General features: G+C 46.2%; 65 protein-coding genes across 65 annotated transcripts; 36 read left to right on the top strand and 29 right to left on the bottom strand.

The window, feature by feature from the left end:
• Positions 1 to 1750, top strand: EDB93DRAFT_1103805 (uncharacterized protein; the record flags this gene model as incomplete). The annotated part of the gene is made up of 9 exons (XM_041447343.1): positions 1 to 42; positions 109 to 129; positions 191 to 257; positions 428 to 503; positions 554 to 754; positions 986 to 1125; positions 1173 to 1324; positions 1404 to 1454; positions 1499 to 1750. The coding sequence occupies 9 exons, from the start codon at positions 1 to 3 to the stop codon at positions 1748 to 1750; spliced, it is 1002 nt and encodes a 333-aa protein (XP_041307814.1).
• A 4194-nt stretch (positions 1751 to 5944) lies between these two features.
• On the top strand, positions 5945 to 6922 carry EDB93DRAFT_1103806 (uncharacterized protein; the record flags this gene model as incomplete). Its single annotated transcript, XM_041447344.1, has 3 exons — positions 5945 to 6382; positions 6440 to 6683; positions 6729 to 6922. 3 exons carry the CDS (start codon positions 5945 to 5947, stop codon positions 6920 to 6922), a joined length of 876 nt encoding a protein of 291 aa, XP_041307815.1.
• Positions 6923 to 7545: 623 nt separating this feature from the next.
• EDB93DRAFT_1337181 (ATP2, beta subunit of the F1 sector of mitochondrial F1F0 ATP synthase) lies at positions 7546 to 9808 on the top strand. The gene is made up of 6 exons (XM_041455355.1): positions 7546 to 7780; positions 7879 to 8442; positions 8507 to 8825; positions 8876 to 9209; positions 9259 to 9426; positions 9478 to 9808. The coding sequence occupies exons 1-6, from the start codon at positions 7609 to 7611 to the stop codon at positions 9541 to 9543; spliced, it is 1623 nt and encodes a 540-aa protein (XP_041307816.1). The 5' UTR covers positions 7546 to 7608; the 3' UTR covers positions 9544 to 9808.
• Positions 9809 to 10244: 436 nt separating this feature from the next.
• EDB93DRAFT_1103808 (uncharacterized protein) lies at positions 10245 to 10742 on the top strand (the record flags this gene model as incomplete). The annotated part of the gene is made up of 1 exon (XM_041447345.1): positions 10245 to 10742. The coding sequence occupies one exon, from the start codon at positions 10245 to 10247 to the stop codon at positions 10740 to 10742; it is 498 nt and encodes a 165-aa protein (XP_041307817.1).
• Positions 10743 to 11911: 1169 nt separating this feature from the next.
• Positions 11912 to 13972, bottom strand: EDB93DRAFT_1250197 (uncharacterized protein; the record flags this gene model as incomplete). The annotated part of the gene is made up of 5 exons (XM_041452970.1): positions 11912 to 11933; positions 11986 to 12865; positions 12921 to 13184; positions 13234 to 13340; positions 13575 to 13972. The coding sequence occupies 5 exons, from the start codon at positions 13970 to 13972 to the stop codon at positions 11912 to 11914; spliced, it is 1671 nt and encodes a 556-aa protein (XP_041307818.1).
• A 3317-nt stretch (positions 13973 to 17289) lies between these two features.
• On the top strand, positions 17290 to 19767 carry EDB93DRAFT_1250199 (uncharacterized protein; the record flags this gene model as incomplete). Its single annotated transcript, XM_041452971.1, has 8 exons — positions 17290 to 17310; positions 17366 to 17737; positions 17785 to 17978; positions 18030 to 18343; positions 18637 to 18789; positions 18840 to 18958; positions 19028 to 19155; positions 19215 to 19767. 8 exons carry the CDS (start codon positions 17290 to 17292, stop codon positions 19765 to 19767), a joined length of 1854 nt encoding a protein of 617 aa, XP_041307819.1.
• Positions 19768 to 22765: 2998 nt separating this feature from the next.
• On the bottom strand, positions 22766 to 26107 carry EDB93DRAFT_1103811 (uncharacterized protein; the record flags this gene model as incomplete). The annotated part of the gene is made up of 16 exons (XM_041447346.1): positions 22766 to 22786; positions 22902 to 22954; positions 23005 to 23050; positions 23292 to 23420; positions 23470 to 23578; positions 23664 to 23742; positions 23852 to 24173; positions 24354 to 24392; positions 24652 to 24742; positions 24874 to 24893; positions 24951 to 25065; positions 25144 to 25205; positions 25367 to 25510; positions 25665 to 25685; positions 25762 to 25827; positions 26102 to 26107. 16 exons carry the CDS (start codon positions 26105 to 26107, stop codon positions 22766 to 22768), a joined length of 1323 nt encoding a protein of 440 aa, XP_041307820.1.
• Positions 26108 to 29766: 3659 nt separating this feature from the next.
• EDB93DRAFT_1103812 (uncharacterized protein) lies at positions 29767 to 32151 on the bottom strand (the record flags this gene model as incomplete). Its single annotated transcript, XM_041447347.1, has 13 exons — positions 29767 to 29804; positions 29872 to 30056; positions 30105 to 30301; positions 30370 to 30549; positions 30614 to 30633; positions 30736 to 30832; positions 30895 to 30974; positions 31166 to 31282; positions 31345 to 31491; positions 31552 to 31656; positions 31692 to 31749; positions 31892 to 32017; positions 32077 to 32151. The coding sequence occupies 13 exons, from the start codon at positions 32149 to 32151 to the stop codon at positions 29767 to 29769; spliced, it is 1425 nt and encodes a 474-aa protein (XP_041307821.1).
• Positions 32152 to 33213: 1062 nt separating this feature from the next.
• On the top strand, positions 33214 to 35082 carry EDB93DRAFT_1144720 (uncharacterized protein). Its single transcript, XM_041449449.1, has 7 exons — positions 33214 to 33280; positions 33411 to 33690; positions 33749 to 34117; positions 34167 to 34402; positions 34453 to 34605; positions 34653 to 34712; positions 34768 to 35082. Exons 2-7 carry the CDS (start codon positions 33622 to 33624, stop codon positions 35060 to 35062), a joined length of 1182 nt encoding a protein of 393 aa, XP_041307822.1. The 5' UTR covers positions 33214 to 33280; positions 33411 to 33621; the 3' UTR covers positions 35063 to 35082.
• Positions 35083 to 36829: 1747 nt separating this feature from the next.
• Positions 36830 to 37503, top strand: EDB93DRAFT_1085110 (uncharacterized protein; the record flags this gene model as incomplete). Its single annotated transcript, XM_041445882.1, has 3 exons — positions 36830 to 37038; positions 37092 to 37196; positions 37248 to 37503. 3 exons carry the CDS (start codon positions 36830 to 36832, stop codon positions 37501 to 37503), a joined length of 570 nt encoding a protein of 189 aa, XP_041307823.1.
• Positions 37504 to 37674: 171 nt separating this feature from the next.
• On the bottom strand, positions 37675 to 38359 carry EDB93DRAFT_1144732 (NDUFA2, NADH ubiquinone oxidoreductase 10.5kD subunit). The gene is made up of 3 exons (XM_041449450.1): positions 38172 to 38359; positions 38006 to 38112; positions 37675 to 37941 (listed from the first exon to the last, which is right to left on the bottom strand). The coding sequence occupies exons 1-3, from the start codon at positions 38258 to 38260 to the stop codon at positions 37853 to 37855; spliced, it is 285 nt and encodes a 94-aa protein (XP_041307824.1). The 5' UTR covers positions 38261 to 38359; the 3' UTR covers positions 37675 to 37852.
• Positions 38360 to 38496: 137 nt separating this feature from the next.
• EDB93DRAFT_1240503 (RGS domain-containing protein) lies at positions 38497 to 39847 on the top strand (the record flags this gene model as incomplete). The annotated part of the gene is made up of 4 exons (XM_041451765.1): positions 38497 to 38621; positions 38686 to 39556; positions 39612 to 39680; positions 39701 to 39847. 4 exons carry the CDS (start codon positions 38497 to 38499, stop codon positions 39845 to 39847), a joined length of 1212 nt encoding a protein of 403 aa, XP_041307825.1.
• Positions 39848 to 40575: 728 nt separating this feature from the next.
• On the bottom strand, positions 40576 to 41232 carry EDB93DRAFT_1084986 (uncharacterized protein; the record flags this gene model as incomplete). Its single annotated transcript, XM_041445875.1, has 4 exons — positions 40576 to 40718; positions 40773 to 40857; positions 40908 to 41044; positions 41100 to 41232. Coding segments are annotated over 4 exons (498 nt in total), but the record flags the coding sequence as incomplete, so codon positions are not given.
• Positions 41233 to 42310: 1078 nt separating this feature from the next.
• EDB93DRAFT_1085098 (uncharacterized protein) lies at positions 42311 to 43059 on the top strand (the record flags this gene model as incomplete). The annotated part of the gene is made up of 4 exons (XM_041445881.1): positions 42311 to 42410; positions 42474 to 42610; positions 42662 to 42752; positions 42809 to 43059. The coding sequence occupies 4 exons, from the start codon at positions 42311 to 42313 to the stop codon at positions 43057 to 43059; spliced, it is 579 nt and encodes a 192-aa protein (XP_041307827.1).
• Positions 43060 to 45180: 2121 nt separating this feature from the next.
• EDB93DRAFT_1144762 (uncharacterized protein) lies at positions 45181 to 46340 on the top strand. The gene is made up of 4 exons (XM_041449451.1): positions 45181 to 45322; positions 45376 to 45487; positions 45549 to 45927; positions 45980 to 46340. Exons 1-3 carry the CDS (start codon positions 45281 to 45283, stop codon positions 45881 to 45883), a joined length of 489 nt encoding a protein of 162 aa, XP_041307828.1. The 5' UTR covers positions 45181 to 45280; the 3' UTR covers positions 45884 to 45927; positions 45980 to 46340.
• A 2337-nt stretch (positions 46341 to 48677) lies between these two features.
• Positions 48678 to 49034, top strand: EDB93DRAFT_1059754 (uncharacterized protein; the record flags this gene model as incomplete). Its single annotated transcript, XM_041444803.1, has 1 exon — positions 48678 to 49034. A coding segment is annotated over one exon (357 nt), but the record flags the coding sequence as incomplete, so codon positions are not given.
• A 291-nt stretch (positions 49035 to 49325) lies between these two features.
• EDB93DRAFT_1250210 (uncharacterized protein) lies at positions 49326 to 50329 on the bottom strand (the record flags this gene model as incomplete). The annotated part of the gene is made up of 5 exons (XM_041452972.1): positions 49326 to 49555; positions 49609 to 49693; positions 49744 to 49880; positions 49940 to 50068; positions 50119 to 50329. The coding sequence occupies 5 exons, from the start codon at positions 50327 to 50329 to the stop codon at positions 49326 to 49328; spliced, it is 792 nt and encodes a 263-aa protein (XP_041307830.1).
• A 583-nt stretch (positions 50330 to 50912) lies between these two features.
• On the top strand, positions 50913 to 51966 carry EDB93DRAFT_1250211 (uncharacterized protein; the record flags this gene model as incomplete). Its single annotated transcript, XM_041452973.1, has 5 exons — positions 50913 to 51138; positions 51195 to 51320; positions 51382 to 51518; positions 51573 to 51663; positions 51716 to 51966. 5 exons carry the CDS (start codon positions 50913 to 50915, stop codon positions 51964 to 51966), a joined length of 831 nt encoding a protein of 276 aa, XP_041307831.1.
• Positions 51967 to 53026: 1060 nt separating this feature from the next.
• EDB93DRAFT_1084970 (uncharacterized protein) lies at positions 53027 to 53730 on the bottom strand (the record flags this gene model as incomplete). The annotated part of the gene is made up of 4 exons (XM_041445873.1): positions 53027 to 53256; positions 53311 to 53395; positions 53446 to 53582; positions 53637 to 53730. Coding segments are annotated over 4 exons (546 nt in total), but the record flags the coding sequence as incomplete, so codon positions are not given.
• Positions 53731 to 53946: 216 nt separating this feature from the next.
• On the top strand, positions 53947 to 55553 carry EDB93DRAFT_379640 (uncharacterized protein). Its single transcript, XM_041456225.1, has 7 exons — positions 53947 to 53969; positions 54029 to 54288; positions 54342 to 54546; positions 54595 to 54720; positions 54782 to 54918; positions 54973 to 55063; positions 55117 to 55553. The coding sequence occupies exons 3-7, from the start codon at positions 54447 to 54449 to the stop codon at positions 55365 to 55367; spliced, it is 705 nt and encodes a 234-aa protein (XP_041307833.1). The 5' UTR covers positions 53947 to 53969; positions 54029 to 54288; positions 54342 to 54446; the 3' UTR covers positions 55368 to 55553.
• Positions 55554 to 57577: 2024 nt separating this feature from the next.
• Positions 57578 to 60175, bottom strand: EDB93DRAFT_1240504 (uncharacterized protein; the record flags this gene model as incomplete). The annotated part of the gene is made up of 7 exons (XM_041451766.1): positions 57578 to 57688; positions 57728 to 57933; positions 57990 to 58350; positions 58456 to 59007; positions 59137 to 59670; positions 59767 to 60003; positions 60065 to 60175. 7 exons carry the CDS (start codon positions 60173 to 60175, stop codon positions 57578 to 57580), a joined length of 2112 nt encoding a protein of 703 aa, XP_041307834.1.
• Positions 60176 to 60866: 691 nt separating this feature from the next.
• EDB93DRAFT_1250216 (uncharacterized protein) lies at positions 60867 to 61881 on the top strand (the record flags this gene model as incomplete). Its single annotated transcript, XM_041452974.1, has 3 exons — positions 60867 to 60990; positions 61045 to 61265; positions 61555 to 61881. 3 exons carry the CDS (start codon positions 60867 to 60869, stop codon positions 61879 to 61881), a joined length of 672 nt encoding a protein of 223 aa, XP_041307835.1.
• Positions 61882 to 62562: 681 nt separating this feature from the next.
• EDB93DRAFT_1250217 (uncharacterized protein) lies at positions 62563 to 64238 on the top strand (the record flags this gene model as incomplete). Its single annotated transcript, XM_041452975.1, has 4 exons — positions 62563 to 62764; positions 62858 to 63490; positions 63554 to 63783; positions 63837 to 64238. The coding sequence occupies 4 exons, from the start codon at positions 62563 to 62565 to the stop codon at positions 64236 to 64238; spliced, it is 1467 nt and encodes a 488-aa protein (XP_041307836.1).
• Positions 64239 to 65157: 919 nt separating this feature from the next.
• Positions 65158 to 67489, top strand: EDB93DRAFT_1250218 (uncharacterized protein; the record flags this gene model as incomplete). The annotated part of the gene is made up of 13 exons (XM_041452976.1): positions 65158 to 65224; positions 65407 to 65463; positions 65513 to 65658; positions 65724 to 65870; positions 65925 to 65969; positions 66029 to 66136; positions 66191 to 66235; positions 66284 to 66425; positions 66489 to 66652; positions 66709 to 66858; positions 66920 to 67114; positions 67170 to 67339; positions 67396 to 67489. 13 exons carry the CDS (start codon positions 65158 to 65160, stop codon positions 67487 to 67489), a joined length of 1530 nt encoding a protein of 509 aa, XP_041307837.1.
• A 2703-nt stretch (positions 67490 to 70192) lies between these two features.
• EDB93DRAFT_1085123 (uncharacterized protein) lies at positions 70193 to 70918 on the top strand (the record flags this gene model as incomplete). The annotated part of the gene is made up of 1 exon (XM_041445885.1): positions 70193 to 70918. The coding sequence occupies one exon, from the start codon at positions 70193 to 70195 to the stop codon at positions 70916 to 70918; it is 726 nt and encodes a 241-aa protein (XP_041307838.1).
• A 6258-nt stretch (positions 70919 to 77176) lies between these two features.
• Positions 77177 to 78559, bottom strand: EDB93DRAFT_1103826 (uncharacterized protein; the record flags this gene model as incomplete). Its single annotated transcript, XM_041447348.1, has 5 exons — positions 77177 to 77184; positions 77312 to 77320; positions 77380 to 77923; positions 78062 to 78288; positions 78358 to 78559. The coding sequence occupies 5 exons, from the start codon at positions 78557 to 78559 to the stop codon at positions 77177 to 77179; spliced, it is 990 nt and encodes a 329-aa protein (XP_041307839.1).
• Positions 78560 to 79013: 454 nt separating this feature from the next.
• Positions 79014 to 79316, top strand: EDB93DRAFT_1250223 (uncharacterized protein; the record flags this gene model as incomplete). The annotated part of the gene is made up of 2 exons (XM_041452977.1): positions 79014 to 79166; positions 79215 to 79316. The coding sequence occupies 2 exons, from the start codon at positions 79014 to 79016 to the stop codon at positions 79314 to 79316; spliced, it is 255 nt and encodes an 84-aa protein (XP_041307840.1).
• A 452-nt stretch (positions 79317 to 79768) lies between these two features.
• EDB93DRAFT_1250224 (uncharacterized protein) lies at positions 79769 to 80278 on the bottom strand (the record flags this gene model as incomplete). The annotated part of the gene is made up of 1 exon (XM_041452978.1): positions 79769 to 80278. One exon carries the CDS (start codon positions 80276 to 80278, stop codon positions 79769 to 79771), a length of 510 nt encoding a protein of 169 aa, XP_041307841.1.
• A 145-nt stretch (positions 80279 to 80423) lies between these two features.
• On the bottom strand, positions 80424 to 82054 carry EDB93DRAFT_1250225 (uncharacterized protein; the record flags this gene model as incomplete). The annotated part of the gene is made up of 5 exons (XM_041452979.1): positions 80424 to 80923; positions 80979 to 81167; positions 81238 to 81355; positions 81408 to 81698; positions 81746 to 82054. 5 exons carry the CDS (start codon positions 82052 to 82054, stop codon positions 80424 to 80426), a joined length of 1407 nt encoding a protein of 468 aa, XP_041307842.1.
• Positions 82055 to 82754: 700 nt separating this feature from the next.
• On the top strand, positions 82755 to 87048 carry EDB93DRAFT_1240507 (uncharacterized protein; the record flags this gene model as incomplete). The annotated part of the gene is made up of 11 exons (XM_041451767.1): positions 82755 to 82772; positions 82956 to 83627; positions 83683 to 83985; positions 84043 to 84178; positions 84301 to 84456; positions 85435 to 85601; positions 85733 to 85923; positions 86007 to 86307; positions 86364 to 86853; positions 86914 to 86968; positions 86997 to 87048. 11 exons carry the CDS (start codon positions 82755 to 82757, stop codon positions 87046 to 87048), a joined length of 2541 nt encoding a protein of 846 aa, XP_041307843.1.
• Positions 87049 to 87410: 362 nt separating this feature from the next.
• EDB93DRAFT_1250228 (uncharacterized protein) lies at positions 87411 to 88376 on the top strand (the record flags this gene model as incomplete). Its single annotated transcript, XM_041452980.1, has 3 exons — positions 87411 to 87617; positions 87693 to 88019; positions 88086 to 88376. 3 exons carry the CDS (start codon positions 87411 to 87413, stop codon positions 88374 to 88376), a joined length of 825 nt encoding a protein of 274 aa, XP_041307844.1.
• A 151-nt stretch (positions 88377 to 88527) lies between these two features.
• On the top strand, positions 88528 to 89844 carry EDB93DRAFT_1103830 (uncharacterized protein; the record flags this gene model as incomplete). Its single annotated transcript, XM_041447349.1, has 5 exons — positions 88528 to 88717; positions 88770 to 88971; positions 89037 to 89067; positions 89149 to 89202; positions 89251 to 89844. 5 exons carry the CDS (start codon positions 88528 to 88530, stop codon positions 89842 to 89844), a joined length of 1071 nt encoding a protein of 356 aa, XP_041307845.1.
• Positions 89845 to 97929: 8085 nt separating this feature from the next.
• Positions 97930 to 100851, bottom strand: EDB93DRAFT_1103831 (uncharacterized protein; the record flags this gene model as incomplete). The annotated part of the gene is made up of 12 exons (XM_041447350.1): positions 97930 to 97941; positions 97964 to 98052; positions 98106 to 98319; positions 98452 to 98481; positions 98557 to 98809; positions 99377 to 99512; positions 99687 to 99777; positions 99829 to 99901; positions 99948 to 100182; positions 100387 to 100534; positions 100622 to 100740; positions 100773 to 100851. The coding sequence occupies 12 exons, from the start codon at positions 100849 to 100851 to the stop codon at positions 97930 to 97932; spliced, it is 1479 nt and encodes a 492-aa protein (XP_041307846.1).
• Positions 100852 to 103284: 2433 nt separating this feature from the next.
• Positions 103285 to 103916, top strand: EDB93DRAFT_1250235 (uncharacterized protein; the record flags this gene model as incomplete). The annotated part of the gene is made up of 3 exons (XM_041452981.1): positions 103285 to 103407; positions 103474 to 103537; positions 103603 to 103916. The coding sequence occupies 3 exons, from the start codon at positions 103285 to 103287 to the stop codon at positions 103914 to 103916; spliced, it is 501 nt and encodes a 166-aa protein (XP_041307847.1).
• A 1616-nt stretch (positions 103917 to 105532) lies between these two features.
• Positions 105533 to 106272, top strand: EDB93DRAFT_1250236 (uncharacterized protein; the record flags this gene model as incomplete). The annotated part of the gene is made up of 2 exons (XM_041452982.1): positions 105533 to 105623; positions 105689 to 106272. 2 exons carry the CDS (start codon positions 105533 to 105535, stop codon positions 106270 to 106272), a joined length of 675 nt encoding a protein of 224 aa, XP_041307848.1.
• Positions 106273 to 108247: 1975 nt separating this feature from the next.
• On the top strand, positions 108248 to 110730 carry EDB93DRAFT_1240508 (NDE2, mitochondrial external NADH dehydrogenase; the record flags this gene model as incomplete). The annotated part of the gene is made up of 14 exons (XM_041451768.1): positions 108248 to 108361; positions 108418 to 108508; positions 108594 to 108745; positions 108801 to 108891; positions 108946 to 109016; positions 109074 to 109101; positions 109160 to 109308; positions 109367 to 109388; positions 109443 to 109504; positions 109682 to 109744; positions 109807 to 110055; positions 110108 to 110448; positions 110501 to 110552; positions 110605 to 110730. 14 exons carry the CDS (start codon positions 108248 to 108250, stop codon positions 110728 to 110730), a joined length of 1611 nt encoding a protein of 536 aa, XP_041307849.1.
• Positions 110731 to 113005: 2275 nt separating this feature from the next.
• Positions 113006 to 114243, top strand: EDB93DRAFT_1144813 (uncharacterized protein). The gene is made up of 7 exons (XM_041449452.1): positions 113006 to 113028; positions 113107 to 113209; positions 113311 to 113367; positions 113419 to 113470; positions 113523 to 113644; positions 113747 to 114152; positions 114214 to 114243. The coding sequence occupies exons 2-6, from the start codon at positions 113157 to 113159 to the stop codon at positions 113763 to 113765; spliced, it is 303 nt and encodes a 100-aa protein (XP_041307850.1). The 5' UTR covers positions 113006 to 113028; positions 113107 to 113156; the 3' UTR covers positions 113766 to 114152; positions 114214 to 114243.
• A 5986-nt stretch (positions 114244 to 120229) lies between these two features.
• EDB93DRAFT_1280349 (uncharacterized protein) lies at positions 120230 to 121989 on the bottom strand (the record flags this gene model as incomplete). The annotated part of the gene is made up of 8 exons (XM_041454441.1): positions 121555 to 121989; positions 121431 to 121501; positions 121341 to 121380; positions 121214 to 121288; positions 120951 to 121164; positions 120789 to 120896; positions 120380 to 120734; positions 120230 to 120332 (listed from the first exon to the last, which is right to left on the bottom strand). The coding sequence occupies exons 1-8, from the start codon at positions 121726 to 121728 to the stop codon at positions 120230 to 120232; spliced, it is 1140 nt and encodes a 379-aa protein (XP_041307851.1). The 5' UTR covers positions 121729 to 121989.
• A 2195-nt stretch (positions 121990 to 124184) lies between these two features.
• Positions 124185 to 126341, top strand: EDB93DRAFT_1328312 (uncharacterized protein). The gene is made up of 6 exons (XM_041455115.1): positions 124185 to 124229; positions 124302 to 124445; positions 124500 to 124583; positions 124635 to 124670; positions 124728 to 126070; positions 126135 to 126341. The coding sequence occupies exons 1-5, from the start codon at positions 124222 to 124224 to the stop codon at positions 126052 to 126054; spliced, it is 1599 nt and encodes a 532-aa protein (XP_041307852.1). The 5' UTR covers positions 124185 to 124221; the 3' UTR covers positions 126055 to 126070; positions 126135 to 126341.
• A 2830-nt stretch (positions 126342 to 129171) lies between these two features.
• EDB93DRAFT_1085133 (ferric reductase like transmembrane component-domain-containing protein) lies at positions 129172 to 131204 on the bottom strand (the record flags this gene model as incomplete). The annotated part of the gene is made up of 6 exons (XM_041445886.1): positions 129172 to 129518; positions 129573 to 129731; positions 129793 to 130204; positions 130250 to 130434; positions 130493 to 130562; positions 130611 to 131204. The coding sequence occupies 6 exons, from the start codon at positions 131202 to 131204 to the stop codon at positions 129172 to 129174; spliced, it is 1767 nt and encodes a 588-aa protein (XP_041307853.1).
• Positions 131205 to 133641: 2437 nt separating this feature from the next.
• EDB93DRAFT_1240511 (uncharacterized protein) lies at positions 133642 to 134718 on the bottom strand (the record flags this gene model as incomplete). The annotated part of the gene is made up of 3 exons (XM_041451769.1): positions 133642 to 134103; positions 134159 to 134611; positions 134671 to 134718. The coding sequence occupies 3 exons, from the start codon at positions 134716 to 134718 to the stop codon at positions 133642 to 133644; spliced, it is 963 nt and encodes a 320-aa protein (XP_041307854.1).
• A 167-nt stretch (positions 134719 to 134885) lies between these two features.
• On the top strand, positions 134886 to 137982 carry EDB93DRAFT_1084958 (Spc98 family-domain-containing protein; the record flags this gene model as incomplete). The annotated part of the gene is made up of 12 exons (XM_041445872.1): positions 134886 to 134963; positions 135025 to 135130; positions 135179 to 135357; positions 135438 to 135534; positions 135584 to 135729; positions 135779 to 136324; positions 136373 to 136605; positions 136659 to 137074; positions 137124 to 137542; positions 137593 to 137759; positions 137824 to 137830; positions 137887 to 137982. The coding sequence occupies 12 exons, from the start codon at positions 134886 to 134888 to the stop codon at positions 137980 to 137982; spliced, it is 2490 nt and encodes an 829-aa protein (XP_041307855.1).
• Positions 137983 to 138509: 527 nt separating this feature from the next.
• Positions 138510 to 138760, bottom strand: EDB93DRAFT_1250246 (uncharacterized protein; the record flags this gene model as incomplete). Its single annotated transcript, XM_041452983.1, has 2 exons — positions 138510 to 138607; positions 138667 to 138760. The coding sequence occupies 2 exons, from the start codon at positions 138758 to 138760 to the stop codon at positions 138510 to 138512; spliced, it is 192 nt and encodes a 63-aa protein (XP_041307856.1).
• A 4512-nt stretch (positions 138761 to 143272) lies between these two features.
• On the bottom strand, positions 143273 to 144272 carry EDB93DRAFT_1250247 (uncharacterized protein; the record flags this gene model as incomplete). The annotated part of the gene is made up of 2 exons (XM_041452984.1): positions 143273 to 144123; positions 144182 to 144272. The coding sequence occupies 2 exons, from the start codon at positions 144270 to 144272 to the stop codon at positions 143273 to 143275; spliced, it is 942 nt and encodes a 313-aa protein (XP_041307857.1).
• A 3671-nt stretch (positions 144273 to 147943) lies between these two features.
• Positions 147944 to 149730, bottom strand: EDB93DRAFT_1250248 (uncharacterized protein; the record flags this gene model as incomplete). Its single annotated transcript, XM_041452985.1, has 6 exons — positions 147944 to 149156; positions 149207 to 149242; positions 149296 to 149379; positions 149434 to 149577; positions 149631 to 149666; positions 149723 to 149730. The coding sequence occupies 6 exons, from the start codon at positions 149728 to 149730 to the stop codon at positions 147944 to 147946; spliced, it is 1521 nt and encodes a 506-aa protein (XP_041307858.1).
• A 1010-nt stretch (positions 149731 to 150740) lies between these two features.
• On the top strand, positions 150741 to 152677 carry EDB93DRAFT_1144932 (uncharacterized protein). Its single transcript, XM_041449453.1, has 7 exons — positions 150741 to 151127; positions 151176 to 151293; positions 151351 to 151719; positions 151769 to 152004; positions 152055 to 152207; positions 152256 to 152315; positions 152369 to 152677. The coding sequence occupies exons 2-7, from the start codon at positions 151210 to 151212 to the stop codon at positions 152661 to 152663; spliced, it is 1197 nt and encodes a 398-aa protein (XP_041307859.1). The 5' UTR covers positions 150741 to 151127; positions 151176 to 151209; the 3' UTR covers positions 152664 to 152677.
• A 1200-nt stretch (positions 152678 to 153877) lies between these two features.
• On the bottom strand, positions 153878 to 154718 carry EDB93DRAFT_1250250 (uncharacterized protein; the record flags this gene model as incomplete). The annotated part of the gene is made up of 2 exons (XM_041452986.1): positions 153878 to 154566; positions 154625 to 154718. The coding sequence occupies 2 exons, from the start codon at positions 154716 to 154718 to the stop codon at positions 153878 to 153880; spliced, it is 783 nt and encodes a 260-aa protein (XP_041307860.1).
• A 2540-nt stretch (positions 154719 to 157258) lies between these two features.
• EDB93DRAFT_1144987 (uncharacterized protein) lies at positions 157259 to 158589 on the bottom strand. Its single transcript, XM_041449454.1, has 5 exons — positions 158089 to 158589; positions 157911 to 158036; positions 157712 to 157848; positions 157570 to 157660; positions 157259 to 157515 (listed from the first exon to the last, which is right to left on the bottom strand). Exons 1-5 carry the CDS (start codon positions 158318 to 158320, stop codon positions 157265 to 157267), a joined length of 837 nt encoding a protein of 278 aa, XP_041307861.1. The 5' UTR covers positions 158321 to 158589; the 3' UTR covers positions 157259 to 157264.
• A 3221-nt stretch (positions 158590 to 161810) lies between these two features.
• Positions 161811 to 163111, bottom strand: EDB93DRAFT_381296 (uncharacterized protein). The gene is made up of 5 exons (XM_041456226.1): positions 162737 to 163111; positions 162499 to 162677; positions 162261 to 162445; positions 162063 to 162201; positions 161811 to 162009 (listed from the first exon to the last, which is right to left on the bottom strand). Exons 1-5 carry the CDS (start codon positions 163029 to 163031, stop codon positions 161935 to 161937), a joined length of 873 nt encoding a protein of 290 aa, XP_041307862.1. The 5' UTR covers positions 163032 to 163111; the 3' UTR covers positions 161811 to 161934.
• Positions 163112 to 163169: 58 nt separating this feature from the next.
• EDB93DRAFT_381330 (uncharacterized protein) lies at positions 163170 to 164087 on the top strand. The gene has a single exon (XM_041456227.1). The coding sequence runs from the start codon at positions 163188 to 163190 to the stop codon at positions 164043 to 164045; it is 858 nt and encodes a 285-aa protein (XP_041307863.1). The 5' UTR covers positions 163170 to 163187; the 3' UTR covers positions 164046 to 164087.
• EDB93DRAFT_1144998 (uncharacterized protein) lies at positions 164057 to 165357 on the bottom strand. The gene is made up of 2 exons (XM_041449455.1): positions 165147 to 165357; positions 164057 to 165091 (listed from the first exon to the last, which is right to left on the bottom strand). Exons 1-2 carry the CDS (start codon positions 165245 to 165247, stop codon positions 164131 to 164133), a joined length of 1062 nt encoding a protein of 353 aa, XP_041307864.1. The 5' UTR covers positions 165248 to 165357; the 3' UTR covers positions 164057 to 164130.
• A 44-nt stretch (positions 165358 to 165401) lies between these two features.
• Positions 165402 to 166829, top strand: EDB93DRAFT_1145000 (uncharacterized protein). The gene is made up of 3 exons (XM_041449456.1): positions 165402 to 166286; positions 166341 to 166744; positions 166803 to 166829. Exon 1 carries the CDS (start codon positions 165708 to 165710, stop codon positions 165960 to 165962), a length of 255 nt encoding a protein of 84 aa, XP_041307865.1. The 5' UTR covers positions 165402 to 165707; the 3' UTR covers positions 165963 to 166286; positions 166341 to 166744; positions 166803 to 166829.
• Positions 166830 to 167160: 331 nt separating this feature from the next.
• Positions 167161 to 167523, top strand: EDB93DRAFT_1250255 (uncharacterized protein; the record flags this gene model as incomplete). Its single annotated transcript, XM_041452987.1, has 4 exons — positions 167161 to 167235; positions 167290 to 167334; positions 167395 to 167439; positions 167500 to 167523. The coding sequence occupies 4 exons, from the start codon at positions 167161 to 167163 to the stop codon at positions 167521 to 167523; spliced, it is 189 nt and encodes a 62-aa protein (XP_041307866.1).
• A 1060-nt stretch (positions 167524 to 168583) lies between these two features.
• Positions 168584 to 169294, bottom strand: EDB93DRAFT_1085010 (uncharacterized protein; the record flags this gene model as incomplete). The annotated part of the gene is made up of 4 exons (XM_041445877.1): positions 168584 to 168813; positions 168866 to 168956; positions 169008 to 169144; positions 169201 to 169294. Coding segments are annotated over 4 exons (552 nt in total), but the record flags the coding sequence as incomplete, so codon positions are not given.
• Positions 169295 to 171971: 2677 nt separating this feature from the next.
• Positions 171972 to 172979, bottom strand: EDB93DRAFT_1250257 (uncharacterized protein; the record flags this gene model as incomplete). Its single annotated transcript, XM_041452988.1, has 5 exons — positions 171972 to 172201; positions 172254 to 172341; positions 172392 to 172528; positions 172581 to 172709; positions 172760 to 172979. 5 exons carry the CDS (start codon positions 172977 to 172979, stop codon positions 171972 to 171974), a joined length of 804 nt encoding a protein of 267 aa, XP_041307868.1.
• Positions 172980 to 174197: 1218 nt separating this feature from the next.
• On the top strand, positions 174198 to 174838 carry EDB93DRAFT_1145040 (uncharacterized protein; the record flags this gene model as incomplete). The annotated part of the gene is made up of 3 exons (XM_041449457.1): positions 174198 to 174394; positions 174447 to 174540; positions 174598 to 174838. Exons 1-3 carry the CDS (start codon positions 174266 to 174268, stop codon positions 174834 to 174836), a joined length of 462 nt encoding a protein of 153 aa, XP_041307869.1. The 5' UTR covers positions 174198 to 174265.
• A 2286-nt stretch (positions 174839 to 177124) lies between these two features.
• Positions 177125 to 177893, top strand: EDB93DRAFT_1145053 (uncharacterized protein). The gene is made up of 3 exons (XM_041449458.1): positions 177125 to 177321; positions 177374 to 177467; positions 177525 to 177893. Exons 1-3 carry the CDS (start codon positions 177193 to 177195, stop codon positions 177761 to 177763), a joined length of 462 nt encoding a protein of 153 aa, XP_041307870.1. The 5' UTR covers positions 177125 to 177192; the 3' UTR covers positions 177764 to 177893.
• Positions 177894 to 178747: 854 nt separating this feature from the next.
• Positions 178748 to 179755, bottom strand: EDB93DRAFT_1103850 (uncharacterized protein; the record flags this gene model as incomplete). Its single annotated transcript, XM_041447351.1, has 5 exons — positions 178748 to 178977; positions 179030 to 179117; positions 179168 to 179304; positions 179363 to 179491; positions 179542 to 179755. 5 exons carry the CDS (start codon positions 179753 to 179755, stop codon positions 178748 to 178750), a joined length of 798 nt encoding a protein of 265 aa, XP_041307871.1.
• Positions 179756 to 181027: 1272 nt separating this feature from the next.
• Positions 181028 to 181994, top strand: EDB93DRAFT_1103851 (uncharacterized protein; the record flags this gene model as incomplete). Its single annotated transcript, XM_041447352.1, has 8 exons — positions 181028 to 181118; positions 181159 to 181296; positions 181352 to 181417; positions 181473 to 181538; positions 181594 to 181659; positions 181715 to 181780; positions 181836 to 181901; positions 181957 to 181994. The coding sequence occupies 8 exons, from the start codon at positions 181028 to 181030 to the stop codon at positions 181992 to 181994; spliced, it is 597 nt and encodes a 198-aa protein (XP_041307872.1).
• A 749-nt stretch (positions 181995 to 182743) lies between these two features.
• Positions 182744 to 183875, bottom strand: EDB93DRAFT_1250262 (uncharacterized protein; the record flags this gene model as incomplete). The annotated part of the gene is made up of 6 exons (XM_041452989.1): positions 182744 to 182973; positions 183026 to 183113; positions 183164 to 183300; positions 183359 to 183487; positions 183538 to 183774; positions 183842 to 183875. 6 exons carry the CDS (start codon positions 183873 to 183875, stop codon positions 182744 to 182746), a joined length of 855 nt encoding a protein of 284 aa, XP_041307873.1.
• Positions 183876 to 185260: 1385 nt separating this feature from the next.
• EDB93DRAFT_1226238 (uncharacterized protein) lies at positions 185261 to 186453 on the top strand. The gene is made up of 5 exons (XM_041451217.1): positions 185261 to 185429; positions 185478 to 185603; positions 185661 to 185797; positions 185850 to 185943; positions 185994 to 186453. The coding sequence occupies exons 1-5, from the start codon at positions 185381 to 185383 to the stop codon at positions 186239 to 186241; spliced, it is 654 nt and encodes a 217-aa protein (XP_041307874.1). The 5' UTR covers positions 185261 to 185380; the 3' UTR covers positions 186242 to 186453.
• A 2367-nt stretch (positions 186454 to 188820) lies between these two features.
• On the top strand, positions 188821 to 189201 carry EDB93DRAFT_1250264 (uncharacterized protein; the record flags this gene model as incomplete). Its single annotated transcript, XM_041452990.1, has 3 exons — positions 188821 to 188911; positions 188973 to 189092; positions 189149 to 189201. The coding sequence occupies 3 exons, from the start codon at positions 188821 to 188823 to the stop codon at positions 189199 to 189201; spliced, it is 264 nt and encodes an 87-aa protein (XP_041307875.1).
• Positions 189202 to 190261: 1060 nt separating this feature from the next.
• Positions 190262 to 193000, bottom strand: EDB93DRAFT_1103854 (DNA polymerase family B-domain-containing protein; the record flags this gene model as incomplete). Its single annotated transcript, XM_041447353.1, has 14 exons — positions 190262 to 190369; positions 190399 to 190533; positions 190587 to 190738; positions 190794 to 191055; positions 191157 to 191194; positions 191340 to 191462; positions 191543 to 191778; positions 191856 to 191982; positions 192039 to 192129; positions 192393 to 192464; positions 192492 to 192626; positions 192674 to 192699; positions 192760 to 192829; positions 192884 to 193000. The coding sequence occupies 14 exons, from the start codon at positions 192998 to 193000 to the stop codon at positions 190262 to 190264; spliced, it is 1692 nt and encodes a 563-aa protein (XP_041307876.1).
• A 313-nt stretch (positions 193001 to 193313) lies between these two features.
• On the bottom strand, positions 193314 to 194541 carry EDB93DRAFT_381829 (eukaryotic phosphomannomutase). Its single transcript, XM_041456228.1, has 8 exons — positions 194423 to 194541; positions 194250 to 194370; positions 194032 to 194200; positions 193916 to 193978; positions 193826 to 193862; positions 193755 to 193778; positions 193587 to 193694; positions 193314 to 193529 (listed from the first exon to the last, which is right to left on the bottom strand). The coding sequence occupies exons 1-8, from the start codon at positions 194504 to 194506 to the stop codon at positions 193425 to 193427; spliced, it is 711 nt and encodes a 236-aa protein (XP_041307877.1). The 5' UTR covers positions 194507 to 194541; the 3' UTR covers positions 193314 to 193424.
• Positions 194542 to 195112: 571 nt separating this feature from the next.
• On the bottom strand, positions 195113 to 195686 carry EDB93DRAFT_1145096 (uncharacterized protein; the record flags this gene model as incomplete). The annotated part of the gene is given in 4 exon segments (XM_041449459.1): positions 195113 to 195330; positions 195341 to 195474; positions 195540 to 195548; positions 195559 to 195686. Coding segments are annotated over 2 exon segments (212 nt in total), but the record flags the coding sequence as incomplete, so codon positions are not given.
• Between the last annotated feature and the right edge of the window lie 9213 nt (positions 195687 to 204899).

Here is a 204899-nt window from a genome sequence, read left to right on the forward strand (position 1 = left end):
ATGGGCTTCGGTCCCATGTTTGAGATGTGGAGATATTGGCTGGTATGTATATTGCTTGTTGAGTCCATGCAAGTACATTTGAATTGATGCTATTCATCCTTGTGGAAGGTGATACTACACAAAGTCCTTGTATGTTGCACTTCTCTCTCTGCCCTTGCATTGCCACTCACCAGTAATAACTCTAGCTAAGGTGAAAGCTGCTGCATCAGCAGGTGGCCCTCCAGGAGGAGGGTCTCTCCTAGCTGCAACCTTACACTGTGAGTGATATCCTGTGGAAGAATGTTCATCAAGATTTACACTACTGCAGCAGGAATGCAGCAACTATCTGATTTACCCAACCCATTGGGTCGTTATGTGGCTGTCATTGGGCAATATCACTTGCAGGAATGCACTATCATTGCGCCTAACATCTGAGATGGCCATGGAGTTCTCATTGGACCTCATGAATACTGCTCGAAGATCAAAACTGGTGATGTTGTCTTATTAGAGTGCCAGCTTAAATTGTAAGTCTAACCTTGAGCTTATCATTGTCAAAAATCTGATAGAGCCATAGATGGACTATTTCCCCAAGCAAACAGGAAAATAGTGCTCATGAGGACAAGAACAGATCTAGGTGTTACCAGGTCATGCTCAAGTCCATGAAGTTGATGCCTGATGCTGGGGTCAGTTCTCAGATGTTTGCAAGCTACTTCATCAATGTGAAAGGAAAACACAAAGCAGTTGATGTCGCTGACAAGGGTCATGTGAAGAAAAGGTTTGCAGTGGACAACACTGATTATGAGGGAGAAGGATCTTGAAAGGCTGATGATGGTGTGGAGGATGATGATGACCTTTATGGTGAACAAGCGATGGAGCTCACTGAAGAATAGAGAGTAAAAGTGTGATTGGCAAAGTCAAACAGTAATCACTCAAATGTTTATATAGATGTGTCTAAATTGTAAGGATTGTGCTCGAAATATATGTTTGTGTCTCAACTCGTTGAAAGCGGGATGTTGCAAATGGAGGAGAAATACAACATGTTACACCAGAAAGAGCCACATAAAGACAGCCCTAAACCCATCAAGATTGTTGTGGAATGGAGTTGCATATCCAAGGGCTCGCCTTCATCACAATCAAACATGAACTGTGAGACCCTGTCCTTCTGCATAAACATATGCTGACCTGGGTGACAGTTGCTTGTGATTTGAATGAAGATATCATCATGAAAGTCCTTGATAAAATGGCGATATCTGATGTCACATCAACAAGTTGCACAACTTGGAGGTTGCACAAAGTGGGGAAAAGTGTCATTCTGAGATGCTTCAGGAGGCTGTTGGAATCATTTGTGGGTCAAGATTTCCACAATTTCAAGAGAGTACTATGTCAATCCAAAGGCCTGATAACTGTTAAGATCGTGCTCAAAGGTTCAATCCGAAGGGCTTGGCTTCAGCTCGTGTGCTGCGCCCCTTCCCCGAGTACGTGCCCCTAGCTTTCAAAGGCTAATGGACGATGTCCAAAGGGCGTCAGGCGATGTCCGGAAGTATTGGACGATGTCCAGATTCTGATTGTCCAATGTGCAGGAATTCCGGTGGACATTCGGGAACAGGTGATAAGACTAATCCGGACGATGGCCGAACTAGAAAGGAAACAGTGGAGGACTACCAAAGGTAGAGGCAGAGGTGATAAGTCTATCGGGATCGACCCTAAGACTAGTGGAGGTCGACGAGAGAATAACTCAAGTCAAATGGAGGGGAGAATGAGCAGAGTCTAAGATAATATTCGAACTAAAGATGTACATAGATTCTACAGGGTTTATATACTATGGAGGACTTAATGGAGGACAAGCCAGCGCAGTCCGAAGCTATGCGAGGCTGTGGACGGATGTTATAGAAAAGTCAAACACTAGTCTATCGAAAATAGTAAATGAACCAGGAGATGAGAACAGAGGAAAATAAAGGCAGAAGTGAAATGAGGTACAGAGAATAATATAGTCTAACTGGAATAGGAACGTACAAAGGGATTAGGCACGGAAGTTAGACGTGGGTTGGATCCGGACATAGATAGAAGTCGGTCAGATCTGGAAATCCGGAAATGATGTGTGTGATACATCCGGGTCCGGAACGCGGGATATGACAATAACGGGATCAAGTGCACAATGCATACTCACTGGAGAATTCAAGCAGGTTATGCAAGACTTAAACATGGTAGTGCCAGTTGAAGGCTTCCAAAATCTGGACAATTTCATAGTCAACAACATGGGTTACAGCACAATATTTCATGTCAGTCACCCTGCAATAGCTACCAGCATAGGACATTTCTGCAAATATAGCCAGGACACCCACATTATCACACTCGCCTCTCCTGTCAACAAAGACCACATTCTGCACCTAATTTTAAATGCTCCCACTACTGCTGACATGATATGCATAACAACAGGGGGTGTGACATGCTTTTATCCACAATGGCTGGAACAGAGAGTGGTGATTTGCACCCACATAGGCAATTTGGTTGGATTGGACCACAAACTCAGTTGTGCTGGTGATCTGAATGAAAATCTGAGAGTGGAGACCAGGATGGACTTCATTGGAGAGGAGTGCTAGAACTGATGCCCCACACTATGGCATCATGTCCAGGAGAGATAAATGCGCAAATCTATCAACTGGGACACGGATGACTCGGTGACAAACACATTCCACAACATTGACGTTGAATGGTGGCTGAACTGGTACTGCACAAATAATGTCTGTCACTACAACTTCACTATCATGTCAAGGAATGTGGAAGGGGTGGGTGTGTCCAACCATATGTGCAACTATAAATTCAATCAATGTGTGTCACTAACACTGCCAAATAGGGTTAGACGTGAAATTCATTCCAAGAGAAATACACTGTCAATGACCAGTAGGAGAGGGACGGCAGTTCATATCCATAGCCACTGATGTGACTGTGCAGAGATTCTTACAGTGCTTCAAGGGTGTTTTCTATGGTATGGCATACCACAGGCCATTTTTGGTCTCAATTCCGGTGATTGATGGCATGAGGAGGGCACCGAGGCTCAACGACCTATATGTTAACTACTGGGTACAACAGCAAGAACTCAACGCTGTCACATGCACATGACAACACCTACAATGCACATTCTATGATGTTCCAAACACCATGATGGCTCTGAATGGAACCTACACAGTGTTTTTCGAAAAGATAGAGGATAATACTATGTTGAACTGTCTATTGCATTGGATAGTACTGGATGACGGCAGGTCTGCTGTAGTGAAAGGAAGTATTCTAATGGTAAAGCAGAGCTCGTGAGTCGATGGCCAAATTATGGACATGACTAAGGATGACATGCTGGTGTCCAACATTATAATTAACAGGTGAGTGGCAAGCTACATGAGTGTCTGTATATAACTGATGAAGAATGGAGTGCATTGCATTATGGTTGCTTGTGATCATTTTTGGTGTATGTCTGTAGCTAATCAAGTTTTCTGGGACTTAAGTACATGTGTGAACAGCCCAAAAACTGAGTCAGAAGCCACGATCTCCAGGTAAGACAGCACCATGAAGCAAGGTTTGATGGATGCATGAAAGTAAAGATGCATTAAGGTTTCGACAGGGAGGATCCTCTTTAACTCCACATGCATCAGAAGATTGCACTGTGTGCCTGGCAAACATTCACTCCATTCATGTGCTGGGAAAGGACCCTGTAGGACACACAGGAAGAAATCACATAGAAGTTGTATTAGATATAAGGTAGACATTGTGCGGATTGTAACCGCCTCACATGATTGTGACTGACTGTGACACTGTGCAGTATAAGTGTGTAAGCATATGCCAGGTGATGCTGAATGTGCATGAAGTAGTATATCAGTAGTAAGCAACATAATGTATTGCTCATTGTATAAGTAGTCAGACTGATGCTTGCCAAGGGGTGGGTGGCTGTCAGTGCCTCAGTGCTCATTGAACTCCTTCACCTTAATCAAAATCAAGAAGCAACCAGGCATCATAGGCTAGGACTTCAGCTAGATCAAGACCCTGAGTGCAAACAGTGTGCACTGTATGATTGTGCGCAATGGTCCACACTGTGCCTGAAATTGTGAACAAATCGTATTATGTATGATACATGTGTTTACTGGCAAAAAGAGGTCAATGGGAAAACAAGTGCTGAGTGACAAATAACACAGAGAGTGCAGGCTCATGAAAAGCTGGACGAGATGGAGAGGCCTGGATGTCACTGCCTGACAAAACATGAAAATGGGGAGAGTCCCTGCCAGTGTGTGATACTTATAAAATTGGGGGGTCAGGACAGATTCGTCATGAGAAAGATGACTGACTCAGTATGAAGGCAGTGTCACTATGAAAGACATCCAAGAGTTGCAATAATGCTACAGACATGGTGGTTGTGGAGATGACGGACAGTGGGGAGGCAAGACAGAGTCGTTGAACCATAGACCAAAACATAGCATTGGATCTTGCAATGGCACATCTGTGAGACTTATTTTCCTGAGCAGGGGGGAAATGATCTGGGACCCCAATCCCATGTTTTGAAGACCGCAGGAGCAATGTTTGTGATTTGATATAAGTTCAATTGTGATGTGCTATGTATGGGAAACCAAGGAATCAGGATTGAACAATACTCTAATAGGCCTACATTATCCAAATGCATGAGCGAGCGCATCCATTGTACACAAGGTCTATTCAGCATTGAATGCATCTGCCAGAGCATACCCTTCCACAGCATCATCAAGAAAAAACATAAAGATGCCCTCTCAAATGAGGAAGGCAACAAAGTCTATGTAAGGAAGAGTACCCTCAGATTCAATCAGTGCAACACATGTGGACACATACCTTTGAACCTCTGACGATTGGGCATATCGTGAAGAATATCAGACAAGTCTACAATGGGATATTCTGTAGTGTTTGTCCAAACACAGGTGCAGTTGTGGTACATGGAAAAGCGGGAAGATGCTGTCTCGCTTTATTCTGTATTCTCTGTCATCAGCGAGAAGAGAGGTTCATCATAGGAAAACTCACATAGAACCAGATAGAGCCCAGGAAGTTCACAGTTAATGTGTGACATATGGGTTACAGTGTCAGTTTGGAGGCAGTAATGATGAATGAGAAAGACTGCTGAGGTTGGGCCCTGTGAGTCAAGAGTGAGACATGAATAAGTGGATATCAATATATTGGGCCAATTTATGTGATCTCATCGGATAGATCTTGCACAATTCCAAATATTCCATGAATGATCATGTTTGACGTTCTTGGTGGGCTTAATTAGAAGGATCTCATGGTGCAATCACTGGCTGGAATGGGGTGGTGGTGCTGGAGTCTGCAGTAAATTGGTAGCATGAAACATACAATGTTGACACCCTACAACTAGTTGGTGGAGAATGTGCCACCAGATGATATCCGGATCTATGACATGTAAGAAAGAAATCAATTTGTGATGAGGAAGTCTGGTACTGACCTTCTTTTGCCAGTTTTCAGGACATGGTCCCTTGTGCATCTGATGTACCAAAACATACAACCACTCCCAGACATGGTTGTGTACATGAACACGACACATGACATGAGAGTGGTGGGTAGGCGCGTGATTGAGCAGCGGCTTACCGAGATTGTAAGGCCCTTCATCAGCCACCATGTCACACAACTACGCTATGTTCTGAACACTGCAGGCACATTGATAACAGGAAGTTGCGCTTTGAAGATGCTATTGGGTAATGATATATTTCCCAATGACCTCAACATCGTGGTCATGGCAAATGAAATGGACACAGTGGAGTTTTTCATCACACAAACCCTTCGATATTGACGTGAAGATGCACAGATTCAGGTGAACAGCAGGTTCCAGTGCACAGTGAAACATGTGGTCGTATTTTGTAGAAATGGGGTCAAAATCACAGTGTCCGAATCCACACAGGGCAATCCTTGGAGAGTCCTCTTGTCCTCTCACACTACTGCTGACATGGTAGCGATGACAGCCAGAGGGCTCGTGGTGTTATATCCGGAGTGGACATTGATGCACGTGGGTGTGATGAGCCATGCATCAGTGCTTGGTTCACAGGATGATGGCATGGGAATGATGAGGGACTCCCAGTTTCACCTTGAAGCAAGTGATAGCTTTCTGGGGGCACCTTGCAAGGAAAAGTGCCCAAGGTGTTGGCGCAAAGTGGCAGATGACAGTGGCCAAAGCCTGAAACTAGAATGGGATGAGCGTTTCTCGGTCCAACACATAATGGAGAGCTCACACTCAATGCAGTGTTTGTCACAAGAGTGTGGAAACACCCTTTGTCCCTTATACCATGCAAATAGGAACTGGACAGTATGGCTCCCACCAGAGCCCATGCCAGATGACTTACTCAGTGTCGACATACAAGAAGGCCTGATCAAACACAGTAGAGCTGTAAGTGTGTCATACATGCAGTTAATGAGTGGGTACTCATGAAAGGACACCACATAGGCGTATAGCACATCATATAGGGGCATGGTCTATGGGACAAAGGCCACACAACCTTATCTTGTGTCCGTGCCCATACACATATACGGTGTAGAATGTGAAGACCTCTCACACCTTGAAATTATACACTGGGTAAACCATTTGGGGACTAACAAGTTCATCACCTCCACTAGCTGTGGTAGAAAGACTTACAATCCAGTCTATCATTGGGACAAGATGGAGAACAAGTATGGCTACACTTTCTTTTGTGAGAACGAAACAGTGTTTCCCCCTCTGAACTCACTGATTTGAGGTCTCACGGGTTTGAATTGGGTTGATGGTGACGTGAATGGAAACATGTTGGTGATCAAGCATAACTGTGGAAACAAATGTGCCATTCACAATTGCAATGAAGACGACATTGGATACATCAACCAGATTATAATCAGGTGGATCTGCTTGGACCAAACACAGTGGAAAAAGGAATTGATATTTTGGCCAGATTAGCACAGTATTGTTGAGCAATTTCTGGGCTTGATGCTGTGAGAGAATACATATATACATGCATGTAATAAGTGACAGAAAGGAAGAGGTGCAAGGCCGCAAACAAACCAATTTAGGTGAGAAACTATTGGAGTGGATGATATAAGCGAGTCAGGGGCTGGGGCTGGGGCTGCTATGATGGTTATATTGCTAAGCTGCTGGTGTACCTTACAGCTTGTCAACTGTTTGGATGGATTTTTGGTAGTGGCAAACAGTGGCAAACTTGATGCCACAACAACTTATGCCAGTTGACTAGGTGTGTAGAGTCCAAAGTTGCGGTGTTTGAATTAAGGTGCAAGATTTGAAATAGTATGTAACTGGTAATGTGGCACTAGTATGAGACTCTCACACACTGCCAATGGTTTGGAGTCTGTCTGGGGTTATACAATTTTCTTCTACCTCACAAGAAAGTGCTCTGAGCTGACCAGGAAAGGTGAACAGGGTGAAAAAGTCTGGATTCTGCCGATGATCTGACGGGCGGAAACCGGTTCTGCTCGCAGAATGGCGGACAACGCCGAGCAATGTTTGTTGGTGCCGATAGCGGAGCTTTGAACGGAAATTGAATTTCGCACGTTTGTGAATAAGTGTGTCGGTAAGTGTCTCTCGCAACTTTATATCTGTCGTCGTCGTCGTCGTCGTTCGTCAGAAGAATGCTTACCGCCCGCGGCGTTACCCGCCTCTCACGGAGAGCGGCCAACAGTGCAAGGAACACAAGCCGGTTCGTCAACACCGCTGCTTATTCTTTGTCGCGTGTTGCCGTTCCTTCCTCCTCCCAAAAGCAAAACGCAGCCGTTCGTCCTACGCGTGCATCAGCGCAACACGGTTAGTTCCAACTTTGGGATTGTTATCTCTACTGCTTACTGAGTTTTTCTGGCTATTTTCGCGTCTTTCTATTTGGACCGGGTGAACTCGGGTTATAGCACGGACATATGCAACAGAAGTGAAGGGAGCTGTTGGGACCGTTAAAACCGTCATTGGTGCCGTCGTCGATGTTCAGTTCGAGACCGATGCTCTTCCACCTATTCTCAATGCACTGGAGGTTCAGGACTTCCACGGTGGCCGTCTTGTCCTCGAGGTCGCATCACATCTTGGCGAGAACTCTGTCCGTACCATTGCTATGGACGGTACGGAGGGTCTCGTCCGCGGCCAGAGGGTAGTCGACACCGGCGCTCCTATTCAAATTCCTGTCGGTACCGCAACTCTCGGCCGTATCATGAACGTCATCGGTGAGCCAATCGACGAGCGTGGCCCTATAAAAGGTGTCAAACTCTCGCCAATTCACGCCGACCCTCCTCCATTTGTTGATCAGTCGACCACTGCTGAGGTTTTGGAGACCGGTATCAAGGTCGTCGACCTACTCGCTCCTTACGCCCGTGGTGGTAAAATTGGTCTTTTCGGTGGTGCTGGTGTCGGCAAGACTGTGTTGATTCAGGAGCTTATCAACAATGTTGCCAAAGCCCACGGTGGTTTCTCTATCTTCTGCGGTTGGTTAAACTCGATTGTTTTTGGTCGCATCAGGCCCTTAGACTTATTTCCTTTATTCGATAGGTGTTGGCGAACGTACTCGCGAGGGTAACGATTTGTACCATGAAATGATTGAGACTGGTGTCATCAACCTTGAGGGCGACTCCAAGGTGGCTCTCGTCTTCGGTCAAATGAACGAGCCCCCTGGTGCACGTGCACGTGTCGCGCTTACTGGTCTCACTATTGCCGAGTACTTCCGCGACGAAGAAGGCCAGGATGTGTTGCTCTTCATCGACAACATCTTCCGCTTCACCCAGGCTGGTTCCGAGGTATCCGCTCTGCTTGGCCGTATCCCCTCCGCCGTCGGTTACCAACCTACTCTCTCGACTGACATGGGTGGCATGTATGTGCACTACCGCGTTCGCTCTAGTATTCATTTGACCTTGGATTTAGGCAAGAGCGCATCACCACCACTAAGAAGGGTTCAATCACTTCAGTGCAAGCAGTCTACGTTCCCGCTGATGATTTGACTGATCCTGCTCCTGCTACTACTTTCGCTCACTTGGACGCTACCACTGTGCTGTCGCGTGGTATCGCCGAGCTTGGTATCTACCCTGCTGTCGACCCCCTTGACTCCAAGTCGCGCATGCTTGACCCCCGTATTGTTGGTCAAGAGCATTACGAGGTCGCCACCGCGGTCCAGAAGATTCTTCAGGACTACAAGTCTCTGCAAGATATCATTGCCATTCTTGGTATGGATGAGTTGTCAGAAGAGGACAAGTTAACGGTCAGTGATACAAAGACAGAAGTAATGGTGTAATGCTGATGGAGACTAGGTCGAGCGTGCTCGTAAGATTCAGCGTTTCATGTCGCAACCTTTCCAGGTCGCACAGGTGTTCACGGGTTACGAAGGCAAGCTAGTACCTTTGAAGGACACCATTCGCTCTTTCAGGGAGATCCTTTCCGGTACACACGATAACTTGCCTGAGTCTGCATTTTACATGGTACGCACACATGTGTAAATTTGGGGTCGCGTTCATTGATGCGTTAAACAGGCCGGTACGATCGAGGATGTCAAGTCCAAGGCTGAGCAGCTCGCCAAGGAGATAAGTGGTAACTAGATAAGACATTATATTCGCTCTACTTGTCCATTACTGCTATCCACGTAGAATAGAGCTGCACTTGACAAAAAGGGGATTGCATGAAGTGAAAATGTGGCGAATACCTGACAAAGGAATCACCTTACCACCGACCCATTGACTTTACAGTCTCGAATGGAACTCCTTGTAAAAAATACTCCAATGTCCCACCAATCCATATTCCATGTCCTTTAAGTGTTGATTTTTTCTAACTACCTGAGTTCCCATAATCAGTACATATACCGTCGCTGATACTAGCCAGGTTCACAGTAGCGTTTTCGAAGTCGTTTTCGTCGTCATTTCCATCTATAAAGTAAGGGAGGATGGGTGAGGGAAGTACCGGACGCTCGCGTGGTTTTCGCGTAGGGCCATGTGCGTTTCGCTAAAGGTCATGCGTTTTTCGCTAAACGCCATGTGGTTTTCGCTTACCTCGCTTAAAGCTCGATTTGGAAACTCGCATGGCTGTCACGCGTCCGCTGCCCGTTAGGGCAGCACTCATTGAAAAACATTTATTATTTATGAAATTAAACATAAATTCAACTACATATTAAGAAAAGACAATTGAGAAATGGGAAATGGGAAAGGAGAATAGGAGAATGAGAGAAATGGGAAAACAGAAAAAATAGGGAAAATAGGAGAATAGGAGAACAGAGAACAGGAAAACAGAACAGGAAAATAGAAGAATGGGAAAAACAGGAGAATGGGAGAATGAGAGAAGGGGGAAGGGGGAGGACAAGAGGACGGGAGGAGGACAACAGGACGGGAGGAGGACAACAGGACGGGAGGAGGACAACAGGACGGGAGGAGGACAACAGGACGGGAGGAGGACAACAGGACGGGAGGAGGACAACAGGACGGGAGGAGGACAACAGGACGGGAGGAGGACAACAGGACGGGAGGAGGACAACAGGACGGGAGGAGGACAACAGGACGGGAGGAGGACAACAGGACGGGAGGAGGACAACAGGACGGGAGGAGGACAACAGGACGGGAGGAGGACAACAGGACGGGAGGAGGACAACAGGACGGGAGGAGGACAACAGGACGGGAGGAGGACAACAGGACGGGAGGAGGACAACAGGATGGGAGGAGGACAGCAGGCAGTAATCCATAGGAGATGGGGCACAGAACACCAGACACAACAGCAGATGAGAAAATATATATATTCAATAGTATTTTGACTTTTGTCAAAATCCTGCTCAAAGTATGTAACTTATTTTGAAATTTTTATCACAACTCTGAATGAAATATAATTTATTTCAAACCCTGCAATGATTATTAAGACACCCAAAGTAGGATGAAGCTGAAGGCCAGGAAGCCAACAAAGAGCGCGAAGCGCTCTTTTTGCTTCCTGTGCCAAAGGCACAACGGGTGTGTGCTAGTTTGGCATGAACAGCACAGCATCGGAATGTGAAATTTGGTAGAATCTGAGCCACGAGGGTATACTGTCATAATTATCAATACAAACCCAGGGATAGTAACAGGATAGTTTTTGATACTCAGTGAGGATCCCCAGCCTCCACAATAGTATCGGCTTCTCTGTATCAATACTCATGCCAGTGCTGTTCTCGGGCATTTCCGGCCATCCCATTCAGGATGTACCTTAATTCCTGCTGTGCTTCTGTGCTTCTCTCTGCTTCTCTGTATCAATTCTCCGGGAAACAGCATGCCGAGTGTACCTTAATGGGACGGCAGTCCAAATATATTGCATTTCCATTCCTATTTGGGACATACCTTCTTCTCCTGTCTAAATATATTGCATACTTTGTTTTCCGTTCCTATTATTCGACACATTTACTTGTATCAATACAGTAGCACGTGCCACATTCCATTGGGAACCATCTCCTGTCTAAATATATCACATACTTTGTTTTCTGTTCCTATTACTATTAGTGCGACACATTTACTTGTATCAATACAGTAGCATGTGCCATGTTCTAGAATCTATTGTCAACCAAAATTTCATGAAGTCCCGCCAGTACAGTGTCACATGCTCTTTCAACCAAAATTTTGCCAAGTCCCACACAGGGTCCCGCACCTGTATCAATACAGTAGCATGTGCCACATTCTAGAATCTATTGTCAACCAAAATTTCACGAAGTCTCGCCAGTACAGTGTCACGTGCTCTTTCAACCAAAATTTTGCCAAGTCCTGCACCTGCGTTCACACCGATTTTTTTTGAGTCTCTTATTTCAAGTTGCTACAAAGATATTTCAACATTTGTATCATCAAGAATGAATATATTTGCGTCAATTAATACATAGTGCAAGTCGTAGACAGCGTGCATATACAAGCAACAAGGTAACAAGAACTTAAAGCGAATGCCCCCAATGAGCTTACGTGGCTTTCTTCATGTGTTAGACTTGCGAGATCTGAAAAAGACATCATGGCCCTTCTAATCCATGCTAAGAACATTTAACTTACCTCTTTGAAGTGTTGCCAATCTTGTTAGCGTCTATCAGACGGGTTGACAGAAGATGATTTCGGTTGCTGCAATGGAACGACTGATTGGCTATCTCATCAAATGGTTGCATCTCCTCCATCGGTTGGTCCACAGTGCTAGATTGAGGCTGACTACCTTCCATAGGAGTTGTGAGAGGCACAGGAACAGCAGGAACAGTGGTGACCACTGAGACAAGGGCTGTAGGAGGAGCAGGAGGTGGAACTGCCGAGACAAGAGCTGCAGGAGGTGCATGGATAGATGTCGATGTTAATGCAGGCAAGGCAGGAGGTAAAACCACTGAGACAAGGGCTGCAGGAGGTGCATGGCAAGACATTGATGTAGATACAGGTGGGGAGGAAGGTGGAACCGCCAACATGAGGGCTGGTGCACTGGGAGACGTTGGTGTTGATGCAGGTGGGGTAGAAGGTAGAACTGGTGCATTGGGAGACATCAATGTTGGTGCAGGTGGGGTAGAAGGTAGGGCTGGTGCATTGGAAGATGTCGATGTGTCACTTGCGAGAGGCCCAGTGGCAACATCAGGAACTGCCAACAAGGGGGCTGCAGGGGGTGCATTAGGAGACGGTGGTGTTGAGTCACAGAGCTTATCATAGATAGAAGGCGCTGTAGCTTGACCCCAAATAACAGGATGTGCACGGGGTATTTTCTTGCCTTGGACAGAAGGACTCTGTGAAGCCACACATGCAAAGGCATCGTGAAGATGGGGCAGAGAAACAATGGGAATCCTACCAGCATCGAAGTCCTTGTTCCACGCAGTTATGGGTGTGTCTGGGCCATCCTGAGAAGGGAAGGGAGGGAGTATTGGTAAGGTTGTAGTCCATGTCAGGCTCAGGCTCAGGTAAACTGATGTCCATCATGTAATGGTTGAGAGGCCCATAGAACCCAGAGTCGAAGGAACCGTTGGGCAAGGAATAGCTGTTTGGGTCATGTGAAGATGGGTGAATCACATTACAAAGTTTGCTGTCAGCGGGGTGTATGAATACACCTCCGCCTTCCATGGGCAGAGACTCCAAAGCCGACGGTTCTTGAATTGGAATTGAAGGGGTGTTAGTGCAGGCTTCAGTAAGAGAAGGGGTGGGATCAAGCATGTCGACCCTGCTGAAAAAGTCAATCTGCTCCTCACCACATAATCCTTCAGGTGGTTGAGATGTAGCACTAGAAGCTGTGAAAAATTAGATAATTACCCATAATGAAAAAGGATGTGCACTCACTGAATGCACCCTTCAGAAACATTGTGAATGGTTCAACAATCTGTTTGGTGTGGTCAGGAAGTGAGTTGCAGAAGGTGAACCCAGTGCTCCCCTTCCCATGGTGAAAACTGTCTGCATATTAGAATCATTTTGCCAATGAAGTAGCAACATATACTTACCTGAAAACACAAACATCCCCGTTTGCACATGGATCCGGGCCACCTAGGTATATGCTCCCATGTCAACCAGTTGTCTCAAATATTGTCTCTAGTAGTTGCCCGGCTACTCCGCCTAAACCTTCAATATATCTATTTGTATGTTAGACACACTGAGAAACTTGAGTGAATGAAAAAGAAACTTACTGCAGTTTGAGAGTGTCTGAGGGGTTGCGTAACTCTTCTAGTTCACGTTTTACCTTGTCTGTGTGACGTTGACATTCGGCTTTGGCTTCCTCTTCCATCTGCATCACGTAGGCTTCGCCATGGGCTGTCATTGCTTTGCTGGCTTCTGCACAAAGGCTGGACATGCGGTTTGTTTGTGTGTACTCACAATTCTTCAATTGAGCAGCCACTTCTTCCTTGACTGAGGAGTCCTCCTTGTAGTCCATCTGTAAGAAATGTTCCACAGCAGTGGGTCCACATGTCCGAGCAGTCGAAGTTGCCATCAACTTTGTGATGGTCTTGGTGAACTGAGTGTGGCATGCAGTACGCATCACATCGAGGAGGAGTGTTGGTGCACATGCGATGCCATTGGCACACATGTCATGCATATGACGACTGTGACACTATAGAATACCAATGAACATTATATATAGTGGTCCATGTTTATCTTTTCCCCTCAGTCTGTTATGCATATGACTGAGGGTATGTTTTCTCTGTTTCATGTTTTGTTATGTCCCGACACTAATAGTCTATGTACGATGGATCTGACTGTGTCTAGGTACATAACAATTTAGTCTGTTATGTGCCCTGCCGGCGGAAGAGGCTGCTCGATAACAGTAAGAGCGCAGTTGCTGCATTAAGGTAGTTTAGCCATGAACCGAAATAAAAATGATGTAATGTACTCCCTTACGCTGCTTAACTAGTTTACCCAATTCTTTTGTTTGGTCGGCCGTTAAGTCGGCCTCAGTAAGAGATACCCCAGTAGTGCTGTCTTTGAAATGTATGCCAACTTTGGGCCATTTCATAAACCATTCTAGGAACATCTGGTTCAGATATACAGAGACAGTGCCCTGCAGCTGACTCAAGCTGAAGGCATCCATCTTATTCTTCAACCAAATGGTCTGTTCGTGAGTCATCCACGAGGTGCCAGGCATCTAGCATTCCCACCGAGGTAAGCAATTATCAATATAAGCTTGTATGACACACATATAGTATATTTTTTGATGTTTGATGGACCACAAGCTTGTATGAATACCCCATATAGGATGGGGTTTCAACTCTATTTCCAATTTACCCAATCAGATGATGTGTTTGCAAGGCAATCACCGAGGTTCTTTTTTTTCAACTTTTATAAGTCCCATGTACAAGACTTAACGTCAACATTTAGCCACCCTACATCTACATTTCATTACACTCCTCTTTTTGACCAATATGAAGGTCTGCCCCAATGAGGATGATACCTTCACCTTGTCCGAGCTTTGGAGTGCATTACAGCTGATACACAACCAAACTGGTAAGTTTTCTTGTCATCATTCTGCTTATGTATCTAATATTGTAATAGTCATAGTGGCCATTGACGCCAGATCACACAAAGCCCAGAATAGCCCTACCCGAGCCAACAGTAAGCATCTTATTTCGTATTCTGAAATTAATTTTATATGAAGATTCAGTTGATCCTGTCGGTGACCTGAGTGACAATGAGTTTGATTCCCTCACAGTACCACAATCTGTGACCATCTCCCAGGAAGCAACTGCCAGAGTTGTCACTGTGCAGCCTCCAGCTGCACAGACTATCCTGGCTTCACCTGCCAGCTCCTCTGCATCCTCATGCTGGTACACTGTCACTGTTGGCCATGAAACAGGTGTGTTCCAGGGCTGGTATGTTCTCCGACTACATTTTTTATCAAATAACTCAACTGTTCATAGGCACAGCAGTTCACAGTCATGTTATTGGTGTTCCTGACACATGTTTTGGTCATCACTCTTCTCGTGCTGCTGCTGACAGGGTGTATGAACAGGCACTGGCTGCTGATAGAGTATTGCAGGTACCAGCATGAGGCTGGAGTCCATGCTGTGCAATGATTGTATATGTAGATGTAGATGTATATCTGTTATCGTGCTTTCATGTTCTTGCATCAATGATATTTTCTTGGAATCCTGCTGTTCTTGAAAAATTGAGAGGCTCTTGCAGGCACTTAGAGACTTAATCAAACTGTCGGTCTTGCAGAAAGAACAATTATTGTATTAGGTTCACAACATGACACAATATCTGCTAGAAGCCCGCCCTACAGCCTGCCCAACAGTACGAACAATGTAGCACCAGTAACTAAATAAGCTGGCTCTGCCTAACAGTGCGAATGATGAGTGGTAAGTAAATAAGTGTCCTGAAGGTGTGGCAGTGCCAATGGCAAAGTGCTGTGTAATTGTGTTGATGCCTTTACAATGTTTAACACTTACAACTTTGCCTCATTATTATACCACTCATCATTTGCACTGTCAGGCTTTTTTTTTGTAACTCACGAATATCAAAAGGGTTCACTACACACAGTGGGTGGCTTTATATTTGTTTTCACAATGTTTAACACTTAAAATTTCGCCTCACTTCACATTCAATTTTTTCTAACTCACGAATATCAAATGGGCAGGCACTGGAAGCCTTCACCAGAACAAGCAGAAGCTTGTAAACTCTCCAAAAGGATTCACTACACATGGTAGGTGGCTTTTTATTTTATTTCATTCGATCAAGTGACTATTGGATGCTGTCAGGCACATTGGCTATGAATGAATCAAAGCAAGGCATAGATGGAGGCACCAGCAAGGTGTGACAGAGGTATATTCATCTTTTCAGAGTGTTTTAAAATAATGATAATGATTCTATACAGCCTACTCTCGATGTGTTCTGTACTTTGGAAGACTTATGGATGTCAACTTACAATGGAGGCAGCTGAAACCACAACGGATGTGAACCTTGCGTCAATGTCCTTCTATGTAACATGGATGAACGGGGCTGGAGTGCTGTTAGACCAGGAATTCATGGTTGAGTTATCAGAGGCAAGAGTTTTACTTGAAAATGCTGAGGCGCTGGCAAGTTTGGTTGCCAATCTCGAAGGTCCCTGTACTGTGCAACTAAAAAGAGAGTGTACACATCTCCTTCACTGTGCCCATCTCTGGCTTACATCCGAGGAGGAAATACTGCAGCTTATGGATCAAGAAACTGATGCAATGCATTACTTTCTAACAACTTAGTTTGGCAGCATCCTTAATTATGTTTGTATTTGTATTGACTTTGTACCATGTCACATGTGACAAATTTTACAACTTTTTGCATTGATCATGCCCCCGTCTCGCAAGTGCAAGCTCAACAAGTACAATTGCTCATTAATTGCGGAAAATGCCACTCGGTTTGCAACCAAACAAGCTACTAAGGACATTGAACATGGCGCGTCATGTCATACACATACATCTGTTGACGTCACCAACAGACTCCGCCCTTTAGCCAAAATGTATTTCTCTGCACCCAATGTAAAAAATGTGCCATCAACGCTTACTTCTACACCCTCTGAATCTCTCAATTTTGACTTTATTGTTGAAGACGCTTACATGGATTATATTGCAAACACCAACTTCAATCAAGAGTCACCCAGAACCACAAATGCACAGTAGGATGTGCATGGCCTCACTCCCTTTACATGTCATTAATTTCTTGTGGCTACAGGATGATCCTCAGAGGTTGTGGGTTCCAGAGCGAGACACTTTCCTTTGTGAGTTGATGAGGCTCGAAAGCTGTGGGGATGTGATGTGGTCTCAATGCTGTCATGGCTTCGGTAGTTGCAAGAACGAGCCTGTATATCGTTGCAGCGACTGTGAAGGACTTCAAATGTATTGTCAATCTTGCATGGTAGCTCTCCATCGTGCTATGTCCTTGCATCATGTCGAGGTATTTTTTTAAACATCTATTTGCGTTCTGAGTTCTTATCCTCAATTACACACAGGTCTGGACAGGCAAATACTTTCAGTGCACTTCCCTTCGTGATATTGGGCTACGTGTGCAACTCGGGCACCCCTCAGGGGTCCCATGTTGTAACCCAATACCAGCATTCGATCACGAATTCATGGTTCTTAACATTAACGGCATTCACAGTGTTGCGCTTCATTTCTGCAACTGCGAATCTGTGCAGACTCACACAACTCAATTATTGCATGCTCGATGGTACCCTGCTACAAGTACTGACCCTCAAATGGCTGCCACCTTCCGACTCCTCAATCATTTTCAAATGTATACATTTGAATCAAAGGGTTCCGCATTCAAATACTATCAAGCTTTGTCTCACTTGACAGACAATACAGGGACAGAGAGGCTCAAAGTAAGTCTTTCATTATTTCGTACATTTTGTGACTAAATATATACTAGGACTGCTATGAATCTCTCCTTTGCATGAGCTGTCAGTACCGCCATCTCATTGCCCTCAAATGGGCAGGCCATGTCCATGATATCTCTGGAATTCTGGGAACAAATTCTGGGGAACTAGCCATGGTTTATCCCACTTGTCCTCAACCAGGAAAAAACCTTCCACCAGACTGGGCAGACGCCCCTCCAGAAAAATGGTAAGTTCCTTCACTCTACACTATGTGTGTGCTTATCTTAGCACCATATAGGTGGCTTTATGGTTTTTTCATTGGTATCAACACTAATTTCTGCATGTGTCACTGCAACAAATCGTCAGAGGAAGCTGATCCGAGTTTGAGCAAGGGCTGGGCTTACTTTGTGGAGGGATCTGGGTTCAAGAGTGTCCTGGAGTTGCATGCAGGTTTCACACAGGAGAAAAGTAGCTGTGCAAGTCACAATGCAGTGAACCTTGCAGATTTGAAGAGAGTGTGTGGCCTTGCAGCGACAGGCATTGGTGCCATTGTTTGCACAAGGCATAACTTCAAGCGACCCTCGGCAGTGGGAGATCTCCAGAAGGGGAGAAGTAAGTAATTTGTTACTGTGCGTATGTTTGCTAACAACATCAAATTAGATATGTCAATATGGACTATTTGTTCTTTTCGACAATGTCACATTCAAGTGAGATGGTCGTCCTCAACATATCATACGTCATCACATGCCAGTGGAGCAAAAACCTTTGGGAGTGCATGTCTCGGTATCCTTCCAACATTCATTTGGTGCATACTAGCAAGATAATCACTTTCCTTGTGCCTAAGTTCCACCTCCCCGCCCATGTCACCACATGTCAGACAAAATTCTCATTTAATCTTATTAAAGGGATGGCCAGAATGGACGGTGAAGCATCAGAACATGGATGGTCCAATATAAACCCTGTGGCTACTAGCACACGGGAGATGGGACCTGGTTTGAGGCATGATATCCTTGATGACCACTTCGGTGACTGGAACTGGCAGAAGGTGTCTAACTTTGGTAAGTTGTTAACCTTATCATCAATCATTATTAACTGACACTTTCAACAGGTGTATTTCTTTTGCAAAAGTTCAAGGATGCCATCCCTCGACGTAATCAACATATTTCGAACCTTGTCAATTTTGAAGATGCAATTCCAGCTGAGAGCCTCGCAATCTGGCACACAATGGTAGAGGATTGGGAGACTGACTGATCCAATGCAAATCTATTTGACTCAACATCCTCACTGATGATGCAGGCTTCCGTTCGACTAGAGCTCTCACAAGTAGAAGCAGATCAGCTCAAACACGGACTCGACATATCCTTGCACTCCAAGGTTTCACCAAGTGTCTTGATAGCTGTCGGAATCAAGCTTGAGACTCAGCAGTAATTAGATTATTCAGCTGCTGTTTAACTTCACTGACAATTTGTTTTTTGTTTGACAGGTGCCGACTTATTCATGAGACCTCAAACATAGGTGCACATGCTACCCAAATCCAGTTATCCACACTGCAGCAGCGGACAAACACACTCCATTGTCAAATCAAACACTGGATCAAGATTCAGACTCTTTACATGCCATGTGTCGCATGTCTTCGTGAGACAATTGATGCTACCACACCTGATAATACAGAAGAAGACATCCATATTGAATGGAAGCTTCGCAGAGCTCAGGGACACGAAGTGTTGCATGAACTTCATCAGCACTTGTGGCTTAAGCATCATCTTACTGGCTTCAAGAGAGACTGGATTACTGGTCAACGTGGACACACAAGGTCATGTGGTATCATCAACACAGTGCAGAAGAAGATTGACAGTGCCACGACTAAATATCGCATCACTTGGAACTCCCTTGATGCTCTTGCTCAGCCTCTTCTCCAAACTGACTGGATGACTGAGTTCCTGATGCTCGAGAAAGAGGATGTCTGTGGAATGACGGAGGATCAAGCCGCGGGTGAATGTGTTTCTGAGGGACGAAGGCTAGTGTCTGTCTCATAGATTTGGAAGCAATGTTTCAGAGCTGGTGAGGAAGAGCTCTCAGATGGTAAGCTCACCTCATTATCTCACCCAGCTCCCTTCCTAAACAATTTTTTTAGCTATGCGCATTGAGTGATGCAAGGCTCGTGCATGTGCTAACTGGTGGTCCGAGGAGGTCAAGCTATTGCAAGAGGAGATGCGGTGCATTGACCTGCACCAAACTGGTCTGGTGCATGACCATGCAGTGTTAGTAAATATTTTTCGGAAATTTTGCATGGAACGAATTTTGTGTTATTTGGCTCGAAGATGACTCAGCTAGATTCTCATGCATCTGAAGCTTCCATGAAAAATATTTCCCGGATATGTTTGTTTGCGGGAACTTCCAGGAAACTTTAAATACATGTGTTACCCGGTTTTACTTTATGACATATGCTACATCTCTAAATAACACCAAATACAAACAAGTTTCAACACATTATGTAAACCATGTTCTCTTACCACAGTCAGCTGATCTATGACTAAGCCTGACAAATCATGTTCATCTACGTACAATTCACATGGGGATTATGATCTATGACAAATAATATAGTATATCTAGATACGTGAGAAAACGAAAATTGAATATACCTAGGTACGTGGGAGTAAATTAGCATAGCCACGTAGATTTGTCTATATAAGGACCTCCGTTTTGGCCTGAAATGTAATCAATCTGACTCCCAGAGTCACCCTTAATAAAATTGTGAGTGAGGTTTGTGTGTGATCAGCATCAGCAACAACCACAAAGAGTTGTTCAACATTGTCAGGTACATTGATGAGACAGTAGGAGCCATTGAGCTCACTGTGCTCAACAACCTGCAAGGCCTGGCTTATTTGTTTTGAGAAATCTCTTGTTTTTCTGAGTGTTTGTGTTTGTGTTTGTGTGCACATGTCTCTGTCTCTATCTCTCTATCTGTTTCTCTAGGCTTGGGATCTATTTCACTCTGGTCTGGGATCAATTTCTTTTATCTCTGTTTCACTGGTCTGGGTTCTGTTTCACTCTATCTATTTCTTTAGCTCGGGATCTGTTTCATTCTATTTGTTTCACTCTCTCTACCCATTGAAAGCTAACAGTCTGAGTGCTCATTTATTGTTGTGTCACTAGCACGTTATAGATTCTAGTGAATATATTCTGAGTGTTTGTTTATTGCTGCTGATACTAATGTACTATTGATTGTAGCGAATACATTCGAGCCTTATCTTTGGAATCTTTGTGTTGTCTCTATGTCTGCTAAAGGCTCAGAGTAGCTTAGTGGGGAGACTTCAGGAGTTGATTATTGTCCACTTGACCTCACACATCTGAGTAGTATACTGAGCCAAAATTGTTATTTGTCAGATAGGCTTTAGCTATTGAATAGGGGACTTGGTATTGAAATCCAAGGACATCTGTTTCTGATTCTGTTTAATACTCATCGTGAGTTCCTTGGCAGCAGATTCAGTATTAGGCTAAGAGTTCTACGGAAGCTTTTAACAAGTCTTGACCTTTGATCCTACCTGTTTGCGCTGTGGGAGTGACCAATACAGCTTCGCACAACTGTTTCATAGTAAGTTTAGAACATAGCACCATTGATTGTGCCTAGTCTTAGTTCTCATTTCTTTGTTTAGCACCAGTGATTGTGCTTAGTCTTGGTTCTTTTTTTTCTGCTTCTTTGTTTCTTTTAGTCAACACCATATTGCTGGGTTGACTAGTGTTTCTAGACTGATATCATAGAGTACCTTTGTCTGACTGTAGCTTGGATATACTGACAGGCCACCCACTAATGAACACATTATCAGTCATTGGTATTTGTCTGAATCGCTGACCATGGAGATATTTTATTTTGTAGGTGTTCATCTATAGATCATCTATTTAAGAAGACAGTGTTCTCGCCTTCTTTGACTGGCATGCGGCCTGGTGGGTAGAATGTACAACATCTAAGACATGGCTTGGGCCCATAGAGAATGAGGGTGCAGTAGCATATGCACATCGGCAAGCTGCCATTTGGAGGATGATGCATGGCCACTGTTCTTCTATCTGGAGGGTCTTCCCTGACCTTGTTAACCAGTCATTGTGTAGTACTACTATCTAGCACTTCGTAGGATATATATTTTTTGTCAGGTTGTAATGTTTTTGAAATCTTTGGATTTATCTAATTGGGCCACAAGGTGGTAGGGACAGAAGGCCCGCAAAAGATCTTTGATGGATGGAAGGTGTGGATATGATCCAGCCCACAAAGGATCTTTGATGAACGGAAGGCCTGGATATGATCCAGGGCCAGGAAACAGTACTAGCAAGATCTTTTCCCGATGAGATCTTTGCACAATATGTCAATGATAGGTAGCTAATAGGTATCAATAGAGCCCTAGGTAGTATCAATGAAGCTCTAGGTAGTATCAATAAAGGAAGCACTTGACAATCCCCACTGAGTATCAAAAACAGTACTGTTACTATGGCCAAGGTGTATGGATACTCCTACCAGGGTGTGGTGGAGCCACAGCGAGTCAGTGACATCATGGCTGTAAAGGAGCTGTCACAGGCACGCCTCGCCAGTGTGAAGGAATCTGCAAGTGCCGCCGTCCTCTGAAATCCTACACCAATCTCACTGCTACTGACTTGGGAATGAAGGAGAACTTTGATGCTCAGGCTACTTCAACAATGGGTAAAAAAAAGGACAGTTCTTGTTGCATGAGTAATTAGATAGAACTGAGCTGTAAGCTCAGCAATGATACCAGCAATGTCAGAAAAATCTAAGTCCGCTTGGCATGCCTTAAAAGGCATTGAAAGGTCTCAATTTGCCAGCGGCATTACGAGGTGCTTGGCAGCGCACCCAAACTATTTGTAAGACTCTTGGAAGGGGTGGAGGGTCTTACAAGATGATCCCAAGACCATTCCAGGTCCATAGCTCTAATTTTAAGGCAAGGGTCTGAAAGCTCATTCCAATAGCACTACATGATTCCAAGGTCCTTGAGAATTTAAACAATTTCATACAATGTGGTAAAATTTTCACAAAATTGCAAAAATGGGCTACAATTTAAGGCATCTACATTATCATCTACATATTATAAGAACAGAGTGATTTCCAATATGGGTGCTTGTCCATCATCAATAAGAACTGTTTTTGCCAGCCAGGCATACATACCTTCTTCAGCCGCTTGCTGACCAATACCCGCACCTGTGCCCATGGGGGTTTGCCTATAGGTATTGTATATAAAATCATAGAATTAGAAATAAATAAAACACACCTGAGATACAAGCGCAGAGATGAATGCAAAGGCAATCTTGAGGGTTCTTGGAAGAAAATTTAACCATTGTCAGTGAGAATTCAGGAGGAAGTCTTTGTGTATAACATTGGTTTGGTATGATAGCACACATTTCTGCTGGGGTAACTCCATCCTAATCCTTTGATCCAACTTGAATGCTGATGATGTTTGGAATAGTGGGTGACCCCAAGTTTTTTTGAAGTAGTCCTGCACTCGCACTGAGAGTCTAAGAAGCTGTTAATATGAATGTGATTCATATGAAAACCTACCTTGACTGTTGTGTTCTCGAACTCAAAGTTTCCAGCATTAACAATCAATACTCGATGAATCCTTTTGAGGCCTGGCTGGTGGACAAGCATGACAGAAACACCCTTGAAGAAGTTTTTCAACTGCCAAAACTGTGGAGAATCTGGGCGTCAGAGCCTCGGAGGTCTTTGTGAGACTGACATTGTCAACTTGGTTGACACACTTGCCTTTATGCCGATGAGAAAGTTGTTTGGCTGTAAGTGATGTCCTGGTGAGATCCAGAGTGCATTGCAGATGGCTATGAGACTGCCTGCAAAAGCGGGAAAGACAGGACAAGACAATGTGGTATTAATATTAATATAGTTCAAGTTCCAAGCAAATTCTAAGACACTTACATGAGTATTATCTGGCCTTGTGTGTACTTATCCTTAATTGGAAGGCATTTTGAAAGCATCAAAGGGGCAAGTGAAATTTCTAGGCAGAAGTGAGATTGAAGGAGGTATACAACTATTGACAGACTACTGTAACTTTTTCTGTAAAGACTTCTGTTTGTGAGAAACTGCTTCTGTCAATTCCAAATCACCATTGACAGTCTTTCCCTTCTCATGTTTGGGCTTGGGCTTAGGTTTGGGCTTTGTGGTGGTGTCAGCAATTACTGGCATATCAATATTGTCATGCTCTGATACCACTTGATCCTGTGTGTCCAGACCTAAGAATAGATCTTGCATTGCAGTAGAGATAGATTCTGAGGGTCCAATTTGAGCTGCAGCATGTGTATCATTAGTCTCAGCATCATCGATAGAAGGCAAAGGTTCGTTGGAGGGCAGAGACAGCACCAGTGGAGTACTGGCACTAAAGACAGGTCCTTTCATCTCATCTTCCAAGGCATGTTTAAAGTCTTCTTCCTACATGTCAGTTGGGTGGCCTTGAGGGGCACTATTGCTAATAGTTGTGGAGGCAGAGGTTGAAAAAATTGAGTTACTGAAAAATGCAAGGACATCTTTAGACCATCTGTCTTCACTCATTAATTGTTGACGGTACCAGTTGTGGTACTCGTGATATTAGATATGACTCTCAGCTCCTACTGGAAGGAGGTCCTTGTCACCCAAGAGGAGAAAGATTGCCTGCAAACCAAGTGTGAAATGAGTGAAACGTGACATGAAAGCATAAGACAGTCTAAGCAACTTATAATGATAGCTGCTGCTGCTATCATGCCTGGAGTTGTAGCTTGCAACTCCCAAATTTTTGCCTTCATTTTTCTGGCTGGGATTGACTTAGAAGCCAGTAAAGTCTTGTCAAAAATTGAGACTCTCAAAATCTGTATTATATTAATTGCATCTAGTTAGTCATTGTGCAATGCACATAATGAAAGGAAAGACAAACCTGAACAAGCTTGACTGTCTTTAGCAAGATCTGTGATGATGGTTTCTCGGGATCAGGGAATAGAACTGGCGCAAACTTAGTATAAGTGCCACTTGGATTCATGAGCAAGGTACAGCATTTGGACTCAGTGCTTCACTTGTAGCCTGCAAGAAAAATGTCTGAGCTCATGGTAAAAATTACGCCAGCACAAGATTTGACATCGGAAACCATCTCAGAACGAACAAAATTGATGCCTTTGCAAACTGAGTGAGTTACAATGAGATTCAATGAAATGCATGTCAAAAACTAGTGACACATACACTATGCCCAAAGTTTTTATGGCTCATCAACTCATGGTCGGTCTTAGGAATAAAGAGGAATAACTTGGCTTTGACACTATTCTCAATAGTAAGCGGAGAGAGCCATTGCTCTTTGCTAAAGAGATCAACATTAGGACATGTGTACAAAGGGAACAGGTGGGTGTCGATCCATAGACAGTGTGTCATTGAGTACTTGCGCCCATGGGCCTTGATGACATCTTCCTTCACCACTAGGGCAAGTTCATTTGTTGTGAGCTTCTTCCAGCTATGAGAAGCTGAAGCTTTAAGGAGGGCATTCCTTTTTAGCAACTCCCTTTATTGGCCATGTATGTTAAGTAAAAGCTTTTGCTCAATCAAAATTGCCTTGAATTAACAAATTAAGTGAATATAAAGTAGTTGGGCCTAGAAAGACTTACCTGACAGAGCTCTTGAGGGGATGCAGCATCTAAAGGAGGAGCAATGGCTGTATGAATTTGCACAAGCTCCTCATCAGAGTCAGACTCCTCATTAGAACCTGAGCTGCTGTTGTTGAACGAGTTGTCTGTTATTGGGTCTTGATGCTAGGACATGATGATGGTAAGATACAAAGAAGCCTAAGATGGTACTGAAATGAAATCAGTTGGCAACAGTGAGCTGAAGACATTCATACCAGTACCATGAACTTTATATTGATTGGGACCCAATCACACACCAGAAAAGTGTCTTATGACGCACTGTAACAAAAACATACTCATCCTGCATGCACAAGTAATAAGGTTGTCAGTGGTAACAAATTAAACAAGTAAGCAGCCTCAGCTCGAGGTAAAGATACATGCCCATTGCATTTCTGTCTGCAGCAAATGATGGCATTGTTATCAACTTGGGGCAATGCCAGCATCTGTAAAAAAGCATAAGTATTTAGTTATTCAGATAAGTATGCTCATAACTGATGGCCATAAAATGAGCTTGTGACCATAAAATGAATCGGAGTGTCTTGTCATAATAGGCTGGGTAGACTGGGTGATGACCAAAAGATCCCCAAACAGTGGGAAAGCACACTTTGGGTTGCTGGAAGAGGATTAGACCAGTGAATGTTATACAAGAATGGAATTTTGTGCATACTCTGGACAAGCAAACAGATGCATAATGAAGTGTCCGCATAACCAGCAAACCTGCATGTCAGAAGATGAAAAGGGTTAGTATTCTGGACAAGCGAAAAGATGTGATGTAATGAAGTGTCCACATAACTGGGAAATCTGTGAGTTAGAGGATGAAAAAGGTTAGTACTCTGGACAAGCAAATAAATGTATAATGAAGTGTCCACATAACCAGCAAACCTGCTCATGACTATGAAATGAGTCAGAGTATCTTGTTGTAAGCTGGGTAGACTGAGGCTTCCAGGGTGGTGATAGAGGTGAGAGCGGTGAATCTGACTCTGCGGAGCTATCTCTGATGGAGAAGTGCTGGAAGGTGGTCAGAGATTGATCAGTAGTTTATATACTTAATACTGTTCACATTATGTCAATCTGCAGATCCCCATCAGACAATGGATGCTTGCAGAATGAGTATTAGAGAATGAGATCCTCATTGCAATATACTATTATATTAAAACATTTTTCTGGAAGTGTGGAAACATGTCAGAATCAACAACATCAACAAGAAAAAAGTCTCGATGAGGATTGGTATAATCTGGAATGAGCAAAGCACCATGAATAATTAAATGAATGGAAAAGAACTCTGAAGATGCTGCAGGCCATGCATGCAGCCAAGTAAAGCACAGCTCCTTATCAATGACAAGCTGTGGGCTAATCGGAGCATCCATTGGAAGCATGAGAGTGAGATCTAAATGTTGGTTGCCAATAGTGCAATCATGGCACTCATGTCCATGGAAGCTTGGACTGCAATGGAGATAGTCTGTTGCATGCTTCCAGTCAATGATGGACTCATGGTGTACCTTGAGGTAGCAATATTCCTGTAGCTACAAGAAATGTAGTTTAATCAGCATCACTGGAAAATCAACAAAAAATTTAACTAACCTTGTCCTAAACTGCCAGCCTCAACCATCATCCCATCAGGCAATGGTATGTTGTGGGCAGGAAGGAATTCATTGATGAATATCAAAAATTTCTTACAAAATTGGTCAAAAGTGCGCAACGAGCTGTTTGCTTGCTACACATCAGCAAAACTCATAGGGTCTTGAGAAGAACTGAAATAGATATGGCCCTGAAATGATGTGCCAATGTTTTTGGTGTCCTTAGGGTTATTGATGTTATCTGGATCATTATAATCAGTGTCCTTGAGTTTCCACAGATGCTGTTCATCAAGCTGGGCAATGCGACCATCAATGAGCTCAAAAACGAGGGTCCTGTGTCCAATTGGAGAAGCTAAGTTGGTAGTATTAGAACAATGATAATGATAATGATAAAATGAATCATACCTGATTTGCAACATCCTTGTGGTTTGTCTGGCATAAATACATCTGTCTGAGTGGTCCATGTTGCTTTTTGTTGAGACAAGTGCTGAAGTTCTGAGCAGTGCCTTTCTCCCGTATGTCATAAAATATGTACTTTCCAGCATGTACCTTTGGGAAGTTCCAGTTCTTGGTTGAATGGCCTGCAACATTGACATATTCCTGTATTACTGTAATTAGATGAGCAATTAAATTAAATTGTTGGTATGCATGTCCAAACACTTCAAAAAATATGAATATGCCACTTCGCCAGCTATGAGAGTGCTCTCCGTTTGAGTGTCGAGTGAGATATACATGTCTACAATAAGATAACTTGCAATACACCACAAGAGCATGTAGCTGGCTTTGCTCTTCTGCTTTGTGAGCACATTATTGTAAGGCTGATAGTGAGTCCGACGAGGATTGTCGTACTAAAATGAGAGTAGAAGAGATCGTGCTTTTTAAATGATAGAGTTTCGACGAGACAGATTGTGCTTAGAACGAGAGGACTTTGCTGATGGACTGAGTGCGTGAATCTAGCACGAGGGCAAAAGACTGACTCTTGTCAATGTACATGGCATATTTTAAGTTGTAAGGTAAAAAGGATCCTTGACATTACGGAAAACGAGAGTTATGTGAAACGGAGAATGGTGGCGCTGAGCCTGCCAGGGTAGAGTAGCGGGAATGAGTGAGAGTACGACAATTTTTGAATGGAGGTGGTATTAGGTAGCTCGCCATGCACAGGAATGACGAGAATCGTTGGGTATCTGACTGCTTTTGGGCAAAGGAATGAAACTAAAAGGGAGTGACGAGAAATAGTTTGGTGATAATTCCAGGGTATAGTATGAATGAGGGTAAAAAAGAGTGAGCTGGTCGTTGTTACGACTTGGATGGTATCTGTTGGCGACGCTCAAACAGAGCTTGTGTCGTCAACGGTCTGTGGACGTCCTTGGGCTAGCCCAAGGTTAGGGGTCGTACTTGGCGTGTCTTCGGCAAGTACGATTTAACGCCTATGTCCAAATCGGGTAGCTTATGTCACGCGGGTGCGAGACGATAAGCTATATCGGCCTAGGCTTTACGACACCCGAAGGTTAATCGTAAGGATCGTCGTTAATTAGAAGGACAGAAGTCCGACTAGTTAACAGGGGCTTTGCTCGTCGACGAAGTCGATGAGTAAAGGTCGAGACTATAGGCTTATCCGCGATGAGCAGATAAGAAGATAGAATATAGACTGCTGGCGAGGCAGAAGGATCACTCTGGTGAGAGTTAGGAGGTCAAGAACCAAGTAGATTCAAGTTAGGGGATATGGTACATGGTAGCGAGTTTATATAGAGGACAGGGGACGTATTAGTGGATGATAACTCGTACTACCGGGAGAGGCAATCGGTAAAGGGTAAGACCATAACAGGAAGGCACGTTCAATCTAGGTAGAACGTGCTGGATAAGAAAGTGAGTCAAAGATCAGAATGAGGAGTGAAACACGCAGGGGCACGATCGTGCAACTGCGGATCTAAGTATAAGTCGCATGTGCGACTGCGCACCGAGTCAGAGATCAAGAAAGGAAAATAGGGCAAAGGGGATGCGTCATGCATCGTGTCATAGGTTACCGTCCAGACGGTAAGGGTCAGGGGACTGTCCGCAGGATCAGTCAGGTGGTGAAACGGAGCATGGGTATGCTTCGTCAGCGAAAGGATCCGGCCAAATGTACTGGCTTTGCTGAAGTGACAGGTAGAGGGCGAAAGGGAATGCGAGGATGACGAGGATGACAAGGGTAAGGTCGGGGTAAGGGTATGATGCGAGGGCTGATACGAGGAGGATCAGGAGAAAAATAGTAGGGGCCCAAGCATCTAGATGTTCTTGTAACAGTCGTTGAGAGTAACAAGAGAGTAAGGGTTAAGGAAAAAGGAATGTGTCCGCATAACTCGGATGCGAAGCATGCGCTTCTTTGCATCCATGAGTCACGTGGATGGTTCTGGACTTGCATCCTTGAACCTTGATTTGAAGATGTGGTCGGGGTGTAGAGGATGTGTGATCCTTACATTATGAGCAGCAAATAGAAATTGCTATTGAAATAGTCATGTAAGAAAATGAAGTATGTCGACGAATCAATTAGACATACCTTTGAGATATCCCAGAATTTGTTCCCATCACTAAAGCTGATGTTTGTGACCCGACAGAAATGGTTGAGACCTCTCCATCATGGAAAGGCATCAAATCTATACACACAATATGAATAAAAAATAATGATGAATGGTAAAAACTCACGGCTCATTAATTTACTTAAGGGCACTGCACCCAAAAAAATCTGTGAAATTCTTAACCTCCTTATGAATATGGTGACCATATAAACCGGTGTGAAAGGCGTGTAATGGGTCCTGAGAGATTGTCTCATGGGGATTTGAGTTCTCCACTCTCCAGAAGATATTCTAACAATAACATAATTATCTGAGAGACAAATATTCAAAAAAAAATGTACATTGATAGGTCACAGACCTTGTTTCTTCAGGGCCACTTCTCCTGCAATGTGATTCTCCTCATAGAGTTTGACGTGAATTTGTGCATCCTCAACTTTTTGGATAGGGTATGTTACCATGTGGTTGCAAATTTTCATTGAAGGCACCAGGCAGATGGGACATGGACAGAGGGAGCCTGTCTCATGTATTAATGCCATTACACACCTGTTGAAATGTCAATAACTTTAAGCTAGAAGTAGACAGTGTACTCACTGTTCTTTGTAGTTAGCTGACAATAGTAGAATTAGTGCATACAACCAGCGTGGGATATCATTGAAGCATTGATGGGCAAATCCTGTCTTGGAGTAAAGTATGATGACCTCAAGAAACTTTAAAAATGCTTCGTGCCAAACAATGCACTTTAAATTTGTATAGGAGAGCTTGTTGCTTTGTTCAGAGTCTTCAGATACCTGTCAAAGAATAAAACCATGTTAGTACAATCATAGCAGGTAACATTTGAGGTGAAATAGAAACCTACAATCAGCAACAAGCCCACAAGGCAACCACCTCCTATTCCAGCACAATTTTGAATGTGAACCAGCAAGTTCACGCACTGGGCAATTACCGGATACCCTTTGACATTGCCAGATGACGACAAGTGCATCTTGTCTGCATACAAGATCAAGGCAAATGGTACCCCCTTGTTAGGTAATGATGACTATGACAAAACGAATCATTGGTACAAAATTAGTTCCATCAGAGCTAATATTACATATACATACTTGGATCCTCCACCAATGGTCTGCAGTCCAAGGTTCATGTATAAATTGTTCATACTGAGTACCATTGTGCTTGTACAACCGCTGAGTATCTCATTCAAAGTGCAGCACCAAAATAGCCTCACTGAGCAGGTCCATAGCCCAGTCCCATAGTGGTTGTGAATATATATCAAAGTCTAGTTTGCCCTTCTGATATTCTACAGATATGACATGCTTCTCGAACTAAGGTTTATAATTGTGTCTGATCATTAGATTAATGGACTCTGAAATAAAACAGCACATACCAGAGTCATCTGCATTGAAGCCTTATCCCATGCTTTTGATACATCACCGTGAGTCTTGAATGTAAACTTTGCGTGACCATCTACAATGTTCCAGAGCAGCCATAAGAATTTGTCCATATGTTCCTTGCTGAGAGCAGCTCAGTGCGCCAGTTCAGCAAACTCAAAATCTGCATGACACAAAAAGGGAAGCCACAAAGAATCATCAACCAATGGAGGTGCAGCATCCGCACATCCGTAGACTGAAATTTTTCGACAACTGTAGGTCAACCACTGTTGGGGTGGTACTCCATCTTGAACTTGTCAAGGTCAGGATGAGGGACAACGGGTGGAGGTCCATTCTCAGGTGCTAGTCCAGCAATACTCTTTATGCTTGTATCAGAGTCTGAGCCTTTGAAATTTTCATCAATGAATTATTCAGACAAATCATAACTCTAGTGATGAAGTACTCACGTTGATGTGCCCCTTTGACACTCAAGGCATCATAATCACCATGATCCCCTTCATAATAGTCTAAGTGCACTCCTCCTGGCTGGCCTAGAAGTGTCTGTGAGATGGCACTCAAGCCGGCCGCCTTGCGATGGCGCATTTTGTGCTGTTCTGATAGCACATCAGAATGTTAAATATTATCATAACATCAATTAACATAATGATACATACCTTTTTGTTGCACATCAACTGCTCTCATAGCTAGCTTTGCGAACTCCTTAGTCTCCTTCCTTCTCTTCTGTTTTTCCAAACAACTCCTTTCATGAGACTCAACACCTTGAGGTGTGAAGGATCAATCACAATATTTGCACTATACGAGTTGATTTGGGACAGAATTTGGGCCTGGACCAGGGCTTGCTTGTGCCTGCACTGGCAGGTGCAGTGCATGAGTTTGTAGCAGCACCAGAGTGAATAATATGATACAGTATCAATTCAGCAATGTAGACTTGTGATGGAGAAATGAATTGGATTTAGGAATTGATAAGGACCAAACTATTATTGAACAACTGACGATGGTGAAAGGCAGCTGCTGACTCATAATCAGAAGGGAAGCCAATTGGAAGTAGCTAAAATTATCATTGGGTCCTTTGAAGTGCCAAAAATGTACCAAGTTCCATGGAAGGCCCTGGAATTGTGGCTGTAATGCCATTAGAAGGTGCTGAAATGATGTCTAAAGATAGAAGCCTTCCAAGGTACATTTAGATTTTTCCAACAAAAGAATCTGTCTTGGATATCATCTGCTACTAGCTGCCTCTCAGTTCGATGAGGCATGATGGTTCTCAGTGTAAATTCAAAGTCAGACATGAGGGAAAAACTGTTTTCGTGCATTTTTGACAGGATGATCAAAATTGAAAACTGTTTTTGACTGTTTTCAGCATCAAAAACAAATTCAAAAACAACGACAAAAATAACTCGAAAACACTACTGTGAACCTGGCTACTGAAAGAGTATTTCACCTTTTGGTGTAACGGTTACTGTAGAGATACGCACTTAGCTTCGTCACAGCGTCACACGTCCGACGAATCGAAGCTATTTCGTGTGACCGTCACACAAAATTGAAGTCGTCGAAGGTAAATTATGACACATGGTAAAACATGAAAAAAATGCAAAAATATTCCCAAAAATTCTTGTACTGAGTATTTGCCATGCATCTCGCTTTACATGACCAAAATTCTCTTCATCACCATCAACTGTGAGCTCTTGCTGACAGCAGCTGGTAGTGGTGCTGATTCGAAGCTATTGCTGACATGTCACAGGTCACACCCGTCTTCGAATCTTCGAAGCTAAGGTTCAGTTGGTCACACCCAGATAATGTCGAAGCTAAGTGCGTATCTCTACAGTATGCGCGGGCCGCGGGCCGACCGATGTTACACTGGCAATACCCACACTAAATATCCAACAATTACTATCCATCCAAACGCTGTATGAATCCTAGTGTCATGGGCTAAACTAATTCAAAGTGGTTCTGCCGGTAGAATCTGGCAGAACCGGCAGAACCGTGTTCTGCCAGCGTGGCAGATGGCAAAATCGTATTGTCGTTTTCATCGTGCTAGAGGTACTAATTACATGGAAATAAGACCACTTGATAGCAACATAGAATCAATATTCCAAGTCCCGTCTTCGTTTGCATCATGATCCGTGACCATAATCTCATCCTCTATCTGCTTAGAGGCGCCCAGGCAACCAACATCCACCTCTAATTACAAGGGTGACGCGTACTCTTTCAAGTTATTGCTCTCCCTGCCACCGGATGTGGTGTTCCATTTTTTTACATCAATCTAGGGCTTCATCAATATGCTCATACCCATTTGACAATAAGTATATCATATACATAACATCGGTATAACGTTGCCTATATGGTAATACCTCACAGCGCGGAAACTGGCATTTTACCACCTATGAAATCTTGCAAGAAGCGAAGTGTCGAAACGTGTTGCACGGCTGCACGGTTGTTCCAAGATGCCAAACAACGAACGACTCTTCTCTCAATATTGTGCGGACATGATGCTCCGCTGGCATTATGCGATTGGCATCAAAGATAATACAATATTAAGTTGGTTTATCAGAAGTATTTTGTACTTACTCGCCATCTAACTTTAACCGGCCAGCCCAACGATATCCCTGAAATTTCGATACGGACTGTACTCGGAGCCCTCCTGGTATTGCCATGTAGTCTATCTTAAAAATGAGACGTCTGACTGTTATAGGAAACTAGACTTGCCAGGAAATAGTTCATCAAGGATGACGAAATTAGCAGTTGGTGCGATTCTGGCTGTCGCCCTTGTTGCCGCGTCGCCGCCTGGAATAATTGTGCGTCGACAATTGCAATTTGGCAGTGCTAAATTACATTTAAGCGTCTGCCTTGCAGTATATCGACCCTTTATCGTATAATGTTGTGGGAGCAAACTACACAAAATGGCGCAACTCATCCATTATCGGTTTTAACCCCACCAGCAGTCCACCTCCATTCATTCAGGTCTATGACCCTTCGTTCCTCGATGCCACTGGACCATCTCCTACTATTCGGGAAATTGCTTCGAATCCTGGCTTTGTTTTTGCCCATGAAGCACCCATTTACGTTCCAGATCTCAACTTGGTCTTCTTTGCAAACACTGGTGGTGGCGCACTCAGCTACAGTGGCTGGTATAACAACAGTGTTGTTAGCATGATCAACATGACGCTAGTCGACGAGGCGCTGGCTCGTACGACCGGAAATGTTAATATTCAGGTTCAAACAGTGGGTCGCTCCCGCTTGGTCATTGATGTCTAACTGTCTTGATTTTCAGCTCAACCTCTCTGACGATGTCCAAATGGTTAACGGGGGAACAGGTCCATACAAGGGAGACCTTCTGTTCGTCACCGCAGGTCGCGCTTTGCTTCCGCCTTCTATTGTTCGCGTAAATCCCAGCCCTCCCTACAATACCACTGTTATTCTGGATAACTTCCTAGGGAGACAGTTCAACTCGCTTAATGATATCAAAATTCTACCTGGCACGGACATCATGTTTTTCACCGATCCTGCGTGAGCAACGGATGAGATCATCGTGTCCACAATGTTAATGGCTTCTTCAGTTACGGTTGGTATAGCGGTTTCCGTCCTGAACCAATGCTACCGTCACAAGTATACCGCTTTGATCCGTCAACTGGGCAGGTCAGAGTTGTCGCTGACCAATTTGTGCACCCGAATGGTATTGCATTCACGCCCGATGGCAAAACTGCATACGTGTAAGTCTGGGTTTTTCTCATGTTTGTAAATTAAAGTAATGCACCAGCACCGACACGGGTGTTTTCGGAGGCATCCTCGGAACAAATCAGACTTTGCCAGCCACGATGTTAGTCAATTCCACCTAGAATGATGATGATCAGATACTGAAGCAAATTCTAAAGCTATCAGTTCGACGTCGAGCCAACGACGCAGTCGTTCATGAACCGTAGAGTGTTCGTCTACAGTGACTCTGGTGCACCCGATGGCATTCAGCTTGATACCAATGGCAACGTTTATGTCAGTTGCGGCGGCGGTACTCATGTCTGGAATGACGAAGGCACGCTCATTGGGAAGATCCACTTGAACACCACCACGGCCCAGCTGGTGTTCACGAAGTCTGGTCTTGTTCTTTTGGCGGAGACAGCGATGTATGTGGTAAACATCCAAGCTCGTGGAATGACTCTGGCCACGCTGTAGCTTTCTATGTACTCCTATGTACTCCTATGCCTGCTGTGAAATTGATGCAATAGTTGACTATGCAGTCTCGACGCCCAACTACCGTTCATAAATATTGGCAATTGAGTGATAATGACAACAGCTGTAGTGATGCAAACTTATAAGTAGCACGGTTGTATCCAGTTTCGAATACTTGCATTTCCTTCGAAGCGGTGCACTGTCTCTAGTCGATACACTGACTTGCAAGAGTTGAAATTTATGTAAGTCGCGAGTCGATATTCACAACCACGCGTCAGGTGCACAAAACATTAAGCTTTTAAGGTCGATCACCATCGGGACCAATCCTGTCACCGATCGCAAATTTTGAAGTTATGTAAGTTGACTTCGGTCATTGCAGACATTACTTACAACAGGCTTACAGTGACATGGGCGCCTATACATACTACTAACTCCCGGTCGACGGCGGCCCGGCCTCGTGGTGTATATGAGTCTGGCCCGTTCGGATCTTGCTGAACTCTCAAAACAGCAACGGCTTTCACTGATCAAGCTCACTGAGAGTCATCTTCGCGATACTCATATCGAGTCTCGACCGTTCGACGATTCCTAGAAATACGAATCTTGATCGATATTTCTTATACCCTCGACAACTATCCAACCCGTGGGATGAACCGGAGAGCCGCAATTAACATTGTTTAGATTCTTTCTTTGTCCTAAACCTTGACATATTCCCCTTCATTAACGATCTTCATGTCCCGCACGATGCATTCTTCAAGTCAGCGCCCACCAGGACACAGACGACAGCGATCAAGGACTTCAAGTGACCCTGGGCATCCATACGTAGCACCGCCGTTCAAAACGGCGTGGCCTGCACCGGCACGCAGGACGACAGAGCCTATGAATGCCCTCCACCAGACCTCCTCACGAAACTCCTCTGTAGAACGCATAGGAGACCCATTCGTCCCCTCACCAGGATCTTTGCTTGCACAAGTGCGCTCCCCGGTGAACCCTCCTGATCCAATATCTCCGGGTTTTATCTCACCATCACATCATCGGAGCTCTTCTAGACAGAGTAACTTGCCTCAGGCTCCTCTGATACGGGATGTACCCCAGCCGCCTAGAACAGCACTTAATACGCCTCCGGTAATACCCACACCACAGATAACCCCGTCCTATGCCCCGAGCTTCCCTATGCCCCAGCCGAATTCCCCACCCTTTACTTCGGCTTATCAGCAACCCTACTTCTATGGGACGGAACATCAGGGATCCAGTCACAGCATCCGTCAGGGTGTGAATCAGGGTGTGAATGTAGCCCAGAATATACGTCCCATAGGCACACAGAGTGCACATCATGGCATGCAACAAAATAGCTTTCATCATAGTCATAACGGCTCCCATCATAGTACGCATCACGGTTCTCGGTCTCGTTCGCGCCCTCCAAGTGCAGCATCGCACAGATATGCGTCAACTGTCACCCCGCCTATGTATGGTCACCGTGACGGTAGTTCTGCCACTCCAAACGGATCGCGCACCTCTCTCAATGGTACACCTCCCAAGAACCAGATAGCGACTGCATTCAGTCATCAGAATGTACTACCTCCTGACACGTCCTCTCCTTTGAATCGCCCTTTACCCAACCCAGTCCCATCCAGCAGTCGTTCACGGCGTTCCGGCCGCACAGTCCCTGCTCCTCAACTAGCACCAAAGACACAAGAAACTTATCCTGAGCAACCACCTCCTACTCCCGCAAAACAGCTTCACCACACGACGCAGCGCCCGCCAATGCCAAATATGCCGGCTGGGCATGCACATACTCGCTACGTGAATATGCTTTTGGCACTTGATGACATTCCGCAAATGTTCAACATAATGGCATCTTTCTTCACATGGATCCTGCTTGCAGGATTTGTCTTATTCCCCGGAACATTTACATCTTTGCAACAGCAACAACTCAGCGGCGTGGAAGCACAAGTGCTGAATGTAGTTTCTAATATATCACTGTGAGTGATGGTCAAGGCCATGGGAATTGAAGTTGTTCACCAGACACCTATAGTTATGTCATCGCGTGGATTTGTACCGGTATTGGCAGCATCGGTATGATTTGGTTGTGGTGGAGATGGCAAAAAAATTATATCTGGATTGTGAATCGTATATTTGTGTGAGTGGGGTATAGTGTCGTCAATTGACTGACGAATCGAGTTTTGAATAGGCCTGGCCTACTCAATTCGCTCGCTGGTCTTATCTCTGTACTTTCCAATATCTATGGTGTACAGCATGGAACCTATGTCATCACAAGCACGTCGTCGATCATTGTAACAGCTGGGGTTGCAGGCGTATGTGGATGCCTTGTTCTTCTGTATTATTTTTGGTTGCTACGCAATATCAAGAAAGAACACGACAGAGAAGTTGGTGTAGAGGGTGCTGGAGAGCATGGCGAAGGCGTTTTAAGGAACGAGAGGAAGTAGAGGGCAGCATGGAATCTGTTATGGGCAATTTGATGGACATTAGTTAATTACGGGTTGTTGGGATTTTATATGAACTCACTTGGTTATAGGCTGATACGAGATTACCGAAAGTCCGCGAAGTCAGTTCAGATATGCACGAAGCTGGTGCGTCTTGCATGCAATGATCCCATTCACATCCGAGCAAAACCGCCTGCACAAAATTAGTAGCCCACGTGATATAATAGGACTGGGTGCCGCATGTATACCTGTGCATACCTCAGCACTCTTTTTATGTAAAAGTCAGACAAAAAAAATGGCAAGAGAAATATTTGAATTGAATTACAACGCTGGGGCGGTTAAAGCATAGCGACTATGAGGTGCTCAATATCCGTGCAACACTAGCAGCCACATCCGATGATGAGAGATCATCCAGCTCGACGTGTTTCTCAACTCCGCGTTCTATGTGAAGACAAATTAATACAGCCATGCACAAATGATCGAAGGGCACGAGCATTACACGCACCAAAACGTGCAAACATCCGCGCAGGTGTGCCGTTTGCCTCCCGTATCATGACGGGAAGGTCCGGGTTGTGTTTCTTGATGACTGGGTATGTGGACAAGATGAATTGCCTGCAGACGTGATCATAAACCATATGAGTGACCGGCCGCCCAGAAAACCACGAACTTACCGCGTGCCCGCTGAAGCTTGGCTTGACTGGCAGCAAAAGATGCGAATTTCGCGGAGAGCGGGAGACAATGTTTTTGCAAATGCGGACATGACAGGGATTGAATGAGATCAAGTCACAGCCAAATATTAAGGCAAACAACGTTTCTGCAACGCTTTCTTGTGATGGACCGTCGGGTTGGTTCGTAGAACAGGTGCTTACATAATAATCTAGCAGGCGTGGTTGCAATGGCATGAGAATTATATCTTGTTGTCTTGCCCGCCAATTCCATCCAACCCTCGCTGCTGATTGTGACGTCAAGAGGTTCCTGGTGACCTCCACCGCCGCTATGGACGATGAGCAGAACAGACAACAACAAGAAGACTGGCTCAACAGCCGCAAGAACAGGCTGCCCTCTTTTACAGAAGTCCTCTCTCGAAGGACCCGACCACCCGTTGATTTATTCATGTTCTAGTGAGTAGTGCCTTTGTGCTGTGCTCGAGTATTTGGACAGCCTCTTATATCATGCCAAATCTAGCATTTTTCTCCAACGCGAAGGTGCAGAAGATATCCTGGACTTCTGGTTGGATGTCCAGCAGCACGAGAACCTTTGCAGGGCATACTTCAAAGATGTCCGAAAGTCAGGCCGGACAATCAAAGAGGATTGGCCTCAGTACTGGGAATACGCACGCCGTCGTGGGTCAATATACGGCACAGTCGTCGGACTTCAGCCTAATGCCGCAAAGCGAAGTATGACGAGCACAAGCGATGCTATCAATGACCAGGAAAAAAACGCTAACGCTGCTGAGGAGAGGCGCAGTGCTCAGCGTTCTACAACGCCTGGTTATGAGAAGGAGCACATCTCATCCCCTCTCACTGCCATGAATACTCCAGATGCTGATCCACCACGGTCAACGACACCTTTCTCCCTCTCAAGGCGAACACCAACCCTTTTCAATCTCAAACGCGCATCACGTGCGCCAACGGTCATTCCACGTTCCGCTGCGATTAATCGTATGGACCTCATCGCATCCGCTGAGCGCATCTTCTTCCGGTATCTCTCTCCCGCTGGCACCGTAGATTCGCCCGAAAATCACGAAATTTACCTCCCTCCTGCCCTCCGTATACAGACATTTCCCCTCAGTAGCACTCAAGAGCCGAAATCACAGGGCGACCTGAACATGTTGGCACACATTCCTGATATGTTTCATGCCCAGAAGGAGTACTGCTTTAGGGCAATGGAGCAAGATGCTTTCCCGCGTTTTCTGAGGAGTAAAGCGTTTGGAAACCTCACTCCCATGTCTGCGTTAGTCCGACTCGTCGTCGGTCTCGTTGTGCTATGGATCGGCCTTTCCGCCGGCTTCTCCTTGATATTTCTTGATGTACAACCTAAATCAAAGCGATTTTTCGTGAGTCCCATCTGTTTGGTATGATTCTGCATCTAACGGGTTGTTTGCTTTACAGCTCTTCATTCCTTTCGCGTTCGCAATTTTATTCCTTATCTCACATCAATACGAACTCGACCCGATACTCGTTTTCTCGGACAGTCGGAGTCGACACCGTTCCGTACGCTCACCATCCGCGAGCCGTATGTGAAGAGATTATTGTTGGGTCGTGCCATCTGGGTTACGACTCTTGTCTCCACTTGCGTCGTAGCACTCACATTCCTTTTCTGGGCTGTCCCTGGACATCGGCTATAGCGAGTAGGTCAAGCAAATTGTTTCTGCGTCTCTGTACTTATCGGATGGACCCATATTGGAAGGGTACTCCATGTATGATGCTCACGAAGGAGAGTGATATTGTTGATTTCACGCTTGGGCGACCAGAGACTTTGATAAGCATTTATCTTCAGCTATTCGCCTACTTCCCCTTGCACCTCGGCCTAGCACCACTTCCTAATAGTTTACATTCCGTATCTCGCTATCATTTTACCTCGTATACTCCACCAGTCCACCTTCGTCATCGCTGTGCTGTGATGTTATTTTGCCTCCCTCAGTTCCCTGAATCCTTTATGACCTTTTTATACGTACGTACATGGTAGGACATTAGGAAGTTAGACTCATATTTTTAATGACATGTTTATGTTGGTGGTTATCAATTGTTTGATGCCATATGCGGATGAAACGGTTCTTCTTTTTGGTTCTTTACTACACCTTGGGACATCCTTTCATTTGACCGTCTACTATTAGGTGAATCGAGTCGTGTTTGCAAATGATATTATTGATCGATTCAGAAAAATAGGGTTTCCATTCGATTTTCCAACACATTCGTAAATGCGGCTACATCCGTCATATCATGATCTACACAACAACCGTCATCGGAAGAGAATATCGAGACTGCAATCAAGGAGGAGAAGGCAGGTCCTCGTTATCCTTCAAGCGGACCACCTTTGATTTAGGGATAAAAATACGATGCTCGTCAACCCAACTCAAGACCTTCTCCAAGTTTCTGCATTGTGAGGAATGTTGAAGTTAGGAAAAGGATTCTCGACGCCCTCGACCCAGTCGTAAGTGAGCATCGTCACGTCGCCACGACACATGATGATCTGCCTGAGCATTTCGATGCAGTGGTCTGAGGCACGACACAATGAGCAGACGTGGTTTGGGGAGAAAACGGTATGCCTACCTAGATGAATGCGGAAGTCTTGGTGAGATTCGTGGATGCCATGACCCAGGGATTCATTACCCCAGCTGACTCTGCGAAGCATGTCCTACAGAGGAGTGAGTGAAGCTCGACTGGCTTTCCTGTGTTATAACTGACTATGCAATGGAGCTGGTGAATGACTTCTACAGTTGCCATGTAACCTCCACCGTATTCGTCTGGATACCTGACCATGACTGGAGAAGGTTTCTCTCCTGTTCTGAGCAGTTGCTCGTGGCTCATACGGATTGGACGCGCTGGGAAATACAGTCCGAGTCAGTGCATGTCTACGATGTGAGTGGAGCATGGGACAACCATCAAGAGATATCCTGTCCCAAGCGGCGTTGATTTCTGGAGACGGGCTACCACGATAGATAGAAGGAGTGCCCAGAGTTCCATTGAATCTTACGATGCCGATAGATTCGATCGCCTCGTTTGCTGGAGCTGTGACGAGTAAGCAAGGTCCTGTGCGTCGATGCTGTCTGACAACCTACAGTACAGAACTACATCATCGATGGACGGTGCTCGCATCCATAGCACGAAGAATATCATCGTTATGGACATCAGCACACCGTGGGTTAGCCATGGCGACCAGCGAATGAGACGGGGTTTTGGAAGAGGTCTTGTCTCTGTATTGCTATCAAGAAGGTTCGTGTCGTCACGATCGTCAACAGGAGAATACGATGCAGAATATTCCTTAGGCATAGCTGGTGCAAGAAGGGGACTTGAAGTTCGCAGACACTGGGGATGCACTTGGAACAAAGTCGTACTCGTGAAACCCACTGGACCTGAGCACGTGTGGGTTTTTTACTGATGATCACTGAAATGCTGATGGGCACTTCTTTGTACTAGTACCATATGGTTTCTATATATAGTTCATGCATCATGGGTGCCTCGCTAAATTTGACTAGCACTGTTCCAATTTGAATTGGATTTCGAGATATTCGGCAAGTACTCGACCGTCGTGGCATCGCTCAATCCACCCCCGGTTCTCGTAATCAACACATGGGCTTATCGCTTCTCCGATCATCCTGGGCCTGTGATTCCTTCCAGCGCTCCGCTGGGGCATGTGACCCTCTCGATACGACCGATTGGGAGACATATTCAGAATGAATATACTTCTAGATATTTCTCGCATCGTCTACCCTCGCGTGTTCCCGATTATCCCCACAACCCTTCAGTTCAGCAAACCGAGTTCACCCCAGAGTCATGGTCAAAGCTTCCTCACAGTACTCTCCTGTTGATGCCGTCGACAATGATAACGAGGAGGAATCATTTGATGATGCAGAAAGTTTCCGTGCAAGACCTCGTCCCAAGTTCCATATCCTGCACATGTGGCCTATGTTGAGCCATGGCGTATTGATATGTACATCGATGCTCTTCGTCGCGCTATGGATGGGCACTCCTTCGCCCTACCTGCGTGATGACATTGCTATATACTGTAAGCGAACAGGCACCCTCGAACAGTTGATATATGGTGTTGATGATGTGACACAGCTCCAGCAAGTGGCGTTGTTGAATCCATGATCCTAAGATTCAACGGAACCCTCGACTTTCCTTCTATCTACCGTGGCCCTCCTTCCCCACAAATTGATGCCGCTTGGGCCAGAATAGCTCACGATGGTACGTCGCCCAATCTTTTGCCCTCATCATAATTAGTAATTATTTACGTCCATGACACACCAGTGCTACCAACTCGGATGTCACTTGAGGAGATTCTCAAAGCTGGCGAAGTAAATTCGCCTTCCAAGGTTAAATTCTCAGCCGAATATGGTGGAGGCTTCATGGTATCCATGGAAGCCCCTCACCAACTCCATTGTCTGGTAAGCTATACTACACCGAAAGTCCAGACGCTCTTGCCTCATTTTTGGTAGAATTTACTTCGCAAAGCCTCATGGCCCGAGTATTACGAACCCACAGATATTTCGTTCCAGGACACGCCCGAAGTAATCCGCATGCATCTTGGTACGTATGCTTTTTTATTTTATTTACGCACCTCTTGCTTATCGTATACACTTCAGATCATTGTATCGAAATGATCAGACAGAATCTCATGTGCAACGCAGATGTGACGATCATAACATGGAACTGGGTCGAAGGACACAAAATCCCATACCCTAACTTCAACACCCGCCACCAGTGCAGGGACTACGAGAAAATCTTGGATTGGGCTATCGAGCATGCTGTTCATATACCGAAAGAGGCGGTTACTCGTTTTGAAGATACGGTCGACATTCCCTTGCCCTTCCATCTGATGCATAATGATGTATAAGGAGTATCGTGCTGTTTGCTGGCTACATGGATTCGCGGATGTCTTTCAAGAACGGCGATGATTAAGAGCGTAGTTGATATTTTTACTTCAATGACAGAGGAATGAATGAATCATATTTCCATTTCTCAGTATCCTCTTAGTTTGAAAGGCAGTGAATGATGGTAACGGTTATGTAACTTTCATATTAGCTATGCAAACGGTAAGCTGAGTCCCTCGATGGCTAGGGAAGTATGAAGAACACGTGATGTAATTTCAATCCTGCTTGTTCTCTAACGTCGTGCTGGTTAATTTTTTGAGGTATTTTTCTTGACACAGCTATAATTTACTTCCATGTCGAACACCGGTAATACTATGTAGTTCCGACTCGGAGTCACCATCAGTTATGGAGCTGTCCTAGCTCGAGGCTAGTACAGCCTGGCTATAGATTTCCCTTCTACCGAGGCGGTCGGAACGAAACTTCATTCAAGCTGCTCCTCCGCCCTGACCATCACATCGCATTATGTTGAATTCTTCATTCCAACAATAGCGGTGATTAAAAGACCACAAATTCTCCGCGTCCACGAAAGTTTTTCCCCCTGCAATCAGAAACTGGATCCTGGAACAGAACCGCATTGTTATCAATTGGTCTTGACGCGATATGCTACCGCAAGGATGAAGTAATTATTATTGAGCTGACAGCCGCCACGGCATGACATCAGTGTCAGTGCGGGTCATCAGATCCCAGACTTTGAGGGTGCGTTATGTTGATTGCGGTACCTCGACGTCGTAATATATCACTCATTTCATTGCTTTTAGCAATGAAAATAAAGAACATATTGTCATATAATGGTATGTAAATTTCTCAGGCTCACCAGTGATACGTCTGATGTAGTTGACTTTGACTTTATTTAGCCCTGAAGCGCCTTGTGGACAGGACCTTAAAGAACTCTTACGTGGTTGGTACTAGTGCATGTGACGCCGCGCATCACCACGTCATAGGTAACAGTCAAAAACAGCAGGACCAGCAACGAGAGCTACTACTGGAATACTAACAAAATACGAAGGCCATCCCAGGATCCTCTTTTCACTTAATCGACGCTGTGTTGTTCAACGCTAGAGCGTTGCATGCCGCTCAATCTTTTGCTCCGCCCATCGCTAGTAAAGAATGAGAGAGCCAGATCAAGTTCTAAGTTTAGCCACGCTACATCAGATATGCGTCCTCTGTATCTCAAAATAAGTGTCATATTTTAGTCAAGTCCAGGCTCATCGTCACATGCGTTTTCAGGCACCCTACTCGACTTCCGTCAGGTTATTCTGATACAAAAATAACAGGATGTTGCCGACACCATCACACATGGGTGCCCCCCGAGGCACCAAACCAATATCGGCACGACAACCATGCTGTGGATTGCGCAAGGACGCTGTTCTTCTTCTTTTCATTTCTAGATGGATCCTGCGTAACTATATGCAGATATTAAATGCCGTTAGTGCATTTCAGCGTTCTGCTCATGGGTGAAGACAGAAAACTTGTCGATGTGTGCTAAACTACCCTGAGGAGCAGACACTGACGAAAGATCTCTACAACAGGAAAACAAACTCGCCGCATGATACCCGAAATATTTGTGTCAAACGTGCGACGACACAATGGAATTTCCATCATTGGGAATAGATCGGAGGCCGCAAAAGCGTTCAGATCAGAATATTGCGAGGATGTTGATTTGAAGAGCGGTTCAAGAGCCCTGGTCAGAGATTTACGTAAAAGATCCGGGATGGCCGGGCCTGAAATAGCCTAGTCAAGTTTCGTCTTTTTATTTTTGGCAGCCAATGCACTTGCGCCGCAACAGTCTTCCAAGTGTTCTATTCTCTTACCGGCGTTCTTACTTATTCCCGATAATCCTGGTCAGTACGTCGAGACTCGAGGGAATCAAAGGAATTCGAGTCTGAGTTCGAGCCGTTTGCATCGCTGTAAGGTGAAGCTTTAAAGCTCTGATCAACTGACGCTGTCGCTAATATATATATCTAACCAGCGCGAGCGACAACTCGAACGCGCCGTGCATCATCGAGTTCGGTGTTTCGGGGTTGTCATGATTTTCTAATTTCCAATTTGCGAATGCAAAACGAGGCTGTTGTCCCTCTTTCAAGCATGACTGAGCTGATCCAAAGGTGGGAATTCGGATTGACGGTCTTACCTCGTTGGGATTGTGCGTGTCGAGTGATTTTTATCGAAAGGTTACGGTTAGACATGAAGACTGAGTCATGGGCTGACCTGCTGGGCTGCGCAAAGGTATAAAACCCTCTTGAAGATTCCAATGTAGTGCATCGACAAAGTACTACCAGTCGCACCTCTTACCTCAGAACATGAAGCTTTCTATCGTCTTCAGCACGCTCGCATTCGTGGTGGTTCTTGCCACAGCGTACCCCATGCAAGGAGCCGTCGCGAAACGTTCCTGTGAGTATTCAAATCGTTCATCAGCATGCGAAGGTTGGTACTGAGCGTCACTTGCTATCAGATGCAGAGAAGCGCGAGGAACTCAACGCTGAGGACTTTGACTACAGCAATTACGAAACCAACGCTGACGACTTCAATTATGGCTCATACCCGAACGGGGTTGAGAGGAAGCGCGGGGAGCTTGACGCCGAAGACTTCGACTACAGCAGTTACGAAACCAACGCTGATGACTTCAATTATGGCTCGTACCCGAACGGGGTTGAGAAGAAGCGCGAGGAGCTTGACACCGTTGATTTCGCCTACATCAATTACGAAACCAACGCTGATGACTTCAATTACGGCTCGTACCCAAATGGTGCTGAGAGGAAGCGCGGGGAACTTGATGCTGGTGCATAAAAATACCGCCATTACCTGTGAACTTGACGACAGGTTCTATGCAGGTGAGTTATAGCCATGTGTCTTATTTTGTGTGGGAGTCATCTATCATACTAGGTCCAATATCGCTGCAGCCTCGCCTACAAGTCACTTCCCTGTACTACATATAGACTATCTCGACTCCTTTATCTGATCGCTTGTTTTTTGACATGTTGGATGCCTGTATAATACAATCGTAGTTGGCTCGTGCTCTGTTTAAATTTTGACTTGACTACATTTTTCGCTTGGGCAATACCTAGATAATGGAAGTTCAGCAGGATTTGAATGTAGCCAGTGAACGATTGCTGTGGGGATTACCAAAATATTATTATCGTTCGCGAACTTCTAACTATACAGCGCATATTTATCCTACAAGCAGTCTACACACTTACCGTCTTTCGCAGGTTCTTACATTACGGAGGTGGAAATGAAGTGCTTGAGACCTAATAGCTCAAACTGCCAAACCCGGCTCCCAATTGAATACTGAATGATTTGAGCAGCCCTTATGTCCACTCGTACCTCAGCTGAGCGCTGAGGTATGTTTCACATTTTTTCTGCACACCGCCTCTGTCTCATAACATTTCGTCTTCTAGACCTCATCTTTACTTTCTATTCTTATTCTACTAATTCAGCATGAGTGGCAACCTGAATGCGCAGCGTATCATCGAGTTCGGCGGTTCTCGTGATTTCCAATTGCGAATGCGAAACCCAGGGGCTGCTGTCCCTCTTTCTCGCATGAACCTATGAACCGAAGATCAGAATTCAAGTTGACGGCCTTACCTCGTTGAGATTGTGGGCGTTGAGTGATTTTTTAATGAGACTGACCGCTGACTACGGTCCATTGAGAACATTCCCTTGGATCCTTGCGCAGGTCCTGAGTGGATGAGGTTTCAGCCAATTCAGGTGACCTGAATTACGAGCGGATCTCGTAACGAAAATGTATAAAGCCCTCTTGAAGATTCCAATGTAGTGCATCCACAAAGTACAAGTCGCACCTCTTCACTCCAGCATGAAATTTTCTCTTGTCTTCAGCGCACTCGCATACATCATGGGTTTTGCTATGGCATACCCCACACAAGTAACCATCACGAAACGTTCCTGTGAGCATTCATGACTCAAATAATCATGCTAAGATTTATAAGTGTGACTTTCTGCCAGACAGTGTAGAGGACAAAGGCGATGAAATATTCGATTTTATTCGCTATGGCAGTGTCGACAAGCGCGAGGAATTTGACTTGTCGACTTGAACTAAAGCCCGTACTGAACTTGATTCCAGGTTCTACGCAGGTGAGTTATAGTTGTATGCCTCATTTTATGTAGGAGTTATCTATTGTTCTAGGTCAGCGCTGCGGCCTCACTCACAAATCACGTACCTGTACATCTACGTATCTTGACTCCTGTATCTGATTGGTTGATTTCTGACACATTGCAAACCCATGTAATATGATCCCAGTTGTCTCACTCTTTCTGGCTCGATTACAGGCCCAGCGTTCTTGCCACTAAGCTATCATCTGGTGACAATGTTAGGATCAGGAAAATTAGTAGGATTCTCACGTTTTTTGACCAGCAAATTGTTAACACCTCTCTCCGAGGTAGTAGTTAACAGGTGTAAATTTTTGGAGTCGGTGAAAGATTGGATGCAAGCGCAGTCATGATAAGTTGGCTAAACAAAAACATATTAGTCAACACAGCACGACAATTGGTGATTGGTGAGAAGATTCGAGTACGGACCGGTTATGTTTTAATAGCGGAACATAGTGTGACTAATAGACGATAGAATAGAACACAATTCAGTCCCAAACATAAAGAAACAATATAATTTACATCCCACCTGTTGCTGAACTCGTAACTTCGGGTTATGAACCCTACCACTGGTACATCTACGATGGAATCCACGTCGTGTGATCCCGGGGTGTTGTCACCACGTCCCAGTTCAGTTGCGATTGTGCGGTTTGCCAGCGTTGTCGCAGTGTAATTCAGTCATGAGTATAGTATCTGGAAGAGAAAGAACCCAATCAAAGAATGTTGTCCAGATAAAACTTGCGTAAATAATGCCAGTTGGGAATGTAGTAATCGCATGAATGAAACAACTTAGACAAATAAATATTGAGACAAGAAGCGTCAGAATGTTACTTTCCAGTGCTGCGTGGCGTCGACCAATGGTTGAAGTTAAATTTATTCAGGAATTCCTGGCGTTTGTTCATCGCCTGGTCGCCGTCGCCGTTCTCTAACGCTTGATTGGTAGAATTGGTGGAGGAGGTGTACAGTGCGAAGGTAGAACACGTCGCTATCATGCGTAAGTACGCCCAGAGGTGCAACCATGAGCGAGTGTTTGGGTCGGAGGTCGCACTTATAATAACCTCAACAGATTGGCATTCGTGTCCAGAAAGACGTATACGTGATGAGTGACAGTGTTCTGCCGGTCGCCGAACGTTCGCCAAAGTCAGTGAACGTTCACTGGTGAACGTCTCCATGGTCACATGTGAGAGTACCAGGAGTCCAAGGAAAAACATTATATAATCACGTTTGATTGGCTATGGCCTGCCTAAGCACGAACTTGTCACAAAAGTCTTAATCATCCGCCTGCGGGAATTCTAGGTCATCAATACCCTTGACGTCCAAATCCAACATACAGCTCGCTGGCACCGTAGAATCACCCGAAAATCACGAAATTTATTTCCCTCCTGCCCTCTGTATACAGTCATTTCCCCTTAGTCACGGTAGCACTCAAAAGCCGAAATCACAGAGCGACTTGAACATGTTGGCACACATTCTCGATATGTTCCGTGCGCAGAAGGAATACTACATGGAGCCAGATGTTTTCCCGCATTTTCTGAGGGGCAAAGGGTTTGGAAACCTCACTCCCGTGTCTGCGTTAGTCCGACTAGTTGCGGATCTCATTGTGCTGTGGATCGGCCTTGCCGCCGGCTTTTCCTCGATGTACAGGCTAAATCAAAGCAAAGTTTCGTGCGAATTCGACCCCATCCTCGTTTTCCTCGGATGGCCAGAGTCGACACCGTTCCGTACGCTCACCATCCGCGAGCCGTATGTGAAGAGATTATCATTAGGCCGTGCCATCTGGGTTACAACTCTTGTCCCCACTTGCGTCGTAGTGCTGACACTCCTTTTTCTGGACTGTTCCTGGACATCGCCTATAGCGAGTGGGTCAAGCAAAGAGTTTCTGCGTTCTTGTACTCGACAGATAGACCCGTGTTGGAAGGGTACTCAATGTATGATGGTCCCGAAGGAGATACATCTAGGACACTACGCTGGCTTCGTGCTCGTTCCCGACCTCATTGTGCAGCTCAATCAAATTCAACTTTTCAATATGTTCGAGGATATCTATGAATGGATCTGCGGCTACCAATCACTCATATCGTGATCTACGAGAACCATCATCAGGAGAGAATAATTAAGACTGCAGTCAAGGAAAGGAAGGCAGATCCTCGTTATCCTCCAAACGGACCAACTCGGATTTAGAGATAGGAACTTGATGCTCGACAACCCAATCCCAGGCCTTCTCGAAGTTTCTGCATCGGTGAGGAATGTTGAAGTTGGGGAAAGGATCTTTGACTCCCTCCACCCAGTCATAAGTGATCATTGTCACCTCGCCGCGACACATAATGACTTGCCGGAGCAGTTCGATGCAGTGGTCTGAGGAACAAAAAATAAGCAGATGTGGTCTGGGCAAGAAACGGTATGCCTACCGAGATGCACGCGAAACTCTTCGGGGGGTTCGTAAACGCCATGACCCGGGGATCGATCACCCCAGCTGACTCTGCGAAGCATGTCCTACAGGGGAGTGAGTAAAAGTCGACCAACCTCCTTGTATTCCAACTGACTGTGCAATGGAGCTGGTGAATGAATTCAACAGCTACCATGTAACCTCCGCCGTATTCCTCCGGATACCTGACCATGACTGGAGAAGGTTTTTCGCCTATTCTGAGCAGTTGCTCGGCGGTCAGACGAACTGTACGCGCTGGGAAATACAGTCCGAGTCAGTACATGTTTACATGTATGTGAAGTATAGGGTGCGACCATCCCAAGTTAGCCTGTCCCAGATGGCGTCGAGTTCTGGAGACGGGCTGCCAGTATATATAGAAGGGGTGCCCAGAGTTCCATTTAATCTTACTATGCCGATGGATTCGATCGCCTCGTTTGCTGGAGCTGTGACGAGTAAGTAAGATTCTGTGCGTTGACGCTGTCTGACCACCTACAGTACATAACCACATCATCGATGGACGGCGCTCGTATCCACAATATGAAGAATATCATCGTTATGGACATTAGCACACCGTGGCTGATCCATTGCGACGAGCGAATGAGACGAGGTTTGAGAAGAGGTCTTGTTTCTGTATTGCTACCAAGAAGCTTCGTATCGTCACGATCGTCGACGGGAGAATACGATGCAGGATATTCCTTATGCATAGCTGACGCAAGAAAAGGACTCGAAGTTTGAAGACTCTTGGGATGCACTTGGAACAAAGTCGTATTCCTGGGCAAGTTGCAACACAGGATGTAGAAGGGGCCACTTAAACGTCATCAAGCTGGAAATCGCCTGTTCTCGGAAGCTCTTCTTCGTTACTATTAGCTATGTGGCTTTTCACTTCCGGGCCTGGAAACCCAAGACCGGAATACTTGGAAGGAATCATCTAAGCGTCATCAAGCTAGAAATCGCCTATTCTTGGAAGCTCTTCTTCGTCACTACTAGCTGTGTGGCTTTTCACTTCTGTCATCATCCGGGCCTGATCTTCCCCGCTGACATGTTACTGGCTCCCTCTTGCACCATCCTTACGACATACAGCCAACTTGCGCTCGGGGATACTGTATTCGAAATTATTACACTCCTAAATATTTCTCGCAGTGTCCACCCTCGCGTGTTCAACCCACGAGTTCAACCGAGTACCCCCAAGTATGACAAATATTTACAGATGTTAAAGGTGGTAAGCTTTTTCTTACATGAGTGATTCGTCTTATCTTCCTGAGCTTTCGTTTAGCTTCGATACGAGCCATGGTCAAAGATTCTTCACAGTACTCTCCTGTTGATGTTGTCGACAATGATAACGAGTTTGATGATGCAGAATGGTTCGGTGCAGGACATCGTCCTAAGTTGCATACTATCGTTCGCGTGTGGCCTATGTTGAGCCATGGCGCGTTGATATGCACATCAATACTCTTCTTTGCGCTGTGGATGGGCACGCCTTCGCCCCACCTGCGTGATGACATTGCTATATACTGTAAGTGAACAGACATCCCCGGATAATTGATACATCGTGTTGATGATGTATCACAGCTCCAGCAAATGGTGCTGTTGAACCCATGGTCGTAAAATTCAACGGAACCATCGGCTGGCCTTCTATCTATCGGGGCCCTCCTTCCCCAGAAATTGATGCTGCTTGGAACAGGATAGCTCATGATGGTGTGTCGTCCATTTTCCCCCTCATCCTACATAGTAATTGTTTATGTCCATGAAACCTCAGTGCTACCAACTCGGATGTCACTTGAGGAGATTCTCAAAGCCGGCGAAGTAGATTCACCTTCCAAGGTCAAATATCCAGAGGAATTTGGTGGGGGTTTCATGGTATCCATGGAGGCCCCTCACCAACTTCATTGTCTGGTAAGCTACACTACTACACTGAAAGTCTAGTCGGTCTTGCCTCATTTATTGTAGAATTTACTTCGCAAAGCCTCGTGGCCCGAGTATTACGAAGCCACGGATGTTTTGTTCCAGGACACGCCCGAAGTAGTCCGCATGCATCTTGGTACATATGCCTTTTTTATTTACGCACCTCTTGCTTATCGTATACACTTCAGATTATTGTATTGAAATGCTCAGACAGAATATGATGTGCAATGCCGACGTGACGGTGATAACATGGGATTGGGTTCGTGGACAAAAATACCCACTCCCTAACTTCAACACCCGCCACCAATGCAGGAACTACGAGAAAATCTTGGATTGGGCTGTGGAGCATGCTGTTCATATACCGAAAGAGGCGATGACTCGTTTCGAAGATACAATTGACATCCCCTTGCCCTTCCATCTGACGCACAATGATGTATAAGGAGTATCGTGCTGCTTACTCACGACATACATTCAAGTTCACGCATGTAGTATCTTGCAAGAATGTTTACGAGGCATAAGAGTCGTACATCCATCTTGTTCTCTAACGTCGCGCTGGTCAATTCTTTCAAGTGCTATCAGTAGTCATCTCCGTCAGCATCCGTCGTCATTTGAGTCACGCCTGAGATTGAGATGAGTCTGGTGGCAAAAACACAAAGGGACATTAGTATCTTGACACGTACATAATTTATTTCCATGGGGTGTACACCGATGATAGTTGAGTCACCATCATCATTAATGTAGAGCTGGCAGCTACATTGCACAATACTAAGAATATTTAGGCCTCTCTATTGTGGACTCGATCTTGGTACCTGCGGTAAGGGAATTTTTTTTTTTCATTTTTAGCGTACAAGTAGGTCTAAAAATCATGGTATTTTTTATTCACTTTACTGAGCACTCGTACCTACAGCGGGGTCCTCGATTTGCTGGCTAAATCCTCATCGTCTGCGTTCCCACGAGAGAGACAATTAGAAATCGCTCTTGGTGTTTTATTCAACCAACGTTTTCCCATTGGAGAGGGATTCAGATGTGACAACATTTGAGTGTGAGAAAAAGGTTTCAACTTTGAACCGCACCAAATTTGAAAGCAAATTTTCCTGCGAACGTTGTGCGTCGGACGACCAGAATCGACACGGTCCATATATCATTGGGTCGTGCGCATCTGGGTTACGACTCTTGTCCCACTTGCGTCGTAGCGCTCACACTCCTTTTCTGAACTGTCTCCGGAGTCGGCTATAGCGATTGGGTCAAGCAAAGAGTTTCAGCCGTCTCTGTACTTATCGGATAGACCCTACGGTATTGAAAGGGTACTCAGTGTATGATGCTCACGAAGGAGATACATCCAGGATACCGCGTTGGCTTTGTGCTCTATCCCGACCTCCTTGTGCAGCTCACTCAATTCAACTTTTCAACATGTTCGTAAATGGCTCTGTGGCTACTAATACGTCATATCGTGATCCACACGAGAACCATCGTCAGGAGAGAATATATCGAGACTGCAATCAAGGAGGGGAAGGCAGATCCACGTTGTCCCCCAAACGGACCAGGTCGGATTTAGAGGTAACAGCAAGATGCTCATCAACCCAATCCAAGATCTTGTCGAAGTTTCTGCATTGGTGAGGAACGTTGAAGTTGGGGAAAGGATCTTTGACTCCCTCCACCCAGTCATAAGTGAGCATTGTTATGTCGCCACGACACATAATGATCTGCCTGAGCATTTCGATGCAGTGGTCTGAGGCATACCGTAATGAGCGGACGTGGTACGGGCAGGAAACAGTATGCCTACCGAGGTGAGTGCGGAACTCCTTGGGGGTTTCGTGAACGCCATGACCCGAGGATCGATCACCCCATGTGACTCTGCGAATCATGTCCTACATGAGAGTGAGTAAAAGTCGATCAACCTCCCTGTATTACAACTGACTAGGCAATGGAGCTGGTGAATGAATTCTACAGTTGCCATGTAACCTCCGCCGTATTCGTCTGGATACCTGGCCAGGACTGCAGAAGGTTCTTCGCCCATTCTGAGCAGTTGCTCAGCGGTCATACGGATTGGACGCGCTGGGAAATACAGTCAGTACATGTCTACAATGTATGTGAAGTATATGGTGTAACCGTTCAATGCTATCCTCTCCCAGACGGCGTCGATTTCTGGAGACGGGCTGCCACGATATATAGAAGGGGTGCCCAGAGTTCCATTGAATCTTATGATGCCGGTGGATTCGATCGCCTCGTTTGCTGGAGCTGTGACGAGTAAGCAAGGTCCTGTGCGTTGACGCTGTCTGATCACCTACAGTACAGAACTACATCGTCGATTGACGGCGCCCGTATCCATAATACGAAGAACATCATCGTTATGGACATCAGCACACCGTGGGTTAGCCATGGCGACCAGCGAGTGAGACGGGGTTTGGAAAGAGGTCTTGTTTTAGTATTGTTCTCAAGAAGGTTCGTATCATCACGCTCGTCGATGGGAGAATACGATGCAGGATATTCCTTATGCATAGCTGACGCGAGAAAAGGATTGGGATGGACTTGGAACAGTCGTGCCCGTGAGCAAGTTGCGACCCGCAACCACTTAAGCGTTATTAGGCTGGAGATTGCCTGCTTCGTCACTACTCTACTACATACCCATGTGGATTTTGGCTTCTCCGATCATCCCGGCATGATCTTCGCCGCTGACGTGTCACCGGTTCACCATCAGTAAGATGCATATGTGAGATACCAAAATTATGACACTCTCTAGATATTTCTCGTATCCACCCTCGTGCGTTCAACCCCCGAGTTCACCCCAGAGTCATGGTCAAAGATTCCTCGCAGTACTCTCCTGTCGATGCTGTCGACAATGATAACGAGTTTGAGGATGCAGAATGGTTCGGGGCAGGACATCGTCCTAAGTTGCATAATATCATTCGCGTGTGGCCCATGTTGAGCCATGGCGTGTTGGTATGTACATCGATACTCTTCTTTGCGTTGTGGATGGGCACGCCTTCGCCCCACCTGCGTGATGACATTGCTATATACTGTAAGTGAACGGAGATAGTTGATACATCGTGTTGATGATTTGTCACAGCTCCTGCAAGTGGTGCTGTTGACCCCATCGTCGTAAGACTCAACGGAACCCTCGACTTTCCTTCTATCTATCGTGGTCCTCCTTCCCCAGAAATTGATGCTGCTTGGAACAGGATAGCTCACGATGGTGCGTCGCCCAATTTTCACCTCGTCCTAATTTGTAATTATTTATGTCCATGAAACCTCAGTGCTACCAACTCGGATGTCACTTGAGGAAATTCTCAAAGCCGGCGAAGTAGATTCACCTTCCAAGGTCAAATATCCAGAGGAATTTGGTGGGGGTTTCATGGTATCCATGGAGGCCCCTCACCAACTCCATTGTCTGGTAAGCTATACTACTACACCGAAAGTCTAGTCGTTCTAGCTTCATATTTTGTAGAATTTACTTCGCAAATCCACGTGGCCCAAGTATTACGAACCAACGGATATTTCGTTCCAAGACACGCCCGAAGTAGTCCGCATGCATCTTGGTACGTATACATATATATATATATGCATCTCCTGATTATCGCATACATTACAGATCATTGCATCGAAATGATCAGGCAGAATCTCATGTGCAATGTCGACGTGAACATAATACTATGGGACTGGGTTCAGGGATACAAATACCCATACCCTAACTTCAATACCCGCCACCAATGCAGGGACTACGAGAAAATCTTGGATTGGGCTGTGGAGCATGCTGTTCATATACCGAAAGAGGCGGTTACTCGTTTCGAAGATACAGTCGACATGCCCTTGCCCGTCCATCTGAAGCACGTTGATGTATAAGGGAGACTCTTTTATACATCATTGCGTGCTGAATTTCAAACTCACGAGTTCAGTATCTTGCAAGAACGATGATTACGGGACAGAAGAGTCGTACATCCATCTTGTTCTCTAACGTCGCGCTGGTAAATTCTTTCAAGTGCTGTTACTACTCATTTCTGTCAGCATCTATGTCGTCGTCGCCGTCGTTTGAGTCGCGCCTGAGATGGAGTTGTGTCTGATAGCAAAGCCACAAAGGGACGATGATACTAATGAAAGTTTTAATTAGTATCTACTTCCATTGCTGCCATTCCAGCAAGAGCCGCGGCGGTGATTAAAGACATCAAGTTCTCCGCGTTTACAGTAAGCCTTATCTGTGCAATCAGAACTGGATCCTAGAACCTCACCTCATTGCAATTGTTGTTATCAAAATCTGATTTCAGAACTTTGCGTAAGTGATGTATCGCAGGAACAGCGATCATCGAGGGTGTTCTCCCGGAATGCTGATAGTAGGGCCACCACCGGCGCATCAGAAGAACGGACGAGTCGTACGTTAACTTGATTGCGGGCCATTGGCATCATGATCTCATATTGCTTTTAGCGACGAAGATATTGAAAGGTCCTGAAAGAACTCGTACGTGGTTGGTACAAGATGGCACAGACACTACCCCATGAGCACCAGTCAAGAATCAGCAAACCAAGCTCAAGGTTAGGCTTGTAATTCAGTATCAACTGGGAATTCCGAATGCTAACTGATGTTCCAAAATTAGCCAGGCGCTTTGTAAGTTGACGATGATGTCCTTGTTGCCACCGATTCGTGCCCTCCGAGACACCAAATGAAGATCGGTGCGTCAGCCGTGCTGCGGATTGCGTGAGTAAGGACGTGTTCTTTTCATTTCTAGATAACACGGATTGAATGCGCACGTACAGAGAACTAGCACACACCCGTTGTGCCTTCAGCACAGGAAGCAAAAAGAGTGCTTCGCGCTCTTTGTTGGCTTCCTGGCCTTCGGCTTCATCCTACCTTTGGGTGTTTTAATAATCATTATTTTAGATCTTGAAATAAATTATATTGTATTCATTGAGTTGAGCATGATATATTACAATTAATGGGATTAGACACATTGAACCCTCCTGTCCTCCTGTTGTTCTCTGGTTTTCTCATTCTCCTGTTTTCCTGTTCTCTGTGTAGATAAGAAAAGTAAAAGTACAATTGAATGTGTTGATTTCCCCTTACCTCCCTGTTGTCCTCCCGTCCTCTTGTTGTCCTCCTGTCCTCTTGTTGTCCTCCCATCCTCCCATCCTCTTGTCCCCTTTCCCCTTCTTTCATTGCCCCATTCTCCTGTTCTCCTGTTTTTCCCATTCTTCTATTGTCCCATTCCTGTTTTCCTGTTCTCTGTTCTCTTATTCTCCAATTTTCCCCATTTCCCCTGTTCTCCCATTTCCCTCATTCTCCCATTCTCCTTTCCTGTTTCCCATTTCTCAATTGTCTATTCTTAATATGTAGTTGAATTTATTGTGTCTATAATTTGAATTTCATAGATAATAAATGTTTTTAAATGTGTGCTGCCCTAACGGGCAGTGGACGCATGTGATAGCCATGTGAGTTTCCAAATCGAGCCTTAAGTGAGGTAAGCGAAACCATGTGCTTCGCACATGGCCCTACGCGAAAACCACATGAGCGGCCGGTCCTTCCCTCACCGTTCTCCCTTACTTTATAGATTCTCAGGGATGTGTGCTGACTTGGACTGGGGAGCAGACACTAATTAGAATAAATCTTCAGACAAAGACTGTTGGACAAGACCCAAACAACCTTGCCTCATGATACTTGCATAAAACATAATGACATTAAATGGAATTTTTATTGTCAAGAATTGACGAGATAGGATGCTGATGTCGATGAAGGGCTGCTGACCATCAACAGATCCGGGGTGATCAGTCCCAAGGTCACATTTCCTGTTGCATAGGTCAAAGGCCACCAGTACAGTGATTCCCCGAGTTCCGCTGTTCGGATCATCATGAATTTCGAATTGCCAATGTGCGAATGCGAGATCGGGGGTGTTGTTCAGATGAGAATTTGGGTTGACACATCAGGAAAACCCTCCTGCACAAAGCTAGACAAAGATAGTCAAAATTATGCGAACTTTGATAAAAAGACAAGAATATTACAAACTATGAATAAGATCAATAATTTCTCGCTAAAATTCAACATTCTATAATGAAGTTATAATGTGCTATCTAATTGTCACAAATGTATGACGATCAATATAAGAATTAACAAAAAAAGTGTTACATTGTTTGAGGACTTCACTACTTGTCCATTGATGAGGTGTGACAGGTCCGAACTTGGGAATAAGATGAACACTTCAGTGGATATTTGTGACAGGTATAATGCTTGCAACTCTCTCACCCAATTGTACAACACAGCTGACTTTGAACATTCCATGGTTTGAATCAGCTGTAAGAGGAAACCAAGTGAACCACTCTACATAGGTGAGATGTTTGGGAGGCTGGATTGTGGTAGGGAACATCGTTGGGGTAGAATTCTGCGGGATCGAGAATATGACGCAAATCTGACCCACACGGTAGCCTGTTGAAAATATATCATTTGTGACTGTCTATCATCCTCGAGAATCACAAACTGACCTTTAATACCTACAGAATGGCCAGTCCCATCATTAATAAGCACAGTATCAAATCGTGCTGGGACGTCAGTGCCTGTTTGACTGGTGGCTACATGGCGAGGCTTGATGTGCACGCTATCCACTGTGACACACCGATCACCATGTCCCTGTGCATCAACAGATTGCCATTTGACTATGTGATACACGGGAAGTGTGCAGAATGGAAGGTGAATTGTGGCAGCAAGGTCTTCAAGGCGGCGACGAGTGGTGGCTTCATGTGGAGGATGCAGTTGTGCAACATATCTTGCAAGTGCCTCGCGAAAGTATGTGGCCCCATACTCCGTGACTAATTTCTGAATTGGGACACCTTTCACACTTGGATGCTTCATTAATGTTTGAACGTGGTTGAAAGACAGGTTTGGTGGACGTGGTTGGTGTCAAATGAGATTGTTGTGGAGGCGCCATGTGACATACCTCTCATGTCAAACGATCTTTTCTTTGTGTTCGAGCCATTGAGTCATTTGGACAAACTCATCTTTGTGGTTCGTCGCACGATACACATCTTTGGCCAAGTCAATATGAAGGCATTCAGTATATTCTGTATTATAATTGTCAGTTGTGCCAAAAGTTTGGATCATCAACATATAGTGCCGGGCTGCATGGAGCTTTGGGAGATTGAAATTGTTTTGTATTCCAAGGTCAACAAAGATCTGCTTGTTGTCATGAAAAAGATCAAGAGCTTCCACAAGGAGACTCAACGTTTCAGAGCTATGGCAAGGATATTGCGCGAGGTACAAGAAGTCAAGTAAACCTCTGACAGCTCGTATGAGATGACACAGTGCAAGTTGGTTGGGGAGTTGGATGTCAACAATGATGCCAAGTAGAAAATGGCATATCTGGCTATGCTCCATACCACTAATTCGTGAGAGGCTAGTGATGCCTTTTGTAAATAGATGAATATGATGATTTGGGGGGAGCCTCTGACATCTGGCATCTATTTCAGCTACTCCAAATGCCTCAGCCAGCCAACCAAGGAGATGCTTGATTAGACCTTAATATAATTGGTGGAGTATATCTGGAATGATGGCTTGGAAGATGTTAGTATAGGGTAGGGGCTCCCAGAATGGATGTATAATAGGCTTAATTCCAGCTTCATGGCATGCACACACAAATTTGATATCTCCATGGTCAATTGCAGCCAATGCATCGAGGACAACATCAAGGTTGTGCATCTTGAAAGGTGTAGCAATGCTTCCAAGTTTGTCTGGTGGTATGTTGCATTTGGGACATTCTGTGGCTTTGACTCCTGTAGCCAAGACTTGCTCAGGGTAGTCACCAACGAAACAAGAAAATAAGGGATGACCATGACGCAGGATACCATTGCCACTTTTCATAACAATACCATCTAAACCAGCTTCCTCCAGTGGTGCTAAGATATGGCCCATGCACGCGTGATACAGGTTTGCAATGGTTCGGCATCGTGAAGCCTTGTTGGTGATGTGCTCGAGACAGGTGGTAGGAAGATAAGTGAGAAGAATATGGGCACAGTGAGAGGGCTTTCGGCGAATTTCCTTAGGAATATTGCTGATAGTAAGGTAGATGGGGTAGGCTGTTTTATTTCTGAACATCGTCACTTGAGTCTTGTCACTTGAGATGATAATCAGAATGATAGTAGCACCCGGTTTGCACTGATCAAGCTTTTTCTATTTAATATGTCAGTTACATTCAATGAGCAGAAGTCTTCAAAATGAAAACTTACCTGACCATTTACCAGTATGCATATCATGGAACAATTGGACAGTTTGTTCCTTGTCTGCATAGTGGTGTTCTGGTGAGAAGACCAGAAAATCTGCAAAATCCGGGTCGCCATACAAAGCCTTGACACACTCTATAATGTCCCTATAGAAAATGTCGAAGGCCTCGCCTGCAATGACAATTTGTTCACGCCTGAACTTTGGGCGACCAGGAAGCTGCTTGTCGATTATCTTGTTCAATTCCCTTGAGTTTTTGTAAGAAAGACCAAGCTTTTCATGGACCTGGCGACAAAAATAGACAGATTATCTACAACACATGTAAGATTAATACACAATCACTCACTCCATTGATAGTGAGTAAGTCCAAAAATGCAGTTGAAGTTGGACCGCATAATTTAGCCCATCGTGCAACTTCCCAGTCCACCCGAGAGTTGAAGGGGGCATAGGGATTCATAGTGTCATTGATAACGGTAGCATACACAGTGTTAGCATTGCAGATGTCATCTTGTGGGACAGGCTGCCCTGCTCGAGCATCAGGGTATCACACAATAGTGATTCCACCTTCCTTAGGCTCAAGCATGTGTTGCTTGATCTGCTGACACAACCCACAATCCTGGCTATTCATCTCTGTGTTGTCTTCTTCAGCAGCTCCAAGTTGGTCCTTTAAATCCCTTCCAGTTATGGGGGGTTCCCATTCAGCATCATTGAGGCCAGGTATATCATCCTTGGAATCTGAGCTGTCACTACTTTCACTGCTGCTGGCATACCGTCCCATGTTGTCAGTCCATTCAATTTCATCTTTCTCATAAGTACCAAAGAAGTCTCCTTCAAACTTAGGTCGTCAATCATCAGCTACTTCAATTTCCATAGGATCATCTGAAGGAGTTGGAGTTAGAGAGCAGACATTTGAGCATGATGCAGCAAGCACCGCCATGCAGCATTGATTCCTGGTTTTAGCCAAATGTTGACTTAAGCCCGTGGCCAAAAAAAGTAGTGTAGCATCCGGTGCATTGGACCATAGTGATAGCAGGAAATTGTACACCAGTACCAGATACTACTACCCCATCCGCTGTTGATGTTATTTTTCAGGCTCCACAATGATATATTGTTCAATAAGTCTGAAGGTCAGATTTGCACACAATAAGATGGACAGCTCACCACCCTTGTCTCCTGTTCAGTCAAGCAGTCCACCTTCGTTCCCTGCTCAAATGAACAGTCCCACAATTCTGTCTTCACCTGACTCCTCAAGTCCATCAGGAACAACTCTCTGTAATTCAAGCTAAAGATCAGTCTCCTCAGGCTCTTTAAACACAATGAACACAGTGTTAAATGCCTCACATCTGAGCATTTCACAGCAAAGCAAACCTGCACCTTCTCAAGCAGATGAGAGCCTATTCTTCAGGAGTGACAAAATGTCAAATTCTCAATTGTCAAGGAAGTATATTCCATACCCCGCCAATCCAGCTCCATTGGAGCTTCATTATGCAGCTCAAGTGATGAAGTCAAAATTCCAACCAGAATTCTCATTGGAAGAAACACAGAAGGTATGATATATTTACTTCCAGACACTAATAACTCACTGATATGGTCTGAAAGCTTCAAGAACAATTGGAGAGTGGCCTCTCCCAATTGTCAACTCCAACCTTGTACAAATGATACAAGGCCAAGCTCGCAAGTCGCGAGGTTGCATGTCAACGCATGGTGCTGGCAACGTGGAAAATTGATGAGGCCGCACAATATGAAGCATTCCTCATGAGCATCTATGGTGAAAATGAATGACAGTTCAAGATGGCAGAAGGGGAATTGCAGGGCTCCAGAAGAATTTTTTTACAGCATGGCCAGGCAGAACTTGAAGATGATAAGCAATATCTTCAAGCCGTCTATGAGGATGAATGCGAGATCCTCTGTGTCAGTAGTACCCAAACTGACCAGATTGCAAAACTCCTCAGTTCACATGTCAAGCGGGCATTTTTGAAGCCTACTGCAGTATTTCCTCTTCACCTTAACAGTGGACTTCCCTGCATCGGCACTAGGGAACCCTCTGAACCCTCAGACCCAGAGATGTCTGATGAATCTTATCTAGACAAGTTACCAGAAGACTCGGATCATGGCTCTGAAGATTCATCCAAAGGTGCAGGCTCTGAAAAGTCAGCTGGCTAATAATCATCCTTCCAGTGGTATGGGAAATCCTCAATTCATGAGTATTCAACTCATCACAAGTTACAGGCTCCCTTTTACCACTCAAATTGCACTTCTTGTCCTACATTCAAACTTTTTTTCTCATATGATCATTATTGATATGGAAGTATCTATTGTGTTCTGGTGATTTGTGAATTCATATATGCGCTTACAATGTACTAGAGATTACCCCTCGTGTTGTTGTGTTATTACACTCTTTATCATCCGACAAGAAGTATTACATTTCCTCATGATACGATTGCAATACAATTTGCATATGGAAGGCTGAACGTTCAAACAGAATGTTCCATATATGTTGTCGTTTCAACCATTCCATATATGTCATTGCTTCAACCATTCCATATATGTCACTCTTCCTTGTACCTGTGTTGATTACCCAATTATAATGCCGCTTGCCTGCCAAGTCCCCTGATCCTCCTCAATGTAAACATGATCAAATACAGTTTCGCCCAACCAGTAGTATGCTCATGACAAGTCAAGTATTCACCTCCATTCTCCATCCGTTATTGTATGTGTAATACTTGTGCCCTCTCTTACCTGTTTACTAATATCAACCAATTAGCAGCGCAATTGTTAAGCATCGGACCGCGATCACATGACTAGTATCCAGTTCTACTTAATTTTTCATTATGTACAAGGGCCATGTTTCTGGCGTGTGATGCCAGCTCTCCCACTGTGATCACCATCTTCTTTTTCCCTACTGCCATTCTTTTCTCCAAGCAAAGTATGCAGGTGCAGGATAACGATGACTTGGGTAATCCACACTTCCACGACCAACTTCGAGACAAGTTTTTCTTGTTGTCAGGCTATGATGGATTTACAGATGGAATTACAAGTTCGAACAGTGAGTACCAAAGTTAGTGGAACATCAACCGCTTGTTAACAGATCAAGCAGATAATGTCATGTCTCCAATTTCATGATTCCTCCATATCACAGACCCCCAATACACGACAACTACAGGTAGTCTACCACAGTTGCTAACAGATGAGATAGATGCTGCGCCATCATCTAGCTCTAGCATACCCATCCCTGGGCCATCGTCTGCCAGCAACCCACTCAATGCTGGTGACAACATCCACCCTTTAATTCCTTACTCGGCCCAACTTGACTCTTTCTACCATCCACCAGTTCCTCAGTTGCCGGCAGAGTTATCACAGCCTGAGTATCCTGAGAGACATAGGTGCCCTCGACCCTCCATCACACCATACTTCATACCTGAGCACAGAGTTTCTCGGCCGTCTCAGCCAACATCCACAATGGCTGCCCTCGATACCATGCAGCACTTCATACCTGAGCCCAGAGTTTCTCAGCCATCTCAGCCAACAACCACAATGGCTGCCCTCAATACCATGCAGCCCATGATGCCCCCTACCACTATTCCTGCCACTGTGCAGCCAACCACAGCCCTTGTCGTCATTAATGTCAGGCCCAATGTGAAAAAACAGATTGTAGATCATGCAAAGCGAAGAATCCCAAGATCTGTATTGACGGCATCTGCAATGGCTGGTACAGATGCCGAGAAGGCTGCACTTGTTTCTCTCATGATCTCAGAGGCAGCATCTGTGCTGGGTATGAATGTTATATTTTTTACAAATAAGTTGCTGATTTGGATACTAATTCATATTTATGTAGTTACAGTCAAAACAACTAGTAATCAACGTCAGCAGGTGGTGGTCGCATGGAACAACACTTTTCGCAAACTATTGGTCATGGTATGGAGTTGTCTCACCTTGGGCTACAGTTTCTACCCCCCACTAGACTCCAGTCTCATGCCAGTCCAATTTCGTGGCCGTGTCTTAACTGCATTGATTAACGATACTTGTAACCTGTTAGCCTTCATGCATAAGTTCACAGTTGATGCAGTATGTTTCACTGTTATTTTCAAATACATGCAAATTTCAATCTTTTTTTTCAGGATAGGAATGTCACCATACTTGATGGGGTTCTCGATAACCCCTTGATATTTCATGTCGCTATCTGTTTCATATGGTGCAGTGACCTCTGCATCTCAGAATTCCTTTCCACCTCAATGTCGCACCAACTCCAACAACTCAATTATGCCATCGCTTCTATTGGAGCAGTTGCCAAGTTAGTGCTGTGGGAGCAGATTTCCCATCCACCGGTCATCCTGCCATTCACGCAACTTGAAGGGAGCGAGACTTTCAATGACATCATGTGCCATATCGGTAACCTGGACAGCGTCCAGAAAATTGTGTTCAACTACCAGAAATCTCACATGCTAAATGTTGGGGACTCGCAGGTCTCATCCACCAACATACTAGCTCAACTTGACATGATGATGGCTGGGGTACAGTAGATATCATATAGCATATGTCACTTGTTTCACAAATTTCAGCTCAGTTCATACATGATATCATGACATCCATTACTATCAACTAATTAGTACTAAGTTTGTTGACATTGCATTACAGCAATTTGCATAATGGTAGAGGCTGGCATAATTTCCAAAAAAAGTGTGAATTTATTTTCGAAAAGTAGTGCTACAAATATTGATTTCTATCTCAACAACGAAGCAAGCTATTGACATGGTCCAAGTGACAAAACTGATCAGAAAAATTGAATGCAAATGACCAGCAAAAAAACCAAGTGATTCAAACTCCATGCCAAAACATTCTGGCAGGCTACTAGTAGTATATCATGCAGCACCTGTACAATGACTCACAAAACTAAAGTTGAGCACCCAGGAACCTGCACTAATCCAAATGAGACGCTCGAAAAACAATGCTCGTTTTGGGAACTGTTGGACATGTGAGTTTTGCCCAGTGGCAATGGTACCACTCATTCAAGATACATAAATACATGTACTGAAGTTGCCAGTGGTATAAGCCAATTATCTATTCCCCCATCACGTTCTTTACTGCTTCAAAATTATCCACTTGTTACTATACCGTTCAGGTTAGCATGTCACACAGCAACAATACAGGTTCCAGTTGGCCCTCCAAGAGTGAGTACTTACTACTATAACAAATCTAAACCACTACGGATGCCTGTTACTGCAACAGATCAATGAGGTGCAAAAAAAAGAGCTATGGAAAATGCAGGTCAGCAGATCATTGAATGAGTCAAAATTTGAGCAGCACTTACTGGACACTGCACTAGTCTGGATGACTATGAAACCACGTCAGCAGCATCCTACTGGAGAAAAGCCCATGGAGAAAAAAACCACACAAAGGAAACCCCAAGGGTCTACAACTGGCAAGCATGGCCGCCGCAGCATGGCACAAGTTACTGGTGATCCTCCAGATGCTGAGATCTCTGGACCTGCATCTAAAAAGTGTCCAAGTAAGTGTTTGAACTTAATTCAGGTTCTTAGTAGTAGTACACTTACGTGAAACTGTACCAGTGCATAGTTGTGAGTGAGGCGTCCTGCAACTCAACAGAAGTACATAGTACTACCAAGAAATGCCGAACACGTGAGCACCGACTCGTGATATCATGATGACTAATTTAAAGGTATTGTCTAGTTACCGAACCACAAGATTCTGATGAAGGCCGCATGAGCCCTGTCACACAAATGAAAGGTCAGTCAGCTTCATCTTAATTGTATTTGGTAGTTCAGCAACCTTACAGGTGTGGCAGGAAGAGAAAATGAGCAGCGGTCAGGCTCTTCCCAGCAGGCAATTGATGATAATTTTTTAGCAGACGAGCCCATCGAGGAGGACAGTGAGGAGGAAATCGAAGACGATTTGGAGGAGCCCAAGTCCTTATCAGCTGAAGTAAGTGTCATTGTTGTGCTTACTGTTGACAGTAACTGATCATACCTTCAATTGGCTTCCCTCAGACACCAGTGTTTGTTTCAAGGTCGAAAGCCAAACATGCTAATTTCATTTTGACCCAACCAACCTGGCCTTCCACAACCACCTCAAAGAAGCTGATACAGACAGTTGAACCATTCCCCTTCCCATCGTCTCAACCAAGGACTACCAAGGTAAGTTGACTCAGATATCTACTTCTGTGTTGAAATTATAATACCACTCCTCAGATAAACAAAACTCAGTCTGCACGTGATCATAAACGAGCAAATGAGGTGAGTGAAAATTCTCTCACAGTTATTTTTTGCACTCAAATAATTTGCATCCTCTGCAGACACCTGTCTGGGCAGATACTCAAGTTGTCGTGTCGGACGAGGAACCTGAGCTGATGCGGACTGCTGAATCATTCCCCTTCCCATTGTCTCAACCAAGGACTACCAGGGTAAGTTGGCTCGGATATCTACTTCCTCGTTGAAATTATCATACCACCCATCAGACAAAAAAAACTCAGTCTGCACGCGATCATAAACGAGCAAATAATGTGAGTGAAAGTTCTCTTCTTCATTTAATCAATACTGATCCTCTGCAGACACCTGTCTGGGAAGTTGTCATGTCAGATGAGGAACCTGAGGCTGCCATGGCATCATATGACCACAGTGACTCTGAAGAGGACGACCCAGATGCTCCTATTGATCACTCTGGAAGGCCCAAGCTCGTATGGTCAGACACTGGTAAGTTAAAGCTGACGGATCAAGATATTGACACCCGTTGTGTGGTCCAAAGAGCAATATTAGAGGCAAAAGTTCACATGACATTTGTCAACGGCTATCTGGAGCTCATGGAGAAGAGCTTTTTTACGCAGGATGCACTCTTAACAGCAGCTCGTGCCTGCGGTGTTTCGCCTATCCAAGATTGCCTCAAGAGTGATGACTCATATGTGACAGCTCTCACCATGCTGGTACGCTCAAGAGTTAGACTCTGCAATATTACTAGTTGGTTGAACCTTGCATACAGGTCGAGGCTCAAGTGCCACTTTTCCACACTGAATTAAAAGATGATGCTTGCACTCAAGTATCAGCGTATTATCGTCTTGGCCCTGACTGTGTCAACACTGCAAAGGCTTTGCTGATCAACCATGTCTACCACTATGAACAACATTGCAATGTAAGTGACTGTGTTCCTGGTTATGCATATTGATTTGCTCAGTGTCATGTGCACTCTCCAGGAGAAGAATGACCCCATTCTGCAGTCAAAAAAGCCATACTTTGCTGATATTTTACCCTATCTAATGAAGGGGCGCTACTTCAATGGGCTCAAGTCAGTTGGGGTGAAATTTTCAGACCGCTTCAAGAAGATTGCAAGCAACAAGGCCCAGCGGCCTGAGGTTACAATTCCAATGGTTGCTTTAACCAGTACTTCAGTATATTTATTGATCTACTCTGAGCCCAGTCCATGTACTAACAATGAGCGCATAGGTGTATGCCGCACTCTTCTGGAAGGCTAATGGATCCCCATCTAAGTTCAATTTCACTGGCAATCTATTCAGCGAGGTCTACTTTTTTCACGTAAAATTTCTCGAAGACATGAAGGTGACGGCGCCACATAAGTTTCACAAGATGATGGCTGATATTTTTGAGGCTATCCAGTGAGTTCATTTTTGTGTTGTGTTAAATCATCTGTCCGAGTCTAACACCTCACAAGGAAACTCTGTACCAGTAGCAACACTGCTTTAGTAGGATCACACGAGTCTGCAATGGCTTTCCTCAATATCAACGGCATGGATGGTGAGGAGTAAATTTCTTATTTTACATCATTGCATTCACATATGTGACATATATTGTTCTCGATGTTCCTTTGTTGTCTTGCTCTCTATGAAGCTATGCTGATATACCCTCTTTTAATGAAAACTTAATTTGTTCTTGTATAATGTTCGAACACAAACAACAAAAACTGAACAAACCATCAGATAAGGTCCTCATAACACTCTGTAAGTTTGTGAATTTGTTTAAAATTATCACTAAATTAGTGTCCACGAGTAGGATCTGGTGGGGCAGTAAAAAAGATTCTCTAATCTGCTAAGTTGTCTACTTTTGCGAAATTACAATGTGTTAGAGAAAATTTTATTAAACTTCACATACTTAGTCTAGGTTTGTATCGGAAGGTTTTCCTGATGCGGTCTTTCATCGAATATGAGTAGATAAGGCTTCAGGTGACCCATAAGTCACTCATGAGCGCTACAAAAAGGTATAAATCCCTAGCTTGAAGATTCCAATGTGCCACATCGACAAAGTACTAATCGCACCTCTTTAACTCGAACATGAAGCTTTCTCTTGTCCTCAGCGCGCTCGCATCTGTCGTGGTTCTTGCTACAGTGTTCCCCATGCAAGGAGCCATTGTGCAATGTTCCAGTGAGTGTTCATATTCATCACTCATCACCATGCGGTGGAAGTTGATGAGTATGCTGAGCCCATTCAGTGAATTCACCCGTCTCAGATGGGCAGCCGAGTGTGACAATGTACCGATGGGGATGGGCCATCCCACATGGGCCCATGGTAATAATTGTACCATGATATAGGAGTGGGCCAAGTGAATGTGTGTACCCAAGCCAAACGGATGGGCCGGGGGTATATAGTATAGATGGTTTTCTGCATCAGCCGAGTCACGAGACTGACACAGAATTGAGTCTACGCGTGAGTAAGCAAAGTGGCGCTGTCCTGCATGATGTGGGAATCATGCATGGACATGAATACTAGGTGACCCTCAAAAGACAAAGTCTGTTAGCTTAGTCCTCAGACTAGTCAACCCATACCTTGGTTTCAAACCATGGTTCATATTTCCAGTTTTCCCCAAGTTTCATGATCTGAATACGTTTTGACGGAAAAAGTCTAATGTGAGATGGGAATCACATTTAGACCTAGTTGATGTGAGAAGAGAAATGGAGGTTAAGGTATAGCCTTGCCTTTGGCTTATTCACTTTGGCTAGAGAAAACCATAGAGAAAAGTACAAAGCCTATAAAAAACCTATCCAAAAAGACCGTGTTTCAATTCCTGCCAACTGTATTATTTTGACTGCGTTTCAATTCCTGCCAACTGCATTATTTTTTTTGACTGTGTTTCAATTCCTGCCAACTGTCTTATTTTTGCTACCTACTTTTCTCTAGTGTTTCTTTACTTTACTTTTTCATTAGGATGCTTTGACTCACCTGACACTTCATAAAATTGTACCCATAGGGTATGATGTCATTATGATGTCATAAGACTCCACAGATACTCCTGCAGGTATTCTGTTGAAAGATATTATGTCATCAAGCTCTAGATTATTCTACTCTACAATGACATCATCCATGATGTCATTTCCTTCTAGAATATTCTGCTCCACAATGACTCACTCTGACTCACTCATAGAAGGTTCTGGAATCTTTTGCTCCACAATGATGTCACTCTTGATGTCATTATGATGTCATTACTCCACATTCCAGAATGTTCTGCTCCACAATGATGTCATAGCTCCATCTTTCACTTGTATTTTAATCTTTTATTGGGTTTGACCCAATATTTTGATTGGTCCTCCTTATTTTTTATTATTTGTGAACCTAGGTTACTTTCCCACACAAAATGTATATAAGGAGAGCCCATTCTCCCCCAAAAAAAATATGATCTCTCATTTGTAGCAATCTGCCTCTCAGATATTTCACTTGCAAAGTTAGTCCCTTTGAAGTGAGACAAGTGCAGGGAAAAGAATTCCCTTGAGATTATAAGTTTCTTACCTTAGAAACTTATTAGTGCCATAGACCAAGCGTTCTTGGTCATATATATTGTCTTTGAGACCCCTTTGTCTCATTGCTCTGTGCCCTTTGACTAAGCGATCTTAGTCATCTATCATATTGTTGAGACCATGTCTCACTAGTAGTCCCATAGACCAAGTGATCTTGGTCAAGTTATAGTCCCCTTTTTTCAAGCAATCTTGAACATATATTGTATATTTGAGACCATTGTTTCACAGTCAGGTGTCCATAGACCAAGTGATCTTGGTCATATTTCATATATTTGAGACCACGTCTCACTAGTTCCAGTATCCAAGTCCAGAGCCTAGAAGGAGATTTCCTAGGCAAATACATTCCAGAAACCGAATTATGTGTCTAGAAGCTTATTCCTAGACAAGAGATTTGAGTTTCAATAAAGAAAAGTAAAGCTCCGGCTAGGTTGATCTTGACAAAGATTAGTTTAGCGAGCCTCCCAAGAACTCACACATTATCTACCACGAAATAGGAAAAGTCATAGACCGTGTTAATCGAGGACTGGCAAGCAGTCTTATCCAAAGTGTAATTGTGGTGTCATTACATTTACACGACTTTATATAAGACCCTCGGTTATTAAGACAGCGCAACACCTCTTGTCCCGGTTCGCAACAGCAGACAAGTATCAGTCACTCGTTATTAAGTCTCTCGTATTATCTACGCTAAATTTTCGTTGTTCCTTGCATTATTATCTATTTGTAATGCCTATCATCGCAGAAGACCCCAACTTAGCCGTTCCACCAGACTTCGAGTCGGAAGAATACACTCTAGCTCGTGCTCAGCTCATTAACGAAACGACGAATGACCAGCAGGCCGCCAAAATATTGGAAAACCTGTGGCATATCCAAAACAATGCAGACAGACGTTGGTGGTCAGCCAGGATTTGTGAGGAAGCTGAAGGAGCCGAAGAAGAGCGCAGACATATCGCAGAAGAGGAAGCACAGTGGCAACAAACACTCCTTACCAAGCAAGAAGCTGCTGTTTTAGAAGAATGGAAAAAGAACAAATCCAAGTACGCACCAATCCGCAACGCTGAAGTTCCGTCCAACCTGATCATCCTTCCATGTCAATATGCCATCCGGAAAATGAAATCAGGCAACTACTGCGAACTCTTCTACTTCACGAACAGCAGCTTAGAAGAAGCTTCTCGGAACACCTTTACAGCTGATGAAGACGCCCTAATAATGCTACCTACTGCTGATGGAATGCACAAGTGGATTCCGGCCGGTGCCGCTCGAGATCCCAAAGCGCAGATAGTAAAGGATGAGAACCTTACTTGGGAGCAATTTAACGAAGCAGCGCCTCGAATGATTGTACTAATGAAAGAAAATGACTGGCCAGATGATAGGGTAGCCATGCACGTCTCATTTTGGTCCGCGTTACAAAACCATCGCTGGAGACATGATTTCGACACTCATAAACAGTGAGCGCTGTTGCTATACCAAGCCCAACAGCGGTGACACTGGCATCTTTCAGTAGGCAGTTCGAACAGCTGGAGCCTAGCTAAGATCAATCAAGATCTGTTAGACGAGGCCTGAGAGATGATCTTCAACCAATTTCGAATGCAACAATTAGCTATTCAGGTGCGTCTCCCCTTCACCATTAAAAATCGAACACAAAACTAAAGAATTCATCATTCCTATCATTTATCCTGCGATCACCGCAACCTGCACAAACCCTTTGGCATAACGTCCAAACATCCTCACCTTGTGGACATAATGTTCCACCCCACTCTTTGCATTACAAAATGACCAATCACGGTCAACCATATCACACCCTTTCGGGTTTTCAAACGCTCCGCCAATCATGGCACATTTCTTCGAAACACTTGTTCGCTCTTGCATTACGGCCATCATGTGCCAGGTTACATCCAATGCACAACCACAAGCCGTGCTGGCAGTGTCGACATCCAAGAGCAATCAGCATCACGCATGCTCATTTAGTTCGCAGAAGCGCTCCCCGCCATCCTCTCCAGACAACAGGTTCAACAAAAGGCCTAAAACCTTTCGAGACCCCAGCGTCCCGCTCCCAGTTTGCGCTGTTTGCCTCGGCCGAAACTCTCACCATGTCATTGATTGCTCTGCAACCCTCACTTGGGATCGAAAATACGACACCATCGCCGAACACATTCACAAAGCGCTCTGGACCAGAGCTGGTAAACAACTATGCACTGCCTGGCAACGAGAAGGAGGATGCAACAGCACCACGCACAACAATCGTCACATATGCTCCGGATGTGGCACCATCACTCATGGAGCTTCAAAGTGCCCTAGAGCACAGGAAGCTTAATCCCATCACTCCATACAAAGCCGATGCTTGGTACAGAGAGTTGAAGAATGCTAACCTCTTAGCACGCTTCGCTAAAGTTCCTGAAGGTATCTGTTCCGGTTTCATTCTAAATTTCCCTATGATACATAACACCCAATCCCCTGCTAATAGTCAATCTGTTATTACTTACAAGGACCAGTTTGACGCCAGTATAAAATAAGAAATCCAAAAATCTCATTACATAGGACCTTTTCCCGCTCTTTTACTTACAAATCTTATAGGACCTTTTCAAACTTCCCCGCTATCAATCATTCCAAAGCCTGGTAAACCAGGAAAGTTTTGATTAATTCAGATTTTTTCATTTCCTTGCTCTCCCGACACCCTATTCCACAACCCATCTGTTAATTCACATATTAATGCTAGCGACTTCCCTATGACTTGGGGAAAGTTTTCCGTTATTTACTTATTAATTTCGAGACTTCCTCTAGGATCAGAAGCAGCCACTCGAGACGTAGCGGAGGCATATCGCACTGTCCCTCTACACCCTTCCCAATGGCCTGCCGCAGTAGTACGCACCTCGAACACCGAGTTCTGTGTGGACACCTGTACAGCATTTGGAGCCACCCCTTCTGCAGGCACTTATGGGCACGTTGCAGATGCAGGCGCAGAAATCTTCCGCAACCAAGGCTTAGGTCCCTTAGATAAATGGGTCGACGATCATATATTCTTTAGGATCTGTAAGGAGTTCTTAGATGAATATAATCACAACCGAGCAGAATGGCATTGTGACCTTCTTAAGCGAGGCATGCACCAAACGGGCAGTTGCCTTTGGTATGGTGGTTGTATTTTCAATGATGGATCAATAGAAGAATTTAATGAGGACTGTTCCAAACCCATTAAAGACTTCTCCAGCTCTTCACCTAGATCTGAACATGATGCACTCTTCTGTTACAACCTCCAAGATATAGATGACTCGTCCTCAGATCTAGGAATTTTTTGGCAAATTACCAAAGATCAACCTTTCGCTTCCTCAACCATTTACATTGGTTTTCTATGGGACATCTATCACCGCACGGTCTCACTTAGCCAATCGAAAGTCGAGAAATATCTCATGGCCATTCACACATAGAGAAGGAAGCCTACACACGTGTTGCAAGAAGCCCTCGAACTCTATGGTAAACTAATGCATGCGTGTGCAGCAGCCAAAAGAGGAAGAGCATACCTTACCAGCCTGGAAAGATCAATCACCGTCCTTCAGAAGAAGCCACACCTTCCTCATCGCCCCGACAAAGAACTTGAACCGGACCTCACATGGTGGTCAAATCTCCTGCAATCTGGTGGTGTCTCTCGTCCAATATACCCACCAGCAACCTTTTCAATCCCTTTAGACGCTAGCTCAGGCATAGGCATAGGCATAGTCATAGGTAACAGGTGGAGAGCCTGGAGACTAGTCCCTGGCTGGCAGACCACGGGAAATGGAAAACGAGACATCGCATGGGCAGAAGCCGTTGGTTTCGAGCTCTTGGTCTACACACTCACTGCTCTCCCTAACATTAGCAACCACATCACTGTCTATGGTGACAACACCAGTGTCGTTGAAGGATGGTGGAAAGGAAGTAACCGAAACAAAGTCGTCAATGAAGTTTTCAAACGCATCCATGAATTCCTTCACAATCTACCCAGACATTGCATCATCCGTACAGAATATGTCATTAGTGCAGCCAACCCCGCAGACGATCCATCCAGAGGGAAATATGGACCAGAGCACCTTCCATTACCTCCCACCTGCATTCCCAATGAAATCAAACACCTCGTCATCAATGCTACGGCCCCTCTGTCTCCAACAGAATTCCGACTATTCCAAAATGGGCAGTACTCCACTCCTGCCGCAAAAGTCATCAACAGAACACTTGTGCGGCAGCAAGCGTTCGAAAGAGCCAGAGCTTCCCACACCGAAGAGGACCAAATCATCTTCAACACTCTATCACAATAACCCCAAAGCTGGCATCACCTACACTCGTTTCAGTGCACCGCTCCCTTCTTCTCGCACTTTAGTACCAAACAACCCTTCCCCTTTGCGCTACAAGACAGGATTAGTTCCCATGCCATCTCCATTAAGACCACATTGCTTAGCAAGGGACAGATTGCGGAAGTGGTTCCCAGCAGGAGAGAGCGCACACCTACCTTCGTCAACAACATCCAGAACCCAAGATATCAGTATATCTGACGAACAGTTGGATCACATACTAGAAGTAATAGGGTCATCCTGGGCAATGTCCACCAAGGAAACGTACGGAGCTGGGCTCCTAGTTTTTCACGTCTATTGTGATTCGCTAAACATATCAGAAGATCAACACTGTCCAATATCTCCCACTCTCCTACTCGCCTTCTTATTGAGTTGTGCTGGTTCATACTCGGGTACAGCCTTAGCTAACTATGCTGCTGGTCTTAAAGCCTGGCATCTTTTGCATGGACGTCCATGGTTAGTCGACGCCAGAGAACTGAAAGCCATACTTGACGGAGCTACTGCCTTAGCCCCAGCTACATCCAAACATTCCAAACGACTCCCATTTACTATCGAAATCTTGTGTATAATCCGTACAAACATCGACATCAATAACCCGCTAGACGCGGCTGTTTTCGCATGCATAACTACTACATTCTACTCTATTGCTAGACTCGGAGAGTTCACTGTTCCAGCCATCAAAGCTTTCAATCCATCCAAGCACATAACACATGAAAACTGTTGTAGAAACTGTCAATCGCAATAATCTGCCCGTCACAAAATTTCGGATCCCAAGCACCAAGACATCACCTATAGAAGGGGAAGACGCTTACTGGTCAGCTCAAGATGGTCCTTCAGACCCAAAAACAGCGCTTGAAAACCATCTTCGCGTGAATCAAGGCAATGGCAAGGAGCACCTCTTCACATGGAAACACCCCAAGGGCATCAGACCGCTCTCGAAACCGCAACTAGCAAAGAGACTCAGTTCTATTGCACGAACTGCGAATCTCGCAGACCTCAAAGGCCACGGTCTCAGAATAGGCAGAACGCTCGAGTATTTGTTGAGAGGAGTTCCATTTGATGTCATCAAATCTATGGGCAGGTGGTCAAGTGATGCTTTCACGTTGTACCTACATGAACATGTGGTAATCATCGCACCTTACATTCAATCATCTCCCGTGCTCGAACCGTTTACCCGTCACACAATGCCACCGGTACGGTAAACGCTAATAGTGAGTGCTTCTCCTACTCATCCTAGGGTGTCAAGCTTCGCTATTTGCATCATAGCACTCCTACTCTTATGGGATCACAGCTCACCTTGAAACCCTTAGGTTCGTGCGCATGCACCGGGCCAAAAAGCCCTTCGGGCCTTTGCCCAAAAACCTTCACTACATCAATCAGTTTTTGCATTGTGCTACGTGTACCTAGTTACCTCAAACATATCTTCAACATCCCGATAAACTTCAAGCGTCGAAGGCATAGATGGTAGTGTAGGAATGTGCTAGGATATAGGACATTATGAATAGTGAATCCAGTTTACAATGGAGACAGGTGGGCTGGATGAATGTGTGTACCTAAGGCAAACAGATGGGCCGGGTATATGAGTGGGCCTAGTGAATGTGAGTACCCGAGGCAAACAGATGGGCCGAGGGAATATAGTATACACAATTGTATAGGAATGTACTAGTATATAGGACATAATGAATGGTGATTCTAGTTTACGATGAAGACGAGTGGGCCGAGTGAATGTGTGTACCTGAGGCAAACAGATGGGCCGAGGGAATATAGTATATACAATGGTATAGGAATGTACTAGTATATAGGACACAATGGATGGTACATCCGGTGTAAAGAGTAAATCTCTGCTGGGCTCAGCAGAAATTGTACTACCTAGTCAACAATGTTTAGGTAGATCTTAGTACAACCTACGCTGCTATACTTGCAGAGCAAGTGCGTTCGATCCTAAAGGGATTGCTAATTGGTATTAGTAGTAAAAATGCGTCAGTAATGCAAAGCACAGAATGTCCGATGATGTGAAATGATGTCTGAAGGTGATCCAATGATGTCCGAAGGTACTTATCCAATGTCTGAAGCCAAAGTGCAATGTCCGAGATGTTGGACTTTTGGACTTCACGATAATAGGTCGGAAACTTTATAACGAGTGTTGGATTGCGAGCAGTATGCGCGAGTATAACGAGTGATGGAGTATGACGGTGAACGAATGGTATTATTTCGCAATTGCAACTGAGAACTATGAGAATATTCTGGGTGATCCCCAGAGTCGGGAAATGACTCCTAACTACTGGATCATAATTGCTACATGTCACTACAGAGTATTTAAGTAAGTACATAGAAATTCGGAATACTACAGGCGAAGATAGTAGCAATATATTTTGGGTCCGATGTCCTATGTAATAAGACACGAGGTACTGCAGACATGTAATAATGTGGTCTGAATGTCAGAAAATGTGCACGGGAATAACTATGCATCTAGTGAGGCTAGTTCAGATGGACAGGACACGGGATGGACAAGTGCGTGCAAAGTGCGATTGGCTGATGCGATGTCCGAAGGTCCGATGCGCTGGATCCGATATGGAGTGGCTCGGACATGTGCGAAAGTGCGTCGGACATGTGTGCATATGTTTCAGGTGTTGACATGAGTATAAAAATATGTGGTTCCAAGCCCAACACCGCGACCGTCGCAGCACCGGGAAATAATGCATCCGGTGCATCTAGCATTAGGTAAATGGATGACCCGGTAGGTATATATGAAGGTACATATATTATCCGGTAGGTAGGTGTATAATCCAGTGGGTAGGTATATAACCCGGTAGGTAGGTATATAATCTGGTGGTTAGGTATATCAACCGGTGGGCATATTATCTGGTGGGCATATAATCCGGTGGGTAGGTATATTAATCCAGTGGGTATATAATCAGGTAGGTATATAATCAGGTAGTATAATCAGGAGTAGGTATATAATCTAGTGGGTAGGTATAAAATCCGGTAGGTAGGTATGAAATCCAGCAAGTATATAATGTGGTAGGTATATAATCCGGTGGGCACAGTATCCAGTAGGTAAGTATATGGTCCGGTGGGTATATGATCCAGTAGGTAGGTATAGCAATCTGGTGGGTATAAAATCTGGTTGGTAGGTATAAAATCCGGTGTATATAATCCGGGAGGCATAAAATTTGGTGGGTGTATTATCCGGTGGGTATATACCCCGGTAGGTATATAATCCAGTCATATAATACAGTGGGTATATAATCTGGAAGGTACATAATCTGGTCAGTATGTATATACGCCAGTTGGAAAAATATCTGGTATGTAAATCATCCTGTGGGTATATCATCCGGAAGGTAGGTGTATTATCCGGTAAGATCTCATACAATCCACCATGGTATTGGACTCATAGTCCTATAAACATTGAAAGAACAACACATGTCCACCGGTATAAACCATAAGTAAAAATGAAAAGAAATTATGTATACTACCATTACTTGGGCCAATTACCAGAGGTGTTCTTAGCATGCCTGGCACTCACTGACTGACCCTGTTGGTGTGATTGAGGTGCAAATGACCGGTTTGGCAAAGGAGCTGAGATGGACTGACCATCAGCCGGCACATTTGATGGCCCGGTGACCAGCATGTGAAGGGTTGTAGTAGAAGGCATAGATGCCATTGGGACAGTGGGAGGTGGTACCAGAAATGCACCAACCGGATGAATGGGTGGACCGGATTCCCCCATGGTGGGCACAGGATTCATGGTGGAGGTAGAGGTAGATGCAAATGCCGGTGCCGGCTCGTTTCTTGTGACCGGTGAGCCATCGCCAATAGGGCATGCATTGGTCGAAAATACATCTGGAGTAAACACGTTATTGGTGACGGCATGACCTAAGGCACTGATGGAGCCAAACTCGGGGAATAAGGGAGTACTGGGAATGACAATGGGTGGTGGATTAAACGAAGGTGGAGTTGCGGCCGTCGCTGCAGTGGTCCTTGGGTTGTCCCTGAGGTACCGGGCAATGCTACCCATCTGAAAAGCCAAGTGATCCACCAGTCCCTTCTGGGTGTTCAATTCTTCTGTATAGTCAGCTTGCAGCCGGTCAATGCGATGGGACAGGTCATCATGAATCATGTCATCACGTGTGCAGAGCTGATCCATATCCATTTGGATTTGGGTCCACATGGTGTCCATGTCCAAATTAGTTAGAGGATGGGGACGTTGATGAGATTGAAGAGGTATGGAAGCAGTTGCAGGGGAGGGGGGTCGATGAGTTCAACCTGGATAGACAGGCGAGTACCGGATTTCGCCTGGTGTGTCAACAAAGGGCGCTGGAGGTAAGATACTGTCATCCATAGGTTTGATCCACCGGTCCACAGCAAATGTGTTTGGAGTTCCCTCAGGTGCTTCATCTGGGGCAGTACCGGGAAGACCAGTGATTGTCACTGCAGGAGCATCCATTTCAACATTGACATCCGGTTCCTCCAGGATGGGACTAGGCCGCTTAGCGTGAATGTCTGGAGGGATCAATTAGTAGAGACATGAGCGGACAATAAGAGACTTGCCTTTTTTTTTTGACTGCCTACCAGTCTTGCTCTTCCCAGTGGTCTTTGATCGAGTGGCGATGGGTGTGACTGGTGGGGTAGGTGTGGTGGTTGTACCTGTACCGGTGGTGATTGCGTCCAGCTGATTTGGCCAGATACACTTCATCCGCCACTTATTGCAAAGAGTGCAAGTATGGGCAACCACACCCCTTTTGGTCACCCAGCTCTCACATTCCAAGCTCATTGTCGTGCACCTCTTACATGGCAGTAGAGGCACACCAATGGGTTGCTATGGAGAATCAGTTTGTTCACCGGGTCAGGTAAATGATGGAAATTGAGTTCATGGCCGGGTGGAAATCCCATATCCAACACTTCTGGCCCTGGTTGACCTGTCATCTGGTCAGAAGTCATGATGATGTTTGCTGATTGCACCTTGGCTCCAATGTGTGAATCAACCACAGCTGGATAACATGAATTATAATGATGCCGGTTTGGTAATGGTGACATGACAACAATTGCATTCACACGATCAGAAATAAACACTATGCTGAATAGGGATCCGGTTCTTGAATTCTGTATTTGGTGATCTCCAAATTCACCCGGACATCCGGTAATTTTCACATTGCCCAAGTAACCATTGTTCCCTTCCGGATCTCTTCTCCAACCTAACCTGCCACCACCACCATCTTACTGCTAAAATGGCTTCCAACACCACCACCACTACTGCTGCTACTGCCAACCAGGCACTCATTGCCCTTCTTGACCGGCTGAATGAGCTAGTTGAACATGTCCTGCGGTCCAAGTCAGAAGAAGAGAAAATGGGATTGAGTCGAAGCATTGCTTCTCAATTGGTATGTTTCATGTTCTTTTATCTATTGTATGTATTGATACCCTCCAAGAATGATGCAATTCGTTCTTACTGGACAGTGGCTACCTACATCCCCCTTCACCTTCTGTCCATGGCCTTTGGACATGGGCTTTGGTGTCCATCTGGTTCATGATTTCCGGATCGGTCATGTAAGTTTCTTCATTGTTTGTTTGCACTGTTAAATGAGAATTCAGTAGACATTCAACCTGACAATGGACACTTGGACATGGGATTTGAGACTCTGAATCTGGTACATGTTCTGCCGGATCAGTCTTGTAGGTCATTCCATGCAATATCATATTTCTATTTACTAAAACTCAGTCATAGTGGGTGAACCGGAACCCATAGGATTTGTCATTCAGTGCGCTGTAGGCGATTTGTGCTTGGCAATACATTGGTTGGAGATGGAAAGGGCTCAGAGCACAATGTCACCGGAAGAATTGCTTGTCAGCCAGGATGTTCTTCATTCCAAAAATGTGTTGTTATTGGCATTTCAACTGATTTCAATATACCGACTGTCAACATGATGTATATACAGTCAATACTCTCCACCCCTTGTATAGTACATTCAATAAAGCTCAATGATTACTCCCTTTGCATGTAATTCACTTTATAAGACACCTTTGCAGTTCTGGTAGACCACTTTGGCTCAGGATTGTCAACTTGAGCTCCACCTCTTTTGGTTTTCTTGTTGGTGACCTTTGTGGTGCAGGCAGCCGTTGGTTTGGGCACAGGTATCTTCTGACTCATCTCCTTCCTCCGGACGGCTGATGCAGGACTGACTAAGCGACTTCCACAGGCATTGTTTGCAGGCAGTGGGGCTGTAGTATGATTACCGGATGATTCTACTGAAGGGGTGCCAGCATTGTCCCCCGGTGGTCTGTTGCACCTAATCACATTTGGTTTTGATTTCTTGACCGGTACACAGGAATCTCCCACCGAATGAGATTGGACAGCTCTGCCCCGCTTTCTGGTCGATTTCAGCTTGGAAGGGGGCAATTGGACTTCATCGTCTTCATTCCTATCCTCTTCTGCACTATTTGATTCCTGTTCCACCCTTACAGTCACCTTCCTGGATGACTTTCCGGTCGACATGGCAGGTGGTTTTTTACCCAGAAGAGATCAAACAGCTCTGTTCCTATCCTTGTCCTCACTATTTGACTTCTGTTCCATCCTTACTGGTCACCTTCCCGGATGACTTTCCAGTCGACGTGGTAGGGGGTTTTTTACCCAGAAGAGATCAAACAGCTCTGCCCCGTTTTCCAGTTGATTTCAGCTTGATAGGTGGTGATTGTACTTCTTCATTCCCTTTACCCTCACCCTCACCCTCACCTTCATCACCATCCTCACTCTCACTACTTGACTCCTGTGCCACCCTTCCGGTCCGCTTCCCAGATGACTTTCCGGTTGGCTTGCTGGTTGGTTTTGTCACTGGAACCCTAGTCTGCATTGTCGTTAGACTGCATATCCCGCTAGAGTCGCATGATGTGATTGTCTCCACTGGTTCTCTCATCTCCTTGTCATGGTCTTGCCAGCCTTTGAATTGAAACATTGGCTGAACCTTGTTCTTTTGTCTTTGATGCCAGTGCTCTAAGAGCCGGTCAGCTTCAAGCAACTGAAGCTTCAATGGGTCCTTGATTTTCCCTCCGGAAGGTAAAAACTTGGCCTCGATAAAATCTTCCTGAGCATCTCTCACTGCAGACCAAGGAACAGACACCTTTGGCTTTTGACTGCAAAACCCTGCAAAATATGTAGCTGCTTTATCAATGCTCCGTATATTTGATTTGACACTTACTATAGTGTTTTGTGAGGAATGTCCAGATAAGAGACTTTTTGTTCTCTAGGTTAAGTGGCTTAATATCCGGTATGACTGGAAGCCCATAGGTATCCACTTCCATGGGGAATTTCTCTTTATTTCTCCTTTGGTTCCTGCTCTCCTTTCCCTCCCCGTCCTCATTTCCATCCTCATCATCATTCCAGTCAACTGCTGGTTTTTATGACATGGTGTAAGTACTTGACCGGATCAACCAACATTGCACAAAACAGAAGCTCACCGAACTCTTCTCCAACAAAGGCATTCCACTCTGGTAACATGGGCTTCCAGTCCTTCGTATCTGTGAAACTATTGCCCTCCAACCTTTCATTGAAGTCTATTCTTATGACCGGGTCAGGCTATATTTACTGGTTGAGAGAATGAAAATGTCACTGACCCATTGATCCTCACTTCACCTTCCTCAGTTTTCCATGCTGACAATATGAATATCCTCATACCAGCCTGCCTCCATAACTGAGTCGCAAGATCCTTCATCATACCAGGAGCTTTCTTCTGAGCGAACTCAGCCTGGACATCTGTAGGAGGAGCCTTGCTAGACCATTCTATTGCAGTCTTATTTGCTTCCTCCAGCTGCTCTTCAGATAAACCGCTCATAATTGCATTGACCGCACCCTGGTAGTGTTTTATCATTTCCTTCCCTCCTGGCCTTGCTCCAGTCTTTTCAAGGATCTCCTTCTTGTACTGGTGTTCTATCACCAACCGGGCAGTCCATTTCTTACTGAACTTACTCTCTTTTTTGAGAGTCTTTTGAGCTCTCCGGTTATATAACCAGTCCCGGTACAGCTTAATACATCATGAGCATTTATCCCATTAGAGGATCGGCTGCTCACAGATTTCCTTTTCTTCAAAAGCTGGGCATCCATCTTAGGGGCTTGCATCTTGGCCTCTTTTATGACTGCCCTCAGAGTTGTTTTTCTATCCTTACCAGTGGCTTCCTTCCATTCTTCTAGGTGAGATTGTAAGACCAGCAGCTCTTCCTCAGTCAATTTCTGCTTGATCTTTTCAGGGCTGTGTACTGATGAGTTAGATCGGGCCATTGCAAAGCAGGTGTAGTCTTGGTAGAAGAAAGGATGCAGTATTTGGTCACAGTGGATTTCCACCATGCATCCGACAGTAAACTGAACAAGAGATTGTCTGCCAGCATAATTCGCTCAGGCTCAACATACCCTGTATTTCTGGTTCATAGGATTTAGAACTGTAAAACATACAAACATACACCAAGTTCATCATATAGTATACAGGCAGTATGCAGTCATACTCTCAAATATAGCATACAGCACAGGGAGACACATTGATACCGGAGGAAATCCATGGAAATTGGGATAATGGCAGGATTACGATGTGTTTGAGTAACCGACTCAGAAATGATACAACTTATGGTAATATCAGTTGCTCTGACCTGAATATATCCTAAATGGAGATGATGTTCTGAGATTTCTGATTACCTGATACGTCATTGACAAACAGGAACAGGAAATGTGGTAATCCAGTGATTCAAATCACTCAGAGGCTGGAGTTGAAGGAAGGTACAGTGTGAAGTCATATGCCTGCCGATCATCAAGCTTGAGTACATTCCCCAGCCCAACAATCATTTTAGGTGGTGGTATCAATCATGGCAAATGCTAAACAAAAGGGAATTGCATACACTCCTCCGATGAAGAAATGATTGCCTCAGCTATATAAACTCAAGAAGAAAACTACTGCCAGAGGATCTAGGTCCTCTTGGGTGAAAGATTCATGGTTCCTGAAAACAAAGTCAGTAACATCATCACCAACAAAATATTCCTCAAAGCAAACAGCCAGGTTCTCTCAGATGCTCCATGAGGGAGCTGACTTTGACTTTGACCAAGATGAGATCCCTCAGCCTAAATTACCAAAATCTCTGGCAAGCAAAAGTCCTTCTGATTTTTGTGGTCTGCATCTGACCAGATCATGTAGAGTCAGAATGAATATCTCTGGCAATGGAAGCGCGAGTTCAAGGACTACATAAATTTACTGATGGTCAGAGAAGCCCCTCCTCTGGACCAGCTTTGTGCAGTTTGCAAGAAGGATGGGGTTTATAAATGCCATGGCTGTTTCAACGAGCCCCTGTTTTGCATGGACTGCTGCAGAACCCAGCATCAAAGGCATCCATTCCATCGCATCAGTCAATGGACCAGATCATTTTTTCAAGAAACATCACTCATTAAAGTCGGCCTGCACATTCACCTTGCTCATGACAGCAACCCATGTCCAAGCAGCACTGAATATACATCCGACCTCTTTGATTGGTCAGATACTGATGAAAATATAGACTATGATGATTATCTGGAGGGAGCTTCCATTCCACTTGTCACAGACTCAGATCATCCAGCTATAACCATAGTGGACAAATCTGGTGTTCACTTCCTATCCATATGGTATTGCCACTGCCCCAGTGCTCTCGACCGGGATATGCAGCTCTTTCAAGCAGGCTTGTTTCCGGCATCTTTCACCAGACCAAAAACTGCATTCACATTCTCCATCTTGGATGATTTTCTGCTAGACAACCTTGAATGTGGTACTTCAGCCATGAATTACTACAGTAAGATGCGGAGGCTAACCTCAAGTATATTTCCATTGATGGTTCCGGTCAGTTTTCATTTTCTGTACCAATCATCCAGTCATTAAACAACAATATTTGCAGGATCGTTATAGAGAGCTCATGAGAACTGCCAGACAGTGGCGCCAATGCAAGCTCTACAAGTGGTGTGGGTTTGCCCACAAAGATGATCAGCCAAAGTCCAGTGAACTTGCCCTATTTTGTCTGGCATGTCCTCAACTGGGGATAAATTTGAACCTGTCAACCGGTACAGGCACTGAGCCCACCAACACCCCATCCTGGCTCTTCATCAGGACTTTAGTCATGGATGGTAACTTCAAAGCTGAGCACCTCTATCTGGTGAATCCATCTGATGAAGTATCATTGATGGACGGTCTCGCATTCATGGTTGGAGATGAAAGATACAAGAGCCATTTGCCTATTGCCTAAGACCATGTCCAAAAGTCAGATTGCAACAATCACCATGCAGTCAATCAAGCAAATGCCTTCCAGCAAAAGCTAGAGGCCACTGGGATAGGAGGATGTGCATGTGCACGGCATGGATGTTTTGTTCCACATTCCATGGTAGATTTTCATAAGGGTGAAAGGTGAATATGCATTACATCAAGTTACATGCATTTCCAGTCTTACTGATCTCACCCACAATAATCAGGCAGATGAACATGGTCTATGCCTTGAGTTAAGCACTAAACTACAATACAGATGGAATCTCCCATGTGATAACTTTCTATGACATTAATTGTCAGTATAATAAGTTTCTCAAGGACTGGATCGCATCCAGCATATATCTTTCGATCCCCATGGGCATGAATATCATTCCCGGTGTAAAGAGTAGATCTGGGCTGGGCTCTACTGTATGTGAGTCCCTAGTCCTGAGAGATGCGAGTATGCTTCATCCCAAGAGACAACCTAAGAACTACCTTGATAATGCAAGGGAAGTCTTATACAGTTAGAGAGTAGACAAGATATTGGAAGAAAACCTCTTTAATGTTCGTCTGTAGTTCCAAGACTACTTCCGAAGTACCAAGAAACTTGTCCGATGTGACCGAAGGTCATCCAAGGCTGCGAAAGTGTTGCCCAAAGTAGCGCGATGCCTTCCGAGGCTTGCGAAGGCTGTCCAAAGGTCTATATATGTCAGTGTGTCGATGTGTCGGTATGTCGGTGTGTCGAATAACAGTATAAGACTTTGTGCAGCGTCTGAAGTCCAGAATGATGCTAATCTATTGGGACTCGAGAATAAATGAAGTGCAAAATTGGTAGTGGTCTAGCCAAACAATCGTTCCGAATGAACAAGGATCAATTGCGCAGTTTACGATTATACCGAGGTGACTCTACTAATTACTATTTGAAGTACGGGAAGTGAAGTGCCCTATCAGTAGCCAGTGAGCAAGATTATATCCTACTTCTGTGAGAGGCCGGAATCCATAGGCAAAACTAGTAGTGAGATAAGCAAGTCGGAACCTATGTAATAAGCCGCGATGCGTGCAGGAATGCAAGTATACATGTAATAAGCCATGATGCGTACTGCTTATACGTATTCCGAGACTCCCAACAGGATGCCGATGGAATTGTTATCCGTGTAGCACTAAGACATAGTCAACATATAGTTAGAATAAAGGAAAACGCACCAGCGAAGTCAAAAGGACGAGGATAGGACATGGTATGGTAACTTGCGAGGTTCAGACAGGTCTCAGAACACAAGAACTGCCTGCGGAAGGTTCGGACAAGTGTGCGCAGCCTTCAGAAGGTCAAGGGAGGTTGGGGAATGGTATGAATGTAGGTGTTGGATTGCCTGGTTCCGAGCCCAGTGCCATGACCATCATTACACCGGAATAGATTTGTGGCATGTACATGGGCATCAGGACAGCTGCTATGTCCGGTATGCATCAAACTTTATCCATGGGACCGGAAGGATAGACAGAGAGATCATGGAAACAATCTGGGCATCTTTGAACATAATCTCTCCATCAGCCAGGGGCATGGGAACTCCGCATCGCAAAGAGGTATTGAATATCAGATGAATGATTCCAACTTCATGAAAATGATTCGCATAAGTAAGTTGCCAACCTCCGGATGCACAAATATGTTCCAGTGTCATACAATCCATTCCTGGCTCACTTGCCCTGCAGTGAAGTTTCTGTGCAGAAAGTTCAAAGAGGCTGCCAGGGGTGCTGAAGAAAGCAAACTCTCATTCCAAAACCTTAATGAGACAGCTCACCCTGACATGGTCCTTCTTTGGGAAGCAGAGGAGGCACTTGCTCAGGCGAACAGAATGGGTGATCCAACAGCCATGGACATTTATGAGGTCCGGTTGGAAAAGGGCAAGTGACAAATTCCACTAATATTCATCTGGGCCCAATCACATTCTGATTAATGTCCGGATGCCATTTATCTACAGCTCCAACTAGAAAGCAGCAGGATTTGCACCTGCTGGAGGCTCAAAATTGTCCTGATCATTTAGTCACCAATTCCATCAGTCGACGAGGAGCCGCCACATGGTTAGCAACTGGTCTTACCATAGAAGAATCCCAAATCGCTCTCTCTAGAGATGTCAAAAGGCTCGGAAAGCATCCTACAGATATTCAATTGCTGAGAGTAGCCCGACTCAGGGATAAGCTCCAAACTCGCATTTCAAGCTTTCTCAAGATGGCACCCACTTATCTTGGATTTGGAGTTGACGTCGATGAACCGGATCCTCCAGTAGACATGGTTCATAATTCCCTCGACAATTTTTCTGTGATTGTGATCCTAATCTGGATCTGGAGCCACACCATACCTCCCTATTTCAACCGGAGCTTACTGTCATACCTTTGCCTTCCAACCTCAGAATGGATAAATGCAATGCATTGGATCTCACCAATCTCATGAAAGAAGAAACTGCCCTCCATGAAGGCCAGGCCAATGACGCACTTCATGCAATTAGAGTTCATTTGGGAGACAAAGCTGTCATATTCCAGACTACCGTCCAGTCAGCTAAGTCACAAGCATCCTCCACCAGGGCATGGACTCAAGTTCGCTTGGTGGAAGCAGCAGTAAATCTCAATGCCAGAATATATTCAAAATGCCGCTCTCAACTAGCTAAACTCCCTGATCATGAGCTCCTGATGAAATATCTTCCGCTAAAAAAAGAACACCTCAAAGCAAGTGCTGCAGTAGCAGATCCAAATGCACGTGGTCAGAGGGATATCACTCTTCCATGGTTCTGGTCCATCAATGTTCAGGGTGATACATCCAGAAATGACTGGATGACAGAATGTGAGTTTCTACAACATCCGGTGATATCAGGTCATACCATCTCACATGCTCCGACAATAGTTTATCGGGTGAACTGGCTCCAGACAAAGGCACTGCACGATCATTGGAATGAAGAGTTCATCCTTGTTAAACATGAAATGCAGTGGGCCGTCAATTTCTTTAACCACAAGGCCAAGCAGTGGCGGGGTCACATGAATAATGCCACTTCCACCGGGCTGACCGGACATGCATGTTATGCTGCACGACAACAACACATATATCAAGAACTGGCTACACATGAAGCGGATTCCTTTCAAAAAATGATTCCAGTCATTCAGCCGGAAGGACCGGATGTCAGTTAGTTCATAGTACCGGTTCCCAGGTAAGCCAATATGTAATTATTTGGATGTGCAAACAACAAAAAATGCCTAGTGATTCAGCTGGATTTACCGGTTGCCGGTTAGTTTAGAGTACTGATTGGATTGCTCCCAGGTTAGCTAATATGTATTCATTTGGATGTTTGCAAACAATCCCACTTTCCCATTCTCTGACAACAACATTATCCTCATTCACTCTCCATGAACACCACTGGAACTTTGGTTGGCTCTGACCAAGTCATTGTGGCCTACTCAGATGGTGAGATCACCACTGGAGAGATTTCTCATGCTTTATTCTATGCCAATTGCTGCTTGTTGGCCATGCACCTGTATGTGGACAAGAGCTTTGCCACTGCAATCCCTGGATATGCAGAAACATTCCACATGCTCATGAAATGGGAAATGGAGGTAAGCATCTGGTTCTCCAGTAGTCCGGTCATCCTCATGTTCCCTTACACTCAAATATTGTCGCCTGGCATATAGACCTTTGTATCACCTTTTGTCAACATATCCTTCCTTAGCAGGTGCTCCACTGTCATCCCAAAACTTCTTCAAGATGTGCTTGCACTCATGGTTGTACATACATTGGCTGACTGGCAACCGGATGTGAATGAGTTTCTGAGGGATATCAAAGCCTTGGCTCTCTCTGTGGATTCCGCCGTATCTGATGAATATGACATTGCACATATGCCAGACTACTTCAATGCCTGGTGGAAGGAAAATCTGGCCACTTGTAGGGTGTCAGACATGTTGCCAAAGTCATGTGTGCAAGATGTGATGGAGTTGGTGAAGGGACATTTTTCAGAACTTGTGAGTCCATAATATTTACCTCCTACACTATATCCTCACTAAATCTGACATCTAACATCATAATAGCCTGATCATGTGGAGACTGGCCGCCTTCCATATATGCTCGCCCATGGACCGGTTCTTAACCCAGAGATGATCGGCTTGGCATCTCTTGAGCAGTGCCGTCAGACAACAATTGGGAGAGAGTTGTTGGAAATATTGCAGGAAAGGATGAGAAACTTTTTGCATTCCAGTAATAGGTTGGCCGGATTAGTTGGGCCTGTTGATCAACTGACTAGGGCTGTGGCATCCTCACAATCACTCATGGATCGGTTGAATTTAGATGACGGTGCATCCATATGGTCAAGCACTATTTGACGTTCAGAAGCATTCATTAAATATATCATACCATGTATTATGTTCAACTTCAATGTAAATGGGTGGCAATTTCCATATCCAGTTACAGATGGATCAAACCGGTTGCCTTGTCTTTCCTCATATATCAACCACTCATTTATTGCCTGAACACATGACAACAATTCCACCGGACTGGGCATTATACCAGACCTACCTTGCCGGTGAATTGGTTTATGACACCTTCGTGTCAAAAATTCATCAACAACCGGTAAACCGAATGAGTGTTGGATTGTTGGATATCAACACCTGTATTGCTTTGGAGCAGCTTGCCAATGTCTTGGCCATGGCTTACTGCAATCCTGGTATGCATTCCCTCATATACATATCTACTCCGGTCAAATAACTTGCCCACAGTTCATCTTAAAATTGACATGGTTAGATACAATGAATCCCTGGACAAACATGAATCCGGTCAAAACGAAAAACGAGAGCAGACTCTTTTGGACAAGTTCCCTCCTCAAGAAGAGCTTGTCTTGACAACTCCAAGTGTCATCATTGATTCCAGAGGAAGAATCATCGTCTGGTATTTGCCTGAAGCAATGACCGGTATGATAATGTATGTCATTTATCCACATGTGTTTCTTATTTTATCTCATGCATATGTATATTACAAATTCATAGACCGATATGCATTGTGCAACAAATTCCATGGGTAATTTGTTGAACAATAGCATCACAACCAGCAAGCCTACTGCATGGAGGACACATGCTTCAAATTACTATCCATGGGAAGATCACCCCTGGTTGCATCAATATATCACCAGCATGGTTTCAGCAAGGAAGAGAGGTATGTCTGGTTCATTTGAATTGAGCTTGCCTGTCTGAAGTATTGTAGAAACATGGTTTCCCAAATCTCAATCCGGGAGATGGCTTCTCACCTGAAGTATCAGCCTCGTTGAAGGGTGATGTTGGTAGCAATATCACCACCTCCCTTCAAAGATCCAGTATCCTTGTCTCTGCTGCACTTCGGGTCATGCACCCAGATCTTTATCAGGCTGGAATCAAAACCCAAGTCAGGCTGGGCAAATGGGCAACCTGGTATCAGTTACATGACATGTGCCATCATCTAAAATGTTGGACTTCAGTGCTCAATGTGGTGTCAGTCATTTGCAACCGCTGGTCCCCACCTCATAGAGATCCGAAATGTCGACCTGAGGCATTTGATATCATGACAACTGCAGGTATTTATCGCCCGGTGATAATGGATTTCATGAATCTTGGAGTCAAGTTTCTATATGACTCCGGGTTGATGTTGGCTTCATCATGTCACCTGGTGAGACATCACATGCATGTGGAAGAGGGAAGCTGGATTGTCACTGCATGGTACATGCGAGATAGTATCCACAATTTTGTCGGAACTCCAAGGACAGACTATGCAAAAAATGGCAATGTGAAATGCAGTGACCCGGTTGCAAAAAATGTTGTTTAGACAAGTGATCATATATGTAAACCCCCAGTAAATGAGTTTTATATACATATTGTGACTTGCATAGCCTATGTGTGAACACTTGTAAGGTCAATCTAATACCATGGTAGATAGTATGAGATCCTACCAGATAATACACCTACCTACCGGACAATATACCAACTGACCAGATAATATATCAACCGGCTTATATACCTATGGACCATATAGTATACCTACCGGATGATATACCCATCAGATAATCCACCTACTTACCAGATTATATACCCCACCGGATGATCTACCTACCGACCAGAGAATATGCTCACTGACCAGATTATATACCTACCGGTGTCACAAGTACCTTTAACAAACCATTATTCTTTCCTGAATCTTCCTAAGCGCCAATACACAGCGCCTAAGTCAAACCCTAACCCTACTCTGAAAGCGTCTATCATTCCTGAAATACCTTTAGTGCCCACAACACGTGTCTTCGATGTGACTGATGAAGAAGACGAGTTCTTTGATTGTGAATAGATTAGATTAGATACGATAAGATAAGATATGGTCACGTGATGCTTCTTTAATATTCTACAATGTTCTATGGTACGATTCCCTTTCTCTTTTTATGATTGGCTAGTAGTTGTAACTCAGTTTCAATCTCCGTCTCAATAGTTGTATATAGGTAGCATGTCTTGGTCGATAGTTCCTTAGTTCAAACCTCTTGTATCTACATTGTAGCAATCCAAGACGTACTTGCTCCTCTCCTCTCTTGTCCGATAACCTCAGTTTGAGTCCTAGTCTTCGACCCAGCGTTAATTCGTTATTGGGTTGTGACAACCGGATTATATACTCACCAGATGTAGTGATGTGCCGGGCCTGGCTTCAGAGGGCTTGGGCCTGGCAAAAACCCAGGCCAGGCCAAAGCCCTTTGGTTGGGCCTGGCCTGGGCTTGGCTTTGGCCCAGGCCAGGGCCTCTCAATAAAAATCAAAGAAAATGATGAAAAATGATGTTTATTTATTTGAATACTAGTCAGATGGTATATCAGATAGCTCCAAATCCCAGGCAGTCCTCCCTTGAACACCAGAATCAACTTCCTCACCAACTTCTGGCTCTTCTAATGCTAACTCTAAAGCAGATGAAGGGGGAGGCTCACGAAACATAAGGTCACGATTGTACAACATGCGTAAGACTTGGATAGCCTCCACAATATCACCCTTTAGGTGATTTTGCCGCTTGGTAATAGTTAGAGCAGCAGCTGAAAAAGCATGCTCACCATCGCCTCTTGGTCTCACGCCAAGTGGCACCCCGACTAGGACCCCAAAAAAACTCTACCCAACAACGCGCCCAACGGCATCACCAACACCTCAAAACCACCAGAAAAACACCCAATATGTTGGCTATCGGGAGAAGAAGTGTCAGTGTGGGTCCCAGGGGCCCCAACTCTGGCACAACATCTCCAACTCAAGGTACCGCAACTAGAAGATCCACAAGACAGACTTTGTCGCAAAATGAAATAGAGAAGCTCCCCAGCGTAGTAACGGACCCCATTAGTGCTGAGCAATATCTTTCTTCTACTCTTCTTTGTCATCTGGATGAACCATTCACTCTGACCCATTTGATTTCAACCCTCTTCCACATCACACAGTTACCCAAGACCCCCCTCCCCGTCATCACGGCTATCAGGGCCACGGCCTTCATCCTGAAAAAGCATGCCGCTGATGAAATCGCAGAAACGGTCGCGCGCCAACTCTCTGACACCTTGATGCCCAAGATAGTTGATCACGTGATCGCTGCCATTGCGCCCCAAGTAGCCAAGGTTCTAGATGTGTCGACCACCCTGGAAGGCTCACTCAAGATGGTGGACGCTACCAATCTATCCCTTACCTCCACTCTAGAGAAGACAGATGGGACATACCGCCTGTTGGAAAGGTTAAGAAATGAGAAGGAAGATAGCTCACAAACAGCAATCGGGTGGGTTGAGGATGCTGCTGACGCCCTTTATGCCTCAGTGGAGGACTGTCAAAATGCAATGAAAGTCCTCTCTCCATCCCTGGAGGCCACTCAGGACAAGATCAACCACCTCTACATGCAGCTATCATCCTCACCCTCCCAGCCTATCCCCCACACCCTATCTCGATTGTCATACAGCAGCATTGCGGCAGCTCACTTGCCTCCATCAGTCGACAAAGCCATCGGTCGCGCCGCTATCCACGCAAGGCAGGTCTTATTGGACCCCCAACCTGGTGAACTACTATTTCCCCCCAACACGTCCAATTTCGACATCGCCAAGAGGTTGAAGGACGTGCTCGAGAAGGCCAGGGATGAATCGACACCACTAGGGAGCATCCGAGCAGTCATGGCCCTACGCAATGGAGGTATAGTCGTCGAAATGGAGACAGAGAGTCTTGCAACATGGCTCAACAGCCCGTCAGGAAGGGCAGCCTTGGAAGGAAGCCTGGACTCACCAGTGTTGTTCTGCAACCGTACAGTATCCAATTGTGGCCGAATACTTACCTATCCAGCTTCAGATCGAGAAGGATGACTTCCTCAGAGGAGTTGAGTGGGACAACAACCTCCCAGAGGGCGTGCTGTCCAGCATACGATGGATCAAGCCCCCACTCAAGTGTTCTGCAGGAGCAGCGGAAGGCCTTTGCACTGATCCAAGTTGCCGACGTCCAGACCGCAAACGACATATTGTGTGATGGACTGTGCATTGCCAACGAACGTGTGGGGGTACACAAGGACAGGAAAGAACTGCTGCGCTGTGCCAAATGCCAGAGGTTCAATCACATCGCCCAGAATTGCCAGGCCACTGAGGACACCTGCGGCACTTGTGGAGGTCCACACCGCACAACAGCTTGCAACTCCTTCTGCACGACACGTTGTGCCAACTGCCACAGCCTGAAGCACACAAGCTGAAGCAGATCATGCCCAGAGTTCACCAAACAATGCTGGGAGATAGACGAGAAACACCCGGAGAACTGCATGCCGTATTTTCCCACCGACCACGCCTGGACTCAAGTCATTCAACCTGCTAAGCCAGCGAAGTCCTCTACACCGCCTGCCTCGCCACCCAGAAGCTCTCAGAACCCTCACTCAGGCACCCTCTGCCAAACCACGATCAACTTCCACGCTCAAGCGGCTGCCCGTGAACACTCTCCACAGCGCCCACAGGATCCTTCCCTCCACAACCTCATCTCCTCCTCGTCCTCATGGGGGGAGGGACCTCCCCATGACAGTACCCCTACCCCACCCTCTTCTCATGTCTGAGCACGCCGACGAAACTCCTGCTAGTCTCTGTATATGGCAACAGAACCTCAATACCTCTCTGGTGGCGCAAGCCTCCCTGCTCAACAACCCCGGAATTGCCAACTGGGACATACTAATTTTACAGGAACCTCATATTAATTTCCTCCGCAACACCAGTGCCAACCATCACTGGCACGTCCTATACCCATCCCAACATCACACACACCCCCAGCAGCGGACACGCGCTGTAACACTCATTAGTTCATCTGTGAATACTAACTCCTGGAAACAGCTTTCATTCCCGTCCTCAGACGTGGTTGTCCTCCAACTTTCGGGACCTTATGGACTCTGTACTATATTTAACGTCTACAATGACGGTACCTCCCAGCACACCCTCACAGCCCTTGACACTTATTTAGATACTGACATCGCCACCATCCGCCCCTTGGATACTGACCACATGCTCTGGATGGGGGACTTTAACCGGCATCACCCCCTATGGGAGGAAGCCAGGAATCAGCACCTCTTCAACTACGCTGCGGCCAACCCGCTCATTGAGCTGATCGCCGATTATGGGATGGTGCAACTCCTCCCTTGTGGTCTCCCTACCTTGCAATCATCCGCCATGGGCAATTGGACCCGTCCCGACAATGTCTTTGGGATGGAATCCATCAGCGATGCCGTAGTGTCCTGCGAGACGGACCCAGCCCAACGTGGACTGAAGACCGACCACATCCCAATTCTCCTCCGCCTGGAGCTGGACACACCCAAAGTCAATGATGAACCTCGCAAGAACTGGCGCGAGACTGACTGGGATGTCTTCAAGGAGCACCTTGGCCTCGCACTCTCCCCCTTCCCCCCACAGCCGCTCGTCACTGACGAGGAATTTCAAAATGCCATGAGGTGTCTCACTGCAGCCATTACGGCCTCCATCGAGGCTAAAGTACCCTTTTCCAAACCTTGCCCATATTCTAAATGATGGTGGACTTACGAACTAACACGTTTGCATCAACAGGTCAATACCCTCAGCAGGCAGGCCTACCTGATGAGGGGCCTGCCTCAACACATCTGCCACCAGGACCTCGCGGATATCAAGAAGCGGTATGCAGCAGAGATCGAGTCGACGAAGAAACAGCACTGGATCGAGTGGCTGGAGCATATCGAGGGCAACGACTTATGGACAGCCAACAAGTATATCTCATCGGAACCGAAAGATGGGGGTAAGACAAGAGTACCCACCCTTCGCATCAAGCGCCCTGACGGCTCCACGACTGAAGCCAATACCAATCAGGAGAAGAGCACCATTATAGCTGTGTCGTTCTTCCCTCTGCCCCCTGCTGACGACTCTGTACCCCCTGAGATGTTATATCCAGATCCTGTAGCCCCGCACTCCCCCTTTACCCCAGCGGAAATCACACACACCATCATCAAACTCAGTGGATACAAGGCACCCGGACCAGATGGTATTTGCAATATCGTCTACAAGCAGTGCACAAGTATTCTTGTCCCCTACCTAACGCACCTGTTCAACGCTGTCATCACCCTCGACACCTACTACGAACCTTGGAAAAGGTTCATGACGGTAGTGCTGTGCAAACCGGGGAAACCCGACTACTCCGTCCCGAAGGCATTCCGTCCCATTGCGTTGCTCAACACAATGGGCAAGCTGTTATCTGCTGTCGTAGCGGAGAGACTCACCTACACGCTTGAGAAGTACCATCTCCTGCCAAACACGCATTTTGGGGGAAGGCCAGGACATTCCACCACTGACTCCTTGCACTTACTTGAGGAAACGGTGAAAAATGCGTGGAGGTCTCACAAGGTCACTTCTGTCCTGTTCTTGGATATTGAGGGAGCCTTTCCCAATGCGGTGACGAAGCACCTTATACACAATATGCATATGTGACGCATCCTGAGGGACATAGTCAGTTTCACAGAGTGTTTGCTAACCGGCCGACAGACTCAACTTCGGTTCGACGGCTATACATCAGGTTGGATTCCCATTAATAATGTGATAGGCCAAGGAGACCCATTATTGATGATACTGTATATTATATACAGTTCTGACCTCGTCGATGTAGCCAAGCCTCTGCGGGGCCGCGCAGTGGTCACGGAACTAACCTTAGCGTTTGTTGACAATACCACACTTATAGCGGTCGGTAAGGATTTTGAATCTACTCACACTACTCTAGCAGACATGTTAGAAAGGCCTGGTGGTTGCTATGACTGGTCGAGGGCTCACAACTGACGATTTGAAACTAACAAGTTTGCATTAATAGATTTCTCAATGAATCAACGGAAGACGCGCCCTAACATGCATATCCAGGGTGCGACCATCAAGCCCACCTTCAGTCATCGTTTTCTGGGAGTCATAGTTGACCAGGAGTTGTGGTGGAAAGCGCAGGCTGCTAATGCTATTGCGAAAGGCACGGCCTATGTCTTTCAACTGCGGAGACTCTCGACCGCAGCCAAAGGTCTTCCGCTCCATCTCATGTGGCAACTGTATCAGGCCATAGCAGTCCCAAAGATGCTATATGCGGCAGATTTGTGGTTCACCCCCTCCTTCCGTGAAGGATCTGACATATTGCAGTGTGACTCTATTGGTGTAGCAAAATGTCTAACCTCTGTGTAGTGCATAGTAGCGCTTGCCATCATGGGGGCTATGAAATTAACGGCCACAGACTTACTGGAAGCTCACGCTAATCTGTTGCCCATCCCGCTTCTCCTTCAGAACACTTGCCACAGAGCAATTGTCCACCTCGCTACTCACCCCGACACTCACCCTCTATATGGCCCAGTTCGCCGTGCGGCAAGACACTATGTCGCATCCCATCGTTCGTCCCTTCACCGCCTCACACGTCAATATGCCATCATCCCAGAGGACATCGAGACACTCCTACCGACACGCAGACCACCTTCCAGCACGAACCTACACAGGACACACATCGCAGCATCGAAAGAGTCGGCCATCCAGGAACATCTCCAGCTCAGTGACACCATCCAAATATATAGCGACGGCTCAGGGCATCAGGGAGGAATAGGGGCGGCAGCAGTCCTATTTTGTGCGGGCAAATGCCCCTGCATTCTACGTTTTCACTTGGGGACGGAGAAGGAGCATACAGTATATGAAGCGGAAGCAGTTGGTCTTACCTTAGCTGCTAAGTTGATCGCTACGGAACGAGATCTCATCTTCCCTCTCACCATCTCTGTCGACAACCAAGCGGTTATCCAATCCGGTGAGAGTTTCCACTCGAACCCAGGCTCATACTTGATCAATCGTTTTTGTAGCATGTTGAAGTGCATCGCCAAGGATCATGATGACTTTGACGTCACCCTCAGATGGGTTCCAGGCCATTCAGACATTCATGGCAATGAGGAGGCGGATAAGCATGCAAAACGGGCAGCTGAGGGACGACACCAGAGTAGCCCACGTCATCATCTCCCACACTATCTCTGACATAATGCACTACCCCTCAGCATCTCAACACTCAAGCAAGTCCAGCGTAATGAATCACATGCTCGGTGGGAACGAATATGGCGCAAATCGCCCCACTTTGCATGTACAAACCTCATAGATCCCAAATTACTACAATGTTCTTTCATTAAATTCACCGCCCACTTCCCCAAGCGACTCACCGGAGTATACATGGCCCTCCATACTCACCATGCCCCCCTCTGTAAGCACCTACACCACATCAGCAAATTGCCGACTCCCTTCTGCCCACACTGCCCAGATGTAGTTGAATCTGTCCCTCACTACCTGCTTGACTGCCCCCATTTTCGTCATGAATGCCACACCCTGGCATGTGCACTGGGACGCAAAGCCACGTCTCTCCCATATCTCCTCTCCAACCCAGAAGCAACACCCCACCTTGTCAAATACATCAATGCCACTGGGCGACTACACCCGACGTTCGGTGAAGTACCGCTGCCTTACATGCCTCCTGATTGACGAAACTTGTAAATACACAGATGTACAACAATGCTAGATGTCCATACCGCAAGCCCCCTTACACACCCTCTGTATCACCCCCTGTATCACCACTTGTACAACATCCTTAAACCCCTCTTTCAACACTCGTCTACATGGGATCAATCTCTTTCCTGCGCGGCATCAGTCAAACGGAGACAAATTAGTTAGCCAACCAACAGTACATTTTTGGCTTACCCACCTTTCTCCATTTGCACCTCCTATGATTCCTGTACCAGTTCGCTCCATGCAACCGAGTACGCGTTTACATATGCTACTGATAGAGCTCACCACATGCGCGAATCACCAAAGTCATCTCTACTTATGGGCGGCATGTCTAAAACGGCTGGCGGGAACAGCGGACTGACGGGGTACGCTCACGTCAGGGCATTCGTGCACCCAGGGTTATGATGGGACACCAGGGGTCCCATAGACTAGAATGAATTGTCCTACATAGTGCATACTCCAAAGGACATAAATTGGAATTAAAAAAAAAAAAAAAAAGCACACTCACTAGAGACTGATGTAGCCATGATAGATAAGTAGTCACGGGCAAGAGATGCCCATACTGGGTATTGCTGAGCATTCAACTTCAAGTGTAAATTAGAAGTGTACGACACAAGGATATAAAATATACTTACCCCCCACCATTGTATAATAGACATGCTCTCCGGAATCGAGGTAGCGGTATTGAGATAAAGGTGGAACTCCCTTGCCCATGGTGATTGAGGATCAATAGGCAAGTCTTCAAGTTCACCTTCACTCTCATCACTGGACAACTCACGAAGGAGTGCATTTACTTTGCCTACCCTCCTCTTTTTTGGTGAAGAAGGAGCTCCATGTTCACCATATAGCTCGACACGACGTTCCTGAAACTACGAGGACATTAGTCAATGACCTTCACAAGTGTTTGCACTTACTATTCTCTCAGCCTCGTCGAGGGCCTCAGCATGTAAGGTCTTGCCCCAAAATCTCTTGAAATGGGTATCCTTCTGGGAAGGGTCAAGCACTAGAAAGTTTGATTGAATGAGAGTATGAATTGCTGGAGTGAACTTAACTTACACATAGACATAATATATGCCTCACTGTCGGAAGTTCGATCATAATACTGCTTGATTTTCTCGACAGCAGCATTCAATGCTATATGAAAAGCCTTGTATCTTGGATTTGCGGAGCGTGATGACCAAGCCTTGTGTAATGCCTCGAGAGCTGGCAATGCTTGTTGAAGGGAAGGACCTCTATCTGAGGAGAAGCTCTGTTGAGCATTGTCGGCATGCTGAAATACGAGTTCGGAGTTAGTGACTGCAGTCGGACATAAAGAATGGACAACAAACAGCTAGAAGAGATGTAAATAGCTTAACACGATCCCACTCGGCCATACAAAGTCTCAACTCATCAATTTTCTTACGTTTTGTGAGGTTGCCTTCACGTAGTCCAACTTCATATACAAATGTGTTGATATACTCAAGGAAAGTTAGTCTCAGAACAAATGTCATTGTTAATTAAAACATACCACTTTCTTTTTTTCGGCGCGGTCCAGCATGACATACGTAGATGACCATCGGATAGGCATATCTAGTAGTAGCTGAGATACAACAGGACTTGGGTTGGGAGGACGAGCTTGAATGTCCTTGAACAGATGCTTGCATTGAGCTGAAGATTGTTCCTTGACTGCGATGGCACGAATGAGACCGACTTCGTCATGGCAACCATTTTCTTGCGGTACAGAAAGGTCCGCGTGCTGAGGGTTGTAGCAGGGTGCTTTGCTGTAGGTAGAGATGAGAGCTCGTGTTGCAAGATGAATGACATGAGCAAGGCACCTTTGTGATGTATATTAGCCAATGCTGAACAAGTAACAGGTGAACTTACCTGATGTGGCGCTTCTCTGGTATCCACATTCGACCGACACCTCGCTTGATTCGATATGCAAATTCATCAAGCATCATGTTGTTGTTGCTTGCATTGTCGCACGTAATATGGCCAACCTATGACGAATTAGTGAAAATGTAAGGCAAGAACTGAGTGAGCTTACCTTGTGTGCAATTCCAACACAGTCAACAATACCATACAGGGCTTGACCCAGTTGCTGTCCGTTATGTGAATTGTTGAGTTGAGTGAACCCAAGAACTGCGCATTGAAGGTCCCAGGTATCTGAAGACGCCTCCTTGATCCAATGACCTGTCACGGCAAAGTAACCGTCGACATTACTTGCCTGCCAAGCGTCGCAGGTCAAGTTAACCTCACCCTTGACAATCTTACTCTGTGTGATATAAGAAATGAGTAGCAAAGAAAGAAACATAAAAAAATAACTTGCATTAAGGCGCTCCTTTAACTTTGTCATTTGTTTCTTGAATAAGTCCATTATTTCGGCCTGTGTAGCCTTGTGATTGGGTATGTGGACACTGTGCACAGCACATGAAGTGACGTCTATATCTTCTTGAAACTGGGGTGGTCCACAGCTTGTATGGGCTATGATAGGGACTAGAATAAGTGAATTAGATCAAATAAATAAAAAACATACCTGTCCAGTGGATATGAGCCATTCCACAGTGGCGTCACAAAACAGTCAGTCAGAGTAGGGAATAATGGCCTCATGAGGCTCAATCTCGCAGAGATGGCCATCGAGATTAGCTTGCTGCGCACTTGCAACAGCAGCAGCAGTCTTGCACTCCTTGATATCTTGAGGTAGCATTGAGGCGAATTTATTGGCCTTGCACCACTTGTGGTAAGCATCCTGATGGCAAGTGAGATGAAGATGTCAAGAACAGATAACAAATAAACTTACCATGTGGCGAAATGCAAGGTGATGGCGGCATGTTGACGCATCACTAACTATTTGCGAGGGTGACCCCTTCTTCCTATAATTCTGTGAGTCAAGATTTGAAGAATGAAAAAATCACGTACTTGCAAGTTTCACAGTCTCGTACATTCCTTGTCTTACCATCCTTCGCCTTATGCGCATAGGACTTGCCGAAGAACGTGTTGACGTCCCGAGTTTTCTCCTCGCGTTGAACCATTCTGGGAACAGCAATATCTTGCACATTGATGTCTTGCAGGAAGCTGTTGCTGTTGTTGTTGTTCTCGTCATCGCCATTGCCAGTGATGTCAATGTCATGATCGATGGAGTCCTCATGTGTACCTGTATGCGCTAGAGTAAGAAGTTAGTAGTAGCATTAGAATTCAATGGTGAAATGAGTTGTGTGCTTACCTGTGTGTGTGCTGAATGAACGAGTCGAACAAGCGTCATCAATATCTGTGAAGGATGGCTCGCTGGCTCAATGAAGGCGCTTGACTATGAAAATAAAATAGTGAGCATACCGGCACAAAGATTGATAGTACTTACCCTTGTATACTGATTTGTTGGAATCGTCATTGTCCAAATCCTCATCCTGATTCGAGAGACTTGAACTCCAGCCAGCGTTGTCTGCATTTTGCTTGGCATTGTGTGGATTTGTCGTGGGAGCAGTGTTTGGTTGAACTGGCCGCTGGACCTGCTTGTGGCTAGTTAATTCGGGTGTTGCACTATTATTGGAATCAAGGAGCCGAGAAGAAGGTATGATTGTTCGTTTAGAACGTACTGTGATGGCAGTAACTGCGTCATCATCAGACATGACTGTGAGAGTCATTCTTGGGCCGGGTATGTTGTTCAGCTGACTTCCAGCAGATGTGGTTGTTGCAAAGTTTAATTTAGTAACTACTGTACAGTACATTCCGGAAAAATCCATTTACTATGTAGAAGCCCTGGCCTGAGCCCTAGGCCATGGCCTATGAGACACCCAGGCCAGGCCCAAGCCCTCATGAGGCCCATCAAGTAGGCCAGGCCAGGCACATCACTAACCAGATGTTCGTCCTACCTACCAGATTATATACCCACCATATAATATACCTACCAACCCTACCTGATAATATGCCCACCGGATTATATACTCGCTGGATTTCATACCTACCTACCGGATTATATGCCCACCATATTATATACCTACCTACCAGATTCTATACCCTGGTTATATACCTAACTCCCGGATTATACGACTGGATAATATACCTACCGGATAATATATGTACCTGCAAATATACCTACCGGATGATCCATTTTCCTAATAGGCTAGATGAACCGGCCCTATTGTCAACCGGATGTACCATCCATTGTGTCCTATATACTAGTACATTCCTATACCATTGTATATACTATATTCCCTTGGCCCATCTGTTTGCCTCGGGTACACACATTCACTCGGCCCACTCCTATATCATGGTACAATTGTTACCATGGGCCCACATGGGATGGCCCGTCCCCATTGGTACATTGTCACGCTCGGCTGCCTGTCTGAGACGGGTATATGTTACTGTATTATGTGGTATGCTGACTTGCTGCCAGACGTGGAGCGGCGCAAGGAACTCAACACAGACAGTACAGAAGTCAAATATGTTGGTATATACCGTCGTGAAGCTGAAGCTGATCCCTACTACAATTAAAATGGGAGCTCATATGCCGATAAATAAAAATATCGCCATTACCAGTGAATGTTACAAGAACATCTAGACACTTGGGCCCCCACCATTTTTCTCCTAATCCTCCTTGTATCAGCCCTCACGTCATACCCTTACCCTGACCTTACCCTTGTCATCCTTGTCATCCTCGCATTCCCTTTCGCTCTCTACCTATCGCTGCAGCAAAGCCAGTACATTTGGCCGGACCCTTTCGCTGACAAAGCATACCCATGCTCCGCTCCACCACCTGACTGATCCTGTGGATAGTCCCCTTTACCCTTACCGTCCGGACGGTAACCTATGATATGATGCACGACGCATCCCCTTTGCCCTGTTCCCTTTCTTGATCTCTGACTCGGTGCGCAGTCGCACATGCGACTTATACTTAGATCCGCAGCTGCACGATCGTGCCCCTGCGCGTTTCACTTCTTATTCCGATCTTTGACTCACTTTCTTATTGAGCACGTTCTACCCCGACCGAACGTGCCTTCCTGTTATGGTTATACCCTTTACCGATTGCCTCTCCTGGTAGTACGAGTTATCACCCACTAATATGTCTCCTGTCCTCTATATAAACTCGCTACCATGTACTATAGTCCCTAACTTGAATCTACTTGGTTCTTGACCTCCTACTCTCACCAGAGTGATCCCTTCTGCCTCGCCAGCAGTCTATATTCTATCTTCTTATCTGCTCTTCGCAGATAAGCCTATAGTCTCGATCTTTACTCATCGACTTCGTCGACGAGCAAAGCCCCTGTTAACTAGTCAGACTTCTGTCCCTCTAAATTAACGACGATCCTTACGATTAACCTTCGGGTATCGTAAGTCTAGGCCGATTTAGCTTATCGTCTCACACCCGCGTGACATAAGCTACCCGATTTGGACATAGGCGTCAAATCTTACTTGCCGAAGCTTCGCCAAGTAAGACCCCTAACCTTGGGCTAGCCCAAGGACGTCCTCGACCGTTGACGACACACGCTCTGTTTGAGCGTCGCCAACAGATACCATCCAAGTCGTAACAGTGAACGGTTGATGACAGATTCTAACAGGTGAGTTCATAGCTGTGCGCCATCTTATTTTTGAGGGAGTCATTCATCGTACTAGGTCCAGCATCACCGTAGCCTTTCCCACAAGTAACAGTATCTTCCCTGTTGTACATCTACACCCCTACCTGATCGCTTTTTAAAATTTTCTGACATGTTGCATGCCTATGCAATACAATACGGGGTTTTTCACGTTGCTCTGTTTTAAATTGACTCGATTGCCTGGTGACATTGCGCATTGCATTTTCCAACTCGTGCGTCGTTGCCTCAAGTCCTCTGACGTATTAATTATAGCTGGCTCAGTGCTAGCTGGCTCTCGTCTGAATATAACAACTACTTGAGAGTGACAAAGAATGATGCCCACAAAATCGGTTAGGCTCTATCACTGGCCATGCGCGATATATGTTGCTATATGCTATTACTTATGATGCATGGAAGACATAGTCTCCCATACTATGATAGGTAGTGATGCGGAGGTTCGGTTCTGAACTGCGGTTCGAACCAGACCTTTCGTGGACTGGACCATGGTCCAGTTCAACGTTCAGAGTATAGGCTGAACTGGAACAATGGTCCAGTCCAGCGTTCAGCATTCCTTGAACGCATTGAACGCATCCGAACGTGTCCAAACCTTTTTGAACTGCTTCCATTTTAGGCTACTCACACATACAAGATGACATCACCCACACATGCAATACACTGAACATGACATGATTACTCGCAACTTTTTCGCTTGGAATCCAATTCACAAGGACCATGCCACACTGGCAAGGTCTGTGAAGGTTTGTTTGCCTACCACTAACCCAAACATTACAAAGGAAGAACCTGATAAGGTATGGAAACTTTGGTTAATTTGGTTTAGTGCTAATGTATTTGTTAACGGGTTGTTTTTTTTCTAGGGTAGCTACATGAATTGTTCGGCACTCATGAACTCAATGGAAGTTAAAATGGATCAAATTCAAGGTAAGCTCAACTCTCTTCAAGCTTTCCCCCTCACAACATGGCTGACCAGTGTGGTCTGGGTGCAGATGGAACTCTCCTCGACGCCAGTCAAATCCGATGGTACAATGATCCTGACGACGATACTCCACTGTCTGTGCTTCCCGCTCAGGCACGTCGCTCGACTCGTATCCCACGCCCTGCACCCAAGCTTGTTGACCCCAACAACGCTGTCTTGCACAAACGCAAGGCTAGCAGGTCAGTGGTCACAAGTGAGGGCTCTGAGGAGGAAAGTGACTGTGAAGGAGACCAGGATAACGGGGTAACTACGGATGCAGCTACTGACATGGATCATGAGACAGATATCGATGGCATCACCCCCTCCGAGTCTGCTTCACAGTAGTGTACCAGTACTCCTTACTACTAGCTATAGTACAATCGAGTATATTTACAATGTGTTCGATGTTCGAATGCTGAACCGGACGTGAACCGGACGCCATGAACGTGTTCATGGCGTCCGGTTCAGCGTTCAGCAAAACGATTGAACCGGACGTGAGGTTTGGTTCAGCGTTCGCAAAATTTGTTGCTGAACCGGACCAAACCGGACTTCCGCAACACTAATGATAGGACTATGCAAAAGATATCCCAGTAACACACCTAGTTAATAAGCTAGTCGAGATTACGAGATGTGGGGAAATGAAGGTGTCCGAGTTCGGGGCGCCGGAACACGGTGAAGGATCTCAGAGACGCTGTTCACAATCAACGTTGACGGCCTTGCCTCATTAGGATTAGTGATGTCGTCGAGTGATTTTTCAACGAGACTGACCTTACTACAAAATTTCTGGGTGGACAAGGCTTCAATCAATTCAGGGTCATGAGCAAAACCCTCTCCATAGCGTAATACCCCATGCAAAGACTTGGAGTCATCGCGGAACGTTCCTACCAGAACGATGATTACGAGACAGAAGATTTGTACGTCCGTCTTGTTCTCTAACGTCGCGCCGGTCAAGTACTCATTTCTGTCAGCATCTATGTCGTCGTCATCGCGCCTGAGATGGAGATGCTGACAATAATATTAATAAACATTTTAATTAGTATCTTGACACGTTTATAATTTACTTCCATGGGATTAGTACGCCGATAATAGTTTTGAGTCACCATGAGCTGACAGCTAGAGCCTTGGCGACAGATTTCCCTGATACCAACGCGGTCTGAACGAAACTTCTTTGAGTTGCTCCACATGCGTGGTGTGGCCTACAAGAGCAAACTGGATCCTAGAACCGAAGCTCACCTTGATGGGATGTAACGTGGTTTGTACTGTGCACATGGATCACTACCTCATGAGCACGCACCAAAAAGAACCAGCAAACTGATAGTCGACTCGTCCTAATTTGGAGAACGTCCTTCTCGACTTACGTTCTTCTTGTTGCCAACGACCGGGTACTAGTACTAGTCAGCCGTCCAGATCAATCCCACCTCGTGCACGTACAGAAAATTCTCAAGCATGTGCGTCAAACTAGCTCGAGGAGCAGACACCAACAAAAAATCTTCCAGACGGAAACTGTTGGACAAGAGCCAAATAAACTTGCCTACATGACACAAATGGTATTTCCACCATCGGGAATTGATGACGCCAAGACGTGCAGAAGTGACGAGATAGGATGTCGATGTCGATGTCGAGCCGCTGTCCTGGAATAGGTTCGAGTTTCCTTTTGACAGTCAAAGAACACCGCGACAGTGACTCCCCGAGTTCCACAGTTCGGATCGTCGTGACCTTCGAATTGCCAATTTGCGAATTGCAAGATCGGGACATGGTCGACTGTCTTTCCTCGTTGGGAATATTGTGGGTGTTGAGTAACTTTTCAATCATACTGACGTGCACTTGGAACAACAGCTCGAATCTGAGTAAACGAGGCTTCAGGTAACTTGAGTCATCAGCGGATCTATGAAAAGGTATAAATCCCTTAGCTTGAAGATTCCTCAACGTAGTGTCACTTAATCGTTCCTCTTGACTCAAACATGAAGCTTTCTCTTGTCTTCAGCGCCCTCGCGCCCATTATGATTCTTGCTACAGCGCACCCTATGCAAGGAGCCATCGCGAAACGTTCATGTGAATATTCCTATCCATCACTCATCACCATCTGGAGGTCGATACTAATCGTAACTTGCTATCAGATGTAGAGAAGCGCGAGGATCTCGGACTTGACGCCGATGATTTCGACTACAGCAATTACGAAACCAACGCTGATGACTTCAGTTATGGCTCATACCAGAACGGGGTCGAGAGGAAGCGCGGGGAACAGGTCGACGCCGAAGACTTCGACTACATCAATTACGAAACCAACGCTGATGACTTCAGTTACGGCTCGTACCAGAATGGGGTCAAGAGGAAGCGTGGGGAACAAGTCGACGCTTATGACTTCGACTATATCAATTACGAAACCAACGCTGATGACTTCAGTTATGGCTCATACCAGAACGGGGTCAAGAGGAAGCGTGGGGAACAAGTCGACGCCCAAGACTTCGACTATATCAATTACGAAACCAACGCTGATGACTTCAGTTACGGCTCATACCAGAATGGGGTTGATAGGAAGCGCGAGGAGCTTGAGACCGTTGATTTCAACTATCGCAATTATGAACTCAACGCTGATGACACCAGTTACGGCTCCTACTCGAATGGTGTTGAGAGGAAGCGCGGGGAACTTGATGTCGATGAAGAAAAGCGCGAGGAAGTTGCCGTCGGTGACTTCAACTAGAGCTCTCACCGAACTTGACGTCTGGTTCTGTGCAGGTGAGTTATAGCCGTTAGTCTTATTTTATGTGGGAGTCATCCATCGTACTAGGTCTGGCATCGCTGCAGCCTCACCCACAAGTCACATTTACATATCTTGACTCTCGCATCTTCATTTCTGACACATTGCATGCCCATGTAATACAATCCTAGTTGTCTCACTCTTTTTGACTCGACTACAGACTCGGGGTTCCTGTCGCTAAGCTATCGTTTGGAAACAGTTTTGAGATTCTGAGAATCAGGACATCCGTCAGAAATTTCACTTGTCGTCGTGAAGAAGTCCACGCACCGCGGGGCGCTATGTTTCTAAATAGTGAGTGGCAGTGCTGTGTTTCGGGCAGTGGATTCGGTCTGTTCTTGAAACATTTTTTATTGAACTCCTGTCCTTCATGGTGTCTGAACTGCTCTCAATGCTGCAGCCTATGACTCCGGCAAATCCCTATATATTATACTTGTGAGAAAGCCCATCCTTGAGTCGGAACATTGTTCTCAAACTCATGATAAAGCGATGATCGCCTACGGGTCTGCGTTGGAACTAGCCACTTGACTTGAGTAGTACTGAGAAGGCGCAGCCATGGACTCATGAACTCACTACTATCGCAACGGCACCTAGGTGCCCAGTCCCAAAATTACACCGCTTTCTCACATTTTGTACCAGGTTCAATCTTCAATATTCGATACTAGTAAAGCAACGCGTTTATAAGTTACACATGCAAAAAAGAAACACGCCTACATCGGATATTTTGCGTATGTGGAACTGTATCAACAAGAGTTCACCTGCACGCCATGCAAAAGAAGGAACACAGAACGCACGAGATCGCATTCGTAGAACCGGAGGTGTTTGGACAGCACCATGGTCACTTACTTGGGTAAGATGACCAAGGACTGGCGAGCTGAACAAGCCTAGCTCCGTTGATCACGATGATTGTCTCCAACGCATAGATCGCCGAGAGCCACGCAAGGGAGAACGGGCGACAGGAGATGTGATGCGATGCGGATATCAAATGGAATTCCGGATACTAGTTGTGACAAGGGCGCCATGCGCTCTTTCGCCACACTCGCAGTTGTACAGGGTACTGGGACGAAGTGCGGAGTAATGTGTTTAGAGTGTTGAGCGACTGAAGAGAGTGAAGTCATGTTTGACCACAAGAAATTCCTATGTCTTTGATCATACGCGAACGCCCGAAGAAAACGGGTAGAGTCGGCAAAGGTTATAGGAGATGGGAACACAACAAGAGCCCTTCCTCCACTAACTTCGTGGGAGTCGAGGAGTCATAGGGTGCTGCCTATGGAGCCATGATTCCGATTGGTTAGGCCTTCTCAAGCTAAGTAAGGACCAGCTAGCTGTGCTATCGCCATGGCCTACGACTTAGTAGAACCAATGCGATGCAGCTGGTTTGACTACAGCGGCATATTATAGGCGGTTGCTTTGCGATTTGATTCGTTCGGTATTAAGTGCAGTCCGGCGGCTGGGACTCCTAGAATAAACCGGAAAGCGTCGTTCGGGAAAACGAGCATGAGTTATCCGCTAGTTAAAAGGGAAGTGATGTCCAGGACGGCGCATTGCATGCTGGCTCGGATATTAGACCACGCCAAGTGCAGTCTACTTGATTTTGAAACAAGAACTTAGAAACAAGGCTAAAGCAAGGTAGATACCGGCGTAGATCTATTCCCTTTCGGGTAATCTCGGATGTCAAGCACTTAGTTAGGCGCCGAAGCGGAGGTGAGCCGGAAGCGAATTGAAATCGTCATTTGGACCAATTTGTCCTCGACTCCCCGAGAAGCCTTAAAAGTTATATACAGCCATTAATCTTTTTTTTCCAAAACCTCCTCTTGTCTTCTCCTCCGATGCAGGCTGCACGACATGGTATGTTTTGATCAAACTTGCAAGTCGGATTTTTTACGATGAGTTATTTTGGTGCACAGTTCGCATCGCGTCTATGGGCAGGACGCTTGTCCGCTCTCACACGCACGTACAAAAACATTTCTTGACAGCTTCGACTTCAAGAGCCCAATCTGGGTCTGTAGCCTCGAAGGGCGCCGTTGCATCACAGGTATGTTTCCCGCGTCTAGCTTTCTTGTCGGCTTCTTAACTCGTCATTATGAATAGACTCCGCCTCCACCACCACCACCGTCTCAACGGAGATGGGGATACTTTTTGCAGACTTTGGGACGTGTGACACTCGTAACAGTGATCGGAGGCAAGTGCTGTGTTCTGGCGAGCAACACTTTTGACTGATTGTAGATCGTTCTTTTATCCGACCACCATGTAATCTTAAAACACAGCTTCCGCCACCTTCTACTACATCGCACATAAGGAAAAAAACCCGGGGCCACAACTCCCGTTCGATCCCTCAAAGAAGACCTTGGTTGTTTTGGGCAGCGGCTGGGGAGCGACGAGCCTCCTTAAAGGGCTCGACACCAGCGATTATAACACTGTATGTCACATGTTCGATAGTACCGTATTCACGGACTGATTGCATGATGCACTAGATCGTTGTCTCACCAAAGAACTTCTTCCTCTTCACGCCTCTCCTTCCTTCCGTTGCAGTCGGCACGCTGAATGCACGATCTATCCTACAGCGTGAGTTCGCTTCATTCTCGCCTACCGCGAATTGCAACAATAACAAAAACGCAGCTACTCGCTACCTGACGCGGCACAAACAACGTCAGGTCTTAGTCATTGAAGCAGAGGCCAAGGAAGTTGACGTACGTCTCTCGTCGTACATTACTCGGCAGAGATTAAAAGTCCTTTATTTGCAATAGCCGGTTAACAAGACTGTTACGCTCTCAGGTGCGTTTTCCACCCCTTGCTATTCTTTCATAGAATAGAGAGAACTGAATTATCACAGATGACTCTGAGATCCGAGGCCAAATATCCAGTACGACCATACCGTACGACTATCTTGTATATGCTGTCGGGGCCGAGACGCAGACATTTGGTATTCCTGGCGTGAAGGAACATGCATGCTTCATGAAAGAACTGCATGATGCTGAGAAGGTACGACTATACTCCCTCTAGCCTCTGCCACCTTATTGAATACAATGATATACTGCAGATGCAAAGACGCTTTTTGGACTGTGCGTTTCAACATCATTCATCATTTGTGATGTACAGCTTATAGTTGCTTGTAGGCGTAGAGACTGCTGCTTTCCCAGGCCAAAGTGATGAGGAAAAAGACCGGTTGTTGCATATGGTATGTTTAACGATTCGCTACTTTCTCTTTCTTATCTTTCCGACCTTTACGTTTTCGAAACTTGATCCCTCCATTGTGAGGGAACTCTGATACCTGGTGATTATCGCCAGTACAGATGAATCTCTTTATTCTATGTGAACTTCCATTATATGGGACCATGTGCTCACTCTTTGGCAGGTGGTGGTGGGTGGTGGACCAACGGGTATCGAACTCAGTGGCGAACTCCGTGACTTCTTGGAGGTACGACTGTCATTTTTCCTCCTCCATTTACTGGAACTTGACCGTGTATCTTCTTTATCAAGGAGGATCTCAAGTCATGGTACCCAGAGCTTGCCTCACGGATCCGCATCACGCTTGTCGAGGCTCTTCCCAATGTCCTTCCCTCATTCAGCAAAGAACTGATTGCCTATACCGAGCGCACGTTCAAGGAGTCCGACATTGATATCCTCACCAAGACCATGGTGAGGAAGGTCAACGAGAAGAGTGTCGTTCTCAAGGGCCCCGATGGTGTCGAACGGGAGGTGCCGTGCGGGATGGTTATTTGGGCTGCTGTATGTTCTGTTCTCGTCGTGGTGTTTCTGCTTTTCATCTGTCTTCTCATAGGGCAACACTAGTCGCCAAATAACACGGGATCTGATGGCGAAGCTCCCTGAAGACCAGACGAATAAGCGTGGGATTTCCATCGACGATCACCTCCGCATGAAGGGAGCCAGCAATATCTTCGCTATCGGGGACTGTACGGCCTCGTCTTACGCTCCGACTGCCCAGGTCGCAAGCCAACAGGGTTCATATCTCTCGCGCGTGTTCAAGTTACTTGCGAAGAAAGACCAACTCGAGGCTGACTTGTCGCATGTCAAAGACAGCGACCAGGCAGAGAAACTGAAGAAGCAGATAGACAAGGTCAAGTTGAAGCCTTTCCACTACAGCCATCAAGGCTCGTTGGCGTGCGTGTTTCCTTGTTCTGCTTGCTTCCCTCTATTAACGCATTATCTACAGCTATATCGGCTCGGACAAGGCGATTGCCGACTTGCCTATTTTTGGGCGTGAGGTATGTTGTTTACTACCGTAACTGTTGGATATATGAACTGACTGGGCTATAGTGGACGAGTGGAGGTGTTGCGACGTTCATGTTCTGGCGGAGTGCATATCTGAGCACTCTGTTCTCCCTGCGAAATCGAAGCTTGGTTGCTGGAGACTGGATAAGGGTGAAGTTATGGGGACGGTGAGTACTAAACTTTGTTTCTGTCTTCCCTTTCTGCCTCCAAATATAATGGACTGATCACATTTGTAGTGACGTGAGCCGGGAATGAAGAATGAGCATCAACGCTCACGACTAGCGAACTCGACAGGATGGACCATTCACATCGCATTTCTAGACATAGACTACACTATAGAGGCACATTTCTTTTCCCCCGCTTATCGTTTATGTTACATAATCACGTCTGCAATTTCACTTATCTCTCCTGTTTGAGTGCGCTTTCCGTTCCTTTTCGTTCATTTTTTGTTGACATCATTTCCCAATGTCCTGCACGGTCTTCGTTGGGTTATTTTTATTGTGGATGGGTGTTGGGAAGAGCTATATAGACGCTGCTAGGTGCATGCATTGATCCATTCTACTATTGGTATGAATATTGTCTAACTCGGGCAGTTAAGACACTTCTCGCATTTCGGGCTCGCATCCTGAAGCACGCAGGTTAGTATATATGTGTGTTTGCACAGCGACCTGCTCATACTCACATTCTGGAGGACACATGTGGAGCCATAACAACACTCGACCTCGCCATGTGGTTGGCAAGTACTCAGCTCGGCGAGACATGCATTGACAAACATAGATGTTGTCAAAGCAGCAACAATGTTAATAACGAGGAGGAAACGCATTTTTCTGTGCGAGGTAATAGTATGAAATCCTCTGAAGGAAGATGTCTCTGAGGATGGGGGGAACACGACTGGCTTTTTATGTCCTCCGTATACATATAGGTACGATTCTGATCAATCTGGCAGAATTGCTATTGCTATAAGTTTTCCCACTTCATTTGTGCGGGACTGAGGTCCTCACTTCCAGTGGTAACAGCAGCATAGTACGTAAAGGCAATTTCTGCTAATCCATGGAAGCTGAATATGGAATGCTTGAAACCCTTGACGTTTAAACACGCAGAGCCGTGCATATGAGATCTGTATAGGAACGTGCGTGCAGAAGGAGAACGTCCATGTAGCTCTCATTACTGATGGAATGCAGCCCGACCGAAGAAGAAAGGGCGCAGCTTTCTTCCCCGCCCAGGTGTAGGGAGTTAATATGGTACATTATGATCACGTCTGCAATTTCACTCATCCCCTCCTTCAGCCACGTGTTTGAGTGCTGGTAACAAGAGCATATGTAAAGAAAATTTCTGCTACTTTGTGTTTGCTGTCGTGCAGCGGTCATAGTAGTGGTAGCGAGAGAAAAAAAGAATCTACACTTTATTGAAGCAGATAGTTTTTTGGGTGCAAGCCCCGATAGCGGCCCCAACCTGTGCAAAAGAGAGAGAAGAGGTGAGCTGTGAGGGCGGGTGGGCATCCTCGCAGCCTCAAAATCAGCAAGTCTAGGTACCCTAGAATAGGGATGTAGTACTAGTATGTATCGATCTCAGCAGGCGAAGCACGGAGTTTCAATTTAGCAGGTGCCGGTCGTGCCGGCTGTCGACTATCACTCAGAAACTTTTGTTCGCGCACTGCATTCAGCGTACATGATATTTTTGAAGCAATTTTAAGGGTGTAACTGTGATAGCCAACCCTCTACAGTGTTCTGTACAATGTCACGACACCCGGCACAACCGGCACCTGCTAAACTTCGACCTCCGCGTTTCGCCCGCCAAATTTTTCCGAGATCGACCAGTCTGACTAATTCCCCACTCTCACACGATACGAGATGCCCAAATCCATGGAAGCTGAAAATATGGAATGTAGCCCTGCTTTAAAACGCTGACCCGGCGGCCGAAGAAGAAAAGGCTCAGCTTTCTTCCCCTATACAGACTGCTCAGGTATAGGAAGTTCAGTTTGTAGTCCGGCATTAACTTGTCATTAATATTCTTCCAGCACCAAATTCAGGCCTACCTCCACATGTTCAGGATATCCTGAACACGCGCCCCAATATCATTCAAGTTGCCGTGGGTCACTCTTCGCGATATACAGGAATGCTGTCAGCTGAGGAAGGAAGAGCTATAAATATATATTCTGTGGCGGTCCGCTCGACATCCTTACCCGTCGAGTATTCACAGCAGAAATGGATCCATTCTACTATTGATATGAACATTATCCAACTCGGGCAGCGAATCTGACGACTGCAGGAACACTAACGCCCGTTTCGACAGCCTCTCGAACTCAAACTAAGCTCGATCATTTCAAGAGTTTTCGAACTGGGTATCAATTATACTAATCAACCATGATATCAAAGCGAAAGTCGAAACATGACGCACTGTCACGACATGTCCCTCAGGCAATTTTCAAAAGACTACTGGCATGTCAAGACTTTAGGCTGAGGCGCGCAGGTCAGCACATGTGTTTGCACAGCGACCTGCTCATACTCACCGAAATGTGGGCACAATTCGTGCCAGCGCAACAATCAGTATATGCTCTGCAAGATTGACCCTTGACGGAACATGCACCGACAAACAACATGGATGTTGTTAAAGCGGCAACAATGAGGAGAAACACATTTTTCTGTGCGAGGTAATTATGAAATCCTCTGAGGATCGAGGAACACAGTATGAAGATGACCAGCTTTTATGTCCTGCATATACATATAAGCACGATTTTGATCAATCTGGCAGAATTGTTATTGCTATAGGTTTCCCCTTTATCCACTACAGTCATCAAGGCTCGTTGGCGTGCGTGTTTCCTTGTTCTGCTTTATCCCTCTCTTAACGCGTTATCTACAGCTACATCGGCTCGGACAAGGCGATTGCCGACTTGCCTATTTTTGGGCGTGAGGCATGTTGTTTACTACCGTCACTGTTGGATATATGAACTGACTGGGCTATAGTGGACGAGTGGAGGTGTTGCGACGTTCATGTTCTGGCGGAGTGCATATCTGAGCATTCTGTTCTCCCTGCAAAATCGAAGCCTGGTTGCTGGAGACTGGATGAGGGTGAAGTTATGGGGACGGTGGGTACTAAAATTTGTTTCTGTCTGTCTTCCCTTTCTACCTTCTATTTCGACCAAGCTTTCTTCATCTCTTTGTGAGTAATGGACTGACCACATTTGTAGTGACGTGAGCCGGGAATGAAGAATGAGCATCAACGTTTACGACTAGCAAACTCGACAGGATGGACCATTCACATCGCATTTCTACACATAGACTACACTATATAGAGGCACATTTCTTTCCCCCACTTATTGTTTATGGCACATAATCACGTCTGCAATTTCACTCATCCCTCCTGTTTGAGTGCGCTTTCCGTTCCTTTCCGTTCCTTTTTTGTTGACATCATCTCCCGTGTCCTGCACAGTCTTCGTTGTGTTGTTCTTGTTGTGGATGGGTGTTGGGAAGAGCTATATAGACGCTGCTAGGTGTATGCATTGATCGACTCTGGAGGTAGTTTCTTGATATGAAATATCATCTAACTCGGGCAGCGAATCAGACGAAGACACTCCTCGCATTGCGAGCTCCCATCCTGAGGCGTGCAGGTTAGTATATATGTGTGTGTGTTTACACAGCGACACGCTCATACTCACATCCTGGAGGGCACATGTGAAGCCAGAACAACACTGGGCCTTGCCATTTATTCTGCAATGACTCTTCTCGGCGAGACATGCATTGACAAACATAGATGGTGTCAAAGCAGCAACAATATGAATAACGAGGAAGAAACACATTTTTCTGTGCGAGTTAATAGTATGAAATCCTCTGAAGGGAGACATCTGTGAGGATGGGAGGAACACGACAGGCTTTCTATGCCCTGGGACCTGCATATACATATTAGCACGATTCTGATCAATCTGGCAGAATTGTTATTGCTATAGAGCTTGTTCGGTAATCCACGTTAGAGCAACTTTACTTCAACGCACAATTTTGATGTGGCGCAGGTGCGTCTGAGTTGTGAGCGGAGACTGAAAAGGATCAGTGCTGATCATCACAGGTATTACGAGTCGGTACAACATACCAGCCATGGATCCACAGGGACTCCTATCAGTAAATCAGCCACTATTCCCTAATCCCATTACCCCCCATGGGGGGCATCTCACTGCAGCTCATCTTCTTCAGCAAACTCAACCAGATACAGTGCACATCGCAAGAGCAGAAGTCCACAAGCGCACTTTCCGTTACATTGCTCTCCTGATAAACATATTGCTTGCCGCTACTACACATCTACTCATACAACAGACCCCTGAGGATCCTGAGCCCTACCACACTTCGTCATTGACCGGTCAAGAATGGGTGATGGAATTAATTGTTGGCCACCCTGAACGCATACACTGTGAGCTTGGGGTGCACGCTGAGGTCTTTGAGAGTTTGGTCAACGATCTTCGAAGCCTTGGCCATGCAGATTCACGCCACGTATCATTAGAGGAGCAGCTGGCAATATTCCTATATGCGTGTGTGACCAGATTATCTTTAAGACATCTTGCGGAACGATTCCAGCGGTCAAATGATACAGTCTCTCGGTTTGTAGTTTGCAAAACCTTGCTTGAACTTAGTACTAACCCCAAGTCACTCATATAACAGCTATTTCCGCAAGATGCTCTTTATTTTTTTGTCCCATCCATTCTACACAATACATGTCCGCCTTCCCACTGACAGCACACCTATCTCAAGTGAAATTTGCGACAACCCAAAACGCTGGCCTTACTTCAAAGATGCCATCGGAGCGATTGACGGCAGTCATATCCATGCATACCCTCCTTCACACAGCTGCCACCTCTATTACAATCGCAAAGGCTTCATCTCTCAAAATTGCCTTTTTGTGTGCGATTTTGACCTTAATTTTACATTCTGTCACGAGTACCTTTAACAAACCATTATTCTTTCCTGAATCTTCCTAAGCGTCAATACACAGCGCCTAAGATAAACCCTAACCCTACCTTGAAAGCGTCTACCATTCCCGAAATACCTTTAGCGCCTACGACACGTGTCTTCGATGTGACTGATGAAGAAGACGAGTTCTTTGATTGTGATTAGATAAGATAAGATAAGATATGGTCACGTGATGCTTCTTTAATATTCCACGATGTTCTATGGTACGATTCCCTTTCTCTTTTTATGATTGGCTAGTAGTTGTAACTCAGCTTCAATCTCCGTCTCAATAGTTGTATATAGTTAGCATGTCTTGGTAGATAATTCCTTAGTTCAAACCTCTTGTTTCTACACCGTAGCAATCCAAGACGTACCTGCTCATTATCCTTTTTGTTGTGATAACCTTCGTTTGAGTCCTAGTCTCTGCCCAGCGTTAATTCGTTATTGGGTTGTGACACATTCACACTGACCAGCTGGGAGGGATCAGCAACCGATGCTCGACTCTGGGATGTAGCTTGCAATGATGGCCTGAATATCCCGCCTGGAAAATATCTTCTTGCTGATTCAGGGTTCCCCTCATGTAAAGAGCTCTTAGTCCCCTATCGTGGCATTCGCTATCACCTTGCTGAATGGGGCCGTGCTAGCACTAGGTAAACCTTCAGTTGTTTTTTTTTGCTCATCTGACATTATTTTTTAGACCTGTTAACAAAGAAGAGTTGTTCAACCTCCGTCATGCATCAGCTCGCAACATCATTGAACGAATTTTTGGTGTTGTGAAACGTCGTTTTCACATCCTTCTCATATCCCCTGAATATAGCATTGACATTCAGGCACGGATTCCTACAGCGCTATGCGCTCTTCACAATTACATCCGCGCTCATGACCCAGACGAAGGTCCTTTGCCGCACATACCCGTTGTCAATGACAACCATCACGACACCTTCCCAGCACCTCCAGGACATGCCGACACCGATAACTCAGGTGCAGCGCCCATTCATACCAACGCAAACAACCTTCGTGATCAGATTGCAACGCAAATGTGGGAGGATTATCAAAACTACTTGTATGAACGAGACTTGATGGATGTAGATCAGTTCTTGGAAAGTGATGAGGAGGCGGCTTCAGATGATGAACAGTATGCAGAGCTTGAAAATGATGCTGACAACGATGATGCTATTTGATACAGTAGTAGTACAACATTCTGCTACTACTACAAAAATGGAATATTGTGCTTGACTTGTTGAATGATAGACCGCAAAAAACCAATGTGAAGCTCCGGCGTGGTACTCAAATACACAGTGCATATTCTCGCGTTCAGCAGGAACACGTTCAAGAGGACAATCTTCTCATCATGCGACAAGTCCTCTTCTGCTTGCATGCTGTCCAGCGCACGTCTTGTTTCATCCGCCATCCGAGAATCTTCAGTGACGGTCGATGTTGTAAGACCATCGGTCAGGCGATTAATGGAACCTTGCAGGTTCATCCATGCGGCGGCGCTGGCAGCATCTTTGCCCTTTCTGCCACCATTCCCACTGCTACGCCGACTCGTACCCGTTAACTTGAGCTTCTTGCTGTCGGATTCTGATGGTACCAGCTGCGAGACCAACTCAGACATGATGGATGCGGAAGGGGCAACTGACGTCATATCATCGAGCTGGTGCTTTCCCAGGCTAGAGGTAGAAGAAGGAGGCGGCATGAGGGCAGGGATACTAGTACTGACATCATGAGTGATGTTGCTGGTGCTGGTGCTGGGACCTGGTACTGGTGCAGCATCATCAGTGATGTTACTGACACTGGGACCTGGCACTGGGACTTGAGTGCCGGTTGCAGCTGATGACGTGGGGTTGTATGAAGCAGATCCATGTGCAATGCTGTTAGTCGGTAGGATTTGGTCCATCTTGTTGTAGAACCTCCAACCGGTGTTCTTGAACGACTTCATGGACTTCCCAGAGCTGCTCTGTGGCAAGATAAATTCAGCTGAAATTAATACATAAATGTGATTACATACGTGAATAAATTCATTCCACACAGATTCAGCTGCCTCCCCCTGAATGCTAGCACCATGTTAACTATCCCAATGACACCCGGATCGGTTGCGATATTTCTCAATAGCATTGTAAGTAGATTTTAACTAAAATATTTGCATCAGCGATGGCTGGACTCAGAGTGGCACAAGAGACAACATACCCCTGCCCATTTAACCCTGCAATGTGATGCCGTCTTTACTGGGCCACTTTTCTTCAACCCTGCGATCTTGAGGGCAGCTTCATTGTAGGTCGGTTCTTTGAAGTTGGTTCCAGCCAACTTTGATCGTTGTGTGATAAGATAGTCGAGGAGGGCATCAACCTCAGCATCCTCCCAGTGAGCCTTCTCCTTTGGTAAAGACATTTGTATCAGCTGGAGTTGGCTACAGATTATGAAAGTAGCGACTGCTACAAAGATCTGCTTTCTGCGCTGATCATATGCGCGATGGCTGATAACAGATTTCGTGGCCATGGTCGGAAGGGAAAGACATTCGATCTCCGACACCGGCGTTCGTCGTGCCGCCTGTTCAATGCTGTGCATTGTCAAACTTTGCGCCCAACTTTCATTCAAACTCAGGTTACCGAACAAGCTTCAATTGTTTGTGCGGGAGTGAGGAGTAGCATACATAAAGGCAATTTCCGCTAATCCATGGAAGCTGAATATGGAATGCTTGAAACCCTTGATATTGAAACATGCAGAGCCGTGCATATGAGATGCGTGCAGCGCAAGGAGAACGTCGATGTAGCTCTCATTACTGATGGAATGCAGCCTGGCCGAAGAAGAAAAGGCGCAGCTTTCTTCCCCTACACAGACCGTCCAGGTATAGGAAGTTATGGTACATGATCACGTCTGCAATTCCACTCATCCCTCCTTCAGCCACGTGTTTGAGTGCGCCTTCCCTTTTTCTTCATTGTTGTCATCTCCCGTGTCCTGCACGGTCTTCATTGGGTCGTTCTTATTGTGGATGGATGTTGGGAAGAGCTGTATAAACGCTGCTAGGTGCATGCATTGATCCATTCTACTATTGATATGAATATTATCCGACTCGGGCATCGAATCTGACGACTGCAGGAACACTAACGCCCATTTCGACAGCCTCTCGAACTCAAACCAAGCTCGATCATTTTCAGAGTTTTCGAACTGGGTATTAACTATACTGATCAACCATGATATCAAAGCGAAAGCGGAAACATGACGCACCGTCGCGACATGCCCCTCAGGCTGCCGGCTCAATTTCAAAAGACTACTCATACTGGCATGTCATGACTCCATTCTGAGGCGCGCAGGTCAGTACATGTGTTTGTACAGCGACCTGCTCATACTCACAGAACCGGCACAATTCGTGCCACCGCAACAATCCCGATATGTTATGCAAGATCCACCCGGGTAGGAACATGCACTGACAAACATAGATGTTGTCAAAGCAGCAACGATGAGGAGGGAGAAACGCATTTTTCGCGAGGTAGTATGAAATCCTCTGAGGATCGAGGAACGCCGTATGACGATGACCAGCTTTTATGTCTTGCATATACATATAGGGACGATTCTGATCAATTTGGCAGAATTGTTATTGCTATAAGTTTACCCTTTATCAAGTTGCGCGGGTAGTGAGGCAGTGTTCTGCTGGTCGATGAACATTTATCAAAGTTAGTGTATGTTCAGCACTGAGCGTTGAATGGTAAGCAACTTGTGCAAATTTTTGGGAGGCACTCCCATTTCAGTGCTCAAGGACAGCAAAGTGCTCTGCACGTAGAGCGCAGTCAAAAAGCAATTTCTCCCAGTCCATGTCCATGGAAGCTGAATATCGAAGCTTGAAACCTTGCATATCACAATCTTCAATCGTGACATTTAAACATGCAGAGCCATGAGATCTGTATAGGAACGTGTGTGCAGCGCGCAGCACAAGGAGACTGTCTGGATGACTCTCCCCCGCAAGGTCATAGTCCCTTGCATGAACGCATTTTCAGACCGTATACCAAAGGACAACTTTCGGGCTCGCCTCTAAAATGTTTATGATACTCTGTAGTCGCTTCAGATAAGTTGCCTTCGCAAAATGCAACCTTCTGCAAGCGCCTGTGATGTGTTCACGTGGTCAAAAAAAAGAGATCTCCAGCGCCTGTGCAAAATCTTGGGCCTTACCCTTGAAGCAATAAGCGGTTTTGGGATAGGTATACCTAGTGGGCTTGGCCGTCTGAAATATGTATCAGTCCCACGTTCGTGATGTATAGAAGACATGTTGCCAAGGTCGATGTGATTCTCATTGCTGATGGAATGCAGCCCTGCGTAAACGCTGACGGCGGCCGAAGAAGGGCGCAGCTTTCTTCCCCTATCCAGGTATAGGAAATTTGTAGTCCGGCATCAACTTGTCATTCTTCCAGCACCAAAATCAGGCATACCTTCGCACAATCATTTTTACAGCATTCAAAATATCCTGAACACGCGCACCGGTATTGAAGTTGCCGTGGGTCATTCTTCTTAATATGCAGGAATGCTGTCAGCTGAGGAAGGAAGAGCTATGAATACATATTCTGTTGCGGTCCATTCGGTATCGTTCCTCGTCGAGTATTCATAGCAGAAAGGAGGCTATGTTCACCAGGACGGGGGCTGAGAAGCCAAGGACTGAGGGATGAAGGGTTATATCAGTTGAGTGTTAGGTTCAAGCTAAGTGTTATACATGTGCTATGGCAAGCTCGAAACGAAGATAAGTAGAGTTAGACATTGTGCTGTTGATTTCGGCGGCTTGTTTCCATGTTCTCCTTCAGTAGAGATAGAACTTCGATAGCTACACCCCATGATCTTTGGTAGCCTGCGGCTCTGAAACCGAAGGTTAGAACTCGCACGATCTAGGAAACTACTCTCACCCCATCCCATATGCGTGAATAACTGTTAGGTCCTGCTGTTGTCCTGCATCTTCGCCCGAGTTGGGAGCTAAACCGTCACTTTGTATAAGAGGAAGCGAGATTCGCTCAGCCTCCACACGTGGACCGCCTTTCCTGTCCGGCCTAAGGCCGACAGTATGCATGAGGATCTTCGTCCCTTCGTCTTTCAAACATGGCGCTATGACGGAGCACCGCTCAAATATCCCTTTTGCAGCCGACATATCCAAGGATGTATCCCAGTTTCCTACTTGATGTGTTCCGTTTAGGGACGCGGTGTTCGTTTGCGTCAGCCCAGGGCGAGGAGTAATGGATGTGGGCAGTTCTGATAACCCGCCACCTACGTGCAAGGACACATCAGGGATAGTGAGGGTCAATATTGATACGGACTGACCAGACCGTACTGTGATGAATTCCTGCAAGCCGCTACGTTCGACTATAATAGATTGTCCCCTGACCGGATACATGGCTGTATCTTCGACTCCGATCAAAGACCGTGAACCTTCGGATCCGGACCGTCAATAACTATCGGTACCTGACAATGTCATGTGCTCACCAAGAGACGTTGCGTTAACCAACAACCCTGTTTTCCCCACAAAAGGCTTAACTTCGTCCAAGCTCCTTATGTATTGACAATGGAACACAACACCGCGAGACTCGAGCTCTGATCGAAGCCATGGTAAATATTCCAAAGGGTTTATGGTGACCGTGTTGAAAGCAATGCCCACTTTGAATGGTGTAGGGACTTCAGACTCTGAGAGCAAATTGAACTACCCTTGTACTTAGAATTTAAGAACAGGTCATACAAATTGGACTTACATCGCGCACAAGGTCTTTCCACCAGATGGTAGAAAGAACGCCATCCGTCTCCCCGAGAACCTTAGCAGGTGATCTCTGGAATGTTTGTTAGTCATGCCAAATGACAAACGTTCAAACAAAGACTGACTTTGACCAAGCCTGATGGCGCCATGTCCCATAACCTATCACTGAGAAGCCTTGTCCGTAAAACTTGAAACATTAACAATATATCGCTTACAATGTTATTTGCTCCCATCGTCGCACGCGTTCATCTGTCGCACCTAACGCATTTGGAGACCAGCTTGCGCCCTGAGCAAGATTGAAGTAAAAAAGAGCCTGAAGATCGCTCGACAGGTACGTACCGCGAATGGACTTGCCCAAGCTTGAGAATGCCAATCCCCAGGCATATCTCTTGCTATGATCGTGATATCAAAAGCCACATCCGAATCACAGACAGCAGTGTAGGCGATAGTGAGTCCAATCACCCCCGCCCCGAGGATGACCAGAGGCACACGGGACTTGGAATCAGAAGACATGGATCTTGTAAAGCGCGAGTCGATAGCAGAGATAAGGTATGGAATGATGCTGAACTTGCTTATAGTTTTATATAAGGAGTTATTCGGTCACCTTCGGACGAAAGATATAGTGGCGTTAATATTGCGCTCGAGCCCGGGGAAGTGTGGTCACATCCCACTTTCAAAGCGACAGGAAATACCTTCAAGTAATAAGTAGGTGGTAGAATGCAAGTTGAGAGCAAGTGTCTTTGCCATCGCTTAGACATTACATGAATGTTCAAGTTTGCAGTGTTGGAATCTAAATTTCGCTTGGATTCCGCAATAGGAAAATACTTGCCGCTCGCCAAAGCCTCTCTGACAACGTTCATCACGGTCGAACTTCATTCATAGTACTAAGGTCAGTTAAAGAGCTTGGTTTGAGGACATGCTCCTTCCGTTGACTGTTCTTCATCCATTCAGTACGTCTGAATTTAATAAGCTTCCGCATAATCTCTTACTAGATCGTCATTCTCACGGAATGTTCTCTCCCGTCTTCAGGGCCAGATTTGTGCATATTCTTCAAGCATGTGGAGGAATATGCATATATCTGACCAAGTTGCTCGTACAGTCATATCAATTGCCCTCACCGTAACTACGACTCAGCAACACCTCTGTCCTCGATCGCCGATGTATGCTGGCCCACACCTTTATCAATTTCTTTCATGTCAGCTGATTGATTCTTTTCTCACATACGATGAGTTCACGTTTCTGTCTCAACATTGATGTCGATTTGCCTGACTCAAAGGTGTGTTGCTCGACATATGACCTTGTTATTCGATTGCTGAAATTCTATAACTTGGACGTTCGTGACCCTCTCGCCTCGAACTATCAGGTTCACCTCGCCAACCTGTAGATCTGACTGATGACGCGAGGGTCTAGATGAATCTCTTGACGATCATTATCCTGGCTGTTCATCATCTCAGTGCAAGAGACGTGCTCGACCCCGAGACTACTGACGCGGCGCATGCATCTCGGGAACGTGCGGGGGTCTCCTGTGCTGGGAGACGGATATTGTGGACGTTAGAAGTTGCAACCTTGACGGTACCGCAATGATCTGGTAATGTTGTAGTACATCGGCTGACGCAAATGAGGGGTCCGGGTGTGTCGACGATGAAACTATTTATCACAACGCACGTCGATATAATTCTGTGCATGGATGTTCGATTAGCTCTCAACGAGGGCATTGCTGCTGCAATCACACAGTCATTTTCATTGAAATTGCAATAAGTAGCAACAGTTATAAGATGTGCTTGCTAAAAGACCCGGATCGAAGTATGTACTCTTGTCTCTTGCCTCTTACATGAAGGAGCCCGAGGGACTCGCCGAGTTTTACAAAGTGCTTGGAAGCTTCCGATAAGGAAACTCCTCAAAGCCTTTGCGAAACAGACCACAACAAACGCTTGAGCTCTTCTGAACTCTCATCCACTGGTCCGGCAGCACAACTGAGGGCTACTGCGAATTCTAATATAAATGCGACCATTGTGCTATCTGTACAGCTCTATGCCTCTGAAAATGTTATTGTAATCCTGTATTGTTGATATGGCTGTCTCAAACCTATATGTAATGTATCATGATTTTCCTCATAGTACGACCTGTTGAACGTTGATGGACGGTCTAGCCCACAGAACGTTTCCTTCATCTTGCATTATAATTGGGCTATCTGACTGCTTGTCCTCGGTTATATCTCCAGTTGACTTGTAGGATTTTGTATCAGCCTAAAATCGAACCATGGTTTCCATCGAGCGTATTGCGGTGTGCTTCGAGCGGTCACATTGCATCACCCCGTCCGATTGCTACATTAGGCTTAAGAACTACACTTGGTTACGACGCAGTGGGCGTTTTAAGGTAAGTGTCTTTGCACGTTTACAAATAAAAAATGCGACTGACCCTACCACCAAAATTTTCAGACCTCTATGATCCTACCGTAACGCGCCTTCATATCTGCAAATTTTCTACTGCGCTATAATATATCACGTTTCCCCTTGTGCTCGAGCTCGTTTGCTACTGTCTTAAGCAGGCGCCGCTGCCAAGGTTCATGGCTGTAGTCGAATGTGCCGCGACAATGCTCCGAGTCCACAAGTTTGTCGTTGTTCTCAATTGGACCTTTATTTGAGCCATATTTCTCCACATGTGATATCACCCTTTAGTGGAGAAGTACCGGTACTCACTTCATCGTCACATTCTAAGTTTATTAAGGGTAAGTGATATTTATGTTGTTGTGGAATGGTGCAAGCGTGGTGGCACAAAGCGGTGAATTATACACGCGCATCTCCTATAGTGAAGCATCCACAGACGCGATGTCGGTGGATAATACCAGATCGATGGCTTTGATGCACGTCCACAGTCGTCCTTTGCCTACTGTTTCCCCACCGGTATAAAATACGGCGTCGTTCTCTGCTTTACTTCTCTCATCTTTCCTTTACCTTTTAACTGGGTGCCTTCACCTTAGCCACTTATCTTGTTGAGCTCATCGATATGTCTATGTAAGTCTACTCACATGTCGGGTCGGTATATCTATATGCTAACGATGGCGCTTCATCTCATGATTTTCTTAGCAATTCTATACACATGTCGGATTCGGATTACCGCGTACCCCTCCACGGCCACCCTGATCCCACTCCGTTGTCCAAAGAAAACATGGTTAAGTTGGTCAACCGGTGCGATGCGGCGTTTCACGAAGTATGCAACCAGCTGGACGCGTACGTGGCTCTACCTCATTGAAATCATTTACTCGAACTTACGGTCTCGGACAGATTGTGTAAAGACACCGAGGAATTTATGCGTGATATGACGAAAGGATACGCGCTTGCAGGCCCAGCAGGTGCTCACGTTAACGAGTAAGTTAATCAGCCTACTACCTAGGCCAAGCAACTCACGTTCAACGACAGATCAAACTATGATGGCGTCGCGGCGATGCAACAGGGGTAAGTGCACTCACAACTGAGCGCTCGCCATTAAAATTTCCTTATTTGTTTCTTCAGGGCCCGGGATGATTTGAACTATGTTCAAAATCCTCAGGCGTCGTTCCCGACATTGGAGAAATTCATGCCACCAGTGGTTGGTTTTCCACAGTTGTCCCACATTGATCAGGGATTTTGTTACCCTCCGCAGACCTCTGCCGTCCCTCGAGCGCCCTCGCAAGGTCATACATTGCCCCAGCACGAATATAACCCTGCATACTTGAAGAACGGGCCTCCCAGCGTGTATCTTAGGCAGCCCCCTGCCGCACAGCAAGGCCCTGCATTTTCCCATGAATACAACCCTGATTGTTCTCAGCCATCTTCGGTCGTTGCGGCGGCGGCGGCAGGCTATGCTTGGCCTCAACATGAATATCATTCCAATGGACCCCCTGACGTGTCTCATTCGCAGCCCTCTGCGGTCGTTCCAGCACCACCCCAGCATCTATATCCTCCTACTTCCTCCTACCCTTACTACCAGCAACCTCAACCTCATAACATCGCAGGTTCATTCAACGCGTATCACCCGACCGCGACAATCCCCCAGGGTCAACATGCTCCCTTGCAGACGGAATCTAATGTCGCCTCGAGCATGGAGCCATCTTCCTCTGCTCTCAACAAGACGGCGTCTGCTAGGCCTCGCAAGCGTAAAGCTCGCCAGACCTTTGAATGCGAGGATGGTGCAAGTTCGTCCATCGCACCAACATCGCGCAAGCGCAAGCGCCGGAACATCACCGACGACTGCAAATCTGGAAATTTCGGTCCATACATGTCAGCGGACGCCAGTGCCACGGTTATGGTCATGCCTGTCCACGACCCAATGCCTGTGGACATCAGCAGCCGCAGGACGCACGATCCCGACGGCAATCCGCTTCAAACGAGCAGATTTGGGGTGATGGAAGTGGATAACCACTGTGCTGATGGATCCGACAAAGTCACGAAGGACCTTTCACCAGAATTGACCTGCGTGCGCTCATGCGATTGGACTGACCAACCGTGTGGTCTGTTCGTAGAGGTGAACAAGACCCGGATCGAAGAACACCTGTGGTTTTGGCATGGTGTCAAAGTCAAGAACTCCAAGTCTGCCTGCCAATTTGGAGATTGCTCGGACACACAGGAGATAAAGAATTTGGGCCGTCACATCGAAGGGGTGCACTTCAATATGTCCTACCAGTGCCCCTATTGCAACAAGCCGGCGTCCAGGACCGATGTTGTGACTCGGCATCAGAAGGAGTGTAAAGTATTGTTTGATAAAAGGGCCCACGCTGAGCGTGAACAGTATGAATTCTGTCCCCAACCGATTACCAAGATGGTTTCTGGATATATCGTTCCCGCAAAGAACGCAATCTAGGACAGTGTTTGAATATGTACGTTCGCCTTGTCCTGCATCTGTCGCTGGTGCTAACACCACTTCTTATTTCCGTGCTCTAGTATTTACTCCAATCATTGACTCGGAAACAATCAATTTGCTCTCTACGGCGAACAACACTTGTACTCGTTTTGTTCTATTATTCACGATATTCTTTCTTTTCATTCTTGCTTGGTGGATGTTCTACTAGTAGTATGCTTATTGGTTATTTTTATTGCACGCTGGACGTGGCTATCGTACCATGGTGCTCGGTTTATCTTACATATGGTTGTTGTAATTCTATGGGATGCTATGGGATACTCCTCGAGAGAAGCTTATCTCGGAGGTTAATTACATAATGAAACGTACACGACTCTTCGGTAACACCCGGCTCATGGGTGCTGGTGAATCTTCACTAACTTCACTATCATCTCATCAGTAAACCGGTGAGACTTAGATATTGGTCGATATTGTCACTTTCATGAGCCACAATTTAGTCTGTCCAGAAAGCCCGATTGCATGGCGGCCATTGATGGGCGCATCAGTGTTCCGTCTATTGCAGGGGAAATCTACGACTTCGTTAGTATGACGACTCCCATCACGATGTGCGATTTCTCTTTCGACCTAGTACATACGGAAGGCCCAAAAGATCGCAGTTGTCGACATTACAGGCACCAACAAACCTTCTCGGTGTTCTGTCAAGTAGTCGCATGTGTAATACTGGTTCGAAGATCAAAATCTATTTTGATTCAATCAAGGACCACCTCTTTTTGCTCCAATTTGCACCACAATGCTTACTGTTTACCTAATCAAGGTTCTTGAGGCCTTGAGGTGGGATCAAATATCCATAACTCTGATGCCGATTTTAGCGATTTGATACGTGCTGAGCGCGGAAAGTTGCACGGTGGTATATCTAGCACGAACGCTATTGTTATACAGCACCAACATCCCCCACTTGCTTATACCCATCCCTGGAACATGACCGTAGAATCGAATGATCCCACTTTGTGGCCGTTAATCCATTCGAATATTGGATTATGTTATGGGTTAGGTTCGTTGCATCGAAATGTCATGGCCCAATATTGATTTGTGGTTTTATAGTCGCCTTCGCCGTCGTGGTGGTATACGACTGGGGTGAGCAGGACAGTGTTCAAAAACCACTGATATTCTCATATTCTCATGATGTTTCTAGTGCTCACACTTGGACAAGAGGTAGGCAAACATCATCGCCAAACTTGAAGCAGTCATTTGCTAAGAACGGTGTCATAGATTGAACTGATCTGGGTAGGTGGCAAGAGTCTCACATCAGGAGAAAAACAATTAATTCGTGACAGAGGCAACGCTGGTCTCTCATGACTGTGCTGTACTTGGTTGTTCGTACATCATCTTGTGCTATATTGTGATTGGCCACCAAGTTGTGCTGACTCCCCGATGTTCTAGATACGCTATATTGGAATACCATTTTCTGTGTATGTGTCGAGGCCAATAACTTGGTACCTTGCTGATAACTGATCTCTGACAATTAGTACCAATGTTCTGCGTACGTCTCATATACGCTGTATTCGATTCGTCTGACCGGTGTCACACAGGATATATGCCATCGGTCTCGGTGACAGATGCAGTGAGTATTCCGCAGCCATCTCATTTCTATCATTAACACACTCATATTTAGGGGTGAGTGAGATTTTCAACGTTAAACTTGGCCCAACGTAACGATCGCACAGGTGTGAGTTGGAATATTTGATCCTAGTGCGAGGGTGATCACTGATTGTGTTTTTCAGGCAACACCATGAACTATGCGATAAATGGGACAACTGTCGTCCTAGCTGACGTGTTGGGATGTGAGTTACGCACCTGCGATACTGATATTGACTCGACTGAAACATGATGCAAGTTATCATGATTGCTCGATTACATGCCATGTATCAGAGATCGAGGGTCATGCTTATTTTCGTGGTCATTATCTACCTGGGCGTGAACATCACCTTTGCGGTCATCACGGCAATATCACTCAAGAGTGTTGTAGCAGGTAAGCTTCACTTCTTGACTTGAACACAGCTCATTCGAACACCAGAGGAGGTAGTACTCTCTGGCACCTATATGTGCCATTATGAATACGAGGGGGATGCCCGACTTCTGGTCTTAATGACTTGGATGCTCAATGCTATTGGGCAGGTCATCGCACTGTGTCTTTCAATCTGGATTGCTTTGAAACACTTGGGTGACCTGCGACGACTCGGCGCATCGACAGGATCGGTTATTGGGGACTGTTTTGGGGTGCTGATAAAATCTCACGTGCTTTATTTTGCGGGGTGAGCTTTTTATGTGAATGTGCTCGTCTGTTTTCTCAAGTTCTGCATATGCTAGCTTTGTTTGTGTCTCTTGCCTCGAGCTTGCATATCTCTCTCCAGAGGTTGTGGTACGCCGATCTGTTTCTGATATCTGCTTGTAACCACTGCTCATCGCTGCTGTAGAATTCAAATTCCATTGGAGCTCAGATACTCGATGGCTCTCTTCAAATTTTCTTGGTCGTGCAGATGTTTCTGCTGGGACCACGCCTCATCCTGAACGTTCGAGAGTATCATGCTAAACTCGTGGCCTATTCTGACGCAGAAATTAGCATGAATACAATTGTCTTCCAGGAACGCGTTCATGTACCAACTAGCAGTATTGTGTAGGAAAATGCTCATTTTATATGTCCGCCTTTTTTCGAGTACTCAAAACATAGGATGAGGCTGCAAACGAGTCAAGTACACAAGAACTTTGGTAAACATTCTGGTCGAAAACGAGATAGCCAGAACGTGTAAGGCTGAGTATGAGTTCAAGATCAAGATGTATTTAGATTCATTTAATCATAGAATGAGAATGCTTAACAGATGGACCGCAGGCTTACTTATGAGAGAATCATCGGAGTCAACATATTGGTTCCGCAGAACCAGCCGCCATCCTCAAGTCTTCAAGAGTTGATTCATCAATGCGTCATGGACCATCCAATAAAATTGAGTTCCAACATCTAAAAGTGAAACCCATACCTAGTCGATAACGGTAAAAATACACAACAACCCAACAAATAAGTGGTGCATAGCCCGTCAACAGGCTGCACTGCAAAATAGATCCGATCTACCAGCCAAAGCTTTCCTCATGGAGCTTAACTCCACCCACAGCCGTGGTCAAACGGAAGTTGGAGTTTTGCACCACATGCGCCATGGTATTCGCCAGCGATAGAGGGCCACAGACGCCTACAAACATGCCGTCAACTCCCCCAGCTGATATCGTATTCGTGATCGCTGCATCGAGCAGCTTCTCGAGTTTTGGACGGCCGGGCAGGATGGTGACGCCTTGCGGGAGGTACGTCACATTGAACGTCGTGCTAACTGCGCGGGTGTAGTATATGTGCACGTTGACTCGAACAAGTGGGCTTTGTTGTACGAGGTTCGTGAAGAGGGGGAGTAGAGGGATGAGGGATGCTGTGCGTGGGCAGATGAGCATCACGATCGCGGAAAGTGGTGAGACGATGGTACGCACATGGGTCTTGACGGACCAGACGATATCAATAACTTTCACGTCCGTGGCTGCCTGGATCAGATCCGGCACTGCCGACAACGCAAAAGAGATGCCGCTCCCGCCAACAACAAACATCGCACCAGAATAGCTCGACATCACAGTGTGTCCCACGCCACCTGCGAGGAAAGAATAGAATGTCATGAGATGCATCGACTCCCTGGTAACACGACAACGCACCATAGGGGCCCTCCACCATCACTCTAACATCGCGGCCGACTTCCTTGCCGGTTTCACCATAAGAAGCTGTTTGAGCCATACTGTAGAGACTGCCTGTCCACTGGCCAGTCTTCTTGCACATAAGAACCATTCCTTCCGACGTTTCTGCCACATTTGCGATGGTGAAAGGGTGCACCTCAGACCATCCCCACCATCCCATTGATGAAGACAGTACACGTAGGCGGACGTGTTGCCCTGCACGCCAGCCTGCATTAATCGAAGGCACCTCAACTCGGGTGATTCCGAGCTCTGGGAGAGGACGGAGCTTAGCAGTGGTGATGCGGGTCTTGATGGCGCGAACGACGTGATCCAGTATATAGAATACGCATGCAGCAATCACGTAGGGAACGCAGGTAGGCTCGTGGTAGCATGCCTATATAAAATCAGCATTGGTAACGAGACAAGAGGAAATGCTTACAGCGAATAAGAAGATGATAAGGCTCACAACATGTGATGTGATGAAGAGGTTGTATGATTTTGATCGAACGTATTCGGTCGAGCAGAATCCCAGGAGGTCCAAACATACCAATGCGACAATGCCCCAGCGAACGAAGTCCTCGGCGAGCTTATTATAGATGTCACCAGCGAGGCTCCATTTATAGACTATGCCGAGCCCACATCAGATGAGACGAAAGCGGAGAAGGAACAGGACAATACATACCATATCCGATGAAGTGGACATTTGCACCGATGATCATCAGCTTACCGACCAAGCGGTGAAGAAAGTTCAACTATACGCCAGGATCAGCAGCGCAATAAATCATGTTGATCAAGCACACCTTTTCGTATCCAACGCCCACCATCATGCCAATGATGTTGTTCTTGGTGGCTAATGCATATACGAAAGGGATTTGAGAAGCGATGACAAAACCAGCTCGGTGAGGGTCCGTGAATGGGTCTGACCTGTAGAAAGACACGTAGAATATAATACTGATGTACGCCAATATCAGGAGAACTTGGTTAATGGAGTAGTTGTCGTGAACGCGATACTGCAACACAGACGCCACGGGGTGCCAGATAGACGATACAACGGTAGGGTCACTGTTTGAAATTTTTGGCAGAGCTTTCTCATCAACGACATGAGCTGGACCGATATGGTGTCGAGACGTTAATGGAGCGCAGGTAGTCGAAGAGTTCCCGCGGTCAAAATCCACAAAGGACTTGGGGTCGACGGGGTATGAAGGGGAACGGTTGTTGATCCTTGGCTTGGTAAAGGGAACAGGCACTATTGAACGAAGGAAGTGGCCTTGGGACCATTCCGACCTGCGGCTGAAACGAGCATAGGCTCGAGGGAGACTGGCAAGGGTGAAGATGAGGATGATACCAAAAATTAAAATGTCAGCGTGGTAAACCAGATCATCGTCCAGGCCCATGTTAACAAGAAAGAGAGTGTAGAGAAAGAAATGATAAGATTCCTGTGGGCCTGAAGGCACAGTACTTGGGAACTTCCTGAAGCCTGCCCGAAAAGAATGAAAGACTCAAAAGTGAGTGGCCTGGCGAAAGAACGAGTGAACAACACAATCTTTGGAATGGAACGCACTATATATGATCCAACGTAGCGCTCCAGGACAATGAATTTCTTTGATCTAGAAATGGGCGACATTGCAATACAAATTCTGTTGCGATGGGCCCGGCTGGGCATCTGATTGTCAGTCCATGTGGGTCACATCAATGAATGTACATGGCGACTCGTAAGGTACTCCCTAGCTTATTATCATGAGTCATGACTCAAGTGATGGCATATGATCATAAGCTAGGGAGTAGCATTTGCCAACAAGTTTACAATCCGTTGTGGTTGATTGCAGAAATACGACACGCAATGGGGACTGTCTTACACGATAGGTGAAGTGGCTCAACAACCAGTTGAGTAACTATTGTTGTGGCGATAACGTGATTTTTGTCCGCAAAGAGGCGGTTTCCACATACTACTAGGTTCAACGTTCAAGCTTCGGCAACGATCAAGGAAAGCTGCGTAAAATTTGTTGTCTCCGCATTTCAGTAGTCGAGATGATATAACTTCTAGAAAGCTTATTACAAAAAGATACTACAACGTTTCTTCAATTGAGAGGTTTATCCAACGACTCGACTGACCAGTCGACCGATCCGATCGGGCTGCAGCTAGAACGTTCAGCGCTCCTCTACGGACACCGAACTTTTCAGGTCCAATTTCCGTCAATCTCCATGCCAGACTGTCCGTCCAATGTCCACTGAGGCTCAGCACCGAAATTTGGAACTTGATCAGCATGCGGTTCACCGTGGCAGGAAGTACAGATCACTCGGCCTTGTAAGAGATCATCGGCCTTGTATTCCACAAGTAAAGCAAATAATAGTGATACATCGACCTCTGAGGCTCTGAATGCCAGTGCGTACCGACCCTTTGTTACTTATTTTTAGGTATCACTGGCTGTCTCTAAGACCCTCTTCTATAAAACTGCCTGATCTCAAGTCTATCTCACCTGAGCTCAGCGCCATGTCCTCGGTGATTCCGCAGCAGACGAATAGGATCCATCTTGATGGCTTATTAGTATGACCAGCTTATGTAGATCACATAGCTCTTGCGCATTGCGTGTCCGTTGGTTATCGGTGATCAAAAAGGCCTGGGGAGCCTAGCTGTTCAAATTTCTCATGTTTCCACGCTAGAGGTTCGAGCCACAGAGAAATCGTCAAAACATGGGTGTGAATCCGTACCTGTCGAGATGAACGTTCCCCAAGGCCATGGCCGTCTAAACACAGCAGCACGGCGCGTGACACTAATAATTGAGACCCCCGCATGCAATCAGGGGCACCTCATGCATATCGTTGTCCTCGTTGTCAACGCAAGCACAATGCCAAGAGAACTTATCGGTAATGGGAGCACTTATCTGATAAGGTCGCTAACGTGCACGAATGTCAAAGCGACACTCATAGCGACGACGGTGATATCGGTAATGGTGTATGCGCACCAATTCCCCAACTTCCAGCCCTACTGTAGGCATTGTTCCTGAAGAATCGCTTTGTCGTTTGTTGTATTTTCTGCTATCCTTTATACAACCAGTAGTATTGAATGTGGAAAAAAGGCAAAGCAATCCAAAGCAACCAAAGTAGCTCCGTATTTCATTGCGGACGAAATTCTGGAGACCCAGCTGCAACAGTATTAACATTTTGAAGTAGCTGAATCACGCACTTGGTCGCACATACGAAAGCTTTCCAGATTTAAAGCAGATGGCTCATCAGAAGAAACGACGATGAGCTGGCAATCGGGCCGATACTAACAGAACAACCTCCTTGGGGACACGCACTGGCCACTGTTATTGACGAACATCTGAGCCTGTTCACGAATATCTGCCCACAGCGTATCGACCTGCATCGATCAGCAGAGACACAAACTCTCTGCGATAGCCTGTGAAAGAGCTATACTCAAACTCGAGCACACTGCGGAGATAGTGCGAGTCAGGTAAGTTGGCGGGTTGCCCGAACGTGAAATATGCAAGCCATACGTCACTCAAAAGACGGGAGCCCATAGCCTGAAGATACGAAGTGGTTTGGGGATGTGGACGACCAGATCATCACACATCTTAGGTGCGCGAGCGAATATTCAACATGGGACAGCTATTTGACGGCAGCCTGCGAACAGGCTCAGACAGGGTGTCAACAGAAAGCTTGTGCAACCGTCGCATGAGCTCTTCAGTCAACGGCGACATCCATGTAATGTGAGAAGCAGGGGAAAATTGAACTCCGTAGAGCGCAGGTGTAAAATAGCGTAATACTTCAGCAACATTAGCACCAAAGATATTCACGAAATGCGCACAAAGTAGAGAAAACAAGTAGAGCCTAGTGACCACCAACTCTACGGTTCTCTGGTTCCCTTGCCATCTGACTCTTACTCCTCGTCCTTGGACGCATCTTTGAGTACCATTCCCATGCCAGACGAATGACTTCACCATCGGCGTCGTAAGGTGTTGGAATTTCACTGTATCCTGGGCGTGCTGTTGGGTGGCGCACATATATGGCACTGCAGGTGGGGAAGGAGACCTCTGCATAGGCAGGGATAAAAATGAAAGGAGATGCATATGGAGGGAGGTTGAAAGGCGTCAACGAGGATTTTGTAGATGCAGGTTTTGCGGAAGGATTGGACTGGGAGAGATCCGAGGACTCGGTTTTAGGTTCTGAGTCTGAAGGTTGTTCACCCTCAGTTTCCGCCTTGGAAGACCCAGGTTCTTGGAGAAAACGAATGGCTGCAGGGTCAACGGAGATCATGTCACCTGGGGCTAGACGTGTATTGGCATCCGTATGCTGAAGAGGTGAATTAGTGTATCGAAGCTAACACCAGAGAAGAAAACTGGCGCACCTTCTTGCCATTTAGCAGGACAGATCCGTGAATGACGAGTCTTCGTGCCTCGTAGACACTATGCGCAAAGCAACACCGAAAGATGAACACATCGATGCGTCGCTCTACCTCGGCAAGCATTAAACTGCCCACAGGAGCCAAGCCTTTCTTTTGCTCTTCATAGGCTCTCTTCTTTGCTCTATCCAGTTGTTCGGTACGCCCGGCAAACGCGTCGAGATCGCCATTACTAGAAAACGCGCGCTGACGAGGCCGCACGTCGGGAAGTGTGTCGGGGAGGTACCACCGCTTGAATATTTTCTCGTTGATGAAGTCGCCGTGGTACGCACGCACGAGTGCTTTCGATATCCAACGCTGTTGAAACAGCGACCTGGGCGAGCGGGTGAAATTGATGGCCTCGGCTTCGGCTGCAAAGGACCGCCTCCAGAGGTTGTAGAGGTTACGCGGAGACCAGCTCTGTTGGAAATTTCCAGTGTATCTAGGTTATAGCTAAAAAGAAGAGTTATGGAACTGACCATTCGAGGCATGGCCTTGCGGAATGCAAAAACGTTGGCATCCCTCATGGTTAACGCTGAAGATGGCTCCCAACAGAAATCTAGACAGTGTTGTTGGAACTCCGAGGACGAAGTAGAAAAAACGTGACTGCCAAAAACAGTAACCATTTATCATTTACGCGTCTTGCGCATCTACCGCGTCCATCTGCAACCAACCCGCATAGTCGTCCAATAATATGGATCCTTACACTCCACGAATGCGTCCAGGAGGCCGAAAGAAGAATCTTGGTTTATCTGCAAAAGAGTACAGCAAGGTACGAGTTTCCTTACCTATCGTGGATACTTATTATGACATGCAGACGATCGACCATTCAGATCACCGGCACTATCGCTTCTGTTCGTAGAAACAGACAACTGTGCGACGATATCTATGAAGATCCTGATGTTCGCGTGCACTCATCACGAGAAAGTCGTAGTAAAAGTACGTGGTCCTCCATGACCTCTATGCTACAGTATTGATGGTATGCAGGCCATGAGCCGTCATTTATCGCCGAAACTTCGTTCGTGCGCGCACCGCTGAACTCGAGAGTCGGCTCCTCTGCTTCTATGCCTAAGTTAAAAGGAAAAGGAAAGGAAGATGTATTGGACAATCTTCCTGTGGATATACAAGAAGCTTTGATTTTGGAAGATCTCCTCTATGTTTTGATGGTACGTCTTCGCAAGTGATTGTTATGCTTGGGGTGTATCGCCATTTTTTGGTATCAGCTGGAACAACTGAATATCTACAGGGCATCGAGGGAACATATATCTCCCACCATCCTGATTATTCGCCAGAAGATGACGACCCACTCAAGGGAATACTTTTTGTTGTGTCATCCCCCCTAGGTTTGTCTGACAGTTCAGGGAAGATTGTTCTCGCTCATACTTTTTGCAGATTCGTCCCTTCGAGACCTAACAGAACGAATAGTGCCGCTCGGCACTTACTATACCGCTATCTCCTCTTTTGTAGAGAGCCGCAGCCACCTCGATTTTGGGCTTGTCAATCATGCGCTCTGCGCTGCCATCCGGGACATGCTCAAGGTCAATTTTCCCCATCGCTCAGGCGTTGTCTTACTTACCCCCCTGAAAGGACTACCAAACTCTCCTCTCTCAACTCGAACATGCATTCAACACCTCGCCGCAATTCAGTCTACAGAAATTATGGTTCTATGTCCACCCAACAGTGCATACCCTATCTCTTATTTATCAGCTCATTCTCGAACTGGCTACTACCGATGACGACGATGCCTCTTCTTCTGAATCTTCTTCTGAATCTGATCCGGAGCAGGCAGCACGAGATGAAGCACTTGGGCTCGGCGGGGCGAAGCTAAAGGCCGTTTTGTCTGAGATGAAGAAGAGCACATCGGACGCGCCTATTAATGTGAAGGGTGGGGAAGTGCTAACAGTGATATACGAGCGCATGCAGACTATGTCAGGCGACCCTACCGCGGTCAAGGTATACGGCACTCTTCTAACTGCAGCAGGGGTGCCCTATGTCGAGATGCTTCGAGTATGGACAACTACAGGTCGTCTTGAAGACCCCTATGAAGAATTGTGTGTTAAGGAGAGCAAGTTCATCAGTAAGGGTATTTTGGAAGTGGATTACACGGACGAGTATTGGGAGAGGAGATATACAGTGAGCTTTGTGTTTGCGAAAATGTACTGTGTACTGATGTCCGGGTAGCTTCGCGATGGCTCTACCCTTTCTTCGAAGCGCCAGCATACAGGTGTTCCTCCGCCACGTACTGTTGGAGGTCGATTACCCGGTGGTGCTTGTATACCGCCCCTTCTGGAGGGTTGGAAACACAAGTTTTTGCTTGCAGGTAAATATCTTAACGTGATACGTGAATGTGGGATCGAGGTGCAAGCCGATCAGAAGGATTTAACGAAAAAGTCGCTGTCCATGGAAGATGAAAAGTGTGTTTCTTCATTGGATTGAGTTCCCGTGTCCATTTCATGCGCACTTTCAGGCTTTACAAATTCATCGAAGACGCGTATACACACGCGAATCGCACTCTTCTACGTCTGCTGTTGCAAGATCAACAGCTCATACCTCGGCTGCGCTCTCTCAAGCGTTATTTCTTCTTGGCTTCCTCGTCCTTCCTCACCCACCTCTTAGACCTTGCCCACACAGAACTAAAGAAGCCCGCGAAAAGTGTCAGTATTGTTAAGCTACAGAGTCTGCTTGACCTTGCACTTACGGGGGAAGATGCCGCATTCCGCGAAGATGTCCGAGTTAGCATCGCGAGCAGCGGATTGTATGAATGGTTACTCAAGGTCATCAGCGTAAGTGGCGTGATCGGGGGTGAGGAAGGCGAAGGCGTGCCAGATGAAGAAGCAAAGAAGGATCGTGATCGAGAAAAGGATGATAAGAAGCCCATGTTAGGTATGTACGCGGAGCCTTTGCTCTGTCGTCCATGCTTATCCCAATCAAGCAATCGATGCCCTCACACTCGACTACAACGTGAAATTTCCGCTTTCACTCGTCATCTCTCGCAAAACGATTTTGCGTTACCAGCTCCTCTTCCGTTTTCTCTTACATCTCAAACATGTAGAGCAATCGCTCGCATCGATGTGGATAGAACAGAAGACAAGTCCTTGGCGGCGTCCCGTACCCGATCACCCCGAGTTCGAGCAGTGGCGACTGCGAGTCGCCCTCCTGAGAGCTCGCATGCTCGCTTTCGTTCAGCAAATACTAGCTTTCACGACATTCGAAGTTCTTGAACCTAACTGGCGGGCGCTAGAGGCGAAATTGGCGAAGGTAACTACCGTAGATCAGCTTCTGAGAGATCACGTAGACTTTCTGGACACCTGCCTGAAAGAATGCATGTTGACAAGTGCTAAGCTATTGAGGGTGTGTGTGTGACCTCGGACTCAAATATACGCTGACCGTCGCACCTCCAGGCGTATTCACGCATGATAGTGACATGCTCCACGTTCGCACTGTACACCTCATCCTTTACCAAGTCCGCCAATCAAGCGCTTGCAGCAGTAGAGAGCGGTGACGGCGACCAGGCGATGAACAAACGTTGGGAATTCCTGAAGAAGTTTGAGTCTAATTTCAACCACTGGTGAGCGCCTCATTGTCTACCTGCGGTATTCAGAAAGTGAGATTCTGACGTTGCTTGTCTCTAGGTTCAAGGTGATGCTGTTTCATTCACGCGGTTGCTGCATTCCTTGCTGACATTTTTTGACAAGTTTCATCTGGACTGCGTGCAGTACTACGCGTCGAGTGAGAATGTGTCGCTGCTTCCTCTTGTGGTGCGGCTGAGTAGCATTAAGTCGATGTCATAGTCTCAGCTGAATGGATGAGAAGTTGCTGGGGTATTGGTGAGTGACAGAGAATGACGCCCAAAAATTCGATTAGATTAATTGATTTCTTAGTTGTGTCATCGTGGTATCTTGCTCTTCTGGCTATGCACGGTATATATATTGCTACGTGCTATCACTTAGGATGCGAGATAATATAGTTGTTCCTCGATAAGATACGACGCCTGTCAACTACTGCAGGCCCTCGGTGCTAGTTTGCCGGTCAACCAAAGTGGGTTTCCTAATGCCCCAAATCCTGACATTCTCACCAGATGATAGCTTGATGACAAGAACGTTGGGTCTGTGATCAAGTGAAACAACTGGGATTTTATTACATGAACATGCAATATGCCAGAAATCAATAATCAGACACGGAACTTCAAGATGTACAGGGGAGTGACTTGTGGGTGAGGCTGCAGTAGACCTAATACGTACGGTGGATGACTCCCACATAAAATAAGACATACGACCATAACTCACCTGCGTAGAACCTAGCGTCAAGCTCAGTAACTTTAATTGAATTCATCAGCATCAGATTCTCGGTGGTTTTGCCCATCATACTTATAGTATTGAATGAGATCGCCGCCAAAATCCTCGCGGTCCTCCATATCTGGTAGCAAGTTGTGCTTATCAACCTCAGCATGGTCGATCTAGGTCATGAATACTCACAGGAGCGCTTCGCGATAGTTGCGGCTTGCACGGGGTACGTCATAGCAAGAACCGTGATGGATACGAGCGCGCTGAAGACAAGAGAAGGATTCATGTTGGAGTTAAGAGGTGCGACTAGTGGTACTTCGTTGATGCACTACGACGAGGGCTTTATACCTTCTCGTATATGACTCGGTCCGTTCATGACTTCGCTGGTCACCTCAATTGGCTGAAGCCCTATTGATTCTCGTCCAAATTTCTGAGCGGACGGGAAATTTGATCAGCCCGTCGATCTCATTAAGAAATCACTCAGCACGCACAATCTCAACGAGGCAAGACCCGTGGTCACCCGTCAAGTTCGAATTCTCATCGATGCATCTTCGACTCAGCTCAGCAGGGCAGGGCAGATCCTCTCACGCAGGAAAGCGACAAGTCTCTGTCTTCACATACCGTTTGATGACCACCTTCGTCAGTCGCAAGCCGATGTTGTCACGTACTTCATGATCAGAACAGGGGCAAAGTTTTGGTCTGAAGTCGATCAGCCCTATATATCGGGCGCACAAGCACGTGTCCACTCTAATCCGAATGTTGTATTGACCTGTCAGATGTAGAACGTGACTACTGATTCATATGAATCAAAATATATGGAGTCAAAGAAGGAAAGTGAAGGGACCAATATTTGCTGCGAGTCGACCCAAGCGAAAACTTTGAGGAAGAAAGGCTATAATTAGGACATGGTCGGACATACAAAATCTGCCGGCATGGCAAAGCGGATGTCGCAGCCGCGAAGTCACGTTGCCGAACACAAGTTCGATAGCTAAATCATATCCTCCGAAAGACCGTTCAGTAGAACTTCGACGAGAGCATTTTTCTCCTTTGTAAGTCATCATTCAATCAGACGGGTCGACTAGAAGCTTGATGCGCGTTTACCGCGTCCATCTGCAACTTGCATGCATAGCCGTCCAATAATATGGACCTCCATGAATGCGTCCAGGAGACCGCAATAAGAATCTTGGTTTGTCCGCAAAGGAGTGTACCAAAGTATGGGTATGTCTTTGCGAGTGGTCTTCATGTTCATCTCTTATTTCGACCCTTTCGTTTCGGTTTATATTAACTTACAATTACAGAGATGAGCGGATGTTTGGTTGAACAATTTGTTTATTGGTTCTCATGCTCTTGCCCTTGTCAATCAGTGACCACCCAGAGCTCGAGCTCTAGTGGCGACTATAAGTTGCACTCCTAATGACTCACATGCGCGCTTTCGTGCAGCAGATACTGGCTTTTCACGACATTCAAGATTATCGAACCCAACTGGCGGACACTAGAGGCGAAATTGGCTGCCGTAGATCAGCTTTCGAAGGATCAGTTGTATATGTTGCGACATGCTATTACTTAGGACGCGAGGAACACGTAGTCTCCCTTTGTTACTAGGATCATCCAAAAGATTTAGTTGTTCCTTTTTGCCTTCGGATGAGATCCAGTTTATGTTGAGCAAGCTATAATTGATATGACGTCTCACTCATTTTAAACGGGAACTGAGAAAGAGTTGGAACAATGCAGTATGCAATGTCATCAAATGATAACTTGGTGTAGGTCTGTAGTTGAGTCAAAAAGAGCACGTAAAACAACAGGGATTCTATTATATAGTACACGTGCATCCAGAAAACAAGCGATCAGATAAGAGAGTTGAGATATGTAGATGTACAGGGAAGGTAAGCCTGCGGCGATGCCGGACCTAGTACGATAAATGACTTGCACAACAAATAAGACATACGACTATAACTCACCTGTTAGAATCTGTGGTCAAGTTTACTAGTAACGACGGTATTATCAACTTCCTCCACGAGCCTAGCCACAGGGCTCGTACGTGCTGTCGTTATAATCATCGTAGTAGGGTTCAGGTACCTCGCGTTTCTCCACGTCTAGACCTAGCAGCAAGTCACACCTCCGCATGGTGATGAGTAATTTGAACACTCACAGGAACGTTTCGCGATGGCTGCTTGCATCGGGTACGCCGTGGCAAGAACCACGATATATGCGAACGCGCTGAGGACAAGAGAAAGCTTCATGTTTGAGTTGAGAAGTGCATCTACATTGGAATCTTTTTATGTCTTTTTCGCAGGTCGGTTCGTACCTGGATGGGCGGAAACTTTGATGAAAGTGTCCTCATGCAATCCGCAGCATACCAATCATGGTTTGGTGCATCAGAGGGCGCGAAATCAATGTGGCGAGAAAGATGATCTGTATTTTCGTATCAGCATTTGATGATGTAACGTAACCTGGACTTGTAGCGTCGCTAATTTTAGAACTCTCTCTGAGTCCGCATCAGCTGAAACGGTGACCTTAATCAGAGTTCGATGAAACCGTTGAGTGTACCGAATGGTGTAGAGTCAAGTGCTATATGACTTGAGTTGCAGGTGCAGCACCCCTCAATGCTTACTATTTTATTCTTGCTGCGGTATGTTGGCATCAATGTCCTCTTGACAACAACAATGCAATGACCACTGGTTTCTGATTGCGGGGATCAGGCTTGTGTAGATGCGGAGAACGTGATGTCTTTTGTCTTTGACCACCGCTCTTGCTGGAATGAAGAACTCGACACGAGGGGTGTGGCTGTCAGGGAGAAACTTGAAACAAGTTCCGTTCCGACCGCCTCGATATAAGAGAAATCTATAACCAGGCTCTAGGTCAGTTCCGCAACTGATGGTAACTCGAACCATCATTCACTGGCATGAAAGTAGATTATAGCCGTGGTCCCTTTCTATCGGACTCATCTCAGAATCTCAGGTACGACTCCAACATCAACAAAGACATAGACGCTGAAAGAAATGAGTGTCTGAGCACAACCAGCACGACGTTAAGTGAGTAGACTAGTGACCAAGGCTAACTTGAATGTTAAGAGGACAAGAAGGATGTACCATTAGTCAGAACAGTCGGATTTGACTACCAAAAATAGTAACGTACGCCGCTACACGTCTTGTGCATTTACCGCGTCCATCTGCAACTTGCATAGTCGTCAAATAATATGGACACTCACGCTCTACGACCGCGCTCCGGAAGCTGCAAGAAAAATCTTGGTTTGTTTGCAGAGTATACCAAGGTACACGTCTCCTTACATGCCATGTATACATATTAATGTCATTTAGACGAACGACCATTCATTCACAGGCACTATCGCTTCTGTTCGCAGTAATAGACAACTGCCAGTGAGCGATCGTATCTACAAAAGCAGACAAGTTCGTTTGCACTCATCCGTGGCAAAGGTACGAGCAACAACCTACATAACCTTGTTTGTGCCAGATGTTCGATCACCACCTTTGGTTTTAAATCGCCAGTCATCTCATATTTTGACCTCCCCCTTTCCTTCGTTTCAGTTCACATTCAACTTACAATTACAGCAATGACCGAACATTTGATATCCCTGCTTAACTTCAGGTTCGTTGTCGAACAATCTGTTTCTTCTTGGTTCTCATGCTTCTGTCCTGTGCTTCCCCTTGTCCTCACGTAGACTTTCTGGATACATGCCACCTGAAAGAAAGCATGTCGACGAATGTCAAACTGCTGAGGGTATGTGTACGACCTCCAACCCAGACACCCGCTGATCGTCGCACCTCCAGGCTTACTCCTGCATGATAGTGGCGTGCTCTACGTTCACATTGTACACCTCCTGCAATGCACCAAGTCCGCCAATAAACGTTCTCAGCAGCGGAGATCAGCGACAGCGACCGATCGATGAATAAACGCTGGGAAGTTCGAGTATAACTTTAACCACTGGTGAGCGTCCCCATTGTCTGCATGCGGTATTTGGACAGTGGCATTCTAACGGTGCTTGTCTCTAGGTTGTTTGAATCACGCGATTACCGCATTCCCAGCTGACAGTTTCATCTGGACTGTGTGCAGTACTGCTATGCGTCGAGTGAGAACGTGTCGCTGCTTTCTCTTGTGTTGAGCAGCATCAAGGCGATGTCATAGCCTCAGCTGAATCGATGAGAAGTCGTTGGGGTACTTGTGAGTGACGGACAATGATACTCGAGAATTTGGTTCGGTTTATTGCTTTATCAGTTCTGTCGTTATTGTCTTCTAGCCATGCGCGATATATATGTTGCTATATGCTATTACTTATTAGGATGTGAGGAACACGCAGTCTCCCGTAGTAAGATCATTCAAGAGAAGATAGTTGTTCCTCGATTGAATAAGATGACACATGAGTGAGCGAAAATCAGTTTAAAGAGCCATGGGTCAATTTATGCAAGCGAATTTGATGTAATAGTAAATGACCCCTGTCAACTACTAGTAGGCCGTCGTAGACGATGGTGTTAATTTACCGGTCAACCAAAGCGGGATTCCTAATCACTCAAACCCTGAAATTTTCACAAGATGATGGCTTAATGGCAAAAAACGCTGCGTCCGTAGTTGAAGGAGATACTTTGGATTATATTACATGGGCATGCGATGTATCAGAAAACAAATGATCACTGGCAGATAAGGGAGTCGCGATATATAAAGGTACAGGGAAGCCACTTGTGGGTAAGGTTGCGACGATATCGGACCTAGTATGATAGATGACTCTCACAAGAAAAACAGGACATACGGCTAAAACTCACCTGCGCAAAACCTGTGGTCAAGTTCACGGGTGACCCTTTTTGTGGTAATCGGCGTCGAGTTCCTCGCGCTTCTCTTTGCCGTGACCCTTTTTGTGGTAGTCGGCGTCAAGCTCCTCGCGCCTCTCCTTACCGTGACCCTTCTTATGGTAATCGGCGTCAAGTTCTTCGCGCTTCTCTTTGCCGTGACCCTTCTTGTGGTAGTCAGCGTCGAGCTCCTCGCGTTTCTCTTTACCGTGACCCTTCTTGTGATAATCGGCGTCGAGCTCCTCGCGTTTCTCTTTACCGTGACCCTTCTTGTGATAATCGGCGTCGAGCTCCTCGCGTTTCTCTTTACCGTGACCCTTCTTGTGATAATCGGCGTCTAGCTCCTCGCGCTTCTCTTTACCGTGACCCTTCTTGTGATAGTCAGCGTCTAGCTCCTCGCGCTTCTCTTTACCGTGGCCCTTCTTGTGGTAGTCGGCGTCGAGCTCCTCACGCTTCTCTTTACCGTGGCCCTTCTTCTGGTAGTCAGCGTCGAGCTCCTCACGCTTCTCTTTACCATGACCCTTCTTGTGGTAGTCAGCGTCAAGCTCCTCCCGCTTCTCTTTACCGTGGCCCTTCTTGTGGTAGTCGGCGTCGAGCTCCTCGCGCCTCTCTTTGCCGTGACCCTTTTTGTGGTAGTCAGCGTCGAGCTCCTCGCGCTTCTCTTTACCGTGGCCCTTCTTGTGATAGTCAGCGTCGAGCTCCTCACGTCTCTCTTTACCGTGACCCTTTTTGTGGTAGTCAGCGTCGAGCTCATCGCGCCTCTCTTTACCGTGACCCTTTTTGTGGTAATCAGCGTCGAGTTCCTCGCGCTTCCCCACATTTGGTAGAAGGTCGGCGCGTCTCTCTACAACTGGCAGAAAGTCATGCCCATCAACCTCCGCATGGTGATGAGTGATTTGAACACTTACAGGAACGTCTCGCAATGGCTCCTTGCATGGGGTACGCTGTGGTAAGAACCACGACGGATGCGAGCGCACTGAAGACGAGAGAAAGCTTCATGGTGTTTGAGTTATGAGGTGCGACTAAGAGTACTTTGTCGATGCATTACATTGGAATTTTCGAGGGGCTTTTATACCTTTTCGTAGGTCGGCTCATGAATCAGGTCACCTGAACGGGCCGAAACCCTGTCCACTCAGAACGTTCAAGTTTGCGAGAGGCTGTTTCAAGTAAATGTAATCAGGTGTCGATCTCATCGAAAAAGGTTCACTCAACACGTACAATCCAGATTCTCATATTCACACAGCCCTGTTTCGCAAATTGAACATAAAAATATCATAACAACCCGAATAGACCGCCGCCGACCTGAATGATGATTGGCGCCTCGAGTTGTCAGTCGCGCTGATTAGGGAGATTAGTGACTTAGATCTTCAAATTTTCAAAGCTTCACCTTGCGGCAAACTCCCCCTATAGAACAACTCAGCCAGAAATACGCATATGGGAATTATGCATCAATCAATCACCTCGGACCTTTTTAACTTTGTGGTCAACAGCTCTCTTCGTCGACATCCTCGCATTCTTGGCACTGGCGTCCCAATGATGAAAATTACATTGTGTCATCGTGCGAGTATTGTGGGGCGACTTTGTGCATTTACCTGTTGTCCGACTGCCGTCTGCCCATGAGGATTCAATTCGCATTATCTCAATCGGTTGAAAAGGCTACATTACGCATGTGGTTAGGCAGGATTTATTTAAAAATGAACAAAAAAAACTCAACGGTTTCCTCGCTCACACAATCCGCAGCACGGTCGAGACGTTTATATTGGAGCTTGGTGCCTCGGGGTGTAATGCCATCGCCGTGTCCGTGACAGAGAAGATGATTTTATTTGTTTTTAAATTTGTATCAGCGGAAAACAAACTGTCCTGACGTAAGTTGACTAGGGTACCTGTTTGACAGGCAAAATAGAGTATCTCGGAGTCTTAAAAACATTTCCAATAACGGCAATAATCCCCGGAGGCAAGAATTTCTGATCAAGGAGCTGAGAGCGAGAAAGTAAGACCGAATATTGACACTCGCTCAAGCGCTCATCTGACATTGTTTATGTCTTTGCAGACTTTCAATTTGGTTGGAGGTAGCTAGTATAATGGATTGGGCAAGATTGGAAGCACCGAAGGCAGACTGGGCATGGATGGTCGAGCATGTCGTACATGGCTGGTGTTAGTGACCTAAAAAGGAAGGAAGCTGGGGGGTGCCTGGAGGGAGCGAGGCAAAACATTGCAAATTCACTGGAAATGCATTAATGAACAGCGGGGTATCCCTGCCGCCATTTTTCGAGCCTACGGAAAAAAAGTATTCGCTTATGTTTAGATTAGTGCAGAGGTTCTGTCAATGTCATGGCCGGCTCTGCCCAGCAGATGTCCTGCGGGCGAAACGCGGCAGAAAATCAAACTGCGGGCAATGAATTAATGATGTTCGGTCGAAGCCAAATCTACTGGTCCTGCAACGACGGTCTGAACAAAGTCTCACGTTGGAAGCATGTCGAACGAAGTTCTTCCACTAAAATCTGTTGACGACAAGATCACACGACGGACAGATGGACACGCTCAATAGTGTTGCCTAGTGAGATTTACTATACATTGTAATACACAGCCTTGTAAACCTTTACCAACTTTGCCAAGCGACAGAAGTACTTCTGTCGCTTGGCAAAGTTGGTAAAAGCATGACCTACACGGCTCTCTTGTTCTTCAGTGATGCGGCGGAGCGAAAAAATTGGCTGTGCAACGGTCTGAATTAGTTTCATTGCGGATAATGCAGCGTCAATCAAACCATTCAACATTCAATAAGTGAAAGATGCTCGGCCCAGGACGAAATAACTGTCAAGTAAAGTTTGTTTGCTGTTCCTAGTCCAGACAGCAGCCGAACAACTTACCGACACTCTGCCATTACGAACAATATCAACCTACCTTACTTTACCGGTTCTTGCTAATTTTTGACCGGTACCCATGAGGTAGTGATCCGTCTCGTCCTGTACACAGTACTGGCCACGTATGAGTTCTTTCAGGTCCTTTCCGCTATCGGTATGCGTTTTGGGGCTGAACAAAGTCGACAGCGTCTACATCGGAGGACTGATGAGCCTGAAAAAGTTATATGACAAATGCAGAGCATGCAAACAGCATGTCTTTCATTTTCATCGCTGAAAGCAATATAATGTCATCAATTCCGACGAGTCCAGGCTCTGCAATCAACGTAACGCACCTCGGTCACCGTTCTCTGATAGCCCGCACTGACGTCAGGTGATGGCGGCCCTATCAGCGCTTCAGCAATCAGCAGCCTCAATGATGACTATTTTTTATTACTGCTGCGGTATATTACATCAAGGTTTTGAAAAAACAAACCTTGATAACAACAATTATAATGAGGTCGGTTTCATGGTTCAGTTTCCGATTACGGGGGTAGGACTTTTGTAAAGGCAATCTTTAATCACCGCTCTTGCTGGAATGGAGAACTCGACGCGACGCATGTGAACGGTCAGGGTGGAGGAGCAACTTGAAACAAGATTCGGCTTCCACGTTAGTGGAGGACTTTAGTCGAGTCTACGGATCGGATATTTCCTTGATTGCCCGGGTATCTCCGTGACTTCGCTCATCGTTTGAAAGTCGTCCTTTTCAATGCCTCACCCTAATTATCTCCCTAGTGGTCCATGCGTATCACCATAATTACCCATCCGCAAATTTGTATTTGAACATTTTTTCATCCTAGGGGCTGTCGGGGTATCAGAAGTTGTAGGCATCCTCCATCTCACTAACCATCCAGGTAGCTGCGCTTTATAATATCGAGTGATCACTTTTGCAAACCTATTGTAGGATCCGACCGGACAGGTTGCATGTTCGGCAGTGGAAAGGTAGCGCTATTCAATATGGTTTTTTCGACAGGAGTTGTATCATAAGTACGTCTTCTTGTTTATGCACTCATGCAGGTCTAACAAGAGTCATTTAGTGACATCCTTCGCAAATATTCTGGTTGCCCTGGTTCAAGTTCCTGTGAGGCTTTACTAATATGCATCTGGATCCACGGTACTCACTAAAATGTTCAACCTGTACGGCACACACATGCACTAACATCCTGGACGCGTTAGTGCATCTCTTTCTCTTGACAGGTTCTTCTGTTGACTTCTCTTTGATCAGACCGCAAGTAGTGATTCACGGAGTCCTAGCCTCCCATATCTTATTCAATCTGCGACGTGAGAGCCATCGATCTGATTCTGTGGTCATTGACGCAATCTTTCCTATCGCTAACATGGGTCGCACCCCTGAAGGTTATAGTATTGCATTTGTAAATACAGACACAGGGACCGTAGAAGGATAGTTTTGCATGTTCGGTGAGGATCCCCAGCGAGGGTACGATAGCCGTGTACAATACAGATGTACAATAAAGATAACCTAATAAGCAAGAACGGAAAGAGCACTGAGAAGACAAATGTTCAAAGGAATGTCGATGCGAGAATGAAATGAATGTCGGTGATAGAATGAGATGAATAGAATAAAATGAATGTGGTCGGCCAAGCCGTAGAGAGTAAGAAATTTAGAAGGAATGTAGGTAATAGAATGAGAGGAGAGCTATCAGCCATAGAGGAGTTGTATCAAGAATAAGAGTCAACACTAGAGCATGGAAGTAAGAAACAACATTAGCAACAACGGCAGATACGGGGAAAGACGTACATATAGACGCCGTCCTAGGTCGCGTTCCTAGCAGGAACGATATACCCAGAAACCGACTTGATCATCGCTTGCAGAGAAAATTCGTACTTTCCATGCTTAGCGTGGGCCCTGCTAGCAAGCAATCGTTTGCACCCCTTTTGATGCCGAACCAAAGCATCGGTCCTCGACCACAACTTCTTGCAATAGGGGCATTGGTAGGACGTATCGAAGTGGACCCCTCCGATGTGACGGCTCAGATACATCATCGTTCCTGCGTCTGGGCAATCCTTGAATTGGCAGGGAGTGGGTTTCTTCGCCTCAACCCCATGCCAAAACCACAGGTGGTGTTCGATCCGGGCCTTGTCCATCTCGATGAATAGACCGCATGGCTGGTCGGTCCAATCGCATGAGCGTACACATATCAGCTGTGGCGAATGTCGGTCAGGGACGTTTCCGGATCCATCGGGGTAGGTATCGTCCAGTTCCATCGCCCCAAATCTCCTCGTTCGAAGGGGATTGCCGTTGGGATCATGGGTCCTGCGGCTACTGATGTCGACAGGCTTTGGGTCATGAATAGGCTTGGTCATGATCGTGGCGCTGGCGTCCGCTGGCGTGTATGGACCAAACTTTCCCGGTGTGCAATCGTCGGTCATGTTCGGGCGTCGGCGCTTGCGCGTCGTTGGTGCAAGGTGGGTTTTACGCTTGCGAGGCCTGGCCGTTCCGTCGAGAGCAGAGGAAGCTAGCTCCATGTCTGAGTCCTCACTAGATTCCGTTTGCAAGGGAGCATATTGACCTTGAGGGAATGTCTCGGTGGGGTGATCGACATTGGATGGACCCGCGATGGTGGGAGGTTGTTGGTAAGGGTAAGAGGGAGCGGGATGGTATCCATGTTGGGCCAATGCGTGGCCTTGCGGCGGTGCTGCAATGACCGCAGAGGACTGCGAATAATACGCACCGGGGGGTCCATTGGCATAATATTCAGGATTATACTCATGTTGCGACCATGCGGGGCCTTGCGGTGCGACAGAGGGCTGCGTATAATATGCACTGGGAGGCCCGTTCGTGAAGTATCCGTGGTCATATTCATGCGGCGCTTGAGGGATGGCAGAGGTCTGCACAGTGTAGTAGAGTCCCTGATCGATGTGGGATAACTGGGGGAGACCAGCTACTGGGGCGGTGAAATTCTCTGATGTCGGAAATGACCCGGACGTCTGAGGATTTTGAACATATTGTGAATCGGCCAAAGTCCTGGAGAAACAAATGAAAAATGTCGAGAACTCAGTTGCAAGTGCACGTACCCTTGTTGCATTGCTGGTGATTCATCATCGTTTGACCTGTCGTTGCACGTGAATTGCTTGGCCCAGGTAGGCTAATTAGATCGGCTTACCCATCAACGTGACCATCGGCTGGGCCTGCCAGCGCGTCTTCGTTAATCATACTACTCATTAAATCATCTTCGTATTTGGATAATCTGCCTGAGACCGTGAGTTTGAGTAAATGATCTGAATCAGGTAGAAATACGTACACATCCAACAGTGTGCACACTTCAGGGGACGTCTCACCGCTTTGGTGAGCCGCAATCAACTTAGCCCTGTCTTCTTCAGACAACGGAACAAAATCGGGGTCGCCGGGGAGCGGCACATGAGCATCTGACATAGGCATAAACTCGCTAAGATAATCATGAGCTGAAGCACGTCCTTGAACTCGAGATCGAACACCGACCTATCTGATGGCGCATGGAGGTTGTAACACGAGGGGCTGAATGCGAAAGGCAGCGTTAGCATATAAAGAACCTGATGCGCAAGTAGACTTACATAGACATATCGATGAATTAAACAAGCAAAGTAGCTAAAATGATGAGACCAGTTGGAAATTAAAGAAAAAGATGAGAGAAATAGAGCAGATAACGACGCCGAGTTTTATACCTTGCGATGGACGACTGTGGTCGTGCATCAAAGCCATCTATCTGGCATTATCCCCCGACAATACATCAGGAAAAGGCAAACCTTTGTGGACACTTTCCTATAGGAAATGCACCTGTGGAATTCATTGCTTTGTAGCACCAAGCGTGCATTAGTCCACAAGCACACAGACAATGTTACTGACCTTGATAAACGTAGAATGTGATGATCGAGTGAGTGTCGACGCTTCTCCACTAGAGGGTGATATCACATGTGGAGGAGTACAACTCCAATAGACTCCAAATTACGGGATTCTGAGCATTGTCACGACACACTCGACCACAACTATGAACTTTCGCAGCTGTACCTTCTCAAGACAGTAGCAAGTGAACTTGAGCACAAGGGGGAAATTGATATATTATAGCATAAATTTGCGCAGTAGAGAAACGGCGAGCGCAAGGGTGCGTTACGGTAGACTCACGGAGGTCTGAAAGTTTCGATGCGTAGGGTCAGTCGCATTTTTATTGCGAACGTGAAAAGACACTTACTTTGGAGACTCTACGAGCTAACCTGTGATGGGCAAAGAAAACACAGTACATGATAGCCCCATTATTATGCAAGATGAAGGTAGCATTCTCTGTCCTAGATGATCCGTCAACATTTACACTGCGAGAAAAATCATGATACGTTACATATCGTTTGAGATAGCCATATTGATAATACACGGTTACGATAGCTTGTTAGAGCTGCACGTATCACGCATTAGTCGTGTTTACATTAGAATTCGCCGTAATAGCCCTCAGATGTGCCAGACCAGTGCATGAGAGCAGGTCCAGACTCCAGAAGACGAGGCTAAGCGTTGTTTTGGTCTGTTGTGCAAAGGCTTTGAAGACTTTCCTTATGCGGCTTTCTGTATTCACCGTCTTCCCATGCTCTAAGATCATATACACCGTAACAACATCGGTGTAACGTTGCCTATATGGTAATACCTCACACAGCGCGGAAACTGGCATTTTACCACCTATCGTCTCCAGCGAAATCACATTCCAAAGGTATTCTAGAGTGCTCTGTCGGAATGCTCTAACCATGTCACGGTCCAGATATGCTTTTGATTGATATCTTGCATGAACAAGATAGTTGTTCCTTGAAGAAGATGCCAAACAACGAACAACTCATCTCAATCTTGTGCGGACATCAAAGATCATATATCAAGCTGGTTTATCAGAAGTATTTTGAACTTACTCATCATCTGACTTTGACCGGCCGACCCAACGATATCCTTGAAATTCCGACACGTACTGTACTCAGAGCCCTCCTGGTATTGCTATATAGTCTATCTTGATACTGAGACGTCTGACCGTTATAGGAAACTAGACTTATCAGGAAATAGTTCATCAAGAATGACGAAATTAGCAGTTGGTGCGATTCTGGCTGTCGCCCTTGTTACCGCGTCGCATACGGCAGCGTCTCCGCCTGGAGCAATTGTACGTCGACAATTGCAATTCGGCAGTGCTAAATTACATTCAAACATCGCCTCGCAGTATATCGACCCTTTATTGTATAATGTTGTGGGAGCAAACTACACAGAATGGCGCAACTCATCCGCTATCGGTTTTAACCCCACCAACAGTACACCCCCATTCATTCAGGTCTTTGACCCTTCGTTCCTCGATGTCACTGGACCATCTGCTACCATTCGGGAAATTGCTTCGAATCCTGGCTTTGATTTTGCCCATGAAGCACCCATCTACGTTCCAGATCTCAACTTGGTCTTCTTTTCAAACACTGGTGGTGGCACACTCACCTACAGTGGCTGGTATAACAACAGTGTTGTCAGCATGATCAACATGACGCTAGTCGACGAGGCGCTGGCTCGTACGACTGGAAATGTTAATATTCAGGTTCAAACGGTGGGTCACTCCCGCTTAATCATTGATGTCTAACTGTCTTGATTTTCAGCTCAATCTCTCTGACAATGTCCAAATGGTTAACGGGGGAACAGGTCCATACAGGGGAGACCTTCTGTTCGTCACCGCAGGTCGCGCTTTGCTTCCGCCTTCTATTGTTCGCGTAAATCCCAGCCCTCCCTACAACACCACTGTTATTCTGGACAACTTCCTAGGCAGACAGTTCAACTCGCTGAATGATATCAAAATTCTACCTGGCACGGACATCATGTTTTTCACCGATCCTCCGTGAGCAACGGATGAGATCACAATGTCCGCAATGTTAATGGCTTATTCAGTTACGGGTGGCTTAATGGTTACCGTCCTGAACCAATGCTACCGTCACAAGTGTACCGCTTTGATCCGTCCACTGGGCAGGTCAGAGTTGTCGCTGACCAATTTGTGAACCCGAATGGTATTGCGTTCACGCCCGATGGCAAAACTGCATTCGTGTGAGTTTAGGTTTTTTCTCATGTTTGTAAATTAAAGTAATGCACCAGCACCGACACGGGTGTTTTCGGAGGCTTCCTCGAAACAAATCAGACTTTTCCAGCCACGATGTTAGTTAATTCCACCTAGAATGATGATAATCATACTGAAGCAAATTATAAAGCTATCAGTTCGACGTCGAGCCAACGACGCAGTCGTTCATGAACCGTAGAGTGTTCGCCTACAGTGACTCTGGTGCACCCGATGGCATTCAGCTTGATACCAAAGGCAACGTTCATGCCGGTTGCGGCGATGGTATTCATGTCTGGAATGACGAAGGCACGCTCATTGGGAAGTTCTACTTAAACAGCACCGCGTCTCAGCTGATATTCACGAAGTCTGGTCTTGTTATTTTGGCGGAGACAGCGATGTATGTGGTAAACATCCAAGCTCGTGGAATGACTCTAGCCACGCTGTAGCTTTCTATGTACTGTTATGTGTCTGTTGATGACAAGATCACATCGCAGCTCACATGACGGACAATAGGATGGACACGCTGATGCTCTTCCAACAGTGTTTCCTAGCGAGACTTACTATACATTGTAACATACAGCCTTGTAGACCTTTGCAAATTTTGCCGAGCGACAGAAGTGGCGATTCTGCCACTTCTACCAGCATGACCGGTACAATTTCCCGCAACTAATTCTGCCACCAGTACTACACGGCTCTCTTGTTCTTCAGTGATCGACTTCCACGTTGGTGGAGGACTTTAGTCGAGCCCGACTGCGGATCGGATATTTCCTTGATTGCCCGGATATCTCCGTGGCTTCGCTCATCGTTTGTTGTTCTCCTCATCAATCCCTCGCCTAAATTATCCCCCTAGTGGTACATGCATATTACCATAACCCGTTTTTTTTTTGCAGTGTCTTCATTCTTGAGTGTCCTGTAGTCACGAGTCTACCTGTCGAACCCATTCACCTGGCAGCTTTTTCACGTGACCACCGTTAGTATCGTAACTCGTTGAGTCGTTGTTAATATGTTTTCTCTGGTGGGCGGCTCCCCGTTGAATCACACTTGTATTTGATGCCTGAGTAGGCCCTTTCCGCCTATGTTTTCTTTTCCTCCCTTATTTTGCAAGGCGCGTTTTTCTTTGCTACGCTGCATGCTTACCACTGGCTTTCTTAGATGGATACCAGCGCTCTGTATTGAAGACCATTATTCCACATCCCTTTCTCGCGTCAGTGCTCGCCAACTTTTATTACCCTTTGTCCCGGTGAAGCGTACCCATCCTGAATATGTCAAATTTCTTCTGTCAAGCTTCTATGCGCTGAGTTGACTTTGGGCTGGTATTGCAATTGACCGTCAAGCTATACCATCTCCCATTTCAAGGGGAACTGAGGGACCTCGACACACGAGTTCGAAAATTCAATACGCAATGTCACCGGATATAGTGTCAAGAACGCTGGGTCTGTAGTTGAGTCCGATTTTAAAAGAGCACGAGCTAACTAGGATTGCAATATTACATGGGTATTCGACATATCAGAAAAAGCGATCAGATAAGGGAGTCGAGATATGCAGAAGGAAGTTGCTTTGGGGTGAGACTGCGACGATGCCAGACCTAGTACAATGGATGACTCTCACAAAGAACAAGACATACGGCTATAACTCACCTGCGCAGAACCTGTCGTCAAATTCACTGGTGGTCGTGACCGTGCTTGTGGTGGTCAGCATCAAGCTCCTCGCGCTTCCCACCGTGACCATGCTTCTTGTGGTGGTCGGCGTCAAGCTCCTCGCGCTTCCCACCTTGACCATGCTTCTTGTGGTGGTCGGCGTCAAGCTCCTCACGCTTCCCACCATGACCATGCTTCTTGTGGTGGTCAGCGTCAAGCTCCTCGCGCTTCCCACCTTGACCATGCTTCTTGTGGTGGTCAGCGTCAAGCTCCTCACGCTTCCCACCATGACCATGCTTCTTGTGGTGGTCAGCGTCAAGCTCCTCGCGCTTCCCACCATGACCATGCTTCTTGTGGTGGTCGTCATCAAGCTCCTCGCGCTTCCCACCATGACCATGCTTCTTGTGGTGGTCGTCGTCAAGCTCCTCGCGCTTCCCACCGTGACCATGCTTGTGGTGGTCGTCGTCAAGCTCCTCGCGCTTCCCACCGTGACCATGCTTCTTGTGGTGGTCGGCGTCAAGCTCCTCGCGCTTCCCACCATGCTTCTTGTGGTGGTCGGCGTCAAGCTCCTCGCGCTTCCCACCATGCTTCTTGTGGTGGTCAGCGTCAAGCTCCTCGCGCTTTCCACCGTGACCATGCTTCTTATGGTGGTCGGCGTCAAGCTCCTCGCGCTTCCCCACGTTTGGTAGAAGGTCGACGCGTGTCTCTACATCTGGCAGCAAGTTACGCTCATCAACCTCCGCATGGTGACGAGTGATTTGAATACTCACAAGAACGTTCCGCGACGGCTCCTTGTGTAGGGTGCGCTGAGGCAGCGAGAATCACGATGGATGCGAGCGCGCTGAAGACGAGAGAAAGCTGCATGTTTGAGATAACAGGTGCGAGTGGTACTTGTCGATGCACTACATTAATATTCTCAAGAGAGGTTCGTTTTATACCTTTTCGTAGATCTGCTCATGACTCGGGTCTCCTGAATTGGGTGAAGCTTCATCCACTCAGAACATTCGTGAGGGGTTGTTCCAAGTGGACTTAACCGGGTCAGCCGCCAGTTTCGTTGTAAAATCACTCAACACCCACAAGGCAAAATTGTCGACCCGAATTTTAATCCTCGGATCAGCTCCGTTCATTGGCTCATGCGAGAAAGAGAAACAACAGCCCCATTTTGCATTGGTAAATTGGAAATCAAGACGACCGCCGAACTCGATGAAACGCGGCACGTTTAAGTTGCCACATACGCTGATTAGGTAGGCTAGTAAGAGATCATCAGCTGATCAGAGCTTCAACGCAAAGGGTAGATCTTAACGCTTTTGCGTGTCCTGGTGGCGTCTGATCAGTCCCATTGATAGAACGTCATCGCGCATTTTTTATCAAGTCTTCAGGGTATCATGGGGTGACTTGTCCGACTTGAGGTCTTTTGTCAGTGTCAAAATTACCCGTGAGCATTCAATCCGCGTTATCTCAATCGATTGAAAAGGCTACATACATTACGCTTGTGGTTATGCGGAATTTATGTAGAAATGAAAAAAGAACGGTGTCCTCACGCAATCCGCAGCACGGTTGATGTGCCAATCTTGGTTTGGTGCCTCGAAGGATGGCGTTGGCGACAAGAAATATCAGCTAGCAAATTGACCTAACGTAAGTCGAGTGAGGTCCATGTGACGTGACTAAATATAAGACGATACTTATTTTAAGACAAACGGACATGTAGCATGGCTAATTTTAGAACGCTGTCTGGCTCTCTCGCTCTCTCGATCTTGTGATGCGGCGGAGCGAACAATATTAATTGGATGTGCAGCGGTCTGGATATGCCCCATTGTAAATAAAACATCGTCAAGAATAGCATTGAAAAAGTGAAGAAGGTCCTGCGATGCCCGCACAGCGCTCCGTCATGTGCTTTGTGAGTATGACAGTAGTAGTAATTGTTGCTGATCCTGCCATATTGGGTCAACGAAAAATGCCCGCACAAGCCTACCTTTGGTTAATTTTTGACTGATGCCCGTGAAGTAGTAATCCGTACCGTCCTATACACCATACGAGTTCTTTCAAATCCTTTCCACCGTCGATCGGTACGCATCATTATGTGATGATATATGCAGGGTGTATTCCTTATATTCATTGCTAGAAGTAATTTAAGTCATTTACTACGACGTCAGGACCTCGCAATCAATGTAACTCACCCTAAAGGACTCGTGCGCTCCGACTCGCACTAAGGTCAGCTGATGGCGCTCCTCCCAGCTGTCATCAGTACCCCCGATTGTTTCTCGCTGCGCCATATGACATCAAAGTCTAAAACAGACCTTGATACCAACAACAATGACAGCGAGATTCGGTTCTAGAATGCAGTTTCTGATTGCAGGGGTCAAATCTTTGTAAACACGGAGAACCTTATGTCTTTAATCACCGCTTTGCTAAAATAGAAAGTCGACACGATGCATATCTGTGACGGTCAGGGTGTCATGGTGGGAGCAACTTGAAAAAGTTTCGTTCCGACCGTTTGGGTATGATGGAAATCTGTAGCCAGGCTCTAGTTCAGCTCCACAATTGGTAGTGACTCGAAACTATTACCAGTGTCCCATGGAAGTAAATTATAGCCGTGTCACGATGCTAATTAAAACTTTCGTTACTGTCCGTTTGTGGCTTTGCTATCAGGATATCAGGCGCGACAAAGACTTGGAGGCTGAAAGGAATGAGTACTTGAGTACTGATACATAACCAGCGAGCACTAAAAAATACATGAAAGATTGACCAGCGCGAGGTTAGATGACAAGAAGGACGTACACCGGCATGATGTTTCGTGACCAAATAAAGCGATGTGTTCCTAACTCGTACTCGAAGCTCGAGAGACTTTGGGGTGATGGCGCGAGTAGTGGCGCTTTCTGGCCTCGATGGGGTTTCGGACCAAGGCCCGTTTGAGGGCGGGAGGGGCTGCCTTGACTAATTTACTCCTTCAGGATAATAACGCGCTGGTGTGCAATGAGATAGGAGAAAGAGTGGGGAAAAGAAGTAAGCCGACGAAGTGCGTGCTCGGGGTGGACCGTCGTCGCAGCAGATAAACTGAACTCTATATCCAGACCCATCAAAAATGTATTTTTTCCTGACGCGGCACAAATGGCCGAGGACTCATTTTTAGAACATATTTGCCTGAACAGATTCCAATTCTACCGTTTAAAAATATCTGGGGAGCTATATATTCCTAAAATATCGCTAAAATCACCAAGAATACGACATCACTTCTTATACTTAGACGTACTGGCCTTTAGGGCTTGGCCCCAAAAATCACCCTGGGCGCGTACCGAAATCGTCGATTTTGCGTGTCCCAGTTGTTATCCATCGAGGTACTAACATGTTGATTCGACTGAACTCTTAATCATTGCCGTTCTCGCAAGATACTCAAGAATATAGTGTATTCTTTATACATTAGTGTGCATCAGATGGAAGGGTAAGGGTATGTCAACTGTATCTTCGAAACGAGTCACCGCCGATTTCGGTATATCAACAGCATGCTCCACAGCCCAATCCAAGATTTTCTCGTAGTTCCTGCATTGGTGGCGGGTGTTGAAGTTAGGGTATGGCTTTTTGTGTCCCTGAACCCAGTCCCATGTTATCATCGTCACGTCGGCATTGCACATAATATTCTGCCTGATCATTTCAATGCAATGATCTGTGATATATATGGTAAGCAGGAGGCGCATAAATAAATAAGAAGCGTTTGTACCAAGATGCATGCGGACTACTTCGGGAGTGTCCTGGAACGAGATATCCGTGGGTCCATAATACTCGGGCCACGAGGCTTTGCGAAGTAAATTCTACAGAAAATGAAGCAAGAACGACTAAACTTTCGACGTAGTATAGCTTACCAGACAATAGAGTTGGTGAGGGGCTTCCATAGACACCATGAAGCCTCCACCAAATTCAGCTGGATATTTCACCTTGGAAGGTGAATCTACTTCGCCGGCTTTGAGAATTTCCTCGAGTGACATCCGAGTCGGTAGCACTGGGGTTTCATGGACGTAAACAATTATTAATTAGGATGAGAGGCGAGAATGTGCGACGCACCATCGTGAGCTATCCTGGCCCAAGCGGCATCAATTTGAGGAGAAGGAGGGCCACGATAGATAGAAGGAAAGTCGAGGGTTCCATTGAATCTTGCGATCATCAAGTCAACGGCACCACTTGCAGGAGCTGTGACAAATCGTCAACACTATCATATGCCAGCTGTCCGGAGATATCTCACAATATACAGGAATGTCGTCATGCAGGTGGGGCGAAGGCGTGCTCATCCATAGCGCGAAAAAGAGGATCGATGTCCATATCAACGCGCAATGGCTCAATATAGGCCACACGCGGATGATATTATGCAACTTAGGACGAAGTTCAGCACGAAACCTTTTTACATCTCCAAATGATTCCTCGTTATCATTGTCAGCAGCATTGATAGGAGAATACTGTAAAAAATCTTTGACCATGACCCTGGGGAAACTTCGTTTGCTGGACTCGGGTGTTGTCAATGTAGGGATAATGGGGAACACGAGGCTAGACGTTGGCGCTAGAGTCACCTGCCCCAGCGGAAGTATTCAATTGGGAAGCGCAGGCCCGGGATGATCGGAGGAGGGAAAGCCATTCCATTTTGATCATCTAGGAACACTGCCAGCTTGACTGCCAGTGTGAGAACCGGCGTGGACATATGCAGATTTGAGTGATGATGCAGATGGCCACGAGTCACAGCAGTAAAGACTGTGAAGTGCTTAAGCGCTTAAAGCGTGCGAACTCTCTATAGAAGCTAATTCTGTTCTCATTACATGAGTATGGTTCAAGTTATACGGCTGCTATGTACATAGTACGAATCTTCTACGTGGACCAATATTTCGATGCTCAAGTGGTTCCATCAGCAAGAACTCAAGCCTCTCAGGTTCTGGGTTCCAACTTGCCCACGAGTACGGCTTTGTTTCAAGTGCATCCTGACTCCCGAGTGTCTTGAACTTGAAATCTTAGGCCTTAGCTACGAACTTCAAGTCCTTTTCTTGCGCCACATACGCGTAAGGAATATTCCGAATTCTCCTGTCGACGGAGTCGACGATTGTGATGATACGAACCTTCTTGATAGCAATACAGAAACAAGACCTCACGTCTCATTCGCTGGTCGCCATGGCTAAGCAATGGTGAGCTGATGTTCATAACGATGATGTTCTTTGCGCGGGTACGGGCGCCGTCCATCGCTGACGTGATTCTGTACTCGGGCTGTAGGTTGACAGACAGCGTCAAAACACAGGATCTTGCTTACTCGTCACAGCTCCAGCAAACGAGGCGGTCGAATCCATCGGCATCATACAATTCAATGGGCGTCCCTTTATAGGATACCTCTTGATGGTTGCGCCCCCATACTTCACTTATATCACAGACATTCAATGACCATATTTCCCAGCGCTTCCGATTCGTATGACGCTTGAGCAACTGACCAGAACAGGGGAGAAACCTTCTCCCGCCATGGTTAGGTATCCAGATGGGTGCGGTGGAGGTTATATGGCAACTGGAAAATCATTCAGCCGCTCCATTGCATAGTCAGTTGTAATACAGGGAGGCTGGTCGATCTTTAATCACTCCCCTGTAGGACCTGCTTAGAGTCAGTTGGGGTGCATCCTCGGGTCATGACGTTCGTGAATCCCCCCGAGACTATAAGGTTGGTAATACCGATGCGCCATAACAAGATCACGATTTCGTACTTTGAATTCTACGTGGCTATCTTGCCAGAAGACCAATCGGTGGTAGTACACTGGCCACCTTTGTGCCACTGCAGCGTAGGAACAACATTGTGGCTTATATTATATTACTGAACATAAATTTAGATTTACCATCGCGACCAGTAGATGAACGTTTGAACGTTTTGAACTTCAATTGAACTGCTGCGCAGCATGCCGTATTTAAATCGAGTTATTTATAAATCCAAGTATACGAGCTTCTCCGCAGCCCATCTTTGAAGCGGCGGCAAAATGTTGTGGTGAACATTAATACCATCCATTATAACCGATAAATTGAACTTCTAGTCACCAAGTTCAGTCATCCTGATGGTAGTAACAGCAATTTCCACGAGGTCAGCTGCTTGTCCTATTTCTCGCACCGCTCCGCATCTAGTAGCAGGTTGCATCCGTCAACCTCCACATATTTTATGAGGCAGACGCGAGCCCGCCGAGGACAAAAATAAGGCTTGATGTTTGAGTCAAGGAGAGTATGTACTACATTAAACATTCAGAGGGCTTTTGTACGTTTTCGTAGGGTCCGGGTCATCTGAGCTTGATGGTAGATGTGTGCACCGTCCATGCAGGTTAGTGGATATCGTCACTTTCTCGCAGAGGACTCAGATGTAGATGCGGCCCTGATTCGATTCAGAGATAAGATTCGCGTTGGTGAACTCTCGCTGTCTGGATTGTGCGTACTAAATGCTTTTAAAACTCAGAAACTTGATAGTCACTTGAACAATCAATTACCCTTCCCCTGTTAAATTTATGTACACAGTGATCTGATCCGTTGATCCGGGGGATGCTGCGGCCTAATGGGCACCTCTAGTTGCTAAAACTACATTGCAGTAAACCGAAGGATTTAGGAAAATCTATACTTACTCCGTAGAAGCTGATGGTGATGGTGATGGTGCTGCGGCAAGTCATCTCGGGTCCCAAAATTTTTCCAAGGAATTTTTCGAACAAGCACCTTTTTACCGTTTCTCATCCAGGGTGGTGGTTATCAAACCCTTGAATTTCAAAAAAAACCCTGAGCTACTCCTGTGACAGTCTCATAGTGCTTGCGAAACCAATCTATTTGTGTGCTTTGTTCGTCAACGGAAAATCACTTTTTGTAAGGCTGAGAAGAAAATACCCGAGCATTTTGTCAAGCTGTAGCGGGCTCGTGCGCCGATTCTCGGACTTCGATTGGCATTCCACGGTGTGCAGTTTGCACAGAATGACGATATGTTGAGCGAGATTCGCATGCAAATAATCATTTTGATGATGCGCCGGACATAGCACGCAGCTTTGTCTCCTCAGGAGTGTGCATCAATGGGGTGAGAACGTGGCCTGCACCCTCCCCAACCTCCAAAAATTCGAGCCCGGCGGGGATGTCGTTGAAAGCGGGACATTCTCGATTCCATGAAGCACGACTTGATAGTCAGAAATCTTCTACTTGCTAGAAAACGGAATGTTGGAAACTACAGCCGCGAGGACGCTGATCGAAAATATGTTGTCCTCCATTCTTCGGGACTGTCTTGGGTAGTGGCGGGACCAGGTCACATCAGTTCTCGGGAGGGGAACGTACCGTCGGAGGCGAAGTTCAGATACATGAGACAAAGGGTGAATGTTAATGTGGTGGTAGATCAAGCGAGTATGAAGATGAAGATGGCTGGGCAGAGAGTTTCTGGAAGGCTCGTCATAAACATGGCTTCCCGTTTAGTTTGCCACTGAGATATCCGTATCGACGATCGGAGGTGGAGGGGCATACAAAATCACCTACAGTGAAATCAGAGTTCGGATCCACTGCATGAAGTGACAGAATGCGCCTACGCAACCTTGGATGATAGCAATGTATCGTGAGCGTCTGAAATATCAGTTAGAAGAGGGGGAAAAGAAGCATAACACATGCATCTTGATGCAAAAGTCATGTTTCGTTGATGATGTGACATGGTCTGCAAAGGGAGATAGCTCCACTGTCCGGAGACTAAAACGAGAGTAGCCAACATTTGAAGAGTACTCGAGATAATGTGCAAATGTTTGGAACATCTTCATGCGAGATTTGAGATTTATTATGAGTATCACATATGTGTCCGCGTGCCTGAAAAACTTGCACATTGATGCTATGACCGAGACGTACGATGAGGAGAATTCGCAAGTCAACAAGAACGTCACGAGAAACTCCTAACGTACACATGTAAAGCTGTAGGGACATGCGAATGACTTCAGAAATTATAAACATTGCAATAAAAATCAACTCATTGAGTTGAACGTGGGCGATGAAGTAGGTAAGCGATGATGGAAACTGAATAATAACGGAATGGCAGAGGGACTGATGCATGCGGAATTTCCTGACATATAAGCTCCTACGAAGATGCACTGTTGCTGAGTTGCTTTGCTTGCCAGTCACTACGCTCTGTCTGGTAAGCTTCCACATAGGGCTAGAGTGACATCGTTAGTTATTGATAAACAATCGTCAGTCAGGTTCACTTACAGCCTTGTCAGAGGCGCTCATTGCCCTCCATCGCGCACCGGCCTCACGAGCAATATTGACCGTTGCTCTACCTGTGGCAGTGTCTCCAGCTTCTCGGATGGCTCTACCATCATCTGATTGACGGAACTGTTCCATGAATCTATGTAAACCGTGCTTTGTTGTCAGTCTTTATATGTTTACCATAGTACTGAAACTGACCTAAAGAAAGCTCCCTTGGGGCGCTTATAGTCATGCTCTTGCTGAGGTCGGTGAATCTTTTTTCTCCCGTCATGTTTACGACGCGCATTTATTTCCCTGAGGGTTTTCGGAGAAGCAGTCTTCCAATAGTCAAATAGCTTTTCTTCATACTGCTTCTTCAACACTTCAACCTCATTGTAGTAAGGCTTTGGAAAGAAATTTTAGCGCAACACATTGCACATATGGCAATGTAAATGACCTGTTTCTCCGCAAGAGTAAAGCCGTTCCACATAACTGCAGCTTCTTTTGCCAAATCTTGGGTGGCCAAAGTATCCTTCATTTCTCCTTTACGGTCTTGGACGAGCTTCGAGAAGAAAAGCAGATAGCCATTAGGGGGACGCGAAGGAGGCTGCTCAGACTTGGGCACCCTCTTGGGAGCTATAGCAAGACATATAAACATGTACATAACTACAAGCTCAGCCAATGGTTCTACTCACCAGAGGGCTCGACCGTCTTCTTGGATTTCGTTGCTGACTTCGGTTTGGACTTTACTTTCTTAGTGGCTTTCGCCTTCTTTGGAGCAGCTTTTGTGGCTGTGGTTTTCTTTGTGGTTTTCTTCGTTGTGGTCGATGCGCTTTTGGATGCAGCGGCTGGCAGCTGGATAAGACGCGTGGTGAAGAACGTACGACGCGTAGCAACGAATGCGGATGAAGTCAATACTGATGAAGACAAAACATTGGTGCGCAGCACGAGAAGATTGGATGCAACCTGACGAGCGAAAAGCGAAAGCATCCCGAAAAAATTTGATGAAAAGAACAGTAAAAACGGAGAGGAGAATACCAATAACACTAGCAGTTGAACTTGACTTGAAGACTATTTGGTCTTGTTGTGCAAGAGCTTCGTGAACTACGACGCTTCTAAATTTCCCTTCTTTGGAATCAATCCATCATGGCTACGAACAACCCTCAGTTTGCTTTCGATTCAAAGTCCCTTCCAATCGCTCAACTTGAGCTCTTAAAATTTAAGGCTAACCAAATTATTGAATCTATCCAGACCCTCCAGCGTACAATCGATGTCGGTGGACAGAACGCCATGCCCGCCTGGCCAGATATCCTCTCCAAATACAATGTCATTCTCTCCCAAACTCATAGTTTCTCCCAATCCCTATCTTCGCCTCAGGTACAGTCCCAAATTGGCCAGGCGAAAGCTCGGCTCGGCTCCAGCGTGTACGAGAACATCGCTCTGCATCCTAGCATCGGAATGACGGATCATCAGCTCGACAATGACCTGATCCCTCTTTTGCGCAATCAGCAGACGACGGACGTACTTAATATGGAAAGCGCGACTGTTCGGCGTCTGGCGGAATGTATGGTCACCCGTGGCGCCATTGCCACGAATATCGTTCAGACTAACCATTCCCCTCCCAATAGTGGTCGGGTGACACACGAGGATGTGCTGCGTGAATGTGAAGAGATACGGAGTGCGCATGATCACCGTGTAGAGCGCGCTGTCAGGGCTGTGATGATGCTTAGAGATAAGTTTGAGTGGAAGCAGCGCGTCGAAGTGGAGGTGGAGGAGCCAGAAGAGCTTGAATGGGATCCACGTATGGGACATGAGGACGTTCAGATGACCAACGAAAACGAAATGATAGTGACTCCCGACAACGGAGAAAATGGAGAAGGACAAAGTAGTGACGAGGAAGATATTGTAGAAGGTGAACTCACGGGAAACGATGCTCCAACACCAATTGCTTCCCCAACCGCAGTAGTAGATGTTGAAATGGCTCCTGCTAATCCTTCGTCATGATATACCTATCGGTGGGTATGACATCTATGTTTTTGCTTCATGCATATAGCTGAACTTGAGGGCTACAGGACTTTACTGTATTATTCTAGTGACAGGGCGCATCTTTCAACGCCTCAACGCATCTTGGGAGGATCTCCCTTGCCCAATCGAGCTTTTGATGCGTTTTTCTATCGCCTTCCCCCTTCTCCTCATCTCTCCTAACTTCTACCAGTACAACTAGAGCTAAGAACAGCGTGTACCACATCCTCTTCGTTCTCTGCCTCGGGAAAACGATCAAGGTTCCGCCCTCTCCTTCCAAATATCCTTCTTCCAATGCCTTGCTTGGCCCTGGCGGCATAAAAAACGCCTCCAACATCGGGTCTCCCCACACCCCGCGATCAAATGTCGGCAACACATATGTGATGTCAACTCTAGCTTCCTGATTCGGCCCACAAGGCTCCGAAATTTGGACATACACATCGTCCGCTGAACCTGTCAACCAAACCAATGTAGGCACTTCTGCGTCTTCAAATAAAAATGACCCGATGGCGCGGGATAGATATCGCCTTATGTCCTCCACCAGCGTCGTTTGTATCTCTCCAGAGTTTTCAAGCTCGCATAGCAGCCCATCAAGGAGCAGCATGAATGTATCCTGCCAGCTGTAGCATACTTCCTCGTCTGGCTGGCTTCCTGGGACACCAAACCAATCGTTTTGGAGTGAGTGCATGGAATGAAGAAAGGTTCCTAACTTAAGGTCCAAAAGAGCATCTTGGAGCGGAGTGAGAGCTCCGCTCGATCTTAGCGATGAGAGGGACTGGGCGTTTGGTGTGGGCAGGCGGAGGAGGAGATAATGGAATGGATGATGTGCAAGGGAATCATCGAAGCTTCTAGTTTCTGGTACAGGCATCATGGTGTTATTAGAGATTTCTGAGAGGAGATTGCGAATTGTGGCAAGGGAGAGTGGCTGCATCACCGAGATTGGTTTAGAGCCAGGTGTAGCAGCAAGAAGGTATGATGCATTGCGGGGTACGATGTCGATCTTGTAAAACTTGATACACGAAGTGTAGCTGGAGCATTGGATGTAGCTAAAATCCTTCCAGGCGTATGATTGATATATCATACCTAAATCTCTTATTGCAGATCTCGTGAAACTGTTCGATCACAGCATCGTCGCCTTCGGTTCGGGCGACAATGTCCTGCGCTTGCTCTTGGGTAACATCCATGCGGATAAGATCCTAACTGAGGTTCGATCCAGGACTCGCAAGGTCGACCTGGCTGCTGGACCAGGCTGCAGACTCTCGGGAGGTGCCCACAACTTCAAGCGGAGTCTGTACTCACGCGTAAGTGGCAGTTTAACGCGTTCAAGCTAATTTAACTCCATATTCTGCTCTATCGCACCAAGCTGCGACGGAATTCGAACGTCCTGGTCATCGTCTAACTATCATTCCCAAACCCGGTCGCCGCAACTGTTTGCCTTTGCAAGAAATTGATGTCTACTCCATGCTGATCGGGGTTACCGCTGGCAGTGGACACTAGCCACAGTGTCCTGGGTAGAATTATCTTAAAGGTGTTCCCCCGGCAGAACTGGCAGGACTCAGTAGAATATGGCAGGTGGTAGAATCAAGGAAAATTTTTGATGACTCAATAGCAACCTCGGATTTCGCGCTCTTGCATTGTAGTTCCATGTCCGTTATCTCGCGCCTAGTGCTGCTGGCACTAGTCCCTCAACGCGCGGTGGTTTCGCAAAGTCGCATGCTCTCCCATGCACATGCAGGCAAGGAGAATATTAATTTTACGTTAGAAAGCGATACCGGGTGTCCGTTTGAAATACAATCAGGGCTCTGTCGTCCGGCGTCGACTATTGCTCCTGCACTTCAATACCTTGTTTCTATAGGCACTGATTTCGACGCTGTACCACATGATGAGCCGAATATCTGAGCCTTACACAGCACTAGCACTCGCCGTTCTCCAAGGGACAGTCACAGTGGTGCCTCGGAGTCCTTGCATTTCAATACCAACGTACGACGGACAAGTGGCGTCTAGAAATGGCAAACGGACTCGGCAAAATTATAAACGTCGTAATTGCCGATTTTCATACGATCTTGGCACACGAGCTTAACACGAATTGAGACAGTGCTAGCAACGGCCAGCGCAGCTTTATCATCTTCCAGCAACTCTGCTTCATTCTGTAGAAATTACATCATTAAAGCGGTTTAGTATTTTTACAGATTGACTCGGTTTCGTTTTTTTTTTCACACTCCGGTACAGATAATCCGTCCCCTAACATTTTCCATGCATTGATTACCATTCTGACAGGGTCATGGCAGAGTAGAATTAATGGGTGGGACTCGGGATGAACCACAGGCTCTCTACAATGTCCAAGTCTGGAGGCCAACTTCCCAATCCCCTTGTCGAAAGGAGGTCCATAAAGCCAGCTTTAAGTTTCAGAGGTTGCCAAGCTTTTTGTTCCACCAAATCACTCATCACGGGGAAATAATTAATGCGCGGATAATACTCATTTGCTTTGGACCGGGATATGCATCATGATGGGACGGAAGAGTGGTAGACGAGATAATGATCACGGAAACACGATGCAAGGACTCTCATGTCGAAATAGCACGCCTTAAGTGTCCTTGATGCTGTGGTAACCATGCTCTTCCAGTTCTGCCCCACGACACTATAATGGCAACAGTAACACGACCTTTGTCCTCCAGATTTTACTGACTCGACATCAGCGAATTCAGAGGTCCTCAATATTGTTGTAACCGTAAGACCTACAGAAGGATATGATTCTGCTCGTGACCGGTTCACCAATGAAGGACTGCATCTGAGGCTAGGCAGCGCTAGCATTGAACATCAATAACGCTGAATGAAATTACGTTCATATTAAAAGTGTCAAATTCGTGAGTTACAAAAGGAGATATGATGGGCAGTATGCCAGTATAAGGAGCTACATTCTACTACAATTCTCACGCAAGACTCCAAGGTGGTTGCTAGCGACGAGAATCGTAGGAAGTATTGGTGGATTTCTTTTTACAATTCAGTTGCCGGATCGTTTCTGCTAGTAACACGGTCATACGCTTAGAAATTTCTTTAAATTCAGTCTGTGCAAGCAAATTTTGGGCAACTCACCAACATGTTCACCCGCATCTCCACTGCTGTTTTCATCCTTCTTCTCAACTTGATGGCTGTCAATGCAGGGATAGTACCAGTGAGCTTCATCTCGCGTCAAACCTTGTCACATATTGACATACAATATCTGCAGGCTGTTCAAGCTGTCGGTGACATTGCCAAGCGTAGCGACGCTGTGGTAAGCCTTGTTTCGCGCGCTCAATCTCACCGCGTTGACCTGACATTACGATGTGCGCAGGGCAATTATGAGGAACCATCCCTTTACGCAGAGCCAGTAGTACGCGTAAGCCTTCGGTTTCGCACCAAATCTCGTCATGTTAACCTCATCATATAATGTACACAGAACAAAGTGTCTCCAGCAGCGTGACCAGACCCGGATACAAGCAGAATCACTAATGCTGTCGCATTAGTAAGCCTTGTTTCGCATTAAACATTATCGTGTTGGGCTCACAGTACATGTATATTGTACGTAGCGCAAGTGTGCGATTACGCAGAACAAGATTCTATGCAGAACCAGTTATGAGATATATTGTCAATCGTTCGTCTGCGTCCATGATGTGTCTATCGAACTCGTGTGAAGCTTCGAGATATAGACTCTCTACAGACTGATCAGAACTGCCAGGATTTAGCACCAAACGAATATATATATTGATGAGCCGAAGACCAGAAGAACGCGCGTAAGCTCTGTCGAGTCACATTAGAAGAGGCAGCAACCAAAAAAGCGTCGATTGATGAGGCTTCAGCGAGGCTAGAGGAATTGAAAGTAGCAGACCAGGCTGAGTCGTCCTGGTGTGTATTAGTTTGCGTGTGCTCCTGTTTTATGATGAAATGGCTCAGCGAGAGCTAGATGACAGCATCTAGCAAGCAAGTTACGGCGTCCACAACTGACTGTTCGCCTCGGAAAAGGCCCAAACGCGTGTAGGTCGGCAGATATTTAGGGTAGGAAACCGGTCGTGTTTGACGTGTCCCCAGCTCCGAACGTAGTAGTAGGCTCTTGTTCAGATAAGAGCCTGACGCATGAATATGAAGGAGTGTCAGGGTCAGTGGGATCCGGTGATATTGGAATGCAATGAAATTTGACATGCCCAGCTGGCCGTAGACTGGTGACCAGCGTCTAAGCTGGCCGGGACTCCCAGGATTCCACTGCTGGATATTACGTAATTCGTTCACGGATCACAATGTCCTACTCATTTTGTGCATCACTACTGCTCTCCATCCCGCAGCAGTGAATGTAGACAAGTGTAACAAGCGGCGTTATAACGCTGAATAATTTAGCAGAAGTTGCATTTGCATTCGACACAAAAGGGCTTGGAGTCATGATGTGGTAATTGAAATTCAGGTCGGTATCTGGCCGCTGGCGTCACTTGATCCATATGAAAAGTTGTAATTAAAATCTTCATCAGAAGCAAACTATATCAAGAATGCAATTAAGGTGGGGAGGGTAGGTCAATGGTGTCTTTCAAGCGGACCATGTCGGATTTAGGGACAACAACACGATGCTCGTCTACCCAATCCAATATCTTCTCGAAGTTTCTGCATTGGTGACGAATATTGAAGTTAGGAAAAGGATCTTCGATTCCTTCCACCCAGTCATAAGTGAGCACCGTCACATCACTACGACACATGATATCTTGCCTGAGCATTTCAATGCAGTGGTCTGAGGTAAAACATAAGTAGGACTTGCGATGGCAAAGAATCATTATACCTACCGAGATGAGTGCGGAATGCCTCGGGGGAGTCGTGGATGGAATAATCAAATGATCTGTAATGATCGCCCCAGGTGACTTTTCGAAGCATGTTCTACATGGGAGTGAGAAAAAGAAGGTCCAAATTTTCTGCGATGCAACTGACTATGCAATGGAGCATGTGAATGACTTCAGTCGTCGCCATATAACCTCCGCCATATTCGTCTGGATATACAGCCATGGCTGGAGAAGGTTTCTGACCTGTTCTGAGTAGCTGATCATGTGTCAGACGAACTGGGCGCGCTGGATACCATTTCACGTCAATGATTGCATGCGAAGTGAGTGAAATTTGATACAACCATCGGCAGCTATTTCATGCCAAACTGCATCGAGTTCTGGGGAAGGAGCGCCACGATAAATGGAAGGAGCGTCTAGACTTCCGTTGAATCTTATGACACCGATGGATTCAATGGCCTCGTTTGCTGGAGCTGCGACAGGTAAGCAAGATTATAAGTGTCAACCTATTTGTCCACCTACAGTACAGAACAACATCATTTATCGAAGGTGCTCGCGCCCATAGGACGAAGAAAACCATTGTCGCGGATATCAGTACAATGTGGCTAAGCCATGGCCATAGATGAAGGAAGCGGTATTTTGATGGATAGTATTTGGTTTCTGTACCATCAAGGAGTTCCACATCGTCATCGTTTACACTGTCGACAGGAGAATACTGAGAGTAGGATTCCCTGTGGATCATTCTGAAGGGAAATTTGGATTTGAAGTTCGTGTGGAATCCGAATTAAGTGAAAGCCAGAGTATCCGTATTCGTCTTTCTTCGTACAGGAGGCGGCTACAGCGCGCCTGAGATCTGGCAGGCTTAGTAACTCGGCACAGAAGAACCTAGCAGCAACTTGTATGTTGATACTGACAAGTAAAGAGCGTTTAGTACCACCGATTACGACGGATCGCCATTAAGCCTAGCATTGCTCCGCAAGGACAGGGACATTAATGTAAATATGCCAGCGGATGCCTTACAAATAAATCATCTCATCTTTGAAATTGCGATCCTTTGGCTGTTCTCTAAAGTAGCCAAAAAAAACCTTGATTGTCTACTAGAGTTGACGTGCCATTTTGCGTCCCTGACTTGAACCGCAAGGTAATGCTACCGTATCCACGGATTCCTGCTCGTAGGTGATAATGGCTCGGAAGTGTCGGAGGGCATCAGGTGTAAGTTAGTGTTGTGGGCAGTTCTGCGGCAGAACCGGCAGAACATGGCAGAACCAGGGTTGTGCCACGGCAAAACCAGGCAGAGATGAATTATTTGTCGACTACAAGAAAAAGCGCAGGCAAACAGTCACTCAGTGGTGTGTTCGCGTGCACGTGCATTACTAATATTGAGTCTGCGTCTCCATATGAGCGCATGGCAGAATTGGTATGTACCTTTTTCCTTTGCTTGACGCTCAGACGCTCATGCTCCAAAAATTTTCCATGCCTTCAGATTTGGACTTGGACTAATAGTACGTGGCCCGCCGGGGCTGCCGCATGCTTGAGTATTTGGATTCACTATTGGTGAGTACATAACTTGAACGAGGTTCTTTTCCTGTATCTTTGTTCATTGTATCAGGGCCCTATGATAGACAATCACGTACGGTATTTCACTTGATCGTGATTGTTCGGTGCGACAATATAATTCGTTTTGCAACCGTTCTGTCACTGAGATGTGGCGTCTTAGAAATGAGCTCCCACACTTTTGAAGTCGCCAGTGCTTGCAACTCTCGAACCTCTTCAGCCTTGGCCGCACAAACGAAGTTGATTTTCCTAAGCATCAGGCGTAAATTTACCGCAGTACTCTCCCGGATATAAGGCTTTTGGCGACAATAGGAAACCATTGGTGACTCACAGACGCTGCCAAGAACTTCGCCTCAATCCACATCGATGCTATCCCATGGATGCGCACGTATTCGGCTCCCTTGCACGACAATATTGCTGTATTATGTATACTGCAGGCGACCACACCTTCATTTGAACAGTCGACGAATGGTTTCATGATCCATCACAATTTCAGCAGGTGATGATATGGAGTCTATGGTTGTGAGGTTTGACGGCGCGCTCAACTTCTGTTCTGTCTATCGTGGTCCTCGGTCGATGCTCGTTCCCCAGAAATTCAGAATTGATGTTGCTTGGACCAGAATGCCCATAATGGTGCGTCGTTCTCCGTTTTGTCCGATCACACGTTCAGTAATTATTCGACATCCTAGCCCTAGGTCCAACTCGGATGCCATATGAAGGGATGCTCGAAGCAGGCACGACTGATTTGCGTTTGAAAGTCAGGTATCCGGACAAAATTGGTGTTCTCTTTGGAATCTGCAAATGCAAAGTCATACAGTGCGGTCGTTTTTGGCTCACATTTGTGTAGAACTTGCTTCACAAAACCTTTTGGTTGTCGGAGTATTGTAAGCATCCGTTCCAGGACACCCCGAAGTAGTCCGTATGCGTCTTGGTAAATATTCTTTCTGACTTGAGGGCCAGACACTTTTTGCTTGTGATATGCTATAGTTACGCTTCAGATCACTGCATCGGAATGATCAGGCTGACTATCATGTGCAATGCCGACGTGACGATGATAACGTAGGACTGGATACAGGGAACACCAAATCCTAAGCGACTCGCTTGGAACCACAGTCGAGCATAGCCATTTATCTCATGTATCATGCATCATGATCCAAATGAATGTTGTGCTGTCGTGCCTTAGTGAGGTTTGGCACTATCACTGTGTGATGTTCACAATTATGCATTTCATCGCTGCATCTTCGGTGAAGCGTCGCTATCCCTGATTGATATCATTCAGTATAGAATAACTTTCATGCAAAAGATTGATCTCTGTATGCACACCGTTTTTTATCCTGTATTACTCTAATACGAGAAGTGACAAGGTACTGTGTCCAATGCCACAACGGGGGTGGGCAACTTTCAAAAGAAACAAGGTGAGTGGTTAGCTCCCTGAAAGATGGATCGCAATTTGCTGCATGGTACCCACACTCCAGCCCGTGGTGAACGTAGGTACTGGGATAGAATATTAAAGGCTTTTGTGACTACATCTACTACCATATGGAGAGAATACATCATGCGATCAAGGGGGGGAAGGCAGGTCCACGTTATCGTCCAAGCGGACCATCTGCGATTTAGGGACAAAAACACGATGCTCATCGACCCAATCTAAGATCTTGTCAAAGTTTCTACATTGATGATGAACGTTAAAATCAGCAAATGGTTTTGTTCTTCCCTCCACCCAATCATGCGTTATCATGGTCACATCGCCACCACACATGGAGAACTGCCTGAGGATCTCAACGCAGTGGTCTAAGGTGCGGCATAAGCAAGTTGTGGACAGAGCAAGGAACGATACACCTACCAATTTGAGTACGAAATTCTTCAGGGGATATATGCACGTCCCCATGGTTATAGTCAATGTTACCCCAGCTGGCTTTGCGAAGTATGTCCTATAGGAAATTGAGCAAAGATCGACCAGCCTCTGTGTTTTACAACTGACTAAGCAATGGAGCTGGTGAATGACTTCTACAGTTGCCATGTAACCTCCACCGTATTCGTCCGGATACCTAACCATGGCAGGAGAAGGTTTCTCCCCTGTTCTGAGCAGTTGCTCAAGGGTCATACGGACTGGACGCACTGGGAGATAGTCAGTAAATGTCTATGATGTAATTGAAACATAGGGCGCAACCATTAAGAGATATTTCATCCCAAATGGCGTCGAGCTCTGGGGATGGGCTGTCACGATATATGGAAGTAGCCTTAAAACTTCCATTAAATTTTATGATGCCGATGGATTCGACTGCCTCGTTTGCTGGAGCTGTGATAGGCAAGTAAGGTCTTGTGCAGCGACTGTAGTTATGCACGTACAAAATAGAACCACGTCATCTATGGAAGGCGCCCGTGCCCATAGTGTAAAGAACACCAAAATCATGGACATCAGTACACCGTGGCTAAGCCATGGCCACAGGTCAAGGAAGCGAGATTGCGGCGGAAGACTAGTTACTATGTCGCTGTCAAGGAGCTTAGTAGTACCGTTATCGTCGACCTCATCGAGAGGAGAATATTGAGAGTAGTACTCCTTGCGCATGAGTCGTGAAAGGAGATCTGAATCTGTAATTGATGATCGAGTGTGAGCCGGACACTGGGACGTTTGAACACCTGCGAATAAATGCTTACTGTTATTTATCCTAGAAGCTTGGGAAATCTAATTATCTCATAAGCCTGAGGCACGATCTTCCTGGATCGTCGCAGTACGAGAAAAGACTCGGAGGAAGTGCGTTGTCAAATCTCCTCGGCCCTTTATCAGCTCTCAGCTCTCGAAGCCACATTTCACAATGACATGACGACTCATTACATCCTTTCTTCCCAACCTGCGCCAGCCTTTCAATCTTGGACTTTAATAGTTAGGTCGTGGGGATACTGGGGAGCCCGGAGCAGTACCTTGGAGATTCCTAGGGCAAAAGAATGACTGCAAGGTTTCTTGATTCATTTCCTGGACTAATTTGTTGTTTGTTTAGTGTTACATAAGCTAAGAGGGAGCGTAAGACGGTCTCGGGACTTGAGTAGTTGCCACGTCAGTACTAGTACGGCCGAGTCACTTTCCACACCATCTGATACTTTTACTGCTGGCACTCACTGGCAGGAGCCACGTGTGTAGAAGTATCTCTGGTTGTGAAATGCCAGACCCTGGACCGTGCCGCCCGTGCGTGTGATCTCAGATTCATCCGCATCCATACAATGCACGCTACGTACGAGATGACCAAAGTCAGCGATTAATCTTAACAAGTGCAGCGTATTTTCAATACATCCATCACAAACATAAAGGCTAGGATCAGACCCACATCTAACTCTGTCACCTCTTCCCCTTCGCATTCAGTAACAAAACGGGGTTACTTTATCCAAAGATCATGATCAAATATTTTTCACAGTACTCTGCTATTGATACTGTCGACGGCGACGAGAAACTATCTGGTGGTGTAGAATGGTTCGGTGCAGAATCTCGTCCCAAGCCGCATGTCCCTCGCCTGTGGTTGTCCCATGGCATACTCATTTGCACATTGACTCTGTTTTTCACGCTATGGATGCGTACGCCTTCAACTCAGCTGCGCTACGACATACCTAGCATATACTGTGAGTGGACAGACCGAATCGAACAGTATAGCTGTTGATCCATCACAGCTCCAGCAAGTGCTGTTGTCGAGCCCGTAATTTTAAGGTTCAACGGATCCCTCGAGTTTCCTTCTATATATCGTGGCCCCCCTTCCCCAGAAATTGATGCCGCTTGGAATAGGATATCTCGTGATGGTGCGTCGTTGGTCTTGTTATACTGATTTTAATTGTCCACCTCCGTGAAACCCAGTGGGACCAACTCGAATGACCCGTGAGGAGATGCTCAAAGCAGGCACACCTGTGACAGAAATGCGTTCGAAAGTCAGGTATCCAGACAAAATTGGTGGCGGATACATGGCCTCTATTGAAGCCGTCCACCAATTGCATTGTGTTGTAAGCCATACTACACCGACAATATGTTCATCCTTGGCTCACACTTGTGGAGAACTTGCTTCGCAAAGCCTCTTGGTACGATTATTACCAGTCCATCGGAGATATTTCGTTCCAAAACACACCAGACGTAATTCGTCTGCATTTCGGTGAATATTATTTCTGCCTCATGGCATTATTACTTATGGTATCTCGTTACGGTCCAGATCACTGCATCGAAATGATAAGGCAGAACATTATGTGCAATGCAGACGTGACGATGATCACATGGTACTGGGTGGAGGGACACACGGTCCCTTACCCTGATTTCAACACCCGTCATCGATGCAGGAACTTTGAGAAAATTATAGATTGGTCTCATAAACACGCCATTCACATCGACGAATCTGAGGTTACTCGCTTCCCAGATACGGTTGACCTCCCAAAACTACATCGTGATGCATGAGGAATGACATACTCCTTGCGTGCTTGCTCACTGTACTTGTTCAGGAATACCATGGGAGGAGAGCAAATATTGGTACCTTGAAAGAACTGCCGCATTATGAGTGAGCAGGATGTAGATCGAATCTAAAACGTCTGAAAGGTCTGTATATCTAGGCCAGAGGACAAGAATGATGTAATAGAAATATTTCCAGACACTTGCTCCTGGATCATCTCGTCTCTCAAGGCCACTAGACCCAACGGTTGCTACTGATCAGTAATTAGTGTGCGCTATCGCCTGCTCACCTCCTCAGTGATCATTGTGGTCTTGATAACTTCTCATTCAATGATGGTTCTTGAGTAGATCACGATGTGATGGATGGAATACGACCTTAGACATTTTGCAAAGCTGGATGGGAATCCTATCCGATGCCATTACTAGTAAGTATCCCGATGTAGTCTTCCGCGCGAAGGGTTGTCACTTGCAATTGGGTTGACGTTGGTTTATGCAAGCGATACAATATTTGTCGTATCAACACGCGGAATCATTAATCAATTCATCTCGACAACTAGGTCGACTATTATACATTTAGTATTGCTGTATAATCTTTGACACTTCATCGGGATTAAGCACCGTTCTGCGTGAGGGCGATATCGAGGCCTTCTTTATATCCACAATTACTGGTATATCGCATCTGGTCAGCTCGACGTGAACATAGGTTCCCTTGGGTAGAAATCAAACTAGACGTGAAATGCTTCTGTGACTACATCTACTAACATGAGGAGAAATAGAGAGATTACATCATAAATGCGATCAAGGGAGGGAAGGCAGGTCCAAGTTATCGTCCAAGCGGGCTATCTTCGATTTAGGGATAAGAACACGATGCTTGTCAACCCAATCTAAGACCTTCTCAAAGTTTCTACATTGGTGAAAAGCGTTGAAATTAGCGAATGGAACTCCTCTTCCCTCCACCCAATCATAAGTTATCATGGCCACATCGCCATTACATGTGGCGAACTGCCTGAGTATGTCAAGGCAGTGGTCTAAGGCGCGACATAAGCAGGTTGTGGACAGAGCAAGAAACAATATACCCACCGAGATGGATACGAAATTTTTCAGGGGATTCGTGCACGTCCCCATGATGATAGTGTTTGTCACCCCAACTGGCTCTGCGAAGCATGTTCTGTAAGACATTGAGTAAAGATCGACTAGCCTCTGCGTCTTATAACTGACTAAGCAATGAGTTGATGAATGACTTCTACAGTCGCCTCTCGTCCACGCAACTTGGGGGTCGAATGCTTGGTATGGTCACTGAGGTTAGTGGATATCAAAATATCAAAATAACATACCATTGCCCACACAGATAAAGTTTCCCTCGCATCCACATACTAGACAGTACCAGTCTTGAAATGCCTCGCAAGACTGGCGTGAGGTTGAGGGAGTCTAGCAATGCCTTGCGAGACGAGTAGGCACATCTTGCACATTGTCGAACGAATTGATTCACGCCTCGGAAGGCATCACGAGGCCGTGGGATATGATCCGGACCTTGCCGGCCCTCGCCAGATTTGGGCGCTTTTGCTGATGGTACTAGTACGGCCGAGTCACTTTCCACACTATCTGATACTCTTATTGCTGGCACTCACTGGCAGGAGCCACATGTGTAGAGGTATCTCTGGTTGTGAAATGCCAGACCCTGGACCGTGCCGCCCGTGCGTGTGATCTCAGCTTCATCCGCATCCATACAATGCACGCTACGTACGAGATGACCAAAGTCAGCGATTAATCTTAACAAGTGCAGCGTATTTTCAATACACTCATCACAAACATAAAGGCTAGGATCAGACCCAAATACAACTCTGTCAACTCTTCCCCCTCGCATTCAGTAATAAAACGGGGTTACTTTACCCAAAGATCATGATCAAATATTTTTCACAGTACTCTGCTATTGATACTGTCGACGGCGACGAGAAACTATCTGGTGGTGTAGAATGGTTCGGTGCAGAATCTCGTCCCAAGCCGCATGTCCCTTGCTTGTGGTTGTCCCATGGCGCACTCATTTGCATATTGACTCTGTTTTTCACGCTATGGATGCGTACGCCTTCAACTCAGCTGCGCTACGACATACCTAGCATATACTGTGAGTGGACAGACCGAATCGAACAGTATAGCTGTTGATCCATCACAGCTCCAGCAAGTGCTGTTGTCGAGCCCGTAATTTTAAGGTTCAACGGATCCCTCGAGTTTCCTTCTATATATCGTGGCCCCCCTTCCCCAGAAATTGATGCCGCTTGGAATAGGATATCTCGTGATGGTGCGTCGTTGGTCTTGTTATACTAATTTTAATTGTCCACCTTCGTGAAACCCAGTGGAACCAACTCGAATGACCCGTGAGGAGATGCTCAAAGCAGGCACAACCGAGACGGAATTGCGTTCGAAAGTCAGGTATCCAGACAAAATTGGTGGCGGATACATGGCCTCTATGGAAGCCGCCCACCAATTGCATTGTGTTGTAAGCCATACTACACCGACAATATGTTCATCCTTGGCTCACACTTGTGGAGAACTTGCTTCGCAAAGCCTCTTGGTACGATTATTACCAGTCCATCGGAGATGTTGCGTTCCAAAACTCACCAGACGTAATCCGTCTGCATTTCGGTGAATATTATTTCTGCCTCATGGCATTATTACTTATGGTATCCCGTTACGGTCCAGATCACTGCATCGACATGGTAAGGCAGAACATTATGTGCAATGCAGACGTGACGATGATCACATGGTACTGGGTGGAGGGACACACGGTCCCTTACCCTAATTTCAACACCCGTCATCGATGCAGGAACTTTGAGAAAATTATGGATTGGTCTTACAAACACGGCATTCACATCGACAAATCTGAGGTTACTCGCTTCCCAGATACGGTTGACCTCCCAAAACCACATCGTGATGCATGAGGCCTTGAGGAATGACATATGTAAGCTGGGCTTACACATCAACGTCGACGTCATCACGGATATGATTGGGCACCGCGGGTTGTTTGGACGGACTCCTATTTATATTGATCTCGTACCGCATGTATAGAGCATCCTCATTCCAATCTCATACGTTTCTACTCGTTACTCCTGTCCGAACTCGAACTTAGTGTTTCTACCCTTGGGTAGTTTCCAACATACTGCTTGCGTGCTTGCTCATTGTACTTGTTCAGGAATACCGTTGGAGGAGAGTAAATATTGGTACACCTTGAAAGAACTGTCGCATTATGAGTGAGCAGGATGTAGATTGAATCCAGAACGTCTGAAAGGTCTGCATATCTAGGCCAGAGGACAAGAATGATGTAATAGAAATATTTCCCAGACACTTGCTCCTGGATCATCTCGTCTCTCAAGGCCACTAAACCTAACGGTTGCTACTGATCAGTAATTAGTGTGCGCTATCGTCTGCTCACCTCCTCGGTGATCATTGTGGTTTTGATAAATTCTCATCCAATGGTGGTTCTCGTGATGGATGGAATACGGCCTTAGACATTTTGCAAAGCTGGATGGGAATCCTATCCGATGCCATTCCTAGTAAGTATCCCGATGTAGTCTTCTGCGCGAAGGGTTGTCACTTGGGTTGACGTTGGTTTAAGTATGCAAGTGATACAATATTTGTCGTATCAACACGCGGAATCATTGATCAATTCGTCTCGACAACTCGATCGACTATTATACATTTAGTATTGCTGCTATAATCTTTGACACTTCATCGGGATTAAGCACCGTTCTGCGTGAGGGCGATATCGAGGCCTTCTTTATATCCACGATTACTGGTATATCGCATCTGCTCAGCTCGACGTGAACATAGGTTCCCTTGGGTAGAAATCAAACTAGACGTGAAATGCTTCTGTGACTACATCTACTAACATGAGGAGAAATAGAGAGATTACATCATAAATGCGATCAAGGGAGGGAAGGCAGGTTCACGTTATCGTCCAAGCGGGCTATCTCCGATTTAGGGATAGGAACACGATGCTCGTCAACCCAATCTAAGACCTTCTCAAAGTTTCTACATTGGTGAAAAGCGTTGAAATTAGCGAATGGAACTCCTCTTCCCTCCACCCAATCATAAGTTATCATGGCCACATCGCCATTACATGTGGCGAACTGCCTGAGTATGTCAAGGCAGTGGTCTAAGGCGCGATATAAGCAGGTTATGGGAAAGGCAAGAAATAATATACCTACCGATATGGATGCGAAATTTTTCACCGGTTTCGTGCACGTCCCCATGATAATAGTGTTTGTCACCCCAACTGGCTCTGCGAAGCATGTTCTGTAGGACATTGAGTAAAGATCGACCAGCCTCTGCGTCTTATAACTGACTAAGCAATGGAGCTGATGAATGACTTCTACAGTCGCCATGTAACCTCCGCCGTATTCGTCCGGATACCTAGCCATGGCAGGATGAGGTTTCTCCCCTGTTCTGAGCAGTTGCTCAAGGGTCATACTGAACGGACGCGCTGGGAGATATCATATAGTCAGTAAATTTCTATCATTAAGTGGAGCATATGGCACAACCTTCAAAAGATAATTCATCCCAAATGGCGTCGAGCTCTGGGGATGGGCTGCCACGATATATGGAGGTAGCATCAACACTTCCGTTGAATTTCACGATGCCGATAGATTCAACTGCCTCATTTGCTGGAGCTGTGATAGGCAAGTAAGGTCTTGTGCAGCGACTCTAATTATGCACGTACAAAATAGAACTACGTCATCTATGGAAGGCGCGCGTGCCCATAGTGTAGTGAACACCAAAGTTATGGACAGTAGCACACCATGGCTGAGCCATGACCACCGGTGAAAGAAGCGAGATTTCGGTAGAAAACCAGTCGCCAGACCACCGGCAAGGAGCTTGGCACTGTCATCGTCGACCTCATCGAGAGGATAAGGAGAATAGTATTCTTTGCGCATGAGTTGCGAACGAAAACCTAAATCTGTAGTTGATAGTAGGTCGAGTAAGTCAGACAGCTCGGACGTTTAAGCACCTGCTTACTTTTATTTATTTATCCCAGCGCTTGGGAGATCTCAGGCGGATTGAGTTGGCATAGAGGATCTGGCCCGGGTGCAAGCTTTCGGATCATCCCAGTTGAGAGAGAAAAAGGGAGTATGTTGTCGAATCTCCCAGCAGCTCTAGAAGCCACGTTTCATGGTTAATCATTACCCCTCCCCTCAAATTGCATTCTAGTCTAGCTTGAGTCGTGGAAAGGTTGTGGAAAGGAGCGCTTTTTTGAATTATAGTTCGGTTGAGTTTGCGGCATGTTGGCTTCGAGAATCCATGGGGACCCCACATTCTCGTGTTGTGGTCCTCGAATTTGCTGGCTATATCCTCGCTGTCTGCGTCCACGAGACTTAAGTGAGGACAATTAGATGTGTGCTGACACGACCTTGCACTGTCCTTGGATGGACCATTTATCCAGTAACGTGGCACGGTTGCATCCGTAAAACGCCCGGTTCCTTAATAATAATATTCAATATTAATGAAAATTTGCGTAAATGGTTGACAATTGTTTATTATCGTTTAGTCACTAGGTCGGCAACATTTAGTACCTTGAAGATTCTTCATTTTGTTGGTGGTCAAGAATTCGAGTCGTGTCACAATGGCTCCTGGCATGGGGTGCAGAGCGGAAACAATGATGACGGACAGTGTGACTCAGTAAGTGCGCCAGGTGTTTTGTTCGCTCAACACATCCGGAGTCTGAGTCAAATGTATGGCTGATGTGGTGCTCCCAGGAATCTCAAACATCATTCACTGACATGCCGCCATTCCAACTTTCCTGCTCGGAGACCCGTCGAAAATATGTCATGTCCAGTAGTAGTGCTCTGACAAGGTCATCGACTAAACTTCACTCGACGAGTGCAAGAGATGCTGGCAATCATGACATCTTTTTGCTCTATGCACAACCCAGTTGTAACGTGTCAGATTGCCACGCAACTCACCATAGGTGTATCCTCATTTCCGTCTATCGTCACTGGGTCTCGGTCTCATCATTCATGCGAGACATTGCATACTGTATTATGGCAGTGCTGCTCTCGACAATTTCTGGCCAAGGTTCACCGGCCACGATCTGGATATGTGTGCGAACATAGTTTGTTGAGGAGGATAAAATCAAGAAGACTTTCGAAAATGTGTAACAAGCCCTCTCGGATTTTCAGTGCGAACAATCACCCCTCTTATACCTAACCATGAAACTTTCTGTGCTCCTGAGCGCACTTACACCTTTCATCATTCTTGCTGTAGCGTCACCCACGCCGGGAGCCATCTCGAAACGTTCCTGTGGGTATTCATGATCATCAGCAGTATCATATTCACTCAGATGCCACAACGCACTACTCAGTTGAGCGAGACAAGCTTGACACGAACTTGCGACGTGATGTCCCCGAAGTGATCAAGAAGCGCAAGGAACTTGAGGCGCACATCTCTTACAACGACGACGACGCTCCAGGCACTGCAGGTAGGGTACAACTTATCTGCCATTTATTCATTTACCCATCATGCCGTCTGCACAGCTAAGAAGCGCAAGGAACTCGAGTCGCACATCTCTTACAACGACGACGACGCTCCAGGCACTGCAGGTAGGGTACAACTTATCTGCCTTTTATTCATTTACCCATCATGCCGTCTGCACAGCTAAGAAGCGCAAGGAACTCGAGTCGCACATCTCTTACAACGATGACGACGCTCCAGGCACTGCAGGTAGGGTACAACTTATCTGCCATTTATTTATTTACCCATCATGTCGTCTGCACAGCTAAGAAGCGCAAGGAACTCGAGTCGCACATCTCTTACAACGACGACGACGCTCCAGGCACTGCAGGTAGGGTACAACTTATCTGCCATTTATTCATTTACCCATCATGCCGTCTGCACAGCTAAGAAGCGCAAGGAACTTGAGTCGCACATCTCTTACAATGACGACGACGCTCCAGGCACTGCAGGTAGGGTACAACTTATCTGCCATTTATTCATTTACCCATCATGCCGTCTGCACAGCTAAGAAGCGCAAGGAACTTGAGTCGCACATCTCTTACAACGACGACGACGCTCCAGGCACTGCAGGTGAGGTATAACTTATCTGTCATTTATTTATTCACTCATCGTGCCGTCTGCACAGCAAAGAAACGCAAGGAACTTGAGTCGCACATCTCTTAAGACGATTGATACAACAGATAGCGTAGCATGATCCTAGCTGAGATGGTTATGTGACAGGAGGAATTAAGAGTATCAATAGGCGAGAAATGTTAGTTGATCTAGTCCACTCTAGCCAGAACAAGAAAATTATTCCTTCTTGATTAAAGAGTTGATCACATTAGACGCTTAACAGAGAATAAAGACAAGGAGGGAAAGAGAGAAGGTACAGTGCGGGACAATACTGTTCTACCCTATGATGCTTCAAAGTGAACTTAAAAATTTGCGCGATACACTATACTACCGAATGCACAATACACTTTGTTTTGATCCTTAAAGACATCTTCTGTCGCTACTTTTAGTAATCTGGGCGGCCAGAGTCTTCGAAGCTGGGCTTGACAATCAAGTATTTTGCGAGAACGTCAGCTGTGCAAGCGATGAGTTTTCGCTCGTGATTGAAGGTACTTCGGGTTTTCATAACTGATGCGCCGCCGTCCCCACGATCAGGTTCACTCGTTACTTCGTGACTAGATTATTGGGCTCTACTATATGTCCCATTGGTCACGACGTTCTTTTCCTTGACGATTGCTACTAACTTATTAACCGTTCTGCATGAGTGCGATGTGGAGGCCCTGTTCAAAATCACTGAGTGGTATATCGACCCCACCGTGAAGATAGATACCCTGGGGTAGAAATCAAACTGAATATTGAACGCTGCCGTGGCTACATCTGCTATCATAGGGAGAAGATACTTCAATACATCACGAATGCGATCAAGGGAGGGAAGGCAGGTCCACGTAACCGTCCAAGCGGACCATCTTCTCTGCAGGCATAGCAACACGATGCTCATTGACCCAATCTACAACCTTCTCAAAGTTTCTACATTGGCGATGAACGTTGAAATCACCCAATGGAGTTGTTCTTCCCTCCACCCAATCATAAGTTATCATGTTCACATCACCACTACACGTGACGAACTGCCTGAGTATGTCGAGGCAGTGGTCTGAGGCGCGATATAAGCAGGTTATGGGAAAAGCAAGAAACAAGATACCTACCGATATGGATGCGAAATTTTTCACCGGTTTCGTGCACGTCCCCATGATGATAGTGTTTGTTACCCCAGCTGGCTCTGCGAAGCATGTCCTATAGGAAATTGAGCAAAGATCGACCAGCCTCTGCGTTTTATGACTGACTAAGCAATGGAGCTGATGAATGACTTCTACAGTCGCCATGTAACCTCCGCCGTATTCGTCCGGATACCTAGCCATGGCAGGATGAGGTTTCTCCCCTGTTCTGAGCAGTTGCTCAAGGGTCATACGGACCGGACGCGCTGGGAGATATCATATATTCAGTAAATTTCTATGGTTAAGTGGAGCATATGGCACAACCATCAAATGATAATTTATCCCAAATGGCGTCGAGCTCTGGGGATGGGCTGCCACGATATATGGAGGTAGCATCAACACTTCCGTTGAATTTCACGATGCCGATAGATTCAACTGCCTCATTTGCTGGAGCTGTGATAGGCAAGTAAGGTCTTGTGCAGCGACTCTAATTATGCACGTACAAAATAGAACTACGTCATCTATGGAAGGCGCGCGTGCCCATAGTGTAGTGAACACCAAAGTTATGGACAGTAGCACACCATGGCTGAGCCATGACCACCGGTGAAAGAAGCGAGATTTCGGTAGAAAACCAGTCGCCAGACCACCGGCAAGGAGCTTGGCACTGTCATCGTCGACCTCATCGAGAGGATAAGGAGAATAGTATCCCTTGCGCATGAGTTGTGAAAAAAAATCCGAATCTGTAGTTAATTAGATCGAGTGAGTCAGAAAGACAGGGCGCTTGAGTGCCTGCGAAGGAATGCTTACTTTTATTTATTCCTGGAGGCGCTTGAGTTGGCATCAGGATCAGTGTAATCTTTCAGGGATCATCCCAGTGGGAGAGAAAAAGGGAGTATGTTATCGAATCTCCCACCGGATCTCGAAGCCATGTTTCATGATGAATCATCATCCCCTTCCTCGGATTGCATTTCAGGCTTTCAGCATTGGAATTTTAGATTTGGGGAAGAAGCACTTTTGAGATTCCTAAGGTACAATCAGTGTGTGATGGACTCGTTGAATAGCAAGTCTAATCACCTTGAAAATTGGGTACGCCAACACTCAGAGACAGGCCTTGGAGGCTTGGATTGTGCAGACATTCGAAAAACGTCCTTGAACGGGGACGGTGGCGAGACGTCATGCTGGCATCCAAGACAGGAAGGTCGCGCCAGACAACGCACACCTGGTTTTGCCTTTTTCCTCGAAGTTCAACCAAACCCCTTTTGAGCTTTTCTATTGCTTATTCCTGTCCGCGACACATCACTACGGAAACAGTTTTTAGATTGCCTGTTCTTCTCGACTTCTCTCCACGACACGTCACCACGGAAACTTTACACGCATTCATGTGCTGGAATAGATACGAGTGAGGGGAAAACTCAGTCGGATGACGGGGTTGGCGGCGATAGACCATAGTCTGGAAGAAGATCTCTTGATGGGCCTTCAGCGAGCAGCTCGATATCATTTCAGGAAAATTCGTGATTCCTGTGATAGCCCGAGTATCAAATTCAATTCAACGATTATGGAATAATATTTAACACGCTTAACATGCTCGAACGAACTGTTCATCATTCTTTCGCATCGGCTTGCACACCTGTCTCAGTTGGAAACGATGGGAAAATTCGTTTCGAACACGGTGGGGGAAGAAGCTAGGTGAGCTAGCCTTGTGCCTCTCGGCTCCCTAGAAAACAGGTACTAATATTGTCTAGTGTTGCATAAGCTATGTAATGACAAGTTGATGACGATACCCCTCAGGGTGTATATCGTTTCGAATAGTTGCCATGTAGGGAGTATGGAGCCACTTTTAAATCGAAAGGCCGTGTCTGTACCTAACAGATGCGTTAGACGTGTCAACGCCATCTGGTACTCTTGCTGCCGCGAGCAGCCACCTCTGTAAAGACATGACTGGTTGTAAAATGCCAGGCCAGGCTCCGGGCCGTGTGCGTGATTCATGTATCATGATTCATCCACATTTCATACAATGCACGCTATGTATGAAATGACCAAAGTCAGAAACTGATTATGACAGTCACAGCGTATTTTCGATAACCCCCATCCCACACCAATTTAAAGGCTGGGCTTAGGCACAGACCCTAGCTCCCGCCTCTTCTCCCTAGTATTCAGTGATCAATGAAGTTACTTTACCCAAAGGTCATGATCAAATATTTTTCACAGTACTCTCCTATTGATACTGTCGACGACGACGAGAAATTATCTGGTGGTGCAGAACTTCGTCCCAAGTCGCATACCTTTCGCCTGTGGTTGTCCCATGGCGTACTTATTTGCACATCGATTCTGTCTCTCACGCTATGGATGCGTACGCCTTCGACTCAGCTGATCAACGACATTCCTAGTATATACTGTGAGCGGACAGTCCACATTGAACAGCATAGTTGTTGATCCATCACAGCTCCAGCAAATGTTGCTGTCGAGCCCGTGACTCTAAGGTTGAAGGCATCCCTTAATGTTTCTTCTATCTATCGTGGCACCCCTTCCCCAGAAATCGATGCCGCTTGGGATAGGATATCTCGTAATAGTACGTCATTGGTCTCGTTATACCAGTTATCCATTGACCATCTCCCGTGAATCTCAGTAACTCGAATGACCCGTGAAGAGATGCTCAAAGCAGGCACAACCGAGACGGAATTGCGTTCGAAAGTCAGGTATCCGGACGAGATTGGTGGAGGGTACATGACCTCTATAGATGGCCTCCATCAAGCGCATTGTGTGGTAAGCTATACTACACCGACAATGTGTTCATTCTCGGCTTACACTTATGGAGAACATACTTCGCAAATCTACCTGGTCGGAATATTATCATTCCATTGGAGATAGCACATTCAAAAGCGCCCCAGCAACCCTCCGTATGCATCTTGGTGAGTATTGTTTCTGCCTCAAGGCATTAATACTTATTGTTACGGTTCAGATCACTGCATCGAAATGTTAAGGCAGAGCATCATGTGCAATTCTGATGTGGGGATAATTACATGGTACTGGGTGGAGGGATACAGTGTCCCTTCCCCTAACTTCAACACCCTTCATCGATGCAGGAACTTCGAGAAAATCGTGGATTGGTCTGCCGAACACGCTATTCATATCGATGAATCCGATGTTCCTCGCTTCCCAGATACGGTTGACCTCCCCAGACCTCAGTCGCTCGAGCATTTGTTTTGATGCACGAGGAATGCCATACTGCTTGCGTGCTTGCTCATTGTACTTGTTCAAGAATACCATGGGAGGATAGCAAATATTGGTACCTTAAAAGAACTATCACATTATGAGTTTATGACACGAGTAGGATGTAGATTGAATCCGGAACGTCAGATAGGTTTGCATATCTCAGAGGACAAGAATGATGCAATGGAAGTGCTTCCCAGAGTCCCAGACACTTGTTCCTCAGGCTGGATCATCTGTTTCCAACGCCGCTGACCCAATGATTGTCGCTGATCAGTCATTGGTGTGCGCTATCACCTGATGATGGTTCTCGTGTAGTCATGATTTGATAGATGGAATATGGCCTTGAACATTTTGCAAAGCTGGATAGGAACCCGCCTGTGTAAGTTACAGTATCACCACCATTCACAAAGAAAACGATCACCCCTCGTTTGTATAATTTGGGAACACTTACTCTACTGCTTGAGCATGAGCAGGGCACCTGCAATCGCGGCGGGCTGAACGGTACGCTACAGAAAAGTAGATGTTTTGATGTAGCCTCTCCCGCGAAGTCACTTCCGTTGTGTGACATATGCAAGTGATGCAGTCAGTTCGCCTTGGACTGAGGTCCAATAGTGATTTCTAAAGTATCTTCTGTGTTCTTTTATCTTTTCTGGTCAGAGAAGAGATATCAGATTGATTGATAGACAAGTGAAATCTAATCAATCTGATCTACGAGCAGATAAAGTGCGAGATGCATGTAAGTAATTGAGCAAAGCCTCGACAGGGTTTCCAGCCAGAACCAACACTCCGAATCTCGGATGTTAAAATGAGCTGCGAGGGCGGGCGGACCCCAGCAGCTCACTCAAGATTGCAGTGAACTCTGTGGATTCGGGAGTGATGCGTCGAGCAAAAATGATGTTATTATCTTCAAGTTGATCTGTAGCTTGATTCGTTAATCTGCAATTTATTTTTATTTTTCTGTGGTTTCCAGCGTTGCGAGACGTATGCTGCCGAGGGTGTGGTGGGCGGGAGCGTGACTATCGTCGAGTACGGAGAGTTTGCAACTTGGCAAGTAGTAGTACAAAGCAAAGAGGATGTGCCAAAAAGGACGTCTTCGTTCCTCGGACTCGCTTGGAACATAACTTCGTATAAAAATTGATGGTCATTTGGGTGAGGTTTCTAGTCTGAGATTGGCAGTCCAAAGAGGTAGCGAAAAATGTATTTGATGAGTATCTACAGCAGGTAGAAGTGTCAGCTGTAGTCAGAATGAGCAGTGACCACCAGATTAGGCACGATAAGCAACGGTGAGGCTGGCATGCTGCCAGAACGGTTGCGGCCCGTGAAATCGTGGCCGACAGTAGGACTGCAAAGCCAAAGGGGAGTTAGGACCGGGGGCGAAGCCGGAGGCATCAAAATCTCGCGGAGAACGGCACGCATGGCATCAGCCACGGAGTGATTTCCAATTGGTGTCATCCGCGCTCCACAGGACCCCCCTTCCATGCCCATGCTCCACTTCATGAGGTCACTTTGCTGACGTGTTCCGTGTGCACTCCGCTCCAGGACATTTGTTTCTGAGGGTCACACTGTAAGGCCTCTCTTGTTACAACTCACGGCATGTCATGGTGTCGCGGACACTCAAAACGCATCGGAGTCGATACTCACTTGACAACTGCCACATACGCCACGGCGTTCAATGGCTCGCAACTAGGTCTGACACTCCAACGCAACGTGGCTGACCTTCGCACGGATGGATTGACGCATGGTCAACTGTACACAGCGCTGTCGAGAGTCCGTAATCGACGTTCGAACATTGTGGTCACCAACGAATGAAGAAAAAGAGCCGGCAAATGTAAAGTTTAAAAGTTATTTCTTCGTCACTGCTGTGAAATAGATGTCGACATTATGTAAGATTCAGCAATGATTACGGTGAAGGAATTCTTATTCTCGGTTCGCTTGACCGTCATCTGAGTCTGCAGTACGACAATCACATAACTTGTGCAGATCCCAAGCAGATCCTGCCATTCTCAAACCCATGTCTGTGATGCCCTCGGGAATTTTAAACTTCACTCACTAGCTTGTCGCCATTCCAAGTGTCCTGCTATGTCCAGTAGCGTTTCGACAAGGTTGCCGTCACGGTGAAGACTTGAGTACCTAACCTGTGGCCATCACGATTCATCCTTCCATTGTATATTGTCAGAACTAGGTTGCACCTGGTGACTCCAAGAGGTGCTAGCAATCATGACAGCGTGTTTGAACTTTCATAGTTTCATCCATTCATAACCCGGTTACGACGTGGCGGCTCCTCACACACTACCAAAGTTTCCGCAGCGGACTCATTTGTATCAGTCACTGGGCAATTGCCACGCAACTCATCACGGCTGTTTTTCGGTCACTGGGTCTTTGGTCTTATGTCAGATATCGCATGCAGTTTTGTAGCGGAACTACAACTTGAAATTTTCTACAACTCCTGGCTGAGGTCCGCGGGATACGATCCGGACATGTGTGCAATCATCGTTTGTGGAAGAAGCTGAAATCGAACGAACCTGCGAGAATGTATAAAAGGCCCATTCGGATTATCACCGCTCTTATCTCGAAATATGCAGCTTTCTATACTTCTGGGCGCGCTTGTATCTTTTGCCATCCTTGCTGCAGCATCACTCACGCCAAGAGCCATCTCAAAACGTGCCTGTGAGTATTCATGATCATCAGTAGTATCGTATTCACGTAGATGCCGCAATGCACCATTCAGTCGAAGGAGAGACACTTGGCACAGACTTTCAACGCGATCTCCAAGAAGAAAGCAAGAAGCGTGAGGAGCTCAAGACTGACTTCATAATATATGCTTGGTACGACGGCCCAGGCAGTGGAGGTGGGGTATGACTTATCTGCCATTTCCTCATTTACGCATCGTACCTTTTCCAACAGAGAAGAAGCGCAAGGAACTCGAGACGGGTATTAATTATGACGAAGTCGACTAGGACAACAAACGGTGTAGCATAAACCTAACTGACATGGCTATGGATCCGACGCAACGAGGGAAAGTGAGAGTATCTATAAAATACACCAATATGGGGGAAATTGTGGCGAGTTGATCTAGTCTGTCCTAGCCAGACCATATAGAAGATCATATCTGCTCAACGGAGAATAAAAGTCAAGGAGGGAAAGGGGACGTAGAGGTATGGTGCAGGACTGTTATACCCTGGATTGAGATTCAACGGTCGACAAGAAACGCCCTCCCTCCATTCGGAGTTTTGAAACAAACTGCGTATCAATGAAGTCACTTCAGTCACCCTCTCAAGGTGCCTCTTAGGTACATATATTCTGCCTTAAAATCTGACCCAAGAGGTATAATCTTAGATGGTACCATATTCCCATGCAATACAGGTTGTAACTTAGGCCATTTCAATACTTTCCCTGAGACCGGTGCAGAACCTGACCATGGATATCAGGACTTATATCAGACCCGTCGCAAACCTGCGTCACGTTGCCGCATGCGCTCTGCAAACTCTATATGCGCTTGCTTCGCAGCATAGTTTGCAGACATTAGAGAACCAGTCAGTTCTCATTCAAAACTCACACACCTGCTTTAGCTAGAGCCTTTGTAATCACCAGTTTGGACATACCAGACCTTGTTCTGCAGAAGATCTGATATGATGCGCTTGTAGACCTGGGATGGTTGAGCTAGCAACCAAAAAACAAAAAGTGTGTACTTACTCCTCAGCTCGACGTCGCGATCGAAGGCAAGTCTCGATGACCGTCGATACTAGCTGACAGTTGTCTCTCCGGACCGTCTAGATCCCATAATTCAGTGAACCCACGGTAAATTACTAAAGACAAAACAAACTTCGATCCCCTTTGAGTCCAGCGTATCGCTTCTTGCTGATGAGAAGATACGGGTAATACACTTTCTCGAACTCAAGCTTGATAGGTCTGACAAATTTTGTTCGTCACAAAATCTGCCGCCTCCGCTCCTGCAGAAGATTGTAATTCGCATGCAAGTTAGGTTTCTGATTGGTACTAACCAAGAGCCATGACCTTTTACAGCTCTGCAGGCCCGAACTTGACCATGACAGAGTCGGTTTCACCATAAATTACTTCTGCATTATAAGCGTGTCCATTATTGATGGAGAACTCTGCTTCGACTTCCTACAAAGGGTTATTGATCAGGTGTTCACTGGCGGACTACGACTTGCCTGCTTAGTCTTCTCGATCATCTGACGCCCATATGCTGTCACACTGGAGGAGATAGGAAGGCAGGGCAATTTTCCAATCGTCGCACCAGTGAATTCATAAACAGAATTGACACTGATCTGCAATTCAGTGAGATCAGATAGGATCGCTGTACTAGTTGAATCCACAGCACCTTCAAAGCAAGTTGATGACCATCCAGAATTGCACGTTGGGATGGATCGGCCTCCTTCTTGAGATCTGCCTTCGTAAGCTCACAAGCAGACATCAAATCTTCCAAGACAGTAGGTAATAGACCCTTTCGTTTTGCCGTGGTGGCGAAGAAATCTAACCAGAAGTATTAGCCGATTGATCTGAAAACCGCATACCCAACAGCTCATACCATTATTGGAAGTTCGGATATCGTCTACGTCCCTGACAAGCTGCAAGCGATCAATGATACTTTTTTCGAGGAGCGTCGTATAACACAGATTATGTACCATCATGATAGACGGATACAAAGAGCTGAAATCAAGAGTCGCAATCGGTGTATCATAGTAGCCCTTCTTCGGCTTGACGACAGTGGCACCTTCATACTGCTCATTCGAGTTCAAGCCCTTCAATACAGGAATGACCTTTCCCCCTTCGTTGGCCTTGCTAAATAGCTAGGAAAGCACTTTAATGGACTGGCTACGAGAAAGAAGGTAGTTAGTAGTTAAAAGGAACGCCCATGACACGTGCCATCTCAGTGTAGTTGACGAAGCACATGAGCTTGTCCATCAGCCGCTGAGGGAGATATGCATACTGTAGCAATTATAAGCATGACAAAGATGACATAACAATGACTCGATCATCTTCGAACAGTAGACGGCCAACCGACATCTGGACTTCGGAGTACCATTCTGCAACTGTCTGATAACGGAGTGATGCACATCCTCCTTTTGCTCACCAAGCAATTGTGCACAGAGAGAGTTCAGGGTATAACTAAGTAGCTCGTGTTCACATTGCATGGATTGCAAGACGTTGAGTTGTAGTCGACCTTCTAGCTCTGGAATCGTGCTGTCCATACGCCCTCGAAGAGAAATGTGTTTTCTTCGCTTGAGTTTTGGAACCTTTAAGACAAGATAAGTCACACGAAACAAACATGCGTACCTTTCATGCGACCAAGAAAAGGTAACTTATTTGCCTTGAGATGCTTCGCTCGATCCATGAGATATGGAAAATCGAAGTTTGCAATGTTGTCCCCGATGACAAGATTCAGGTCAACCCCTTCAACGAAGTCTCGCCAGGCCTGCAACATTTCGGCCTCGTCGTCAAACGTCACTTGTGAGCCGACAATGTGGGAACATTTATTAAGGCGAGTGAACAGCTTGGTCTTGCCTTGAAATCTAACGATGAGCGAATACATAGAAAAAACTTTAGACCCCATACCTTGCCTCGTCACCATGTTAGCGATCTGGATGACTGTATCAATCTGTGCCTCGGGGGAAATGCCCTTCCGTCCAGCACACTCAATATCGAAACTCGGTATACGAAGAGGTGCAAACTTTTGCTAGTTTTCTTCCGGTGGGTGCGAGGTGAAGGTGTCTCACCTGGTGCAAAATGTCATCAGATATTCACACACGCCACAAAACGTAGTAAAAATTACCTGACTTTAAGCTCGATTTGGATTTCTTGTCTTTGTCAGACACGGGTTTGTATTGACCAGCAGGAATCTCGATCCAGTTCATGCCTACAACCTGCAGAAGTGTCATTTCAGTGTTCCTGCAACACGCGTTTCCATACCTTGGTATCGATCATGAAACGCAGGGTGTACGCAATGTTACTCTCGAACGTTGAACAAGGTTGTCCGGTGGGGAAAAGGTCTCGAAACCCACACTCGTCCCTCTCAAACAATCGTATTGGTCAAAGAACAATAAGTACGTGCGTAAAGTGTTGATGCAGGACAAAAAAACTTATCTCAAATTTTCGGTTCGGATATTGTAATTTTCATGAAAAGGACCCAGTCGTCTCCACGATAGCCCCAAAGGCTGACAATCTCTATTTGCTTCACGAAGTTGCCTTGAGCTTGTTTCTGTAGGCAAGTTCAGCCATGATATACCTTGTACGTATCCATGATGCATACGTTTAACTGGTCTGCAAATGCGTCAATATCTGACTCATCAAAGCCGCGAGGGACGGCGACATAGAAGTAAGGGAAAAAACCAGTGACATATACGAGTACGCTATGTCCATCCTGCAAGGTAATTTGAGAGTGTGAAAGCGCAAGTACAAAGAAGGTACCTCGGTCACCCCAAAGAACCTCAGACCTCAGCAGCTGTTCAAACTATCAACAATCAAAGTTCTGAAGAATTATCCACACTACATACCGACACCGTCATGTGCTCTGTCCTGACTCAGTTGTTCTAATACGTCTGGAAAGAACGAATCTTGCATTTTCTAGGAGTTTGTCGGGCCGAGTTTGCGCCTTTTCGCGGCAGGTTCGGAGCTTACATCCGGCTTGGTGCTGTTAAACATATATCTGAGTAAGGACGTCTGTGACGCGCTCTGATCCTTCCGCGTGCGCGCCATTAGCTGATTTTGCCATCTAGAATTTGTCGGGCCAACCATCGTCGTGTCTCAGTAGATGAGACGAACAGTACAGACAACGGCGTGCCACAAACGGTAAATAGATGGAAGATGGTCTGACTAAGTACTAATGGACGAGACGCGTTTTGCATAGGAACGCGTATGGTCGTATTTGTTCGCTTATGTACGCAATTCGTCACATGATAGTAGCCCGGTGTTGCGACCGAACTAAAGTACATGTCCATACTGTAAGGCTATGTGAAAAAAATAAAGAAATCTGTCGAGCCTACATTGCCAGAGAGAAGCCGGAGCAAAACACGGTTTGAGCAATTGACAAGCGTTGCAGGAGGGAAGTTCGTGGCATGTTCATGTTTCTATAAGCTAACTCTCAGAAGACCCAATCCATAACATGGCCCATCAGGGAAATGTACAACTTCATGTTACTTTCGAACTTAAATTGAGCACTTTATGACAAGAAGAGCTCTTTGCAGATTCTCATCGTATCCGCAGGACTCTTGACAGTGTGCCCGACAGTGCGGGGATCGCTGAAGATCTCGTAATCATTACCACCCTTTGCAAAAATTGTCAATAAAACGAAAATTCACCTAATATGAAGCTCGACTCTTACCTTGCTCGTCTTGTCCCCGAAAAAGTGGATTTCTTCGAAGTTGTCTTTCTCGACATGTCTAAGGCAGTAAGTCTTGTCCCATCCGTGCGGAAAGACATCAAATGATATCTGGCCACCGATAGAGAACGTTAGATTCAGTCGATTGAATTTCTCCTGGAGGATTTTCACAAAGTCTGCCCTAACATGGTGTACCTGCCGAAAATCAGTTGATCGGTGAGTAATATGATGAACGATACTACCTTGTCGTAAGCCTCGAAATCATGACGTTCCTGGACGCTGTGGAGCCAAGGGATGTAAACGCAAGTCCGGGGGCATTCAAGTAAACCCACCTTGCGTTTCGGCCGATAGGGCTAACGTTAATCATGCCATTGCGAAACTCGACGAACGTCCCACTGCAATTTGCAAGTGAATCGGTTGATCGACCTCAAGGATAACAGAGATTTACCGTTTGATTGGGATATTCACGTCAGCGATGTAATGCAATATGAAGTTCACCAGCTCCTGATAGTCCTTTTCGCCTACCGTTTTGATGAAAGACTGCGACTCCAGCTGTTTTCCGAGTCGATACGCGGTAAGGCCATTTTCAGCGAAGCCAAAGTCGAACTCATCCAGAACTGCGAATGCGTATGAGTATCTTACGGCCAACGAGGACGACGTTCGTACTATTGATATCGCCAATACTAAGCTGTTCAGATATCTTGACAAGATCAGACCCGCCAACAAAGCCTATAGCGACCTGCTTTCTGAGGTCGCGCAAGAGCTGAATTATTTCTGGAGATGTCCTCTGTCGGGAGATCTCGACATCAAGCGTGCTAGTCGTCGGGAAGCTAGATTACCTGACGTGCGGGCGATAACGTCCCATCGACATCGAATAGCACGAGCTTCTTGACCGGCCGTTCAGCGAAATCTACAGACACCATGATGGTACGGTTGTAAACCTATTTTTGTAGCCAATCATTCTTGTACTGAATTCGGTCATCTCCGAAGAGTATGTTATTTGAGGCCGGAGATGGGCCGTGGGAACGTCACGTGATATGTGATGGATTCGGATGTCTGAATGTATAACGTTAGGGGTTCCTGGACATTTTAGTACAGGGATCGAAATTGTCCGTCGTCTATATTACTATTACACGGATTATGGACATTTTGAATAATACTGGAGCATATATACCATGGTCCAAATTTACAATACAGCGATGAGGCAGATGGCCAGGTAAAATAAGCACACCAGCAAGATGTGTGTCCCAGCCTTGGATGTGGCTTCTCATTGATAACGGAAGTGCGAGGAGCGCCTAGCGATTGTTCCAGCCTTCTTAATCGTGTGCAATACTCTGCCAAGGACATAAATGAAAATAAAAAAATTGCATGCAAAATATCTTTCAATTAAAGGACAATGAGAGATGTCAGGTAGTACAGAACAGAACAGACTGGAGTCATCAATTATGATGAATGGTGTCGGATGATCATACTCAGATTAATTAGAGTGTCACAGTGCATGCAACAGAATGAAGGAGTTGGAAAATACTATGACAGGTGTTTATTCCCGTAGTATGCAATATTCATTCCTGATCGTGATCCATAATATATAACAAGTACGCATATGCAAAGCTCCAGGCTCCATCATCCAATGTCCATCCAATAAAATACAACGACCGTATCTAAGAACATACACCAAGCCACATGATAAGTATGTCTAGCGTGCAATAAGGGTGATCTGATAAAATATATAAAACATGCGCCAAGCCATAACGAGGGGAGGAAAACACAGTGAAAGAGGAACTATTCGATGCAAAAGGAATGTCGATGATATTGGCCAAATATATATGTGAGTGAATGAAACAAGTGTTGTAGTTGTAAAGTGAGACAAAGTTTGTGAAGAACTGAAATACTAGAACATGGCAACAAGAAATAAGCATTAGCCGTAGCGACAAATACAGGCCAAGGGGGACTTACAGTCATATTTCTGGACTATGACTATGCCACATCACGGGCAGGAACAATATACCCATAGACCAACTTTTTCGGGTCTTGGAGACTGAACTTGTGACGACCCTTCTTAGTGTGGGCCTTGCTCTCAAGGAGCGGTTCACATTTGTCCTGATGCTGTTCCAAAGAATTGGACCTTGACCACCGCTTGCAGCAATAGCGGCATTCATAGGATGTAGTATAATGGACACCTTCGATGTGACGGCCCAAATTAAGGATCGTGTTATGGTTCCCTACCCTCCACTTCACTTTGTCACAGTGTCACCTTTCACACTGACACCTTTCACCCTTCATACCTTCACCTTTCACATATGCACCTTTCACATCTTCATGTATCACAGAACATTCCATCACATTCCACGACCTTCCATTGTACGACTTCTCTATGATTATTCCTATTGGACATTTACATTGTAGCTCCGCTTCAATACTCGTATATAAGACCTGTAGATACATCATGTATTCTCTAACTTGACCTTACAAGTTATCTGGTTAGTGTTTAGCAATCTAGTACCTTGTGTATTGGGTTGGATCGTAACAAAAGGTCAAGTTAATACCTCGCTTGGATGTCTCTCTAGACTAGTTTACTGAGGAGTGGACGAACATGAATTCCATGTGTCCCCTGGGGTCGGGATTGGCCACCCTGGGGGCGCACAAGACTATATGGCCAGGGCCATCTTGATACACGACAATGAATGACTTGGGACAAAACCCATTGACAAATGACTTCTCAATAGGCCTGGGGTGCCTTAAGAAACCTACGGTCATCATTGACCGGTCCCGGCTTTGGCCACCGACAGGCAGACAAAACCGCCTTGAACAAATGACGAACCCATCCCGTACGACATAGTAGAATTTATAGTTAGTAGTCCTAGACCCCTGCACTTGCGGCTACCAGTCTATGGAGGGCAGACACATTTGGTGTTCAACCCACAACCTCAGTGCTGGCCCAAGACCCTGCCTGCTGAGCTCTACGATACACTACTTTAGACTTCTTTAGATAGAACTATGATAGTTAAGGATCCCTAGGAAGAGGTAGATCCGACTTATGTTGGGGACCCCTAGGAAGGATCAGCCATGTGGAGAAGAGGTAGATCTGACTATGTCAGGGACCCTCCCAGATTTCATGATAAGATAAGTGTTACAAGAACATCTAGACGCTTGGGCCCCTACCATTTTTCTCCTCATCCTCCTCGTATCAGCCCTCGCATCATACCCTTACCCCGACCTCACCCTTGTTATCCTTGTCATCCTCACATTCCCTTTCGCCCTCTACCTATCGCTTCAGCAGAGCCAGTACATCTGGCCGGATCCTTTCGCTGACAAAGCATACCCATGCTCCATTCCACCACCTGACTGATCCTGTGGACAGTCCCATTACCCTTACCGTCCGGACAGTAACCTATGATATGATGCACGATGCATACCCTTTGCCCTTTTTTCCTTTCTTGATCTCTGACTCGGTGCGCAGTCGCACATGTGACTTATACTTAGCTCCGCAGCTGTACAATCATGCCCCTGCGCGTTTCACTTCTTATTCTGATCTTTGACTCACTTTCTTATCCGCATGTTCAGGACTCACCCGTGTCTCACCTCGAATGTGCCTTCCTTTTATGGTCATACCCTTTACCGTTTACTTCTCTTGGCAGTACAAGTTATCATCCACTAATACACTTCCTATCCTCTATATAAACTCGCTACCATGTAACATATTCCTTAACTTGAATCTACTTGGTTCTTGACCTCCTACTCTCACCAGAGTGATCCCTTCTGCCTAGCCAGCAGTCTATATTCTATCTTCTTATCTGCTCTTCGCGGATAAGCCTATAGTCTCGACCTTTACTCATCGACTTCGTCGACGAGCAAAGCCCCTGTTAACTAGTCGGACTTCCGTCCTTCTAAATTAACGACGATCTTACGATTAACCTTCGGGTGTCGTAAGCCTTGGCTGATACAGCTCATCGTCTAGCACCCGCCTGACGTAAGCTACCCGATTCGGACATAGGCGTCAAATCTTACTTGCCGAAGCCTCGCCAAGTAAGACCCCTAACCTTGGGCTAGCCCAAGGACGTCCTCGACCGTTGACGACACACGCTCTGTTTGAGCGTCGCCAACAGATACCATCCAAGTCGTAACAATAAGATAATGCGAATCAGATTCCCTAATGCAAAGTGCGCATATCTTCATCTCCAACTACAATTACAACCAACCGACTAGTGCAGCCGAACCTCATCCCTAGAATGGAGGTATTGGAATGGCCTAGAAGGGAGGTTATATGAATGATGAAACATGGATAGGAAAATAGCTGGCGCTTTACATTAGCCGCTTGACCTTGATGAGGACCAGGGTCCTAGATGATGAAAACCTGAACACGATGTGGTAGCCCCACTTTGGGAATTGGCAATGATGCCTCCCATGATTATGAAAAGTAGCAGTTGACACCCCCCTACATTAGTCACTCTACTTCGACCAGACATAAGAACCCTGGTAGCAGCCCAGGTTAACAAAACATAGACAACATTAGAACCCCAGTAGCGGCCCAGGTTAACAAAATGTAGACAACATTAGAACTCCAGAAGCGACCTGGGTCAACAAAAATGTAGGATTACATAAGAACCTCAGTCTACGATCTGAGTTACGAAAATCGACCCCAGTATAGGACCTGGGTTATCAAAGTCTAGCATGACATGCAGTAGAGAATGAACTATAAACCGTGAACCAGAGACAACTGATGAACAAACAAACTAAAGTCAAACTAGGTTTCACCCTCTCCAAGGATGGTGTTGTAATGCCAAAGCGATGAAAACCGGAGAAGAAAACCGATGAAAAACAGTAATGTCTGACCAGTAGAAGTCAAGAAAAGATCCCTGAGCGAAGTCAAAGGACATGCATTGAAAGATACACCTCTGAGCCCTAGATTAGACATATCCAGACAACAAAACGGGAAAGGACAACAGAATAAAACTGTGGGACAAATTGACCTCAGGCGCCCAATGACAGGAAGTGCCTATCTGACCTAGAAGAAAACTAGTGATTAAATTGATCTTAAAGTAGAATAAAACTACGAGGAAAGAAATTGAACCTAAGGACCGGAAGAAAACCGATGACAAATTGACCCAGGACCCAGAAGAAAAACTGGTGAAACAAATTGACCCTGATTTCGGACTTTGAAAATGAATAAATATGACAAAAACATCAGAAAAACATAGAAATTTTTTTACAACTTTCCAACTTCATTTCTAGTTACTCTTACGGAGTTTACCATCTTGTGGAAAAGATGCTGTCTTAACAGACAGTGTAAGGATTCCATATCCTCTACACCCCGACTAAGGCTTCATAATAAGATTCAAGGACTTACGTCTCGACATCCGCGTGACTCACTGATGCGAAGAAGCATCACGCTTCGCGTCCGAGTCACGCGGACACATTCTCTTTCCTTACCCTCATCTTCTCGTTATTCTCAACGACCAGCTCGGTCCTTCACCCTCATTCATACTATACCCTGGACTCATCACCTAACTCTCTCTCGTCATTCTTTTAGTTTCACTCCTTTCGTCCCAAAAAGCAGTCAAAAACCTAACAGCTCTCGTCATTCCTGTGCACGGCGAGCTCCCTATTACTACCTTCATTCAAAAACTAACATACTTTAACTCATTTCCGTTACTCCTACCCTGTCAGGCTCAACGCCACCACTCTCCGTCTCATCAAACTCTCCCTTTCGTAATAACCAAGACCCTTACCTTTTCATAGATAAAATACGGCCTTGTAGACTCGTTTTGAACGTTGGTTGATTTCCCCGCTACAAGCTCGCGTCCGATCCTAAGAACAATCCTATCGCTTTGAGTTACGCCATTCCCTTATCGAACTCAATAGCAGCACTACACATTGGAGCCCACCGCGAGGGGAATTGTCTTAACACCCCTTCGCACTTCGAGTCGGATTCGCTGATCTTCACTGATCTTCTAGTCTGACTCGTCCCATACCCGGTCTCTGGACCACGCTTATCATAATTATTTCAAACTATTATCACCCTAACGCGCAAATTCGCCTCGAGAAGCAGCCAACTGCGCTGGCTCCCAAGAAGAACAGATCCCGCGCAAACACCATTGACTCTCCTTCCGCCCCATCCTTAGCACAACCGACGATTCTCACCCTTCCCCAGACCCCAGTTCGCCACAGATCCGTTCATACAAACGCAGATACTTCGGAAGGACCAACTGAATCTTCACTATCGGACGACGATACTGTGGGACGACTCCTCCAAACAAATTCCCCATTCCCCGCCATCCCTCAGCCGACTTTCACCTTAAGACCAGCCGTATTCGAAGCAGAAACGCCCACTGCCCCTTCCCCGAACGAAGGCGCACCCCCAGCGAAATCCCTCCCTCCTATTCCCAGACCTGACTTCCTTCGCGCTCCAGTACCTCCGCCAAACACTCCCATCGCCAAAACCACCACGCTCCCTAGCGTCCAAAACACAGTCCCTACCGCAGCACCTCCCGCCTTACCGAATCCCTTTGCACATCCCGTTCCTAGCACCATTACCCTTCCTATCACCCAGGTCATAGCCCCTGCTGCACTCGTACCATCGCAACCATCACACATCACCATCTCCGCAGCACCTCCCACCTTATCGCACCCTTTTGCGCATCGTTTTCCCGCTACCTCGGTACTATCAAGAATGTCTAACCCGTCCAAAGGCATTAATGCCATGCCAGGGGCCAATTCTAGCAAAGCCCCCTCATTCAATGGTGAAACGTCAGAATTGTTGGAGTTCTTCGAGCTCTTCGAGGACTTAGCGGATGCTTGTGCACTTACTCCCGCAGAGAAGTGCAAAACTATCGTGCGATACGTCGACATTCCAACAAAACGATTCTGGGTGACACTGACAGGCTACGAGAGCAAAGACTTCGACGTTTTCAAGACCAGTATCTTAGCACAGTATTCGGGTGCTGCAAAGGGCCAACGCTACACTATACGCGATTTAGAGCGAATAGTGATCAGTAATGTCGACAATGATATTTCAACCGAGACGGAACTCCTACAATACTATAGGCAGTTCCGTCCCATAGCTCACTGGCTCGTCGTCAACGGGAAGATCTCAACACGGGAACGAGATCGATACTTTTGGCAAGGACTCCCTATGGTCACTCGGCGAGCTATCGACCGACGACTTGAGCTCAAGGACCCCAATTACTCGAGGACGGAGGCCACAGATTTTGAAGAAGTTCTCAAAGCAGGGCGTTTCGTATTCTCAGATGACGCTTTTGACGCAGACCTCAATGAGCCTATAGCGACCAGAATACGAACAATACGAGAAGGACGCACCGTACGAGCCAAGCCCTCGGCACTATGGGACTCAGACGAAGAAGAAGAGAGGAAGGAGATACGGAAGGAAGTACAGACGAAGCGAGTAGCATTCACGTCTCCTCCGAATCCTCCTGCCCCTGCTAAAACCACGATTGACGAAGTAGAAGCGCTAGCACGGAAGATGCACGGTCTCGACATCGGAGATGTTGCCTATTCAGGGTGTTACACCCGTCTCGTATGTCTAGCTCCCGCAGCAGCGCAGGCATGGGCCCCTCCCAAGTCACGACAGAACCTTGCCAACACGTCCGCACAACCTGCCTTATCGTACCTTCCGCTCCCACCCCTTCATTCGTCCTCAGGAAATTCGTCAACTCCAACGTGTTTTTTTTGCGGAGGACCGCACGTTATGCGCACTTGCTCGATAGCAGGAGAATATTTACGGGCAGGAAGAATCATCCGCGACGGACCATACTTTGCGTACCCAGATCGCTCGCGCATACGACGCTTCGGAAACGAGACTTTCAAACAAGTAATCGACTCTAGGTATGCTTCAGCACGCTCTCCTACTCCTGCGACAGGATCCAACTCCATTCCCCTTGAAACTCCTCACCAAGACCCCAAACCTCAAATCACTCCGTCAGAAATTCCTAGCTCAGCCTTCATCACTGAGTCGTATTTCTTGCAGTGTCACCCAGTGGTCGAGAACCATGCTGTGATAGTAACGGTCGAAGAAGAAACGGATGAGCAAGCAGCGGAAACACTTGCCATAACAAGGTCCAAGTCCAAAGCAGCAATCAACCCAGAAACTCAATCTATCACACCCCCTTCGTCATCGCACTCTGCTTCGATTCCGGCCTCCGCACAATCTACCAACCCTTCGTCCTCATCACGCGTCGCACCAATGGAAACTGTCAAAACCGCTACTAGTGAGACAAAGAAAGAACCGGCATTCAAGTACGAATCAAAGGCCGCTTCACCGGATGCAGCCAAACGTCTCTATGAAGCGATCCTCAATATGCCTGTCCAACACTTAACGGTATCCGATCTTCTGTCGATTAGTCCAGATCTGAGGAAGGAGGCAGTCGAGTACTCACGCACCCAACGAGTGCCAACGCCCGCGGCCGCGCGCCCTGAAAACGTGGTCACAACTAGTCTAACCAGCCCCCCACCCCTCCAAATCGAGCACGCAACACCCTTACGAGAAATTCGCGTCACGTTGAACGGGACACACTCTGAGTTAGGGTTGCTGGACGAAGGGTCAGAGATTGTCGTCATTCGAGAGGATGTCTGGAGGAAAACGAACGCGCCTATCAATCAAGACGTTCGCATGCACATGCAAACGGCAAATGGAGGATCTCAGGAGATGGCTGGATGCTTAGAGATGTTGGAAATAGACGTCGAGGGAATTAAGACATGGGCCCACGCGTATGTAGTACCAGACGCTCCTTATCGATTACTCTTGGGACGACCATGGCAACGATTAGTCCGCCTCTCAAAAGCCGAGGACACTAATAATGTTCATGTCTCGGTGCACGATCCTATGGACCCGAATATCACCAGGACCGTCAAAACCACCCTCGTCCTTGGCCTCATCCCTCCCTTGCCTTAACAGCGGCAGCACTTCTTTCCATACCCCCCCACTCATCCTCATCGGCCCTGCCTACCTCTTACTCCCCTCTAACCAGCTCGACGAACATTTACCATGCCATCAAATCGTTTGGTGACGTTATCGCTGGTTTCCCAACACAGCGTGGCCGAGAGAACAAGATCGAGAGAGCCAATGACCAGTATTGTGCGAATCTCGGCATGAAGATCAATGCCAAACTTGGAGGCGTTAATTCACTGCCAAATCCGAAGCTGGCTATCCTGCCGACCAATTCGACGGACATTTACCATGCTATCCCCGAATCTCGTCTCACCTTCTCCTCCTTCGCCGAATTCCTCCTCCAAGCGCATTTCGATATAGATCCCCTTCGCCGCTCCTTTGCCTATAAGAAAGTCGCTAACAAGGTCAGACCCGTCCCTACCACCATGCCAGCGCATGCGCGCATCATCCGTACCTTTCCAGAAGACCCTCTCTTGTCCCTTCCTCCCCTCACCCCCACACCCTCAGCATTCACTCCTGGCAAACGCCTCACGAAAGAACGTATGGACGACCTTGGCGTATTCTCAAACGAGTTCTTGTGGCCGGAAGAACGAAACCTCGCCGCGCAAGTCCTATCCAACAACGAGGTAGCTCTCGCTTGGGACGAAACGGAGAAAGGACGTTTCCGTGACGACTACTTCCCACCTGTCATTATTCCAACCATCGAACACACTCCCTGGGTTCATCGACAACCACCCATTCCCCCCGGCATTCGCGAAGAGGTCGTCAAACTCATTCAGTCGAAGATAGCGTCGGGAGTTTACGAAGCATCCAATAGCTCATATCAGTCGAGGTGGTTCTGCGTCGCAAAGAAAAATGGATCCGTACGTATTGTGCATGATCTTCAGCCCTTGAACGCAGTGACTGTCAAGGATGCCGCAACCATGCCCTATGTAGAATTATTCGCAGAGCAATGTGCAGGGCGCGCTATATATTCGATGATGGATCTCTTCGTTGGCTTCGACCACCGCGCGCTCGCCGAAGAATCGCGCGACATCACCACTTTCCAGACCCCCCTCGGCACCTTCGTCTTACAGTGCTCCCTCAAGGTTGGACCGACTCTCCCGCTGTATTCCAAAACGACGTAGCATTTATTCTACAGGATGAGATAGAGATCGCCCCCAACTTTCAAGACGACGTGAACGTCTTAGGTCCTCGAACTCGATACGAAATGCCTGATGGATCCTACGAAGTCCTCCCACAGAACCCAGGTATCCGCAGATTCGTCTGGGAACATTGCCTTGACGCCAACAGAGTCCTCCATCGTCTCAAACATGCCGGCGCGACTGTCTCAGCAAAGAAACTATTCCTTTGCGTCCCACAAGTACTCGTTGTGGGGCAACTCTGTTCTTACAAAGGTCGCACCCCAGATACTGCGAAGATCGCCAAAATTCAACATTGGCCGCCTTGCAAAACCCGCACAGAAGTTCGAGCATTCCTGGGCACAGCGGGAACCATTCGCACCTGGATTAGAGACTACGCACGTATTACCCATCCCCTAACCAACCTCACTCGCGCAAACGTCCCTTTTGCATGGACTCCCGAGACGCAAGAGGCCATGGACGAGCTCAAATCAGCCATAATTGCTTCCCCCGCTATCCAACCTCTCGATTATCACTCTCCTAACGAAGTCATACTTGCGGTTGATTCCTCACACATCGCATGCGGTTGGATATTGTTGCAACTCGACAATGAAGGCCGTCGTCGTCCTGCTCGTTTCGGTTCAGTCACCTGGAACGAGCGAGAAAGCCGTTATTCACAGGCGAAAGTTGAGCTATATGGCCTATTTCGCGCCTTGCGTGCGGCCAAAGTATGGCTGATCGGACTCAGAACGTTCACAGTGGAAGTCGACGCCAAATATATTAAGGGTATGTTGAGTAACCCGGATGTTCACCCCAACGCCGCAATCAACAGGTGGATCGCGGGAATCTCCCTCTTCGATTTCAAACTCCGTCATGTTCCTGGAAAACGACATGCTGGTCCAGACGGTCTGTCTCGACGACCACGAGCAGATGAAGACCCCGACGAGGAAGCTTCGGAGGAGATAGATGAGAGCATCGATGAGACTCTGGACAGTGGGATATGGGTGGCAAAGGGAGTTGAGGAAGGAATTGTAGAGACGATAAAGAAACGCTAGCCTTCACGACTCTAGTTCCCCCATCTATCGACACCAGGATCCCTTCAGACGACACCTCTCTACAGCGTGATAAAGATCTTCGCATCATCCTCTCATTCCTCGAGAATCTCTCGTTCCCCTCTACCTTATCAAATTCCGAACGCTCTCGACTCACCAAGCGTGCGCACCAGTTTTTCGCGCAAGGACATCGACTATGGCGGAAAGAATCTAATGGACGTCATCAGCTTGTGCTGTT

Source organism: Suillus bovinus (assembly GCF_016758785.1).
Source record: "Suillus bovinus strain UH-Sbo-P2 chromosome Unknown EDB93scaffold_26, whole genome shotgun sequence".
NCBI lineage: Eukaryota > Fungi > Basidiomycota > Agaricomycetes > Boletales > Suillaceae > Suillus > Suillus bovinus.

What these genes read in the sequence shown, in the direction of transcription:
- EDB93DRAFT_1337181 (XM_041455355.1), top strand. Translation starts at nt 7,609, where the DNA reads ATGCTTACCGCCCGCGGCGTTACCCGCCTCTCACGGAGAGCGGCCAAC. An exon ending in CAGAAGAGGACAAGTTAACG is followed by an intron (nt 9,210 to 9,258) that starts GTCAGTGATACA and finishes GATGGAGACTAG; the next exon opens with GTCGAGCGTGCTCGTAAGAT. An exon ending in CTGAGTCTGCATTTTACATG is followed by an intron (nt 9,427 to 9,477) that starts GTACGCACACAT and finishes TGCGTTAAACAG; the next exon opens with GCCGGTACGATCGAGGATGT.
- EDB93DRAFT_1144720 (XM_041449449.1), top strand. Translation starts at nt 33,622, where the DNA reads ATGACGAAATTAGCAGTTGGTGCGATTCTGGCTGTCGCCCTTGTTGCC. An exon ending in CGTCGCCGCCTGGAATAATT is followed by an intron (nt 33,691 to 33,748) that starts GTGCGTCGACAA and finishes TCTGCCTTGCAG; the next exon opens with TATATCGACCCTTTATCGTA. An exon ending in CAGACTTTGCCAGCCACGAT is followed by an intron (nt 34,713 to 34,767) that starts GTTAGTCAATTC and finishes CAAATTCTAAAG; the next exon opens with CTATCAGTTCGACGTCGAGC.
- EDB93DRAFT_1144732 (XM_041449450.1), bottom strand. Translation starts at nt 38,260, where the DNA reads ATGTCCGCATTTGCAAAAACATTGTCTCCCGCTCTCCGCGAAATTCGC. An exon ending in CAAGCTTCAGCGGGCACGCG is followed by an intron (nt 38,113 to 38,171) that starts GTAAGTTCGTGG and finishes TCACGTCTGCAG; the next exon opens with GCAATTCATCTTGTCCACAT. An exon ending in GCGGATGTTTGCACGTTTTG is followed by an intron (nt 37,942 to 38,005) that starts GTGCGTGTAATG and finishes GTCTTCACATAG; the next exon opens with AACGCGGAGTTGAGAAACAC.
- EDB93DRAFT_1144762 (XM_041449451.1), top strand. Translation starts at nt 45,281, where the DNA reads ATGAAGACTGAGTCATGGGCTGACCTGCTGGGCTGCGCAAAG. An exon ending in ACCTGCTGGGCTGCGCAAAG is followed by an intron (nt 45,323 to 45,375) that starts GTATAAAACCCT and finishes AAGTACTACCAG; the next exon opens with TCGCACCTCTTACCTCAGAA. An exon ending in AGCCGTCGCGAAACGTTCCT is followed by an intron (nt 45,488 to 45,548) that starts GTGAGTATTCAA and finishes ACTTGCTATCAG; the next exon opens with ATGCAGAGAAGCGCGAGGAA.
- EDB93DRAFT_379640 (XM_041456225.1), top strand. Translation starts at nt 54,447, where the DNA reads ATGTTGAGCCATGGCGTGTTGGTATGTACATCGATACTCTTCTTTGCG. An exon ending in TGATGACATTGCTATATACT is followed by an intron (nt 54,547 to 54,594) that starts GTAAGTGAACGG and finishes GATTTGTCACAG; the next exon opens with CTCCTGCAAGTGGTGCTGTT. An exon ending in GAACAGGATAGCTCACGATG is followed by an intron (nt 54,721 to 54,781) that starts GTGCGTCGCCCA and finishes ATGAAACCTCAG; the next exon opens with TGCTACCAACTCGGATGTCA.
- EDB93DRAFT_1144813 (XM_041449452.1), top strand. Translation starts at nt 113,157, where the DNA reads ATGGATGTTGTTAAAGCGGCAACAATGAGGAGAAACACATTTTTCTGT. An exon ending in AGTCATCAAGGCTCGTTGGC is followed by an intron (nt 113,368 to 113,418) that starts GTGCGTGTTTCC and finishes CGTTATCTACAG; the next exon opens with CTACATCGGCTCGGACAAGG. An exon ending in TGCCTATTTTTGGGCGTGAG is followed by an intron (nt 113,471 to 113,522) that starts GCATGTTGTTTA and finishes ACTGGGCTATAG; the next exon opens with TGGACGAGTGGAGGTGTTGC.
- EDB93DRAFT_1328312 (XM_041455115.1), top strand. An exon ending in GCAGGTGCTCACGTTAACGA is followed by an intron (nt 124,584 to 124,634) that starts GTAAGTTAATCA and finishes GTTCAACGACAG; the next exon opens with ATCAAACTATGATGGCGTCG. An exon ending in GTCGCGGCGATGCAACAGGG is followed by an intron (nt 124,671 to 124,727) that starts GTAAGTGCACTC and finishes TTGTTTCTTCAG; the next exon opens with GGCCCGGGATGATTTGAACT.
- EDB93DRAFT_1144932 (XM_041449453.1), top strand. Translation starts at nt 151,210, where the DNA reads ATGACGAAATTAGCAGTTGGTGCGATTCTGGCTGTCGCCCTTGTTACC. An exon ending in ATGTTTTTCACCGATCCTCC is followed by an intron (nt 152,005 to 152,054) that starts GTGAGCAACGGA and finishes TGGCTTATTCAG; the next exon opens with TTACGGGTGGCTTAATGGTT. An exon ending in CAGACTTTTCCAGCCACGAT is followed by an intron (nt 152,316 to 152,368) that starts GTTAGTTAATTC and finishes CAAATTATAAAG; the next exon opens with CTATCAGTTCGACGTCGAGC.
- EDB93DRAFT_1144987 (XM_041449454.1), bottom strand. Translation starts at nt 158,320, where the DNA reads ATGGTCAAAGATTTTTTACAGTATTCTCCTATCAATGCTGCTGACAAT. An exon ending in GGCCAGGATAGCTCACGATG is followed by an intron (nt 157,849 to 157,910) that starts GTGCGTCGCACA and finishes ATGAAACCCCAG; the next exon opens with TGCTACCGACTCGGATGTCA. An exon ending in AGTAGTCCGCATGCATCTTG is followed by an intron (nt 157,516 to 157,569) that starts GTACAAACGCTT and finishes TATATATCACAG; the next exon opens with ATCATTGCATTGAAATGATC.
- EDB93DRAFT_381296 (XM_041456226.1), bottom strand. Translation starts at nt 163,031, where the DNA reads ATGCTTTCGCTTTTCGCTCGTCAGGTTGCATCCAATCTTCTCGTGCTG. An exon ending in CCCAAGGGAGCTTTCTTTAG is followed by an intron (nt 162,202 to 162,260) that starts GTCAGTTTCAGT and finishes CGGTTTACATAG; the next exon opens with ATTCATGGAACAGTTCCGTC. An exon ending in TGAGCGCCTCTGACAAGGCT is followed by an intron (nt 162,010 to 162,062) that starts GTAAGTGAACCT and finishes ATGTCACTCTAG; the next exon opens with CCCTATGTGGAAGCTTACCA.
- EDB93DRAFT_381330 (XM_041456227.1), top strand. Translation starts at nt 163,188, where the DNA reads ATGGCTACGAACAACCCTCAGTTTGCTTTCGATTCAAAGTCCCTTCCA.
- EDB93DRAFT_1144998 (XM_041449455.1), bottom strand. Translation starts at nt 165,247, where the DNA reads ATGGATGTTACCCAAGAGCAAGCGCAGGACATTGTCGCCCGAACCGAA. An exon ending in ATCTGCAATAAGAGATTTAG is followed by an intron (nt 165,092 to 165,146) that starts GTATGATATATC and finishes CCAATGCTCCAG; the next exon opens with CTACACTTCGTGTATCAAGT.
- EDB93DRAFT_1145000 (XM_041449456.1), top strand. Translation starts at nt 165,708, where the DNA reads ATGTCCGTTATCTCGCGCCTAGTGCTGCTGGCACTAGTCCCTCAACGC.
- EDB93DRAFT_1145053 (XM_041449458.1), top strand. Translation starts at nt 177,193, where the DNA reads ATGACCCGTGAGGAGATGCTCAAAGCAGGCACAACCGAGACGGAATTG. An exon ending in CCCACCAATTGCATTGTGTT is followed by an intron (nt 177,322 to 177,373) that starts GTAAGCCATACT and finishes ACACTTGTGGAG; the next exon opens with AACTTGCTTCGCAAAGCCTC. An exon ending in CGTAATCCGTCTGCATTTCG is followed by an intron (nt 177,468 to 177,524) that starts GTGAATATTATT and finishes GTTACGGTCCAG; the next exon opens with ATCACTGCATCGACATGGTA.
- EDB93DRAFT_1226238 (XM_041451217.1), top strand. Translation starts at nt 185,381, where the DNA reads ATGCGTACGCCTTCGACTCAGCTGATCAACGACATTCCTAGTATATAC. An exon ending in CGACATTCCTAGTATATACT is followed by an intron (nt 185,430 to 185,477) that starts GTGAGCGGACAG and finishes GATCCATCACAG; the next exon opens with CTCCAGCAAATGTTGCTGTC. An exon ending in AACCCTCCGTATGCATCTTG is followed by an intron (nt 185,944 to 185,993) that starts GTGAGTATTGTT and finishes GTTACGGTTCAG; the next exon opens with ATCACTGCATCGAAATGTTA.
- EDB93DRAFT_381829 (XM_041456228.1), bottom strand. Translation starts at nt 194,506, where the DNA reads ATGGTGTCTGTAGATTTCGCTGAACGGCCGGTCAAGAAGCTCGTGCTA. An exon ending in CCTATCGGCCGAAACGCAAG is followed by an intron (nt 193,863 to 193,915) that starts GTGGGTTTACTT and finishes TTGGCTCCACAG; the next exon opens with CGTCCAGGAACGTCATGATT. An exon ending in ATTTCGAGGCTTACGACAAG is followed by an intron (nt 193,779 to 193,825) that starts GTAGTATCGTTC and finishes GATTTTCGGCAG; the next exon opens with GTACACCATGTTAGGGCAGA.